Here is a 288,189-nt window from a genome sequence, read left to right as displayed (position 1 = left end):
ATATTTTCTCCTTGACCTGGGAATTCTGTAATTTGGCTACAATATTCCCTGAAGTTTCTCTTTTTGGATCTCTTTCAGGAGGTGTTGAGTGAATTCTTTCCATTTATATTTTACCTTCTGGTTCGAGAATATCAGGGCAGTTTTCCTTGAAAATTTCTTGGAAGATGATGTCTAGGCTCTTTTTTTGATCATGCTTTTCAGGCAGACCAAAATTTTTAAATTATCTCTCCTGGATCTATTTTCCAGGTCAGTTGTTTTTTCAATGAGATATTTCACATTGTCTCCTATTTTTTCGTTCTTTTGGTTTTGTTTTATAATTATTTGGTTTCTCATAAAGTCATTAGCTTCCATCTGTTCCATTCTAATTTTTAAAGAATTGCTTTCTTCAGTGAGCTTTTGAACCTCCTTTTCCATTTGGCTAATTCTGCTTTTTAGGGCATTCTTCTCCTCATTGACTTTTTGGACCTCTTTTGCCAGTTGAGTTAGCCTATTTTTAAAGGTGTTATTTTCTTCAGCATTTTTGGGGGTATCCTTCAGTAAGCTGTTGACTGTTTTTCATGATTCTCTTGCATTGCTCTCATTTCTCTTCCCCATTTTTCCTCCACCTTTTACTTGATTTTTTTCAGAGCTCTTTCATGGCCTGAAACCATTGCATATTTTTTTTGGAGGTTTTTGGATGTAGATACCTTGACTTTTATGTCTTCCTCTGATGGTATGCTTTGTTCTTCCTTATCCAAAAGGATGGAAGAAAATAGCTTTTCACCAAGAAAGTAACCTTTTATAGTCTTATTTTTTTCCCTTTTTTGGGTATTTTCCCAGGAAGTTACTTGACTTTTGAGTCCTTTGTCAAGTGGAAGGTATACTGTAGGGACCTGTAAGTTCTCAGTTTCCCCAAGGCAACACAATCAAGGCAAAGGAGTTTACTCCTCTCCTAGGCTACACTCTGGTGTGGGAGCAACCACGAACACTCTTTTCTGCCCCAGATCTGTGAGTAGGATTGCTTCTCCAGGACCTCCACTAGCTCTACCATGCCAGTGCTCCTTGTTACCCCAGGACAGTCACTCAGGACTGAAACCCAAAGTAGCTGCTTGATTCCCCCAACGTCTTTAGGCTGAGGGCTTCAAAAGTGGACGATGCTGCTGTAGTGCCCTGCTTCCGGGGCTAGGGCCAGACCCATGCTCCCCTATTACCCGGGTCAAATAGCTTTCTCACTGACCTTTGAGGCTGTCTTTGGCAAATGTGGGTTGAGAAATCTGGGAACTGCAGCTGCTACCCATGATTCCATGCCCTAATGCCTGCTCCAGTTCTGGCCTTGGTGTGCCATTTGGTCAAGATTGGGCTGTACTCTACTCTCAGCCTGGTGCAATAGACCTTTCCTGTCAGCCTTCCAGGCTGGAAATCTCTTTCATTCTGTTGTCTAGAGCAGCTTCTGCTCTAGGATTTGTTTAGAGTCATTTTTACAGGTATTTTATAGGCTATGGGGGGAAAGATACAGGAGGTTCGTCTTTCTACTTTGCCATCTTGACTCTGCCTCCTCTGAGGCACTGTTTCTCAAGGGATGTGATGGCCCTCTAGTTTTAAAAAGTGTATAAAGACTCTGAGGTGAGGTTTTACTTTGGGGCTTAGTTTTTTGAAGAAGGTTTGAGTGGCAGATGACAGTCTGGGAAGATGCTAAGCAGCCCCCCAGCTTTGAAAACCCAGATGTAGGTGCTTCCCTCTCTGGTAAAGATGTGTATATGTTAATGGTCAGGCAGTTTGGAAGTGCTATCAGTTGATTTTTTATTTCTCTGAAATTTTGATTTTTATTTTCTCTGATACCTGTGCTTAAAGTCATTGTTAACCCCTCACAAGTTGCCTTTTAGAGAAGCAGATCAAAGAATCTGTGGTGGCAGGCTCCTCTGTGTATGTCAGGGTGCTTACTGATATACTTGCCCAACATGACAAAAGGTAGAGAGTTTCATAGGAATGATCTGAACCCAGACCTTCTGACTTTGGGGCCAGCCATCTTTCTTCTGAACTTAAACAACACTTTAGGGCAATCTGCTTCTATATTGTGCTCACTGCAGTAATGGAATACAAACACCTCTGCATGTCTTTAGCATCATGACCTTTTGAGTCTGTGAAACTCCTAATGCAGAACATCCTACATTCCTTTTCAATCTTCTCCATGAAGTTGGCATCATGCCAGAAGATGGAAAAGACAGAAATGTTGACTAGAGAATAATGAAATTATATGGATTTGGAAGTAATTGAATGGTCATACTCAAAGATTACCTATTAATGATCAATAATTACCTATTATGTCAGTTGGTAAGAGGTCTGTAACAGAGGGACCCAAGGTTCTGTGCTTAGCCTTAGGTAGTAGAATATCCTTAGCAATGACTTCAAAAAAGGCATTGATAACATACTGATCAAATTCCCTGATGACACAAAGCAGGGAGGCATAGCTAACACATTGAACATGAGTCAGGATTCAAAAGATCTTCACAGATGAGATTAAACAATTAGGATAAATCTAATAAAATAAAATTAAATAGATATAAATGCAGATTTGCATACTTGGGTTCAAAAAGTCAGCTTCACAAGTTTAAGAGGGAGGCATCATCAAGTGAGGATATTAAATGTACTACAAGTTTGATATTAATCTATGATTTGATGGGGCAGTCACAAAACCCCGAAGCTGCCTTGGGTTCTATTAACAGAGGCATAGCTTCCAGGAATAAGGAGGCTCTCATCTAAAGGGGCTCCATACTGGTCAAGCCACACCTGGAAAACCGTTCAGTTTTGAGTGAAACAGTTTAGGAAAGATATAATAAGCTAGAAAGTGTTAAAGAGAAGGCAAATAGGCTAGTAAAAGGTCTTCCACCTATACCATAGAAAGAATGCTTGAAGGAATTGAGGTTAACTTGGAAAAAAGAAGACTTGGTTGGGGAAGGAGGGGAGAAAAGGAGGTTGAGAATACAATACTTGTCCTTGAGTATTTAAATGGGTGTCATATATAGGAAAGATTAGATTTATTTTATTGGTTGCCAGAAGGCAAAAACAGGAGCAATGGGTAGAAGATGCAAAGGGTCAAATTTAGGCTCAGTATTCCTAACAATATTCTTAATTCATTACAATTAGATCTATCCATAAATGGAGTGGACTGCTTCAGAAAGCAGTAGTTCTCTCCTTGCTGGACATTTTCAGGACAAAGGCAGAATGATTATAATCAATAAAATGGTCAATCAGTAAACATTTATGAAGTACCCATTATGTGCCAAGGACTGAGGATACAAAAGAGGCAAAAGACAGACAGTCCTTTCCCTCAAAGGGCTCACAATCTAATGTAAGCTATATGTAGGATAAATAAGAAGTAATTAACAAAGATAATAAAATTAAAAAAGGTTTCCTGTAAAAGATGGGATTTTAGTTGGGACTTAAAGCCACAGAAGACAATAGGTAAGAGTTGAGGGGACAGCCAGAGAAAATGCCTGGAGCTGAGAAACATAATGTTGGTGTAACAGTGGAGGCCAGTTTCACTGGATCAAAAAGCACATATTGAAGAATAAAATGTATGAAAACTGGAAAAGTAGGAAGGGGTCTAGGTTATGAAGGGCTTTGAATGATGGAGGATTTTGTGTTTGAGTCTGGAGGCAATAGAGAACTACTAGAATTTATTGATGGGGGTCGGGGAGAGGAGGTGACATGATCGGGCTTACACTTTCACTTTGGTGGCTGAATGGATTGGAGTGGGGAGAGACTTGAAGCAGAGACTTTCAACAGCAGCCTATTGCATTTATCCAGGTGTGAGGTGACAAGAGCCTACACTAGGATGGTGGCGGTTTCAGAAGAAAGAAGGTGATATATTGGAGAAATATTGCAAAGGTGAAATCAACTAGCCTTGGCAATAGCTTGCATATGGTGGAGTGAGAGATCTTGAGGAATCATGAAAGATTCCTAGATTGAAAGCCTGAGGGATTGGGATGATATTACCCTTTACAGGAATAAGAAAGGTAAGAAGAGTTGGAAAGAACTTAAGCGAAAAGGTATTGAATTCCATTTTGGACATGTTGGCTTTAAGATGTCTCTTGGACATGTAGTTCAAAATGTCTGAAAGGCAATAGGTGCAGCTAGGTGGCAAAAAGGCTAGAGCAGGGGGTCTGAAGTCAGAGAGGTACGAATTCAAATCTGGCCTCAGATATTTACTAGCAGTGTCACCCAGGCCACTTAGCACAATGCCTGACACATGGTAAGCACTATATAAATCTTAGCTATTACTGTTATCATCCAATTGAGATGGGAGGTGAGCATAGAGTTTGGGGAAGGAGTTTAGATCATCAGTTTAGAGATGATAATTTAATCCATGAGAACACCAAGTTAAATGGGAGGGAGGGATAGAGGGAGAAGAGAAGAGGACCCAGGACAGAACCTGTGGGACACCTACAATTAAAGGGGTAAGGATCCAGCCAAAGAGACTGAGTAGGAGTGGTCAGATGGATCGAGAAGCAGTAGAGAGTGATATCTCAAAAATCTAGGAAAACATGGTGATTTCAAACGGTATCCACTTTACAATAATACTTACTGTTTATCTTGGATGTGCACATGAACTATTAGGCTCTGTATATATGCACATGGATAGATAGATACTCTGTGTATAGAGTGGTCATTTCATAAAAGAGCCAAAACTATATTTTAGACACCAGAAGTAATATCTTTGGCCTATGATTCCTGCAGAGATGATCACGAGTCAGCTCAAACTGGCTGGTGAGAGCCACCTGTTAAATTTTCAGTGTGAGAATTTCATCTGGGAAATCCATAAGTGCTGCAAATCAGAGCTTCATTTGTGGTTTTGTTGATTGTCTAGACTTAAGTGATGGACTAACAATGGACTTCAGAAAGATAACTCGTATTAAACATGGAAGTGTATCTGGTATACATTTTCCCCCAGTGAGCTAGTTGTTAAATATTTACTAGGACATCTCTACTTCTATTAAAACAACTAAAATGTCACATTCTAATGCTCACTATTTGTTCTGCTTTTTAATCTGTATAAACCAAAGATTTTTAGTGTTAAAAGATGCCTTAGATAAGGAATAATCTTTTATAATCCCCTCAATTTGCAGATGAAGAGTTGGAGGCCTATAATGGTAGAGTGACTCACTCAAGGTCACTTTGGTGGGTCTCCCAATTCCCAATACACTGCTCTTTTTTACTACCCTGCAGCTGTCTCAATTAATTTTTCAAGAATTCACAGACACTACTCTTCTTGTCTGCAAGTCTTGCAATGACCTTTGGCCCCAAAGCAGCTAAATCCTGATCTTTTTTTGTAGAACTATAGTACTATTGTAGATAAAGCAGCTAATTGAGAGTCAGAGTTTGTGAATAGATAAGGAAGAGGAGGGAGACAGAAGGAGCCATAGGAGTGAAGAATAAGGAAATCTATTTTCTGTTTCAAAACTGGCTTTGTTGTATGAGAGAACAGATCATTTCATCTCTCAGAGCTATTCCTTCTCCATCTATAAAAACTGACAATTTGCTCATTTTATGTCCCTGACCAATAATGAAATCTCCTGATTTGTAACCTGTACTTTTAATGGGAGCATTCCACCTTCAGCAAATCCCTCCATCAAACAAGATCTCTTCATATCTCTGAGTCTCAATTTCATTGTCCATAAAATAAAAGATTCAGACTAGATCTCTAAAATTCATACCCACTAACTTTCTTGACCAATTCAGACACTGTTCTTCAAGCAATGTCAAATTCAGAAGTATTAATAATTTGTATACTCTGGACCCCCAACTGTGATGGGTGCTGTGAGAGGATCTGAAAGTAGCAAATCATTTTGTATGATAGATAAGAATAATACCAAAACTAAAAACAAAACTAGATAATGGTGCAAGGTCGTGCACAATTAGCTTTGAAACTGGATGGTGTGCTCTGGTTCCCAATCTTTTTGAGACTGAAGGCCCTCTTTGGAAGATAAGAAAAAGAACTCAATTAGGGAGTATAGTATTGTAGTATTATAGTACTATAGTAGTATAGTATAGCAGTAGTATTACTACTATTATCTGTTAATGGAGAAAAGAGATGGCAAAAAAACTATTATTAACTCAATAATACTTTTAAATGATTTTCTACTCAATCACATGAAATTTACATATATTTGGTAAACTGAAATACATTTAAGAGAAGCAGTATGAAATATTATGTGGAGGGCTGGCCTTGGAATTAAGTACAGGGTTCAAGATCTATACCTAATATACAGGACCATGGACAAGTCACTTAAACTCGCTTTCCTAGACTAATGGTCAAACCCAAATAGAAACAGCGGTCACAGAACTATACATATGAATCTCTACGGGCCACATATTGACTTAGAAAACTAAATGTTATACATTTTTTTAATTCATACATCAACATATTAAATTCAGATAAGAACTAGATTTTAATCTGGTTCAGCCACACTCAGGAGTTCTGCGTGGTATATGAAGTCCATGGCGATTAAAATCTCTGCCCGAGACAACTCCCTTCACAAAAGAGATGTCTCACAACACAAAAATCAAGAGTTGCAGCCTCTCTTAACACACATGTACATAAATACACACACAAAATTTTGTTTTGTTTTAAAAGCTCAAGATATCTACTTCAATGCTTGCTATACATGCATGCTCTCAGACTCTTTGAAATAAGTCATTGGCTCCTTTCAGGAATTTGCAGCCCAAAGATGGGGAACCTCTGGTCTATATTTTATATTCATTGACCCATTCAGCAAATATTTATTAGGTAATTATTATGTGCCAGGCACTACGCGAGGCACAGGGGATAAAAAGAGGTATATGACACTCTTTGCCCTCAAGACTCTTTCTTTGAAGAAGGGAGGTAGAGAAGATTAACACAATATTAGATTCTGATAAGCAAACACGAAATGGTAAATGCAAAGTAATTTCCAGAGGGAGGAACAGGATCCTAGTGTCAGGTAAGAAAGAAGCCCTCGAAGAGAGCCTTGAAAGAATACGTCCATGGATACAAATGTGCTATTATGGGCTCTATCATGGATTGTGCATCATCTCAGATTTAACAGCAACATGCATAGAAGACAAAATGGAGTGAGCCCACAATAGCAATTTTAATCCCATTTTCCTGAAGTTCAACTGTTTTGAATTGGTCCTTAGTACTTTTTTACTCCTCATTATTGTATTTTAGAGGAAAAGGCAAAAGCACAAAGATTAATTATTAATACTAATCACAGAAAGTCATCTAGATGGAAATTCTTCCATTGACCCATAGTGGCAAAGCAAAATGGGTGTGGGAGTGGAGGTTCTCTCCTTCTGGCTGGCTTTGGAGTCAGGTAGACTTTGGTTCAGGTCCTACGCTTGACACAAACTAGTTGTGTGACCATGTACAACTCACTTAGTCTCTCACTAACCCCCCAAAAAACTTCAAACATTATTAATTGCAAATTGCCAGTTTGCACTGGTGAGGGGAGTTTTCTTACTGGGAGTTCTCTGCATTGATGAGATCACAGGTCCAGACTACTCCTCCCATCTCAGGAGGAAACAAAACCATAAGTCCGTAAAACAGGACAAGAGCTGTAACAAGGAACAGGCTCCATTGGTCTTAAAACTAAAACACCTCGATTTTAATCCCAGTTCTCTTTAGGATGCAAGTTCCTTGCAGGCAGGCACTGCTCTATTTCTGTCCTTGTATTCCCAAGCACAGTGCTTGATTGCTAATTCACTGAAGAAGAGTGAGATAATTACATCATATTGGCAAGTCCCAATCTTTCTGGAATTTAGTTTCTTCATCTGTAAAATAACGTGGTTGAGTTAATTTCCAAGGTCTCTCTCATCTAAATTCTATAATTCAAAATTCTATGATACATTCTATAATATCATTCTATATAATTCATTCTATAATACCATTCATTCATCTAAAATTCTATAACTATTAAATTTCTGAGCTATAGTGCTAGTGAACTCTAGGTTTAACCCAAAGAAGGGAGACTATCTATGCAGTGAGCCAGAGAAAAAAGTAGGTCCTCATTCTTCAGCACTCAGGGAGATAGATAGTCCAATAAAGGCCACAAGCTGAAGACCCAGCATTGCCTGAGCTCCCAGAAGATATGGTAGCTTCTAAGGTTTGCCTCTGACCCTGTCCAAAGATATTCTTGGATACTGACTCCTGTGAAAAGTTTATGCATGCAGAACAAATAGTTGGCCTGCCTCCTTTGGCCTTTAAATCAGAATCCTTCATACTGTCAACGCCCTGAACTGTTGACCATCCCTGGGCTCAGCATGTGTAATGTTCTCACAGCAGGACTGACGTGCCTTCACAGATCCCAAAAATGTACTAGTGTTGCATGCAAAGTAACAAACTTCCAATTGAATCACTCTCTCTACCTGGTCCATAAACTTGGAAGGAGAAAAAAAATACATCTTTGTTTCAATATATTTGAAATATATTTTATTTTTATGAACTTAATGATATTATTCTAAGAGGGGGTCCATAGACTTCACCAGACTTTCAAAGAGGTCCAGGGCACATGAAAGTTTAAAAATCTCTGTTCTGTGGACTCCCACACACTTCACCTCTACATAAATACTTTCTAGTGTAGTCATATGCATATCTTAGCACAATACTCTACACACCAAGATTCATTCAGTCTTGAAACACTTTGAGGTAGGTGGTGTTATTTTCAGAATCCATACTGAATCCAATACTCCCAGATTTCCCAAGATCAATATCACCTTAGGAAAGATAGTGTAATTCTGGAGAGAGTGCCAAACTTGTGGAATCAAATGTTGGCTCCTGATACATTAATAGCTATATACCCTTAGACAAATCACTTGGCCTCTTGGGTATTCAGTTTTCTCACCTGTAAAGTGGGGTTAATAATATTGATAGAGCCTACCTCATAGAGTTAGTATATATAATGTATACAAAGCAGTCTCCAACTTAAAACTTCTGAATTATTACATAAAATAAAGGAAAATGGGAATTTTGGAGCAAATCAGAAAACTAAGTTTATTTCAATTCTGAGAATTGGTCACATAAATTATTTTTGATAGTTTCAATATTTTGTTATTAGCAGTAAAATTTTCTCACATTACCCCTCCCCTGTTCATTTCACATTGCCTAAGTCAAAAAAGGGAACGGGACAAACATTTATTAAGTTCCTACTATGTGCCAGGCATTGTGCTAGACATTTTATAAGCATAATCTCACTTGATCCTCACAACAGAATTGGGAAGGAGGTACTAAATCCCAATTTTACAATTGAGGAAATACAAGGAGTTATGAAGTGACTTTTCCAGTGTTATGCAGGCACATTTAAACTTAGGTCTTCCTGACTTCAGGTCCAGGGTTCTATCCACTGCTCTACCTAGCAACCTCAACAATGAAAACACTAGGGTTCCATGAAACATGACTTGGGAAGTGTCACCATGTCTCAATTCACATGTAGAATAGTCATCTACATGCCCAGGTTTTAAAAACTTTCTTTTCCACATACTTTAAAAATCCAAGGTACAAAGTATGCTGGGAAGAACATTCAATTTGGGATACTAAGACCACAGTCTCTTGCTGCCAGGTGACCTTGAGCCAATCATTCCAGTATCCCTGGGCTTTTTGGGGCTTAGCTCTAAAATGAAAGGGCTTACCTAGATATCCCCCAAGAGCCCTTTCAGCTCCAAATCTGTGATTATAAGAACTTAGGAGAACATAATGACCAGCTTCTAGCAGCTGAGTAAAATAATCAATTTGTTGGCGATTTCCAATAAAATGGATTAAAAATAATAATCCAGCACCCTATCACTACCAAGAAATATTAGAATTGAAAGCTACTATTAAAAAGAGAAGGTGAGAACTATGGCAAACATCTATTTAGGGTCTTAAATTTAGAGGTGGGAGGGATCTGAGTAGTGACCTCTGTTCTGATACTGCCCTCACCCCATATGAGCCCTCATCATCTTTCATGGACTATTGCAGTAGCCTGCTGTTCAATCTCCCTGCCTCAGGCCACTCCCCATTACAACTCATCCTCTACTCAACTTGTTAAGTTGATTTTCATAAAGCATAAGCTCCCAGATTCTGTCCTCCACCTCCCACATTTAACAGACTCCAGTAGCTCGCTCTAACCTCCAGGATCAAGCATAAAAATCCTCATTTGGGCCTTCAAAACCCTTCATAGTCTGGCTCCTTCTTATCTTTCTAATGTTCTTTCAATTTATTTACCTTTATGTATTCTGTGATGCAGCGACACAGGCCTCCTTGCTGTTTCAGTTTCAGATACCCATCTCCCAACTCTGTCCATTTTCATTTGCTGCTCCTTCATGACTGGAATACCCTCCCTCTGGCTCATAATTTGGGTTTTAATGACCATCAGAGTGTTCCAGTCACAAAGGAACAGCAAGTGTGGGCAAATAACAATTGTTTTCTGTTCTGCCCAGAAACTCTGAGGGTCTTCCCTTCCCAGATGGATACTTTTGTGATGGCAAACGAGGCCATCTTTTGTCTCAGTTCTCACTTAGCCCTTAGTCATTGAATAGTCTCAGAAACTGAGATCTGGGAAAGACCTTAATTTTAAAAAAACCAAGGAAATCCACTGCATCCTGGGTCATTACCAGTCATCTTGACTTTTGTCTTATTACTGAACTTGAATGGCTCTGAAGGAAAGTGGAGCTGAAGACTTTGCTCAGCTCTGCCTCATTTACATCCAATTCACTTGCAAGTCAAGATATCTTTGGTACTCTTCAAGAGCAAAGGATAAAGGACAATCTACTCTTACCTCTAATTGCCATTTCCTGGTTTCCTGGAAGCTAAATTCCTACCTTCTACAAGAAGCCTTTCCTAATCTCCCCCTCCCCATGACAGTGCCTTCCTTTGTTGATCATCTTTAATTTATCTTATTTATAACTTGTTTGTACATACTTGTGTGCACTCTCCCCCACTAGACCAAGTTCCATGAGAATGGGGACTGTCTTTTGCCTTTCTTTGTATCTCTAGGGTTTAGAAAGTATCTGGCACATGATAAGCATTCAATAAATGTTTGACTAGATCAATTGACCTTAGTCCAAACTCTTCATTTTGCAAATAAGGAAACTGAGACTTAGTAATGCGCCCGAGGCATATGGAAGTGTCGAGTTTGAGGGGTGAAGGGGGACCCCAAAATACCTACGGTCCAGTCATACTCAAATGAATTCGACTCAAGCCTTCTTAAAGCCAAAGAAAACAAAGTTTATTAAAGATTCGCCAAATTGGGTTGCTTCTTAAGGAGCCTAAGTATTTGTGTCGCTTGTATTCACAAGCAGACCAGATAGAATCCCTGCTAGACAGAGTCTGAGCTGGATTAAATCTAAGCGCCTTCATGGAGGCAAGATGGAACTTAAATACAGAAAAGAGTATAGGAGGGATCTGGGGGGTGGTCTGGAAGTCCAGGGTGATGGGAGGAGGGATTTAAGAAGGGTCTTGAGGAAAAATTCAAGGAGGGAATCCAAGGAGGGTCAAAGGCTGGAAACAGCTGGAGGCTATCACGAGACAGACTAAGGGGCAGACTAGGGGGCAGCTAGGTGGGAAGCAGGTGGGGCAATCCAGAGATCTTGATAGGTGCAGTATGTGGATGGATACAGATCTTGATGGGAGTGGTTGGCAGCCTGGGGAAATGGGATTTTGATGGGATCTATGGTGGGGGGGGGGGGTGCAACAGAGACCAGAGTAGAATGATAATGAAAAGCCCATGGGCTTCCTGAGACCGCTGGAACAAAAGGGAAGATTAGATTTGAGTAAGAAAGGCCAGATTAAGTGGGAAGATTCAAGGGGAGCTCAAGGAGGCTCCCAGAGTCTGAGCCCCATCAGAAGTAGGATTTGAACCCAAATGATCTGATTACCGGGCCAGTATTATTTCCATTACTATATGCCATTTTGTAATTGTTCAGTAGTTTTGGTCTTGTCTGACTATTCATGACCGCATTTAGAGTTTCCTTGGAAGAGATACTGGTGTGGTTTGCCATTTCCTTCTCCAGCTCATTTTTATAGATGAGTAAACTGGAAAAGAGGATTAAGTGACTTGCCCTGGGTCACATAGTTTTTAAGTGTCTGAGGTCAGATTTGAACTCAGGAAGATGAGTCTTTCTGACTCTAGGACCCGAGTACTCTATTTACTGTGTCACCTAGCTACCTTAACACACAATGCCAACTTCTAAAAGCAGAGAAGATGGAGGTTGAACATAAGAATAGTATAGAAACTGGCTTTGGTCATGAGGTTAAAGGGCAATGTCATTGCCCAGGAGAGTACAGCATTGTCTACTCACCATCCCCTAAGATTTTATAATTGAAGTAGATTCATAATAGTCTGCTCCAAGTCCTGTCACTGAAGCTTGTCAAGGAAGGTCTGGCCAAGTTGTTGTCAGCCAAAAAACTCAAAGAGATGAATAAATATTACCCTGCTCCTTCAAGCAAAAAAAAAAAAAATGATACACTCTTCTGGATTCCTAATAGGCAAAGATGTCATCCGGGAGGGGAAACAGAAGAAAGAAACAGTATCTTCCATTTTGAGAAATATAGGTTTCCAGATGGCTGGAATAAGACCAGGTTTCTTCAGAGCAAAGAACCTTAAGTTCAAGACAAAGGCAGGGCTTCAGTTCCATCATGAACTAAGCAGTATTCTAGGAGGAGTATTTAACCTGGGATCCACAGATCCCAAAGGGGTCTGTGAATAGATTGCAGGGTATCAATAAACTTGAATAGGGAAAAGAACATTATATTTTTTCCCCACTAACTTGCAACTGAAATTTAGCATTTCCTTCAATAATTAAAAAATATAATTCTGAAAAGTGTCCTTGAACTTTGCCATACTGCCAGAAAAATACACAACACAAAAAGGTTAACAATCTAACTGTAGAAGAAAGTTGATGCATCTGCTGCTTTAAAAAGGTTTGAGACATAATTTCTGGATATTTTAATCATTTTATTAAAAATTCCAGCATATTTATTAATAAAAGGATGGTCATTTGGCCATCTCTCTCTTATACCAAAGACAATAAAGGCGGCAGGCACACAGCTTATATGCCCTTTTCAAAGAGGTTCCTGAGGGTGGCAATCAACTTTGATTGGTTAGCAATTAATGAGAAATGGACTTTTCCAAGAGTTCATTCTAATGAGGGGCTGAGAGTGACATCTTGTCACTCTTGGACAGAAACTATCGCTTTACCCAGACCACCCCCAACCTAGGGTGATCTAGACATAAAACAACAACAATGATCTATCTCCACCCAAGCTTTAATTGAATGGCATTCACCTTAGACTAGAGATTCCTTGTAAGGTTGGGTGGGGTCAGATAGAGGAGGTTAGTTCAACCTTCAAAGACTGAGGTCTTGAAATGAAGATAGTAGAAAAAGGGGGAAATCTGAATCTCCGCAAATCATTGATTACTAATAATCATTTCTCTGAAGCAGAACACAACCTCAGGCACACAAAGTCATGGCCACAAGAGATGGTTGGGCCTTGCCACCTTCACCACATCTTCAAGGAGCCAGAGTGTAGTAAAAATGTAGAATGCTAGAAGTCAACCTCTCACACAGGGTTAAAAAAAGCTTCTGTAATATGTATAATGGTATTATTATGGAAACTTGGTAAGTCAAGCATCTGCCACCAGGTCAAGTGTCTAACTACCTGTTAACTAGTCTGATTTCAAAGAGTTCCCCAGTTTCCAGTGGTTTGATCTCTTAAAACGGGGCAAACCTGAGTTAATCAGATTGTCAGTCTCCATTGACAATCCAACTCAAAAGGCATGCATTAAGCTCTTGCCTGTGTGACCCTGGGGCAAGTCACTTAACCCTGTTTGCCTCAGGTCATCACCTATTTGTAAAATGAACAGGAGAAGGAAATGGCAAATTCTTCCAGTATCTTTGCCAAGAAAACCCCAAAAAAGGTGAGAAAAAGTCAGATGTGATTGAAAACAACTGGACTACGTGTGTGTGTGTTCATCCTTCATTGTGTGAGAAGACCATGCCATCAGAGAAATGATGACGTGACTTGCACTTGACTTTGTTTTGACTGAGGGAGGGCCATGCAGGTCCCTAACCTCACTCCTCCTCCAGAGCCATCTGAATCCAGTGACCAGATATTCATCAGGACGACTAGAGATGACCCAGGATGAGGCAACTAGGGTTCAGTGACTTTCCGAAGGTCACACAGCTAGTGAGTGTCAAGTGTCTGAGCTTCCTTCTTCCTTTCCCAGTTTTGGGTCGCTCGTTTTTTGCTTCTTGTTTCTCTACTACATGTGAAATGTTCTGTGAAAGATTAAGTGATACAGAGACCTCAAAGACCTTACATTCTGCTTGGGGGTTGGAGGGGAGTCCTCAAAACCAGGAGGCATCTTCTTTTATTGCTTTTGTATTCTCAGTTCTCACTTCTGTCTCTTGGATTCCTGAGTTTCCTTCAAAGCTCATCTCAAATATTCCTCCTTCACAAGACCTTTCCAATCCCCTCTCCCTCCAGTTCCTCTCCCTCAGAGTTGCCTCATCTCTTTTTCAAGCCCTTTACAACCAAGATATAGTTCATCTCTATCTTCGATCTCCAGCACTAAGCAAAGTAACTGATAAATATCCAGCCTCTACACAGTAGCTGCTTAGAAAATTCTTCTTGGTTAATTGGTTTATGGATGAATGAATTAATTAATTGAAAGGAATCAATGTGGAATATGCATGAAAAAGATAAGTTGAACCAGGTAATGAAGGGTTTTAAATGCTAGCCTAAAGAATTTGGGTCCTCTTACCCTAGGGGGTCTTGCTCTAATTATCTTCACAGGCCATGGGCCCTAAGGATGCCCACTGCTCATCCCTCATTCTCCCTCATGACAGTATACCTGTCTTTGCAGTCATATACTTCTTCAAAGATATATTTTACATTGCTTCTCTTTCTCAATTCATTTTTAGCAATGTATAACAAGCTGTTCATCACTACTATAAGTTTCTCCATTGTCCTTTAGGTGATATGTTATAAATTTTAAGCCCTTAAAGACAGTGATATTCAATACTTCTCAGACACATGACATCATAAGAATTAATGTTTGAAAAAATGTTTTCCAAAAGAATCTTAAGGTCAAGAAAAACACTACTTAATTTTCTAACTTGAATCCAAGCTGCTCTTTTCCTCCTACTTAAGGCTGGACCTAAATTTTCCCTCTATGGTATCTGTTCTGAGAGCAGCTAAGTGGCACAGTGGATAGAGTTCCAATCCTGGAGTGCAGAAGACAAATAGCCCATATATATATATATATGAGTGATAAGAGATGAAGAGGGGAGACAGGGTAGTTCATGAAGAATGACTTCAATTTATTTTGTACAATATGAGGCATAGTTCTCCACTGAGAGGGTGGAGAGAAAAGGAGTTATAAGGAGGTTGAGGAGAGATAAAAGTGTTTGAAAGAGGCTCTGTGGAGAGTGGGATAGTAAATTCATAAGGGAGGTTTAGAAAGATTGCTTAGCATTAGAGTGACTATACCTTGAAAAACCCCAGACACACTGTTTAATTCACTTTCAGGTTTGTTTGTTGTTCCTCTCTCTGCTCTGCTCCATCTCATCACCAGTTTTCTTATCTTTTTTCATGAGCAAGTACTCTCCCTCCTCCACTTTTCTAGTACCTTTCTTCCCTTTATAGAATAAATCTCCTCGAGAGTAGGGACTGTCTTCCCATCTCTAGCACTTGAAACACTACCCATACTTCAAGACCCAACTTCAAAGCTTCCTCTTCCATGGAGACTTCCCAATCCTTGAGTCAGATGGGATTTGGGCGCCTTGTATTTTGTCCTTCTCATACACATTCACACTCTCCCTTTTATTGCTTTGATCTGTGCACATGGTTTATTTCCCATCTACTGGATTAGTTCTTTAATGGAAGAAACTATTTTATTCATCTTTTTCTCCAAATCAGCACCTAATTTTTTACTTTTAGTACCCCTACTGTCCTATCGTCTCGTCCACATTTTACCATTTTGTTGACAAGAATATCATGAGACATCATCAAATATGTTGCTGACATCCAGGCATATTATTGATACTATGGGTTGCTCTAATGTACCAGTCAAATAGTCCTATTAAAAAAAAAAAAAAGGAAATGACATTGGTTTGTCATGATTCATTCTTAGTTGAAACCATGATGGCCCCTTCTTTAAAAGTTCAAAAGCTATTAAAATACATTCTGGAATTTCTATAGGGATTTTTGTATTAAAGTGTGTGTTTTCCAAAAAATTGTAATGTTTTATGGCCCTTTAATTTTTTCTTCACAATTTCTCTAAAAGTACCATCAATGGAATTAAGACACATCTATAAGTTCTTACAACAAGCTGGGATATTATTTGTGAGAAGGAAGAGCTTGGATACTTGGATTCATTTTAAGTAGCTATAATAGGATTGCCTGTCTTGAGTTGCAAGTCACAACTCTGTTTACCTCAGTTCAGCGAGGTGGTGCTGTTCATAGAGTACTGGACCTGGAGTCAGGTTAGATCTTCCTGAGTTCAAATTTGGCCTCAGATACTTAGTAGCTATGGGACCCTGGGAAAGTCACTTAATCTTGTTTATCTCAGTTTTCTTCTCTGTAAAATGAGCTGGAGAAGGAAATAGAAAGCCACCTCAGTATCTTTGCCAAGAAAACTCCAACTGGGATCACGAAAGGACATGGCAGAAAACAGTTGACCAACAAAATTCTCTTTTACTATCACTTACTATCTTGGGTTCCATTGTTGCTTCCCTCTGCATATTCTATTTTTTCAACTGTGAAGGCAATTCTCCTCAATATGGAAGTAAGAAAGAATCTGAATAGATGTACTTTCTGTAATCTCTTTGCCTTGCACTATATCATCTGCCCCAAGCAGTGAATCTAATCCCTTCTTGTTCCTCTCCATGTCGTGAATTTACCTTTAAAAGTCATTATTTCAGTCCTTAGCATTAACCATAAGTCAAAGTTAAGCTCTCCTGACATTTAGTGTCTCTCTACTTCTACTGAACATTCATTCTTGGCTACGTGCCCCCACCTTCTTTATTTTACATTTGTCTTCTTAAGTTCTGAAATCATATGACACATTTTTGCACAGCCCAGATGCAAAGAGAAACATATACATTCTTCTGCCATATGTTGGGTCACCAAGATCATTTGTATCAATCATATTATCAGAATTTCATTTTTGAGAACATCTCCCTCTTCTTAAGGCATTTCTTCTTTTGACCTCTAGCTAATGTTTCTTTTTTTTGAAATCTTTTTTAGAGTCTATGGTATATGTCTAATTCCTGTTCCCTTGCTTATCTATCATAAATCCTAAAGACAACATGCAAACAACATGATTTCTGCACTTGGTAAAACTTTCCTTTTTTGGTCAGAATTGGGTTCAAAGAAACTGTTACATCACATCACGCCAACACACTTACTATGTGCCAAGCTAAGTACTGGGGACAGAAAGAAGGAAATATCTGTATGCCAGTTATGACGGTTGCTTCTTCTGTGTTCAGAGTTGAAACTGTCATCAAGGCAAGAGTTTATAAGATGTCATGTTTTTTCTGAAACTTTAGGAAGACTTCATGGAAGTCTAAGTCACTTCTGTCTCTTAGCTTTCCTGGCTTTCTTAAAGACTTGACTCAGGGGTATGGAGTCAAGATACCATGGACAAGGCAGGAATGTGCCAGAGCTCTCCCCCAAATTTTTCCAAATACCTTTAAATAATGCCTCAAAACAAATTCTAGAGTGTCAGAATCCACAAAAGGACACAATGAAACAATTTTCTAGACCAAGAAAACTTACAGCATTAATAGAAAAGGTCTGTTACACGAGGGTAACAGTGGAGCACAGTCCAGCACAAGCCATGCCAGCATAGGCCAGGAAGAAAATGAGGAGCAGGTCTTAAGGGTGATTGAATCTTGTTGACAGTGGCAGTTTCCAGATTGCTCAGCACACAGACTGTAAGGGGGTCAGAGAACTGATCAGAAGAAGATTACAGGGGTCCCTTTTCTGGCACCCTTTGCTGGAAGAACTCTGTTGCATTGCCTCTGGGTTGCAGTCCTGGGTCTCTCTACCAGGGAAAGGAGGAGTACTAACACACCAAAGCTTGCAGCAACAGGGGAGTAGGGATCCTGGTCACAATTCCAGCATGGAAAAGAGTACTTGTGGTCACTCACAAACCAGTGCACAGTATGAGGGGTAGTAAATACACCTCTCCCTAGATCAAAACACCTTGGAAGAGCCAAAAACTATAACCAAAACTCTGAAAATATTTGCACAAAAAACCTGAGCTTGGGATGGCAATCCCTCCACTCTGGAAGTGCGGACCTATTCTAAATATAGAGTTAAAAGTCAAGAAATAGGCTAGAAAATGAGCAAACAGCAAAAAAAACCCCACACAAACCAAGATCCTGACTATAGAAAGTTACTAGAGTGACAAGGAGGATCAAAACACAAACTCAGAAGAAGAGACAACAAAGTCAAAACTTCAACATCCAAAGCCTTACAGAAAATATAAATTGACCCCAAGTCAGGGAAGAGGTCAAAAAGGATTTTAAAAATCAAGTAAGCCTTTGAAAACAAATTGAGGAATTATTTTTTATCTTCATGATAATAGGGTATTCCCTAGAATTTATAAAATGAGTGGGGTGCTTTACAAAGATCAATTTGCCAGGTAAATGGAGGATGGACTGGCATGGAGAGAGACACAAAATAGTGAAATCACTCATTATTTCAGCAGTGCAGTGATGAGAGTCTGCACCAGAGTAGTAGTAGTTACAGATGATAGAAGGGGGCATGTATAAGAGGTTATGGAGGTAGATTTGGCAGGATTTGGCAACAGATCAGATATGGGAGTAGGGTGGCAAGAGACAGTAGAAAGATGAGGATGGCATCTAGGTTGTGAGCCTGAGTGACTAAGAGAACAGTGGTACTCTTTCCATAATAGGAAAGCTAAGAAAAGGGGAAAGTTTATAAAAAGGATTGTCTTGCTAAGGTGAAAGCTTGGTGGAAATTATGTAACTAAATTTATAGTTGACCTAATCAGCATCCTCAATATATCTTGCCTCTATGCCTAGTTTTTCTTTCAGGAGAGCATCATCCTTTCTTCCCCAGAAGCCTTTACAATCTATACAGTATAGTGACAGCATTTCCATCTCCCCTTTTCTCATCTGCATGCTTTATTTTATACTGCTCCTATCATGATATCTATCTACACAGGTGCAAAATCTCTGTGCCATACAGAACTACTCCAGTGCTTCTTCTCTTTGATCTTTTTCTTTTGAACAACACTCAAGATTCATTTGGAGGAGTTAAAGCATTACCTTCTTTATATATATTCTTTGATGCAAATACCCTTAAAAAGAACAACACTGCAACTGGCATCAGTCACGTATGTAATTAATTTCAATTAGATCACTTTCCTCTGAATCAGCTAGCTAAGATCAAGAACTTGAGAGAATGAAAGTTTTAATAGGGGTGAATAAGGAGACATCATCCCATCCAACTCAATCCAATCACCATTTTAGAGTAGAGGTATATGGTTCAAGTGAGAGGAGTTTGTTCAGGTAAGGGGAAAGGCTTGGGAAGCCTATAAGCAATATAGGGCATTCTGGGTAAGGAAGAGAAAGATGGGTACCAGAACTGCAAAGAGGGGATCTGAAAGAGTCATATGAAAGGGTCAGTATCAGTAGATATTGCCAATTTTGAAACATTTCCTACAGCTGGTAAAGAAACAAAAAAAAAATAGAAAAAATTTAAATTCCTTACAACTGTAAAAAGAAAAAAAGAAAATGTGAATTGATTCTATTTAGAAGTCATCCAAAGAACCTTGATTTTCTTTAGTTCAAGATGACTTATATGATTGAGGTTATAGTCTATGAAAAAAAAGCTGGTTTTGATTTTTCAGTGACTGATGAAACAGAAGCAATAGAATTTTTTTTAAATAATCTGATCACTTAGACTCCCAGACACTTTTTAGACTGAGTGATTATTTCTTTAAAAAAAAATAACCCCACTAAGCTTCCCATTCTCCCCCTCACATTTCTCTAAAGCTAACTAGGCTATGCCCCAACTTGGCTGCAAGGAAATTCCACTCCCCCATTTCCCAACTTCCCCCTTCTCCTGCCAGTCTGATATTTCCCAGATGGGTTATGATGGTAAGGGTGTTTTGTGGGAGGAAGGGGGAGATGGAAAGGGCAAAGGTTTCTAGAAATTAAAGGGGGAAATCACATAGAAAAGACCCTGGCACTGCCTCATCCTAAAGTTTTTGTCTCTTGGATAGTGACCAGATTCTGACATATTAAAATGGAAGGACTGTGAGAATGTGTGCGCAGGATAAAATGACTGAAGGCTTTCTTTAAGCAAAACTAATTTCTAAAAAAAAAAAAAAAAATTTATCTTCATGCTGTGCAGAAGAGAACTAGGACGAAAGGACACAATAATGAATTTTCCATACAGTATACATATGGCCCTATCTGGCAAGACATTACTGAAACCAAAATGATTAGTAGAGTAAAATCTCACTAACTTGGACTAATTGGGTGGAAAGCCAGACAGAATTACAGCCAATTTTCAAAGGACTTCGGTTTCATTGCTTTCAAGTCCACCCAATAACTGCAAGGTGATGAGGTGAGACAAAGCCACTTTCAGACTTTGGTTCCATAGGAAGGGGCTGGGAGTTCAGCCAACCAGGTAGGAAAGACAATGTTGCACTCTTGCTCAAGTCCATACCTTTTCTCTGCCCATTCATTTGAGAGGAATTGAGGGATTTAGAACTGGAAAAACTGTAGGATTCCAGAGAAGCTTGGAAATCAAGGAGCGGACATGATGAAAAAGACATTATCAAGATGGAAAAACAAAACTTAGCAAGTGATTGGTTACAGGCAGTGAGAGGAAGAGAAAAGTAAAATATAACTATGAGAATTTCATTACCTTGAATCTGCTCTCTCTGCATCCTCTCCCTCTAATTCATTTTATATTGACAGATTACCAATTTAGTTAAATATATTATGTTCTGTAAATATTTATTAGACATACAAGATCTCACACAGAGCACTGGGAATATAAAGAAAAAAACAGTACTTGCCTTAATGATGATAATGTTACATCATAAATTAACATGAGACACTTCGCAAACGTTAAAACACTACATAACTCATAAAATATTTTATTATTATTATTGCCAACATTTGCAAAGTGTCTCTCAAATGTTATTTCATTATCATAACAAACCTGGGGGAGTAGGCATTGTTAGCATCCTCATTTTACATTGAGGAAACTGAGGCAGACAGAGATTAAGTCACATAACTATTGGATTTCTGAAGCTAGATTTGAACTCAAGTCTTTCTGACCCTTCCTGGCCCAGCATTCTATCCACTATTCCACATAGCTGCTTTCAAAGAAGCTTAGGATTTAAGAGGGCATACAATATTATTACAGATAAATATGCTAGATACTAGGAAATGAAGGGATTAAAGAGAGAGTGAAAAAAATCTAGGAAAGTTCCTTGCTCTTGAGTTCCCTAACCCCTTGTTCAGTCAAGATCTGACTCTCATATCAACCCCAGCGTACACCTCTTTGTCTCCTCCACCCAAGTTGCTGGGCACTGCTGGAGTAAGTCATGCAGCTGTGCAGATTGGGTCCACTACAACTTTACAATATCTGATCTTAACTGAGTTTTCCCTTGACACAATACTTCTTTCTGAAATGATTCACTCTCATTATTCCTGATGCAGTTATCCTAAACCTTCCTTCAACTTGTCAGTATCACCATGGTGAACTCACCAATGGCTTTGTTGTGAAAATGAAGACTATCCCTCATCTCTCTAAACCAAAGTAAGAAAAACAATCCAGTTTCTGAGAAAGAAGTATTCCTTCTTGCCAAATCTGACTCCTTTCTTCAAGACCTTCATTCTTCCCCATATGACTCCTCTGGGAGTTTGCTTCATTAAATATTTCTCCTTCATATTCATAGCATCTCTCTGTTCACTTCCTCTTTTCCCTTGCTGCCTACAAATATGCCCAGGACTTATCTTTAAAAAAAAGGCTTTGGTTGGCATGTGCACATTCTTCATTATCTTTCTATATTTCTTCTCAATTTTGGTGTCAAACTCTTAGAAGGAAGATACGATATGCTTGCTTCTTAATGACTTTACATTTGGCTTCTGAACTTACTACTTTACCTAAAAGACTCTCTCAAAAAATACCAACAATCTATTAACTGATAAATATGATTGCCCTTTTCTTTCCTAATTCCCAAACCCTCTTAGCTCTAATGCCTTCCCTCTCTTGCTTACTTCTTATTTATCACATATATAGCAAATTTGTACATCTGTTTGCTTATTATCTCCTAATATAAAGATTTTTAAAAATGCTAACAGCTAAGCAGTACTAATTACAAAAACTTAAGGGTGGAAAGAACAAGCAATTTGGATCTGGTTTAGAAGGGATGGAGAAAGATAAGACTGAGATTTGATGGTTGTAAGGATATCAACTATAGCCATGTAGCACTGAATTCTTCCTTAAAAAGAACTATTGTATCTAGTTCTGATAGAGAAAAAGACTTAACAATCTTATCTGTGAATGCTAATTGGCTGAACTCACCCATGAGAAAGGAAGGGAATTAGGAAAAAACCAAACAATTTTCTACATACAAGAAACATTTAAAATCTAAAGATTCATGTGGAATTAAAATTGGAAATTAGGAGAGAACTTATTATGCTTCAGTCAAGTACAATGAAAGCAGCAGTGGGAATGATGATTTCAGACAAGGCAAGAGGAAGAACAGGAGCACAAACAAGGAAGTTACAAAAAGAAAGATGTAAAAATTCTCAGCTTCTCTATATATTACCAATAAAAACTAAGAGAAAGAACTAGGAAAGGAAAATACATTTAAGGTAATAAGAAAGATAAAAAGAAAATGTATTAAATATACCTGGGAAGTTAACACAGTAATTACATAAGCAGAACTATGAAATTATTTTTACAGAAATAAAAGATAATGTTCATAATTTGGAATAAAGTCAATATTCATAAATGAACAAAACCAATATCACCCAAACTCTTCTGAACAAATACAATGATCAATTATTACATGGTCAACCAGCACAGACTCAGCTATAGCAGAGCCAGAGCAAGCCCCAGCAGACTGGGTCACTCACAACAGTGGCAATGCCCAGACCTCTCAGGCACAGGATTAGGGGGTCTATCAGAACTGGGGGAGAGAGAAGTGCAGTCCTGGGGTCTGCAGCAGTGGCAGCAACTGCTTCTTGGGGCTATCAGCCCACAGACTAAATGTTTGAAAGTCATCTATTTAAACTGCTTGGAACCACAATGGCAGAGTAAACTATAAGTCACTCTCACCCTCCCTTCTGGACTGTGAAAATCCCAGAGAATATTGCCCCAGGAAAAATTCTGGAATAGTAGAGCCAACAGAAAGGGTGCTTTTAGTTCAGAAGGCTAGGGAATTAAAGGAAAAGGTCCCTCTTGCTGTGGCTAAAGGGAATGAGTATAGGATGGGAGGCATCTCAGAAAGTCTCACCTCAGCATACCAGCAGAAGATCCAAAAGCCCAGGATGGTAGAGCTGGCAAGTGCCAACACCAAAGCCTCAGGCATACCTTCACACAGTTAGCAAAATACACAGACATCAGCACAGATGGACATCCACCAGCTACTGAGCCTACCTGTGCTCTAGTGCAGCCCTATGGGAGGAGGAGACCTTCAGTGGCCAGACCACTCTTCCCCTACACCTCACGTGAGCTTCAGTGTAACCCCAGTGAAATGCAGAAAGACTCACCTGGTCTCACTACACACCAACCAGCTCCAGCTCAGCACCAGGTAAGCTTATAGAATTATACAACTTCTCACTACCAGAACCAGAGGCTACATACAGCACATACCAGGTCCCTAGTCCCCAGGACAAGAAGCATGAGACAGGGATCCCTGTGCCCCAGAAGGAGAGATCCACTCTAAAAACCAGGAAAAAGGCAAACACAACGGGCAAAAAGCAAACTAGAAAAGCAAAGGCCAAGGATTTTTACCATGGGGACAGGGAAGATCTAAATATAAATTCAGAAGAGGACAGCATCAATACTATGCCCACATCTGAAACCTCAAAAAGGAATATGAACTGCATTCTTGGAAGAGCTCCAGAAGGATTTTAAAAGTTGAATTAGAGAGGTAGAAGAAAAAGTTAACAATTTTTTAAAAAATAAAATAGACAAAAATGGGGGAAAAAAATTCACTGAAGAAAACAACTTCTTAAAAAGTACAATTGGCCAACTGGAGAAGGAGGTACAAGACCTAACTGGAGAAAATAACTCCTTAAAAATTAAAATTGACTAAATGGAAAAGGAGGTAAGAAAAACTAACTGAAGAAAACAATTTGTTAAAAATTAGAATTGGGCAATAAGACGCTAATGACTCTATGAAGCATCAAGAAGCAATCAGTCAAACAAAATCAAAAGAATGAAAAAATAGAAAAAAATGTAAAATATCTCATTGGAAAAACAACTGACCTGGAAAATAGATCCAGGAGAGATAATCTAAGAATTATAGGCCTACTGGAAAGTCATGATGAAAAAAAAGAGCCCGGATAGTACCTTCCAAGAAATAATCAAGGAAAACTGGCCTAAGATCCTGGAATCAGAGAGTAAAATAATCATTTAAAAAAATCCATTGATCACCTCCTGAAAGAGATCCCAAATTGAAAACACCAAGGAATATTGTAGCTAAATTCCAGAATTATCAGGTCAAGGAGAAAATGCTGCAAGCAGCCAGAAAGAAAAAGTTCAAATATCATGGAACCACAGTCAGGATCACACATTCAAGAAAATGCATCTTCTACATTAAAAGATTAGAGGGATTGGAGTATGATATTCCACAAGGCAACAGAATTTGGGCTACAACCAAGGATCAATGACTCAGCAAAATTGAGCATAATCTTTCAGGCAAGGAGATGGACATTCAATGAAATAAGGGACTTTCAGACCTCCCTGATGAAAAGGCCAGAGCTCAATGAAAAAGTTGATCTTCAAAAACAAGACTGAAGAGAGGTATAAAAAGGTAAACATGTTACTCAATAAGGGCAAACTGTTTACATCCCTACATGGAAAGATAATTCTTGTAAATCTTGAGAATTGTATCTTTATTACAACATTTAAAAGGTATACATAGACAGAGGGTGTGGGTATTAATTAACTGATGTAATGATAAAAAAATCTAATTAAGGAATACAATAGGATTGTAAGGGGAGAAGAGGAAAATAAGAGTCAGAAAAGGGTAAATTACATCACATGAAGAGGCACAAAAACATATTATATGAGAGGGAGATGAGCATTGTTTGAACTTTACTCTTCAGAATTTATTCAAGGAGGAAATAACATACTCAGTTAAGTATAGAACTCTAACTTGCCATAGAGGCAGTAGGAGAGGACAAGAGAAAGAAATGGAAGGGGCAGTTAGAAGGAAGGGAAGAAGTAGTAAGGGAAAAGGAAAAGAAAAGGGAGAGGGGCTAATAAAACATAGGGAAGATTGAGGGAGACAATGGTCAAAAGCAAAACTCCTTTGAGGAGGGTAAGGGAGAAGGGAGAAATAAAAGAATAAATGGGGGAAAAATAGGATGGAGAGAAAGACAGAGATAGCAATGATAACTGTGAACATGAATGAGATGAAATCTCCCATAAAACGAAAGCAGATAGCAGAATGGATTAAAAACCATAATCCTACAATATGTTGTTTACAAGAAATACATTTGAAAGAGGGGGATACACACAGACTAAAGGTAAAAGACTGAAGTAGAATATATTATGCTTCAGCTGAAATTAAAAAAGCAGGGATAGCTATCCTAATCTGAGACAAGGCAAAAGCAAAAAATAGATCTAATCAAAAGACATAAGGAAAGAAACTATATCCTGCCAAAAGGCATCATAGACAATGAAGTACTATCATTACTAAACATTATGCACCAAATGGTATAGCACCCAAATTCTTAGAGAAGTTAAGGGAGTTACAGGAACAAATAGATAGCAAAACTACCCTAGTGGGAAATCTCAATCTCCCCTTTTCTGAACTTGATAAATCTAACCTAAAAATAAACAAGAAAGAAGTTAAGAAGGTGAATAGAATTTTAGAAAAGGTAGATATGATAGACCTCTGGAGAAAATTGAATGGGGATAGAAAGGAATATACCTTTTTCTCAATAATGCATGGCACATACACAAAAATTGACTATGTACTAGGGCATAAAAACCTCACAATCCAGTACAGAAAGACAGAAATATTAGATGCATTCTTTTCAGATCATGATGCAATAAAAATTATATGTAATAAAGGGCCATGAAAAAATAGACTAAAAATTAAATGGAAATTAAATAATCTAATCCTAAAAAGTGGGTCAAATAACAAATCATAGAAACAATCAATAACTTCATTCAAGAGAATGACAGTAATGAGACAACATATAGAAACTTATGAGATGCAGCAAAAATTGTTCTTAGGGGAAGTATTATATCTCTAAATGCTTACATGAATAAAATTGAAAATGAGGAGATCAATGAATTGTGTGTGCAACTGAAAACAGTAGAAAAAGAACAAAATTTAAAAATCATAAACACCAAACTAAAAATGCCAAAAACCAAAGGAGTGATTAACAAAATTGAAATTAAGAGAACTATTGAACTAATAAATAAAACTAAGAGCTAGTTTTATAAAAAAAAAAAACACAATAAAATTGATAAACTTTTGATTAATTTAATTTTAAAAAAAGAAAGAAGAAAACCAAACTACCAGTATCAAAAACAAAAAGGGTGAATTCACCACCAATGAAGATGAAATTAAAACAATAATTAGGGATTGTTTTGCCCAGTTGTATGCCCATAAATTTGACAACCTTAGTGAAATGGATGAATATTTACAAAAATATAATTTGTCCAGATTAACCGAAGAGAAAGTAAAATACTTATATAACCCCATCTCAGAAAAAGGAATTGAACAAGCCATCAACTCACTAGGGAAAAAAAAACTCTAGGGCCAGAGGCATTTACAAGTGAATTCTATCAAAACATTTCAAGAACAATTAATCCCAATACTACATAGACTATTTAGGTAAACTGGCAAAGAAGGAGTCCTGCCAAATTCTTTTTATGATACAAATATGTTACTAATACCTATACTAGGAAAAGCCAAAACAGAGAAAGAAAATTGTAGGCCAGTTTCCCTAATGAATATAGATGCAAAAATTTTAAGTAAGATATTAGCAAAAAGATTACAGTAACTTATCATAAGAATAAATCAGATAGGATTTATATCAGGAATGCAGGGCAGGTTCAATATTAGGAAAACTATCAGCATAAATGATCCACAAACCTAACAGAAACCACTGGATTATTTCAATAGATGCAGAAAAAACTTTTGACAAAATGTAATACCCATTCCTATTCAAAACACTAGAGAACATAGGCATAAATGGAGCCTTCCTTAAAATGATAAGTAGTATCTACCTAAAGCCTTCAGCAAGCTTTATGTGTAATGGGGATAAGCCAGAGGCATTTTCAGTAACATTGGGGTGAAACAAGGATGTCCATTATCACCACTGTTATTCAATATGGTACTAGAAATGTTAGCTTTATTAATAAAAGAAGAAAAAGAAATTGAAGGAATTAGAATAATCAAAGAATAAATTATCATTCTTTGTAAATGATATAATAGTATATTTAGAGAACCCTAGAGAATCAAGTGAAAACGTACGTAAAATAATAATCAACTTTAGCAATGTTACCGGATATAAAATAAACCCACATAAATCATTGACATTTCTATATATTACTAACAAAGCCCAGCAGCAAGAGATAGAAAGACAAATTCCATTTAAAGCTACTATAGATATAAATTATGTAGGAGTCTAACTGCCAAAACAAACCCAGGAACTATATGAACACAATTACAAAACACTTTTCACACAAATAAAGTCAAATCTAAATAACTGGAAAAGCATTACTTCCTTATAGGTAGGCCAAACTACAATAAAATAATAAAAATGACAATTCTACCTAAATTAATTTACTTATTCAATCAAACTTATGGCAATCAAACTGCCAAAAAATATTTCATAGATCTAGAAAAATAATATCAAAATTCATCTGGAAGAACAAAAGGATCAGAATATCAAGGGAATTAATGAAAAGAAATGCTAGGGAAGGTAGCCTAGCCATAGCAAATCTTAAATTATATTATAAAGCTGCAATCATCAAAACTACTTGGTATTGGCTAAGAAATAGAGGGGTGGATCAGTGGAATAGGTTGGGTACATAAGACACAGTAGTCAATGATTAAAGCAGTCTACTGTTTGATTAAACCCAAAGACCCCAATTTCTGGGATAAAATCTTACTATTTGACAAAAATTACTGGGAAAAATGAAAAATAGTATGGTAGAAACTGGCCATAGACCAATGTTTGACCCTGTATACCAAAATAAAGTCCAAATGGGTACAAGATTTAGGTATAAATTAACAAATTAGGGGTATAAAGAATAGTTTATCTGTCAGATTTATGGAGAATGGAGAAATTTATGAACAAACGTGAGATAGAGAACATTATGAAATGCAAAATGGATAATTTTGATTATACTAAATTGAAAAGTTTTTATACAAACAAAATCAATTCAACCAGCATTAGGAGGGAAGCAGAAAACTGGGAAAGAATTTTTACAACTAGTGTCTGTGATGAAAGTCTCATTTCTAAAACATATAAAAAATTGAGTTAAATTTAAAAGAATACAAGTCATTCCCTAATTGATAAATGGTCAAAGGATGTGAACAGGCAGTTTTCAAAGGAAGAAATTAAAGTTATCTATATTCATATGAAAAAATGCTTTAAGTTACTATTGTTCAGAGAGATGCAAATCAAAACAACACTGAGGTACCACACCACACCTATCCAACTGGCTATTGCAAAACAGGAAAATGATAAGAAGGAGAAGATGTGGGAAAGTTGGAACACTAATTCATTTTTGGTGGAGCTGCGAGCTGTGAGCTGATCTAACCATTCTGGAGAGCAACTTGGAACTATGCCCAAAGGGCTAAAAAAATGTGCACGTCTTTGACCCAACAATACCACTTCTAGGGCTGTATCCCAAAGAGATCATAAAAATGGGAAAAGGACTCATGTATACAAAAATATTTATAATAATTCTTTTTGTGGTGGCCAAGAACTGGAAATTGAGGGAATGCCCATCATTTGAGAAATGGCTGAATAAATTGTGGTATATGAATATAATGGAATATTACTGGGGTAGAAGATATGATGAACAGGCAGACTTCAGAAAATTCTGGAAAGACTTATATGAACTGATGTTAAGTGAAATGAGCAGAACCAGAAGAACATTGTTCACAGAAACAGCCACATGTTCAATGACTAATTTTGATAAACTTAGCCCTTCTCAGCAATACAAGGACCTACAACAATTCCAAAGGACTCATGATGGAAAACGCCATCCAGATCCAGAGAAAGGACTATATAAGTGAAATGTAGAGGGAAGTAGAATATTTTCTTTTTTGTTTTGTTTTGTTCTTTTCTTTCTCATGGCTTCGCCATTTCATTATAATTCTTCTATGCAACATGACTAATGTGAAAATGTGTTTAATAGAAATGTTTGTGTAGAGTCCATATCAGAATGCATGCCATCTTGGGCAGGGAGGGGGAGAAAATTTAAAACTTAAGGAAGTGAATGTTGAAAACTAAAAATAAATGGAAAAAAAATTATTATATGATCAAAATTAAAGGAAACATACTTCCTTTCTGTGAGTACTTTATAAGCTTTTAAGAATGTAATTTGTAAGAGGGGCTGCTGGAAAGATTACTGGAACCTTCTCATGCGTCAAAACAAAATGTGTCCAAGGCACTTTAATAAATAATTAAAACAAATATTTCCATGAGATCCAGCTGAGCCAAATCATCTGAAGCATATTTGTAGATAAAGCTGTAATAACAACAAATAGATGAAAAATGATAACAAATCCACTGATTTTTAGAGTAACCGATTTTCCGATTTTCCTCATTGAAGACGGTGAATCTACCACATTTGAATTCCAATGCTTTGAATCCCCATGTGCTATAAAAGGAAATAGAAATTGGACTTGAGAAAAAGAAGAGGGGAAAGAAAAACTGAACTGCACCAAATATACAGATGAGAAATTCAGTTTGAAGGCAACACTGTTTTGAAAACATTAAGAAAAATTTTAAATGTTTTTGAAAAAAAGAAGAGATATAATGAAAAAAGAAATCAACAATAGTCCCCCAAAGGCAAAGTAATATCAGTATCTACCAATCGCTACACTTACTTCCTCATTTCTATAAAATATTTCTCAAGATGACCAACACAATTCTGGAAATATGAGAAAGGAATTGGCAAACCTTTGCAAATGAATTTCTATGACACATCATGTTCTCATTCCCACAAGTCAAAAAACCCCAAAATGTGTAGAGAATACAGGAAACAGCTCTGTTTATTGTTTGTTGTTTATAAAAGGTATTTGAGGTGGTAGAACAAAGTGTAGTTCTTTATGATCTCTTCCAGTAATATGTTTCTCATGTAAATGCTCAAATCTTAGGAAGCATAAAATAGAAAACTCAATACTCATCAGTACTCATCCTTTATTATGGAATATATTCAGCTCAGGGGCTAAATTTATGAAAGCATTAGGTGTACCTTTCCCTGCAACCATCATCTCTCCCTCTAGTTTATCTTCTATTACACCAACTAGGGCAAGTTCATCAATCAAATCCTTTGTTAAGATACTAATGGCACATGCCATGCCAACTACACCAACCCCAAGAACAGTGATCTTGTTCTGGGGAACCTGGTCTTCCTTTAGGTCATTCAAAATCAGTGATCCTTGACAATTGATGCCATTTTGTAAGGTATCTGGGGGGATATCAAGGTTGCTGGTCAGGCTGCAAAAGTTCTGAGTTAAATGTGAGGTTGCTACTCCCAGACTCGCACTGAAAGGAAAGAATTTTCAAGGAAGATCTATTGAAATGGCACTAGTCTGAAGCCATAATTCTCATCTTTTTTTTTAGATAGCATCCAGTAGTGCCTATCTACGGCCAAGGAGAGATTGACAGAACATTGTTAGCTCTATAGGTAACAGATACAGTTATATTTTCTAGAGGTAAGCAACTTGAAAAGGAGGAGAAAAAGAAAGGTAACAGACTGGAGTTTTGATTATGATAATTGGGATCCACCAGAAAGGGTGCTCATCCTAAGCTATAAATTTTGATGATCATACATCATTTAAGCAATCAATTAGCATTTATTAAACTCCTTTTATGTTCCAGGTACTGTGAAGAGGGTTGGACGCACCAATATGAAGAATGAAGCAATCCCTCCTCTCAAGGACACGTATCTTCATTTGTTATGACTTAACTTTAGATCAGTACTCCAGGTTTCTTGAAAAGAGTTAAGGCCATGTTAAGCTTTTATCAAGGAATTTTGTGTGATTTTAAAAAAATAATTTATAATATCTTTTGGTGTTTTAGTTTTCCAAGTATCCTGCTCCTCAGAATTGATCCAAGGAAATTTGAGGTTTTCTTTTTACTCTATCTCAAACTAACTGATCTCTAAGGTTCATCTCTAGTCATTGAGTCCCACTGGCCTTCTTTGTCCATATGTTTAGATATCTGCCTGGTATTTGAAAAGGGAATAGGAAAACAGAGAGTCATCTACCATGATTCCCTATTACCTTTCCTCTTTCTTCTTTCATTGTCAGTATTTAGATCCCTTCTTCTTATGCCACTAAACTTCTTTCTCATGTTACTCCTACCACCCACTTCACACTCCAGAGTACAAATGTATTTTTGAGCATTTGTTCACAAGCAGAACTCCTTGACGTTTTTGTTTTTGGTTACACAAAAGCAATTGGTGGAGAACAAAATGCAGTCTGGAAAGCTCTGATCCAACAAGGAGTCTTTTATGTGAAGAGAATACAAGATATAGGTGCCGATTGATTAGGGAAGCATTGAGCAAGTTGTAGTACGTGAACATAATGCAATATTATTATGCCACAAGAAATGAAAAATTCACCTGACTATATTATCATCTAGTAGTCAGTAGATGAGACAGCATCATATGCTAACATGCAATCCCCTTACCTGTAATAACATAAAGAAAGTAACTAAAATACCCTTTGATCCTATTGCTAGGCATACAACCTTAAAAGGTCAGTGATAAAAAGAAAGGTCCCTTATAAAATGAATATTCATGGCCATACTTTTTGAATTATGCTTTTCAATACTTTTTGTAGCATCAAATAGCTGGAAACAAAGCAGATGCTTAGCAGTTTGGAAACAGTAAAACAAAATGTGGTATGTGAGTTATAATGTTATTATTCTATAAAAACAAACAGAATACATATCAATTAAAATGAATATATATATATATATAAACAGAGAGAGAGAAACTTGAAAAGAATTAGATAAACTGATGCAGAGTGATGGAATCAGAACCAGAAAAATAAGATACATAAGGACTACAACAATGTAGATGGAAAGAAAAATAACAAAAGAGACAAAATTGAATGGTGTGAAATTATAATGACTAAACTTAGACCCAAAGAATAAATGTAAGGAGGCACTTTCCCTACCTTCTTGGCAGAGGTGGGAAATTATGGGTATGGAACACTTCATATAATATTAGGTTCATTTGAAATGTTTGTTGGTTTGGTTGAATTTTATTTTTTTATTCTTTGTATAAGGGATGGCTCTCTCAGAAGGGGATAGGGTAGCATTACATTGAGAAATAAAGATAATGTAAAAACAAAAGCACTAATGAAAATTTATTTCTTTTAATGACATGATATCAGAGTCTTGGATAAATGTTAACAGAGATAATTTTTTTCAACATCTCCTTGAAAATTGCTTTCAAATGAAAAATAAAACAGGGAAAGGTATGTATATCTTAACCACTGTCATGGACAACATTCTGGGCATGTCCAAATGAAACAGGGATTCCTCAGAGATAGTGTCATCTTCCATTTGCTCCTGTCTGCAGATGATATTGTGCTGATTATATCAAGCTCTAGAATGAGGTTGGTCTAATACTCCACAGAAGAAAAATGAAATGGATGAAAAATTCAATTGCCCAAACTCTGACATTCAGCTCAATGTCTGGTTGTTAAGTTAGCACATGAGTTCATAGATTTAATATATGCACTGAATTTCACACAGGAGAAGAAGACAGGAGACACTGTGGTCTGCACTGATGATGGGAATGCCCACATGGGACTTACCATGAATGATGGCTTAGAGACTGATATAGATATGGATAAGACTATCAACCCATTGAAATACTGAAATGTTTGTAAGGGAAGGATCACTTACAGAAACATCAGGAATACCAAAAAAAACTATTCGTTACAGATTGGATGATACCCAGATTTAGTAATCTGTTGCCTTAAGAAAGTTCTCTAGGTTTAGGTTGGTTCATCTGATTACCTTGGCCTGGAGCCCACGCCCCAGTGTACTGCACCCATTGTGGCCTACAGTGAATGACATATTTATAACTACTTGTTTCTTTTTTTTTTCTTTTTTCTTTTTTTTTGGTTTCTCCCATTTGGGCTCTCTGAATCAAAACCATTCATTTTCCTTATGCTTCCAGTTTCTCTCTCAGCCAAATGGGGAATTTCCATGATTGCTGGCAAGCTTTTCGTGCTCCATTCATATTTTTGCTTAATCTCTAACTAGATTCCATTCACTCAGATCAGGGAGGGGGAAAATAACTCTTAAAAATACTATTACAATTGTATTTAGTCATCTAGAACAAATAAAAATTCAGCCGAACAACTAATTAATTCCCAAAGTTCATAAAATACACATCCTTTTTCCTCATACTCAGGGAAAAGGGAATCAGATCATCTCCCTCTTCTGTCCCTTGTTACCTGAAAGTTGGCACTCAGAGTTATCATGATGTGCTCTTTTCTGTAGTGTTCTCCCATGCCCTGGCCAAGACCAGGAGTATATCACAAGATCATAGATTTAGTGCTTAGATGTCATCTAATCCATCTCATTTTACAGATGAGGAAGCTAAGGTCTTAAAATGGGCAAAGTAACTTACTGTCCAATAAATCTTCAATAAGTCTAACTTCCATTTGGCTACCTCATTTGTTAATCAAGGGTAGCTAGGTGGCTCAGTGGGTAGGATGCCAGGCTTGGAGTTAGGAAGATAAATCTTCCTGAGTTCAAATATGGGCTCAGACACTTAATAGCTATGTAACTGTAAGCAAGTCACTTAACCCTGTTTGCCTCAGTTTCCTTATCTGTCTAATGAGCTGGGAAAAGAAAAAGCAAACCACACCAGTATCTTTGCCAAGAAAACCCCAAATGGGGTCATGAAGAATTGGATATGACTGAAAATGACTGGACAACAATATTGTTAGCCAAATATGCCTTAAGTTTCCTTAAGCTCAAAAACTCCTCCTTTCATAATCCAGGAATGGTCTTTGACTCTTCTTTCTCCTTCAACTCAGTTTGCCAGTATCACAGGTTTAGAGCTAAAAGAGACCTTCAGTGTCATCTCATCCAACCCTCTCATTTTACATTTGAGGAATTGTGAGTCCAAGAGACAAGTAACTAACCTACATTTACAAAGGTGGCAAGTGGAAGATCAGGGATTTGAACTCAAGCCCCCAAACTCCAACCCTGACACACTTTCCATGGCATGATGCTGCCTCACCTTCTAAAATCTCTTTTGCATCAGTCCTTCCATTTGCCCTTTTCTACATCCACTCACATTCAAGCATGTAACACCAATGCAATACCCACAACAACTGCTACGGATATGCATGTGTATTTCCAGGGTAAACTCACAAAATATAAACTCTCTTCCTCAAAGATGAAACCAAAATATTTATTAAGATACCAGAAAGCCAATTCTACCATGGTAAAAACAAAGTTTGTGCACTTTACCAATAAAGGGAGCACAGTCATCACCTAAGCCTTCCATCAGGCCTCCCTGCAACAAGCTCCCTTAGTCAAAATCATTCCCTCTCTCACTCATACTAGCTGCTCTGCTCTGCTCTCTCTGCTCTCTCTCAGCTACACCATTCCTGTTCCACCCATTCAGCAAATTCTTCCCACCATCAGCTGTGTGTGACTCAGGCTGTGGGCTGGGCCAAAGCTCAAAGCAGGTCACATGGACCTATTAAGGGACCAGAAAGATCTTCAAATTCCTTTACCATTACAAAACCTTCATCTTTTCTCACTTAAAACGGAAGGGAAAAAGGAAGGACAGAAAGCCAGTAGAAAGAAGGAAGGGACAGAGAGGAAGAAAAGTGGGAGGAAGGTAGAGAACAATGGAGAGAGGGATGGAGAGAGAGAAGAAAGGAGGAACAAAGGAAGGAAGGGAAAAAGAGAATGAAGAAGGGATGAAAGGAGGGAAAGGGAGGAAGAAGGAGAGAAGAAAGGGAGGGAAGGAAGGAAGGAAGGAAGGAAGGAAGGAAGGAAGGAAGGAAGGAAGGAAGGAAGGAAGGAAGGAAGGGAAGGGAGGCAGGGAGAATTAAGTACATATTATGTTCCAGTCACCTTACTAAGTGTTTTATAAACATTATCTCATTTAATTCTCAGAACAACCCTGTGAAGTAGATGTGATAATTGTCTCCATTTTACAGTTGAGAACTCTGAGGCAAGAAGAAGGTAAAGTGAATTGTCTAGGGTCATACAGCTATGGGGTCATACAGACACTAGTCCAAGGCCTGATTTCAACTCAGGCCTTCCTGACTCCATGCCTAGCTCCCTATCAGCTGAGCCACTCGCCACCTCTAGACTCCTAAAATTGATCTATTTATTTCATAAGCCAGGTGTCACACTGCAGCTCAACTAATCTTAATGAACTACTCAATGAACCTTCAGTATCTTGCCTTGGTCTAAGCAGCATTGGAGTTCCATCTCTCCCCCACCACACTTGGATTGCAAGCTACTTTTTCAGAATTCTCTCAGAATGTTGTGTTCATCCTCCCTTGCTGAAGACCAATTATCTCAGAATAATCCCCTAATCTCAATCAAATTAATTTTTTCTTCACTCCCTGTGTTTGTCCTATTTGTTCCAACCTTTAAGCCTTCCTTTGCACTATGGCCCCTTCCTAGAATACTCTTTCCCTGTCTCTTTCTGGGAATGTCTGCCCCTTCCTTTAAGACCAAACTCAGGTGCCAGCTACACGAAAGCCTTTGCTGACCCCTGTCCTCCCCAGGCAGAAGTAATTTCTCCCTCTTCAAATTGTTCCTGGATTTTTGCCTAGTTATGAGTGACTTGTACTCTTTTTTGTGTAGTTATCTTTTCCCCCTACCTCTCAAGCTCCTTGAGAAAAAAGACTTTTAATTGTAATCTTCCCACCCTCCCTCCCCATGCACCTAGCTAGGTGTCTTTCATCCACTAGGTGCTTAATAAATGTTTGTCAAGTGAATGGTTTTGTATTTATCACATACTGTCTTTTTAAATTTAATTTTCCACATGGGTGTTTTGTCTCCACAACCAAATTTCAAGCTGAGGATATAAAGATGTAATTACATTGGCAGATGCTAGAATGGAAAGAGTCCTCTTAAAGTCAGGAGACATGGGCTCAAATCCCAGCTCTGACACTAAATTGGAGGCCATGAGCAAGTCAAATTCTTTTTAGGATGCTCAGTTTCTTCACCTTTATAATGGGATAATAGTCCTTGCATCATCCACCCCACAGCACAGTAGTGAAAAGTATGTTTTGAGGACCTTAAGACACTACAGAAAATCATTTTTTAAGTTCTTCATATTCTCAGGACCAGGCTCCCCTGTGATATGTATGATAATTTTACAATAAATGTCTGTTGGATGAATATATGATTTACACATATATTATTTGAAATATATACTTATGACCTTCCTCAAGTCTTTTTTAGTCTTTTCCATTTTTCCACTTTACTTTCTGAATTTTGTGGTTAGATCAGACCTAATAGGTTGAGCTGGCTATACCTAGAATGGATGGGAGAGAAAAGAGGAATATGGCAGGTGGGAATACATGTATCTCTTGGGTATAAATCAACTTTTCCCTTTTTGGAACTATCCCAGTGTACTTATTATATAACTCCACGTCCCTCTAACTCAGAACAGGGGGAAAACAGTCTCTTTAATTAAGAATGGGGGGGAAGGCATCAAGTGAGTAAATTTGTCTATGAAAATTAAGCCTAAATTTCCATGGGAAAAAAATCAAAGATGGGTAATAAATTAAGACATAAATTGCCCTTAAAGCATTTTTCCATTTTTACTCATAATTCTTCATTATAGGAAATATCCATCTTAATCTGGCTCAGAACCACATTCACCCCCAGGGAAAACTTGAATTCAGTTGACCTCATACCTTAGACTTGCAAATAGTCAGGAAGCTTTAAAAAGAAAAAAGAAAAGAAAAGCAGAACTTTGCTGCTGAATGAACTCCAAGTGAATGAAAATAATTAACCCTTGTCCTACAATCTCTAATGCTTTTCCTCTAATCAAGTAAGTGCAGGTTTTCTAGAAGCATCCAAGCCTACCAATAACTTCCAAGGTAACATTTCCATCATACAGGTGATGGAGGGATCTTGAATGCCTGCCTCTTGTGAACAAGGTTATACTTCAATTATTACATCAGTCAGTGGGTGGTGGGGAGGAGATCCATTGGGGGATTAACACACACAACATAACATAACACAATAACATAATATCAGTATTGATGGAATAATTTTAAGACAAGACCTTTTTAAAATAATCTCTGCTTCTTTTCCAGTGCAGGAATTTCAGCTTTGTGACTATCTGAGCATCATGTCAACCATGGAGTAACTTCCTAAGCTCCAGAGAATAGCTTCTGCTTCCCTCCAATCACAGCCCTTAGAGAGTGAAGAAATAGATCCAAGAAAGAATGATACATATACTGACTGTGATTATGGAAGTAGTGACAACCTTATACTACTACAGAACTCAGTTTCATTCACTTGCTAAGCAATTGGCAAGTGATTTAATAGTTAATATGAATCAGTCACTGTATTAGGAACTGGGAATCCAAAAACTCAAGAAGATATTGGGAGGGGGGGACCCAACATGTACTTAAAAAATTAAATGGAACATAGATAAATGTAAATGGTGGTAGAATAGAGAGTACCAGCAGTTAGGGGAAGGACAAGGGATCAGAATAGTCTTCTTAATATGAATTGGATAGGTTAAATACAATGATCTATGCTGCTTCATTATTAGAGAAATACAGTCTGCCTTTCTCTTTCTTTCCAACCTCTCTCTCCACATAATTTTATCAATATTGTAATTCCAAATGTGGAAACACTCTTCACCAATGCATATCAGCAACTCATTAGCAACTTTTCATTTTAGAAAATTACATGGAAGCGTTTGCCTTTGATCACACAACAAAAATTTGTGACCTGAACCCAGGCTTTCTTGATTTTAGATCCAGCTTTTCTACTCACTATATCATGCTCCTTGTCCCCCTGATCCTTTTTATTTTTTTTCAACAACTGGTAAATAGCAAAAGTGTACAGTGACATGCATTTACAGTTGTAAATGCAGGTGAGAGGCATCTAGGTGGTACAATGGTTAGGGGCTGGGACTGGAATCAGAAAGAATTAAATTCAAATCCAACCTCACTAGCTTTTCCTTTAATCAAATGATTGGACTTTTCCCAGAGCCATTAGGTCTACTGAGACTTCAAGTTAATGTTCCCATCAGGTGGGATCCTAAGAACGTTCATTAACCTCTGCCTGCCTCAGTTTTCTCAACTGTAAAATGGGAATACTAACAACAACTACTTCCCAAGGTTGTGGCAATCAAATGAGATAATATTTCTAAAGTACTTAGTACTGTACCTGGTATAGAGCAGGCACTTAATTCATGTTGATTTCCATATTTCCTTCCCTGTAAACACTCTTTTTTGTCATTTTCTTTAATAACTTTTATTGGATCATGTCATTTTAAAATCCATGCTGTGGATCTTACAAGGATCTCATTTATTTCTTTTAATAGACGCGTTAAGTGAGGTCCAGAGGGTTAAGTGAGTTGTCCAAATTTTTGCATGTAGGAAGGGGCAGGCTATGAAACTACATTTTCTGACTTAAGAAACAGGGTGTATTGTCTTATATGTTTATGTCTGGCAGCTGTGTTAAAACAACATTTAAGAAATAAATTTTAAAATCACAAAATATCAATCAACTGCTCTGCCATGAAGACCACCTAAAGTCACTAATAACAGGTAATGGCATTTAAAAAGGACGCCTCAGTCCCTGTTCAAAGGAATAAAATGAAATGGGCTATGGGAACACTGATTTAGCTTCTCTTTGGTTGCTCTTGAAAACTAAAGGATTTTAAATTCCAAACAGAGATCACTAAGTAGCAACCTAAGTGATGTTTTAGTTTGTAAATTCTTGAAGGTAAGATGGTACAGTGGAAAGAAAGTTGGATTTGGACCCATAGGACCAGGGTTTAACCCAGGATCTCCTACTAATTGTCCATGAACTGTCTGTTAAGTAAGGAACTAAATGGCCTCTAAGAGAGCCCTTCTGGTTCAAAATCTATGAATTGTCTGTTTTCCACAAAAGCATTGAATTCTTCCTTTCAAACTAAAATCCTGACAGCGCCCACAGTACCCGTGTAACCAGAAGTTAATGCAGACATCCCCTGATAATTATTATTGCTGCCTTTTAGTCTTTTTCCTAGCTTAAAAAAAAACCTTGTTATTTTTATTCACACCTAATCATCTTGTTCCACAAGGACTTAATACTGCATTTTGTTCCTGGGAAAGTTGAAACTTCATTCCCCTCACAGCTTGGCTAATTAGGAACCTTTGCAGATGTTCATGATAACAAGACCACCTCAGACTGGTTAAGTGCTTTACAGGTAGTGTGCTTTCAGAGATATTTGGAGTCAGGAAAAACCTGGGATGAGTGCTGCCCCAGACAATGTACTGGTTGTGTTGCAAGAAACAAGTCACTCAGCTTTTTACTACTTCAGGACATATCTAATAAGTCACAGGTTTGTTTGGTTCATGGAAGTAACTTTTTACACTGAGGAAATCTGATTACTAAGTGTTTTCAAGCAGGTTATCTCATTTGAACTTGGCAATGACTCTGGGAGGAAAACTGGATCTTATCCATTTCAAATAAATTGCCTTACATTTAACAAGAGATGTTTTGCCCAATAACAGATGGCTAACAGAAGGCAACATGGGCAGATGCAGAGCACTGAATCTGGGCTCAGAGATCCAAGTTTAAATCCTTCCTCTGAGGCTTACTACTTGTTTGATGAGGAAAAGTCACTTAACCTCTTTGGGTCTCAGCAAGCCCTAACCACTGAATGGGTGTTGCCCAGTTAAAGTGAAACCTGTTAAAGATCTTAGCTTAAAAAGTCCAAGGTCTCCCACTGCATCCTGGGCCATCTCCAGTTCTCTTGATCTATATCTTGCCACTGGACCTAGATGGCTCTGAAGGAGAAAGTGAGGCTGGTGACTTTGCAAAGACTGTAATCCAATTCACTTGCAAGTCATGGCATCATCTTTCTAATGTGAGGGTGCTCTTTGAGAACAAAGGACAAACTGCAACTTCACTTGCAAAATGGAGGATTTGGACTAGATTCAATGATGGTGGTACACTAACATTTATTTAGAGCCGACTTGTGCCAGGCATTATGGTAAGTGCTTTAAAAATCCTCATGACAACTCAGAGTTAGCTTGCATTAGAATGTAAGCTCCCAGAGAGTAGGGATGGTCTTGCTTTTAGCTAGTATTTATATTTCCAATGATTAGCACATAATTAGTGCTTAACAAATCTTTTATCTATCTATCTTCCAGCTCTAAAGCTATGATCTTATGATTACCCAAAAAAGGAGAACAAAAATTTTTGTGATCAATTATCTTAATTGGAAAAATTATTCTTAGAGTTTTTCATTATAGGCAGTATAGAATAAAAATTGCTATATGATATCATCATGGCCACTCACAGTAAGTTTCCACACTTCTCCTTTCTCCTCCTCTGAAAAAGGTCACCATCATGTAACCTTCTGCTGGGATCACAACCAGAGAGAAAGCTAAGTTTCCTAAGAGTTCTAAGGAAAATGCAAGAGATTCTTCTGTCAACCAATTCTCATCGCCTCTAGAGAAGATCAAAAGGGGGACTGATGTTAGGGTCTACCTAAGCCCTCTAGACTTTGGATCAATGAAGAAGTTAAAAGGTCAGTTTTCAGTAGTATAAGGAAATGGTTGAATCTAACATGTATGATGTCTCTTTCCCCTTGACTTCATTTATATGGATCAGAACCTACTGACATCCTCAGAAATTATATATTTGTAAACATCATTTTCTAACACAAGAGCTTTCAGGAAATTGGTGGTCAATAAGACAATCAGCTATGATGGTCTTATTAATGGGGATCCCCAAATAACAGACACAAAGAGGCTACTAGAGGACATGACTGGATGACAGATGTTAGTGTCCCTCCTCCTTTTTTTGAGGTCTTCAAGCAAAAATGGCATGATCATTTGTCAGGAATATGCTACTAGGGATTCTTATTCAGGCACAAGTTGTACTAAATGGCCACCGGGGCCCCTTCTCATCTGAAATTCTGTGATTCCGTACTTCTATCTACACAAATTAGAACTCATCGGGCTAGGAAGTTGGAATCATGTCAGGTGTATCTTATTTCAAGTATTAGACCTCTCAGTGTTCTAGTTATAAGCAATTAACATAACACAATTTATCTCAGGGCTTATATGTTGCAATGCAAGGTATGTGAACAGTGGTTAAGATGGGAGACATGATCCAATGCAACCAAGATTAGGAGGGAAGCAGGAAACTGGGAAAGAATTTTTACAAGTAGTGTCTATGATAAAGGCCTCATTTCCAAAATATAAGAGAACTGAGTCAAATTTACAAGAACACAAGTCATTCCCAATTGATAAATGATCAAAGGATATAAACAGGCAGTTTTCAGAGGAAGAGATTAAAGCTATCTATAGTCATATGATAAAATGCTCTAAATCGCTATTGATTAGAGAGATGCAAATCAAAACAACTCTGAGGTACCACATCACACCTATGAGATTAGCTAACAAGACAAAACAGGAAGATGATAAATGTTGGAGAAGATGTGGGAGAGTTGGAATACTAATTCAGTGTTGGTGGAGCTGTGAGCTGATCCACCCATTCTGGAGAGCAATTTGGAACTATGCCCAAAGAGCTGCAAAAAATGTGCATATCCTTTAACCCAGCAATATCACTTCTAGGGCTGTATCCCAAAGAGATAATAAAAATGGGAAAAGGTCCCACAGGTACAGAAATATTTATAGCAGCTCTCTTTGTGGTGGCCAAAAACTGGAAATCAAGGGAATGTCCATCAACTGGAGAATGGTTGAACAAGTGGTGGTATATGAATGTAATGGAATGCCATTGTGCTGTAAGAAATGACAAACAGTCAGCCTTCAAAAACCTGGAAAGACTTATATGAACTGATGCTGAGTGAAATGAGCAGAACCAGGAGAACATTATATACAGTAACTGTCACAGTGTGCAAGGACTGTTTCTGATAGATTAAGCCCTTCACAGCAATGCAAGGACCTAAAACATTCCCAAAGGACTCTTGAGACAAAACCCCATCCACATCCAGAGTAAAAACTATGGAATCGGAGCACAAAATGAAGCAGACTGTTTTCTCTTGTGTTGTGTTTTGTTTTGTTTTTTCTCAGGTTTCTCCCATACATTTTAATTCTTCTATGCAACATGACTAACGTGAAAATGTGTTTATTAAGAAAGTATGTGTAGAACCCATATAAAATTGTAAGATGTCTCAGGGAGGGAAAGGAGAGGGAAGAGGAGAAAATTTTAGACATATGGAAGTGATTGTTCAAAACTGAAAACAAATAAATTAATTAAATTTTTAAAAAATAGATGGGAGACATGGTCTAAAATGTGCTGCAGCTCACCCCATGGGAGTTGCTCTGCAGCAAGACCTGCCTCAGGTGCTTCAAGGAACCCAGTCCACATTTTTGGCATTCTTTTCACCAGTCTATGTTGCCCAAAAAAGAAACACTCACTCAAACCACAACTTTGGCCAGCGTGAATCTTCTGTGAGCCAGTTGTTAAAATGGAAGCATGAACAGGAAAAGATTCTTTCACAAGTCTTTAAGATTATGAAGATGGGACCTTCTATAAGTTGCAGGGCTTTATCATCTAGGTGAAAAGGGAAGGAGTCGTGCCAAATGAGAGTAGAAATGATGAGAAGTTAGCTTAAATATCACTTCTAACCCTAAAGTAGGAAAACACAAGTACCAATACAGGCCACAAACACAAATATCACAACATGTCATTTAGAGATTTGAGTTAGCTTTCAAACTCTGGCAAGAAATACCTAAGCTTATCCTTGTAGCACCCTAAATCTTCAACAAAGGGAATTGAATGTCTCCCTCTAAACAGTTAATGTGATCTTGAGGAACAACTTCCTAATTCACATGGAGCCTAGTACTAACATTTATCCTCCTCACCCCCCACCCTGGCCAGGTTTCTTGTGGCAGCATGTGCTACTGTATGCATACAACTCGTTTTGCTCTTGTTGTTTAGTTGTTTCAGTTGTGTCCAACTGTTTGTGACCTCATTTGAGATTTTCTTGGCAAAGATACTGTAGTGGTTTGCCATTTCCTTATCCAGCTCATTTGACAGATGAGGAACCTGAGGTAAGCAGAGTTAATTGACTTGCCCAGGGTGACACAGCTAGTGTCTGAGGGCAGATTTGAACTGAGAAGGGTGAGTCTTCTTGAATCCAGGCCCAACACTTTATTCACTGGGCCACCTAATTGCCCCATACAACTCATAGTTATCTCATTTAAAATTATACTGATAATCACTACCCTAAACCCAATTTGCTTTTTCAATTTCAACCATTAAGAAGTCATCTGGGTAAGAGCCTGATGTGAAAAGAAGAGCCCCTCAAAGTATATGTTCTGCTTCCAGTGGGTCAGTATTAAAGCCAGCACATAATTAAAAAGGAGAAACCAAAAAGTAAAATTTGACTTTTCCAAATTACCCGTTGAAGCTATAGAAGTATACACAAAATTGCTCACGTGTATCATTCAGGGATTTATTATTATAGTACCTTAACTCATCATCCAAAGGAATTGAATGCCTCTGATCTGAGTTATATAAATACAATAGCACATGGTGCCACAAGGAGGGCTGGGAGATATCAGGAGTTCTGGGTTCCATTTCTGTCTCTAGTGAAGTAGAAGTCATTTCTCAAGATAACATTGACTATTTAAGGAGAGGCATTAAACTCTCTTTCTGGAAGATTTAGGGTGCTGGGGAAGGGGGGGGGGCAGAGCCAAGATGGCAGAGTAGAAAGACAGACCTGTAGAAGTTCTCCTCCCATAGCCCATAAAATACCTATAAAAAATGACTCTAAACAAATTCTAGAGTAGCAGAAGCCACAAAATGACAGAGTGAAAGAGATTTCCAGTCCAAGGCAGCCTGGAAAGCTGACAGGAAAGGTCTGTGTCACAGGTCTCAGAGTGGAGCACAACCCAGCCTTGACAGCTAGCAGGGACAGGACTGGAGCAGGCTTCAGGGCATGGAATCATGGGCAGCAGCTGTGGTTCCTCAACCCATAAACACCAAAGACAGCTTCAAAGATCACTGAGAAAACTCTTTCACCTGGGTGAAAAGAGAACATGGTCTGGTCACAGGCCCTGGGTGGCAGCAGCCACTGCAGCACAGTGTCCATTTTTGGAGCTCTCAGCCTAAAGACCCTGGAAGAATCAAGCAGCCAATCTAGGTCTCCCTGAGTGGCAGTCTTGGGGTGAGGAGGAACACTAGCTGGTGGAGCTGGTGGAGGGTCTGGAGAGAGAATTCTACTTGCAGAGCCTGCAGAAAAGCTTGTGGTTGCTTCCAAACCAGAGCACAGGCCAGGAAAGGAGTAAACTCCTCTCCCTTTATTGTGCCACCTTGGAGCAACTGAGAACCTACAGGTCCCTAAAGTATACCCTTCACTTGACAAAGGACTCAAAAGTCAAATAACTGGCTGGGAAAATGCCCCAAAAAGGGAAAAAAATAAGACTACAGAAGGTTATTTTCTTGGTGAACAGGTATTTTCTTCCATCCTTTCAGATGAGGAAGAACAAGGCATACCAGCAGAGGAAGACATAAAAGTCAAGACTTCTGCATCCAAAACCTCCAAAATAAATATGTAATCGTCTCAGACCATGGAAAAGCTCAAAAAGGATTTTGAAAGTAAAGTAAGAGAGGTGGAGGAAAAATTGGGAAGAGAAATGAGAACAATGCAAGAAAATCATGAAAAGCAAGTCAACAACTTACTAAAGGAGACCTAAAAAAATGCTGAAGAAAATAACACCTTTAAAAATAGACTAACTCAAATGGCAAAAGAGGTCCAAAAAGCCAACGAAGAGAAGAATGCTAAAAAGCAGAATTAGCCAAATGGAAAAGGAGGTTCAAAAGCTCATTGAAGAAAATAGTTCTTTAAAAATTAGAATGGAGCAGATGGAAGCAAACGACTTCCATAATAGCATAACTACACACGTGTAGCCTGTGTTGAATTGCCTGCTTTTTCTGTGGGGATGAGTGGGGAGGGAGGGAGGGAGAGAACTTGGAACTCAAAGTTTTGGGAACAAATGTTGGGAATTGTTTTTGCATGCAACTGGAAAATAGGAAATACAAGTAATGAGATATGGAAATCTATCTGGAATAAAGGAAGGGAGGGGTGTGGTAGAAGAAAGGGCAGAATGGGAGAAAGGGTAATCAGAATACACAGTGTCTTGGGGTGGGGGGAGGGAGAGATGGGGAGAAAATTTAGAACTCAAAATCTTGTGGAAATGAATGTTGAAAACTAAAACTAACTAAATAAATTTTTAAGGAAAGAAAAAAATATATTTAGAGTGCTACAACAATATATCCCTGAATGACACACATGAGCAATTTTGTGTATGCTTCCACAGCATCAATATATAATTGGGAAAAAATCAAATTTCCCTTTTTGGGATCTCTTTTTTAACTATGTGCTGTCTTTAATACTGAGTCACTGAAAGTAGGACATATTCTTTGAGGGGTTATTCCAGTAGTGTGAATTAATTGCTACAGATCTTCCATATTCCCCCTCCCAGGCAACTTGGAGAACACATTTTCATAATTATTGACTGAGGTTAAGGGTACAAGCTATAGTCATAAAATAGAATAAAGTTATCAGACAATATATCTTATCATTGTAACTTTTACACTCCAGTTTTGCTTTGAAATCATGTTCTGGAACATAGAAGCTTAGAATTCCTGGGTCCAGAGTATACTTGTCTTATTGCTAGAGATCACTCAGTGGTAGGTAGCTTGTAACCCAAAGCTTCCCCTCAGAAATGGGAATTTAAGAAAGCTATCTATCTATCTATCTATCTATCTATCTATCTATCTATCTATCTGTCTATCTATCTGTCTGTCTGTCTACCTAAGCTAGTCAGCACAGTGGATAGAGTGTTGGACCTGAAGCCAGTAAAACTCATCTTTCTCAGTTCAAATATGGCCAAAGACTCTTACTACCTGTGGCACCCTGGGCAAGTCACTTAACCCTGTTTACCTCAATTTCCTTATCGGTCAAATGAACTGGAGAAGGAAATGGTAAACCACTCCAGTCCAGCTGTCGAGAAAATCTCAAATGGGGTGACAAAGGGGCAGATACCACTGAAACAACTTAACAATATATATATGTATACAGACACACACACACACACACATACATATATTTATATATACATATAGCCCATATATATATATATGTATATATATATATATAAAGAAGACTATCTATATTTACATGTGTATTTTTCTTTAAAAAAAATCAAGTTTTTTTTACCAGAAACAGTATTTTTCAGGGTCTAGAATACATTTTATAGCAAATGTAAAAATTCCCTTTCACAGTTACCATTGAAAACAAACAAAATATGTTTATAGCTCAAAGAAGAGGCTTATCTATTTTAATAATATTAAGCCAAATGTTGTATTGTTCACTCAGAAAAATAAAGAAACAAGTATGGCCCCATCTAACATCATCAATTGGCTCCACAAAAACATGTTAGATGAAACAAGGTTACAAGGAGCAATCAGTGTCCTAGGGACAATGTTATAAATAAGAAATATGTTATTGGGGCAAAGTGATATAATGTTGACACTCATGTAGATGGCACTCCTGAAGCAGTGCTAGAAAAAGCTAGAGGAGAGCCAGTGACTAAGCCTAGTAGTGTGGGGCCTGAGGCCCTGGCCCTGGGGCAAGGCTGAGTTGGGTGGAGCTGTCCTAGGTACAAGGTTTTCTTGATGTGGAAGCTGAGTTAAACAGAACTAAGCTTTCAGAAAGAACTATAGATTAGAAGAATGGGACTGAGGTAGAAATACTGGGTTGTGACACATGGTAGATATGGTCCTAAAGCAGAAAAGCTTAGTTATAGGGTATCATAAAAATGCTCACTATTTAATAATTTCTTGAATTTTTGCTATATTAGCAGCATTCTGATGTCTGCCTGGATCTACTGTATGTCTTGGCTCTGAACAGTGCCTGACTGTGGATCACATGTTCACATTTGGGGGAACATAACAATTCCACATGAGCTCCAGATCATTCATGTACTCCAGGGTAAGAACCTCTAACCTAGCATCTCCACCTCACATGACATGAAGTGGTGGAGTCAAAGGGGAGAGATGTTTATAAGAATTCTCTAGGATGTTCAATTTTAAGAAACAGATATGTAATACTAGGCAAATTTTCCTGCTCTAGGTAGCTCTGTTTCAGATTCATATATTGTATGATGATAAAGGATCCTAAGCAATGTTCACTGAGCATTCAGGAAACCTTCATGATATTAAGACTCCCAGGTTCAGCGAAAGGAGTCTTCCTCAGCAGTTCCATCTACATGAGTGGCAACACTACACCACTTTTCCCCATTAATATATTTCTCATTTATAACATTGTCCCTAGGACACTGATGGCTCCTTGTAACCTTGTTTCTTCTAACATGTTCTTGTAGAGTCAATTAATGATGTTAGATGGGGGGAACACTTGTTCTATATTTTTCTGGGTCAGCACTACATTTGACTCTCCATCTCAGCTCCCTTGCCTTCAAGTCTGACTTTTCAGTCAGAGGAAGGCTTGCTATGTTTCATGATGTTCCACTAACAAATGCTTTCTCCATACATACCAGGGTAGGAAATTGCTATGAATCTAGGTTATACGATAGGATATGAATCTAGGAGGAGATAACAGGTAAACACATAAATGGAACAGGGAAATTCTGAAATGTGTAATGTGTAATGCATCAAGATGTGGACACCAATACCCACCAACAGATGGGTATTGAGCCCAAGTTTGCTGCTCATATATGATGTATTAGAATCAAAACTGGGGAAGTCTTTTCTCCTAGTTGTTAGTCCACAGTAGCACATTGCTATTCAAAGCAACACCACACTAATCACTGCTAGAGGACACCAGACAATTTTCCCATTATCTGTGGTTCTTCTCCAACAGTCCCTGTACCAGACTGCAATGCTTAGTATATCATGCAAGGATGTACCAAGCGTTTGCAGAGTCAGAGAGAAAATGTGACTAAAGAAAAGAGGAAAATGTCATTAAATCTGGAACAAAGACTACGCATAAATTACAAAGATTTCCTGGCACAGAGGAAGCATTTAATAAATGTTTTATCCACCTCCATCTTCTTTCTCCCACTCTCTGTCCCTCTCATTTTCTCCTTCTCCTCATCATTCTTGCTCTATTTCCCCTTCTCCTCTCCCTACTCTTTGGTTCATTAAAGTAGATAGAATCATAGAGATGGAAGAGTTCTTCGGAGTGCTCTAAATCAGTATTTCTGGGTGTAACCTGTCCGTGGAGCAATCTAGAACTTCATACATATTTTGGTGGAACTTATTCTGGTTCTAAATCAGTAAGGTTTCTTCCAGTTAAGAAGCTTCCTCAACCAACAAAGGTGGGCAAATGTTTTATGGCTTATAGTCTAAGAAAGTTGCCTGGTACAATGAGAGATTAAGTGACTTGTCCAAAGCAAGATATTTGGTTCTGAATCTAGTTCTGCCTCAATCTGAAGCTGACCTATCCACTACAGCACACTGATATTCTGTTCTAGAGCTGTGATTAACAATGCATGGAATACAAAGGTTCCATGAAAGATTTTGAGAAAGGCTGATCTAGTCAAGCTCCCGTATTTTACAAATGATACGTAGCTATTATGCAATTTCCCAATTTCTCAAAATCAAGCATAGAAACTTAATTTCTGTAAGCCCACACTCAGGCCCACTGAGCTAACTAGTCGTAGAAAAGCAGGATATTACATGATTTTTATGTAACTGTATTTTTGTATAACAGAACAATTCCAAGGCACTTTTCAGTTGGTCAGCCAGAATTTAATAAGTGCTCACTAAATTCCAGACTCAGTAGACATAGATGGGCTAGTGTGGGATGGATATAACAGACACCCTGAGAAACCATTCCTTACCCCTTACCCCTTACCCCTTACCCAGAAGGCAATGGTAATGTCATCTCCCAGGGTATGCTAGTATAACCAGTTCATGGACTATGCAAATGATATAATATATCAACTGTCATCCCCATTTCACAGATGAGACTGTGAATTTAGGGACTACTAATGTTTCATTCCACTTCCAGGAAAGATTTCTTGGGCTGATTGATTTAATTTTGTCAGTATCTTAGACAAAGAGCCACTTTCGACTCTTTGTGTATTTGTAAAGATCTCTATCTTGACAAGGATCCCCAAATGAAAGGAAAAAGAATTATTTGCTTTATAGAATACCTGTAATTAGCATTCTTAAGCCTCTAAAAATACTATAAGGTGATCTCCCTAGGCCACTGCATTATATTGATCCATGGGGTGTGTGTGTGTGTGTGTGTGTGTGTGTGTGTGTGTGTGTGTGTGTGTGTAAGGTGATCTCCCTAGGTTATTGCGTTATATTGATACATGGTATGTGTGTGTATGTGTGTGTGTGTGTGTGTGTGTGTGTGTATTTCTGCTAATACCCAGACTGTGTTTCTCATATTTACTCTAGCATTTTGTTTTGTTGTTTTTTTCTGGGAAGGCATGAAAGGAAGAGGAAAAACTCTAATTGCCCAAGAAATAGAACTCCAGCAGCGAAATGCCCTTTTCTTTCTATTATCTGTGCTGCAATTTTCTAGGGTGTCTCCCATTTAGGTAAGGAAATCCACAGGGTACATCTTGTGTATATTTTTCCTCGAGGTGTGTCTTTTATAAACCATTATTAGAATCTAATCCAATGTCTCATTAAGGTGTAAAAGTGACTGGCAGATGGCAGTGGTGAGCCATCCAGCATTTCTGGCACACGGAATAGGGAATAGGGCAGAGATTTGAGAGTACCAAGTTCAGTAGATGCTGCCAACCTCATACCGTCTCCTGGAGCTCTTTCCTATCGCTCAGGGTATATCTATGGAAGAACTCAGTGAGTCATTCTTTGAACTATTTATACGGTGAAGCCCCTTCATGTTTCTGGTGCTGGGAAAAGGGATCTTGACATATTTGATTGATTTAAAATAGTATAACAGATCTTTTTATTTGGCCTTATTCTTACTGTTTTTATTCTTTCTCATAGAGAAGGTAAGTAGAGGCACCTTTTGAGTCTTGGGCATTATCGAACTAAGGAGAAAGAAATACAATCGAAGCTTTTATTGAATTCAGTAAAAACATCAGTCAAGAACACCAGCACCAAATGGAGGCTATGAAGCTCTTTGTCTGGAAGCAGAAAGAGCAGAAGATTCCCCCAAGCAAGACTTGGGGTGGGAAACGTGTAAACCCTGGGAAGCAGCAATAAGCTGCTTGTGTCTACTTGGCACTCAATTCTCAGCCATGGCTCCAACAGCCTCTCGCATCCTCAGCAACCACACCCCAGTAAAATAGTCTCTGCAGATGAACTAAACCAGGTTGAGAGTAACTGATAGGACACAAACCCACCTTTGAGTTAGGGAGATGTCTATCCCAGTGGTACCACAGTACTCAAGAGTAGACAGGGGTGCCAGCAAAGACCCTATGGATCCAGAACTCTGAACCTCAAAGACCAAAGCTGGGTGCACCTAACCCCTGGAGGTGGAGTTCAGCACCAAAGCACAAGGAATATAGAGTGAGACCAAGTAGGGGTAGTTACCCCACCAAAAGTTAAACAGGGGCCTCATCTGACTCTGATATAAAGATGGAGAGATAAATGAATTAGAGAAAACACCAATCAGTATCCAAGATTATTGCAAACTAAAGATCCCCCAAAGAAAGAGCATAATTTCTCAACAACCACAAGTAGAGAAATGAAGTTTTAAAATAATGTATTTTCTACAAGGATTAAATGAATACTAGAAGAAATAAAATGAAATTAAAAAATCTGGAGGAAAGAAATAGGAGAATACATATTTCAGAAGAACAAGCGATAAACTTTACCCAAGAATAGGATTCCTGAAAACTAGAAGAGACCAATTAGGGTTGGGGAACCAGTGGCCTCAAGGCCACATGTGGCCCTCTAGGTCCTCAAGTGTGACCCTTTGCTTGAATCCAAACTTCCCAAGATTTGTTCTGTGAAGTCTGGATTCAATCAAAAGGTCACACTTGAGAACCTAGAAGATCACATATAGCCTCGAGGCAGCAGGTTCCCCACCCTGGATCAAACAGAAATCAGTGCTCCCTAAAAAAGCAATAAATATTGATACAAAATCAAAATGCTGAAAAAATAGAAGAAAATATAGTATCTGAAATACAAAGCAATAGATAAAAAGCAAGTCAAGGAGAAATAAAACAATGATTTTTTTTAAAAGCCTAGTTATTATACTTCAATAAATTGTAACTGAAAACTGCCAAAATCTAATAGAATCAGAAGACATAGAAAGAAATCAACTTATCACTACCTAAAAGAAACCCTGAAAAGTCCTAGTAATGTCATAGCCAAAATCTAGAACTCCCACCTGAAATAGAAAGTATTCCCAGTACATAGGGAAATGTGATTCACTTGCCAAAGAAACATAGTCAGGATCACAGAAGCTTCTACTATGAATGGGATATATGGGGTGTTCAAGGAGGACTAGCACCCCTAGTGTGAGGACTTGCTGAGCCCTTTTCAGGGCTACTCAACAACCTTTGGTGTCTACTTGGCACTCATCTCTCACCCATGGCCCCAAGAGGCTATAGCATCCTCAGCAACCACACCCCAGTAAAACAGTCTTGGCAGATGAACTAAACCAGATTGAGAGTAACTGATAGGACACGAACTCATCTTTGAGTTAGGGGTATGTCTACCCCAAGCATGTTAAGACTCACCCTGCCTCTTTTCAGGACAATGGGCAGATGAGAATAATTTGTTCTAACAATCATGAAGGTGACTAAAGCAACTACTGAGGAACACTTAGAATTTGTTCAGACATAAAAGATGCCAAGGATACCCATTGCATGCTGCAACATTGCCAGTCATCCTGACTTTTATCTTGCCCCTAGACTTAATTGATTGACTCTGGAAGAAAGAATAGGCTGATGATTTTGTATAACTGCTTCACTTAAATCCAATTCACTCACAAGTCAAGACATCACCCTGTAATGTCATTAGCTCTCTTTGAAAACAAAGGACAAACAACAAATATGAATGAAAAAATGTTAGAATATAATATTCCAAAAGGCTAAGGGTAAAGGCTTGCAACCAAGAATAATTTTCCCTGCAAAGCCCAGCATAATCCTATAAAGGGGTAAATGGATTTTTAATGGAAAAGAGGACTAAGGCATTTATGTCTGTTTGTTTGTTTTTTTAAAAAGCTCAGTAGGATCTTTTAAATGCAAGCACTAAGTCCTAAGAACATAGAAAGGTAAGTTTATTTGAGTAATTGGAAGAAGTTGTATGATGATGTAGTATTAATAATAACAAGAGAAGAAATAAATGTCTCTTCAAAACATAAGTCTTCAAAAGGCACTGAGGGAATTAAATTTAAAAAGAAAAAGAAATCCAATAGGCAGATTAGCTCTATTCTGAGAGTTTTAAGAAGCAGAAAAGAAGAGAGGGGAAAAGGAGGAATACCCTCACATAGGAAGGAGGAAGAAGAAGAAGGAACTTGCTATTTCCTACATGTGCGGTGCATGAGAAGAATAATATACAAGCAGACAGGAAGGGGCATCCAATGAACCTTCCTCTTACCTGAAATGGACAAAGCAGGGTTAAACACGTACATTTTGATGTAGAAATATATCCAACTCAACAGAGAAATAATCAAGGATGGGAGGATAAGAAAGAGGATAATATCAGAGAGAGAAGTCACAAATAAAACAAACTTGAATTCCTAGGAGAATTCAAAAGGGACTAAAAAAGAAAAGAACCTAAAAGCTAAGAAGTTGCCTTAAATTGACCCTTAGTCAGTTGGGTAATGGCTGAACAAATTGAAATATATAAATAAGAACATTGTACCTTAAGAAATTACCAAGGAGATAATTTCAGAAAATGCTAGAAACTGATGCAGAATGAAGTAAACAAAATTGGGAGAAAAAAATCATAAAAGGATGTTGTAAAAAAATGTTATAAAGATCAACTGAATGACTTAGTAACTGATCAAAGCAATGATCGGCCATGACTACTCAAAGGACCTTTCTATAAAGCATGTTAACTCTGTTTTGCTGAACTATCCTTGTATTTTATAAGGTTCTTTTTTTCCCCTTTTCTTTCTCTTGGTTGGATTTTGGGGGGAAGGGTTTCAGGAAGGAAATGTTAAGCTAGCAATAGTATTGCCAAAAAAAAAGGAGAAGGCCTTTATCACATTTTTTTTAAATGCACAGAAGAGAACAGAAGGAGCCCTTTTTAAAGTAATGTGCAGAATCTATTTTTAAAGCAGTCAGTATAAAATGGAGATTGATAGTTTCAGATAGAATCTTTTTTTTTTCTGCATATGGAGATTCCCTCCTTTTCTTCCTCCTTCTTCTCCCCTGCTCCCTCTGTCTCTGTCTCTCTCACCATTTGTGTGCGTTTGATCTCATCTTCCATCTTTTCTAGCAGATGGCATCTTCAATCACCATGCCCTCTAATCTCTAAACTGAACTTCTAATTACTTATGTCCTACCTTCAAATAAGTCTCAATCTGTTCTCTCTTGAGAAAACAAAACCAAAACCAAAACCCTTTCCATCACCTCAGGCTAACCTCTTCTATCTCTTTTCCCTTTATTGACCAAACTCATAGAAAAAGCTATCTCAAACGGTCACTTCCATTTCCAATTTTCTCATTCACTCCTCAACCCTTTGTAGTCTCCTAGCTTCCAGTGTCATTCAATCCAAACTATTTTTCCAAAGTTATTAATGATTTCTCACTTGCCAGATACAATGGTCTTTTATCAATCTTCATGTTTCTTGATGTGTAGTTGGCACTACTAACCACCCTCTCCTCCTGGATACTGTCTTCTCTCTAGATACTGCTTTCTCCCAGTTCTCCTCTATCTTCTCCACATATTCTTTTGCAATCATCCATATCACAGTCTTTAACTATGAATATTCCCCAAAGCTCCCCAGATCTTTTTTTTTCTTCTTTGAATACTCTCTCTTGGTGACCTCATCAACTACCATGGGTTGGATTATCATCTTTTTCTGATTGATTGACAAATATACATATCAAGTCCTTCATCACAAACCGCCTACAGGATTTTTCAAACTTCCTATCTACGAAATATTTCAAATTCAACATGTACATGACAATTCATGATCTTGCCCCTCCAGCTCACCCCGCTTCCAGATTTTTCTGCCTCTTTCAAAATAATACCATTTTTCCAGTCTCTCAGATTCAAACTCAGTGCTATCCCCAGTTCCTTACTTTCCCTTTCCTTACATATTCAGTGAGTTACCAAATCTAGACATTTCTACTCACAAGAACCCCTGCAGTTGACACCTTTTTTCTACTCACACGTCCACCTCCTTAGTTCAGGGGTTCTTAACCTTTTGCCTAAACTATTGAAACAGTCTCTTAATTGTTTTCCCTGCCTGCCATCTTTCTCCACTCCACTCCTTCCTTTACTAGGCTACCAAAGTGATTTTCCTTACATTCATAACTTACCCTCTTACTTCCTTAATCACTAAACACCAGTGGCTCCCCGCCACCTCTAGGATAAAATAGAAACTTCTCTGGTTAGATTTTAGATCTGTTAACAATCTGACCCCAAGCCAACCTTAATGTACAATTCCTTCCCTCCCACACAACAAACTGGCCTTCTCTATGTTCTTCACACACTGCATTCTCTCTACCTCTGTGCCTTTGTATTGGCCAACCTCTTTATCTGCAATTTATTCCCTCATCACTTACCCCCCAGAGAATCCTTCTCTTTCTTCAAGAGTCAGCTCAAAAACAACCTTCTACATAAAAAGCCTTTTCTGATTCCCACAACTCCTAGTGTCTTCCTTCCCTGATGGTCTTATGGACTTTGGATTTATTGATACTCATTCTCCTAAATTTATTCTTTTTATACTTATGTTATTAGATACCCAGTTAGAATGTAAGCTCCTACAAAGTATTTTTTTTCTTTTTATTTGCATCATCAACATCTAGCATAGAACCTAGCACTTAGGCATTTAATAAATACTTATAGATTAATTAATTTCAATTGAATCAATTAGTTTTACTTTCTGATAAATTATTTTACATGTTGCTTTTTATTGAAACACATGAGGCAGTGTTGGATATTTACACAGCAATTGAAACTTTGCAGATTTCCTTACATACATTACCTCATCTGACCCTCCCAACAATGTTTGCTATCACCCCTGTTATATAGATGAGGAGTCTGAAATTAAATGACCACCCTAGCATCTCAGGGTTGATGTGTCTAACCTAATCAGTATTTAGTTGATGTGTCTAACCTCATGACTGAGTCTAGCACCCTATTCATTACCACTGCCAACAAACTTATTGAGAGTGGGGAACCGGTAGCCTGGAGGCTACATGTGGCCTTCTAGGTCCTCGAGTTCAGCCCTTTGACTGAACCCAAGATCTACAGAACAAATCCTTTTATTAAGAAGATTTTTTCTGTGAAGTTTGGATATAGTCAAAGGGCTGCACTCAAGGACCTACAGGGCCACATGTGGCCTCAAGATTGCAGGTTCCCTATCCATGATTAAAGTATAACAGTTCATTATGTAGTTATCCTGCCTTTTGCCTTTTTAGTTGCTTCCTTGTAAAATCATTAAAATCCACAAGAGTGATGGCCAAATTTTAAGTGATATTCCAAAGTTTAGAGGAATGTAAAATTCCTGCCATTTTAAACTGCCCTCTTGGGAGAAGCTCACTCCATCAATTCATTGTATTATTTCTGTTTTCTTCTTTTAAAACTCTCCTTCCTTCTCTTTTACACCACCACCCCTTTCCCCTGCCTCTCACTCAATCACCATCATCCTCACTTCTTTTTACTTGCTTTATTAATCAGTAAAGTGCCTGAAGATAGAGTTTGTACAAAAAAAGAGGTGAGGACAAAATTCAATCAAATTATATATACCTCATATCCTGTAACTAGATGTAAGTCCCCACATGGAGTGACTGTGACAGACACAGTCTGTCAGTTTTATCAAGGTTAATTAAACATTGATGCACGATGAGGGTAGTGTGATGAGCTCATTATGAAAAACACTTCCAAATGTTTTTCTGATCATCTCAGGTGTCTTGCAATAGCAGGCAAATAAATATTGTTCTTAAAATCTCAGGACTATTCACTAAACTTCCAGAATCTTTACTGGATTCAAAGGATCTGTTTGGTTAACTTATCTTGGTTCAAACTGACTTTAAAAACTTCCCCCCAAAATATGACCTCATTGTCAATCGCACCATCATTTATGCAGTTTCTTACCTTCAAACCCTTAGTGTTATCTTTCCTTCCCCCCTCCCTCACATAAATTAGTTGCCAGGTCCTGTCAATTCCTTCTCTATAATAGTCTAATTGGTCTCCCTGTCTCAAATCTCTCCCTCTGCCAATCTATCCTCTATAAAACTTCCAAAGAGGTTTTCCCAAAGAATAGGTCTGAACAATTCATTCTCCAACTAAATAATTCTAGTGTCTCCCTATCATCTACCATATCAAGTATAAAATTCTCCTTTAGGAGATTAAAAGCCCTTCATAATGTGGCTCCCTTGTTTCCAGTCTTCTTATTCATTATGCCCCCTCCACTTTTTCCAGCATCCAATTGGCCTACTTACTGGTCCCCCTACATGAGGGTCTATCTCCTGACTCTATGCCTTAGAACTAACTGTCCTCCATGATTGGGATCCTCTCCCTCTTCATATCTTCCCTTTACCTTCCCAGCTTTCTCTCAAGACTCAACTCATTATTAACAATTAGAGAAATACTAATTAAAGCATCTATCCACCTCAGATTGGCAAAATAGACAAAAAAGAAAAATGACAGATGTTGGATGGGAAAATAGGTACATTAATTCCCTGATGGTGGAGCTGCAAGTTGGTTCAGCCATTCTGGAAGGAAATTTGAAACTATGTCCCAAAATTTACTAAATTGTGCATACTCTTTGACCCAACAATACCACAACAAGGCCTATTCCCAAGGAAATCAAAGGAAAAGGAAAAATATCTAAATATTTTAAAAATATATTTTAGCACCTTTCGTAGTTATAATCAACTGAACACTAAAGAGGCGCCATCAATTGGGGAATTTGTTGTTCAGTTTATTTCAGTCATATCTGACTTTATAGCCCCATTTGAGGTTTTCTTGGCAAAGATAATGGAGTGGTTTACCATTTTTTTCTCCAGTTCAGATGACATACTAAAGGAAACAGGATTAAGTGACTTGCCCAAGGTCACACAGCTGGTAAGTTTCTAAGGCCAAATTTGACCTTGAGTCCTCCTGACTCTAGGGCTGATGCCCTACTACACCACTTACCTGCCTGTCAATTGGGGAATCATTGAATAAAATATAACATATGACTGTAATAGAGTACTATTGTGCAAGAAATTATGAAGGGAATGGTTTCAGCAAAATCAGGGAAGAATTGTATGAGTTGATGTAAAGACAGCAGAACCAGCAGAACAACTTATTCTTTAACAACAACATTGTAACTATAAACAACTTTGAACTCCAATCAACTCAATGACCAACCATGATTCCAGAGGACCCATGATAAAACATGGCAATTCACCTCCTGACAGAGAGGGGATGGACTAAGGGTCCAAATGGAGACATCTGATTTTTGGATTTGACAAATAAAGGAATTTGTTTTATTTGACTATGCATATTTATTACCATGTTTCCCCCAGTGTGGGGCAGGGAGTTGAAAGAGAAAAAATAGATTTTTGTTCATTGAAAATAACATTTTAAAATTAAGGGGTTGGCCTAAATGACCCCTAAGGTCCCTCACATTTTGCAACTACATAATCCTACATATTCTTTGCTCTGGAGAAATTGGACTCCTTTCCATATTCAGTCTATATTTTCCCACCTCTGTATCATTGCTCACATTTCCTTTGGCTAGCGAAGTGGTTTTTCTGTTTAAATCCTACCATCGTTTAAAGCTCAGACCAAAAGACACCCACCTCCTTGTGAAGCCTTCCCTGATCCTTCCAGTCACTAAAGGTCTGTCCTTGTTAGACCTCACATGATATTCTGCCCTTCTCTAATAACTAACATTCTTGACTAATTCTCAATGACTAATTGACTAAATGACTAATGACCCAAGTATCATTTTACATTGTTATTATTTGTGTATGCCATATCCCACCCATCCCCAACTACCTGTAAATTCCATAAGGACAGACAGTATCTTATCTAAACCGAATATAACAATCAGCAGAGTATGCTATATACGATAAGTACTTTTAGTAAACATTGATTGGAGGTTGATCACTATTCTGTGATAGGAAAATAGACTTTATTTTTTTACCCAGGGCTGTGTTTCTTTTATTTATCCAGCATTAGCAACAAGGACGAAGCTTGAGGGTAGTGGATAAAGGTCAGACCTAGGAGCCAAGAAGACCTGGGTTCAAGTCTTGACTCTGACTTAAGTTGTCTGTATGACCCTATACAAGTCACTTAACTGCTCAGTGACCACATACAAATATCCAAGACTCAAAGTTGACAGAGTACTTGCTATTCTGCAGTTTCAAAAAGTTCTGTATTGATGAAATCATGGGGTGAAGGAAAAAGAAAAGGGTGGATTTACAACTTACAAACACCTGATTAATGAATGACCCCAGAAGTAAGAGGTTAGCAAGCCTGCCATCTGGAGCCCAGCACCTCTGGAATAAGAACAAGGGTTCTTTGTTTCATGATTGAGAACACCTGGGGAATTATTGACCTGGAGAGTTGCCTTCTCTTATGCAAAGATCAAGTCACATTTCCCTAGCACTTCGACTTTCATAAAGTGCCTTCCTTAATACAGTCACATGAGGCACATGGGAACTGTTATCACTCCCATTACACAGATTAGGAAATAGAGAGAGACATGAAGTGACGTCACTTAACGCATTGACCCACATGTGCTCAATAAGCCCAGTAGATGAGTAGAATGCTAAACATATAATTCGCCCAGATTTTAACTAAGCACCTGATAAAGTCTCCAGACCATTCTTGTGGATAAGATGGAGCACTGGGAGCCAGACAATAGAACAGATAGATGGATTTGCAAGTGACTGACTGAATGACCACCCAAAATACAGTCATTAATGGTTCATTGTCATCATCATAGGAGTTTTCTAAAAGAGTGTTCTTCACGGAGCTGTGCTTGGTCCTACATGGTTTAACAGTTTTATCAATGACTTTAATAAAACCACAGATGTTTGGATTTAAAGTTACGAAAGCTAACTTGGTGGGTAACAGAATCAAATCTCTATTAAGTGCTTAATGCTTTATCTTTTTTTTAGATGAAGTCTCCCTATTCCAATGGAGCTGGAGGTGCAGGAGCCACTCATGGTCCTATCCCACTGCTGATCTATTCAGAAACTTTAGCCAGTTCTGTTTTTCCAACATGGGCTACTTTGACCCTCCTTAGATGGCTCCTCTCCATATTAGAGTTCCAGGTGCTACTGATATCTAAGTAGAAATAAGGCTGAGTGATAGAACAATCCTTTGCTTTTTTATCTACTGAAATTACAAATGCAGCCCATGTTTTTTGATAAATATTACTTTTTTTCTTCTGATTATATGTAAAGACAGTTTTCACCATTCATTTTTTATAAGATTTTGAGTTCCAAATTTTTCTCTCCCCTCTCCTTCTTCCCCTCTTCCCAAAATGCCAAGCAATCTGATGTAGTTATCACATGTGCAGTCATGTTAAACATATTTCCACATAAGTCATGTTGTGAAATGAACAGAAAAAAGAACAAAAGAGAAAAAAAAACCCCAAAAAGTGAAAACAGTATGCTTCAATATGCATTCAGACTCCATTAGTTTTTTTCCTCTCTGTCTTAATGTGGATACCATTTTCCTTCATGAGACTTTTGGAATTATCTTAGATCATTGCAGTGCTGGAAGAGTTAAGTCTATCATCCCTGACCATTACACAATATTGTTACTGTACACAGTGTTCTCCTGGTTCAACTCACTTCACTCAGCATCAGTTCCTGTAAGTCTTTCCAGGTTTTTCTGAAGTCCACCTGCTCATTAGTTCTTGTAGCACAATAGTATTCCACTGCATTCATATATTGCAACGTATTCAACCATTCCTGGATTGATAGAAATATTGAAAGAATATTTTCCCAAATAGAAGGAACATTTGAATTAAGTATCATGATCTTTATAATTTGCATGTTAAGAGTTGAGTGTGCTATGTGAGCTAAAATCCTAAGTTATTGTGAGGTTGTTTTTTTTTCTTTGTAATAGTCACATGAGAGAGGCACACATCATAGCTTTAGTGTCAAGAATATCTTGAATCAAGTTCCATCTCTACCACAAAATTGATTGTAGGACCCTGGATAAGTTGCAACTCTTTTTGTCCCCAGGCAATTTTCTTTTCTTTCTTTTTTTTAAGTGAAAAAACATTTATTGAATTCCTATTAAGTTCCAAGTGCTATGCTTAATACTAGGGATGGATGACAACTACAGAAAGACAGTCTATGGTCAAGTTCACAGTTTTCGTCGGGGGAAGGTAGCATATGATTAGAGAGTTCAGCTGTTGGGTAAATGAAAAGACTTTTAAAAGTTCTGCACCAAAGGGGCAGACAGCATGGCCCAGACAGGCATCTTTAGATTGTCAAAAGATCAGATGATACTGGAATACAATAGCCCATTCAAGCAGGGCAAATGGTAAAGCCAGGAAGTCCTTAGCAGTGTCAGGGTAGATGGCAAGGTTTGTTTCACAGTCCATTTTAACTGAAGGAAAAGTTGGTGACTCCCATTACCCCAAATCATGTGAGCAGTCAAGCAGTCTGGATTGGTTTATAGGTAGTTTGGGGCAAGAGTTGTGCAAGTCACAGTTCACTTGGATCTGGCAGAGATGAGAATATCTGGCTTTCTTTTATTATTAGAACATGTGAATAATTTCTACAGTTGTTTGTAGTATGTTTATAGCATAGTATATAGCATTTTGTTAATATTATTGAAGAAAACTTAAAATAGCACGTAGAAAACCAAAGGTAGCCATGGAAGACAGCTATAAAAAAGAGGCAGCAGGAAAGGTAAAGAGATTGATTTGGAGATTATATTGCAGGGTAAAAAGAGAGTGACGCTTTAAATTTCACCATCCACAAGGTATTGATCGAGCCTTCTCACTTTCTAGTTGCTTTCCTGGCTAATCTTTGAGCTTCAGCATTGCCTTCAGCTTTCAAATACGCAGGTACATACTTCCACTCAACATTCACATGCCAAGTCATATTATCCAGCTTAGTGAATTGGTCTTTGTGGACAACATCTCTTTTTTAACTTGTTTTCCAGCCATTTTATTTCCAGTTGTCAATCTATTCATTCATGCCTTTGGTGATTAGTTGATTATCTGTGTGTGCACGCAGTAAGTCTGTCCTTATTTTGGGCCTTTGCTTGCTTAGTCCCTTTAGTAGCTGCTTCTGATGATGCTCTTTGGTTTGTCTGTCATTCAGAATGTGTACCAGTTATGTTTTGATCATGGTCTGGTTCCCAGTAGACACCAATACCTCCTTATATTCCTTCTCTTTGATCATTTTTGCAGGCACCTTTGACATACACAGTGTTAGGGTCTGATGACTGATATGGTTAAAGCTCATAGAGACTTTCAGAGCCCCTACTCTGTCAGCCACAGTCATAGCTCCTTGGAGTGTGTTTCCAACTCATCTCCAATTTCTCCAATGGCTTGGTGTAAAAATAAAATGAGTCTAACCTTCAGAGAATGTGTCCAAGCAATTTTCTAAGACTAAATTGTAGAGTGTATTGGGGAATTGAGTGGGGACCTAGAGGGTCATGACCCATCATCATTAGGAAGAAGATAGTGGGCCTAAAGTTCAGAGGAGAACAGAGACTCTCTGCTCTGCATCAGCTTAGCACAGTGTGTAGAGTGCTAGGCCTGGAGTCAGAAAAGTCTAAGTTCAAAATTCAGCCTTATACACTTACTAACCAAACAACTCTGGGCAAGTCACTGAACCTCTGTTTGCCTCAATTTCTTTCACTGTAAAAATAGAGATAATAATAGCACCCACCTCAAAAGGCTGTTGTGAGGACCAAATGAGATAATATTCGTAAAGTGATTAGCAGAGTTCCTGGCACAGAGTACTATATAAATGTTAAGTTATTTTTATTGCTATTAACCTGGGTTCTTGCCCATAAGGGCTGGAATGAAAGGTGTCAGCCTCAAGACTGGATGGAAAGGGCCACTGGCAGGAAGATTGGAAGGAAGGGTCCTTCACAATACCTACTCATCTGGGCCCTTCACTGACCATTGAAAACAGGGTAGGCAGGAGCTGCTATACAGGAGGGAAGGATTCCCCATTAACACTTATCTTGCTGGGCCCTCTGATATCCAACAGGATCCAAGAAGTAAGCAATAGGCCTGCCACTACCACCCTTTCCTCATGATTCACAGGAAGACAAAATCCTAGAAAACTTTACTACCAAGTACAAAGTCATGGGCAACTGTATCAGTAAGCACACTAACATACACAGGAGGGACTGTTACCACAGTTTCTTTGATCTGCTTCTCTAAAAAGGAAAGGCAGCTTTTGAGAGGCTAACGATCACTTCAATCAAGCACAGGTATCAGAGAAAATCAAAATTTCAGAGAAATCAAAAATCAATAGACAGTGCCTCCAAACTGCCTGACCATTAACATAGATACATCTTTACCAGAGAGGGAAGCACCAACATCTAGGTTTTCAAAGCCAAGGGGCTCCTTAGAGGCTTCCCAGAGTCTCCTCTGGCACACAAAGCTTCTTCCAAAAACTAAGCCCCAAAGTAAAACCTTACCCTCAGAGTATTATACACTTTTCAGAACCAGAGGGCATGACCCTCAATAGAAAAAACAAAAAGCACTTGGGACCTTCCTACAAAACAACTCCCCTCATCAAGCTTCCTTCAATGGGCTGGCCCATCAATGGGTGGGGAAGATCTTTAACTCCATTCAAATAGATGCATCATACTTCTTGATCATACTAAAACAAAAACAGCAAAAGATCCTACTTTGCTTGGCCTCACAGTAAGAAACTGAAGACGTTACGCAAACAAGTAACATTTTAATAACTACAACTAATTTAAGGTAGGAACTCCGGAAGAGAAAGGATTTGGTTAAAAAAAAGAGCTTCAAATGGTATCTCAAACCAAGATTCAGATTTATGGGTGAGAGCTAAAAATAAAGAAATAATGCTTCTCTCTCCCTCTCTCTCTCCCTCTCCCTCTCCCTCTCCCTCTTCCTCTCTCTCTTTCTCTCTTTTTGGTCCATGGCTAGAGTACATCTAAATGAGAGTTAAAAAAAAGCTGAAGTCCTACAAACCTGGACAATAGTGCCCAACACACAGTTGGCACTTAATAAATGCTTGTTCATTGATCGGTTGATTAAGAAAGCTTGGGTCCTTGTGAATCATGCCTCCATTTCTTGACCCCCTTCATTTCTTAAATATCTTCATCATCTACTTGCTTTTGTCATGAGTCACCCAAGGACAACCAAGGCAGGTAGCATTGGTCCAACACAATAAAGTGGATGTGCACTGATATCATACTGACTGGTGAAAGTGTCAGGCTTTTGACTGTATTCTCATTGGTCATCTGAATTCCTGTATGTCCCAAATTAACTTCACCCTTTTTATGGTTATCAATGATGCATATGTGAGGCAATTAGCTGACCAAGTCTTTGAAGCCCTGCCCACATTTCTTATCCCCCAAATCTCTAATTTGCCAGACAGTTCAGGCCATATTGTTCTTCATTTTTTTATTGTTTCCAGTTCTGTTTGACCTTATATCCTAGAATAAGATCATTGAGAATTATAAGAATGAAGACTTAGTTCTGATGGTAGCCAATAAAATATAGAAAACTACAGAACACAGTTGTGGTTAAGACACAAGTATCTCTCTGCTTGAAAGCTATATTCATTCTTCACTTAAATGTTACATGACCCATATACTTGACAGAGGCATTTTAGCAATGGAATCTGGGAAACAGTAACTTCAGAGCAGCTACTCATGGGCTATATATTTTCAGTAGCCTTTCCTCATCTCTTCCAATTTCTTTTGGAAAACTGTGAGATCATCCATCAAAATCAACACACTCAACTAGTTCACATCACTAAACACTTATTTTATGAGCCTTTGGAAAGTAGTAAGTACCCTCTACCCTCATTCCATGGAAGAATCATTCAAGACAAAAAAACAAAGAAAACAAAACACTACCTTTACTGGACAGATAAAGAATGTGTATTTATCTTATTCTGCTATAGGGAGCTAAGTGTCATCTACCCACTAGGCATGTTCAACATTGAAAATGACTACCAAATCATTCAGGGCATCTTGAATTCCTTCCACATGTCCAAATCGAAACTCTGTGATGATGCCATCAACTGACATTCCCTTCCAGTTGTCCCTGAGGTTCTCCATCTTAGAGAGTGCAATTTTTTTAGTTTAATTTTTAAATTATCTCTCCCTTCCATTTCCCCGCCTCAGTTGAACAATTAAGATAAATAAATATGTCTTATTCTTCGTTTTAAATCCATTTCCTTTCTGGTCAGAGGTAGGCAGTGTTTTACCTTCAGTCTTCTTGGCTTGTGGGTTATCATTGCACTGATCAGAGTGCTAACCTTTTTACAAAGTTGTTTTTTTTCTTTATTATGTTGTCATTATATAAATTGTTCTCATTGTATGAATTATTGTTATTATATAAATTTTTGTCATTACATAAATTGCCCATTACCATTATATAAATGGTGATGCTCACTTGACTTCATCGTTTTACAGAATTTTTCCCAGTTCCTTCTGAAATTCTACATCCTACCATTTTTATGATAAAATAATATTCTATTACATTCATATTCCATAATTTATTTAGTCATTTCACAATAGGTAAGCAACCCCTTATATTTACCATTATAGGACTATTGTAAAAGGAGCTGCTACAAATATTTTCATACATATGGGCACTTTTTTCTGCTTTTGATCTCTTTAGGGTGTAAGCCTGGTAGTGGTATCTCTAAGCTGAAAAATTTGCAGAGTATAATATATTTTATATTAACATGTAAGTAAAATGTTAACATAAATAATAACTTAAAGTGCTTTCCAGAATAACTGGACCAGTTTACAGCTCTATCAATTCAAACTATTTGTGGGTTTTTTCCCATAGTCCGTTCAACATTTGTGATTTTCTCTTTTGTCATCTTATCAATCCAATGAGTATGAGGTGGATTCTCAGAATTGCTTTAATTTGTATTTCTCCAGTTATCAGAGATCTGAAGCATTTTTATATGATTGCTGATCATTTGGATTTCAAAGAGTATAATTTTCTGAAACTTTTCCAAACATTTAAAGAGTTGTGGTAGATTGCTCCTCAGGTACATCCCACATGCCATTCATGAAATGAGAATATAGCAGTACTCAAGCCAAATTTCTCCTTCATGTAATCCATTTCTCAGACAAGCGGACTAACAAAGCTGAAGTTCTCTGGATTTATCCTTGCGGGGGGGGGCAGGGGGAAATGGGGAGGGGGGGTCTCAGTGCTTCTTCACAGGCTATATTGAATTATTTTTAGAATATGTTGCTGTAGTTTCTCTGAGTATCTAAGAGTATTATCTCTTAATATTTCATTAAATATCTTTGTATAAATATTCATGAGAGATATTGGATACTTGGTTTCTCTTTTTCTCTCCTGGATTTAGTTATCAATCCCATATTTGTGTCATACAAAGGGTTTGACAAGGTGTTATTCATATATGATTTGTAAACAGTTTATGCAATAAAGAAGTCAATCATTCCTTAAGTGTTTCATAGAATTTGCTTTCATTTGGGCCTGTGGTTTGTTATGGGGGGGGAGGGGTTCATTTGTTTTATTCAATTTGCTTGAGTGATTTTGTGGAAAATTCAAAGGATAAACACAATCACAAAAGACAATATAGATAATTTTAATTATGCAAGCTAAAAACTTTTTGCATGTCCAACATTCAAATAATAAGAATAAAAAGAAAAACTGTCAAATAAAAAAAGGAAATTCTTCACATCCAATACCTCTGACCAAAGATGTCAAAGATATATAAGGAATTTCTACAAATATACAAGAATATGAGACATTTCCCAATACATAAACAGTCAAAGGATATGAAATTTTCAAAATAAAGAAATGCAACCTACTAACAGTCATATTAAAGAATGGGCATGAATAATGACAGCAAAGAGAAAAATGCAAATTAAAATAACCCTGAGGCTTCACTTCACCCTTCATATTGGCAAAGACAACCAAAGACAAAAACTGTAAATATTGGAAGCATGTGCAAATTATGTTATGCATGCACTATTGACAGAACTATGAATTAGTTCAGCTGTTTTGGAAAGAAATTTAGAATTATTCTCCAAATGTTATTAAACTACGCATATCCTTTAATTTAGTAATATCACTACCAGGTCTATACTCCAAAAAGATCGAAGAAAGAAGAAAAAGACTCATATGTACAAAAATATTTATAGCATCTTGTCTTTTGTAGGAGCAAAGAACTGGAAACTAATGGAATAGCCATCAGTTGAGGAAAAGCTGAACAAGTTATGGTAGATGAGTGTAATAGAATATTATTGTGCCATGAGAAATGACAAAAGGAATCTTTTCAGAGAAACTTGAGAAAATCTATAAAAACTGATGAAGAATGAAGTGAACAGAATCAAGAGAAATATTTTTATAGTAAAAATAAAATATAGCATATAATATAGTATATAATATAATAGATATAATATAATGCATATAATATAGCATATAATATAGTAAAAATAAACAACCTTGAAAGTCTTAAGAACTTGATCAATGATCTATGTAATAATGAGCCATGACTCCAGAGGGCCATTAATGAAATATGGAACCCTCCTCCTGAAAAAAGAGACAAAAGACTCAGGGTGTAAAAGAAGACATTTTTCTGAATATAGCAAATGCAGGAATATATTTTGCTTGATGATGTATATTTGTTACAAGGGGTTCCCCCCTACCCATGGAGGAGAAAAAAGGAATGTTTGTAATGAAAAAATTTAATTTAATTTAAAATATACATCAAAATATTTATAGCAGCATTTCCTTCATAGTAGCAGAAAACTGAAAGTTAGTTCCCAAATTGGAAAATGATTAAACAAGTTTTAGTTTAATGGAATATTATTGTATCTTAAGAATTAATGAACACACACAGAAGAGAGAGAAAAAGAGAGACAGAATTGTTAAATATGTTTTTAGAGAAACTTGAGAAGACCTTTATGAACTGATGCAGAGTGATGGAAGCAAAACCAGCAGAACAATATTGACAATAATGTAAAGTAAAACTGTACTAAAAGGCATGAGAAAACATATCAGTACAAGGAATAACCAAGCAAGTCCATAGGTCAGCTACTGATGAAACATACGAGATTCATGGCAGCAGAGTTGTGATGGATTACAAATATAGTCAGACTTGGTCAGTGTATCAGTTTATTTCTTCTTTGTTACTAACAGTCATTGTATGAGAGAAGAATATGGGAGCTTGAGTAGTGCTAGTGCAAAAAAATCAATAAAGCTTGAAAAAAACTTACATTTTAAAAAATGTTATTGGATGTCCTTTGGAAGGCATTAGGTGAATTTCTATGAACAAATGTGCAGTGAAGTGAGCATAACTAGGAGCACAGTGCATACGAGAACAGTATCATAATGAAAAGCACTTGAAAGACTTTAGAATTCTGATCAATTTGATAATAAGTTAAAAAGACCATGAGTTGAAAAGAACACGTTGTCCACCTCCTGCCAGAGAGGGGAGGGATTTAAAATAGACAGAAAGAGATGGGGAGGGAGAGAGAGAGAGAAAGAGAGAGAGTGAGAAAGAGAGAGTGAGAAAAAGAGAGAAAGAGAGAGAGAGAGAGAGAGAGAGAGAGTGTCAGAGTCTACTTTTGGATATTGCCAATGTGGGAATTTGTTTTTTGAAATTGTGTATATATATATATATATATATATATATATAAAATACGTATTATATATATACATATATTTTCATCCTTCAAGTTTTATTTTTCATTTTAAATTGTTTAATGGAAGCAGTGGGAGAGAGAAATAATAAATACTTCTAAATTTTTAAAAAAGTAACAAATATATAAAGTTTTATTAAAAAGGAAAAGGAGGAAATAAATCAAAAAGCCAAAACTTAAAGAGCTGAAATAATTATCGTGGATAAGATTATTTGCCCTAGACATATTACTTACTGTCCCATTTGGCAAGAGGCCACGAATTCCAGTGAAACACAATGGAGAAAGTTGTGTAGAATGAGGGCTACAGGAATATTTATAATAGGAGATTGTCTCACCCACAAAGGGCAGAATAAAAATCATCCTGCAAGTTGAGATGATGGCATTTGATAGGGATCTTCCTATGTCATCTGTAGGTGGTCCAAGAACCAAAAATAGATCAAAACATCTATGGTCTTGAACAAATAATTAAATCAATAAAAAATAGACAATTTTAGAGGTAAAGTAGAAAATGAAATATGACTTTGGATGTGAGACAACCCCAAGATATAAATGGCATAATTCTTGGATAACTGCCCATCATAATTTATTTGTATTTTAAGACCAATCCCAGGACAAGGATTTCTAATCTGAGGCCAACATTATTGGGTGTGTTGCTCTTTTGTACTCCAGGAGTATTTACTTGTGTCAAGTAATGGAGAAATCCTGGGTGGTCTGGGAGGTTACCTCTAATTTCTGCCTTGTTGAAAATGCTTGGAGGGACAGGATCAAAAGAGAGAATAGAAGCAATGGGGGGCAGGATAGGATGGAAGGAAATATAGTTAGTCTTACACAACATGACTATTATGGAAGTCATTTGCAAAACTACACAGATATGGCCTATATTGAATTGCTTGCCTTCCCAAAGGGAATGGGTGGGGAGGGAGGGATGAAGAGAAGTTGGAACTCAAAGTTTTAGGAACAACTGTCAAGTACTGTTCTTGCTGTTAGGAAATAAGAAATACAGGTAATGGGGTATAGAAAGTTATCTGGCCCTACAGGACAAAGGAGAAGATGGGGACAAGGGAAGGGAGGGATGATAGAAGAGAGGGCAGATTGGTGATAGGGGCAATTAGAATGCTCAGTGTTTTGGGGTGGGGGAAGGGGACAAATGGGGAGAAAATTTGGTACCCAAAATTTTGTGAAAATAAAATTATTTTATTAAAGAATTAAATTATTAAAGAATGTTAAAAGTTAAATAAATAAATTTTAAAAAAAAGAAAATGCTTGGAGACTATATGATCTCTGAATGAAACTCTATTAAGTCCAGAGCCCTTGAACCACTTCTGAGTTTGATGACCAAGTCCCCTGCAGTTGCCACATCTTAGATGCAGCCCTTGGCTATCTCAAGATCATTACATACTTGCAGAATACCAGAAAAACAACCTCAAGGCAATGATAAGGCACCAAGTACAGACAAAGCACATTAGACACCCATAGCAAGGGGGAAAGGATAGATGTGGCTTCCCTGGCCACCATCCCAAGTGAGAACAGCCTAAAAAAATGAAGTGACACGCTCACATAAAGTACATTTAGGGGGCATTCTGGTAGCAAATCAGAGTCTATGGTGTGAGTCATTTCCTATCACCAGTAAAGTAATGGAGCACTTTAAGCCCTAAGTCTAGTATTGATGTATTTTAATTGCTTATGCTCAGAATGGAATAGATAACCTGAAAGACTTAAGTCATGAACTTTCAACCTAATATGGTTTGGAGACTACTATTTAGACATGTTCCCTTGGTTTGATGTTCCATTATTATTATTTCTAAACTGTAAATCCAAGGTTTGGTTTGGGTTTTTTTGTTTTATTTTCACTTTTCTGACTTTGAAGGTACCAACACTTTGAGAGTTAAAGACCTAAAATAAAAATGTTTTATCTTCAAGAGTGGCATGTGAGTACATATTTGTTATTAGAGGAGGAAAAACAAATTATAGAGAGATCAGTGATCCTTTCAGGAATATCAGTGAATGACCAATGGAACTCAGTAGACCAACATGATATATGGGAAATTCAATTAAATCCAATGCAAGTATATCTTAAATGCTTTCTGAATACAAAGCACTGCACTATGTACTTTAGATACATAAAGAGGTAGGGGGAAACCAGGCCCTACCCTCCAAGAGTTTCTCACCAGCATCAAGATGCATTGTAGTATAATAGAGAGAGTAGTAGAATCAGATCAGAAGACCCAGCCCCAGGCTCCAGATCTTCTTGCAGTGTGTCATTGGGCAAGTAGGGCCCAAATTTCTCATTTGCAAAATGAAGAAACTGGAAAAGGCCTCTTTTAGCCCCAAGACCATGGTCTCATGGTCTATAAAGCAGTGATGATATTTACCCTACAATGTCTCACAGGGTTGTTGTCATAAAAGCATTTTGAAAACTCTTAAGTGGTCATACAAAAGGGAGCTATCATAATTTGTGTCAACTCATGACAGAAGCTGAATTAGAGTTACTTTCAAAGTAATGTAATCCTATTCCTTTTCAAGAGGCACAATAATTATAATTAAGCTAACTCAATATTATCTGTTTGAGCACATAGATATGACCAGTTCAGGACTTGAACATTGCCAACATTCATATGAAAGATCGCAAAGCACTTCCTATATCTCATTTGATTCTCACAACAATCTTGTGAGATAAAAGCTATTATTCCCATTTTACAGATGGGGAAATTGGAGCTCAGAGAAGATAAGTGACTTGCCCAAGATCATACAGCTAGTAACTGTCTGAGGCAGGATTTGAACTCATACCTCCCTGATTCCAAGTTCAGCACTCTATCCACCATGCCACTTAGTTGCTTAAATATTTTTGTTCTTATTCACTCATTTTCAGTCTTGTCCAATTCTTCATGACCCCATTTGGGATTTTCTTGGCAAAGATACTGGAATAGTTTGCCATTTCCTTCTCCAGTTTCTTGTACAGATGAGGAAACTGAGGGAAATAGGATTACATGGCTTGCCCAAGGTCAAACAGCTAGTAAGTGGCTGAGGTCAGATTTGAATTCAGAAAGATGAGCCTTCCTGGTTTCCAGTCCAGCACTGAGCCACTTAATTGCCCTACCAAAATATAAATATTTTTATATCAGTACTTCATTCATTATCAGTGATGCCAAAGTCCATTAAGATTTTTTAATATCCCTTCTCCAGATAAACACTGCCTCTTGGATCTTCTCTTGCCTACCAAGTCTTTCTTCATACTATATTGCCTAGCACACAGGAATTTAATAAAGGCTTGTTGATGGACTGATTGACTTTTCTTGGTCTACCTTTTCTTCATCTAGAAAATGGGGGAGGGGGGAGGAGCCAAGATGGCGGAGTAGAAAGACACACATACACTTAGCTCTGAACCCACTGCCCATAAAAATATCTCTCAAAAAGAACTCCCAACAAATTCTGGAGCAGCAGAAGCCACAGAACAATGGAGCAGAGGAGATTTCTGTTCCAGAGAGACCTGAAAACCTCTTGCAAAAGGTCCTTCGTGCTGTGAATCTGGAGCCGAGCCGAGCCCAGCCCTGCCTTGGCCACACGGCACCAAGAGGAGCGGATCCAAGCAGGCTCCAGGGATGGAATCTCCAGCAGCCGCCAGGTCCCTCCACCCATGGGCCCCAAAGGTTGGTGAGAGGGTCTTCTCGGCTTGCCAAGAGGGGAGTGGGGTGCCCCCATAACTCAGGCCCCCTCAGGAGGCAGCAGCAGAGGCGGGAGCAGACAAGGGCTCCCAGAGCAGGCAGGAGCTCGGATCCATTGTTGAAGGTCTCTGCATAAACCCCCTGAGGGAACTGAGCCCATGAGGTGGCCCTGTCCCAACCTGAGCACCTGAACTTAATCTCACATTGAATAGCAGCCCTGCCCCTGCCCAAAGCCCTGAGGCTGGGAAGCAGCATTTGAATCTCAGACCCCAAGCACTGGCTGGGCAGATCTGGAGGCCAAGTGGGTGTGAAGAGACTATTCAGAAGTCAAGTCACTGGCTGGGAAAATGCCCAGAAAAGGAAAAAAGGAAAAAAAATAAGACTATAGAAGGTTACTTTCTTGGTGAACAGGTATTTCCTCCCTTCCTTTCTGATGAGGAAGAACAATGCTTACCATCAGGGAAAGACGCAGAAGTCAAGGCTTCTGTATCCCAGCCCACCCAATGGGCTCAGGTCACGGAAGAGTTCAAAAAGGATTTTGAAAATCAAGTTAGAGAGATGGAGGAAAAACTGGGAAGAGAAATGAGAGACATGCAAGTAAAGCATGAAAAACAAGTAAACACCCTGCTAAAGGAGACCCAAAAAAATGCTGAAGAAAATAACACCTTGAAAAATAGGCTAACTCAATTGGCAAAAGAAGTTCAAAAAGCCAATGAGGAGAAGAATGCTTTCAAAAGCAGAATTAGCCAAATGGAAAAGGAGGTTCAAAAGCTCACTGAAGAAAATAGTTCTTTAAAAATTAGAATGGAACAGATGGAGGCCAATGACTTTATGAGAAACGAAGAAATCACAAAACAAAACCAAAAGAATGAAAAAATGGAAGATAACGTGAAATATCTCATTGGAAAAACAACTGACCTGGAAAATAGATCCAGGAGAGACAATTTAAAAATTATGGGACCACCTGAAAGCCATGATCAAAAAAAGAGCCTAGACATCATCTTTCATGAAATTATCTAGGAAAACTGCCCTGAGGTTCTAGAACTAGAGGGAAAAATAAGTATTCAGGGAATCCACAGATCACCACCTGAAAGAGATGCAAAAAGAGAAACTCCTAGGAACATTGTGGCCAAATTCCAGAGTTCCCAGGTCAAGGAGAAAATATTGCAAGCAGCTAGAAAGAAACAATTCAAGTACTGTGGAAATACAATCAGGATAACACAAGATCTAGCAGCTTCTACATTAAAAGATCAAAGGGCGTGGAATAGGATATTCCAGAAGTCAAAGGAACTAGGACTGAAACCAAGAATCACCTACCCAGCAAAACTGAGTATAATACTTCAGGGGAAAAATTGGTCTTTCAATGAAATAGAGGACTTTCAAGCATTCTTGATGAAAAGACCAGAGCTGAAAAGAAAATTTGACTTTCAAACACAAGAATGAAGAGAAGCATGAAAAGGTAAACAGCAAAGAGAAGTCATAAGGGACTTACTAAAGTTGAACTGTTTACATTCCTACATGGAAAGATAATACTTGTAACTCTTGAAACTATTCAGTATCTGGGTACTGGGTGGGATTACACACACACACCTGCACATGCACTCGCACACACACATAGAGACAGAGTGCACAGAGTGAACTGAAGAGGATGGGATCATATCTTAAAAAAGTGAAATTAAGGGGTGAGAGAGAAATATATTGGGAGGAGAAAAGGAGAAATGGAATGGGGCAAATTATCTCTCATAAAAGAGGCAAGCAAAAGACTTTTCAGTGGAGGGAAAAAGAGGGGAGGTGAGAGAAAAACATGAAGTTTACTCTCATCACACTCCACTAAAGGAAGGAATAAAATGCATACTCATTTTGGTATGAAAACCTATCTTACAATACAGGAAAGTGGGGGAGAAGGGGATAAGCAGGGTGGGGGGGATGATGGAAGGGAGGGCATGGGGAGGTGGGAGCAATTTGAGGTCAACACTCATGGGGAGGGACAGGATCAAAAGACAGAATAGAAGTAATGGGGGACAGGATAGGATGGAGGGAAATATAGTTAGTCTTATACAACACGACTATTATGTAAGTCATTTGCAAAACTACACAGATTTGGCCTATATTGAATTGCTTGCCTTCCAAAGGGAAGGGGTGGGGAGGGAGGGAGGAAGAGAAGTTGGAACTCAAAGTTTTAGGAACAACTGTCGAGTACTGTTCTTGCCACTAGGAAATAAGAAATACAGGTAAAGGGGTATAGAAAGTTATTTGGCCCTACAGGACAAAGGAGAAGATGGGGACAAGGGAAGGGAGGGATGATAGAAGAGAGGGCAGATTGGTGATAGGGGCAATTAGAATGCTCAGTGTTTTGGGGTGGGGGGAGGGGACAAATGGGGAGAAAATTTGGAACCCAAAATTTTGTGAAAATGAATGTTGAAAGCTAAATAAATAAATAAATAGATAGATAAATAAAAAGAAAATGAGGGGGGTGAGCTACGTGCCCCTTTCTGCTCTAAGTCTATGACCTTATAATTCTTTGGAGAAAGAGTGTGGTAGAATGGATAGAGGACAAGGTTTAGAATCAGAATGATCTGGGTTTGAGCCCTGCCTCTGACAAACGATGTGGCCCAGGGTCACAACCCAGTGAGGCAAGTAGGGCAAATATCACCACTGCTTCACAGACCATAGGATCCTACAACTGGAGTTAAAAGGGGTCCAGTCCTGGTCCAGTCCCTTCATTTTACAAACGAGGAACCTGAGCCCTACAGGAGTTAAGTGACTTGCCCAATGACACACAATTAGTAAATCTGGAATTTGGGACTGAATCTTCTAATTGTAACAAGATCCCTTAGTGCTACTGAAATATCTGTAAAATTATAAATAGCAGGATAGTTGTTCTCTGCCTTGGTACAGAGTTTTCCTCGATGGTTGTGTCCTATCAGATCACAGGTGTAGACCCAAAAAAATTCCTGTAACAACAAAGTGCCAATGTTACTAAATAATATTCAAGCATTTAAAAACAAGAGAAGCAAATGTCTTCCTATAAAACACTGGAGAAGTTTGATCCTGGGTCTTCTAGAAAACATTCCAGAAAGCATCGCTTTATCCTTTGTGGAAGATGTTCCCTGAAGTTGTGCACCGTCTTTACTGCTGTGTTCACCTTTGACCTTTCCTTCTCTTGACCAATAATTATGCCCCTGTTTTATTGACCTTCTGATTCCATCCTATTGTGCCTTCCCCACTGTCTTTTAATTAATGTCCTTTATCAGCTTAAGACTATATAACCCTGTGACCATCTTTAAATTCCTCCCATTGCACTTTGCTGCAAACAGTGTTTTTATATAATGTCAGGGCGTCCTACTTCTCTCCAGGGGATCTTTAATGGAGAAGCATTTCAGGATGCCTATGTCAGAAAAGTTGAAATCCAAACAAACAAAATAATTGAGTCCCTCTCCTGAGGTTACCAGTTCAGGACCTTCCAACTACAATGCCCCAAAGTCTGAACTGTTGAATATGATTTTAAACCTACCCCTTTCTTTCCTGCAGGTCTGAGTTCTATGGGTCAAGAGTCAGATTTTTCCTGCAAATCCAGCACCAATAACGTTTCCTTCAGGGAAGGGCTGGTATCATAATGAGTTCTTTCAATTCCAAAGGAGTCAAAAGCATAGAAGAAAAGGCAAACAGCTTTAATCTGAGACATCCCATGCCACAATTCTTAAAATGAAAAATGAAACCATATGATTTACAAGGGACGGCTGGGCAGCTCAGTGGATAGAGAGCCAGGCCTGCAAGACTCGTTTTCCTGAGTTCAAATCTAGTCTCAGACCCTAACTTGCTGGGTGACCCTGGGCAAGTCATTTAATCCCGTTTGCCTCAGTTCCCTCATCTGTAAAATGAGCTGGAAAAGGAAATGGCAAACCACTCCAGTATATTTGCTGAGAAAACTTTAAATGGGATCATGAAAAGTCAGACACAACTGAAAAAAAACTGAACAACCAAATAATTTACAGTGATGTAATGCTGGCTGTACACCTTCATCTGGGATGTCCGTAGGTTTGTTGTTCATCCTTCATTCTTGAAGAGGACCATGACATCAGCAAGTGACACCATGACATGTAAAGTAAATCGGATTTAAGTGAAGGAGGGTTGTGCAAAGTCACCAGCCTTACTCTCTCCTCCCAGATGTTTGTAGGTATATCAAGTTCAACATATCCAAAACAGGACTTATTTTTCTTCCTCAAGCTTATTCTTCTGAGTTTCTCAGTTTCCAACAAAGGTGTCATGTTCCTTGCAGGTACCCAGGTTCAGAACACCAGTGTCATCCTCCCTCAGCATCTCTCACATTCAATCCTTTCTTTCTATTCACATATCCACCTTAGTCCACACTCTTATCACTTCTCCTTGGACTATTGCAATAGCCTCTTAATTGGTTTCCTTGCTTATAGTGTCTCATCCTCCAATCCATCCCCCATAAATAACTTCCAGAATGATGCTCCTAAAATATAGATCTGACTATACTACTTCTCTTTTCAAAAAATCCTCAGTAGCTCCCTATTGCCCCAAAGATAAAATACAAACTCCTCAGCCTTACATATATATCCCTCCATTATATGGCACTCTACCTTTCCAGTCTGGTTTCATATTGGTCCCTTTCAAGCACACTCCATGATAATCAAATTGATCTGCCTGTTCCATTGTATCTACTTCCTTCTTGCTTTTGTACCAGTGATTCCCCCGTCTTAGGAATACACTCATTCTTCACCTCCACCTTGTGGAATCTCTAGCTTCCTTCACATGATAGATTAGTTTTCACTTCCTATTCAAAGCTCTTCCTGATCTCTTCAATTTAAGTGCTCTCTCCTTCCTAAAGTTAGATTGCATATATTTTATATTGATGTATATGTATATATGTTATAATCATCTCCCTGAAAAAAATGTGATTCTTTGAGGGCAGAAATTATTTCATTTTTGTCCTTGACTCTCCAGCACTTTGGACAGAGTCTTCCATTTGGTGAACTCTTAATAAATGTTTGCTGATCTGGATTTAGTTCTTAGGAGTTAGAGTTGAAAGGGAGCCTTAGAAATTCATTTACTCTAATCCTCTCATTTTTTAAGTGAGAAAACTGATGTCTTCAAGAAGCTTCCCAAGGCCACACAGATATTATATTATAAATTATCTATGTAAAGAATTTCACAAACATTAAGGCATGAAATCAATTTTCCTCATTTATAAAATGAATGGGTTTTAGACTAAATGGTCTCTAAGTCTTCTTTCAAGGCTATATCTATGATCTTATGGTCCTATGGAGATACAATAGTTGTTATCATTGGGTTTACAAGTTTAGCCTTCTGTAGGTTGGTTTATTTCCTCCTGGAAACTTGCTATATCATATGCCCTACCTTAAATGTTGTTATATTGCCATCAGATGAATAGCAGCACTTCATTGACTTCAAGATCCAAATAATGTCTTCCCATAAATACAAGTAACTGAATCATAGTCCATACTTTCACTCAACTATGCTATATCTATCAAGAATGCAACAATTAAAAGAAAAAAATAAATCAGACTAAGTGTAAGTGTTGGGGTGTAAGCTCGGTTCTCACGTGAACGGTCTCGGGTCAGGTACAGGTGAAGGCTCTTGAAAGCGCCAAGCTCTCACAAGGCCCCCCAGAGAACAGCTGGGAATTGAGGAGTGAGACACCAGCTACCTCATTTTTCCACCTCTTCTCAGTGGAAACTTGCTGGGGAGAGCATCCCACTCTTGAGATTGGTCCGTGGTCTGAGCACACATGTTGTTAATTGGCTAAGGAGCTGAGAGCATGCATGGTGTCCACGAGTGAACTACGCAGCTGAGAGAGCTTAAATGGGGACAGGAAAGCCTGAGGGTTCCTTTTTCCTTGCTCCTCGGGAGGGAGAAGGGGGCTCCCACGGGGGGCTCCCATGGCTGGGGGTGGGGCTCCCGTGGAGAGCACTAGCCCTGCATACTGGGGGAATGTGATTTCTTTCTCCTCGGGAGAACTTGCCCTGCATGCTGACATGTAGCTAAGATCTGGAATAAAGCCTACAACTTCTGTTTGACTCTGGAGGTCTCTTCTCTCGTTTGTTTATCTGGGTGGCCACCGAAGACCTGGACATAGGTGAGATGACCCGGGCAGCCCATGGCAATGAGGCCAGGACATATAAGTATACTTGCAAAAAAAAAAAAAGTAATTAGAAAAGAGTTAACCAGAAATGAGGTCTAGCTACATTTAAATATTTTTCTCACTAATCTTTGAAAGTTGTGAATCATATATAATTCTTTTTAGTTTTCAATATGCTAGAGGTCCAGACACATGGATTCTAGTTCTAGATCTACCACTAATTAGCTGTGGACTTTATGTAAATAAATTCACCAATCTTGACATCAATTTTCTCCATAAAATGAATTTCTAAGGCTTTCTAAAATTCTAAAAGTTCATGACATTCTATCCCTTTTTCTTACATGCAGTGTATTCTAAAATCTTAGTATAGTTGTAAGCTATTAAAACTTAAAACCACACTAAGACTTTTGGAACACTTTGTATATATGAATATCACACACACACACATAATATGCATGCAGTATGTGCAGAGTATTATAATCATCCACATAAATGCATCCATACAAAGGCTTAAAACATCCATATTTGGACCAAATTATTCAATCTATTTACCCTGCACAAACTTTTTCTACAGAGATTATGTGCTTCAACATGTTTTTCATTTAGCTACTGAAATAATTAACTTCAAAAGTTTGGCTCTACCTTTGCCTTCTACACTAAGAGGAAAGAAAGGGCAAAAATTAGGTTTCCTAGTGTGACCTTATCATAATCGTGCTTTTCAATTCTGGAGAAAATTTTCCTCTGAGGAGATGCCTCCAGGCCTTAGTTCCTGTGAAATTCAGAGTTAATGTAAATTTTGGTTTGCTTTGAATATTTAAATTTATACATTAACAACAAAACAATTTCCCCCTTTAAAGGAAATATGATAGTGAGTATCCCTTAAAATCCTACTTTGATTTCTTTATCTTGGCATGGTACATTTTCTTAACATTTAAACAGACCATAATACAATTAGAATATGGAATTATAAATGAATTCTCTATATTTTTGTTTCTTCTGAGCTGAACTGATTTGACATCTGCAGACTTCACGCTAATGAGATACATGTTTTCAGAAATCACACTGTCTAAATTGACCCAGAAGGTTCTACAGTGTTCTAAGGCTTGATATGATCAGCACAATTTCATCCTCAATTAAGAGCATCTGGATGCTCTTAATTAATCACCTATGGAGAATCTGTATTGCAACTGGATCCTGAACACACTTCTTTATCTTAGTGAATACTTTTTGCAAATATAGCTCTTTGTGTTATATCTTGCTCAACAGCGATAATTGGAGGATAATTGAACAAAGTCAGCACTGTTGTCATTATCTGCTTTTATGTACCCTACAGTATCAAGGGTTATTGTGCATGGTGTTAGCATGTGCTTGGGGGAAACCTCCTTAGGGAAAAGCCTTTAGGAATGTTTTTGTTTTACTGAGCCAAATGCCTTTAAAAAAAAATTTTAAAAAAATAAAAACAGTAGAACCTTGTTTTCTCTGCATCTTTCAATCAGCTGTGTGATTATGAAGATAAAATCTGCTCTAAAAATTTGTTTGGAAAAGCCTGCCTATTCCCCACCCCCGCATTCCCTTTGTAACCATTCTGCCATGATCACTTCAGTTAAGTCAAATCAACGAATATTTATTAAAGGGATACTATATTTAAGGTACCGTAATAAGTGTGGGCATACAAAGAAAGCTCACAGTCTAAAGAGAAAGAAAAAAATGTAAACAAATGAGTATAAATAAGATCTAGGCAGGACAAATTAGAGATAATCTCCGAGGGAAGTCACTAGCATTAAGTGGGATTGGAAAAGACTTCTTGCTGAAGATGGGATTTTACAGCCAGTGTGAAAATGCAGTCAGAAGACAGAATGTGCAAGTACCAGCAAGGAAGCCATTGTCACTGGATCATACAATATATACAGAGAAGTAAGGTATAATTTCAGGAAGATTTCTTAAAAGCTAAGTGGCAAAAAAAAAAAAAAAAGAATCCGCAAGTATAAAAATATTTATGTCACCTTTTTCTGTTGTGGCCAAGAACTGGAAATTGAGGGGATGTCCATTAATTGGGGAATAGTTGAACAAGTTGTGGTATATGATTGTGATGGCATACAGGCAGACTTCAGAAAAGCCTGCAAAGACTTACATGAATTGATGCTGAGTCCAGGAAGCAGAAGTAGGAGAACATTGTACACAGTAACTAACTTTGTGTGATAACTAACTTTGATACACTTAATTCTTCTCAGTAATGCAAGGGTCTTAGACAACTCCAAAAGACTCATGATGGAACATCCAAACATCATGATCCACATCCAAAAAAACAACTATGGAATCTGAATACAGATGGAAACATACTATTTGCTCTCTTTTTTTTTTCTTCTTTCTCATGATTCCTCCCATTGGCTCTAATCCTTCTTTACAACATGACTAATACGGAAATATGTTCAATATGAATGTATATGTAGAGCCTATATCAGATTATACACTGTCTTGGGGAGAAAATTTAGAATTCAAAATCTTATGGAAGTGAATGTTGAAAACTAAAAATAAATTAATTAAAAAAATTAAATGGCAGATGAGCTAGAGTTGGGAGAGATATGAGGCAGGGAGACAAATCAGCAAGCTCCTGAAATAGTCCAGATATGAAGTGATGAGGGTGTATACCAGAGCGGTTGGAGGAGAGTAGGGTCAGGGTAGGGAATGAGAGATGCTGAGAATGTAGAATCAATAGGATTTGGCACCTGGTTGAAAACAGAGGTTAGCGGAGTATACAACACCTTGGAAATGTGTCCTGTGAGTGAGAAAATAGTTCTCTACAATAATTAGGAAATGGAAGCAGTTCAAAGGGGAAAGATAATGAGCTCGATCTTGTTTGAGGTATTTGAGATGCCCAATATAGAGTTGGAGATGTGGGACTGGAAATCAGGAAAGAGGTTAGGGCTGGACAAGTCTATCTGAGAGTCATCTATACAGAGTTGATCATTGAATACACGGCAGCTGTTGAGAGCATCCACCAAGATAATACAGAGGAAGAAGAGAGGAGGGTCTAGTGGAAAGCTTCAAAGACTGTCCATAGTGATCAGGTATGACCGAGGTAAACACCCAGCAAAGGAGGCTGAGGAGGAACAACCAGGTAGGTCAGATGAGAACCAAAAAGGATCTGCGTCACAAAAACTGAGAGAAGACAGGATCAATAAGAAGGGGATCAACAGTGTCAAAAATCTCAGAGACATCAAGAAAAATAAGGATTGAGAAATGGAAGGGGGGAGTTATACAAGATTTAGGTCCAGGGTTGTCGCATGGATCCCGTTGGTAGTTTAGTGATATCTAGGCACAGAATTATGTTTTTAAATCATTAAAAGGTATGCTAAATTTCAGTAAGGGGTTAGGGAAAATAAAGATGTAATTTTTTTCTTATCCAAGTTTGCAAGCCCCCTGAAATCTATTCACTGATACCCATAGTTTCAGGCTAAAAGCTTCTCACTTAAGTACATATTAAATTTTAATTTGTACCATAAGTTGCTATGGCCAAAGAATTTATCACTTACCTCTCTGTAATTAGCTTGGTTGACCTTTAGACAAAATATTGCCTTTTATTGGGACAATACCCAAAGTCTTCACAAATTGAAAAATGGGTCTGTGCTTCTACTCAGCTGTCACAGCCTTCAAGGTTCATGGTAAAGTATGAGAATAGGACTTTTGCAGAATATGAAATAATAAGCAATCCCACCCTGGAAGTATTCAAGCAGAGGCTGGAGGATCATTTACTGGGGATATGAAGGAGGGTGTCTGATGTCAACCAACCAAAAACTGTGGATTAAATGCAGCTAGGTGGTGTAGTGGTTAGAGTGTCAGCAATGGAGTCAGGAAGACTCATCTTCCTGAGTTCAAATGTGGCTTCAGACACTTGCTAGCTGTGTGACCCTGGGCAAGTCATTTAACTGTGTTTGCCTTAGTATCCTCATCTGTAAAATGAGCTGAGAAGGAAATGACAAACCACTCCAGTATCTTTCCCACAAAGAGTCAGACACAACTGAAAAACAACTGAACAAATGTGACAGACACCATTAAATACTAGGGATACAAAAAAATAACTTAAAAAACCCACTTTTAAGGAACTTACACCTTAATGGAGGAGAAAACAAGTCCATATAAAATATATACAGCATAAGTATCAATTTAGCATATTCATAGACAGAAAGGGGTATACAAGTAGTCTGGCAGGTTGTTGTGTTGTGTTCATCCTTCGTTGTGAAAGAAGACCATGCCACCAGAGAAATGATGACATGACTTGCACTTGACTTTGTTTTGAGTGAGGGAGGGCTGTGCAGGTCACCAGCCTCACTTCTCCTCCAGAGCCACCTGAATCCAGTAACCAGATATTCATCAGGATGACAGGAGGTGAGCCAGGATGCAATGGGAGACCTATTCAGCAACTCACTTAGAGTAACTCCCGTTCAGTGAATAGGCTTCTTTAAGAAGTAGCCAGGGGATAACCCCTTTAGTGAGGCACAGGAAAAAAAATGACATCAGACTGGGAGGGAAACAGCAACAGTTACTACTGATAATCACTCTTACGCAATAGGGTAGGGTACTACACTCTAACTTCTGTTGCTAAAACTTCTGATACGAAATTAAGACTGTAATTACCCAATATCCTTTAAATCTGAACATAAAGGTCAGTGCTTACTCACTTAAACACATCTCAATGATTCAGTGCTAGAATTGAAATGTTTTTAAATAGTTTTAGGCATGACCTAGCTTAAGCAACTTTGGGCTCGGAACCGGAAGACCTGAGTTCAAGGTCTCCTCTCAATGCTTCATGAAGCTGAAATTTGGAGAATTAAAAAAAAAAAACAACCATACAGCTATACTGCTGTCTGGTATCTTCTTTAAAAGCCCTTCAGAGGGAAAGTGGGAACTTAGCCATTGGAGGGATGGGGCCAGTTCCTTCACATACAACTGTCATATACTAAAACCATTTGTTGAAAGCTTACCAAGGAAGAAAGAATAAATATAGGTTCATGGTTGGGAAGGACGGCAACAGTATCTGGCAGCCATCAACAGCCAAAACAGTTGGCTATTCAAAGAGAATTTTGAATGTCTCCATGCCCAAATGAGATGGTAATGCTATACTCACCATAGTCCTCATTCGTAAACGATGTCCTGGAGTTTGCTGAATATCTTATGACACTCAGTGCACAAGGGAAAAGACTTCTTTTGAAAAGGGCCTTTTGATCAAGGAGGCTCTAGAGAGGAGCAACAAAGCTGAATAAGAGATAAGGAGACGGCACTTCATTTAATCTGCAATTTTAAAATGGGAAATATAGTCCTGAATAATCAGAATGAGGCAAGTCTTCTAAGACCTGCTAGCATGATAAAAATTATTCTTAAATTATGTCAAACTGATGTGAATTCACTATGAACAGAAAACTGGAGCAAAGATTTTGGGAGAGGTATTTTGATTATATACATACGTATATATATATATATATATATATATATATATATACATACATACATACATACATAGATATAGATATATATGCCTTATAAGTTCAAGAAAAATCTTGACCTTACTTCTTTTGTGTTTTATTTGGAATAAAAACTGTAAATGTGGAGGGAGAGGCTGTTGACTACTGACATTCCTAACTCACCCTCCTTTCTCTCCAACATTAACAGATGAGAACTGGCTGTCGTCCAAAGGTCTGACTATTTCCATAAGATTAGCTCATATCTGCCAGTTCCATTCTGGAACACCTTCATCCAATGTAAGAGTATCCACCTCAAGCAATAGTAGATACTTGGGGAAGAGAGGAGTACTGTGGTGCCTGAAACCAAAATCCCAGCCAACATCATTTTAAACCATGTCTGCATGGGCATTAAGTAGAAAGGTCTCTGGGTTGCCAAGTGCCTCTTATCATTTTCCAGGGCTGCAAGAATTTTCCAATTGACCTTCAGCCATCTGTTCATCCCCAAGCTAAATTTGCAAGCTGTGGGAGCTGGGGCCTCCAGCACAACATTCTGGAGCCTATAGACAGCTTTACTTTGCAACATTGTGTAATAGACATGTCCAGTCATCAAAAGTATGGTTTCCTCCTCAAAGCCAATTCAACTGGGTGGATTCCTTCCCAGTCTGTCTCTCCATTCCAACTAAAGACTAGAGCAAAGAGTAGGGTCAAATCATTTGTTTTTAATGTCAAAGAAACTCTATACCACAGAATTTGAAAAGGCAGCATGGTGTAGTAGAAAGAACTTGGTGTCAGGAGACATGGTGTCTCTGGTGTCTGAGACACCAGTTTCAGATATTATCAGCTATGTGCTTGTAGGCAAGTGAGTATATATTTAACCACTATGAGCTTCTTTCTTTCCCCATAAAAATGGGCGTAATGATCATTGTACACAATTCTTATAAGAAAATCACTTGCAGACCTTAGGCACTATGAAGCACCTGCGTCCACACCCACATAGGCACCAGAGAAGTGACATCACATTCAAGGCATTCTAAATCTGTGTCACTCAGATATATACGGTAACTCATGAGACCCTACCAATGTGTTTATTTTTACAAGTCAAGGAACAAATTAGTTCAAAACAAAAAATATTTAATCAAATAGCATAAACTTCCAATCACATGAACATAAACATCCAATCACTTCCCACCAACAGTGGGAAGGATACAGTTACAGAACATATACATAGCCAGGAAAATAACTTGCACAGTGATGACATGGGGATGCATGTGACATGCATGAAAGGGAATAGAGCAAAGAATCCAAGGGCTAGAACACAGAAATAGGAACACTGGTGACTGGGCACTCATGTCTCCAATACTTCAGAGCAGCCTGTGTCTTCTGGCGATGTCAGAGTTCCCTCTCTGTTGATTTCTTCTGTACATAATCCCTCTCCTGTTCCTACTGGACATCTTCTTTGGTTCTATGAATGAATGGATTGAACGAATGCAAAAGCATTTATCAAGCAGTTACTGTGTGCCAGGCACCGTGATAAGATACTCCTCTCCTTACTCCACACCCCCATTTTCACTGGTTGTCCTTCACACTTGGAATTCTCTTCCTCCATATCTCTGCCTCCTGCTTTCCATGACTTCTTTGAAGTGTCACCTAAAATCGAACCTTCTGCAAGAAACCTTTCTCACTCCTATTTAATGCTACTTCCTTCCCTCAGATATTATTACTGATTTATTTGTGTGCCTATTGTCTTGCTCATTAGACTAAACTTCTTGAGGGCAAGGACCCTTTTCCTCTTTTTTTGCACACCCCTAATGCTCAGCACAGTGCCTACTACATATTAAGCTCTTATAAACGTTTGTTGACTGTTGTCTGACCAAGCCCTTGAGATACACATTTTAAAAAGGAAAATGATAAAAATTCCCTCAAGGAATTTTCCATTCTCATAAGGGATATATCTATGGAAGTGGACACCAAAGAAGAGAGTTCTGCTCTAAAGCCATAGCAATAGAAAACTTATCCAGACCTAGAGTAGTCAATTGACACACTTTTCCCAAAAGCAACGGCACCATCTATTTAATTATCATGATCAGAGCAAGAGGTGGAAGGGGAATGGGATGGCTGTACTACGGTGGGGCAGATAATAAGATACGTGGATGTATAGATGAATGGGTGAGACACATAGTCTGGTCTCCTCTGGGGCTAGTCAGATATAATGAGCTAGGTAAATTTTTTCTCCTTTAGTCGCCAAACAATGCATCAGCCTTGTAGCAGCAGATCCTCTAGGAGCAGGGAAGTGAATTCTGGAGTTCCTATGCTCAGGATGCTGGACTGAATGAAAGAAGCTAGGCAGTAGTTACAGCAGTGTTGATGGCAACAGGGCATCATTTAGTTGGTCTTTGCTACCTTATGCTTCATTTCGGCACTTTAGGATCTTTTACTGGATTTTCTGTTTCCATTTACTGATGTGCAGTGGTTAGGAAGCCTCTCCTTGACACAAACAGATTCATGGTCAACCATGAACCACCATATTTGTCCAGGGAAAGATAAAAATCAGTAGATGATCCCCTAAACTAAGTATGTTATTATAATGACCATTGTCTGGTGGTAATTGGATATATATATATACACATATATGTAAAATACCAGATAACCATCTGCTTTGGTGTTAAACAAATTCCTAACAAATCCTCTTTAATGCAATTATGAGACTCTGTCCCTCAAAATCATTTGTGGGCTTTCGTTGAGAGAGAGAGAGAGAGAGGTTGGGTGGAAGACAGGGTTTTGAGGTGAGACTTACTTCCAAGATCCTCTTTGAATAAGCATGCAGATGAAGTTAGATGAAGCAGACAAGGTACCTCATTACCAACAGGTGACCCTAAGTAACAAGACACTGCATTTCTTGGTCTCTGAGCATTTTCTCTGGCTATGCCTCGTACCAGCAACATCCTCCCTCCTCCCCTCTGACTACTCAATCTCAAGTCACAATTAAAAATGCTGCCTTCTACAGGAAGCCTTCCCCAACCCGTCTTAATTCCAGTGTCTTCCCTCAGTTAATTAACTTTTATTTAACCTCTACATAGCTGACTTTCTATATATTTGTTGCCATGTTATCCCCCCTAATTGATTTTAAGTTTCTTGAGGGCAGGGGCAGTATATCTTTCTTATCTATATTCCCAGAACATAGTGGGCACTTAATAAATGTTTCTTGATTTATTGATCCACTTTGATGAGTTAGTTTTAAATGAAATTAGACAAAGTAGACAAGTATCACAAATTACCCCCAGTCAACCCTGATTATCTTGGTTGTATGTCCTCATAGTATGAATATGCAGCTTCTTACAAGCAGAGTTAACGGATACAAAGAAAAGACCATGATTTTCCAATAAATTATGTTTCTTAAAACAGAACTCATTAAGCACAAATAGTTAAGCACAAATGTCACTTTCTACTCTATGACCTTGGATAAGTCACTTCACTTTTCTTTTTTTTTTTAGAGGCAATCAAGGTTAAATGACTTGCACAGTTACACAGCCAGTAAGTGTCTGAAGGCAGATTTAAACTCAGGAGGAATCCTGACTCCAGGGTTGGGGCTCTGGCTACTACTATCTACTCTTTCTAGCTGCTCCATCACTTTACTTTTCTGAACCTCAGTTTCCTCATCTGTAAAATGAGGGATTTGGACTAGCCAACTTTTAAGGTCCCTTCAGGATCTAAATCTAGCATCTGCTTTTGCCCGAGCCTTCCTAGAACTACAAAGTTGCCCAAGAATAATTACAATAAACTCGCCCACCTGCCCCAAAGGAAGACTGGATGGACTGGACAAGTAGGAAGAAAACAGAGGTGCCCCTTCTGAACCTCAAGGCTCAGTGCGAAGTGCTTATATACATGGGAGGCATGCCATCTAGGTATGAGGGAAAAAAAGCAAAATGAAAATTCATCATGAGCCTTCTAGGAATGGTAAACACACTTATCCGAGGCGTTCAGCACACCCTGGGACCCCTCTGAGATAGCTCTCCTCACACCAATAGAAAAGTAGAATTAGACTATATAACAATAAATATCACGAGGGAGAAGTCCCGAAGCCATTTATTCAGTCATATTAGTGACAGCAGCAACCATAACAGAATGCTTGTAGTGTTCTTCTCTCAAATATTAATCTAGCAGGAATAGTTTAACAATTCTTTCTGTATTTGCAAATAGTCACTTGCCTTCTTGGCCATGATAAGCAAGTGATAAAAATTTCCAGTGCAGACTAATGTGATCATCTAAGAATGGGATGAGGACAGTGGCAAGATTTCATGGAGGACTAGATTGTTTATGTGACTTGTCAGGGCTAATAGAAAAGAACATGTGTGTGTGTATACACATAAATGTATTATATGTGTATATACGTATAGGGGTATTACGTGTGTATGTACACACATAGAGGTATTGTGTGTGTCTGTGTGCATATGCATGTATATGCATTGTGTGTGCGCATGTACATGTATGTGTGTGCATGCACATGTGTAAATATGTGTGTGCATATGTTTTGTGTACGTGTGTAGTGTGCTATGTGTGTGCACACAACACAGAAACATATATGCATATGTACATATTTCTTTAAGAATCCTATACATGTATCATATATCACTGATACACTTCTGCTACCCAAGGTATTTAAGCAACTAGCACAAATAGAGAAAATCAAAAGTCATTTCCCACTGAACATATATGGTCAAGGGATATGAACCGTTTTCAGAATAATTGCAAACTATTCGTTCTGATATGAAAAACTCTCTTCTATATCACTAATAATAATATAAATACAAATTAAAACAATGCTAAGGTTTTACTCACATGCAGCAAATTAGCAAAGATACTAAAAGATGAGAATGGTATATGTTGGAAGGGGTGGGGAAGGTACTGCTATAGTAAAGTCCTGCTGATGGAACTGGGAATTTGTCCAACAACTCTGGAAGGCAATATGGAATTATGCTCAAAAAAAAAAAAACATGCCAAAGATGATCATCCCCTTTGACCTAGAGATGCCCGTGCTGAGCTTATTCTTCAAGGAGGTAAATGATAAAAAGAAATGCCCCATATATGCCCAAATATTTCCATTACTTCCCTTGATATTCTGGACCTTTAGTTCTTCCAGATGAATTTTGATATTAACTTTTGTAGCTCTAGAAAATAATTATCTGGTAGTATTGAATAGGCAAATTAATTTAGGTAGAATTGCCCAAATATTTCCAAGAGAACTTTCTGTAGTCCTTTCTGATTCCTAAGATCAGTAACAACCTTCTCCCTCAGACCTCAGCTAGCACTTTCTTTCATGACTGTCTGATGCCTTTGTTCTGTGCTGGTATCCTATCCATTAGAATGTAAAGTTATCCCAGGACAGGGGCTATATGTCATCTCAACCTTTAAGTGTTCTATTTTTGACATCAGATATTCACTATAAACCTTGTTTTCAACTTAATATTAACATAATTAATAATAACTAATATGATGCAACTTGACAACTTTTTCACCTTTTTTTTTTTACAACTTTACAGGTGCAACTCACTACATTCTGTTAGCCTGCTTATTTTTGTTGCATACTGGTTTATAGACTAGGAGGAAATCTTTCTGTGAGGATAATTCTTCTTCTTTGAATCCTTCATTGATAAAGTAGAGAAACTTCAGACTTTTTCAGGGAAGAAATACATCTGAGACTAATCATTCTGAGGAATATATTTTCTTCTCAATCTGACTGAGGCCTATAGCCCAATTCCCTCAACCTCTCCACAGAGACACAGACCCTAGGAATTTTGCTTTCTCAAGAAGGTAGAGATGAGATTTTGTTGCCAGGGGATATTGTGTATCAGATTTCTGTACAGGACAATGGTTTCTAAGGTATCTTCCAGCTCTGCTGATGTTGGATTATAGGCTCCAGCATCTATTATTATGCAAGGGATATGATTTTCCTTAACGTGAACACAGTCTTACTTCCTCAGTTAAACTCCCTTACCCTTTTATCATTAACGTTTTCAAGCCAAAATATGTAATTACTACCTACACAGGGAAAGCACAAATGATAAATCAATGATCATTAAATAAACCTAAATTTCATTAAAGGCTGTTCCATTGCCTTAGTCTGAGACGTGATGGTATATGTCTCTACCATGAAGTGAGCAAGGAAGGTATCTAAGTACAGAGATCAGTCAGGGAAGTGAGGCCAATTTCCTGCTCTTTGAGCTGGATCATCAAAATGTGTGTACATTGTTTGGTTTGAAGTGATAACCATTCCATAATATTAGAGGGATTTATATTTAAATTTAAGTACAAATGGATAGGAACAAGACTTGTTGATTTCATTGGTATGGCAAGAAGCAAGCTCCCTCTACCAATGCAGATCATCACCTTCTTTTTACAACCTAGAGGGAAAATGACTTGCCCAATGTCATATGTTATTGTTCAATCATGTCTGACTCTTTGTGACCCTGTAGACCATACTGTCCATGGGGGACAGGTAAGTGGTGCTGTGGATAGACTTGAGTTAGGAAGACTCATCTTCCTGAGTTCAAATCTGGCCTCAGAAATTTACTAGCATTTACTAGTGACACTGGGCAAGTCACTTAACCTTGTTTGCCTCAGTTTCCTGATTTTTAAAATGAGTTAGAGAAAAAAATGCAAACAACTCCAATACCTTTGTCAAGAAAACCCCAAATGGGGTCATGGCAAAAGAAATGGCCATCCCTGGGATTTTCCTGGTAAAGATACGGGAGTAGTTTGCCATTTCCTTCTTCAGTGGATTAAGGCAAACAGAGGTTAAGTGACTTCCCTTGGGCCACACAGGTAGCATCTGAGGCCAGATTTGAACTGAGGTCTTCCTGATTCCAAGTCCAGTACTCCATGCACTGAGCCACCTAGCTGTCTCTTGTGTTGTATAACCAGTATGTTTAAGAGGCAGTACCTGAATCCAAGTTAGCTCATTATCTATCATGTTAATTATTCTGCTTCTCATGAGCACACACACACACACACACACACACTCACATACAGTTTTAGGATTATTCATCATTTTGACTTACTCCCACCCTTGTTTTCTTCCATAATCTGTGTGTATAATCTAGAGTAGGCTTTTTTAAAAAAATAACATTTCCTGTCAACCTATCAAGTAAAAGGTGAAAGACTATCTTTGGCATTTGACCTCTGTGGTCTTCCTGTGTCACTGGAAGATGTGTCTCCTGGGAAGTCTCAAAGCTGCCTATGAAGGAAAAATCATTTCCAGCCCCCGCTCGATTGACCAAGAATTCTAGCTATGTTTATCAGGGAGTTTGCACCCTTCTGTCTTCACATACACAATTCCAAGCATGTTCAAGCTGCTCAGGAAATTCCTAGTTGGTTGATACAGTAACTGATGCTTAAGCTGTAACCTCAAATTCCCAACAGAATCGATGATTGTCAAACTATCAGACATTGTGCCAGTGGAAAAGTTCAAATCATTCCCCAGGCACTATGCTCACTAGAAAGCCTAGAGATGGATTGGCTGTCTCCTGAGGAAAAGAAATGGGATCCTAAATTTGATCCATTCTAAAGTATGAAGCTCCTTTCGTTTGTCTATTTTCATAATACGAGTACTCCTCATTTTACATAGTAACTATTTCCTGAGAAAAGCACTGTACAAATTGAATTTTTATGAATGAACACCATTGAGAAGTCAGGGATTCTTGTACACCTTGTATACTTTATAGGTTTACAAAGCCCCCCTTTTTAACATTATCCCCTTTTATTATCTATTTTATCTTATTTACATACATATTATATGTATATATAATGCATAATTAAAATATATATATTATCTATCACTTAACAGTGTCTGGCACATAGCGAGTGCTCAATCAATGCTGGCTGACTTGACTTATCCTCACAAAAATTCTTTGAGTTATGAAGTAGAAACATTCTTAGCCCCATTTTATAGATAAGGAAACTGAAACTGAGAGAGGTGAAATGATTTATCAGTAGCACATATGGAATTCTGGCTCTAAGTCGGTGGCTCTTTAGGCTGTTCATGACTGCTATTCCTTCGGTCACTTTTGGCAGGGGTGATATTCTAGCCTTGCTTGAGGTACTAGGAAAGTGGCATAGTAAGCTGGAATGACTTCTCAGATTTTCAAATTCATCTCTAGGGCAAACCCTGTACTGACTCAGGAGATCTGGATTCTAGTCTCTGTTGCTCTATAAGTAATTTGCAATAAATTTCACCCAAGGAAGAGCAAGACTCAACCTCTCATTTCAAAACTGAGGTTAACAGTCCCCTCCCTTCCTCTCTGATTCCCAGGGGAATTTGGAATAAAATGAAGTCACAAATGTGAAAGTACCTTTGGAAAAAGACCAGTTCATGAAAATGGGTGCCAAGATCATGGTCCCTTTTGGAAGATCCCTTACAAAATTTCACAGATGGAGAGAGAAGGTCCAAAACAAGGCTGATTTTGAGCCATTGCAGTGCTTTTGCTTCGAAGGGAGCCTTTGCTCTGCATTCAAGTTTTGGACTAGTTTTCAGCTGGATTCTAGTGAAGAATGTTTATTTGCTTTAAAAGGTCTTATGTCAGGAGAGGTTTGTACAAACCAGCTGTGTCAACTTCTAATTCTTTCACTCCAAACTATGTTGCCCTCTTCCTAACTTCTCTGTTATTGTCAAGGGTACCACCATCCTTCCAGTCAACCAGGTTCACAACCTAGGAATTATCCTTGACTCCTCATATTCTCTCAACCCTCCCTATCCAATCTTCTGGCAAGTCCTGTTGATTCTACCCTCATAACATGTGTCTTATGTGCCTTCTCCTCCCATCCAATACCACCATCATCCTGGTACGGGATCTCATCACCCCACCATTGCAGAGTAGCCTACTGGTGGGTTTCCTTGACTCAACTCTTTCCATACTTCAATCCATCTTCCACTTAGCTGTCAAATTGATCTAAAAGCACAGGTCTGACCATGTTACCTCTCTCTATCTGTCTCTCTGTCCCTCTCCTTCCCCTCCCCTCCACCTTCTTTTCCTCCCTCTCTCTCTTTCAATGGCTCCTTATCACCTCCAGAGACAAATATAAAACCCCATTTTGCTTTTAAAGCCTTTCATAAATTGATTCTTTCCTATCTTTCCTTTCTTCTTATACCTTATTCCATCCATGTATTCTGGAATACCTTAACAGGGAACTGCTTGTTGTTCCTGGAATAATACATTCCATGTCCCAGCTGTGAGCATTTTCACTGGATAGCTCCTATACCTCCAATATTCTCTTTCTCTACCCACTTTCTTTCCTGATTTCCTTCAAGTCCCTGCTGAAATCCTAACTTCTAAGAAGCCTTTCCTAAGTCCCCTTAATTCTAATGCCTTCCCTCTATTATTTCCAATTTTTCCACACCTGGTTTGTAAATAATTGTTTGTATACTGTCTCTCTCTTATTAGATAGTGAACTCTTTGAGAGAAAAAACTGCTTGTTGCCTTTCAGTGTTTCTCTGGCACTTATTACACAGTGTCAGGCACATAGTAGGCACTTAATAAATGTTTGTTGACTCAATAGGGTCGACTCAATGTTTGGTGACTCAGTCCCTCCGTAAGGATTAGGGGAAACACGTACTCAGCAGTACTGTGGAGTCTCAGAATTGAAATCAAGGACTTGTATTCAAAACCCTGTTCTATCTGGGTCTTTCCTTTAACCTCTCTTGGCCTCAGTTTCCTCTTCTGCTAGATGAAGGGATTAAAGTAGATGATCTCTTGGATTCCTTTCAATCTCAAATCTACAGTCCCATGAATAGCTTATTTCTTATACTCTATCTTTGGGCCTCTCTGTTGTCTAGAGAGTTAGAACTGGAGGGGACCTCGATTATTTAGTCTAACCCTCTCATTTTATAGATGAAAGTAACTAAGGCATAGAAAGGAGAAAGGGGGGAAGAAATTTATATGGTAACTTTTTTATATATTTAAAAGAAATAGCAGGTTGTATATAATAGATTTGCAATTTCAGGTGCAATTATCTGTTTTTTAAATCTACTATGTTATGGAAATGCTTATTCTATTTCATAGATATAAAATAAAATAAAATTTTAAAAATAAAAAAAGAATAATATACATGGTAGGTCTTTCTTGGATTCAGTGCAAAGGTTTTTAAAACTTGAATCCACCAGAGAAACATGGCCCTGCCACTTGAATACCACATACTCCCTTTCCTTGATCCATGGGATTTTATTACTGAGATGCTATGTTCAAAGACAACCATTTTCAGTGATTTTTCTGTTCTAACTTGTTCCCTCTTCTTTAATCTGTTTTCACCTGTTTGTATATATTTATATCATATCACAATGTAAACTCTAGATATTTGGATTCCTTCCATTAAGGAATAAGGAAGGAAAAGGCATTTATTATACACCTATAATACACAAAGCACTATGCTAAAAGTTCAGAGTCCAGGGTCTGAAGTTTCAGGTATAACTTCATTTAATCTTCACAATAATCCTGGGAGGGACATGCTTTATTATCCCTATTTTATAGGTGATGAAACTTGGGCAGATAGTAACTAAATGACTTACCGAGGGTCATATAGCTAGCACATATCTGAGGTTGGATTTTGAACTCGAGTCTTCTTGTCTCAACAAGGGGAATCTACCAATCAAGTATGATTTGGTATGTGGACTGATTTAGCCCAAAGGCAAGACAAAGCTCTGAAGCCTAACTCTGGGAATTCTAGAGTAGTTCCAGACTGTGTTTTCTTCCAGCTCTAAGCGTAATTTTCAGCCAGAGTTCGGTTGGGGTTAGAATAGGCTGTAACAGTGCATGATTGGAGCAAGGAGAATAGAGAATGACATAGCAGACTAGGAATCACCAGGAATTCCACACAAACCTCCATTCTAAACAAGCATGTATTAAGGATTTTCTGTGTACCAGGCACTGTGCTAGGTTCTGGTGATAACGAAGTCAAAGGCAAAAACATCTACACAGACACATGAAAAACACATATTTACAAATGGAGGAAGGGAGAAAGGGACTAAGAATTTATTGAGTGCATACTATGCTCTAGACACTGTGCTAAGTGCTTTCTACAGATTTTCTCTCATTTGCTCTTTACAACTTTTCAGGGTGGGCTCCATTACTACTGGCCATTCAACAGTTGTGGAAACTAAGGGAAGTTAAATGGCTTGCTCAGACACACACAGCTAGTAAGTGTCCAAAGCCAAATTTGAACTCAGGCCTTCCTGATTCCAGATTCAGTGACCTATAGTCACTGAACCAGCTCTAAGTCTGAACTTATTTTCTCCTGGATTCTTTATGTACTACTAGGAAAGTGTCACAGACAGGTGGTGCAATGGGTGGAGCAGTGGTCCTGGATTGAAAAAAGGACCTAAGTTCAAATTCAACCTCAGATACGTGGCACTTACTGGGTGTGTAACCCTGGGCAAGTCATTTAACCCCAATTGCCTCCTTCTTGAGTTCAAATTTGTCCTCAAACACTTACTAGCTCTTTAACCTTGGGCAAGTCACTTAACCTTATTTGCCTCAGGTTTCTCATCTATAAAATGAGCTGGAGAAAGAAATGGCAAACCATTCCAGTATTTGCCAAGAAAACCCCAAATGGGATCATCAAAGAGTTGGACATGACTGAAAATGACTAAAGAACAAGGAAACTGTCACAGAATTTTGGGCAGAGGGGATGGTTACAATATCAGCTCTTTCCAAATAATCAATATCAATGGATAATTATTGCGTGGGAGGTAGGGTGGAGAGGACAGAGCACACTGGGGAAGTCATGAGCATTAGAAAACCACTCCTCAGTCTCTAAAGACTAGCCTTAGGATCCAGATGGGATGTAATAGTCATTCTCTGAGGACCCAATTCATCCATGTAAGTGAGAGCTGGGATGGCAACTCCAAGGTGTTTGCTCCACATTGAAGTAAACTTAGAAGGGAAGGCAGCTGGGAGAACTAGGTAAGGCTTTATGCAGAAGGAGGTGCTTGAATTAAGTCCATGTCTGAAATAACCAAGGAATGATTCCAAGAAGTAGAGGTAAAGAAAGAAAAACATCCAATATATCAAGCACACGTGAGAAAGGATACCTCAAGCCCCCTGGATAAAATTCTCATATTTTGTTTATGTTTGTAAGGTACAAGATTGTCCTCAAATGTCTCCTAAATAAAATGAAAACTGTTTTGTTTTTCCTAAAGAATGTAGTGAGTTGTTAGGCAGAGCCAAGACGGCAGAATAACAGCACCAACTTTCTAGAGCACTTGCACCAAGTCCAGTCAAATACCTGTAAAAAAATGGCTCTAAACAAATTCTGGAGTGGCAGAACCCACAGAATGACAGAGTGAAGCAAATCTCCAGCCCAAGACAGCCTGGAAGGTCACTGGGAAATGTCTATCATGCCATGCTGGAAGCACAGCACAGTCCAGTGTGGGTCTCAAGTGCACAGAGGGGATCCGAGCAAGCCTTGGGGGGAACAAATCTTTCACACCTGTGATGGTTTCCAGACTTCATGACCCCAAAAAGCTGAGGATAAATTGGAAAGTCAATGGAAAAAACCTGTGGGACCAGTACAGGAGAGTGGAGTGGTCTGATCCTAGCCCCAGGGCAGCAGAGTGGGGAGGGGCCAGAAGAACCTGTGGCAGTCACAGCAGCAGCAGGGACAGCTATAGTTACTGTTTCTGGAGCTCTAGACATACAGATTGTGGGGGGAATGAGCAACAGACAGTACATCCCCCACCCCCACTGGAAGCAGAGAACTACCTTGACAAAGAGCTCAAAAATCAAGTAAATGCCTGGGGAAATGAGCAAAAACCAGAAAAGGAATCAGACTGTAGACTCTTACTTTGGTGACCAGGAAGACCAAAGCATGCAAACACAAGACAATAAAGTCAAAACTCCTCCATCCAAAGCCTCCAAGAAAAATATGAATTGATCTCAGGCCATGGAAGAGCTCAAAAAGGATTTTGAAAATCAAATAAGAGAAGTAGAGCAAAAGAAGAAGAGTGAGTAGATGCAAGAAAATCATGAAAAACAAGTCAATTGCTTGCTAAAGGGGACCCAAAAAAATGCTGAAGAAAATACCACTTTAAAAAATAGACTAACTCAAATGGCAAAAGAGATCCAAAAAGTCAATGAGGAAAAGAAAGCCCTAAAAAGCAGAATTGGCCAGATGGAAAAGGAGATTCAAAAGCTCATTGAAGAAAATAATTCTTGAAAGATCAGAATAGAGCAGATGGAAACTAATGACTTTATGAAAAATCAAGAAAGTATAAAACAAAAACCAAAGGAATGAAAAAATAACAGACAATGTGAAATATCTCATTGGAAAAATAATTTACCTGGAATATAGATCCAGGAGAGACAATTTAAAAATTATGGGACTACCTGAAAGTCATGATCAAAAAAAAGAGCCTAGACATCATCTTTCATGAAATTATCAAGGAAAACTGCTCTGGTATTCTAGCACCAGAGGGTAAAATAATATTGAAAGAATTCACTGATCATCTCCTGAAAGAGATCCCAGAAGAAAAACTCCTAGGAATATTGTAGCCAAATTCCAGAGTTCCCAGGTCTAGGAGAAAATATTGCAAGCAATCAGAAAGAAACAATTCGAGTATTGTGGAAATACAATCAGGATAATACAAGATCTAGCAGCTTCTACATTAAGGGATTGCAGGGTTTGGAATATGATATTCCACAAGTCAAAGGAGCTAGGATTAAAACCAAGTGTAACCTACCCAGCAAAACTGAGTATAATACTTCAGGGAGAAAAAGTGGTCATTCAATGAAATAGAGGACTTTCAAACATTCTTGATGAAAAGACCAGAGCTGAATAGAAAATTTGACTTTCAAATACAAGAATCAAGAGAAGGATGAAAAGGTAAACAGGAAAGAGAAATCATAAGGGACTTACTAAAGTTGAACTGTTTAAATTACTACATGGAAAGATAATATTTGCAACTCTTGAGACTTTTCTCAGTATTTGGGTAGTGGGAGGGATTATATCCATACAGACAGAGGGTACAGGGTGAGTTAGAAAGGAAGGGAAGATATCTAAAAAAATAAAATTAAGGGGTGAGAAAGGAATATATTGGGAGGAGAAAGGGAGAAATGGAATGGGGCAAATAATCTTTCATAAAAGAGGCAAGAAAAAGCTTTTTCAATGGAGGGGAAAAAGGGGGAGGCGAGAGGAAAAAAGTGGAGCTTACTCTCACTACATTTGGCTTAAGGAGGGAATAAAATCAACATTCAATTTTGTACGAAAATCTGTCTTATGCTACAGGAAAGTAGGAGAGAAGGGGATAAGTTGGGTGTGGGCGGGATAATAGAAGGGAGGGCAAATGAGAAGAGGAGGTAATTAGAAGTAAACACTTTTGGAAAGAGACAAGGTCAAAAGAGAAAATGGAATAAGTGGGGGGGCAGGATAGGATGGAGGGAAATATAGTTACTCTTTCACATCATGACTTTTATAGAAGTCTTTTGCATAACTATACATGTATGACCTATATCAAATTGCTTGCCTTCTCAGTGGGGATGGGTGAGGAGGGGGGAAGAGAGAGAAGGTGGAACTCAAAGTTTTGAAAACAAATGTTAAAAATTGTTTTTACATGCAATGGGGAAATAAGACATACAGAAAAAGGGGTATAGAAATCTATCTTGATCTACAAGAAAATAGAGGAAATGGGGATAAGAGAAGGGAAGGGTATGATAGAAGGGAGGACAAATTGGGAGAAGGGATAATCAGAATGCACAGTGTCTTGGGGCTGGGGGAAAGGAGAGATGGGGAGAAAATCTAGAACTCAAAATCTTGTGGAAACAAATGTTGAAAACTAAAAAAAATAAATATTTTTTAATCAATGAAACAGGTGTGCTAATTTGAACTAATTTACTTCTCAAGAAATTATTAACCAAATACATTGAGAATTGTTCAGCCACTCATTCACTCAAATGTCTGAGTACTGAATGTTGATGATTGTTGACTATTTAACTATTTGTTGAATTGTGAAGTATTTTATGATACTTCTATCCAAAAGTAACCTTGGACTTCTCCAGCATCTTATTCTTTTATACACTCATATACTTCTTCATATACTCATCATTTTCTATTTTCTATTAGTTATTCATGTGTTTATATGTTTGCATGTATGTATGTGTGTACACGTATGTGCAGGCACATCTTACTTTGCATAAAATCCATGAGGGCAAGAATTGCATCTTCTTTATTTTCCTTTGTCTTTTAGTGGCCTATGAGAAATACATATAGAAAAACTGAAGGAGCAAACATGTGACGTGACAAAAGTCTTTTCTTTGCAAAATGATTTAGAGGAGAGCTCCATCACATGGAGTGATCGGAAATTTACAAAGGATTTGGAGATCACAGAGGATTGGACATAGGAATCACACATGGGATTGGAACACAGGACTCCTGACTCCCCAACCTCTTAAAGGAATAGTAGCTTGAGTTGGGTATCCTTAAAGGAAGGAGAGAATCCAGATAGGCTGCGAGGAGGGAGATATTGGTGGTGCAGTGGATAGAGTGATGGGCCTGAGCTCAACTCTGGCCTCAGAAGATTCTGGGCAAGTCACTTACCCCCTTTGTGCCTTGGTTTTCTTAATCTATAAAATGAGGACAGTAATAACACCTACTTTCCAGGATTGTTGTGATGATCAAATGAGATAGTAATTGTAAAAGCACTTACCATAGTCCCAGGCACATAGCAAACACTATATAAACGGTAGCTATTGTTATTATCTAGTGTCAAACCAGGTGACACAGTGGATAAGAACACTGGACCTGGAGTCAGGAAGATTCATCTTCCTGAGTTCAAATCTGGCCTCGGACACTTACTAGCTGTGTGACTCTGGGCAAGTCACTTAACCCATTTGGCCTCAGTTTCCTGATCTGTAAAATGAGCTGGAGAAGGAAATGGTAAATCACTCCAGTAACTTTGCCAAGAAAACTCCAGATGGGGCCAGGAAGGGTCAAATGCAAATGAACCAAGTGAACAACAACCCAGCATCAAAATCACAAGGGGCCCCCATCAGAAACCAAAAGACACTCTTACAGGCTAGCTAGGATAGATCACACTTTCAAGACACAGCATTTTAGATTTTAACTTCAGTCATTTTTCCATACTGGAAATGTTGAATATCCTCATACAATTATTTAGCCTAAATTATTTAGCCTAAATTATTTACATGTGTTAACTTAGGTCAAGTTTGGCCATTTGGATATCTTGTGTTTTTCTTGTGAATTACTTATCAGCCTCTGAATCACAGACAAATAAAAATTATCATCAGAATTTATAATATTTGAGACATCTGTGAATGTGATTCAACTGGTAGCAATTTTAATTTAATTGCTGAAAATGTAGAAACCAGGGGGGAAACAAAGAAGAGGAGACAAAGTCCAAAAAAGTCTAAAGAAAACTGGAGGATTTCCAATGCAACTGTTGAATAAGGCATAATTCCAAAGAGAAAGGGCTTCTGCATCCCTACACGTATACCCCTATGTAGGAAAACTGCCAAATACAGAATAAAGTGAGAAGGGAACTTGACCAGGAGGCCAGAGGGCCTCAGTGAAATGACTGGTGGATTGAAAATTCCAATCTGGTCTCTACAAGAATAGTCTCCAGCCATCCTTAGCCTTACTAGTACCTTCCACCTGAGATGACCTCTAGTTTATACTGGCTATATCATATTTACACATAGTTTGCAATGTTACCCACCCTCTCCCCCAACAAACACAATTAGACAATAAGCTCCATGAAGGCAGGAATTATTTTTTTTTTTTTGCCTTTCTTTGTATTCCCAGCACTTAGCACTGTGCCTAACACAGAGCAAACGCTAAGTGAATGTTTGTTGACTTGACTTGGAATTCAGTCATTTGCCCACTCTTTCTCCATGCAAAGTTAAGAGAAATTTCTAAAGGCATCCCTAGGGCACTGACTAGGGTGTGCACTGTGCAGTTTAACCAGGGTTTTATCCAAAAAGCTGGAATTGTGTTAACATTACAGAATTGTATTGCGGGGTGAGGCTTACAGCCTCTGACCTATGAGCTCTCCTATGAGACCTCAAAAAGCAGGTGTCTTGTTGCTTTTGCACTTAAGTCAAACAACATCTGGAAAGTATGCTCTGAGTCAGCTACAGTGGGAGGTGAAGAAGAGTGGAGAAAAGGGTGAGTTCTCAGAGGTTCAATTATGTCCCAAGATCCTTTGACTTGTAAGGCATCTGGCCTTCTGTGTCATATGCCTTAGGTTGCTTGTGCCAGAGACAGGGTCTGTAATGGAGGGAGAGACAAGTAATAGAGAAGCTGATGCAGGATGGCTGGTAATGTTTTAGAGATTAACTACAAGTCCTAGCTCATCCTTATTTTGTTCTGGAGGCAATAGGGGTTAAGTGACTTGCCCAAAGTCACACAGCTAGTAAGTGTCTGAGGCCACATGTGAGCTCGGGTCCTCCTGACCCCAGGGCTTCACTGCGCCACTTAGCTGCTCCTCCTACTTCATTCTTATCACTTGTTTTCTTCAATTTGGAACTCAAAACTTTTTTTAAAAAAATGTTTTAAAAACTGTTTTAACATGTAATTGGGGGGAAATTGAAGAGAAGCAACTTTTTTTCCTAACAAAAATCATCATCAAAATCTAATTTGCAAAGTGATGGGCTAGACCCAGTAATTCCATTGAGACTTTCAGTCACTTTCATAGCAATTTATCTACTTTTTTTACACCTTTAGTGATGAGGGGAGAGGGCAGATATTCCAAAGGAGATTACGTTCTTTATCACTATAGAAGGGCAAGAGGCACAGCAGAAAAGAGAAATGGGTACATGGGATGATAACAATGGATGCCAATAGAAGGCAGAACTATTCTGCTCTGTTGGCCATCTGTTTTTATCTTCCAGAAAGAATAAAGTTTGGACTGGAAATGAAAGAACAAAAAAAAGGACTACAGAGAATTAAAACTGGCGATAAGAGGTAGAAAGAATACCTAGCAGTACTCCATGAGCAGTGAGTTCAAGTCTCAGTGAACTATAACCCAGGCTGCTGAAAGGACAGACAGATGTCACTTTTTAACCACTACAACATTTGATTTTTAAGAGATTGAGCCAGATTCTAGACCTCTTTAAATTGGGGCTGATAGAAAGACATCCCCTCTGGCAATCTCAGCAACTCCCAAGGAAAACTAGGCCTTAGGAAATAACATTCTCCAGCCCACAGAGACAGGCACTGGTCCATATTCCTCTCTCTCTCTCCCTAACCACAGGATCCAGTCAGCTGTGAAATCTTACATCCAAGCTCAGCAGCATCTCCTGCATTCTTCCCCTTCCCTCCACTTAAGTGATGATCATCCTAATTCAAGTCTTCCATACTTCTCCCATGCCTGGAATGCTCTCCCTCATCACCTCTGCTTACTGGTTTGCCTGATTTATTTCAAGACTCAGATGAGATTGAGTGCCTACACAGGAGCTGGGAATCTATCACATTTGGGGAAACTCAGACACATACTATAAGGAAGATTTAGTTCAGAGGTTTCCTTGGAATAAAACTCCTCTGCCTTGAGTGACTTGGTCTCAAATGTATGTTTGGGAAAGCAGTTAGCATATTATTTTCTTTCCTCCTTTCAGCAAAACAGATTGACAGGGATGAGGTAGAAAGAGGTGCAAAGAGGTCAAAGATGGAGCTGGTCTGTGGGTTATATCCTGGTGGCCTGAAACTTCTCTCTGATCAGCCTACACTCCAAATGTCTTTCCCCATTCCAAAAAAAAAACTGCTTTGGTGGCCTTCTGATTTCTTGTCACACAAGAAAGAAAAATATGGTATCTGTTTCCCATCTTGACACAAGCAATCACTTCACTCAATGCAAAGTCTGAACATAGGACAAGGACACTGGGGTCTTTCCAAATTAGGCAGTAAAGGCATAATAATTTGGTAATACAGCCCCAAGGAAAATGAAGACAGGCAGGTTGTGAAGCCATTAAGGTTGTACTGAGAGAAAACTGCTCATTACTTGCCTCTCAGTCAATTCTTCAGCTATTCATGTGGGTGTCAGATGAAATTCCATTGCCACTGACCATGAATCCATGTCCCTCTCCAATAAAGTGGTTCCAGGAACCCCCTTGAAGGGACCATTCAATAACGATTTTTCTCTAAGCCAAGAAAAATGGCCCTTCACACACTGATCTTTGAAAAGTCCCTCAGACTCAGTGATTATCTCCAGATAAATACACCAGTTACCATATCAAAGTGACCTTTGCTGGGTCAATTGCCAACTCCTAGAGGCTGATTTTCTATTGGGCATTGTGTACGAGGCAGACCAAGCTGTGAGGCTGCCAGGGCCATGTTTCCTGTTTGGTTTTTCCCTTTCATGCCTCATGGAAATGGGCTCTCCATTTTTTCCCTGAAGCTAAGGAGTTAGATTGGTATGTAAAACGTATTTAATGACCACAGGCAAACTGCAGGACTGTAACAATGAAGGAATCAGTCATTCGGAGAAGAACCGAGGCTGGCAGAGTTTCAGAGCCTCATGCCAACTTCTGTTTATTTGTATCTCTGTCCATCAGCAGTGAGAGAGGCAGGGAAGCAAAGGCATTCGTAACAGCTGTTAACGTTTGCAAAGTGTTCTGTATCCAATATCTCCTTGGTTCCCCATGGGAAATCTTTGAGGTAGGTACTCCTTTCTGTATTTAAAACTTGAATGGATCTATGATCTCATCCACGTGGGAGTAGGGTGGATCACACTGCATTCAGGCCCTCTTTATCCTTCATAAACTCAGAGTTTAGAACTCTGAAGTTTAGATTTAGTCAAAGTGCTATGCTTGAGGACCTAGAGGGCCATGTGGTCTCAAGGCCACGAATCCAAACTTCACAGAACAAATCCCCTTGATAAAAGGATTTATTCTTTAAAATTAGGATTCAAACAACCACACCCAAGGACCTAGAAAGCCACATGTGGCCTCAAGGACGCAGGTTACCCACTCCGATTTAAATGAATTGGCCATGATCACATTTGAATCCTTGTTTTCTGACTCAAAGTCCAATGCGCTTCTACCTATACCCTGTTGTCTCTCCTCTCAATTTTTCCTATTTAATTTTGGCAAAAGTGTCTGCTATGATATTCTAATATTTTATAACCAAGTAAGTCTGCATAAATTCAAAGAAGTTTGCAACACAGGTGTTTGACTTGCTAGAAAATCAAGGCCATGCTTAACTTTAATTTATGTTATAGCAGAGAGAATGCAATGAGGAAATATTGTCCTTTCATGGCACGTTACTTGGGCCCAACAGTCCTGGGATCAGTAGGTTTCACTGACTAGACATTCCCATGATGATTACTTTACTTTTGTATCCTTGGGCAAAGAAAGACTGAAAGTATAAGCATCTGTGCATGTGCTATTGACGATCTATCCAAGCAATGTGAGGACATATTGAAATTATCAAAAATTATCAAAACCTTCCCAAGTCCCCCAAGTCCACTCTCCTTACAAAATGACTTTTCATCTTCCTCTTTATTGAACTATTCAAACTAACTCAACACATGATTTTAAATACATGATTTTATGTCCAGGATTAGCTCTAGATGCTAGGAAAACAAATATGGTGAAGATAAATAGCAATGATTTTTAATAACTAGTAAGACCTCAGCCTGGAAGTAAATAAATGAGTACTGTAAAATCATCTCTTAAATTTAGAATGTATGATAATTAAACCAACTTCCTGGGTTAAACATCCCCTTTGGACCCTCTTTAAAGAAAATGTTTGATAAGTAAATAAATGACGCAAGTAAGATTACAAGGGGGGTGCTTTTTAATCTCTTAAAGAAAACAAGTTTTTCAAACATTTTATCATAACTGTTTACACCAACGCTAGGTTGCTAATTTCCAATAAGTTTATTCACTCAAAAAACCCAACTTTTTTCCCTCCTCTCCTTGGAATCATTCTGTGAATAATTCTTTTGTGTCACTATATGATCTTAAAAGTAGCAAAACTGTGATGTTCTTAAAAATCTTCATAAGGCTGTGTTTTTATTACCAATTACATATCTTACGTATTTGTAGGGTTTAAAAATGTGAATGCAAATACACCAGATCACTTCACGAGAATTCATCCCTCTCACTCACTGGGACATGAGAGTGATCCCCATTGACTCCTCCCTAGTTTGTACAAATATATGAGGGTTGACTCCACTCTCATTATGCTTAGTCTGTCATGAACTGTCCATTACTCTCTAGATTGGTGGAGAGAAGGAAAATTCACTCCCAATATCCATTATGTTTGGGAGTACATTCTCAGCTTTCCTCAAATCTATATGGGAAAGTTATATTATATTATAAGTCCCTTAAGTGAAAGATCATGTCTTATTCATCTATGAATTAGTTGAACCCAGCATAGTACCTCACCTATAGTAGACACTTTCTTGTAATTTCAGAGTTGAAAGAAACCTCATAAGTCATCTCATTCAGAGGTATCAAACTCAACCCAACTATGACTTGCACCAGATCAAAATATATTGTGAAATGTTTAGTAAAATAAATACAATCAACAGAGATAATGTTAATTTGTGATTTTCTAAGTCCATATGCAGTCCTCAGGGATGCATTTCTATTGGGTTTGACACCACTTATTCCACAAACAGGTAGCCTCCTTCAATATCACCAGCAAGGAGCCATTCTGTCTTTGCTTAAAGTCATGAGAAACATCATCATCCATCAATAATAATAAAATAACCTCAAAGACCAATCCATTGTCCATGTTGGTGGCAACAGCAAAATATGGGAATATCAGTCAGAGGGCAGTACAGTGCAGATTCTATGTGCCCCAAAATTCATATGGTAGTCCATCAGTCAATAGTCAAAACACTTATTAAATGCCAAGGCAGCTAGCTGATGCAGTAGATAGAACACTGGGCCTGAATTCAGGAAGACTTGAGTTCAAAGCTGGTCTCAGACACTTAGTAGTTTTATGACCCTGGACAAGTCACTTGACCATGTTTGCCTCAGTTTCCTTATCTGTAAAATGAGCTGGAGAAGGAACTGGCAAATCACTCCAGTATCTCTGCCAAAAATACCTCAAGTGGATTCACAAAGAGTTGGATGAGACTAAAACAACTAAACAGTAACATGTGCCAGATGCTGTGCTAAGCACTAAGAATACAAAGAACAGAAAAAGACAAGTCTCTGCTGTTGAGAAGTTCATATTCTAATGGCAGCTGTGAAGCTTCAAAGCTTCAAAGGCTTCAAAGGAACCCCAAAATTAGTCTCTAGAAATGCCACAGATGGGGTCATTAGCATGCTGGCCAGTTAATGAAACATGGCCTATAAATACAAGAAATAAAGAGAGAAGTATGCAATTTTAAGCTTACTACTTAATCCCCAAATGACAATCAGCTTGACAGGGAAGATGCTACAGCTTTGGGTTCTGAAACCACAATAACACAGAATATCTCCAAAAACAGAAAAACCAATACCCCATCTTCTGGAAAGACTCCGTAGCAGATGGTCCTAACCACAGCAGTGGACAAAGCACATGAACTCTTTCATTATGCTTTGGTACTTTATATAACAAAACTGGAAACAGCTCTCAATATAGGCAAATACTTCATGTGACATTTTATCAGTGGCACTATCAGCTCCAAGGCAGGCTATAATGTACTGATGACTAGTGCCAGGTACTCATGAAAAAAAAAAAGAAAAGAACCCCAAAACTTCATCCCTAAAGCATGGATTGGCCAAAATAGATGAAAGTGAGGAACTGCTAAAACTTGAAGAAGGAAATGTTGACTCCTTTGAGGTTATTAAAAATCTTCATTTGCAATAGATTAATAATGAAATGGATGATAAAATAGTAGTGTTCATTCAAATGATTTTGAAAAGGAAATGACCATACTTAGGAATCCTTTAAAATTTAAATTTTTATTTATCTTATTTTTAATTTATGAAATAAAACAAACATTTCCATAGCATATTAGAATTTTTAAAAAGATGACTGCATGTGAAACTGCACATCTATTATGTGCAATTGGCTATTCCTTTTAAGTTTATAATAAAGTTATCATGTACATTTATTTTTTTCCTTTTCTTCTCACCTTTCCCCCCACCCTAGAGAAGGTTACCATTAGATACAAACATATATATATGTAAAATCATTCTATACATACTTCTTTTTCTCTGTTCTTTCTCTGGCTACAGATAGCATCTTCCTTCATATGTCCCTTGTAGTTAATTTGAGTATTGATAGCACTCAAAATGTCTTAGTCACTCAAAGTTGTCCTTAAAACAGTATTGATATCTCTGTAGCAAGTTGTGAATAGTAGATTGTCAGTTTCATATACAATCCTCTTTTTTATTGCATTATGTTATGGAAATGCTTGTTTTATTCCACAAAATGAAAAAATAAAAATAAATAAAATTGTCCTACTATTAAAAAAATTTCTGATACTGTATACAATATTTCCTTGGTTCAGTTAATTTTACTCTTCATTATTTCATGTAAGTCTATCCATGTTTTTCTAAGATCATTGAACTCATCCTTATAGCACAGTGGTATTCCATCACAATAATCTACCACAACTTGTTCAGTCACTACCCAATTGACAGGCATCCCTATAATTTTTAGTTCTTTGTCATCACAAAGAGAGCTACTAAAAATATTCTAGAACATATGGTTGGCTTTTTCCCCCTTTTTCCCCTAATCATCTTTGGAAATAGACCTCACAGTGTTATTGCAGGGTCAAAGGGTATAGGCAATTTAATTACTCTTTGGGCATAATTACAGATTGCTCTCCAAAATGGAGATTTGGATCAGTTCACAGTTCCACCAACATAGTAAAAAAAAAAAAAAAAAAGATTCTTAATATTAAGTTTTCCCATATTGCCCAGATAGGACGTGCAAAGGCTATCCACAAACTTGGTCCTACTGCTGATCAGCACAAAAGCCCTGACCTGGCTCCACTTCCATCTGGGACTGATTTGCCCCTTCTTAAGCAATGTGTTATGAGGTGCCCCACCCCCATCCCACTCCTTGAGAACACATGCACACACACACACACACACGCACGCACACGCACACACACACACACATGCATACATCCTAGGGGCTCACCACATTGATGCCTTAGAGTGACTACCTGATCAGCCTATCCCATTTCAATTCAAAATTCCCAAACTGCAAAGATCTGCCTGCCTCAACATCCACAGTATTTGAGATTACAGGCTTGTGCCTAGTTTAAATTGTAATTCTTAAAACTCTTTTTTGAGCGTGATGACACAAATCCAATTAATAGACCAATTGTACCAAAATAGATTAATTTTGAAAGGTGACATCTGATATAAGCACCATGAATGAATGTTCTCTCCCACAGTATTTGACAAAAAAATGTAACAACTTTTCACAATTTGTGCACAGCAGTATATGTGGTAACTGTCGCATGGTAGGAATTGTAGGAGGAAAGCCAGAGTTATCAAGGAATATCCCCCAAGGATCCCATCAGACATTATGGCAGAAAATTGAAAGAGACCATAGAAGATTTTTGTAGAAACATGGGAAGATTACATTAATATTTCATTAGTGTACCCAGACAACTTAAGCGACACGTTCAGTCAAAGACAAATTGGAAAAATGCAGAAAGGAATTTGGAAAACAAAGCATATCTAAAATTCTAGATTCCTTTAATCAGTAAGTAAGTCAAAAGGATGAGGTTAAACAAAGAATCAAGAAAATGCAAAGAACAAAAAAAAGCAATTCAACATCAGTCAGCTCTTAATGCGATAGCCATACTCATGATTTGTATACAATAGGTGATGAATAAAGGTTTGTTGAAATGAATTCTCTAGTGTTGCTCATATTCTGTGTTATCTTCCCAAATTTACCCAGTTTAAATACAATATCTATCCATATGACTATATTTTAATTTCCAATGCCACCATCAAAAACCATCGCTCCTTTCCATAATCTCACATATTTTCAGAAATGTAAAATGGACCATAACAGATTTAGAAAGTTAGAAAAAGACCAATACTTCACCAAAATGGAAGAGTGTTGATCAATACCTCAAAAACATGCACTGAGAAACAGTAAGTTTGGTAATAGGAACATACTTCTGGAAGTCAGTCTATGGAAAGCGGTTTGCTTCCAGATGGAGCCTATGAAACAGTCTGGTGTGTTTAGTGGAGACTTCATGTGCCCTAAGTCCATTATTGTAGCTACAAAAGCCATTAGACAGTGAGCTCCTTGAGGGTAAAGATTGACTTTTGCCAATCATTGTGTCTTCAGTGCTCAGCACAGTACCTGACACACAGTAGGTGCCTAAAAATGTTGGCTTACTGGAAGCTCTGAAACATTGATGAGCTAGGTTCTGGCAATAATACTGATTGAGAGGGTTAGTATGCTGTTCAGTATAACACAAATGTTCTTTTCAGTCAAATAAATTGGTGGGCAGCAAAGGATGCCAGTCTGCACTTACTTGAAACCATTGTCAGCACTAACTTTACATGGAGAATAATGCAGTAAGTGGTGCTTCTTCACCTTCTGGTACCTCAAGAAAGCAAGAGATATCAGAGTAAATCAGAAATACCAATATCTGTTGGAAATACTTTAGTGCATGTGGTAATGAGCTCTAAAATGGGAAAACCAAGAATATTCATTAAAGCAGGGTTAACTTTTTGTACCATTGAGCCTTTTGACAGTCTAGTGACCTCCTGTCAAAAAAAAAATGTTTTTAATACATATAATAGGATTACAAAGGAATTAGGATACAACATAGTCTTACAAAGGAAACCAATTATATTGAACTACAGTTATCAAAATATTGGTGGTGGAGGACAATTTAACAGACCTTAACGGACTGAAGATACAAGTGCCATTATTAAACATCAATATATCATAACCAAATGGAAAATAGATCTTACTACAATAAGGCTTCATGTTGACTGTTGCAACATTTTCTTTTCTTTTTGTTTTTTGGTCAACAAAATCCCCAAATAGAATTCGCACAAAAATGCATTGCAAATCGTGACAGAATAATACTAATAAATCAATTACAACATAATCAATAATGTATCATATCATACAATATAATATGATACATTATGTGTAATATCTAATAATATAATGAATAAATAAAAAGCAATAATAATAAATAACATCTTTCTTAGACTAGCTTACATAAAAGGAGATCAAAACCTGAGAAATAACTTCAGTCTTAAGAGGGTGATGGACCTAGAATCACTGAAAATCTACAAACTCCAACATTAATGAAAGTTACCCAATAATGACACAGATGGCAGAAATAATGTCTATGCTTCAAATGGCTTGGAAGTGGAGTTGGGCATACTTAAAACGGAATTTCAGAAAGCCCTTTTAGAAGCCACATCTAAACAAAGTAATATTTTAAATGCAGTACGTCATAACCATTATGAACAAACCTAATGTCCCATGTTTTCGAGATTTTATGCCCCTGTTGTGCAAGATTCCACCGGCAGTTACCCCATGATGTGATTTGAGGGGATCTAAAAAGCCCAGTAAACTCATTTTTTCCCTGCTGCTGAAGGAGAGGTTGTATAAAAGTTAATTTGTAGGACAGCAGACATTTAGAAGGCATTCTGTTCACTTATAACCCCACCCCTAGCCCCTACTCCTCCCTCCACACACCCCCAACCCCTCCCCCCACAATATTTTGATAAATATAGTTCAATATAATTGGTGCCATGTACCACACAAAAGAGTAATGCTGCTGGTTCAGTCAAATTATCTTTCTTGGTAGCTAGGATTCAAGGGTTCTTCTCAGCCAAAACCCTGAACTTAATCTGGAAACTCTACTTTAGCCATTTTTTTCCCTCCAATTTTTAACAAACATTTATTAAGCATCTCCTAATGTGCAAAGAACTATGCTAAGTGCTAGAGATGGGTTACATTTTGTTGGAGGATACAACACATATACAGATAAATGAGAGTTCTTGGAAAATGAGGAGGAGGAGAGAGTAAACAATGGAAAGGATAAGGCAAAGCTTCCCAGAGGAGGCAGGACCTGGAAAATAAGAATTCCAGGAAGCAGAGATGGAATGCGTGTGAGGATCAGCATGACAGTTCTCTGTTCTTGACATAATCACGAATCAAATGATAACTTATTGTATTACTAAGTTTCAAACAAGAGAGAGTAATAGGGTAGTAGACTGAGAGCCAGACTTGGGAGATGAGTCAATGACTTTGATCTCTGACCCATAATGGAGGTGTGACTAAATTCAGTAGGCCACTTTACATCTCACTGCCCCCAGGCAACTAAGATTATAAGTTACAGAGCAGTTTCGACCTACATAGACAGAGAGTGTCATCAATGAGGAATTCTTTATAGCAATGAAATCGCAATTTGGGGGGGAGGGTCATGGTGAAGGAGAGGGGCATGACTCACCAATGTCTTTTTTAATGAGAAGCAAATTAATCCCCAGGTTATCCACCAAAGAGTACAGTCCAAATTCCTCAGTTACACTAGATCATCTCTAAAGTTTATAAAGCAACTGATGACCTTTGATCTTCCTCTATCAGACAGGAAGCTCTAAGAGACAGCAGCTTTGAGCTTTTGCTTCTCTTGTATGTTTTTGTTATTGTTTACTTGTGTCCAGCTCTTTATGACCCTATGGTGGGTTGGCAAAGACAATGGAGTGGTTTCCTGTTGCCTTTTCCAGCTCATTTTATACATGAGGAAACTGAGGCAAACAGGATTAAGTGACTTGCCCAGGGTCACACAGCTAGTTAAATGTCTGTTATTCAAACTCACTAAGATGTCTTTCTGAATCCAGGCCCAGTGCTCTATCCACTGCACCACCTAGCTGCCCCTTAACCAGTATTTGCTGTATTAAATGTCACTGGTCTCTTTTACCTACTTTTGCTTACAGCTAACACAGGGGAGCTGTATTGTGCTTATTGTAATGCTGCTGGGCTGCTACTTCCTGCGTGGGGAAGGCTTGGGAGGTGCCAGCCAGCCTCTTTTAAGTGGAGGTGGGGGATGGGAGGGTTTCAGGTGGACTCAGGTAAATCAACAACTTGCTGCAGCTACTAACACCTCTGTAATTGTTCATATTCAGTAGCAGTTTAGCAAATTAGCTGCAGGGAGAGGACAGGAATAGAAGTTTAAAAGCTACCTGTGCCAAAGCACTTGTGACCCAGTGAAGTTTTTAGTAAAAAGGATGGAAAGGAAAGTGTTTTTAATCTCTGCCTTCCCTGGATGGATTTTCTCTGTATGCTGCTACAAGCACAAGCCTGAAAATCCCTTATTAGAGGAGGTGATGAGGGTTTGTTCTAGAGGTCAGTTTGTTTTGTTTTTCAGAGAAATGAGGAGACCTAAAAAGAAAAGGTGAAAATAAACACTTCCTGATGGATATATTTTATATATTCTTGATGATGAAGAGAGCATAGAAGAAAGGCTAAGCATATTAAATATGGGTTTTTTAAAATATACATTATAAAGCATAAAAAATATTTTTATTTGTTTTCAGCACAGATTTGAAATAGGTCATTCCTGCCTCTAGCTGTCATATGGGAATCTGATTGAGCTTTTTTTCCTTTTCTTATAAGTTAAGTATTTATTTTTAGTTTTCATCATTCACTTCCATAAATTAAATTTTCTCCCTCTCCTTCCTACTGCCCAAGAAAGCATGCAATCTGATATAAGCTCTACATGCATTCCTATTAAACATATTTTCACATTAGTCATGTTTTATAGAGGAATTAGAACAAATGGAAAGAACCACGAGAATGAAAAAAATAAAACAAACAAAAAAAAAGAATGTAGTCTGCTTTTTTCTGCATTCAGACTCCCATAGTTCTTTCTCTGGATGTGGATGGCATTTTACATCATGAGTCTTTTGGGTTTGTATTAGGTCCTTGCATTGCTGAGAAGGGCTAAGCCTATCAAAGTCAGTCATTACACACTGTGGCTGTTACTGTATACAATGTTCTCCTGGTTCTGCTGCCTTCACTCGGCATCAGTTCACATAAATCTTTCCAGTTTTTTCTGAAGTCCTCCTATTCGTTATTTCTTACAGCACAATAGTATTCCATTACATTCATATACCACAAATTGTTCGACTGAACACCCTAATTGATGATTTTAAAAACACCATTTCTTACTGAATTAAGATATTTTGAGACATGGTCTCTAATTGTAACTGGAGTCAGAGGACCTACGTTCATATCTTACCTCTGACATTTATGTTCAGAAAATAATTTAACTTCTCTGAACCTTAGCTTCCATGTCTATGAAATGAGAAAGTTGAACTAAATGGCCTCTGAAGTCAATTCTAGCTCTAAAGCTATGACCTTCAGATTCAGCAAATGTGTAAATACCAATAAGCACTGAGAAATATTAAAGATGAGCAAAAGATATCCCCTTCTCTCCAACCCCATCCCATAGTTCATATGGAGGTGTGGCAAGTCAAGAAGGTTAAGTAAAGATAATCAAACTGTAACATAAATTATTGCTGGAGTTCACTTGAAAGGAAGATAACTTCTGGGGTCCAGGTGATTGCGGAAAGCTATATGAACTTGGTAGGATTTGGATGAGAAGAACTTGATTGAGTAATCCATATGGAAGGCAGCAAAGTAGAGATATCAAAGGGCATATAAGTAGTGCCTGATAGTCCACTTTACTTAGAGTAGACAGTTGATACAGTAGAGTATACAGTTCATGAAAGAGATTAGTAAGAGGTAAGGTCAATTGGCATCATTATGAAAGGCTTCGAATGACAGGCTAAGCAATCTATGCTTTATTATATAAACCATTGGATAGTTTAAAGAATCAAGGAAGACATAATCAGAGATGTACTTTAGGGAGATTACTCAACCAGGAGTAATTCAGGGCTTCTTCAATTTTTCCTACTCGCAACCCCTTCGGTAATTCTTAAATTATGAATCGTGACCCCATATGAATTGTGACCCACACTTTAAGAAATACTGCTTATCTGAAAGGGGAAAGAGACCAGGACAGGGCGATCAGGTCATGTTACCCTAAACAGTCTCTAATCTTAAATCTCTTAATATGTTTGCATGACTGGCATTCTGCAGGACTACATCCTACAGCTGAGCATTTGAGACTGGAAACTAATTTTAAAGCAGATGCTTTCAATTCAGCTCTAAAGCCCTTGAGACAAAGCCTGAATATTCACTTTACATCTTTCCCCAGCTCATTATTGGACATTTGCTATCATGTCTTTGTTCTTTAGTATCAATATAATTTAGATAAACTGGGTGATAGTTGCAAGTAGAAGCCTGCTTAGGACTCAGGGCAACCAAAAGAAAGAATTTTCAAGGCCAAAAGAACCTTGGAGATGGGCCATCAGAGGTGGGGAACCTGTAGGTTCCCCACCCTTGTGCTACATGCAGTTTCAGGACAGAAAAACAAAACTGAGCTTTTCTGTTTTAAAAAGATTGTACCAATTGACTTAAGAAACTCCTAAGATTACTTACCTATAAGTGATTTTTTTAAAGGCAGTCACAAAAAAAAAAAAAAGATGCAATTAATTAAGATATTTTGGAAGTTGGGGAAGTTTCATATGTTTCAAATGAAATTTGGAACTCACCTAGGGAAACCTGGCTCCTCTACCCATTCAATGGCAGACCTAGTTGGGGAATGCACTGGCTTAGGAGGAATGAAAAAGAAAAACAATGGAAGAGGGAGATCACAGAATAAACCCAAAGGGAGACTATATTTAAACAAATAGATGAGGTAACCATAGTATACATAGTACAATGATATCATGAGGCTACTACAGGATATCTCTGTTTAACTTCTTGGCTGCATCTCCTGCAAAATTTATTACTTGAGGACTTAACTCACAGGACTGTTTCTGAAAGCTATTTTTGTGGCAGTATCCATCAGAGACATAGGGGCCAGAAGAACTATGAGTGTGCTTCTCATTGAAGCCATTGGGCCCAGAAAATGTAAATTGGAACAGGACTTTAAAGTGACAATTTATTGTGATAGACCATGTTATTGTTTTGTGGAGTGTGTAGGTGTGCATACATGAATACACATGTACACGTGTGTTATTTGATTTTGGTCCAAATCTGCATTTCATTTGATAGGATGAAATCTTCGTGAGAAAATCCCTTCTACCCACACAGACCAACAACTTATTTGCAATTTACAGTCTCAGAGAGTTGCCTGACCAATTGAGAAGTGACATGCCCAATATGTGTAAGACCACAGCCAGTATGTGTAAGAGGCATTACTTAATTCTGGCCTTTTTGATTCCAAAGCCAGCCTTTCTCTTCCATTCACCATGCCACACTGTCTCTTGTGAATTATATAGTAGAATATCCTTCATTTAGGGAGTAAAAGGTGCTTTATCCTTGTCTTTGACTTGCTACATCTAACACCTTTGTCTTTGCTACTTCTCATACCCAGGCATTATTTTAGGCTCAGAACAAAACTGTATACTGCTTTCTACACTATCCCTTAGCAGAGGTTGAATCCATCCAATGACTGAATCCCTCCAAAACTCTCACTTAAGTACAGAATTTGGAATTCAATCTTTCAGAAGGTGAAAAAGGCTGCAGAACTGACTATAATCCTATTGGAGGAAATGGATTTTTAATGGAGTAGGGCACTTTAAGGCATTTCTAGTAAGAAAAAAAGAGTAAGAACTTTTAATATAAACACGAGTCCATAAGAGAAACCTTAGAAAGGCAAATTGATTTAAGCAATTGGAAGGGACTCTCTAATGATATCGTGGACAGGTGCCAGACTTGCAGCCTGCAAAACTCCCCAGTACAGCCAGAACCAGATTTTTAATCTGTAATTGGAAATGTTCAACAAAAAAATATGAACACAACGCAACATAGATAATAGTAATTTGTGGCTTCCTAAATCCATGCCACCTCCAGGGATTTGTTTCTATTTGAGTTTGACACTGCTGACGTAGTGCTAACATTCTGATAAGGTAAGTAGAGGGGGCAGCTAAGTGGCACAGTGGCTGGAGTCCTGGAGTCAAGAGTATCTGAGTTCAAATCTGGCCTCAGACACTTACTAGCCGTATGACTCTGGGGAAGTAACTTACTTAACCGTAATTGCCTCAAAAAAACTAAAATAAGGTAAGACAAGAGCAACTATCCTTTCAGAATCAGAATATCTTTTCAAAGGGAGTTGAAAGAGAAAAACAAAAGATTGGTTTTGTTTCAAATGTTTGAGAGGGGAAGACAAGGGAGGGCAAAAGAAATGCATGAGTGAAACAAGAAGGGGATAGAATTTGCTATTTCTCGTAATTGGAGTACATGATAAAAATAAAAGAAATGCCAAGTTTAGTACACCCAACCTCCAAAGCCTCTGGATCAAATATGTTTAAAAATGCTACAAGTGGTCTGAAAGGCACAGTTCAGTCAAAATCATAAAAGATTTATCAGCAAGCATTTTAAGGGCAAGAAAAGCTTATAATACACCATGCCAAAGAATTAGAGGCAGTGGCAGGCTAGATGAGACTTCAAAGTCAAAATATAAGGGGTTAATGAGAGTCCTGCCTTGTATTTTCATGGCCCCTGAAGGGGAACCTGATATTACACAGAGATGACAAACCACATGTGAAGTTAGAGACCTAGAGTAAAGATGACTGCAGCCACATGGAGAAACCTGTGGAGCAAAGAAAACCACCCAGTGGAGATGGTAAGCAGGCCACAGAACAATAAAATGTTGCCTGAAAGACTGCAAGGCAGGGAACCATAGAACCCCAGAAGAAGAGAGCAGAATACAAAGCCACGATATTGAAGAACAACTTGGGCTTTGCCCTTCACTTAGTACTATGAGCCGCATGGACGGCACAGGTCCAGAGAAGTCTGGGAAGTCAGGCCTGAATAGATTGCAGCAGGAAGTGCCAGAAGTTTGCAGGTAGTTTTTTGTTGTCATTTTGAATTTGGTTCTTTTTTCTTTTTTAAGATATTAGTCCTATTTTTTTCCTCGTATAAATAAAACCTTTTCTGTTTAACGTCTGGCTAGCCTGTGTGTTTTGGGGGAAGCAACATGAACCAAATACTGACATTCCCAGGGTTTCTCTCAGTGCAGGGAAGAAGGCAGAGAGACATATTTGAGAAGCACTTCCCAAATTATAGCCAGGTCCTCATGTCAGGAGAGACAGGATAGTTGGATTAGCAATAGAGGGGAGAGAAGGTCTGCAGGGGTAGGAAACTTGAAACCTCAAGGCCACATGTGGCTTTCTAGGTTCTTGGATGTGGCCTTTTGACCGAGTCCAAGTTTTACGGAACAAATCCTTTTATTAAACGGGTTTTGTTTTGTGAAGTTTAGATTCAGTAAAAGGGCTACACTTGAGGACCTAGAGGGCCACTTGTGGTCTTGAGGCTGCAGGTTCTTCTCCTGTGATAAAAGGGTAGAGTGGGAAGGGAAGAAGATTAAGACTGGGGATAATACAAGGGTATTAGTTCAGGGGGAAGTGAGAGGAGAGGTTTCCTCCTTGTCAGATGACTTCTTGAACAACTGGGATTGGAGAACAGAAGCTGTAAATTTTCTAGCCTTGGGACAGGGAATCTCAGTCAATTGCATATTTAGACTTGGGATAGGAGGTCAATGGTGATGGCGGTTGGGAAGGTTATGTACAAGATGTCACTGATCTGAGGGGGCACACAGCTGCAGCAGCTACGATTGTAAAGAAGTTAATTATTAGAGAGTTTAGGCAAAAAGACTTCTTAAAATTTGTAAATATTTTAGATAGAGATTTTCATAAGATGTATTTCATATTTCCCTGCCTCCTTGAACAAAGCACAGTTTATAATATACATTATTGTGGTTAAAATATTACGGATATCAATTATTCCATCCTTTTGTAATATAGTAATACTTGAGCTGACTCATTAGGATGGGCTGCATTTCCCTACATTCAATGTCCCCAAAGTGCTGTGTTTTGAAGTTCTTTGAACTGCTTTTAAGTTACATCTCCCCTAGAAATCTACTATTCTCTTCTCATTGGGGTCAGTTGTATTCAACTTCCAAATGGTATGGAGTTGGAAACCAGACAAAGACGATTGGTGGAATTGTGCGTAAATCAACAATAAACAGACTGAGTGATAATATTAGGGATTCACCAAGAAAGTTAGGTATATGAGCCTTTGTGCATAGATTTGTAAAATTATTTTGACTGCTCTTGGTTACTTTCTGTGTTTTGGTTGTATCTCAAATAGGTGGTGTTGACAGATCTGTTTTCCAGATAAGTAAGGTTTTACTCTACACCTCAAAATTGCCAGCACACACACACACACACACACACACACACACACACACACACACATACACACAAAAGCTCAATAGAACTCCTGAACACTTATTTTAAATTTTAATTTTTAGACAAAATACATAGCTATGCCTCAGCATAGATATTCTGTGCTGTCTACTAAAGTGCATGCATTTATTTTTTAAAATTCAATATCCATGACAGACAAAGCATTAGGCTAGATACTTTGTGACTATATGGTCTTTGCCCTAATAGAATTTATAGTCAAACGGCAGAGATTTACATAAATAATTATAATGCTTCCTGTTTATTTTGTGACAGTTTCTTTTGAAATTTTTTCCCAGCATCCCTTTGCTGTAGGAAATGGGAAAGGGAAAAAATCAATGAAGAGAGGTATGAAATGCTACAGGAGTGCAAAAAATAGAATCTAGTGGGAAGGACAGATGAAGAAGGTTTCATTTGATTTGGTCTTAGAATCATGGGATCATAGATTTAGACCTGGAAAAGACTTTAGAGATCTAGCCTAATGCTTCATTGTTATCACCCTTTTTAAAAGTTTTATGGATATTTTTTGTTTTTATATCATTTCCTGATACATTTCTCTTCATATTTTTCCATTACGTGATCATAATTCACTTTTATATTGTTCACTAGATTCTTTTTATTTCACTTTAGACTACAGTCTTCCCAAATTTCTCTTAATTCCTCATTTCTTATGAAATATGGAATAATGATTTCATTGCATTCATGCATCAGTTTGTCCAGCCGAAATGACTGATATCCTTCTTGTTTCCAGTTTTCTGTTAACAAGAAGCACAACAACAATGAATTATTTACAAGAGTCTGTCTTTGACTTTTTTGGGGGTCTGTGCCCAAAATGATGGGATCTCTAGGTCAAACTTTAGGGATTCCAAATAGTAATTCCAAATAGTTCTCCAAAAAGGATGAAACAACCCACAGATCTATTAACAGTTTATTAGTTTATTAAAAGATAGGACCTGTCTTCCTACAGCCCCTCCAACACTGACAATTTCCATCCTTTTGATCATTTGTTTTGCCAGTTTGATGCAACTCTCCTGTTTTACACGAGGAAAACCAAGGATGGGGGAAGTGACATGCAAATGTTCAAAGTCATGGAATTAGTAAATAGAACAAGAATGCAAAATCCAGGATGTGCAACTCATATTTCATTGATATTAAGATCACAAATAGCATGTAGTCACTTCTCCGATTAATGTCAACTCATTAGTCATTGAATCAAGATCTCATATTGAAATCATCCGGTTAGATATAATTTTGCAGATAATCTAAGAATTGTGATACTTATCACTCTCCGTCTCATTTCTGCCATTCTATCATTCTGTCACTATAATAGAAGTAGGTCATACGGTACTTTGATTCACTTCAGCAAACATTTATTAAGTACTTTTTACTTTTAAGAGTGAGGGTATACATATATAAACACAGGCACTCTTCTCAGGAAACATACAATCTAATGTGCAGTTGGACTAATCTCTTTCTGTCTACACAAATAACTATGACCCAAGAGAGGTGAGCAGAGCAAGAAAAGATTGTGGTATGGTGATACAATGATGTCCATTCAATTCAATCCAACAGGCATTGATTAAGCCCCTAAAATGTGTCAGGCACTATGCTAGGTGCTGAGGGTACAAAGACAAAACCAAAGGAAACCATTGTATGTTGACGTTTTCACCTTCTTTTAGGGTCCAACTAAGTCATATACCTATCAGGTCAGAAAGATTAGAACTCAAACCCTGCTGTGACTGCAAGCCAATCCCTTCACCTACGTGGGACTCAGTTCTGTCTGGCTGTAAAGTGAAATGGTTGACCTCATTGACATCTAAGGTTCCTTCCAACACTAAATCTATGACTCTCCACGAAGTCTTCTCAGGCAATGCACATTTCCATCCCCAACCAAAAGTGATTTTTCTTCCTCATGTTTTTCACACAACCTTGGATCTCTTAGTCAACGTTTGATCAAATAAATGAAAGCAGTATAAATTCATTCCAGATACTAAGTGGTGGAGAGGTGGAATTGTGAGCAAAGGTCATTTTGTACTTCTGTATATTTTCATGGTCACTCAGCTTAATTCATCACCTAGGGACCAACATTCTAGTCTTGAGTCTCTATATTTAGGCTAGACTGGCCGTTGCACAATAGATGCATTCTGTCAAATGGGACCACACTCGAATCCAACATGGTACAACCTACCTGAAAATGCGCTCCCCTGGCAGACTTCAATAGACCATCATTCCAATCTGTGCCATAATAAAGTAATGGGGTTTGCATGGGAAAACCTCCAACAAACTAATACCACTCCTCAGAAGGAAAATACAAAGAACATATCTTTTCTTCCTTAGTGTTAACTTCGTATATAGTGAACAATATGGTTTCATTTTTTTCTTTCTGATATAACTTTAAATCTTTCTTTTCCTCTCTAGTTCTTTCTCCCCTCTTTTTTTAAGATGCAAAACATACAAAGCTGAAGGATTTTCCAAATGACTGTTTGAGATAAGGACCATCTGGCTAATGTTTGTACATTTTAAACTGCCAAATTCTAGGGACATATACTCAGAGTGGGCAGTTATGCAAACAAGTCATTTAAACAGTCTATGAGTAGAAAATGGGAAGCCCTGAAATTCTGCTAATGGGCACATTGCCTTGCAACAACTGGGAGTGGAAACCAGAGATTTATCAAAGGTCTCTGCTAATAGCCTCTGAGCACACTGCTCTCCAACTTACCTCTCTGTGCCACAGGTACAACTAGTGATGTTTTACTATTCTGAGATCAAAGTGCCCTGTGAAACATCTCTCATGTCTTGTAATCTAGGTGGATAGATACATGAAACTAAGATTAATTATGCATTAAAGTGACATTGCAGACCAGAGGTTTTATAGAAGCTGAATTAAGTGAGATTCATGAAGGCTGGAGTAGCTAAATAGGCCTTTTTAGAAGAGTTGGATCTTGAACCGTGAGAAAGGTATAACAGTCTCTCTCACTAGAGCCAGCATGTTTGAATGATGACTATACTGAATTTTCCCAAGTCGAGTTTTTGTTCAGATTTGTGTCTTCTCTATTAAGAAGTAAATAAATCATTAATGTTAGATTCCCTTTAGGATACAAAAGTGAGAGATTCTGCTGTTGCCTATTATTACATTTTGTTTTAGAATATTTCCATATTTGAGTAGACCTACGATCTCATCAATGTATTTGTTCCAACAGTGTAGTTTGAAACCCCTCTATGCCTTTCCTCCTAAGCGACTGTTGTCTATCTCCTTTCAGAAATCCAAAATGGATTTTCCCAATGTTGGATTTCAGTTCCTGGAACAAATACAGTTATTCCTTCCACATCTCAGGGGTTAGGGGTATGGCACTTCTGCCATCTGGAAAATCTATGTACAATTTTTTGACCCTTCCATCATACCAGAGAAAAAGTTGGATTTTTTTCTTTTTCTTTTATAGGGTATTTGCTGTACTTTATTATAAAATTTGGGTTGATATTACACAACACTATACATATATTTTATGCCTTTCTGAATTGCTAAACTTTTTCTGTGTCATCTTCTGTCCTTTGTGTGTCTACAGCTTCTGCAAAACTCCCCCCAAATTCCCATTTCTTTTCTTATGCTGACCTGTGATAGGGAAAGTCACAATGTGGACAGGATAACTGTAACCATATGAATGTTTTTGAGACTGTTCAATCATAAGTGACTAGAAATTGAATATTGCCAAAGAATAAAGTAATCCTACAATGATGTGGTCAGAACTTATCATTGTCTATTCTCTTCCACTTAGGGAAGGGTTATACGTAAAACATCCCAAGTACGGAGAATATAACCAGTTCTAAAATCTCTCGTGAAACAGAGATACATACTATGGTCCAACTTCTGTAACATCTTTAATCAACACTGTATCTACTCATACTGTATAGATGGTATATTCAGCCAGTTTTGATAAGCCCATGGAAAGTGATGGTCCCATTGTACATCGTAGTAGTTGGATTCTATACTATTTGAAGAGAAAGATCAACTCAGTGCTTCTTAAACTGTGGGTCACAACCCCATATGCCCAAGGTTTAACAAGTTCTGAAGGGGTCACAAGTGGAAAAAGTTTAAGAAGCCCTGAACTAGAGCACCTCCATAGTAGAGTGACCAAGGTAATCAGATTCTGAAAATTATCTTATGAGGAATAGCTGGAAAAAAAAACCCTAAGGATATTTGACCTGGAGAATAAAGAGAGATTTGATCATGGTGGTCTTCAAACATTTGAAGGGCTATCACTCAGCTATATGTGAAAGTCCTCCATGCCTGCAACATTTTTTCTCATTTTGTGTGTTGAGTCCTCACTTCTCTTCAAGGCTCAGCCCAAGTGCCATCTCCTACTGAATACCCCTGGTGTTAACAGCATTTTCCTTCCATAAATAATGTTTCTGGACATCCTATATTCTTCTAGGAGAATAGAAACTCCTTTTGTCCAGATCTTGGCACTGTGTCTTGCATTTAGTAGGCACTCAAGGATATTGAACTGAATTCCATATTTTTCCTGGAAGGTGGCAATAGGATGGAGAGGTAGAATTTGAAGAATCAGTATGAGAGACAAGAAAAACAGTACAGAAAGAGCACCGAAGTTGGAGTCTGAAGACCAACATTTTAATCCTGGCTCCGACATAGACCTTGGACAAATTTCTTACCTTCTCTAGCCCAGTTTCCTCATCTGTGGAATTAAAGTGTTGAACTACATCTCAAAGGTTCCTTTCAGTTTTATTTTCATCAACTTTTTTTGACAACTAGAGTCATCTGAAATTGAATGGACTGTGTTCTTAGGATTAAGGGTTCCATAATTTAAAATATTTCAGCACAGGTTAGATAACTGGGATGTTTCAAAAGAAATTCCTGAAATGACTGAGAATTTAGACTAGATGACTACTAAATTTTCTTGTAAAACTCAGATTTCTGCAATTCAAGAATTATTTATCTAATATATGTCCTTTAGCCAACACAGTGTTAGACAAAGTTGAGAACACAAGAGAATAATAAAGAACTGATTCTGCCCTAAAGGAGCGTACTCATCATTTTAATGATGACAAAGGCCTCAATTTATTCATCTATAAAAATGGTTTGGAAAAGACAGTGTGTAAGATTCCTTCATTCTCTAACATTATAATCTTTCTGGGACATTATCCAACATAGTCAACTAAAATCACTCATGCTACAGAGACTTTTTTTGTGTCATTTGTAGGATCTGCGGACCCTGTGTAAAGCTTTTTCTTCAGTTGAAATTTTAATCTTTTCTCACAGTTCTTATTTTTCATACCTTAACTCTGGAATTCTTCACTCTGTATCATGAAGCCCATTGGCAGCCTAGTGAAGCCTATGGGCCATTTCTCAGATTAATGTTTCGAAATGAATAAGATATGAAAGATTACAAAGGAAACTAATTATTTGAAATAGTTACCAAAGCATATATTTTTAAAAGTTCAAGGATACTAGCTTTAAGACCCCTGGCTTTAAAAATCTGCATTTTTGTCCTTTGAACTCACTTCAAAGTTTACACATCACCGTTAAGAAATTAGACCACCTAAAACAGAATTGCATTTTTATCCTGAATGCCTCTGTTTCAGGATCAAATTCAAGACACAACCACAGCGAGAAAACTGTTAGGGATCAATATAAACCATGTTGAAAGGGCCTTAAAGACAAACACCAATCACAACCAACACTGCAATACATATACTCATTGAGAAAACTTTATTAGTGGCTTAGCATTTCATTTTCTTCCCTTAAAAGTTAAACTAGCCCTCCTGTTTCCCAATGTATTTACATGAGTGAAAATTCCAGGGCTTCTCTTCTCACTCACATTAACATATTTTATGTTTTGCATAAAAATGTGTCCATGTCAATTTCAACAAGATTTTTACACTGCCTCTCTCCTGCTCTCATCTCTCCGCATGCCTTGTGCCCAGTGCTCCAAACGTAAACTTTACCTCGAGTCCCTCTGAACTTAACAAGTACTCTACACTTATCTCATTTACCTTCTTCCATTTCTCCAGACCATTCTTGTGAATGTGTCCCCTCACATGTGATCGATCTCCTGTGTCACACCAATGCACTTACTCACAGACCTTAGACTACATAATATCAGAACATCTAACAACACGAAAGCATCGATTTTGGGGGAAGCCTGGGGAGATGATGCATAATACAGCCACACACCCATTCCCAGATATAAGTGCCCAAGCTATTTAATATAAAGTCCTTTATTCACTACATTTCACTGATAATAAGCTTCTTCATTGGGCAGTTTATGGTACTTTTGATTTCTTTGTAATTTTTTAAAACTTATATCTAGTTTTCAAGATTTGGACATGAGACCAGTAAAACAAAATACCGTTAACTATATTAATATTTTATTTCTTTTGTGGCAGCTTACTATTTCTACTTAGCTTTGCACTAAAAAAAATACTGTACCTCCATGTAACTCAAGTAACCACTGTTCTTTTTAAGGAAAAAAAAGGGTAATTTAATAAGATACCCTTAAAAATGCCACCCACTCAGTGCAAAAACAGAAAATTCCTTTTTACAAAGGTAAAACATGACATGACATTTCTCAATTTTAAAAAAATTCCTTTGTAATGCACAGGTGATGAGAAAACACTCAGTTATCATAAATACATTTAAAACTAATATTGCCCTTCCTTTTTCTTCCATGTTTCTGTTCTTTTAGAGCACAAATCCCATCAACGATAAACTAAGGACCCCTGCATATGTTACATACTTAGTACCACAAATGAGAAGTTAAAATACCATGAGACTAGAATACTATTTATTTCATAATCTAAACAAATACTGGAATTAGATCTAGGCTCTTCTATTTTCTAGAAGATTTTACAATGAGCATCTTTTTTTCTTTTTTCATTAAAACAACTGCATAAATACATTACATGCATGCTTTTTTTTTTAAAAAAAAAGAAACAATTGTAATTTACATTGTTTTCCTCTTTTCTGCACCAGGAAAAAGAAATACTGAAGTTATGGTAGTGTAGCAAAAAATATGAAGAGTATGATCTCTCTACGTATAAAATATCCATCAGAAGCGTGCTGACAGGCATAAACATGACATTTATTACATGAAATGTATTTTTTTTAAAAAGAGGGGGAGCCTAAGTTTCTACACGTAAATGAAGTTAAACAGGCACAAGCATAATTAATCAGAACTGTTTTCAGCTGGCACCAAAACAAAGCAGTCTTTGAAAATCTAATCAGTGTAGTCTAGAGACCTTCTGTGATCTAGTTATGAATTCCATTACCAGGAATCAGCTTTCTACTTTTAGCTGGGAGAGAAGAAAGAGGATGAGTGTTTTCGCATATGCCAGTTCTCATACTTGACCAGTCTTGTGCATGAGTGGGTTTTCTTGAAACCAATACTGTAGTTGATTAGTGTTGCAAGACATCAGTTTGTTATTCTCCCCTAGGACTCCCTCAACAGTTTATAGCTGGCTCTTCATTTCCCATTTGGTTTCTACACAACAGAATGATCATTGCTATGAACTCCAGCCAAGATGGTGTGGTTGAGTGAAGATGCTGAGCGATCTGAGCCATCAGTGGGGCCATTGGCATTCTCATTCCGCTGGCAGCAGAGGATCTGTCTGAAGGTGGCACTCATTTCTTTGTCACGATAAGAGTAAATGATGGGATTCATGGCAGAATTGAACTCGGCAAGGAGCAGGAAAAACTTTTCATAGGCCAGGACATCACACTGAGGGCAGCAGACATCTAGGAGTAACAAGACTAACCCAGGAGTCCAGCAGATAATAAAAGCACCTAGTGGGAAAAGGCAGAAAGAAAAAAGAAAGATTTAATAATTTTTGTTAAGCAACCATACAATATGATTTCTTTAGCCAATGACTTGAACATGGAATGTTCGTGACAGTCTGGCTATTTCAGAAGAACTAAGAAATAGAAATAAAAAACTCAGATTTATACAGCATTTGAAGGCTCACAAAACAAATTTCTCAGGACAACTTTAAGATACATCATCAAGTATTACACTCTTTAACAGATAAGCAAAGAGAAGCTAAAAATTGAAAAGGTTTGCTGAATCTAAAAGACTGGTGTGGCAGGAATTCATTTCATTGGTTTGGCAGATGAAAGGTTATTCAGACCATGTGGTTTAAGTAGTTGTTCACATGGCCCTCATTGGAGTATTTGGGTTGCCCTGGTTAAGGCACCAACATAAGCCCTACTTCAGCTAGAGTTCAGGTAGAGACATCATACTGACCCAGAAAGAAGTCATGAACCCTTGCTAAGCATTCTGAGTTTCAAATCAAGGTAACCTAAAGGAAAAGACCTAAAATATGTCTTTGTGATAGGGAAGACAGAAGTTCAAGGGAATCTTGTTTATAAGTGGAAGGAAAAACTCCCAGCAAATATGACTCTTAAATGAAAGTCCTCCCTGGCTTGGAAGGCCTCACAAAGAAAAATTGAATGGTACTGTATCACTCCTGGAATGCACTGAGCTAATAAAGGACACAGAAAATAGGTGTGATGGCCATTAGTACAAATAAGCCCTTGAAAAGAAAGGCAAGAAGGAGGATTTGTAGAAATGAGGTGCTACATGTGCTAGCATTGACCATTAGTTACACAAAACAGTTGATATAAAGAATGTGGCTGACTACCAATAGACAATTACTTACTAGCCACTCTGACAGACTTAAGATGGACTATGCCCTCATAGACAAGCAGTACATGTAGAGAGGACAGGTTATATCTTCCTTTCTACAGAATTAAGAGAGGTCTGAAAAGGAAGATATTACATAGCTAGAGTCCTAGGCATGGAGTCGAAAGACTCAGGAAAATCCATGGTTCAAATTATACTTTTGATACTAGCTGTGTGACCTGGACAAGTTACTCAACCACTCAGACTCAGTTCCATATGTAAAATGAAAAGCTTGGACTGACTCTTTTAAGGTCCCTTCTAGCTCTAAATCTATGATCCATGACAACAAACCAAATCCATTTTCATCTCACTAATTTAGTACTTATTTTCTGTTTTTAAGATTCTATAACTTAATTGCTATAAGCCCTCCTGCCACCAATATAAACAGAAACTGTGAATTAGCTGAGAGTAAGCATGAGCTACTAAGTCTCCACACCCCACTCCTTAAAAAAACCATCCCCTGGAGGCTAAAATTTTACTTTACTTTTACTTATTTTTGAAGTAGAGACTTTTCTGTTCTTTTTTAAACTCCAGATTCTCTCTATCCCCAGAATGTCTCCCCTACTCAATGAAAAGCCAAGAAAAACAAAGCTAATTGCAAATATATATACATGCAAAACAAATTTCTGCCATATTGAAAAACAAAAGCCAAGAAAAAGAAATACCCTTCAATCTGTATTCTGAGTTCATTAGTTCTCTATCTGGAGATTGATAGCCTGTTTCATGAGTCTTTTGGAATGGACGTTGTTTGACCAGAGATCCTAAGTCTTTCAAAGTTGATAATCTTTACAACATTGCTGCAATTATACAGATTGTTCCCCTGGTTCTACTCATTTCACTTTGCATCAGTTCAGAGAAGTCTTCCCAGGTTTCTCTGAAACTCTTTCATTTTTTCTTACAACATTCTCCAGTTGGTGGGCATCCCTTCAGTTTTTAATTCTTTGCCATTACAAAAAGAGCTACTACAAATATTTTTGTACATATGGGTCCTTTTCTTCTTTTTTTCATCTCCTTGGGATATAACCCTGGTAGTGGTATTACAGGGTCAAAGAGTATGCACAATTCATTAGCCTTTAAGGGTATAGTTTTAAATTGCTTTCCAAAATTAAATTACAACTCCACCAACACTACATGAATTTACCTGTTTTCACACATTAGTGGGACAAACTTTAAGGATGAGCCTCCGAATGACTTTGGGGAAGAAGAAAAAAAGACAATCTATTGCCAGATTTGTTCCAAAGCCTTTGCAACTTGGTAGGGTCTGCCAGAGTTTGACCTCGATGGCATAATTCTGAGCATCTAGGATTCCCTCTGCACCATGAAAAAACCTTCAAGTGGGACTTTTTCTATATATATTAGAATTTTGCTACTTTGGCAGTTCTGAGCTGATGTTTACTTTTGCATCAAATATAAATAACTTACTAAGCAAACAAAATAACATGGTAGGAGGCATATTTGTCCTGCTTAGAGTCACAGAATCATGAAACTTTGAGGCTAGAAGGGAAATTAGACATAATCTAAACTAATCACTTTTGCTTTAAAGGAGCAAACTTTTGGGGAAATTGATTTTATTGTTTATGTGTACAGAAAGACTGCCAAATCCTGAGCCATAGATATAAATGAAACAAGGAACTCTACTCAGTCACACCTGTAACAACATGTAACAGAAGATAATAAAAATGAAACAGTTTTAAAAATCAGTTTAAAATTCAAATCTACACTATTTGGTTATCTTCCCTTTTGTCTACTTTCCTTCCTACTAGACTGAATTAGTAAGGCTTTACTCTAAATGCAAGTGAAATAGTACTCTAATTTAGGCACCAAAACCTCAAAGTCTCCTAAACTGAACTCATTCCTTACTCCCCACCACAACCCTCCTCCCATTTTTACTTTTGTGGATGCAACCTTAGAACATGGGTTCTCAAACTTTTTGGACCAAAAACCTCTTTATACTTCTAGGAACTGAGGAACTCCCAAAGGTCTTTTGTTTATGTGGGTCATTACTAAATCCTTTATACTAGAAGTAGAAGCTTCTTATGTAACTACTTTTGACCTCATGGACATCTTGAAAGGATTTCCCAGGATCCCCAGATCACACTTTGAGAATCACTGCCTTTGAGTCTTCTTTATAAAGAAGATTCCTCATACCTGTAATTTACACCCTTTTCCCCCCCCAAAATCCTTTTCCTGCAGCTCAGCTATCCCCCAACTTAGTTATAGCTTATCCTCAAATGTTTTGTGTAGATCTCTCCTTTGATCCTTGCACTTTCTACTTTCTATCATATCTATTTGTATATATGTCTTTTTTCTAGAAGAAAATTCATTTTTATTTGTTTTTTTATTTTTGCTTTTTATTAAATTTATTTATTAATTTGTTTTCAGTTTTCTACAATTACTTTCATAGGCCTTAGATTTTCTCCCCCTCCCTCTCTGAGATGGCATGCAATCTTATATTACACATACATTCTTATTAAGCACATTTTCACATTAGTTATGTTGCACAGAAGAATTAAAATGAATGAGAGAAGCCATGAGAAAAAAACAAAACATAACATAACACAAGAGAAAATATTCTGTATCATTCTGTGTTCCAGTTCCATAGTTCTTTCTCTGGATATGGATGGCACTTTGCCTCAAAAGTCCTTTGGGAATTTTTTAAGGTCCTTGCGTTGCTGTGAAGGACTAAGTCTACCAGAAAAATTTCTCACACAACAGATATCTATTTCTATTTGAGTTTGACACCGCTATTCTACAACACTTTTTTGTGTTCTACAACTATTTCTATTTATTGATTTAATTTTATAACTGCTGCTTGCTTTGAGGACAGTCCAAGTTGCTTCAATTTCAAATAAAGGCACCACCTTAGTTTTTCCTTCCAAAGAGGTTTCCACTATCAGGAGATAATTACTAAGGAACTGTTTCCACCTCAAGTGTTAACATTAATAGAGCTGTCATTGGGTGTCTTGTGAATAAAGCTGCACTTTACAGGCCTGATAATTAAAACAGAAAACCAACCACAAAGGGAGGTGAGGGGGGAAGGGGATATCTCCTTGGGTGGTTGGGAATAAAGCATTAGTCAGAGAAGCATGGAAGAAAGTTATTCCCAGGAAAAACAACTGCTTAATTCTTGCTAATCCAAAGTGGCCCTATTATGCAATTTACTTAGAAACTAACTAGATCCACACCCTTCATGAATTGGATGTCTTTTGAAGTTTTAAGTTTTCTTCTCGTCTTAAGGCTCTATTTGGTGAAAATTCCGAGCCCGCAAAGACACATCAACATAAATGTCACAGCCCTATATTAATGATAGAGATGAAAGGTTCACATTAAAGGAAAGAAAACCTATCTCATAGTATAGACCATGCATTCTTTATTTAAAAGAGAACAACCAGACAGTGTAAAAAGCCATCTCTTTTAAGCGAAAATTCTAAATAACAAATGTCTGCTGTAATTGAACATAATTTTAAAAACTTGTTCAGAATTCAGATACGGTCCACAGTGGCTCTTCCAAACTTTTTCATCCCTCTTCAAACCTCCCACAGGCTAAATTCCACTCTCTCAGCTAAGAACCTTGTCTCATATTTTACAGGATGAAAAATGAGTTCCCTATTTATTTCCTATCACTCACAAGTCTTCTGCCATAATCTTCTCCTTCACCCCTGTCTCACATGATGAAGTGGCCTTATGCCTTCCCAAGGCTAATCCCTCCACTTGTTCAAGAGATTCCATTCCAGCCCATCTCCTCTGACACACTGCCCTCGTTGACTTCCTCACTTTCTCTTATTTTCAATCTCCTTTTTTCTACTGGCTCCTTCCCTACTGTCTACAAACAATTCCATATCTCTTCTATCCTGAAACCTTCATTTGACCCTTCCATCCCCCCAGTTATATTAACTCTTACAATCTGGATTCCACTTCATTCGACTGCAACTGCTCTCTTCCAAAATTGCAACTGGTTTATTTACCAAATCCAGCGGCATTCTCTTTGACTTCTCCGTAGCCTTTGGCATTATCGATCATGCTCTTCTCCTTCACACCTAGGTCTTCATCACACCACTCTCTCTCTCCTTGTTCTTCCATTTATCAGACCACTACTTTTCCCGATCCTTATCAAGTTCATAACTCCTAACCATTGGCTTCCCATACTGGGCATTTTGTCTATACAACATCATATGGTGTTGTCATCAGCTCCCATAATTACCATCTCCATGCTGATGATTCTAAAATCTATCCTGCCCTCACCTTTCTACTGACCTCCAATTCTATAAGTCCAACCGTGTTTCAGACGTTTTGACCTGGATCTCTGGTAGACATCTTAAATTCCATACGTTCAAAATAGAAGTCATTATCTTTCCCCAAAAATTCTCTTCACACCCTCCTAACTTCCCTATTACTATTGAAGGCATCACCATTCTTGCAACTTAGATGTTAATCTCTAACCCTCACTATTATCCCCCGTATCCAATCTGATGCCAAGATCTGTTGAAACCTGGTAAAGGCCCTCATCACCTCATACTTGAATTATTACAATAGTCTGCTGGTAGATTGGCCTCCCTCGAGTCTTTTCCTACTTCAAGCAATTCTCCATTCGACTACCACAGTGATTTTCCTAAAGCCCAGGCTCAATCATGCCACTTTCCCTGCTCAGAAAACTCTAGGGGCTCTCTCTTGTCTCCAGGCTTACATATATAAAATCTTCTACTTGGCATTCAAAGCCCTTAACAGTCTATACCTCCTGCCACTTTTCAGTCTTCTTATGCCTTGCTCCCCAACACATACTTTTTGATCCAGTGACAATAGTCTCCTTGCTATTTCCCAAACAAGACACTCCACCTCTTAGCTCTAGGCATTATCTCTAGTTGTCTTCCATGCCTGGAATGCTTTTACTTAACTCCCATTTCCTGTCTTGCCCAATTTCCTTCAAGTTGCCACTAAAATCACATCTACTAGACTCTAGAATCTAGAGTAAGCTTTTCCCAAATCCTTTTAATTCTAGAGCTTTCTTATTTTCTGTTTATCCTTTATATTGCTTGTTTGTGTATATGTGTGTATACACACATACACTTCTATAAATATGTATGCGTGTATACATGTATAATGTGTGTGTGTGTGTTTGTGTGTAAAATTGTCTCCCTTATTATACTGGGAGCTCCTCGAGGGAAGGGCCTGTCTTTTGCTTCGTTTTGTATCCCTAGCACTTATCACAGAGCCTGGTATCTGGTAGGCACTTAATGATTGACAACACATTTGCCATCCATACAAATAAAACAAGGTGAAATTCACTGAAAATAGAAAACTCCAGATTGAAATTGTACTTGAAAGTCTTAAAGTATACAAAAAGACAACTACAGATCCATGATTATCATGGATAGAATGATGTCCTTGGTGTCAAGAAGACCTACACTCAAATCCTACCTTTGGCAAATACTAGTTATGACTGTGAATAATTTATTTAACCTCTCAGTGACCCAGCATGTTTTTTTTATACTCACATGTTTCAGATTTATGGAGATCTACATTGGTGAAAGGAATTTCCATACCAGGAGAAATCACAAGCCTGGAATCTCTCCCCAACCCAAATTACCCCCAAAATAAAATATTTTAAAATGAACACTGAGTCAATTACATTATTAATACCTCATATTTGAATAGATTTAATGATTTTCAAAATGTTTTCCCCTACTAGCTGACTTGATTCTCTAAACAAGCCTGTGAGATGTGTTGTTCTTTTGCTTGCAGTGGCAAAGACCTAAGAAAGACCTAGAAACTAAGGATCCACCAATTGGGGAATGGTTGAACAAATGGTGGTATATGAATGCAATGAAACACTATTATGCCATGCAAAATTACAAAAGGGAAACCTGAAAAAAAACCTTGTGTGAATTGATACAGAGTGGAGTTAGCAGAGCTAATAAAACAACTGGTAGAAAAAATAACTTGGAAAGACTTCAAACTCTGATCCATGCAGTGATCAACCATGATTCCAAAGGACTGATAATGAGGTGAATACTTTTGCTGCTGAAACACACTTACAAAATAGCTTTCCATTTAAATGGCCTCTATTGCTACTTAAAATAGAAACCACTTCTGAAATAGTTGCTCAAAATATCTGATATATGGGTGCTTTTGACACTTGACGATGAAAAAAGTTGAGTGATGAAAGGCACAAAATAAAGCATAGTTTTGATTACAGTTAATATGGGAATTTGTTTGGCCTCACTACAAGACGTTACAAGGGCTTGCTTGTTTTTCCTCTCTTTTTCCAGGTGGGGGTGAGAAGGAAAAGAGAGATAGAAATAGAGTAAGGAAGAAAGAAAATAAGTGCGGGTCTTTAAGTCAGCTCAGAAGAAACCGGAAGGCCAGAAAGCAAGACAAGCTCCAGGGTGAATTGATCATGTATTTAAATATGGAGAGCAACAGCACAGTCCTCTACTTCTGTTTTATATGAAATGCTCATTTTATTTGGTATTTGTCACATATACATACACATACACAAGTACAAATACACACACAGATATAGATATATTTTTTTTTCTAGTTGCCCTCCAAAATTGCTGAATGATTTCCTTTTAGTGACATAGCTTTTGCAGAAAATGGAGTACATTTGTATATACCATGAAATCATCACTTTATAAGAGGGCTATAGGAGGAATAACATACGTGAGGGAAGTAAGGGATGCAATACTGAAGCATGTGGGAGGCATTGGCACAGGGCAGTGGTCCAAAGGCAGCCCTCTTTCTCTACCCATTCAACTTCATCTGCTTTGTTGATTTTGTATAACTTGCCCTGGGCTCCAAGCTGCTAGCTACGGCAAGGCTCTGCCAAGAAGGAAGAAGGATGTGCAGAGTGAGGACAAAAACTATGGACTACTTAAGAAGAATGCCCCTTCCAAATGAAACTTAAACATTTTCTTTAGTACAAGAGCCTGTTTTCACACCATTGGAGTCAAGTTCTCGATGTCACTCAGATGAGTCATGCCAATCACCTATTGGTGTTTTCTAAGGTTATTTTGCTCAAGTTAACACAGCAATCTTTACACATGGAGCATGGAGGCCAAAGTAAGAAGCAGGGAGGGGGTGGGGAGAGGATGCTTTGAAAGGGCAGACCGCCTTGGCAACATCTGAACTGTTTGATGAAGAAAACAGAAAACATTTCCAGTTCATCTGGTGAATCTGTGTTTTGCTTAAAAGCAAAAAGCAGACATCCCACAGATCCGAAAACAAGTTAGGTGGGGAAAATGGACAACGTTACTGGTTTAGTGAACAAGTCAGACTTTATGTCTGGGGAAGCACATAGTCTAATTTTATTCCATCTTTGCAACTATCAAGCTAATACCTTTGCTGCTGAAACATACTTACAAAATGGTCTTTTAACCAGAAACTGCTTCTGAAACTTTTGCTCAAAAGGTCCAATATAAGGCTATATTAATACTGCACTAAGAAAATGGTAACCCTACTTTTCAACTCCCCAAATTTTTATGATTGAAAAAGAACATTCCTTTTCAGCATCTCATTGAAATTATACTTCTTTCCTTAAAATGGAGGCCAGCTATTGAAGTATCAACACACAAAATTTCTTTAAAAAAAAAAAAGAAATCTCTATTCCCACAGCTGGCAATTAAATGAGAGTTGCATTTTAATGAGTGTTCAATGTTTTGGGGTTTTGTGCTTTTTTTTTTTTGATGCTAAGCCATTTACAGAATTGTGAAATAAATCACTTTCTTTGAACTCCATTTTCCAGAAAGATACACAGGCATCTTAGACATTTAGACTGCAAATATAAGGTGACATTCAGTGTCACTCTTCTCCGTTTCTTCCTACCCGCTCCTATTGACATCAAGTGTCAGGATGACAGGATCTTGGAATCTTACACTCAGATTTTTCCCCAGGCTTCTCACCTAAAGAATGTAAACTCATTGAGGGCAAGATTTTCTCTCTCTCTCTCTGTCTCTCTCTCTGTCTCTCTGTCTCTCTCTCTCTCTCTCTCTCTCTCCTCCCATAGCACAATAACAAACACATAATAGATGCTTGTTGATTGACTGATTGTGAAATCCCTACTGCAAGTATCAGATGAAGTCCTTTCTTTACCCATTCTCATGTCCTTTCACAAATTGCCACAATCAAAATACGCCTCACCTGGAGACTGCCATTCTCACGATGACACTCTTCTGAAACAGCAGATCCAAAAGCATCTTTAAAGCCTACTGGTGAAGCTAAGGTTACCTCCCAACAGTGGGATGTGGAAATAGAACCTTGACTGCATGAGATAGTGTGGGACAATGGGAGGAAGGCTCCCTCAGACACCTGCAGCCCTGCTCTCTGCTGTCACTGCCATCACTGCGGCACCCCTAGGTGTCCTTTGAATCTTCTGCCTTGCAGCTGAACTTTCTTTTGTTTCCTCCCCCATTGAGAGAGTAGATTTCTTGAGAGCAGAGAGGATCTCACTTTTTCTATTTGTATCCCCGATGCTTAGCACATAAGAAGTGGTTTCAAAAAAATGGCTATTTTTGTTTTTTCATCCTATTGAATAAATAGTATTATTATTGTTTTTGGCTTGCCATATTATTTATATATATATTTCATATTTAAGAGTTAATTATACTGTTACATTATTTTTTAAGCATATGTGCCTTCTCCCTTTTTCTTTGATCGCTTTGGAAAATAGGCTTAGCAGTGATACAGCTGAATCAAAAAGGATGGACAGTGCAGGGACTTCAGAGGCATACTTAACAAATTATTTTCCAAATACATAGACCAATTCTCCATGATGGGTGCACCCTGGGCTTTGGGAAAATTATGTGTAGCATACTTAAAGTAACTGTGTTTTTTTCAGAATCCTCAAATTTGGATGCATTAGACAGTCCTACCGCAGAGCCTCATTAAATGTGTATTTTCTTTACTTTTAAGCTGAGACTCACCAAGTGTTCATAAAAATAATATACTTCATGTCTCCTAAGGAATATATGCTAACTTTCTTGGAAAGATGTATTCAGCTACCAGAGAGATCAAATTGGGAAAGAGAAGGAAAAGAGAACATTCTAGAGAAATAAGACAAGGATGGAACTGAATTGCATTTTAGGAAGAAAAATTTTCAAAGTCTTTGTTTTTTATCAGGAAAGTAGGTTAATTTTCCTCAGCGGAGGGAGCTGCTCACTGGCCACTATATTGGGATAAAGAAATCACAAAGAATAATACTTTATTACAGAATGGATTTCAATGGTGGTGTGAAAAAAAAAACAGTCTAGGTAAGAATAGTGATGCATATCACTCTTGTTTTGGGGGTCGATTGATTCAATTTGGGATTTCTGAGCTGCAGGAAGGATAACTCCTGCAAAAATGTGGTGAGTCCCCAAGCATGGAATACCATCAGGTTGACTAAGATTGGGAGGATGGGGGTGGAGGAAATAAGAAATATTAATTAAGTGTCTACTATGAGTCAAGCACTTTTTACAAATAATAACTCGTTCAATCCTCCTAACAATTCTGGGAGGTAGATTATTATTATCCCCATTATACAGTTGAGGAAACTGAGGCAGATAGTGATTAAATGACTTGCCCAGGGTCACTGAGCTAGTAAGATCCACATGTGAACTCAGGTCTCCTTGACGCTACTGGACAAGCTAGTTGTCTCAAGGAGGGTTTAACCAGCCCAGGCAGAGTAACAGAACAGGTTAAAACTTCTGTGTAAATCAGTCTTTGGGCTTACAAATGGCCCCTGCACCTCCAGCCTATGAGAGAGAACCCAGGCTCAAAATAAAAACAAGCAAAAAGAAATAGAAGTCTAGCAGTGAAAGACTTATAATTGATTTAAACAGTTGGGAAATGGAAAGCACAGACAAGCTAGAGGAAAACACTATAAAATCTGAAATAAATCTGCTCCTGAAAACTATTAAAGATTAACACAACACTTCACCATTTTGCTCTCTCTTAGCCCGTATTATCAATCTTATGCACCCAAATCAGTACCTCTCTCTTTCAGGAACTCGATCAAAGAATATTAGAATCTGCAAAGCTCAAACTTAACAAACTTGGCCCTTTTCTACAGTTTCATGCAACACTGAACATAAAAGGAACTCCGTTTTACATATTTTCCCACCCCTAAATTCATATAAACTAGATGGAAGTGATGTGTGAGTCGGGGCAGAAAGCTTTGGAAAGACTGTGGTTTGCCACAGCTTCTACATGAAATCAGGCAGAGCTGGCTTTTGGCCGTGCTTCATGCCTCATTCTGTTTTTCAGACCAAAAAGTTACACTGTTTAAATAATGTTTGAAAGTAAAAGGGAGACTATGTAAAAAAAAATTAAAAACCTTGATTGCCAACTCAAACGAGCAAGATTTTAAAAGCTCTGGGGTAAAATTCGCACAAAAATTCAAAGAAAGCTTTTCACTTCAGAGGTAATAACTTTTGTTTGTTTTTAGGTTTTAACACCGACAGTATTTCCCACCTCCCTGATTTTCAAGAACTATTCCAAAAAAGCCATTTATCTGAATTAAACAGGGAATTTTGGCCAGGAATAATTTACTTAAAACATCTAGAAAAAGAAAGGACAGAATACGAGCTTCTATTACTTCATGCTTATTTTTCTAATAGGTATGAATCATTAACACACAATAAAATAGTATTTCCTTTCAAATTTATTCCAGTTGAAAGCGAATAATCAATGTTACAATGTGTAGAATTATAACAATGGCATGATGGCATTTATACAGTGCCTACTACTGCGTGCCAGGCGCTGCGCTAAGTGCTTTATGAATATTAACTCATTTGAGCCTCACAACAACCCTGGAAAGAAGGTATTATTATTCTTATTTTACAAATGTGGAAACTGAGGTAGGCAGGAGTTAAGTGACTTGTGTAGGATCATACAGTAAATAAATGCCTGAGACTGGATTTGAACTCATGTCTTCCCCACTCCAGGCCCAGCAATCTATCCAGTGCATTTCCTGTTTGCCTCCATGCTTTTCACACAGAACACGTTTAATAACAAATACCTCCAGGCTTAGAGCCCCATGCAATTTTTACTTTCCTAGTCTTTTCACCACTTACAAAGTATGCTTATTAAATTAAAATATGCACTGTTGAATCAAGTGAATTAGAAAACCATACATTAAAATTAGTGATAGCAAATAACAGTTCAAGCATTTGGACTTTTCTGTTGTCCACTATCACAATCCCATTTTCCATTCCTAGATCCTACTCCTTGCTCTAAAAACAGTTTGAACAAGCAGAAAAAAACCCCACCACCCAAGCTTTTTCTTTTCTTAATATTTCCTACTCTCCTTGGACCATTCTTATGATATGTACTGTGCTTTTGCGTTCATCCTACATCATGTGGCCTTGCTTTCATGTTTGGCACATCTTTCTAATAAAATAGATTTAATGACGCCTTTTGTCGTCATATCCCATTTCTCCTTGCCCCACCCCCAGGTTAAACCTTCTCTTGTGACAAAGGAAAACCACTAAACAAAGACATCCGATACAGAAACCTGGTGTGACAATGTACATTCTGTCCTGGGAGTTCTCATCTTTCTTGTAGTTTTTTTTTTGGTTCTTTTCCTTGGGGGGCAGGGGTGTTGGGGAGAGGCAATCACTGTTCAGTACTTGCTCAGGATCACACAGCTAGCGTCTGAGCTAGATTTTAACTCATGAAGATGACTCTTCTGATAAAATTCTTCTTTTTGTCTTTTTTAATGTGTTCCTTCTCTGAACTCTCTGAAATTAACTCTACCCAAAGGCAGGGTATATGTCAGACAATGCTTAGCCTTCTTTTCCTCCTACTTGAGGCAGCTGGGTAGCAGAATGGAAAGAGTACTAGGCCTGGAGTTGGGAAAATCTGATTTCATATCTGACCTCAGACACTCAGTGTGTGACCATGCACACTTAAACTCTGTCTCAGTTTCCTCAGCTGTTAAATGGGAACGCCTACCTCCTAGGATTGCGGTGCGGATTAAATGAGATGTTTCTATAAAGTGCTTAGCACTGCCACATAGTAGGTACTTCAATGCTTATTTCTTTCTATCATCAATTATAAGATGGAATATTCACTTCTCCCCAAGGTTTCCATCATTTCTATTTTAACAACTAGCTCCTTTGGGGTAGGGGGGGACAGGAGGAGGTAGTGTAAAGTGAGGGTAATAACTAGCCCAGGAAAGTTCTTTTTGCTTCTTCTGTTTTGGAGAAGTACCATGATATCATGGGAATGGTGCTAGACTGGACTTGCAGTCAGGAAGACCTATGTTCAAATCCCACCTCTGATATCTGTTACCTTTGTAGTACTGCTACCACCACCACCACCACCACCACCACCATCACCCACCATCACCACCACCACCACCATCACCATCACCATCACCAGCATCACCACCACCACCATCACCACCATCACCACCACCACCACCACCACCACCATCACCACCACCATCACCACCACCACCACCATCACCACCATCATCACCACCACCACCACCACCATCACCACCACTACTATTTATTATTATTATTATATAGAACCTACTATGTACCAGGTATTGTGCTAAGCACTTTACAATCATTTGACCCTCACAAAAACTCTGGGAGGTAGGTGCTATTATTATCCCCATTTACAGATAATAATAATAACTGGCATTTACAAAGTGCCTATTATATCCCAGGCACCGTGTTAACTGTTTTACAAATATTTTCTTACTTGATCCAACAACTCTGCAAAGCAAATGCTATTATTATCCCCCTTTTACAGATGAGGAAATTTACCTGTACAACTAGAGCTTTGGCAGAAGCCCAGCCAACTTTGTCACCACTACATCATGTTACGCCTCCATGCCAGAATGTTATCATTTCTAGATTTTAAGCTAGGAATGAAAATCCAGAAAATTGACTATCATTCCAGACACATTTCCTTAACTGCTATTCACATCCCTTGCCTTTCTCTCTAAAAGCCAATAAGTAAACAGTGCTGCCTTTCCTAAATGGAGGGAACACTGTTGGCCTCTTACCATTAAAACATATGCTTTGAGTTATATTGTGTTGCACTAATCCATCAGTGCTCTCTCACTTGGTCCACTTATGACCAACCACACATATTTACTAGATTGCTGCCCTCAGGGTCAGTGAGGGTTCTGTCTTAAGACTGTAGAACAGGCCATGAAACATATCCAAGGATGAGCTCATACACACATATTTTACAACAGACCAAGAGAGATGATGGAACGTAAGATGGAAAAAACAAAAGATCTCTTCTGAGACAGATTCAAGAGCTGTTGCAAGCCCCTTCTATTTTACAGATGCAAAAAATGAAGAATGAGATTTGGAGATATCAAATGACTTTCCCAGAGACACACAGCTAACATCTAGCAAAACTAGATTCAAATCCAGTTCCCTCTGGCTCTAAATCCATTTTGAGGCTTTCCACTGTATCAGGCTGTCTCTTTGGATTACCACGTTTATGTCTTAGTTTTCATTTTCAAATGACTCAGTCATCTTAACCAATAAAAATTTGTTATTGGAACTATACCTACACAACCAGCTCTCAAAGGATTATAATAGGATATCTGTGTTCATTTCTATTTGTTAGACCTTGGGGATACCCCCAAAAGGTCACAACATTTAAGTCTCTTCATAAAAAGCAATTTACCATGCCTAAAGTGGCTAGATATTATCTGGTTTCTAAAACAAATGGGTTTCTGACTTTAAAAGAAAAAAAAAGAAAAATCTTAAATTTAGGCTTTGCATTGCAGCACCTTCATTTACAAAACCTGAGGACTGGAGATATTAATTGACACCCAGAGTCACGTAGTTTTTAAGCGTGTTAAGGCAAGATTTGAACATGAGTCTTCTGGCTCCAAGTTCAGCCCTCTATCCACATGAAGCCACATTGCAATATTGATGGTAAAGACTCTAAACTATTTTCTAACCCAGAAAGTGATAATATACTTATTGTATGACTGAGAGCCATCTGTTACCAAGGCAATTTGAATAATATTTATCCCCATAAAGAGATAAATGACATTCCTTCTGGGGTCCAGCCCTAACCAAAAGCTCAACACAAACAGGAAGTTTTGATGTTTATCTCCATGCAATTGGTTATGCAACAGAATTAGTTCTTCAAAAGGAGTAAGACCACCAAATTAAAAACAAGTTACATGAGCCTAAATCAAAACGACAATCTGGCAAAAGCATCACGAAATATCGCTGATGACAGAATCTTGCCGAATCAGTACTTTGCAATTAATGTGCGATTGGCATGGACCAAGAGGATACTGTGTTACTCAGTGGACAGGAAGAAAGAGAAGAGAAAAATAGGGTGGGGTTCCAATTCCTAATCTCAATTTTTGCCATTAAAAAGAGGGGGGGAAAGTGATATTTCTCTCCTCCTTCCACCCCCCCCCAAATCTGAACATTTTTGAGGAGTGTTTTTGTAACCTGATAAGATTGCCTCAAGAAAATAGTTACATTTTTTTCAATGAATGGGTACAAAATTAATCATTATCCACAAAGCTTCATAAATTGTGCTCAATAGCTACGATTTGCAAATTTGGCTGTCTTCCCCATGACGACCAAATGTCCTGGACTGACCTGGATTTGTGAAGGATTAAAGCAGATTCCTGGCAGTGTGGGAGGTATTAATCTAGGAATACCCTTAACCACATCTTCTAAACCACATCGCAGATTCTATAACCAACAATCCCAGAAATCTTACATTTTAAAAATTTAACTTTTAATTTACATGTAAGATTTTAGTTTTCAAAAGGGTTTGTATTTACAATATCTATTACATAAATAACCTTCCAAGAGAGATGAAAAGCCTTATATCTTTTCACATTTTTTCAGACAGCAACTTGGATGGAATAAGAGTCAGTGACCGTGGCTGAAAAGAATTTTATCAGAATGCTTTCCTGCCTGCAGGTCTCATTCCCCAAACCTCACTTATTGTATCCCACCCATCAGAGCAAGTCAAGTTTCTTTTGTTGCTGTTTAGTTCTTTTTCAGTCACGTCCAACTCTTCATAATCCCATCTGGGGCTTTTTCTTGGCAAAGATAACGGAGTGGTTTGCAATTTCCTTCTCATTTTCTCAATTTCCTTCTTCATTTTACAGATGAGGAAACTGAGGCAAACAAGGTTAAGTGACTTGCTTAGGATCATACAGCTGGCTTTTACTCAAATCTTATCTTAGTCCCTGTGACGGCAAAAGGCAGAGAGAGTTCTAAGATTACATAAAAGATGGAAAAATTTCTAAGAAGAAATGCTTGCTTTGAACTCCACCATAGGTTCAGTAATCTAACCATTGCAAATAGGCTACGTTATTCTAGAGGCAATCTGGCTGTAATACTCATGTAGTCCATTAATAAGGAACAAAATGGGAGTTAGGGAGAGGGAAAAACAATCCTCTCAAATTTTTTAAATCCTGTTTGCTTCAGTGGGTCATTATTTGATTGTTATCACAGGTCAAATGGAAAGAGCGTTGGATTTGGAGTTGAAGGTCTTTTGTTCAGATCCCGCCAGTATTACTCGCTACCACTGTGACTTGGGGCAAGTCCCTTTCTGGGTTTCATAGGATCATAGATTTAGAGTCAGAAGATCATTAAGTCCAGCCCCACGATCTACAGATGGGGCACCGAGAGACAAGAGACAGCAAATACCCAAGTTAGGATTCGAATCCATGTCTGACTCAATCCTATACAAATAAACCAAACTACAGTGCAGTTTTCTCCTATGTATAAAATAAGGGGATTGAACAGTTCCTTCCCTGTTCTAAAATGTTTTTACCCTGTGAAGCTAGAGTCTGTGTGATGGCCAGCAACAAAAATCTTTCCTTTGCCCTCCTCACGTCATTCAATGCCCTGCAACTTCCCAAGGTAAGTCATGCCTCTGGAAGCAAACAGCATATATTTTCAAATGCAATGACAAAGTAGGAAACAATTCATAACCCAACACCAGATTCTCTTAATATCCCAGTTTGGGAAATTAAGAAAGTTTTAGCAGTTTGGAGAGTTGATGGCTGCATCGTTCAGATTATCCTAAATTGCACAAAGTCCCCCTCCCTCCCCGATAAGAAAAGCAGTAAGGATATTGATAGTCATTTCTTTTGTAAAGTTTTATTTCTTTCTTTCAATTTATTAAATAACATAAGCATTTCCATTTTTTGCTTTAGACAGAAAATCAGGAACCAAGTTTTCCTCACTATCATTGGAACGTGCATTTGGGGAACCAGCCTTGACATTGGGGCGAGACAAAGGAGGGCTGGAGGACAGAAGGAACTGACTAGTTGATTAAAGTGTCTTTCAACTTTCTGCAGGCCTGACATTTGTTCGGTCCAAGGTAAAGACTACTTTAAAAAAGAGAATAATTTTATGTTTTTCTATTACCTATCAGATTTTAAGAGAAAATACTCAGATCATATGAATATAAACATACTGTATTGTCATTAAGTGGACCTCAGGCCAACCACAAGAGTTCATCTAAGGCACAGAACATCTACTCAGCACGCTGAACCAAAGATCTCACAAACCAGCCCATGGTAAAAATATCACGGAAAGACAAAACCTCAGATTTGGAAGGTATTTTAAAGGCTGGATCACCCAACTCTTACCTAAGCATATCGAAACAAGTGGGCACTCAGCATTTGTTTTGTTGTAGACCATCAGCAAAGGGGAACCCACTACTTTAGAGGTAGCCTACTTCTTTGTTGGGAAACTTTCCCCCCTCTTTACAACTGCCACCCATTTTCCTACTTCTCTCTCCCATTACAATCCTTCAAATATTTGAAGCTATCATGTTACCAAGCATACTCTTCTCCAGACCAAGTATACTCAGTTCCTTCAACTGTTATTATATTATCCTGGTTGCCCTCTAATTCCTCTCATTCAATAGGGTGGCAAACTAAAGACAGAATTTCATTTCACCCCAATCAAATCTGAAAAGCAAGAAGACTATGCCCTGCTTGATCTCATGCCACGTCTAACACAGAGCTTTGTATGTAGAACATTTTAATAAGACTTTAATAATTGAAGTGGAAAAAACATGAAAGTCTAAACAAAATTTAATCTTATTCAACATTCCTTCAATTTAATTTTGATAGTCAAATTTCACTACTAGATTCTGAGGAATTAATATGGTATTTCCAATGATAAAGCTATTTTACTCTTTGGGGTCTCAGTCTCCTCATCCACAACATTAAGGGATTGGATTAGATGAGCTTTAAATTGCCTTGTAGCTCCAAACTTCTATGATACTATGTCTTGGGAGCCCTTTTTAGGGTTCCTCATCCATCTTGGGGTATGCCTTCACCCACCTCTCTCATCTGTGGCTCTGTAACTCCAAGAAAAGTGAGATTTTTGGTGTTTTTCTCTATTAGAATTCAGTTTCCCAGCCTCATGCTAAATTGGATACTTCAGAAGGACTGTTCTCCTTTAATCCCTGACAACCCACAGCTATGACACATTAGGTGCAGAGGCCCAGCTTTCATGCCTTTGGGCATTAAGCCAATTAGATGCTGAGTTTAGTGGGCTCTCATGTCTTTGGGCACCAAGCCAATGACATGCTGAGTTTTGGAACTGCACACTTAGGCGCTCTGTTCAGCCAATCAGAAAATGCACATGGGCTACACATGAGCACTCAGCCAATCAGATGCCAAGCAAAACTATATATCAACTGGAAGCTTATTATTGCCTTGGGACTCACTCGGGAAGAATACTTTGTCTGAGAACTCTGCAAGTCCTAGAAGAAGACTCTGGATAGCTGTTGTTTAAAGGGCCCCCCAGCCATGTGAACCCAGGGGAAGGAGAAGAGCATTGAGCTCTGATGGATGAAGCTTTGGGAGAGTTGGCAAAGCAGCAGTGGAGACATGATAAAGGAGCCTTTGGGCTTTAAAAGTGAATTGAGCTAGAGGGCAGAGATCTGTCCAAGAGAAGGTGGTTTAGCTTAAGCCTTTTTTTAAGAGTTCTTATCACAGAGCCTCCAGGCTTTGAAAGTGAATTGAGATGGCTGATAATGTATATGAATATTGTTATTTCCTATTGTTCTTTGTTTCTGAAGCAGACCATGACATCATGGAGGTGATGCCATGACACACAAGAGAATCTGGGTCCAGTGGCCAGACACACATCTGGAGATGGCCCCAGATTTGGTGGAAGACCTTGGCCTTTTAAAGCTAAGGTCTTTAGTGGGTCTCAGTTTGACTGAGGCAACACCCATTCAGTGAGTGAATGGCTACTGGCCACTGAAGTCAGATGACTTTAGAGGCGAAAGTGAGGCTGATGACTTTGCACAGTCTTCCTTCACTTAAATCCACCTGCATGTCACAGCATCACCTCTATGATGTCATGGTCTTCTTCAAGAACATAGGACAAACAACAGCCCTGTGAGTAGTAGGAGTTGCCCCACTGGGGACCCAAATGGAACCGGCCAGTTAGGTAATACAGCTTTTTTTCTTCCTGTCCCTGTGCTCATACCTCTCCCTTTACCTCTTTTCTTTCCCTTTGGAAACATCACAAGATATCTTGGGATTTACAGGCTAGATTTCTTTCTTAAGAAACATGCCTTAAACCCACATCACTCTGGCTCTCAAGGCATAAGACTGGAAAGGAGGAAGAGGCCAGGTTACAAGACAGATTAAAAACCAAACATTATTTCACAATGGATCTTGCAGATAACAGGCAGTCACTGGACAGTTACTGAATAGTGGGAGTGACCCTGTCAGACGGACTAGGGTGGGGAGAGATTTGGAGCAGGGCGATCAACCCAAAGACTATTGCAATAGTCCAGGTGAGAGGTAATGAGGGCCTGCCCTGGGGTAGGAGCAGCGTCAAAGCAGAAAAAGGGACGCTGAGAAATGTTACGAAGGTAAAATCAATAGAACTTGGCAACAGCTGTTTGGATATTGGGAATATGGGGAGGGGCGGTAAGAGAGAATAAGGAGTGGAAGAGAAGGGCTAGTAAGCAAGCTTGAGTGACTGAGAAAATGGTAGTGCTTCCAGTGCTTAGCACAGTGCCTGGCACATAGGAGGTGGTTTAAAAATGTTTGTTGACTGACTGGCTGGTGCTTTAGATGGTAATATGGAAAAGGGGAGGGTTTTAAAGGAAAGACACTAAGTGTAATTTTGGACTTGAGTTTAAGAAGTTTATGGGGCACACAGGTCAAGATAGCCAATATAGTTAGAGACACAAAACAAGAGTTTAGGATTGTATTCATTAGATCTAAGAATCACATTCTTGAGCTACAAGGCGTAGAAAGGAATTTTTCTTTTTGAGAGTAACAGTGTGGTTGTCAAACATAACCAGGACATATAGTAATCCTTAAGCCAACTGAGAAGTAAATGGATACCTTACAGAGTTATCAGTAACCTTAATTGCTCCCCATGTCCATCCCCCAGAGATCCTTTCATCTTTAGATCCTTTTATCTTTCTGGAATTCTGAATCTGGTAGGTTTCTATTTCTTCCATCTATCTGAAGAGGGTATGAATTAAAACTAATTTTTTTTCTAGATACCACCATGGTGATTTTCTCTAATTCTTGGTGATAGTACAAAAACCAAGGTTGGAATCACTGACTTAGTATCTAATTTGTGTGATTTTAAGAAGGAAATCCTAGGTCAATAATACTGATCATCAAATGATAATCAAAAAAACAAAATTGTATTCCTGGTTTCACCATAATCTGGTTCAGTGACCAAAGGCATTCTGAACTATCTGGCTCTCTCTTTACATTAATATGGTACATATGTGAAATAAGGGAAATGTCACTTGATCCACAGAGGTTAACCTGATAACACGAGGAAGCAATTGACTCCACCTTTGAAGGTGTACAGCAAGTAAAAAGACCTGTTACTATCCCGAAAATCTGGGCTTTAGGTCCATTTCCCATTAAGATGCTTTAAGTATTGGAAAGACATAGATGAACTGATACAAAGTGAAGTGAACAGAAGCAAGGGAACACTGTACACAGTAACAGCAATGTTGTACTGAATTCTTCTCAGCAATAATGATCCAAGACCATTCCAAAGGACTTATGATGATACCCACACCCCGAGGAAGAACTGATAGAGTTTGAATGGCTATCAAGCACACTATTTCTCACTTTTTTTATAGTTCTTTTTTTTGTCTATCTTCTTTCACAACATGACTAATAAGGAAATATGATTTGTTTGATTGTATGTATATAACCTATATCACATTGCTTGCTATCTCAAGAAGGGAGGGAGGGAGAGAATTTGGAACTCAATTTTTTAATAAAAATGAACATTAAAAATTGTCTTTACATGAAAATATAGTTTTTTTTAAAAAGATGCTTTAGTTATAAGATTTGGATCGAGGAGGAGGGGGTTGGGTCCCTTTTTTCTTTCACAGCTAGGTGTTAATCACTGTTATTAATGAAATTATTGAAACATTTTCATGTATTTGAATTTGTACTATTTGAAGTTATACTTATGTAGTATTTGGTAACTGATTCCAGCCCAAAGGAAACATGTAATTTGAATTCAAATAATGGGGGGAAGGGGCTCATTTTTGCACTGATCAAGAGAGTAGCTCCAGTTTCCCAGAAATCAGAAGCTTAATAAAGAGCATCTGAGGATAATGATTGCCTGATTTGTTCTTCAGTCTGCTGGTAGTACGATTTACAAGGGTCACAGATCTTTTTTTTTTTAAGCAAACTAAGTTTGGCCTTTTTTTTCAAATTTTAGTTTTTAACTTCACTTTTATAAGATTTTGAGTTCTAAATTTCCCTTCCCCCACCTCCCCAAGACAGTATGTAATCTGATATAGGCCATACATGTACAATCATGTTAAACATATTTCCGCAATAGTCTTGTTGTAAAGAAGAATCAGAACCAAAGGGAAAAACCGTATGAAAGAAAAAACAAAAAACAGAGAGAGAAAATAACATGCTTCAATCTGCATTCAGATTCCATAATTCTTTCTCTGGATGTGGATAGTATTTTCCATCACAAGACTTTTGGAATTGTCTTAGATCATTGCATTGCTGAGAAGAGCTAAGTTTATCAGAGGTGGTCATCGCTGTTGCTGCTACTGTTACAATGTTGCTGTTACTGTTATAATGTTGCTATTACTGTTACAATGTTGCTGTTACTGTGTACAATGTTCTCCTGGTTCTGCTCACTTCATTTAGCATCAGTCTGTGCAAGTCTTTCCAGGTTTTTCTGAAATCTGCCTGCTCACCATTTCTTATGGAACAAAAGTATTTCCATTCCATTCATATACCACAACTTGTTTAGCCATTCCCCAATGGATGGGCACCCCCCAATTTCCAATTCTTTGCTGCCACAGAAAGAGCTCCCATAAATATTTCTGTACATGTGGGAGGATCACAGATCTTTCCAAATGGCAACCCTAGGGTAAGGTTTGAAGCTGGCCACCTGGCCATCCCAGCATGGGAACCAAACTAGAGATCATGACTGAAAGGCAGTCCTCCAGTAAAGGGAGAATTTTTATAGACTCTCTTTCTAGAGGAACTAGAGCCATTAAAATCAACTTTACCAGATGCAATCCTAATAGAGTGATGCTTAGGATTGCATTCAAAACAGCAGTAATAACTCTCATTCAGATAGTTCCTTCAGTTTTACAAAATATTGTCTTAACAGCACTATTAGTTAGCAATTGAGGACTGGGTCTTAGATCAGGTTGGGTCAATCCCCAGAACATCTTATTAAAGGATGTGGACAAGATGTCCCACAGGACAGGCATGTATGGATGTGTTTGTGAGCTACATCCTACTGAGATCACAGATCTCTGACTATAAATATTATCCTACTGTGCAAATAAGGAAACAAGTTCAGAAAGCTTAGATAAGCTATCCTGGTAAGTGTTAGAACTGGGATTCGCCTGACTCAATATGCAGTCTTCATTCTACTGTTACCCCTGGTCTCTACTGATGTATATGACTCAACCACATTTCTTGAGCCAAAAAGTCATAGCCAAAAATGTATCACCTCACATCTTCTGATGACAAACCTTTCCACACTTACATAGAAAGGTTCTTAAAACCATAGAATCTTAGAAACAGATCTGGGAAAGAGCTTAAAGGTTACCCATCCAAATCCCTCATTTTACAGATGAAGTTATAGCTCAGAGAGGTTAAAGAAGTCAGACTCAGGGTTTGTGATGCCAAGTTCAGCCCTATCAGGATGAAAATCTTTGCACCGCACCATGTCAGGTTTGCTGAAATCATCTCAGGAAGAGACAAGAGCTTTTCTGTGGAAGTTGTGTTCTGAACATCCTACATATGATTAATTTCCAAATTATTCATTTCTTAAACTGAATATTACTCCATCCAGTTAAACTTATGAGTTTTTGATTTTCTGGAATTTCATTTTCCCCCAATTGGAATGACAAGTGATTCTGATGAATTCAATAAATATTTTAAAACAAGAAGGAAGATCCTAAGGATCAACCTCTTTGACCTGCCTGGTCTGCTTTTCTCCATGGCAGTATCTTCACTCCAGACAACTCTCTGTACTTCGATTTTTCCTCATCAACTGTCTTTCCTTGAGACCTGCTCTCCTGATGAGTGACTGCCTGCCTAAATTAGTTTTTCAGGACAAAGCCCTGTCACACAGTCATAGTTTCAATTTCCAGGCATCTGCTCTCCTCAATCAGCCACCTTGCAGGTTATCAGCCTGAGTGTCAAAGAGGGAGGGCATCACCTGCTGCCTTCATGGACTGCTAGTCACAATCTGCACTCAATTCCAAAAATGCGTATATTCAGCATCTACAGTACTGTACACAAGGAACTCTGCTAGTGCTGAGTATAAAAACAAAAGCAAAACCATATCTGCCATCAAGAAACTCACATTCTAGTGGAGGAAGAAAACACACAAAAACACACGCTTCGACACTTAGTCTGAGAGACACTTACTAGCTGAGCGATCCCAGGCAAGTCCATCAAAACAGTTGAACTTCAATTTCCTTGTCTATAAAATGGAAGGTTAAAAATGCAAATACCTGTACTAATACCACTAACACCACCCCACAGTGGTGAAGATCAGTCAGTCAGCAAGCCTATTTAAAGTTGAGTGTGTGCCAAATGGGCTAATAGCAGAAGATTCTTTGTGAAACTAAAAGAACCACATACACATCGGCAATTGCTCTGATTAGTTTACTCATAGATAAAACTGTGAACACACTAATAATTTCTGCCTTGACCATGGCTTGAGTGAAAATATCCATCAAATGTATTTACTTCCCTCTTCCCATTTCTTCCCTGATTTCATGCTTAATAAGCAACCTTCTGTTGACTAATATGGTTTCTTAGTTACCCTTAATACTGAGAATGGATAATGCTATAATGTAGACATGAAGATCCAGGCGCTAGACCTGTGATAACCCCTAAATGCAATGCCCTTTGAGGTTTTACCTAAAAGAGCTAGCCTGACCTATTTTTTAGTACAAAATTCAGAATTTGAAGGACTTCTGAGTTATAAAAGCCTCAAAGTTGTTAAATCTCTCTCTCTCTCTCTCTCTCTCTCTCTCTCTCCCCCCACCCCCTCTCTTTGCAGCAGCTAGATGGTACAGAGTGCCGAACTTGGAGCCAGGAAGGCCAAGCAACTCCCTTTAGCCCCAGTTGCTTTATCATTAAAATGGGGGGAAAAAGTAGCCCCTATCTGCCAGACTTGTTGTAAGGATTAAATGAGATAATATTTGTAAAGGCATCTGAAAATTCAAGCACTACAAAAATGTTGGCTATCATTATTAAAAACATTCCTAATCTTTGTTTGTGTAAGAGCATGTATAGGATCATATCTCTAGAGCTAGATGAGACTATAGGGATCATTTGATCCAACTCTTTCATTTTATAATGGAAGACAATGAGGCTCAGGTAAGCGAAATAATTTACTCAATTCATATGTGTAATAAATAATAAAGTTAGGATTGAAACCTAGGACCTCCAACCCAAAATGTACAATCCTGTTGTATATGTGTATGTGTGAATGTGCTTATCATACATATGTGTGTGCATATATGGAAATGTGCACATGTACATATAGTTATACCTATTTGTTGATATTCAGCTGTTTTCAGTCATATCTGACCCTTCATGACCCCATTTGAGCTTTTCTTGGCAGAGATATTGGAGTGATTTGCCATTTCCTTCTTCAGCTCACTTTACAGATGAAGAAACTGAGGCAAACAGGGTTAAGTGACTTGCCCAGGGTCACACAGCTAGTAAGTGTCTGAGGTCAGATTTGAACTCTTGAAGATGAATCCTCCTGACTTCAGATCGGACACTCTATCTACTATACCACGTGATGCTACATAGCATCTAAAGTCTCTTCCAACTCCAGGGTAATAAAACTACAAAACAACGTTGGACCTAGATTTATGTTGGGTAAGTGCCAGCCTAAGATTAACAATTCCTGTCAGGTGATCCATTAAGTGAGTACTTCAAACACACACACGCACATACACACACAATGAATGAAAAGATAAATATATATTATACATACAAATATATATACATATACCTATATACACACAGATTTATGTTCAGAAGTAGTCAAGTATTTATTGTCTTTACTATGTATCATGTACTGTACACAGGCACCAAAGCTAAGTGGTATATACATGTAATACATGTTACATTTACGAAGACTCATTTTAAAATGAAGTTATTTGAAAAATTTTTTAAGATTTTTGCCTTTCAAGTGCCAATCATCCAGTTTCAGGTCATTTTGAGCAGTGAAATGCTCTGATATTGTATCTCCCTGGGAAACCCTAGAAACATCCAATCAGAAGAGCCCTCTCCCCCACATCACCATCTGCACTTACTATTTTTTTGTTTCTTTTAACACAGCCCTGAGCCCCAAGATAGCTATTGAGTGAATTATAATGAAGTACTAATTTTTAATACTGATTCTTCCACTGACCAGAGGTTTACTTGTCAAATCATTTTAAAATTATGTATTTAACAATGGCCCAGATTTGCTACATAAGAGCTGTATAACATAAATGTTTGGAACTCTATTCATGTGATTTAATTATCTTATATCTTTTGAATATGTTTTTGTTTTTGACTCAGGTTTTACTTTGTTCCTTGACATGTTGTCAAATTCCATAATCAGTTCTTACTTTAAATTTCCTACCTTCCGTGGATTTAAATTTTCATTCCTAAAGTTGAATTTAAAAGTATATTTTCTCTACTTGGAATGGCCTGGGTTATTAGGTGTCCTTTTTAAATAGGAGAGAACTGCCAACATATTTACTCAGGAGTATAATGTGTGAGTCAAATAAATATACTCAGTATGCTGTCTAGAGACTGTTCCCTAACATGTGCATACTTTCCCCATGAAAGAAAGAGGGGGAGAAAGAGAGACAGTACCATGATGTATATGTATATATGCTTGTATGCATTGTTTTCAGATCTAATTTTCATGGGGAAGGGAAAACAGTGAAAACTCACATGCCTTTACTAGGTGTGATTTGTTATGTTTTGTTTAGTATACAGAATCATTTTTTTCCTGCCATAGCAAGCAGGATTAACTACATATAAGCATTAGAACTATTTCCCTACAAAGCTGTTTATATGTGCTATGTATACACAATGGAAAATACAAATGGTTTATTTAGAAAAATTTTCATGTGAATCTGTTACAATAATTTGCTTATAATGAACTATGGACCCCTTAGCAATAATCCTAAAATGTAACGGACATGTTTGTTTCTGAAAGGAAGATGGCAGTGGATTACCATTCTGTGGCTTGACTGGGCCTTCCAAGACATGAATGTGCATGGATTTTACAACCCCTAACAGAGAAAGGAGGAAAAAATAGATTTCTGATCACTCTTCTGTCTACCAGAAGAATAGCCTTTAATTTACTCCTGCCCATAGAGAAAACTGAGGAGTCACAGTGCTACCCACCTGCTACTCTGACCTTCAGAAGACGAGAGGTGGAGAAAATTTCTGCTGACTAACAGAGCTGGAGCATAGTCGAGTCATTTTTGCTATTTTGGTCAACCAGGAGGGAAGACAGTATAGTGGGAGTATAGCCAGTCTCTTCTCTCCTCATTTGGAAGGGAAAAGAGTAAGCTAAAATAATTTGAAACACCACCGAGTATTTCAGGTCTATCCTGGTTGGATGCCTGCCTCTAGACCCAATTGGTTTGTTTTAATCCAGGGGACCGAAGGCACGCTATTATTAAAAGCCGCCATCTCTTTAATCTGGTCCACATGACCTCTGAGGTTCATGAGGAACCACTGCCTCAAGTTCTTTTGTACTAACTCCCCTCCATCCCATAAAGCTAGAAGGCAACTTGATATCAGTTGTTTATTTACAACATTGCTAAGGATAACTAAGCAGACAGATTTATATAACACTGGTTCTTCTAGCAGGAGTTCATTTTTGTTTAATTTATGGAATACAACAAGCATTTTCATAACATAGTCCAATAAAAAAAAGATGATTGTACATGAAACTTCAAATCTGCTATGTACAACTTGCTTTTCCTTTCAAATACACAGAATTATCATGTAAATTTCTTTTTTTTCTTCTCTTCCTGCCCTAGAGAGAGCTACCATTAAACCCAAATAGATAGGGTGTGTGTGTGTATGTGTGTGTGTGTGTGTGTGTGTGTGTGTGTGTGTGAAATTATTCTACACATGCTTCTATTTGTCAGTTCTTTGAATGTAGATAGCATCTTTCTTCCTATTTACAACAGACAAATGACTTAGAGTCATTCTTAAAACAATATTGCTGTTACTGTATACAATGATCTCCGTTCTGCTCATTTCTTTTCATTATTTCATGCAAGTCCATGTTTTTTCTAAAATCATAGTGCTCATCATTTCTTACAGCAGAGTAGTTTTCCTTCATAATCATACACCTCAAATCATATACATGCAGTAATGTGTATACACACACATACACACACACACAAGAACTTGATCATCTGATCAGATATTTAGTAAGAAAGAAGTTTTAAAATTACCTAGTATCATGTGAATGAGACAGAAAACCCGCCATTATATACCCATTGGAAGGAATAATTTCTCATTTTATCATAGGGAGGAAGCCAAGAATGTCATCTTTGAAGTTCAGACTAAAAAAACAAACTGACCAGTTACATATTGGAACATTTCAAAATCACCAAGAAAACGAACACTCCAAAATAGCAGTATGTTTGCAAGCTGATTAGGATTACATGAGCTGAAGTCACCTGGCTTTCATCTGCATCTTGCTTAGTGAAAAAACATTCTTCAACCACACAGGTTTCTGGGCCTATGTGTTGATCTATAACCTTCCCTTTGCACAGCAAGGATTTGGTATTTGATGGGCCAGCTGTATAAACTAGTCTAAGGGTAGATCAAAAGATGAAAAGAAATGTTGGGGAATGGATACCTATCTGTGGGTCTTGCCTTGGGGGTTGGGGAGGGAGATGGTACAGGGGAAGTCTAAGACAAGGAAAATTATCCAGTGTATATACACTGACTTAAATTTTTAGTCCTTTATCAACTGGAAACTGTCTTTTAAGAATTAGGCCAGTTAATGGTTCTTGGCTAAAGAAAAACTATAACGCACCCCACCCTTACCCCACCAAAAAAAGTCTTTCTTTTTCAATCTTAAGAAGAAATGAGAGGATGCCTTATATTTTTATTTTCCAATAAGTCTAGTAAATGTTTGGTATTTCAGATAATTATAAAATCTTACAATGAGAAAGAATCTTGGGTGGCATCTAATCTCATTCTCTACCCAATCATGAATGAGTGGTTTCTATAACATTCTCAAAAGTGGCCGGTCAGCATTTTATGTTTTATAATGCAAAAAAAAAAAGTTGGCATCCAGGTTCAGAGGCGGTATTTGAACATACATCTGTTATCTCTGATAATATAAAGGTCATAGATGAACAAATACAATAATTGGCTGAATTCCCAGGTATCTGTAAATACGGAAGGGATATATATCGTGTCAGGTCATTACTGCTACAAAGTTACATTACTAAAGCATAACCACAAGAAGGGGAATGAAACAAAATATTAACGGTGGGAAGTCACGAGAAAAGTTTGCTATAACCCTTCATCACAAATACACAAAAAAAGAAAAAAACTCAGATGTACTATTTCCCGTAGGAAAAGACAATGTACACATATTACAGGTGAGGAAAAATGGAGTAGCTAGAACTTTAAATAACTTGTTGGAATAATTTTTTTCAAAAGAGTAGTCTCATAATTCCCAGTTCCATATTTGGTCATCTACACTTGTGCTTTATCAAGCTCCTCCAAATTTCTCTCTGGGTCCCTTTTTCTTCAACAGGATGAAGTTAATGATACATGCCGCCTTCTTCCAGTGATGTTGAGTGGATTAGAGAGGTAATGATTACAAAAGAACCTGGGAGCTTTTGAATAAGCAGACTCTCCATTTAAGTCACTGGAGACTAGACAGAAAATTTTCAGGTAAAAACATGAACCAGATCATGAGAATTATAATTAGCCTATTTGCCAGTTATTTTTTAAATTCCTGAATGAACTGTATTTTGAGCTCCCATGGAAGTAAGCTTTTTCTTCTTCCTTTCCCACCTTCCCACAAAAATACCATCTTAGAGCCAACTCCGAAGCAAAAAGTACCTAAAAACTTTCTGGCATTTCACAGACACTGAGAAATGTGAGACTTGAGAAGGGCGATGATACTCTTGTACTCATTGTTTAAAACGTCACACAGTTAGTGGTCATCGGATGTAGATGTCTGAACCAACATGACACAAAGGGTGCCGATATTGCTATTGTAAATAACATGAATCACAAAATGATTGGCAGCACCAAATAAGAGGTCTGGCCTCATAAAGTTTGTCTAGAACCACAAAATTGTCAGAATTTGTATAAACACCACTTCTATGGATGGAAAAAAAAATACAATCTGAGATACACCAGCTGTTAGTTATACATCTGTACATATTTTTAAAAGAAGGTATTTTAATGGCACCAAAACACTTCACTGGGTCCAACTATAATCTCCAAGCTCTACATTTCTGAAAATGTTCTTTCTTCATCATGTTTGCCAGTGGTATAAGATGTCCTCAACACAATTTTCTGAAGTGTTCACAAGCTACAGTGTCCTCTTAATCAGTATAAAATAATCAGGGGCAGCTAGGTGGTACAGTGGATAAAGCACCAGTGCAGGAGTCAGGAGGACTTGAGTTCAAATCTCACCTCAGACACTTGACACTCACTAGCTGTGTGACCTTGGGCAAGTCACTTAACCCCAATTGCCTCATCCTGGGTCAGCTCCAGTCATCCTGATGAATATCTGGTCACTGGGCTCAGATGGCTCTGGAGGAGAAGTGAGGCTGGTGACTTACACAGCCCTCCCTCACTCCAAAACAAAGTCAAGTGCAAGTCATGTCATCATTTCTCTGATGTCATGGTCTTCTTTGGCAACAAAGGACGAACACACACACACACACACACACACACACACACACACACACACACATATAATAATCAAGTTTCTCCAAATAGGTTAGCTCCCCAGGGACTTTCAATGTTAAGTCAAGTCAACTTTACTATCATTTCTTAAGTGTCTTCTACTATGTGCCATGCTAAGAGCTGAGGATGCAAAGAAAAACAAAAATAGTCCCTGCTCTGCAAGAGCTCACAGTGTATTGGAGAAGACAGTATACAAACAAAGAGGTAGAAATAAGATATAGGTATATACATTTGTGTGTGGAAAGACAGAGAGAGGGAAAGAGAGAGAGGGAGAGAATAAATTGGAAATAATCTCGGGAGGCAATAGCATTAATGAAAATCAGGAAAGGCTTCTTGTAGGCAATCAATAAATATTTATTAAGCACCTATGTGCCAGACACTATGCTGATTTGTAAAATGGCACCATGGATAAAGCACCAGACCTGGAGTCAAGAGGACCTGAGTTCAAATCCAGCCTTGCACACTTGCCCATGGGGCAGGTCACTTAACGCTTTTTGTCTCAGTTTCCTCATCTATAAACAAGCTGGAGAAGGAAATGGCAAACCACTCCAGCACCTTTGTCAAGAAAACCCTAAATGGGGTCATGAAGAGTCAGACACGACTGAAATAACTGAACAACAATATCTGAAGGAAAGCTTTTAATTTTTCTTTTAGTTTATTTTGCTTATTAACAGTTACTTATTAAAAAAAACCTAGAGGGAAAAAATATGAAATACACCTTCCTCTTTTCATCCTTTGACCATTAGTGTATTGAGGAAATGACACTAATAAATATGCATAAATTTCCTACCTATATTGAATATTAGAATTTTATCAGATTTGATACAAAGATTTTCCTCCAATCAATGGCTTCTTATGCTTCCACTGACTTGTTTCTACCAAAGTGTCTCAATTTTTCTTTATCGTGATTATCTGTTTTAACTTTTATGATCACCTATAGGTTTCTAGTCATGAATCTTAAATATCTGTTTTCTTTTCTAATTTTTTTTAATGATGGGACTTAAATCAATCCATTTGGAGTTATGTAGTATAAGAGTTTGGTCTAAACCTAATTTATGACAAATTACTTTCTGGTTTGCACTTTAATGTCACCAACTATTATTATTTCTGCTACAAAAAACTAGGAAGTGAGTGATCATCACCTGGAGAATGGGTGAACAAATGGCAGTACATAAATATAATGGAATATTACTGTGCCCTAAGAAATAAAGATTATGAGGAAATCTGAGAAATATGGGAAGACTTATACTAGCAGATGGCATAGCATGACATAGGCAGTACCAGAAGAACAATGTACATGGCGGATAAAATAACGGTAACAAATACAACATTATAAGTCAATTAGTCTCAGATTAATTACAAAGACCAATCTTGGCCCCATAATAAAGATGATGGGTTATATTATCTTCTCACTAGAAAGACAGAGGATCATAAAATAGAATGTTCTATATGTTGTCATAAATGGCCCTTTATCAACAGGTTCTGCTTAACTATTTTTCTTTGTTACAAGGAAGAGTTCAATGTGCTTGTGAAAGGGGTGCATTAGGAATGAAATTAAAAACAAAAGCCATCTCAAATATTTTTAAATTAGGTAGAATTTGGTCTCTCCTTGGCAATGGATGTAGGAGGGAGATTAAAGTAGACGAGGCATCAAGATCTCCCTTCCTCAGGACCATCATTTGCTATTTATTAAAGAATGACACACGTTAACTTTCTATCCTACCCCATATTTAAGTTTCCTAGTGTGTGAGACATAGTAGGCACTTGGTTAATAATACTTGATGAATTGGCTGGCGAGGGACCACACAGTATACTACATTTCTCTGTGTCTTTATAGTGTTCAATAAACATGATGGTGTGTAATAAATTAAAACACAAATAATGGACCAAGCGATATCATCACACACATTAGAATGACTTTTCCTCAGAGCTTTACACGCAAACGAGAGATGTCTTTAGTCTTTCTGTGCTATAAAATAAAATAATTTCAGAGCTGGCAGGGACATAGAGATCAAATCAATCAAGAGTTTTTAACCTAGAATTCTGATACCGCACCCTGCAAGGGATCTATAGATAGATTTCAGAGTTTTGGAAGGGAAAAAAATAAGTATTTATTTTTACTAAACTCTAACTGAAATTTAGCATTCCCTTCAGTTATTTAAAAACATTATTCCAAGGAGAGGTCTAAAGGACAAGATTGCCAAAGAGGCCATGACACAAAATACGTTAAGAAACCATACTCTAGCTCAATCCTTTTATTTTACAGATGAGGAACCTTAGTCTCAGAGAGGAAACAAGACTTCCCCCAGGGTAACAGAACATAACTGAGCACCAGAACTGGATACTACGCCTTCCGACTTTCAGTCAAGTCAGCATTGCTTTCATCTCATAGAGCATCCTCTCTAGTTAATAAAGGTTTCTGGCTAATTATCAACAGAAGGATAAACATAATTACTAGTCCTTAAATAAATTACAGGACAACAGTAAAGATTGTCATCACAACCCTTTGATGAAAAATCTTTCAAAGGAATAGTGTTGTGTAGTCCTTTTTTATTTTTTTAAAGTAAATATAGGGATATTAATAACAAGAATATAGGTGATTTCCTATTTCATTTTATTTTCTCTTTGCGGGAAAAAAAACTACCCAAAGTAATATTCTTCTCTCTTCCTCCCAGCCATAAACAATCTTCCTGGAACTTTGGACCTAATTCTCTTATATTAATGTTTTACATTATAGTCACTTATATCTCTCTCAGGATACACCATAGCATTCTCTCCATTAAGTAGGTATTTAATAAATGTTTATCAAATTGAATTGAAAAAGAAAAAAATGTAAATCTGAAATAAATCCATCATCAAATTACTATGCAATAGACAATGCTTATGTGTGCGTGTGTGCGTGCGTGTGTGTGTGTGTGTGTGAAAGACAGACTGAGTAGAGGGAAAGAGAGAGGGTCAAGAGACAGAGAAGGGTAGGAGGGAGGGAGGAAGAAGGAGAGAGAGAAAGTACACACACAAAGATCATTTTGGTCTTGACCTTTGATTTCATCAGCGTAGGGGACAAGCATTTAGTAAATACTCCTCCACAAATACAGGCATACTATATAACTTTTGACTTTTCTGGAATTAATATTCTAAGCTTTAAAAGGCTGGAAAACTTTCCTTACTTCAACACTGAACATGTTAAAGGGGGAAAAAATGAAAGAATTCAATGATATTCCAAATTTGCGAAGTGCGTGCAGTGTAAAGACTTTTCCTGAACCTAATTTAACACCTGATATTGACATGTATCTGAAAGTTCAAGTCCTGACTTGCTACTTACTATCCATGTGATCTCAGACTCATCACAGCCTTTTGAAGCCTCAGTTTCCTCATCTGAAAAAATGAGGAGTCTGAACTCAGTGGCCTCGAAGGTCCTTTCCAGTTATTAATCTAGGATCCTCTCATCTAAAGATTTCTGCCATGTTCTATCTCTTTTTAATTTTATACCCCTTTCAATGTCACTTATTTTCCCCCATTGTTTCACCATCAGAAAATGTCACATAAATGTGCTTTATCCTAAATACAACATAATAGTTTCCCCAGTTCAGAAATTAAGTTTGGAAGAGAAGTATCTGTATCTATAAACATACAAGTAAATAGGTACAGACAAACATTTCAGTGCCAGCTTTGACCAGAGGGGTTTCTATTTAGCATCTTTCTTTCATCATTGTTCAATATAGCGGTGCAGTGGATGGAGCACCAGTGCAGGAGTCAGGAGGACCTGAGTTCAAATCTCACTTCAGACACTTGACACTCACAAGCTGTCTGTTGGGCAAGTCATTTAACCCCAATTGCCTCATCCTGGGTCAGCTCCAGTCATCCTGATGAATATCTGGTCACTGAATTCAGATGGCTCTGGAGGAGAAGTGAGGCTGGTGACCTGCACAGCCCTCCCTCACTCAAAACAAAGTCAAGTGCAAGTCATGTCATCATTTCTCTGATGGCATGGTCTTCTTTAGCAACGAAGGATGAACACACACACACACAGTTGTTCAATGTAGAGACAGCAGAGAGTACTGGATTACTGTACTACATATGGAGATGGAAAACCCAGGGTTCAGATTTTACCTCAGATACTTGCTAGTACTTTTGGAGTCAGTGTAAAAATCATTTGATGACTTTAGGTTATGTTTCAACAGGAATTCAGGAAAACAAGTAACTGATTGCAGCTAGTTTCATGCCAACTTATGTAGATCATGATCCACACCAATAGAGTCATTTGATCAATAAGCATTTATGAGGATGTCAGGTACTGCTGTAAGTACTGGGGATACAAAGAAAGGGAAAAGAGTCCCTGCTATCAAGTAGCTCACAATTTAATTGAGGCCATATGAAGTTCATTGAAGCTTTGGTAAATAGCATACTGAATGTATGTGGGGAAAATGTAAGGGAAGGAAAACATGCATAAATTGTATACTTTCTGTAAAAAGAAAATGACTTTTCAAACACTTTTGAACTATTACAACAGATATTACTTAAAACAATATGTGGATAAGAAAAGGCAAAGCTCAAATGCTTAGTACACAATTTTCTTGCAAAATATGTTTCCCTGAAGATCTTAGAAACAGATAACTTCCTGAAACTTTGGACAAGTAAATTCCAGAGCCAACAAGGATGAGTTACAGGCCAACAGTTGGAGACATGCCTACTATACGCAGAAAGAACTGAGGATCTTTTTTTTGTTACTTTGGCTGAAATGAAGAGGAAAGATTGACCTCAAAAGTCCTCTCCAGTTCCAAAATTATGGTGCTAACATTCTATACATTCTCACCAACTCTGCATGCTTCCATTCCTTCTATGTCCATGAAAGTATTTTTAAAAACCGTTAAGTACTATTCAATCAAATATGAGGTAGCTTGGCTGTTAACGTTTTCATTATCCTCTATTTAAACCCCTTCTCTTGACTAGATGGGAACTGACAAAACGATAACCTGCATTAATTATTTCCTTCTATTCACTCAGTTCTCTTCTTAGGACTACCTGTTATTCACAATCTCTGACATCAAAGAGAAGTGGAGAAAAAACCCTCTAGCCATTAATAATTCTAATTACTAAATAATCACTTTATATGATCTGATAATCTACCAATCTTTAATTTTACCCATGATGACTAGAGATCACAGGATAATGTCTTATGGCAAATCTTTTAACAACCCACATAATAAAGTCATTTCCCATACCACAGTAGTATTACATTCCATATTTTATCCTTTTTACCACCTGGGCGAATAAATTTAAGACTGACTAAACCCAGAGTTTGTTTAGAGAAAAACAAGGAGATTCTTTTAAAATATTTTTGGAGGACCAGATCTGTGATTCCATCAACATAGGCAACCCCTAGGAAGGGGCTTCCTCTACCAATACAGACCTTTAGAACCTTCTCCTCCATCTAGATAGTCATGGAGAATTTGCCTGGGGCACTCAGAGGTTAAGGGACTTGTCCAGGGAGGGGGCCACATCTCCGGTACGCTTTAAGGGCCAACCTTCCTAACTTGGAGGGTAGCTCCCCATCTATCACAATACATTGCCTCTCACACAGATTTACCATCTTTTAAAATTTTTACTTTAGACCAAAAAGGAATAAAATTACAATGAAATCACTTAGAAAATTGACGCAGTTACCAGCGACAAGTTTATTCACAATGAATTCAAGTTACCAAGACATAGTTGGGTGTCAGAAACTTAGTTACCATAGAAATATTAGGTAACTTTGTTATCAGAGTTAATAAAGAGATGCTTCCAGATTTCACAAAATACGGGCACTAAGGTGTGAAAATATCGTTCACTAACACATGTGACCAGGGAAAGGGTGAATTGAGAATGACATCTTTCTTTCCCATTGATGTAGGATTCCATAATAAATTAACTGTTGACCAAGCACAGATTGAATCTAATACCAATTCTCCACCAAAGTCTGGTTTTCTCCCATCACCAGCATAAAGGGAAATGTCAGAAATGACATCAGTGACTAATTTTACAAACTGTGTCTTCTGCTTTCCCAGCAAATGTCTGGCTTGTGCTGGAGAATAGCTAAAAAGAAGCTCCCTTGGTGGGTTGCAGCATTTATATGACTAGGTATGCCCCACCCTTCTCTCGAGGAGAGGTAAACTGTGGCATTCCCAGAAGAGAATGGAATGAGATGGAAGAAAAGGGGGGGAGAGAAAGGAAAGAGAAAGAATGTTTGAGAAAGAAGGATGATATGGGTGGGGGGGAGGAGGAAGGGAAAGAGAATACAGAAAGATATTTCTGAACCCTCCAAGGAAGGCAGACCCCATCCCTTCCTTTAAAAAAACAGATTTTCATTGATACCTTTTGTCTTATAACACCTCTATTTTCCCTTGGATTTCTCCCTATCCCCAAAACAAAATTTTAAATAAAAACTCACCAAAACCAATGAGTACAATGAAGATAAATCTGATATATGCAATGCTTCCCACCTGTGAAACACAACTTCTACAAAGGAAGAGGGAAAGGTGACTTTTGCATTTCTCTTCTTGGCAGCCACACATGCTTTAGAATTTCTATGATTCTGAGGTGGTTATTCTTTGTAGCTACATTATCACAGCCACTGTATATATTATTTATCTGTCTTTGCTTGCTTCAATTTGTGTCCATCCTTCTGAAGCTTTGTATTTTCCATTTTAGCAATTTCCTATGGCATAGTAATATTGCATTCCATGTATATGGCACAATTCAATTTGTTTACCAGTCTGTCTAATGATAAACTAGGTCTTTCCCATTTCCCTCCAATGGCTATTCACCTCATGACTAGAGGCCACATCCCAGCAGGTACCTGCCTCCGAGATGTGGCGGCGGCCACAGATATTGCCTAGAATTTTGTTTCTTCGTTCTCTGAGGCCAGGTATAGCAGTGATCACAGAGAACATAGATTTTATTAGAGCTGAGAAAAGACCTTGAAAGTCATAGAGTCCAACCCTTTCATTTTACAGGTGAGGAAACTGAGGCCAATGATCCTTGCCCATAATTGTATCAGATATGAAATCTGAACCCTGATTCCAGAGTCAGTGAATACCAAACAGGCCATTCTGGTATGTTCCAATTTGAAATAAAGTAACATTTTCAGAGGGAAAAAAAAATCACACTGTGACGCAATAAGACATAAGAACTGGAACAGGTCATGTGAATGGTGGTCACAGCCACTAATCAGGGAGTAGTGGAAAAGATGAAAGTCAGAGGATGCTTTTTGGTTACACTTATGGAACTCATAAGCTCAGGGAATGTTAGGAGACACTGGATGTCACATAGTTTAACCAATTCAGCCCTTTAATTTTACAGCTGAGGAATGTATAGTAGCACTGAGGATCACAGAATATGAGTTATAAAAGATCATCCAGTCTTTTTTTTGCCAAACCAAATTATAATTGTGATAAGTAAAAGATTTAAATTCTCTACTTCAAAACTTCAGGACAGTATCTTTCTACAACTCAGAAGGTCTGATATAAGAATTAAAAGCCAGCCTGGGAGGAACAGAGAGCCCAGGGAGAAAGAATCAGTTTTGTGTGTGTGTGTATGTATATATGCATGTATGTGTGTGTGTATGTATATATATATATATATACATATATATATATATACATATATATATATACATATATATATATGCACTTATAAGTTTTAAGAAGTAAAATCACTGAGAATTACAATTTTTGTGACCCAGCAACATTACATGTCATAGAATTCTAGAGGTGGAAGGGACCTCCGTAGTCACCTCCTCTGTCCCCATGCATGTTGAGAAAAGTCTTTCACCACATCCTTGGAAAACTTGGGACCTTCTGAAGCAGGCCTTTCCAGTTCTGGCTGGCTCTAATTATTTAGAAGTTTTTCCTTTTATTGAGCCAAAGTATGACTCTTATTTTCATCCCATGGATACTAGTTTTGCTATCAATAGCAAAATAAAACAAAAATGATCCCTTTTCTAAATAACAGCTCATCAAATTCTTGAAGATATTAGTTGGGCTGTTTTTCTCTGAGTCTCCTAAGTAATCTCTAAGCTAAGCTAAATTTCCCTACTTTTAAGTCTTTTTCAAATGAGCTGTTGACTAGACACTTTTCCCCTACTTTGTACCTCTAAGTGATTATTTATCCCAAGTATTGGATATCTATTTATCCCTATGAATTTCATCTAATTTTGCACATTATTCTTGCCTTTTGAGAAAATAGTTCTGTCATCCAATAGATTAATTCCTCCTAGCTTCATGTTATGGCATAATAGAAAGTATACTGCATTCAAAGTCAGGAGAACTGAGTTTGAATTCTTACTCTAATATTTATCATGATCAAGTCATACAACTTTGTCGAGGACTCAGATTTTTCATCTAAAAAATGAGAGGATAAGACTAGATGATTGATGAGGTCCTTTCTGGGGCAGCTAGGTGGCACAGAGGATAGAATACCAGGCCTGAAGTTAGGAAGATCTGAGTTCAAATCCAGTCTCAGATATTTACTGTGTGACTCTGTGCAAGTCACTCAACCCTCTTTGCTTCAGTTTCCTCATCTGTAAAATGAACTAGAGAAGGAAACAGCAAGCCATTCCAGTATCTTTGCAAAGAAAACTCCAAAAGTGGTCATGAAAAGTCAGACACAACTGAAAAATGATTCAACGGCAAATAAAAGGTCTTTTCCAACTGTAAATCTATTATCCTAAATAATTTTAAAATTGGATATATACTATATCTATATCTCCATTCAAGGCATTGGCAAAGAAATACTAAATAAAATAGGGCCAAGGATAGAGCGTGCTTTCACTCTTCCCTTCTCCCAGGTGAAATTTACGCATTAATAAGCATTTTCTCAGCCTTGGTTCTGCTTTGTTTCAGTGTTTTGAATCCACTATCTACTCCATATCCTTCATATTGTCGTCAAGGATGAAGCACTTTCTCCAAACCATGGTAAAAATCTATACATATTCTTGATCTGTTAGTGTAGCCACTCTGTCTAAAAAATGAAAATGAAGTTAGCTCACAATTTGTTCTTAATGAACATCAATAGTAGCTCACAGTGATCACCTCTTCCCCTTTTAAGTCCTCACAAACCAATCCTTACAAAAAAATACTTCAGGGGCAGCTAGGTGGTGTAGTGAACAGAGAACCGGTCCTGGAGTCAGGAGGACCTGAGTTCAAATCTAGCCTCAGATATTTGACACATACTAGCTCTGTGACCTTGGGCAAGTCACAACCTCAATGTCCTTGCCTCCCCCCCCACACTCAAAAAAGTTCAAGAATGTTATGAGCACCTGATAACAAATATATTTAAGCTTCTTCCTTTTTTAAAAAAGCAAGATAATTTTTGCCCACTTCTATCCCTACATCCTTTATCTCACTCACCAATATTCCTCAAAGATTAATTGCATTCATAAGCTCTTTCAACAACCTGAAATGTAGTTTAACCATGTTTAGGTAGTCTTTTACCATCTCTTTAACACTCTCAAGTTTCCTCCCACTGCTATCTTTTTCTGTCCTGCTATTCCTAGCCTGAAAAGTATTCTCCTTTGTAAAGAAAATGTGGAGCAAATCAGTCTTCAGCTTTCTTTAGATACCCTTGTGCTACACACCCAAAACATAGTCTTATCCCTTCTTTGATCCTCCTCCTGTTTTCAACATAGCTTTAAAATTCCTTTTCTGCTTACTGTTAATTGAAAACTTCAATTTCTTCTACTCTTTGCCTTTCAGACATTTTGGTGGGACCATCCCACTCCCTTTTGTATTCACTCTTGGAGCTCTGTTATTGTAGAAGTGATGTAGGCTTTAAAATCTGAGGTCACAGGTCCCTGCACAGCTATCTTTTTAACATATTTTTTCATTTGTGTTTGCAACATCAGAGTTTCATTCCTGAGTGACTCCAGTCCTGTTGGAGTCCCTTCATTTGTACATCTCAGGTCAAGAAGAAATATCAATCTTTTCTTTGTTCTCTCTCTAAGCTGTTCCCTCAAAATCTAGGGTAGACTCAATTTAAATCAATGCAAACATTTATTAAACCTTTCTATGGTCATTAATGATTTGTATTTCTTCTGTTGGCTCATATCTTTTAACCACTTAGCTACAAGGGGAATGACTTTTGGGTCTTACATACTTCTGTTACTTATCTGTACATCTTGGATATCATCAAGAAACAGTGAACATAATGAATACAAAGAAACATGGAAAGACTTTCATGAATTGATGCAAAGTGAAATAAGAACCAAGAAATCAGTACATACAATGATTTTAACAATGCAAAGGACAAAAAAAAAATGATTGAAACTCAATTCTGTTAAATTATAATGACCAAACTTGACCTCATGGAAGCTAGATGAGAAGACATTCCCACCCCTCTACACCCCAGTTTTTCAGAAGTGGGACCATGAGTGTGAAATAACAATATTTTCTGATAGGTTACTTAGTTTTATAGAACTTTTTTTCTTGCTGTCTTTATGTTTTCATATTTTTTTCACACACTACCTGTGTTAAAGCTGGGCCAGTCACTTAACCTCTACCTGCCTTACCTTTTTTCACCTGTAAAATGGGGATAATAATAGCACCCACATCCCAGGGTTGTTACAACAATTTTGAATAAGATAATATTTGTAAAGAGTACTGCAAACCTCTAAGTACTAAGACAAAAGAACACTATACCAGAAAAGGCAATGATTCAACTAATTTTAAAAATGAACTGGTCACCTAAAGTTTTGTACACTTTCCCTTGGGAAAGTAAAGCATACTTTTCTGCACAAATTACACCTGACAAAAAGCATCCTACTTAAATTAATAATGCATATCACATAAAATTTCTGCTAATCTTTGAAAAGGAGAAACAGAGGGATAAAAAAACTACATCAGAGCAAGAACCCCAATAGCCCTATTGTAGATTAATTTTAGTAGCATCTGTAAATAAAAGCCTCTGCTTTGTGGCACTACTTTCATATAATCAGAAAACGGGGCTGAGTAAATAGCTAGGCTCAGAGAAATATGTTAATTTACTCTAACCTACAGTATGCATTTCCTTGTAGCCCCACACAAAATAAAATGTGACTCTACAAGGTCAAAAGATAGTTCAAGAAATGGAAAACTGGAAAAAAATACACAATGGAATACTGACCTTCATTCCAGAAGGCTGCCAAACAGATCCTTCTTTGACCACCCATAATGTTATGTCTGAATTTACTGTGAGCCCTCCCTTGTTGAAGGTGAATGAAAGTCTGCCCTGGTTTGAATCACCATCTTTCAAATGTGACAGTGCTTTGCAGATAAAAATATTGCAAATGCAGATGAGGTAGTATAAGGATAACCACAAAAAGGGAACATGAATTGGGGGGTAGGGAAGGTAAAGAAGTCTTTTATGAACCAGCTTAAAATGGAGAATTAATTGGAACAAAAAGAGATTTGGATTGTAATCAGGGATTCTTAAACTTAGGTTTTTTATTGAATTTGATAACTATAATTCAATATATGTTTCCTCTACAATCTGATGTTTTACTTTTATGCACTAAAAACCTCTAAATGAAATTTAGCATTCCCTCCAATTATTTAAAGAAATTCTGAGAAAGGCTCCATATACTTTTTTGCAAGGCCAAAGGGGTCCATGACTAAAAGAAGGATAAGAACCTCCCTACACTAGATCATCACTAAGGCTTTGTTCAGCCCTAAAATGCCATTACCCTACAAGTATGTGGTCATCTAATTCTTTTCACATTTGAAAGAAAGGAAAAGCAGGGTGAACATAATGAGTTTCTCCTTCCTCAATAAGGGCCTTTCTCATAAGTCCTTAATTTGGAAAGCATCTGATTTACGTTACAGCTAGGTCCCCATGAATCCCTAGAAGTGGTCAGATTATTTAAATTTGTGTGCCCAATTCTTTTGGGCTGGGACCAATAACCCTATTTTACATACTTACAACTCTGAATAATGCAAATTTTAATACAGGCATCATTATTCACACCAATCAGGTCAAGGTCATAATAAGCTGTTGTTGTAAACACAACTATAAAAGCTCAGATCTGAAATCTAATTCAACTGTTTAGAAGTACAACAGAACTAATAACAAAGAGGACACCACCTTCAACGTTGGGAGCTCATTCACCAGGATACAGATTTTCATCTTACTGTTACTCCAGAGGACACTCCCTCCTGCCCTTCTATGTGAGACCAAATGCGGCTCTCTGGACCTTGTAACCCAAATGGCAGGCACTCATCCTTTTATGAGGCCATCCCAGGACCAGTGACCTCCCAGACCATTCATAACCAAGATTAACAGTAGTGATATTGTCAAGATCAAAGTCAGTTTTTATGAGTAACATAAACTTGCCTTAATGTGGAGAGGTACAGGGGTCACCCAGGTTTTCTGCCATTGGAAAAAGTAATGAAAAATGAGTATGTATAATACTACGTACAATATGGTTTCAATAAGGTTATTTCAAAAGAAATACATGGTACATTATAAGCTGGTAAACGATCAAGAGTACTTCTGGTCAGGTACATCCCTATTATTTCATTCCTCACAGTACTTAGGTTAGAACGTGAACTTCTTGAGGGAAAAGGCCACATTTTTGTTTTTCTTTACATTCCCAGTGTTTATTTAGCACAGTGTCTGGCATATAGGAAGCATGTAAAAAGTGCCTGTAGACTGGCAGAAAAGACTCTCCCTTTAGATATAAGAATTCACAGTCATTCATTCATACTCAGTGGTTCAAAAAAGCACAAATTAAACCAGATCACCTCTACATCCTCCACATTTTCAATACTCCTCTCCAAAAATGAATTAGAATACCTTAAGGACAGAGTAGCTAGAAAGGATCCTGGAGCTGCAGAGTGGCCACTTACTAGTTTTCTAAGCTTGAAAGACTATGCCTCTGTTTCTTCCATCTGAAAAATGGGATCATAGATTTAGAATTGGAACATTAGAATACCACTAATCCATCCCTTTGAATTTAGAATCCCTTTGAATGGACTCCAAGGGAGAATAAGTGATTTGCCCCAAGTTACACAGCTAAAAGGAGTTCAAATTCAGCCTCACATTTACTAGCTGTATGACTGGGCAAATCACTTAAATCCTGCCTGCCCCAGTTTCCTTATCTGTAAGGTAGAGGCAATAATAACACCTACCTCCCAGAGTTGTGGTAAGGATTAAAAGGAGCCCATATTTGTAAAGTGTTTTGCAAACCTTAAAAAATTTATGTAAGGCTAGCTATTAATAGAGGTGTCAGTCCATTAGCATTTTTAAATGTCGATCATTTGTCAGACACTGTGCTAAGAGTTGGGGATAGAAAGGCACAAGACAATCTTTACTCTTAAGGAATTCACAGACCCATGGAGGAGAGACAGTAAATTGAAAATAAACACCAGGGATAAAAGCACTAGCCTTAAGGGGAATTGGGAAGGGTTTCTTGTAGAAGGTAGGATTTTAGTGGGGACTTAAAGGACACCAAAGGCAATGATGAGAAAAGGCAATGATGTCACTCCAGGCATGAGTGACATAGTGACATACAGTAAAAATGCCTGACATTGAAAGATGGAGTATCTTGCACAAAAAACAGCAAGGAAGCTAAGAATGGGTATGAGGAAGGAGACTGAGCCTAGGTCTTATAGTTTTACAGCCGGAGCTCTTTCTGCTAATGTGCTACGATTCCTCCTGGAGATAACGGTTCCCATGCTACCAACTCAAAGTGATGCTTAAATGATATAATGATGACATGGTGCTTTGTAAACTACAGTGATATGTAAAAAAGAATGATTATTAGTATGGACCCAGACAGTAAAAACTTAAACAAAGCTGGTATCAATTTCTCCAAAATATTCTCCTTCTATATATTCTTTAGTGGGAAAGAGATATTTTCCAAAGAAAAAAATGAAAGAATTTGTTGTAACTACATAAAAAATACCGAGCCAATAATCCTAAGCTAGTGTACAGATAATAGTAATTCTTTTTAAAAAATAGAGCTCATGTAAAAAAGAACCCAACACTGTAAAGAGGAAATATTTCTCCAATGGTCCCTAGGCCAACACACAGAGCACATGTAAATAACCACTGTTAATTTCAATAGCAGTAATGGAACTTTGAGCAAGATTGAAGACTTATTTATCCCTTATTTCACCAGACTTCAGCAAAGCTCTCTTTGTCTTTTAAATGTACTAGGCTGCTCAGATGAAACTGGCCATCATCTAAAACACACATTTGCAAGACAATTCCCCTGTGTTATTGGTGGGTCTAGATATTTATTTATTCAAGTGAGATTGGCCAGGACATACCATCCAGCTTTCAGCCTGGTCCTGACTGTGGCTTTACTCAACTTTCTAGCCGGGTAACAGAAGGTCAAACAGCTCATTTATATTACAAAAGTGAGTCAGCAACTCAGTCGAGACAAAAACCCAAGATGCTTGGCTTAAAACCACAAGGCTACATGCTTATTTGTTATCCAAAAACCTGCTATTTGGACATGGAAACCACCTCACAAGAGTGGACCAGGCATCCTTCCTTCAGACCAAAAAAAGAAAGAATTCTCCATTTCCACCGTAGCACTGAAATTAGAACACTCTCCAGGCTGGTCATCCATAGTCTCTGGAGCAGAAATTCATATTCCAAAATAGCAGCTGACTTATCTATGGTATGTAAAATTATGCCATGAATATTTATTCGGTTTCAGCATTATGGTGCCCAGAAAGAGCAACCCTTATGTCATCTCTGTGAGGTAGGTGGGTTGAAAAGAGATTTTATGATTATAAATATGAGTCAGAAAAAGATGGAAAAATACCTTTTTTTTTTCAGGAGAACAATTTCTTCTTCCATTTTCCTAAGATTTAAAAAAAAATTCTGCCCTCAAAATGTAAAACTTTAAACTTGAAATTATGCATTACTTGAGAATGGTGAATAAAATGTTTAAGATGTCATATATCAATACTGTTTATTTGTATGCTGCTGGAAGACCTTTATATTTCAAAGAATCTTGAGTTTAGAGATGGAAGAGACTTTAGGATTTATGTAGTTCATTTCCTCCAATTTCATTTTATAGCCTCAATTTGCCTCTTTGCAACTTTTCCTTTATTCTACTCTGTGAGTCTTAATAGAACAAACTTAATTCCTTTTCTAGAGGCAGCTAGATTAGGCTCAGTATATAGAGCACTGGGCCTGGAGACAGGAAGACACTAGCTATGTGCCCTTGGGCAAGTCACTTAACCTTTGTTTGCCTTAATCCACTGGAAAAGGAAATGGCAAACCACTCCAGTAACTTTGCCTAGATGATTCCATGGACATCATGGTTCATGCAGGTCACAAAGAGTTAGACATGACTGAAGAACTGCAATAATTCCCCTTCCACATAAAAGTCTTTCTAAGGAGGCAGCATGGTAGAGAAGGCCCTTGTTCTGGAGTCAGATCTGGGTTCTGATCCTGACATTTGCTACCTATGAGATGCTGAACAAGTCATTTGGCTTCCTTGAGGCTCATTTTCCTAATCTATAAATTGAGAAAATTAGACTGAATGATGCTGAGGGAGATTTAAGCACTTGAAGACAGCTGTCATTTTCCCCTTCAATCTTCTCCAGGACAAAGATCCCCATTCTTTCAATTTACTTTCTATAGGATGGACTAACTTCCTTCATCATCTTGATTGCCCTCCTCTAGATGTTCCGCAAGTTATCCACATCTTTCCTAAAAATATGGCCCCTGAAACGGAACTTAATACTCCAGATGTTGTCTGACTGGAGCAGAGCACCACAAGACTACCATTTCCTGAAAGCTGTGCTTCTCTCCTCCTCATAGGAATGGCAATGGATAGAGCTCTGAGCCTGGAGTCATGAAATTAAGCCCCAGTTCTTTACTGTGAAACCCCGGGCAAGTTATTTACCTTTTGTTGGCCCGGTTTCCCCATCTGTAAAATGGGACTAGTACTTGCCTCCTAGGATTGTTGTTAGAATAAAATGAGATAATATTTAAGTTCTTTGCAAATCTTTAAGCACTATATCAACGTAAACTAGAAAGAAAAATAAGATAATCACCACCCATGGGTCAACAATGTCATCTTTATACCCAGAGGGACAATGACGACTATTTTATTAATTACCATAATATCTAGCAAACAGTGCAAGTGCTTAATAAATGCTTTATCAATTTAGGAGAATATTCGGGAGAACTCAAAACATATGTTATCATTCATCCCACAAAGCCCCAGATGAATGATGATGCTTTCCTTTTTCTGTAAATACGCTGACCTGCAGAAGGTATTCATTTGAATCAAATTAAGCTTTAAAAAAAGTGAAACATCATTCCCTCCCCCACTGGTTTTTCTCCACCCTAGGTCTTGGCCTCCCAGAGGGAGTTTTTTCCCCTCTAAAATAATATAAAACCATATGCCAGACTGAAGCAATGCTGGAATTTCCATAAGCCATAGTCCTGAGGAGTCTTAAAGGAAAATAAATCTTCATTTTTATTAAGTGAACGGGACCAAATTTCCACAGGGTAAAATCATAAATTAGTAGGAATTTTAAAAATATTTTAAGGGAAAAAACTATTTTAGAAATATCCTTGTTCTGCTGGAGCTGTTAGATAAAACGCATTTTAAGACAAGGATGGTGATATAATAAATTTCCCACTCCACTCCAAAATCTTTCTCTCTCCCACTTCTACATTCTGTGCCCTTCATTTTCCAGGAAACAATGATAATGTGGCAAATTTTACTGAGAAGGAAAAAAAATGGGATCTTGGATAAGCAAGGAAACACACATTTTTGGCCCCAAACAAGTTAAATGCCACAGTGGAAGCAAGGTTCAGAAAGAGCTTTTCCCACATTTTCCAAATTAAAGGTTCAAATTTCAAATTGTTTCTGTTTTACAAAACTTTCTTAGGTTTGTTTTTGAAAAGTTCAACAATGATGTTGTTTAATTACTAGACACACTTCAAAAGACTAGAAAAAGAATATTCCAAACTCTTCTTTCAGGAGTCCTGGTAAAAAACGTTTTATAAAGCGAATAGAGTATCGTTTCAAGGTAGGTTTTTTTTTTTTTTGTTATCAACCATGAAAATATATAAGTAATAAACTTTCTCTTCTCTACCAACATTTAATGTAACAACAGGAACCATAAAATTTAGTCAACAATGTCATTTCTAATAAAATTTTATTTCTAGCAAATATGTATTAAAATTATGGGTGACTCAGTATAGCTGATATTGCCCTATAGGCCTAATGGAGCATAGGAAATGCATTATGGGTCCTGTATAATATTTGCATAAACACAGCTACTCAGCTGCAGCCAGTTGACCTGAGATTGACTCAGTCACCGGACTAGCACTGGAAAGGGACGTTACTCACCATTGTGAGGTTAACTATGAAGAGAAGTAGGACAAGTAACCTGAACCAAACCCAACATGAGTATAAAAGTGATCAGGAAGACCACTTTATAAAATATTTTCTGATTGGATTCTCAAAACATTTCTGTGAGAGATATTATTATTCACATTTTACAGATGAAGAAACTGAGGCAGGAGGGGTTAAATGACTTACCCAGGATCGACCACACAGGTAGTTAAGTGGATTTGAACTCAGGTTTTCCTGGCTCCAGGTCCAGTGCTCTACCCATTATGTTGCCTAGTTATTTATTACAATAATAATGCCTACTTTGTCTATGTCACAGAGCTGTTATAGGGGATCAAATGAGTTAATGTATATATGAGTGTTTTAAAAACTGTAAAACTGGGGCAGCTAGGAGGGGCAACGGATAGAACACTGGGCCCAGAGTCAGGATGACCTGAGTTCAAATCAGACCTCAGACATTTACTAGCTGTGTGATCCCGCCTCCAAAAAAACAAACATACAAAAACCCTATAAAATATCATACAGATGCAGGGTCTTTATTGTTACACGTAGATAACTCCTATATTCATTGTTCAAATGTTCGTGCCAGGAGAACAGTTTACAGGGACAGGAAAACAGAGGATCACAGATTTATAGTTGGAAGAGACTTCTGATGATCATCAAAACCAACCCCCTGCATTTTACAGATGAGGAAACTAAGGCAGAGAAAGATTAGGTGACTTGCCCAGGGTCACACAGCTAGTAGTGTCTGAAGCAGGACATGAACTGAGGTCTTTGTTAATAATTGCTTCATAGAAATAACCACTCTGAAGTCCTTTTTCAGATTTAAAATTTAATGGCTCTGAATATTCTAGAGCATACTTGCTTCAAAGGCAGGAGTCTTTTCTTCTACGTCATCTTAGGAGGCAATGAAAATCATGCTTCTTGGGTTGAGATACTTTAATTCACTTTTGAATTTGTCTCAAGATGTTAGATTTTTGTCAAATTAAATGAGGAGCCCTAGTCACAATTTATTTATCTATATACTTTGAGAAAAATACACTTATCTAAAATAGCAAGCATCCAAAGCTTGTTTTAGGACAGAAAGTAACTAACGTCCAGACCCCAAAATTGCTGGTTCCAGTCCTCCAGTTTACAGGCTTATTTTTCCCTTCAGACTGAATCAATATACAAGGCAGAGATCCTGTGCCACAAGCTCCAAGGAAGGCTGGCAAAATCAGTCTGAGCTCCTGAAGAACAAAGCCGTTCTGTCCCTCCTGGACTCAAGCAAGGTCATTTTATTCTTTGTACTTAATCATTCCCCTGTCCGGGCACTTTAAGACTGGGTTCCTATGTGGTTATCTTCTCTCTCCCAAGAGAAAGGAAAATAACCCAAGTCAACGAATTCATGTCTGCCACATGAAAAGATGCTTCTCAGTGCAGGAATACTAGGTTAGAATGATCTCATGGAAAACCCAATTAAAAATTCAGTTTTTCTTGTGTCAACAGAACTCCACTGGGAGATGAATAGGTGAAGCCATGAGTTTCCAGTCACCCTCAGCCAAATTAAATCCCAACTACACTCGAAGATCTTGTTATGGATGTGTCACCCAACTACATCCTAATGTTTGCTTTGGAGCATTAAAATAACCCTTCCATTGGCACAGAAGGTCTGCCAGAGTTTAAGTAAAGCCAGGGCCAGGCTCAGTCTAGACAATGTCATCTTCATTGAAATCCATGAGGCTACTCAGTTTCCTCGAGGCAACAGGAACCACCTTCAACTCTAAAGAAATATCAGAGGTACTAGTTGCTGGAGAACATCATCTTTCAGCAAAGGAAAAACAAAAGTTTTATGAAGATACTTTGATCTCCCCAAAAGAGACTGGCACAGAATATGAATGAACCTATAGGATATTTAGAATAATTCATTTCTGAGCTGAAGAACTAGGTAATTATTTTAAACCAAAGAACAGAAAGAGGTAAAGAGTTCAGTAACCACAGCAGACTGCTTTACACAACTTTTGTAAACACTGTAATAATAACTAATATTTATATAACACTATGTACCAGACACTGTGCTAAGTGCTTTGCAAATATTATCTCATCGGATCCTTACAACAACCCTGAGAAGTAAATGCAATTATTATCCCCATTTTATAGATGAGGAGATTGAGGCAATTGGTAAAGTGACTTCATCAGGGTTACAGAACTACTAAGTGTCTGCAACCACATGTGAGTTTTTCCTGACTCGAGGCCAGGAATTCTATTCCCTGGACCACCTGGCTGCCCTGGAAGGGAATGAGGGAACTGAGGAAAAGTTAAATGTCTTGGCTAGGGTCAAAACTAGTAAGTGTTACTCTCTTGTTACCCTGTCCAGTCTCAGATTCCTGGAGTATACTTTTATTGTATGTTTCATTTGTGCCCGGCTCAATCTCTCTCGCCCGCATTCTAATTTGTTTCACCTTTACCTTTCCAGATCAAATAAGAATGAGGACCTTTCTTCTCCTCAACCCTACCATTAATTTTCTTAATTTCAGTAACATTAATTTGTAATGCCTCCCACTAAGAAATGTTTTTGTTCCACACCCTTTCTAAATTCTTTCCCTCTTTGCAGTCCTCTAGAATCTATTCCCCAAAATGTTAATTTTTTCTGATAATGTAAATAGGGTGCAGTGAAGAATATTTTATAACCTAAATGCAGGAGGGCCAAATTTATTCTTCGCATTTCTGTATTCTTGCTTTTGATGCCATGTCAACTTCCTTTTGGAGCTCTGACTCCCATGACCTTAGATTGTGCTTTCTGGACTCCCAACCACATCTTCCTTTTGCTGGAAATTATTTCAGAGAAGCATGATCTTGTATTGCAGAAGCTGTCCTTCTTCAGTGTTAACCTTCCCCCACGTGAGTACGTTTCAAGAACCCTGTTTTGCTCTTTTTTAACTCTGCAGAATTATTTTCTGATACTGAACAAACATCTCTTTTCTCTTGGCAGAACTTAACTTTAATCTTCCCCTTGTGATCTGAACCCAATATTTTACCCTTTCTGCTAATGTTCTTTGGATCCTTTCTCTTGGCAAAACCAAACCGTACTCTTCCCCTGGTGATCTAAATTCTACTGCTCTACCCTTGAAAGCTTCCTGTCTATGAGTCCTAATCATTCTTTTCCTGGCCCATCCATCATCCCATCCTCTCCTCTTTCCATTCTCTACTCAAGAAGACTTCCTCTATATTTCTGTATTATCACATTATCACTAATATTAATTTATAAGAAGTTTTTTCTTTGAAATATTAATTCACTTCTCCTTACTCTTCTGATTTTTCCCATTATAATTTCTCCTCAAATTTATTAGGCTATTGTAACTCTCTTCATTTCTTATTATTTTGGTGCTTTTACTTCCTTACACAGTCAGTTTGCATATTGGATAGTTTGCTCACATCTGAGTTCTTTTGAAAGAATAACTTGAATTCTTTCCTTGTGTTGAATGTCCACTACTTTCTTTGAAGCTTCAGTTCAGCTTTGCAGGATATGTTATATTTGGGTACTATCCAGTCTTTGCTTTTCAGATGATCATGTTCTGATTTTTCCTAGTATTTATTATAAACAAGGAACAATCTTTTGTTATTCTAATTGCCTGTCCTTGAAGTGGAAAGTTGTTTTTATTCCTGCTAGTAAAAAATGTTCTCTTTGATGATACAATTTTGAATTTGACTAAAATTTATCATGGTTGGTTCAAATTGGAGTTTCTTTCTGTTGGTGTTCTATGGATTCTCTTAATATATCTGTTTCTACTATTTATGGACAGTTCCCCTGTATTCTTATATCACTTCCTGAAGTATGGAATTCAAGTTTTCTTTTTCATGATTCTTTTCCACTGGAAGATCCTTTATCCTTACTTATCTCCTTATATACTACCTTCCAGTTCAGTACTCTTGTTTCATACAGTTCTTATAGTTACTGCCAATCATATCTTTTAATTCTCTTTAGTTAATTTTTCATCTGTCCCATCATTTGTGTATTCAAATTCTACCTTTTGAATAGCTGTTTCAATCATGACTACATTTAGAGTTTTCTTGACAAAAATACTAAAGTGGTTTGCCACTTCAGGAAACTGAGGCAAACAGGGGAAAGAGACTTACCCAAGATTATGAAGCTAGTAAGTGTGTGAGGCTGGATTTGGACTCAGGAAAGATGAGTCTTCTGATTCCAAGCCCAGCCCCTTATCCACTGTGCCATCTAGATGTGCTATAAGAAATGATAAAGAGGATGGTTCCCAGAAAAACCTAGGAAGACTGATGCAAAAGGGAAGTGAGCAAAACCAAGAGAACAATTTATATGTAAAAAAGCAATACTGTGAGATAATCAACTGTGAAAAACATAGTGATCCTGATCAACTCAATGACCCACCACAATTCCAAAGTATTCGTGATGAAACATCCACTTCCAGAGATGGAACTGAAAGATCAAGAGGATGAATTGAAGCAGATTTTTTCTCTTTTTTTTTTTTTTTTTGTTTCTTTGAAACATGGCTGATGTGGAAATCTGGCATGACTTCATATTTACAATGGTTTTTGTATTTCTTGCCTTTTTAATGGGTAAGAGAGGGAGGAGATGGAGAATATGGAACTGACAATAAAATAAAATGATTTTTAATACTACCATAATTTATTTTTCCAGAGAAAAGTTTGTTGTTTTGGGACTGCATCTGTCTTTTCTTCTAAATTGTCCAGTTTCTTGTCCATTTTTTAAAGAATGTCTTCCTTCAAAGATTGAATTTCTCTCCTTATCATCTTTGTTTTCTTTCGTTTTTCATTTAAATTACTGGTTATTCTTCTGAGCCGTGGATTCTTAGAATTCTGCCACGGTCATTTCAAGAGGCCATGTCAAATGGGTTGCAATACTTTCTAAATGGATTTTGACTCAGTCTCCTTTGTTACAAAGCACTTGTTCATTAAAATGGCTTTCTTCTTATTATTTTTGTTCATGTCCTTCCTTCATTTATCATTCACTTCATATGTGCCTGTTAAATCCTTTTTTAATCAACAATCCTTTCTACAGGTCTAGCATTGCTTTCCTCCACCTCCACCACACATTTTCAGCTCTCTCCCAACATACAGGGCTAGATGGAATCTGTGGCCATCAAGAAATGAAGGAGACCTGGTGAGGTTCTTCTGGAGAAGAAACACCTTAGAAATCTTCTCCAACTTCCTCTCACTCTTCCTGCCTTTTCTCTCTACCCTTCCCACAATATTAAATAGGTTCAGCATTGCTTTTCTGGACTAGCTCCTCTCTTTTCCAGCCTTTTTCTTCACATGCATCTAAAAAGTCAACCTCATCTTTCCTCTTAAGCATCATAGATCTAAATCCTAAAATACTGTCTCCCTACAACACTGCTGGAGGTTAACACCAAAAGCTGATGCATAAACCTACAGTTGTATCAAGGGATGAAGTGCCACAGAAAGCACAAATGGAGACTAAGAATAGTGGTGCTTGCTGGGATCTGGAGCACCGGGAGCAATGAGCTTATGAGCTCATTGTTGTTTTGCTTTGTTTTCTCTAAGAATTATTTTATAATATTCTCTCTCAAACCTTTTCTTCCCATCATTTCTGAATTTGCTGTATTTTATGTGATAAGGGAATTCTGCCCTAATTTATCTCTCTTGTCATAATTTTCCCAGTACTCCTCATTCACTTTGGAAAAGGTATGGGTGCCTAAATGAAAAGGAGTCCTATAGTTTTATGTGAAGAAATTTTACACACACACGCACACACACACACAGACACACACACACACAGACACACACACACACAGACACACACACACACACACACACACACACACACACACACACCTCTCTACCCCAACTATGATGAAGATTCACTTTAGTTCGCTTCAAGAGTTACCAAAACAAAGTCAAGGTCACAACTTCCTTTTGTTCAAAGTAAGTACATAGAACCAAGGCACATAAGGAAAGTGCTGAGTCTAGAGTCTTGGGAAAGTAATTCCTCTCATAGTTTAGAAATCAGAGATTTATGACTCCCTTATTTGTGACATATGGAAAAGACCAGTTTGACTGACCATGTCTTGTTGTTGTTCAGTTGTTTCAGTTGTACCCAACTCTTTGTGACCCCATTTTGGGGTTTTCCTGGCAAAGACACTGGAGTAGTTTGCCATTTGCTTCTAGACAAACAAGTCTTTCTGACTCCAGGTCAATCACTCTATCCACTGCACCACCTGAGCCGCCCTGTTCACTCAAGACAGAAAGTCAATCTCCTACCCCAATGTCTTTGAATAGGCTGTTGCCTATCCTGCCTATAATGATCTAGAGCTTCCTGACTATGAAACCAACTCTCTCTCTCTCTCTCTCTCTCTCTTTCTCTCTCTGTCTCTCTCTCTCTGTCTCTCTCTCAGGTTCTTAATAAATGCTTGCAAATTAATGGACTGAATGATCATCCATTGCCAAGCACAGAAATGTCTCTTTTAAAGTTGTGTGTGTCCTTAAGGAATGAGTGAAGTGGAATTAATTGAGTCAGCTACTATTAACCAGGGACTTTTCTCATGTCATTTTATAGAGCTTATTGGCCAAATGACTTTGGAATAATGCCAATCTAACTGAACCCTAGGCTCCCCTCAATTGATTCTACCAATTGTCCCCACATGACCTAAAATGGCACATCTTATTTTAGAAACTTTATGTTCTTACTTACTTGAGATATGCGTACCTCAACAAAGGACTTTTGTGGTTATTATTTTTAAGATGACTATGAAATTTTTAAAAGAGCAGAAAAAGCAATTATTTCCAAAAAAGATATCTCCCTCTTGTGATTTAGTCCCAAGATCTAGGGTCCCAGCAGCACAACAGGGCTTTTACAGCTTTGCCAGCTCTCTACCCCTCCAGCTTGATCTTGGAGCCAGCTCCCAATTAAACAAATAAGGAGGTCTCTTACAAAAACTGCCTCAAGTTGTATTCACAGGGAAAACCCCAGGGTAGAAGAGGCTTGGGAGATCAATAAGAGGTACGTCTCTGGCAATCTACAAAGGTTTCTCCTTCACTATTGCCATTAAATAAGAATTATTTTGTGTAGCATGGTGTGTGAATTGAGTCTTAAAGGAACTGGAAAATCAAAGGCATGAAGTACAGGAGGAAATGCCTTCTAGCACATTAACTGGTATAATATGTTTGATTTCTGCTATGAGTTCATGGTTACAATGTAGCAATTTACTTTTTAAATACATTACTTTTATAATTGATTCAACCAATCAGGAAATTACCAGTAATGTAGTTTAGCCAGATTTCAACAGCACATTTGTCAAATTTTTCATATCTTTGTGGACAATATGCAGAAGTTGGACCTAAATAATAGCATAGTAGAGTACATATTTGCCAAACTTAAAGTGCCATATTAGTGTTAGCTATTATTATTATATCCACTTTATACAGAAAAGGGTCTTCTCCTTCCATACCTTTCATACATTTCAAAGGAGACGGTACAGATGACTATAAAGTACAGAGACTAGTCTTGGATTCAGGGAAGATTTGAGTTTGACTCCCAATTGACATTTACTAATGGTATGACTATAGACATATATTCTCTCTCACATTGTTAACTTATCTTGAACTATCTCTTCATGAGGGATGTAGGGAGAGGAGAAAGAGGGGGATGAGAGAGAGAGACAGAGAGATATATCTTATTTTGCACTTTGTATAATCATGCTCTGAAGCACTACACACAATAGATGAAATGTCAGAATGTTCTTGGATTAGCAGGAATAATGTGTGTCAGTAAGTGATGGAGATGTTGCAAGCCAAAATGTTTTGGATCACTTAGGGACACGTTAACCAATTAAGAATATTACACAAGGAACAAAAATTAAGTTATTTACCCTTTACGAAGTTTCAGCAGGCTGACAAGAAGTAGGAGCCAAATGAAAATAAAGAATTTTGGTCCAATCAAGCAAATTCTCCATGTTAACTTACACCTAGTATTTTTTTTTCTGCTGCACAGGCATGAATTAATGAACTCTCAATGCAACTCCAATTGTTTTTTCCCTCATATTAGTCATGAAGCAAGAAAAACAAAGTGAAAAAGTATGTTTCAGTCTGTACTGAGTTCCTAAGTTTTCTCTCTGGAGGTGGATAGCATTTTTTATCAAGTCCTATGGGACTGCATTTTATTGATTAGAATAGTCTTTCATGGTTGATTGTTGTTGTTACTATGCACAATCTTCTCCTGGTTCTGCTCACTTCACTTTGTATTAGTTCATATAAATCTTCTCAGGTTTTTCCGAAATTATGCAATTCGCCATTTCTTTCATTCTAATAGCATTCCACCACAATCATATTCCATAATTTTTTCATCCACTCCCCAATTAATGGGCATCCCTTCAATTTCCAGTTCTCTTCCACAGCAAAAAGAAGGTGGCTCTAAATGTTAAGAAGCATTTTACATTAAGACAAAATAAGTCTCTCTGCCATTCCCATGCAGCCCTCCTAGAATTGTCATTTGAGTAGAATAAAGCAAATCTTCCCTCCATGTAACAGCCCTTCAAACACATGAAGTCATGTCTCTTCTATCCCCTAAGTCTTCTTTTCTCCAACCTAAATACACTCCTGATGCTTCACCCAGTGATTTACAGACCTCTCATCCTCCTCATTACCATCTTTGGTGTGTTCCTGTCAATATTTAGAAATTAACATAATATTGTAGGTCAGGGATTCCCTGGAATCTATGAACTTTAATATATATTATATTATACATAATAATATATATTTATATAATATATTATTTATATAGTATATATTTAATATAAATATATAATACATACACACACATATATATTTTTTTCATAACTGAATTTCAACATAATTGGTTTCCTTTGTAATCCTACTCATTTTAATTTATTTTAAAACATTACTTTGAGGTGGGGTCCATAGGCTTCAACAGACTGCCAAAGGAATCCATGACAAAAAAAAGGGTTAAAAATTCCTGCTACAGACGTCTGACTAGAGAGCTTCCACTGCTGCAGCTCCAGGCCACGTTAGTTTTGTTCATTTATCTGTTTTTGGTTAGCCTTCATTCTTCTCATACTATTAAACCATTCAGTAGAACCCCAAGTTTTGGGGGTTTTTTTTACTATGAACCTTGGGCTAACCAAACCACTCATTCTCTAATATACTTAGCTAATATTTAATCCAATTTAAAACTTTTATTTATCCTCATTCAACCTTATCTGAATAGACTGAAATATCATTCTGCTCTATCAAGGCCATTTTAAATCTTTACTCTGTCATACAGCATTAGCTATCTTGTCCCACCCAGCTGTGTAACATCCACAGATTTGATAAGCAGGCTACCTATACCTCCTTAGGCCTTGATAAAAATGTTGCAAAGAATGGGGCCAAAGACACCTCTTTGGGCCACACACTAGAGATATTCCTCCAGGTTGATATTAAAGCACAGTCCAAAAGCCATGACACTATCTTCTCATGTAGGTCACATTTCCCCATCTTGTCCACAAAGAGAAGAAAAATTTGAAAAATGCGCTTCTGAAATCTGGCTAAACTACTTGACTGGTAATTTCCTGATTGGTCTAATCAATGTATTAAAAAAGTAATGTATTTTAAAAGTAAACTGCCACATTAAGACCATGAACTCATGGCAGAAATCAAAGTCAATCTCATTGGTCTCCACACTGAAGAAACTATCTGTTTTGTCACATAAGAACATATTTCTTTTTTTTTTATTTATTTAGTTAACTTTTAACATTCATTTTCACAAAATTTGGGGTTGCAAATTTTCTCCCCATTTCTCCCCTCCCCCTACCCCAAAACACCAAGCATTCTAATTGCCCCTATCACCGATCTGCCCTCTCCTCTAACATCCCTCCATTCCCTTGTCCTCATCTTCTCTTTTGACCTGTAGGGCTAGATAACTTTCTATTCCCCATTACCTGTATTTCTTATTTCCTAGTAGTAAGAACAATACTCGACAGTTGTTCCTAAAACTTTGACTTCCAACTTCTCTTCATCCCTTCCTCCCCACCCATTCCCTTTGGGAAGCAAGCAATTCAATATAGGCCATATCTGTGTAGTTTTGCAAATGACTTCCATAATAGTCATGTTGTGTAAGACTAACTATATTTCCTTCCATCCTATCCTGCCCCCCATTGCTTCTCTTCTCTCTTTTGATCCTGTCCCTCCCCAAGAGTGTTGACTTCAAATTGCTCCCTCCTCCCTTTGCCCTCCCTTCCATCATCCCCCCCACCCTGCTTATCCCCTTATCTCCCACTTTCCTGTATTGTAAGATAGGTTTTCATACCAAAATGAGTGTGCATTTTATTCCTTCCTTTAGTTGAATGTAATGAGAGTAAGCTTCACGTTTTTCTCTCACCTCCCCTCTTTTTCCCTCCACTGAAAAGTCTTTTGCTTGCCTCTTTTATGAGAGATAATTTGCCCCATTCCATTTCTCCCTTTCTCCTCCCAATATATTTCTCTCTCACTGCTTAATTTCATTTTTTTAAGATATGATCCCATCCTATTCAATTCACTCTGTGCTCTCTGTCTCTATGTGTGTGTGTTTGTGTGTGTGTGTAATCCCACTCACTACCCAGATACTGAAAAGTTTTAAGAGTTACAAATATTGTCTTTCCATGCAGGAATGTAAACAGTTCAACTTTAGTAAGTCCCTTATGACTTCTCTTTGCTGTTTACCTTTTCATGCTTCTCTTCATTCTTGTGTTTGAAAGTCAAATTTTCTTTTCAGCTCTGATCTTTTCATCAAGAATGCCTGAAAGTCCTCTATTTCATTGAAAGACCAATTTTTCCCCTGAAGTATTATACTCAGTTTTGCTGGGTAGGTGATTCTTGGTTTTAGTCCTAGTTCCTTTGACTTCTGGAATATCCTATGCCATGCCCTTCAATCCCTTAATGTAGAAGCTGCTAGATCTTGTGTTATCCTGATTGTATTTCCACAATACTTGAATTGTTTCTTTCTAGCTGCTTGCAATATTTTCTCCTTGACCTGGGAACTCTGAAATTTGGCCACAATGTTCCTAGGAGTTTCTCTTTTTGGATCTCTTTCAGGAGGGGATTGGTGGATTCTTTCAATATTTATTTTGTCTTCTAGTTCTAGAATATCAAGGCAGTTTTCCTTGATAATTTCATGAAAAATGATATCTAGGCTCTTTTTTTGATCATGACTTTCAGGTAGTCCTATAATTTTTAAATTGTCTCTCCTGGATCTATTTTCCAAGTCAGTTGTTTTTCCAATGAGATATTTCACATTATCTTCCATTTTTTCATTCTTTTGGTTTTGTTTTGTGATTTTTTGGTTTCTCATAAAATCATTAGTCTCCATCTGTTCCATTCTAATTTTTAAAGAACTGTTTTCCTCATTGAGCTTTCGGACCTCCTTTTCCATTTGGCTAATTCTGCTTTTTAAAGCATTCTTCTCCTCATTGGCTTTTTGATCCTCTTTTGTCAATTGAGTTAGCCTATTTTTCAAGGTGTTATTTTCTTCAGCATTTTTTTGGGATCTCCTTTAGCAAGCTGTTGACCTGCTTTTCATGCTTTTCTTACATCTCTCTCATTTCTCTTCCCAGTTTTTCCTCCACCTCTCTAACTTGATTTTCAAAATCCTTTTTGAGCTCTTCCATGGCCTGACTCCATTGAATATTTATTTCAGATGTTTGGGATACAGAAGCCTTGACTTTTATGTCTTTCCCTGATGGTAAGCATTGTTCTTCCTCATCTGAAAGGATGGGAAAGGATGGGAAAGGATGGGAAGATATCTGTTCACCAAGAAAGTAACCTACTATAGTCTTATATTTTTTCCCTTTTTTGGGGGCATTTTCCCAATCAGTTACTTGACTTTTGGGTCCTTTGTAAAAAGTAGGGTATACTCTGGGAATCTGTGAGATCTCAGTTCCTCCAGGTGGCACAATCAAGCGTGTACTGGTCTGGATGCAGAGAGGGATTTTTATGCCCAGAATCTTAGCAGATACCTCTCCACAGCCACTTGGCCTCCAGTTCCCAAGTCAGCACTGGGGGCTGATTTTCAGATAAGCTGGATGGGCAGGGCCACCGTTCAGTGTGAGACAAAGACCAGCTCGGCCAGGGTCTTCACCCAGGGCAGAGGCAAGACTCAGCTCTTCAATGCCCCCAGGAGTTTTCACACTCCAACAATGGAGCTTCCTTATGGGCTGCTGTGCAGGGTCTGTGGCTGCTGCCTGCTGCTGGAGCTATGGGAAAGACCTTCTCCCTTCCTGGCCTGCTGATTAAACCCTGTCACTAATCTTTGGTGCCTGTGGGCTGAGGGATCTGAGGCCCCACTACTGTGACTGGAGAGTCCGCCCCCAAGGTGTCCTCCTCCCAGAGTCTCGTGCTCCTCTCGGCCAAGGCTGGGCTGGGCTCTGGGCCCCAGCTTGGCGCCGGCACAACTGACGTTTCCACAGGCCTTTCAGGTCATCATGGGCTGGAAATCTCCTCCACTCTGTTGTTCTCCACTTCTGCTGCTCCAGAATTTGTTGAGTCCCTCTCTACAGATATTTTATGGGCTGTAGGAAGGACCCTGCATAAGTGCGTCTTTCTAGTCCGCCCATCTTGGCTCTGCCCCAAGAACATATTACTTGAATGATATTTTTAAAAGTGGACTAGTATACCATGGAAGTTTGTAGAGTTTGCGTCATTACTGTCCTTAATGGGGATTGGTCTGAAGATGCAAGGGCATCTAATCTACTATTAAAGAAATAAGCCCCAGAAGTTAACCCTACAAATGAACCCCAGAATTTGATCAATATAGTGTATAATATCCTCCCTTCTATCCTTACACCATGTTCACTAGCAACAAACAATTAACAGATGAAATAAGAACCATGCTTATTGCCACTAGAAAGAAAAAAACTGCGACTATATATTTTCCTAAAACTTTCCTCTCATTTAAGGAAACAAGAAAATATACAGAGATCAACATGAGGCAACATGAATGGGGGAGTCAGTCCTTTCAGTGTGAACACTAATGTTTGGAACCATAACTGAATTACAACTTCTTAGCCAATTGCAGCTGACACCAGTTTCCCTATAAAATTCCAGTCATAAGTAGCCAGGGTTTCTAGGTCTGATAACACACATCCAGTTTCAAAGTGGCTTTTAAGAATTCATCCTTTTAATTCATAAATCTTCCATGATAAACATGCCTAAAATTAAAAGTTTACTTAGGATGAAAGAAAATAACCTAAAGCTATTTTCCAAAGGCAATTGTCCTAGCAGTCCACAGGCCACTAATATAACCCACTGGGGTTTGTCAGTGCTTCTGTGACATGTGTCCTAACGTCAGATCAAACCTACAGCCTCTTTCCCTATCCATTGTCTATCAGGAAATCGTTGGTCTTTGAGATCTTTAAAGTGGCCACAAGCTAGGGTGGCACTTGAAAATAAATTTTGGTTAGGTTCTTTTTACCAGTTAAATTTCAGTTAGGTACTGGACTAAAGAAATGCTCTTATTTCTAGTAAGCCTTTGAATATGGAAGAGAAGGAGAAGATCAAGAAGGGACCTCTCTTATTAAATTATTTCTTCTTCCCTTTCTCTTGCAAAGCTGAAGGGGAAACCTGGAAGAACATCTCTATAGAATTATACACATATGCTACCACGCTATCTCCAAAGCTTCATATTAGTGATTACAGATAAGAATTTGGCACATTGACAAAAAAAATACAACCCTCTGAACTCTTAACTCAAGTTAAGCATTCAGGCTTTCCACAGAATGGACACTGTGTCCAAGAATTAAGTTCAAATTAATTTTATTTCTAACTGAAAGCAAGGGGTAGAATTAGAAATAGAAAACAGGTCCATGGAAAATTTTCTTAAAGTTCAGAGGAATAGAGAAAAAGAAAGAAAACAGGAATGAAAATAAATACAAAACCCTACTGGCAGTGGGTTAGTAATCAAATAATCCCATTTTTAAGTTATCCATTTTGAATCATATCTGTTTCATTCTTCAGGATTCCAACCATTTTTTTCTATTAAGTCAACTACAATTCTTTCTCTTTTCCCACAAGTAAAATTCAGGTTTAAACTCAACTACACAATATTTTGTGTCGTGTTTGTTCCACAAAAGCTTTCAGATGAATTTGAATGATTTTGACTAAATTTCCTGTACAACTAAAGAGAACAAGTTACACCCTTATATTTAATTTGAGAGTTCAGTTCCTCTTCTCTTGGGACCTTGGACAAGTTATGTGACTTCTGTGGACTCCTATTGCCTCACCTGTAAAATGTAAGGGTGGGGATGGAATAGATTAGCTAGCTGTCTTCAGGTCACAGCTAGTTCTAAGTCCTACATTCATGTAACAAAACGAAAGACTGTGGATTTCAAATGAACATGGATTTTTTTTTTTATGTCACTGAGGATAGTATAGACCAGTGCTTCTTCGACTTTTTCCTCTCTGACCCTTTTTGTCTTTTGGCCGCAGTTCTCGGCTAGCTGAGGGCATGCAGTGCAAAGTGCGCATGCTTTATGTTCAGAAACAAGATGGCAGTGAATTTTACTGACACAACCTGGGCAAGTGCTACCAGAAACACATCAGATTATGTTTTTGTTTTTTAATTAAGTTTTGGTCATTGTGCATTCAGAAGTCTTTTACTGCTGTCAAATTTTTCACAACCCCATATGAGGTCTCAACCCACAGTTGAAGAAATGTTGGTCTAGAGTTCACCAAATCACCTTCGTCTGACTACAGAATTTAGACCCTGAGTCTGCCAGGTAAACACTGCTGGATGTCTAATTCTGAGATCTGCGTCCAGTGCCATACATTCTTAATGCTCAAGAATGTTAAACACTGCTTTATGTGTTTTTTCCCTTTTTCTTTTAAGAGTGCACCGACAGGAAAAGGAGTAAGTATAATTGAATATTACTTAGTCACATAATGGTTGAACTTAAAAAAAAATTACCTGTAATGCTTATCTGGCAGCATTCAGCATTACACTTTTTTTAAAACTAGATTTGTGATTTCATCAGCATAGGGAGCTCCAATGAAAGACTTCCTTTACTATTGTAAGTTGGCACCTCCTCAGCAGTTATTTTTAGAGAGCTGCCTGGTGAGTACCAAGGGGTTAAGTGACTTGCCCAGGTGCAGGGGTGGAGAACCTCCAGCCTCGAAGCCATATGTGTCCCTCTAGGTCCTCAAGGTTGGCACTTGGACTGAATTCTAACTTCACAGAACAAATGTTTTTAATAAAATGATTTGTTCTATAAAACCTGGATTCAGTCAAAAAGGCTGCACCCAAGGACCTAGAAGGCCACATGTCCGCCCCAGGGTAATGAAGCCAGTATGTGTCAAAGGCAGGACTTAAACACAGGTCTTCTTTACCCTAAACCATTCTCCATTGTGATGTCAATATTCTATCAAAACTTGCTTCATAAAATAGATAAAATGAGTAACACATTATAGGTAGCATGTCCATAATTCTGTTTTCAAGATCCATGCTATAGAATGGGTTTATAAGTTTAACCATTTTATAATTAGGATCTTTTAGTATTTCATTAATTTCTTCTTTTCCTCTGTGACTTTGGTCCAGTGTAGCCTGACTTCTACTTATTTCCATTCTATGGCAAATAATAAACATTCTAATAGATTTTTTTAATGAAAGAAAACTATAATTCAATACCTGTCTAATTAGGAATATTCTCTAGGTGAATTAAAATCATTATATCAATTGCCACACTTTGATCACACAATTTGTATTGTTGAGAGAAATCTTATGAGAAAGTCCTTTCCATATGATTTTCTTGCCTTTTAAAAATTAGGATAAATTTGTATTCATTTAAATACAACTTTACATAAGAATATGAGCCTTTTCTGTTCAAAATCTGAAGCATTTTTGCTTGCTAAAATAAAGCAGGAAAAGGATATTGCTTTGTCAGTCAGATCTCAATTTACGGGTGTAAAGGGTCACCGTTGCTACAGAGGTAACCAGAGCAAAACCAGTTCAGAAGACTAAATATCTTTAGTTAAGAAGAATGTTGGAGTTGTTTATTGTAGATAATCTCTCATCCAGTGTGGGAAAGCACTATTTATCAACACTTACCTGAGGTAGTAAAAATTACAAAATGTGAACTCTTACTCAGAAATATTGATGAAAATAACTACTTCTAGAAGGTTTTTTAAAATCACATAAATATAAGAGAATGCTTTATATCTGATAACTAAATTAAAAATACACACACAAGATCTATGGTATAACCAAATGAACTATAAAGACCACCTTTTGAGGTTTAAAAAAATTGAATAAGACCAAGTTTCCTAATTTCAACCTAGCTAAAGTCTTCAATGAATGGCCATTTTCCCCTTATCATCATTATAATACCCCTAGGGGAACCCACCCCACAAACAGGCACACACCAGCACCAACAGGCTTAACACCCAAAGATTCAGAGTTGAAGCCAGTTTGTTTTTTTCTTTCCCTGTTTAACATGCACATACTTTTCTGGATCTACAACTCCCAATGATCTCTATTATTAATTGTTAAAGCATTAGGAATTTGTAAAGAAATTTTCAGCCAAGATAGCACTTACCAAGTACAATGACCACAGTCTTCAGGAGACTCATCATAGTGTCCCGATTCCTTCTCGGTCCAGAACTATGTCTAGACATTCTCATAGTCCTTTGTCGGACATAGCCAAAGATATGGGCATACAGGACTACCATTACTACAAAGGTAACCAGATTGAAAATAGCCCAGAAGACTAAGTAAGAGTCACTGTAGAGGGGCGCCATGTTGGAACAGTGAGTGATGTCACAGATACAGTTCCAGCCCACACTGGGTATAGCACCCATTACAATGGCCATGGTCCAGATGACCACAATAACTACCACCACCCGTCGGTTGCTCATCCGGGTATGCAGCTGCATGCGAAAAACTGTAATGTGTCTCTCAATTGCTATAGCCAGCAAGTTTGCAACAGAGGCTGTCAGGCTAGTGTCAATGAGACCTTGGCGAAGAAGCCAAGTGCTTACGGTCAGTCTCCGTGTATTGGGTCCTGTGTTGAACATTAGATAAAAGTATGCCAATCCAGCAAAGAAGTCTGCAGCAGCCAAGTTAGCCATTAAGTAATAAATAGGAAAATGGAAGCGGCGGTTGACGTAAATCGCCACCATGACCAGCAGGTTGGCCAGCATGATGAAGATACAGACAGTGATTCCAAGTCCCATCACAAGTTTGCTGACAGTATTCCATTCTGTGGCAAGGTACTTCCCACTCCGGTTGTAAAAGAAGGCAATGGATTCATTGTAGTAGCACTGTGGTTCACTCGTAGCCACGGACTGAAAGAGAAAGGGGGGAATAAAAAGGAAACAGAAAGGGGGAAAAAAAACACCAGAGATCAGAACTTAAAGACATTCTATCTAGTTAGCACAACATTTTCTCTGAATAGGGCAGTCATAAAAAAAGAAACAAAGAAACAAAGAATTTGGAAACTTGATGCTATATAATAACATTCCATGAACTATGTTAAAACTGTGGGTCTTATCACACTCTAACTGGCTTCAAGATTAAAGGCAGCCAGGTTTAATGAATCTGAAATGAGGTCTGAGCTCAGCAGTCAAATTTCATTGAAGACTTCTGCAAATGCCATGTGGTAGATAGAGAAATTTTGATTAAAAATACATCATTTCACAAAATAAGGCAGAACACTGCAACTGGCCTACTAAACTCATACTCATATATATATACACACACATATATATACATATGTGTGTATGTACGTATGTATGTGTGTGTGTATGTATGTATATGTTTGCTTGTTTAGGAAAAGCCAAACATAGTTGATCTATATATGTAACGTAAAAATTTCATTATTTTGCATAGCTATTTCATGTAATAGATTCTCTGATGGATATCTAGGTATGAGTGGGCAGCCCATAAAGCAGCTTCCTACACAGAATTTTAAGCTCTAAAGAAAATCACAAAGAACCAAAGGAGCATAGCACAGTGCCTGGTGTGTGCTCCAAATTCTTACAGTCAGCACTGGCTACCCTCAAAGACTTCCTCTTAACATTGGCCATTAACCAAACTATGAAGTGTGATGGTTTTGACTTTAGACAACATCTTTACAAGACATATAACATTAATGAAACTTTCAAAGGACAAACAATACTGTGACACTGCCTCTAGAAAGCCAACTATACCTGTGATGGGACAAGAATTTATTTCAAGACATTTTTAAGTGCCAAATAATAAGTTAAAATCCATTATCTTATCCTTCATTATCATTTCTTGAAGACAGGCCTTTAGTTTTATGCCTTTTTATGTTCATGACACCTTAAATAATGCTTTTCTCCAAACTGGTGTTCAGTAAATAGTGACTCAGGGACATCTATTAATAATAGCTATTTCCTGGGCATCCATGGGTTCTGTATGATCTCATATTAAGCACTGGAGGATTCTAACATAAGGCAGATGCTAAATGGTTCATTGATTCTTTGGAGGAAACTAATAGGTCTGAAGCGTCGTCAAATCCCATTTCATTCACAGCCCTATAGTAGACTCTATGGGGGATACATGACTAGAGGAGATAGTTACTACCCTTGAAATATTTATAATTCATTCATGGAAACAACAGATACATACACTAAACTACAGAATAACAGAAAGTACGTTACAAAAAATGGTCCTAAACTTTATACCTAAGAACAAAAGTCAAGCCACATAAAGGAGCGATCAGTTTTAGGCAGAAATAGACTTGAAAGGTTATATGGAATATTTAATCAAATCATAAAGAAAGGGTTTATGGGTAGCTAGGTGGCACAGTGGATAGTGTTGGGCCTGAAAGGAAGACTCTTCTTTGTGATTTCAAATCAGGCCATGTATACTTACTACCTGTGTGACCCTAGGCAAGTCATTTAGCCCTGTTTTCCTCAGTTCCTCATCCGTAAAATGAGCTGGAGAAGGAAATGGCAAGTCACTCCAGCGTCTTAGTCAAGAAAACCCCAAATGGGGTCACAGAGTCAGACATGGCTGAAAAACGGCTTGAAGGCTAAACAAAAAAGGAAGGGATATATATATGGCTTAGCGTTGAGTAGTCAAAGGGCATCACAAAGTACTGAGTTGTCTGGCTGGAGCAAAGGGGCTGTGGGCTGTGTTATAAGCAAAAAGAGGGAAGAAAGGACAAGGGAACAAGTATTTATAAAGCACCTACTCTGTCCCAGGTGCTGAGCACTTTACAAAGATCGTTCCATTTGTTCCCAACTCTGTGAGGTAAGTGTTATTATCATTCCCATTTTACAGTTGAGGAAATCGATGCAGACAGAGGTTATGTGAGTTGTTCAAGGTCACAGGTATGTGTTTTGGGAGCTAGTCCATGGAGGGCCTAAAATTCTAGGCTCAATGTATATGTAAAACTACAGGTAATATGGTTCTTGACCAAATGAATGACCTAATAAAAAAAATAGGTGACTACATTTCCCCCAAACCCAGATGTATGTGTGGTGTGTTTTCTCATCAGACCTCCTACACTTGCCCCTGGCTCCCAGTTTCCCTGTTTAGAGAATACAGTAACATCTTCCCCTAGCTGCCTTCAAGTCCCAACTAAAATCCCACCTTCTACAGGAAGCCCACCTTAATTCCAGTGCCTTTTCTCTATTGATTATTTCCACTTTATCTGGTATGTAGCTTGTCTGCACATAAATGTTTGCATGCTGTCTCCCCCATTAGAGTCCTTGAGAGCAAAGACTGTCTTTTTCCTTCCTTTATATCCCTACCAATTAGCACAGTGCCTGGCATGTAGATGGTTCACTCATGCTTATGATTATGAGGAGAGACTTATTTAAACTTTCCCTTTCTCTTTCCCTTACCATCCATGTAGAAAAAAGTTGTCATGCAACTCTACCCGTGTAATATTTCTTAAACCTATTAGAGGTGACCTTGGAACCTGACTGACCTGGTTCAGCCTCTGACATACCTGTCATTTTACAGGTTGAGTCACTAAACTCCTGAGTTCTCCAGACAGCTAAGACACTGAACAGAAGGTGCTGACCTGCAGTGGCAGAGGGCATTACCCTGTACCAATGTGATGACATCTAGTCTCTATCCCTATTGCATATGCTATAAAAGCATGGCATTGAGATCTTTGGAGCTACGAAGCCTTAGACTGGACCAGGAGTAGGAAGTCTTGCCACTGATATATGTGTAGCCCTGGGCAAGTCACTTAATAGTATCAAATTCAAATAGAAACAGATTCCTGTGGGTCAGTAGAAAACCGCAAATTAATATAATCCCTGTTGCAGCTTTAATTTATTTTGTTAAACATTTTGCAATTACATTTTAATTTGGTTCAGGTTACACTTGCGAGTTCTGACACCTGTACAGGCTACTCTTTAAGACTATAAGTAGCTAGGTGGTGCATGGATAGAGTGCTAGAGCTCAAATCCTGCCTTAGACATTTGAAACGTACAAGTTGTGTGACCCTGGGCAAGTAACTCACATACAAAAAAATACTTCAAGTTTCAGAGAAGGAGTTAACTCAGTCAGAAGTTCCCTATCTTAATGAAACACAGGTCCAATCCCTACCCATATTCTATGCATAAGGCACATAGAAGATGTCACACATGAGAAGGAACTTACAAACTGTTAGGAGCGTTAAGAGATGTTTACAAATATAATGTATACTGCAAATTCAAACAGGATAAGGACACAGAAGAGATCAAATACAGTAGCCTGAGAAATTCAGAGAGGGAGAAATCACTTCTAACTGGAGGGTTGCAGAAGGCTATGGGGCTTCATGGGGTAGAGCCCTATCTCCCCTCTCCTCACATGACTATCATACTTTGTCAGGTCCTCATCACTTTTTACCTGGATTATTTAAAAAATCCTCCTCATTGCTAATAGGATAAAATAGAATTTTTGGCTTGGCATCCGTGGTCCTCCAAAATCTATCTCCCATGTACACGTCTGGCCCTAACTCACACAGTCTTTGTGAAATCTCTTTGTACTTCTGACATTGTAGCCCAGCTATTTCCCCAGTCTCATTTGGCCTGTATTCTCTGACTTTCATTCATGTGGGCCATCCCTCATGTCTGGGATAGCTTCTTAAAATGATTCCCTTCATTTAAGGCCCTACATACACTATTACTTCTTCCAGGAAACCTCCCCATGATATCTGCCTACCCCTATCCTCCATAGGATTTAGGGCTAGAAGAGGACTCTTAGATCACCCAGTATAATCCCCTAACTTCATACATGATTCTCCTATGATCTCTTCCTCTACAAGTTTTCTTGGAACATTGTGTTCAGGGCCTGGTATAAGGACCTGACACATGGTAGGCACTTATGATATGATGAACATCTGTCTGGTTCTCAACTTGACCCTGTAACATCCTCCCTTGTATCATGTCATTAGTGTCTGTGGTTGTCCTCTTGCTTATGTTAGTTGTAAGTTCCTTGGGGATAAGAATTGAGTCTTACTTCCACTCCATATCCCCAAGGGCTTTGAGATGCCTTAAACATGTTTGTTGTTTTTGAGTTCTTTTCCAGTCATGTCTGACTCTTCTTGACCCATCTGGGGCTTGGCAAAGATACTGAAGTGATTTGCATTTCCTTCTCCAGCTCATTTTGCAGATGAGAAAACCGAGGCAAACAGGGTTAAGTGACTCGCCCAGAGTCACATAGCTAGTGCATGTCTGAGACCAGATTTGAATTCCAGGCCTGGTACTCTATCCATTCCTTAAACATGTGCCTTAAACATGGTAGATACTTAATAAAGTTTAGTTGTATTGAATTAGCATGTGAAAAAGACTATTCTAACAGTTAAAGGCAGAGCTAACTAGAATGACATCATCCATCTACATTTTAAAAAAATCAAGCGTACCTCTCATGAGAAGTATTTGCTCTTAAGAATGAGAAAAACAATTCCTTCATGTCTTGAAAACAAGTATAGAAAAGTCTTAACAGGCTACCTTCTACCAAGAATATGCAGAAATAGGAAAATAAATAGAGCCACTGCTTTTCCGACTAGCCTCATATAACCTGTTACCTTTCCTGGCTATTTGCAGAGCTGGGGTCAAGGTGGCCACAGGACAACACAGCTGGGAGAGTAATCAGGGCAAATCACAAATACTGTTCCAACAGCAGAGCTGGCAACTGATTAACTCTTCCCACTGTGACAAGCCATGTAATGGAAGGTCACAGGCCAAAAAGCACTCACTACTCTATTGAACCACAGGATGCCAAAGCAAACAAGATGAGGGCTTTCATACTAAAACACTGAGCCTGTCCCAATGGTCAGCCAAGAAAAAGGAAGCCTTTTCTTCACTTGCAAGAAAGAAAGAAGGAAGAAAAGAGAAGAAGGGGGTAGGAGAAAATGGGAGGGGACAAAGGGGAAGGGGAAATGATGGGGGGGAAGGGTCACTGAGAAATTCATTCCCTAATTCAAAAACTAGACAAGATCACTACAGTAAGTGGAAGAACAGAACATTGCACTCCTCAGAAATAAGTGCAGATCAGATAATGTATTCCAAAGGTCAAAGGTCTCCTTTGTTCTAACTGCCTGAGTAGTATTACGCTTATCTGTGTGTAAGTCCTATCTCCCCACTACAATGCTAGCTCCAAAAGGAAAACACCTGCTTCTCTGCATTCCCCTATGACTTCACATAGTAAAAACTTAGCAAATGATTTCTTATATTCAAAAAATAAATTTTAAAAAAAGCCATGAATGTTTCCAGTCCACTACTCCTACCTATATTCAAAAGGGGGAAAAGATTTGTTTATTAACCCAGTGGAACAGATGTTCCAGATCTCCCAAAGTTTACATCAAGTTATCATGCAATCTCACAAGAAGTCATAACAAAAGTTGCCTGGCCCAAATTTTGAAGGAACATATGGAGCTCATCTTTACAACATACTTGTAAAGGGGCAGTGGGAGTAGGGAGGGGATGGAGAGACGAGAGCAAGAAGGGAATCCTCTAAGATTCTAAGATTTTATTGAGACATGTGAAAAGGGGAACAAATGACCCAAGCTCAAATATCCATTCTAAATCATAGAGAAATGCTTAAATCTTGACCTAAGAACATTTAAACATGGGTCCCAGGGGAATTTCATATTTGGGAAGAGAGTTCTAACTCTCACAGGAAGAACTAGACATCAGAGCTTATAGCTACAGATGGGACGACCGCTATTGAAATTTCAGTATTATGGATTATGCCCCTATCTAAGGGTAGGGGACTGGAGTGGGGGGAGATGGGGGTGGGGAAGGAATACTTCAATACTTTTATCAGACAAGTTAAAAGGGCAAATGACCCAAGCTCAAAGTTCCATTCTAACTCATGTAGGAATGATTCATTCTTGAAGAAAGACCAAGAGACTAAGTTCTAGGCCTTAAAAGTCACACAATTAATAGCAGTTTCCTGTTTTATAAAATAAGGAGACTGGACTAGAACTCTCAAGTCCCTTCTTATTGGAATCAATGGGAAACACTAAATTGGAATACATGATGAAATGAATTGGGAAGGCAACAATGACAAAAAAAGAATCACAGTTCCTCACCAGGGCTCAGATTAAAAGCCAAATGGAAATATTGGTCATGACATCTACAAAGTATGAGATAAAATAGTTTTGCTAATAATAGCTAAAATTTATATAAGATATAGATATGGAAGACACTTTCCATGTTACATATGAGCAATCAGAAGTAATATATTTTCTAAACATGGTCTCTTTTTCTTCGATCACTCTGAGCCCTATAGGTCTAGTAATTTTCTAAAAGAATTTTCTAGAATATTCAAAGAATGTTCACAGTATAGTAAACCAGAATGGATGAACTAATTCATGGTTTCACCAAATGTGTGTCAATATGGCTCTTCTGTAACCCTTCCAGTCATCATCACTTTCCATTTTTGTCATCTTTGCCAATAGGATGGGTGTAAGAAGCTGAGTTGTTTTCATTTTCCTAGTTATTAGTAATTTGGGGTATTTTTCTTTCATATAGCTGTTGAAATCTTCCATTATAAACTGAATATTCATAGCCTTTGGCCATTTATCAATAGAGAAATAATCATCTTGTAAATTTAAATTAGTTACTTCTATGGCTTCCAAAGAAGATTATAATCATGGAGATGCTGCAAAGATCATTAGAAAATTAACTAGAAAGTTAATTGTATGCTTTCTAATCAAATCTCATCTGATTCCCTTGGTCTGGTCATGAACCATTTTATCTATCCATAGGTTTGAAAGGTAATTTCTTCCTTGTTCCTCTAGCTTGTTTGTGAGTTTTTTTATACAGAGCCCAGTACCACTGGAAAGAAGTTATAGGGAGAGGGAATATGAATATTGAATAAGAACTATTGAACCACTATGAATAGTGAGCTCTTTCTAGATGGACTCAGGCAGTGGTAGATTGACTTAAAAAGGACGTTGCAGTTTCGACCTGTATTTCCATTCTTTTGCAATTCTATATTCTATCATTTTTTAAATGATAAAAAAAGGTAAGAAAAGAGGCAAAATATTTGATTATCTTCCTATATACTAGTTTGCTGTTGCTGTATTTTTAAAAAGACCATAGATGATCCTTTCATTAAATTGTTTCTTTTTATGCTGGAATAATTTAGTTAGAAGTCAGAATTTTGTTTCTCCCTCCCCACCAATGGCTAAAAGGTAGACTAGTGGATTGAATACCGGATCTGGAGTCAGGAGAACCTGAGCTCAAAGCCATTCCTACTAGCTTACTAGCTGACCCTGTGCAAGTAACTTGCCCTGTTTGCCTCTGTTTCCTCATCTGTAAAATGAGTTAGAGAAGTATCTTGGCCAAGAAAACCCCAAATAGGGTTACGAAGAGTCGGACATGACTGAAATGCCTTAACAACAACAAAACACCTTATGACTTTATAAAGAATATTACTTAGTGAACATTTAAAATAAGATTTGTATTTTAAGTTAAATAAAAAGAAAAATAAATTTTAAGTTAAATAAGAGAACAATTTTCTTCAGCATGATTTAAGGCGTGTGTAACATCATCTCCAGGAAGCTTTCCTTGATTCCCCCAGTTCTCTGTGTTCCTGCCAACCTCATACTACCTTGTTTATGTAAGCATATATTTTATCCTCCAGGAAAATATGAGTTCCTTAAGGGCAAAATTAATGTCTTCATCTAAGTCACTGATAAAAATGTTGATAGGAATGGCCAGACTATAGAAGACTTTCCTCCATCACTACAGTACATTATTGCTGCGTTGGTGCTGACAAATTTATGTAAAAGCTTGATTCTGTAAAGTGATCTCCTCACAAATACCTTAGAAGAAGGGTGATTCAAGTATCACCATCCCCATTTCACAGATTTGTTTTTGTTGTTTATTTGATCACATCCCATTCTACATGACCCCATTTGGGGGATTTCTGAAGTGGTTTACCATTTCTTTCTCCAGCTCATTTTACAGATGAGGAAACTGAGGCAAAATGGGGTGAAGTGACTTGTCCAGGGTCACACAGCTAGTAAAGTGTCTGAGGCTGAATTTGAACTCAGGTCTTCCTAACTCCAGGCCCAGCATTCTTATCCACTGTGCCACCAGCTGCTCATTTTACAGACTAGGAGATTGAAATTGAGAGAATTTAAGCACAGTACCCCAAATCATGTGACACGTTAGTGCCAAAGTAGAGACCCAGATTCAGGACTTCTAGATCAGCCTGGCTTCTTCAAGTTCCATGTTAATTCTACTGTAAGAGTCTCTTACAGTAGAAACTGATTTCCCTTAGTAAATATTCTTTTCGAATACCTATAAAAATCCACTTAGCTATACCATGAAAGACTTTGTCAAATACCTTCCTAAAACCTAGATTTATCAAGAATACTGCATTTTCCTGAATCCTTCTATTATATAAAAAAAAATTAACCAATTTGGCATGATGTAATTGTTGGCATGGTATGATTTGTTAAGTCTATGCCAGCTCGTGATGATAACTGCTTACCTTTCTAAGACTTCACTATCTGCTTAATTATCTATTCTGGAATTTTCCCTTTGACCAACAATCAAACTCACTAACCTGTTCTTTATCTCCTTATCTCTCATCATTTGGCATTTTTCCTGCTCTCCCTGATTCCTCCACTCACAGTAGTTCCTCAAATATATCTGCAAAGACTTTCAGTACCTTGAGATTCCCATTCAAAGTTGCAAACTTTTTTTTAGGCAGTCTATACATTTTATAGATAGGTTCACTAACAGATTGTATACTGCCCCAAAATATAGACACTTCCCCCAAAGACTGTTTGAGCTTGTAAGAATTCAGATCACAGCAAAAGCAATAGAGTTCCTGCTAATATTTCAAAGTAACAAAGTATTCTCTTTCTCTCTCAAAACTACCCAGATACCAGAAAGTGGTGGTTGCTTTTTTTAAAGATCTAAGAAAAACACAAACTGTATGGCTCGTTATTGACTCCCTTTGACACCTACTTCTATGTAACTGTGATTGACTAAGCATTTCATAAAACTTGCACTTATTTAAAAGAGATCTGTCTTTAAAGCTTGAGGCTGGAGAGACTTTCTTGACCTGTCAAATCCACATAATCTCCCTGAATGACATTCATTATGTGATACAGAAAAATTATTCCCACTCAGAGGAATTCCAAAGTTGTTCCTGGCTTGAAAAAGAATACAACTTTGATGACCATACCTTGATATTCAACTATAGAAAACTATATTGTTACTTGGGTTCTTATCAATTTTGTTTTTCCTTTTCTTCTAAAAATTCATCTATGTTCTTTTATTCTGGGGGAAAATGCCTTCTCATTGCCTTATATTCTCGTATAGCTATCCCTTTCACCTCTCAGGGACTAGGGGTACAGTGTCCCTGCAATCTGGAAAATCTGTGTAATTTAATGTGTAAATTATGATAATATTAAAAGAGAAACTATGTTTATATTATACAATACTACACCTATATTTCATGCATTTATGAGTTTCTAAACTTTTTAAGTGTCATCTGTGGGTTTTTCAAAAAAATCTCCATTTAAAAAAGTTCCCACATGTACAAAAATATTTATAGCAGCTCTTCTTGTGGTGGACAAACACTGGAAATCAAGGGGATGCCCATCAATTGGAAAATGGCCGAACAAGTTGTGATATATGAATATAATGGAATACTAGCATGCTATAAGAAATGATAAGCAGGCGGACTTCAGAAAAACCTGGAAGATTTATATGAACTGATGCTGAGTGAGGGGAGCGGAACCAGGAGAACACTATACACAGAAACAGCCACAGTGTGTAAGGACTACATGTGATAAACTTAACCCTTCACAGCAATGCAAGGACCTAACGCCATCCATCCAGAGAAAGAACTATAGAGTCGGAACGCAGAATGAAGCAACCTCTTTTGTTAGGTTTTGTTTTGTTTGGGTTTTTCTCATGGTTTCTCCCATTCGTTTCAATTCTTCCATGCAATATGACTAATGTGAAAATGTGTTTAACAAGAATGTATGTGTAAAACCCATATAAGACTGTATGCCTTCTTGGGGAGAAGGGGAGAAATTCTAAAACTTATGGAAGTGAATGTTAAAAACTGAAAACAAATAAATTACTTATAAATAAATCCCCATTTAATTTTTTATGCCAACCCAAGATATATAGAAACCACAATGGGGAAAGTTGTGATAAGGAATGGATAACTGTATCTGCATTTTCCTCCAAAAAGATGGAACCATTGAATACATTGGCAACTTGCAAATGTAACACACAGTTTATCTTCAAGCCTTTGTCATGTGTCCATCCATTAACCTGAGTCGTCAGTGCCCTCTTTAATGTAACTGTTCTGATATTCACAATGCTCCCTTGATATGGTGTGAATTTCTCATCCTGACCCAGATCATCTCACCTTGAAGAAGACTAACTGTTCATGCACCAGGGCTACAACCTTGGGCTTGGTTTTGACAAGGGATGCTGAGGTGCACCTGCTAAGAAATCAGACCTACAAGAAGCCAGTCAGATGCACAAACAAGAAAGTGATCGACTACAGAGCCTCTTTAAGGAAACCATGTAATCCAGGTAATCATGTCCAGAAGAGGAGTTCCTGGACCAAGCTTCCCAGAGAGAAGGTGATGAATTTCTGGACTGAATGGGAGTTGGAACTGAGGAACAGTCTCATGCATAGGCAGGAAATGGGAGAAGCAAGCCTGAATCTTGCCCTCTTTTACTACTACTGTAACGTACATAAACTGTAGCTATAAGAACAGCAATAAATTCTTTAGTGACCCTGAAATGCTGTCCCCTTTCCCAACCCCACAGTATTACTACAAGTCTAGGGAACTGCAGATTCCCAAAGGGAGAGAAAAGCCTACAGGAGAGGGAAAGAGAATTGCCTTAACCATTTACAGGCTCAGATATGAGTCCTTTGAGGAAGCTAGGTGATGTAGTAGATAGAATGCTGGGTCTAGTCAGGATGACCTGAGTTCAAATCCAGCCACATATACTTACTAGCTGTGTGACCCCAGATAAGCCATTGCCTTAGTTTTCTCTACTATAAAATTCCTCACAAGGTTTCCATAAGTATAAAATAAGATAATACTTGTAAAGCTTAGCATGGTGCCTAGAATATAGTGAAGACTTCATAAATGCTTGTTCCTTTTCTTTCCTTTTTATTTTGGAAGTCAAAGAAAGCCGTCACCGTAGTCAATGTTTTATTAAGTGAGCAATCTAAGAGCCATTTCATTTTTCTGAACACCTAAATATAAGCCAAATCCCTAGGGTTCCTTGGGAAGCTCCTAAACAGAGACGCAAAACAAAGTGATCCTGAGGGGGGAAAACGGGGTGAGGGGCTTTTATAGATGCAATGATCAATTACGCTTCCAAAAGATCATGCTACATAGCCACTGCAGGAATCTGTTTTGTATGACTATACATATTTGTTTTTAAAAACAGGTTCTATTTCTTTTTTGCTGTAGTTGTTTCTATTTTTTAATAGGAGGGGTTAGTAGGAGAAAAAATATAACTGAAAGGTAAAATTTTTAAAGAAAACAAACAAAAAGACATGCTTAGTGAGGAGTCCCCTTCCCTTCCAGTCAAGATTGAATACAAAGCTAATAAAGTTATAGTGTTAGGCCATGAGTTTGAAAATCAGTTTGATGCATTAGAAAAAGTGCTGAAATGTGATTTGGGAGACATGAGTCCTAGACCTGGCTCTGCCATAGCTATATGACCTTGCTTTGCAAATCTCTGACCTTCAGTGTCTCTTCCAGTAAAATGAAAAAGCTGGCCTAAAGTAGACTTTCTTAACTATGTTTGGGTCATGAACCCCTTTGGCAAGGCAATGAAGTCTAGTGACACCCTTCTCAGAATTATGTTTTTAAATATCAAAATAAAATATATAGAATTATCAAAAAATTTGTTTAAAATCAAATTCAGAGATCCTAGGTTAGGAACTCCTAGCCTAGGTGACTAAGGTCCTTTTCAAATCTAAGATTCTATAGCTTTTTTTGATGCTTTTTAAAATGGAAATATTGTATTCTATAAATTCTACTAAGTAATATATTTCTGATGCCTTCTGTTTTAGGATCTGGCTTAAATATCAGAGAATGGGTACAGAAATGCACAAATAGAATGTGCAGTTATTTATGAAAGTAACTTTCTAACTGGACAATTTTAGCACTTTAATTTAAGGGAAGTTCTTAGGTGCCTTACATAATAAGTGAGTAGGAGAGAGATCCTGCATCAGATGAAGGTCAATGGGAAATCTGACAGTCTTATTACAGCAAGGTATAATCCACAAAAGACAGAAATCCTATTGGAAACTATGATTACCACCTCCACAGATAGCCCGTGAGACCAACAGGGTATAGACCTTTCTTGTATTTGGTCACTAAAAGATACCTACAAAGAAAACAAAAATAGCCAGGGGGAAAAGAAGACGTACAACTTTTCAGAAATTGGTTGAGAGAGGTGATGGAGAAAGTTTCACTAATCATTAAAGAAATAAAGCAATTAGAAAGATTTTTACTATAAATAAAAAGGAAATGCAAAAGGTCTCATTTGTGGCTTAGCCTAGACATCATTATAGTTTTGTCTTATGCATAGGATACTCTCAAACCACACCCTTGGCTCCCAAAATAGATAATACCTTCAAATTTTGCTCCAAGTTTATGAAGGCAAAGGAATAAGGGGGTAAATGGTGAGTTAACCTTTACCAATAAGCAAAATGTTATTCTGAATTCTACTACGTTAACTGATATAAGACATTTAGGATTTAATAGAAAACAGATCTAAGATGGAATAAATTAGGTGGCTCACTGTTTACCTCTGCAAATATTTTTTCCTGGCACCACTCTGTATTTTTCCATATACACATAGAACTGATTTAAGTTTATTTTTCTTTGACAGACCTTTTGATGTATCACTAAAAATATAGCAAATAGAAATTCCATATGTGAAGGTAACAGAAATTTGTCATCCAGGGTCTCCCCTAAAAGAGGATCAGTCAGGTTGGCCAGAACAAAGTACTGTAATGGAATGTGTCCACTTTATAATAATTAGAGAACGCTTCATATCAAACTTAGTCCCTTTCATCCAAAACCAAAGCATTTCCTGGACATTGAACTTATACATTTAATGATTTTTACAGTCAGTCATGAAAAAAGGGGATTGCTTCCTTAATCTTTATTATATAATGATGACTTCCAGACATCTACTTCTAATACATCTCTGAAAAAAATAGAGCGCATTCAATAATGAATATACTTAAATACTTCTACATATTTGATATGTGCAATGTGTTGTACTATGAACTGGTAGAGATGTGAAGATGAAGAAAATAAGGACTTAAATTCCTTACCTTCAAGAAACTTACAGTCTACGTATTTGTAAGTGGGCAGCCTGTACTTTGACATTACATTTGCCTCACTGTTAATGTCTGTACTGGATTAATCTTTTTTTTAATCTACGTTAAAAATTTTTTAATCTAATCAATATGTTGAAGCTTAAATTAATCAGCTGGGGAAAAAAGAGAAGAGGAATGGATATTTAGATATTCAGAGTCTTCTTGTCTAATCTATTTATTTTATAGAAGAAGAAACTGAAACCCAGAGGGGAAATAAGTGTTTTCAAGGTCATACTGCCAATCTGGGGCACATTTGAAAACAGAAACCAGGTCTCCTGGGCCAATGCTGGAAACAAGGTTTCTCTTCCACTGTGAACGTCCACTGTCCTCCTCCAAAAGTATCTACTCCCAAAGGCAGCTTGGAATCTTTTAAAACAGGATATCTTGTGAAAAGTTGATGTATTTTACAGAAAGGAATCCCAGTGTATTGACGCTGTCTTTTAGAAGAACCAAGTTATCTCTCTCATTAATAAAATGATAGTTTCCCATAAAGAGTTGTATAGACTGGGTAACTTCTAGAACATACATATCAGTACTCAGGGTAAAAACTGGAGGGCAGAATGCTTTCATTTAATCAGATCCTTGAAATCAAAGTTCTCACATACTGTGCTTAGCAATCACAATAGCTTGGTTTTTAACATAGCACTGGATGGTAGAACAGGCTCTGAGGTTAAATCGTGCCTCATACTTACTATCTATAAATGACTTTAATGAAGTTACAACCTACCTGGGCCTCAGTTTCTCTATCTGTAAAATGGGGATGGGATAGCTACATGGCTCAGTGAATAGACTGCTAGGTTTAGAATCAGGAAGACTCATTTTCCTGAGTTCAAATCTGGCTTCAGACACTTATTAACTGTGTGTGACCCTGAGCAAGTCACTTAACCTTGTCAGCCTCAGTTTCTCAAAAATGAGTGGGAAAAGGAAATGACAAACTACTCCAGTAACTCTGCCAGGAAAATCCCAAAAGGGGTCACAAAGAGTCAAACATGACTGAAACAACTCAGCAACAACATCCAAAATGAGAGGGCGGGACTAGACACCTGCTCTATTTCTGTGATCTTATGAATAGCTATTAAGTCTCTACACCATAAGTCATCCGTGTAACAATATTTAGGGGACACAGAAACACACCGTACTAGCTATTGACATTGGTACTGATGCTGAGGCTAACTGGACTTGATGCCCAATAATCATATGCCAAACAACATGCGTAAATGCCACCTTGTGTTAGATTCCACTATTATAGACCCTTCTCCTCCTGACATTACTCTTAACACTGCACAATTTCATCCCATATTTCTTATTACTTTTCCCCCTTATACATGTCTTGTTTTCACTCATCCAAATACCCCTGGCTATAATCAGTGAGTGGGTCCTTGAGAGCAGGGACCACATCTTAATTTATCCTTGCATCCCAGTAACTCATGACGGGTACTTAACAAATGTTCACTTTTCAGCATGAAATTGGAACTTTAGGTGGCAAATCAACTACTGACAGCTAGAAGGAACATCTGGATATCTCTTATTACCTCAAGCACCCCTTTATGGGTCTGCACACCAACCTTAGATTTGAAAAAAATTGTGGCAGGCTTCAAAAAATCAGTTAATGGGCAACTAAAAGGTTTTAGCAAAAAATAAAAATGGAATGCGTCATTTGCAACCACCTATTTCAAAAGGCTAATGCTGCTCATGGCATCCAGCTACACTCTAACTATGACAACGGGGACTGTCAATTTGGCTGGAGAAGGTGTTGCCAACTAAGACTGTCAAGTTAAAAAAAAGAAAATCCATCTGCAAGACTCATTTGTTTGATGAAATGAAAACAACTCTGAAGTGTCTCTCATAATTAGGCTAAACAAGAGCAATTTGATGTCAACTTTACACACAAAGCTTTTGTCACTACTATTTCAAGTATGTCAATGTCCACTAAGTACACTTAATCTAATTTTCAGAAACTCAACATGCTTTCTCAGCATGGGAATTTGAAAAACTTTTCATATCTAAGAGTGTAAATTAGGGCAGAGAAGCCTGCTAAGTTTCAAAGCTTGAAGCATATCTTTTTAGCAAGCAAATTGCAAGCAGTGAAGGGAGACAATGAATGCTTTCTTTTCCATGGCTGTTCGGAACAATTCAGACTATTTACTTATATTAATTAATTTATATCTAGCACTAGGTGACCTTGGTTGAAAAAAAACGTTCTTTGTTAGAAAATATACAGAGTAACAAACAATCCAGCCTAACAAAAACAAAGGCATTGTGTTGTCACTTCTGCTATTACATGATTTTCAGTCCTTTTTTAACATTATGCTAATTGTGAGTCCATGGTGGTTCAGCCATAAAGACTATATAGGTAAAATATTAAAAACGTCTCCATTGTATCACCTTACGTTGATCATTATTGGCAAAACAAGCTATTCTTTATTTTTTTTTGTCTAGTGATAAAGCAATTATACTTGTTTTGCATCTCATGATGAAGACTACAGGGTAACAGATTTAGAAACCATGGAATAAATGACATTTTAAAGATGAAGGAACTAAGACTCAGAAAGGATAAGTGACTTGCTCAGGGTGATAAAGTCAGTTTTTCCGAGATGGGGTTTGAACCCATGTCTTTCTCACTCCAAGACTAGGAAGGTATCCACTAATCCATATGGCTTACAGCTGGCTAACAATAAGAAAGAAGGCATTGGCTAATTGGGAAAAGGGAGAGAATTCAGGATGAAATGTGGTTCTAATCAACTAAGCTAACAATTTCAGAGTTTCAAAGTGCTTAGTTATGTATTATCTTATTTGATCAAACAACTGTTAGATTAAATGATGATTAAAAATATCATTATCCTTTTTTTACAAATGAGTAAAATAAGACTCAGAAGAGTCAAGAGGTAGGTAGGTGACCTGTACTTGGTCAACCCTCTAGCAAGCCTCAGAGGCAAGATTTGAACCCATTTCTCTCATCGAACTCCAAGTCTACTACCAACTCCACCAAGCCCCATGTTGTTGCTGTCTAGTCATTTCAGTCTTGTCTGACTCTTTGTGACTCCATATGGAGTTTTCTTGGCAAAGATATTGAAGTGGTTTCCCATTTTTTTCTCCAGCTCATTTTACAAATAAGGAAATTGAGACAAACAAGGTTAAGTAACTTGCCCAGGGTCACACAGCTAGTTAAGTGTCTAAGGCCAGATTTGAACTCAGAAAGAAGAATCTTCCTGATTCCAAACCCAATGTTCTATCCACTGCACACCCAGTTGCCCACTAAACCCCATGCCCCATCTCAATTTGTACATTCTATAATATATAAAGAATAATATGCTAGAGTTGGAAGAGTCCTTAGAAATCTTGTTCAACTCTTCAGTTCAATGCTAACTGACTACTTATCAGGATTGCTACAGAAGGATTCATATGCTGAATAGTATAGTTAGAATATGACAGCCCATGAGAGCTCTTCCAACTTTGCATTTTGGATATTCTTTAGTTTTTCTTTTCATATTTTATTTTTTCCCAATTGTATGTAAAAATAATTTTAACATTTCTGTTTTCAAATTTTGAGTTCCAAATTATCTCCCTCCTTCCACTCCCTCTTCACTGAGATGGCAGTCAATTTGATAGGCTACACATGTGTTGTGATGCAAAGCACATTTCTATGTAAGTTATGCTGTGACAGAAAACAGATTAAAAAAAAGAAAGCAAAGAAAAAGTATCTTCAATGTGCATTCAGGCTCCCAATTTGGTGATTCTTTAAAAGTACTTGCAAAATACACAGAGAGTAGGAGAAACTGGCCTAAAAACCTGGAACCCCTAACTTTCAGATCTATATTAATTCCTACTACTTGAACAGGTTATAATACAAAACCCTCTAAGTTGACTGTTTGGAACACGGTACATATTTTCTCAAAGAAATGTAAGTGAGAACCATAAGTAGCCTGATATTTCTGTACTATAGAGGGAGGTAAAGTCAAAGAAGCCTGGAAATGTTAGAAGGGGCCAGGTTGGGAATGCCAAATAGAAGACTTCATATAATTTAAGGTAATGAGGAGTCACTGAAGTAGGATAAGGAGTGAACTGGTCAGAACAATACTTTAGGTAAACAGATTGAAGTAGAGAGAGACTTGAGGCAGAAAGATCAATTAGGAGGATACTGAAATAGTGCAGACAAGACACAGTAAGAGCCTGAACCAGGGTGAGTAGAGAGAAGGGTATTTATTTATGGGAAAGGATGCTGGGAAGGGAGAAATGAAAAGATTTGGCAACTGATTAGATATGTGAGGTAAGTGAAAATGAAAAGTAGTATACAGGTATCCTGTCAAGTCCTCAAGAATGCTCAAAAGACAGGTGTTTATAATGTAGGACCTGCCTGCAATCCACAAATGAATGGAGAAAGTACATTACATGCTCCACTTTCAACACATTAAACTGAGTTGATTATCACCTGGTCAATGGAGTATTTCACTTTCACCATGCCTTCACAAATAAGCTTCATTCTTTGGTTTGCATAACATAGAGATATTGTTTTAAATTTCTGTACAGCACCATATGTGTACAGAACAGAATTCTCTTCAAGTTCAGATATTATCTTTTGGAGAGAGAAGGCTAAATGTGGAAGCAAGTTTAACAAAATCATGCAACAACAGAATGTAAAAAAAAATCCTTTGATTTTCCAGTTTCAATATAACCTGAAACAGTGAATAATCCCAAAATGAAACATTTGAGGGATCATTAAAATAATTAACACAAGGGCGGAGCCAAGATGGTAGAGTAGAAGGACAGACCTGCTCTAGCTCTCCTTTAATAGTCCAAAAAATACCTGTAAAAAAGACTAAACAAATTCTAGAGCAGCAGAAGCCACAAATTGACAGTGTGAAACAGATTTCCAGCCCAGGAGAGCCTGGAAGGCTGACAGGAAAGGTCTATCGCACCAGCCTCGGAGAGGAACACAGCCCACCTTGGGCCATGCTTCATGGAAAGGACTGGAGTAGGCTTCAAAGGCACAGAACCACTGGTAGCAGCTACCATTCCCAGATTTCTCAATCCACAAATGGCAAAGACAATTTCAAAGGTCAGTAAGAAAGCTCTTTTGCCTGGATGAGAGGGGAGCACAGTCTGGCCCCAGCTCTGTTTCTAGGGTGGTAGCAGCCACTGCAGCAGCAGCATCCACTTTTGGAGCCCTTGGCCTAAAGACCCTGGGGGAATTGAGCAACTGACCTCAGTCTTAGTCCTGAGTGGCAGTCCTAGAATGAGAAGGAGCACTGGCATGGTAGATCTGGTGGTGGCTGTGGAGAGGGAACCCTACTCATAGTTCAAGGGCAGAAAAGAGTGCTTGTGGTGGCTCCCAGACCAGAGCACAGGCCAGGAGAGGAGTAAACTCCTTTCCCTTAATTGTGCCACGTTGGAAGAACTGAGAAATTACAGGTCCACACAAATATCTCAGAGAACAGCTACACAAAACCTCTGAAGCCTAAGGTAGTATATTCTCCATTTGACAAAGGATTCAAAAGCCAAGTAACTGGCTGGAAAAATGCCCAAAAAAGAGGAAAAAATAAGACTATAAAAGGTTACTTTCTTGGTAAAAAGGTATTTTCTTCCAATTTTTCCATTGAGGAAGAACAAAGCATACTATCAGAAGAAGACATAAAAGGCAAGGCTTTTACACCCAAAACTTCCAAAAAAAAAAATATGCAATGGTCTCAGGCCATGGAAGAGCTCAAAAAGGAGTTTGAAAATCAAGTGAGAGGTAGAGGAAAAACTGGGAAGAGAAATGAGAGCAATGCAAGAACATCATGAAAAGCGAGTCAACAGCTTGCTAAAGGAGACCCAAAAAATGCTGAAGAAAATAACACCTTTAATAATAGACTAACCCAAATGGCAAAAGAGGTCCAAAAACCCAATGAGGAGAAGAATGTTTTAAAAAGCAGAATTAGCGAAATGGAAAAGGAGGTTCAAAAGCTCATTGAAGAATAGAGTTCTTTAAAAATTAGAATAGAGCAGAGGGAAGCGAATGACTTTATGAGAAACCAAGAACTGATAAAGCAAAACCAAAAGAAAGAAAAAATAGAAGACAATGTGAAATATCTCATTGGAAAAACAACTGACCTGGAAAATAGATCAGGGGAGATAATTTTAAAATTATTGGTCTATCTGAAAATCATGATCAAAAAAAGAGCCTCAACATGATCTTCTAAGAAATTATCAAGGAAAACTGCCCTCATAGTCTAGAACCAGAGGGTAAAATAGAAATGAAAAGAATTCACAGATCAACTCCTGAAAGAGATTCCAAAAGGAAAACTCCTAGGAATATTGTGGCCAAATTCAAGAGTTCCCAGTTCAAGGAGAAAATATTACAAGCAGCCAAAAAGAAACAATTCAAGTATTGTGGAAATACAATCAGGATATTAGCAGCTTCTACACTAAGAGATCAAAGGGTTTGGAATATGATATTCCAGAGGTCAAAGGAGATAGAATTAAAAGCAAGAATCACCTACCCAGCAAAACTGAGCATAATACTTCAGGGGAAAAAATGAAATTTCAATGAAATAGAGGATTTCCAAGCATCCTTATTGAAAAGACCAAAGCTGAATAGAAAATTTGATTTTCAAATATAAGAATCAAGAGAAACATGAAAAGGTAAACAGGAAAGAGAAAACAAGAAGCTCATTAAAGCTGAACTATTTACATTCCTATATGGAAAGATGTGATTTGTAACTCATGAGACCTTTTTCAGTATTAGGGCAGTTAGAGGGAATATAAATATGTAGGTGTGTATGGGTATGTATCTATGTATATATTATATATGTGTGGGTATGTATATATACATGGGTATATGTGTGTATATGTGTATGTTTATACACATACGTGTGTATATACATATGTATATATGTATATATACACACACATAGAGAGAGGGCACAGGGTGAGTTGAATATGAAGGAAAAATACCTAAAAAAATGAAATTTACTGTTGAATAGAATGTACTAGGAGTAAGAAAAAGGGAGAGGTAGAATGAATGAAATCATCTCACATAAAAGAGGGAAGAAAGAACTTTTACAATGGAGGGGAAGAGGGGAGAGATGAAAGGAAATAATTGAGCCTTAGGCTTAAGGAAGGAATTACACACTCCACTGGATATGAAAATCTATTTTACCCTGCAGGAAGTCAAGGGGGAAGAAGATAGGAGAGGGAAGATAATAGAAGGGACAGCAAACTAGGGAAAGGGATAATCAGAAGCAAACACTACTGTGGGAAGACAGGTCAAAGGACAGAATGAGATAAATGAAGGGAAGGATAGGACAGAGGGAAATGTGGTTAGTTTTTTATAACATAACTGTTATGGAAGTGCTTTGCATTGCTACACATGTATGATCTATATTGATGTGCTTATTTTCTCAATGTGGGTAGGTGGGGAGGGAGGGAGAGAATATGGAACTCAAAGCTTTAAGAATGAATGTAAAAAACTTTTAGCATGCAACTGGAAATTAAGACACACAATGGAGTATAGAAATCTATTTTGCCCTACAGGAAAACAGAGGGGAAGGGGGATGGAAGAAGGGTAGGTAATAGAAGGGAGGACAGACTGGAGGAAGGGATAGATAAGGTGCATGCTGTCCTGGGGTTGGGGGTGGGGAGAGATGGGGAGAAAATTTTGAAATCAAATTCTTGTGGAAGTGAATGCTGAGAACTGAAAAATAAATAAATTGTGTATTTAAAAAAAATTAACACAACCATATTCAAAACTGCTAGGTGATGATCCAAACTTTCCTAAGTCTATGAATGGTACAACTCTTTCATTGGAAAAAACATGTTTTTGTATACATATATACACAGACTTCTATATATGTATAGGTGTATATAGGGACATATACAAACATATATGTGTATGTGTGTGTATATGTATAGGCAGCTAGTTGGCAGAGTGGATAGAGCAATGGACCTGGAGTCATAAAGACCTGAATTTAAATTCTTCCTGAGACATTTACTTATTAGATTTGTGACTTTAGACAAGTCACTTAACTTCTGCCTGATTCCTAACAGGCAAATAAGTTAGTATTTGTTGTTCTTGCCTTCAGAGGGTTATCTTATCAGAAAATAGACCATATCTTCATTAAAAGTAATTAGAGATGAATATTCTAAAACTACTTAAGATAGTGCTTAAGTTGCTGAGATGCACATAGAAGGCTGTGCGGTAGAATGGAAAACACCAGGGACTTAAGAGTCATATCTGACATGGCACATTAGAGCTAGAAGGGACCAAATCCTTGACTCTGCAGATGGAAGAAACAAACCCCACACCGAAGAGTATACAGGTGGTCAGGGTCTGCCAAAATGAAACCCAAGTCCTCTGATCCTGAATGGAACACTCTTCCCACCTTTCTGGGTTCAGTACATAAGAGCCATAGATTGAGAACTTAAGGAATGTTAGCAGTCACCTGGTCAAAACCCTTAATTTTGCCATTGGGAAACAAAAGAGTTTGCCCAAGGCGACAAGTGGTAAATTTCAGGGGTGAGATTGCGCAGCCAGTTTTCTTCCCACTCTACCACACCCTAGGGCTTGAACCACAGTCTCTTCATAGATAATTTAGCATAGAAAAATGGCACATCCACAACACAATAGCTCTTAAGTTCCGGTCTGTTTTTCTTTCATTCTTATTATGGGATAGATGAGTAATTTTCTTGTTGTTGTGCATTCTCTGTTGTGGTTGAGTCATTTCAGTCATGTTTCCATGATACCATCTGAGGTTTTCTTGGCAGATATACTAGAGTGGTTGGCCATTTCCTTCTCCAGTTCATTTTACAGATGAGGAAACTGAGGCAAACAGGAGTAAGTGATTTGCCCAGGGTCACAGAGCTAGAGAGTGTCTGAGGCTGGATTTGAACTCAGGTAATCCTGACTCAAGGCTAGGTACCTAATTGTACCACTTAACTAAGAAAGTATCTATAAAAGCCTGTATGTGTGTTTATGTTCGTATTTATGTATTTATATTTGAACAATTCTAGATCCATATCCAAAAGAAATAGGAAAAGGTCCTATATAAAATAGTTGTTATAGCATTTCTTTTTGTGGGGACCAAAAAACTGGAAACTAAAAAAAACCATGGAATAACTAAAGAAATTATAGCGATGGAACATTATTGCACTGTAAGAAATGAAGAAATCAATGATTTCAAAGAGACCTGGAAAGATGTGTATGAACTGATGCAGAGTGAAAACCAAAAGGACAACTACACTCTAACACCAAAATTATTAAAAAAAAAAAATTTGAAGACTTTTATAAACTGATGAATGATATTAACAGAATGAGGAGAATAAGTTATACAATAACAACACTGTGAAAACAAACAATAAGTTTTGGAAGCTGTATAAAACTAATATCAATCCAACAGCCATCTATGATTTCAATGGACCAATGATAAATTATACTATGTACCTTCTGACAGAGGGTATAGTGCACATTAGGTGAAGAATGAATACACACACACACACACACACACACACACACACACATTTACTAAAAATGAAGAGGGAATTTGTTTTGTTTTATTGTACATATGTTACAATATTTTTACTTTTTTTTTTCAATGGGCTATGGATGAGATTGAATGGAAATATTTATGATAATAAAAAAATACTTTAGCAATCAAGAGGTTGGAAAGGTGGTGCTGCAGACGTGGAAAGTCTCATGCATGTTCAGAAGAGAGCACTGTAGTGTTAGCTTTATTTGTTTTATTTTGTTATAAGAAACCTCTCAAGGACAGGAATAATCTTGAAATGTTTGCAATATAAAAACAAAGCACATCAATAAAACTTTTAAAAATTTCAAGTTAAAACCAAAACAAGAATGGTAGTAAACTAGAGTACTAGTGGAGTAGCTAGGTGATGCAGGCCCTGGAAGTCATTTAACCTTTGTTTGCCTCAGTTTCCTCATCTGTAAATTAAATTGAAGAAGGAAATGGCAGACTACTTGGTATCTTTGCCAAGAAAACCCCAAATGGCATCACGACCAGTCAGACACAACTGAAAAAGAGCCCAACAAAAACAGATCACTAGGGTGTAGCTGTTTGAGATTAAACGACAAATCGTGCTATTCCCTAATTACTTCTTAGAGAAGCTTATTCAACGAATGGCCTAACCTCACTCTAAGAGAGTACCTGAATAGACCAAGGTCTCCCATTGCATCCTGGGCCGTCTCCAGCCATCCTGATGAATTACTGGTCACTGGATCCAGATGGCTCTGGAGAGGAAAGGAGGCTGGTGATCTTGCACAGCCCTCTGTCACTCAAAACAAAGTCAAGTGCAAGTCATGTCATCATTTCTCTGTTGTCATGGTCTACTTAGAAATCGAACACAGAGAATTTTGTAGGCCTGAACTGGCCCTTGGCATCATTTCTTACGGTAATCAATATTAAATAAACAACTTATAAACATGGCCCACAAATCATTCACAGACCCGGAAAGATTGCTAGTGGTTTGTGCTCCCTACCTTCCCATTTTCACCTTGTTCTATTTTCAGCAATCTCAGGGAAAGCAGAAATTAAATTCAAACTTGAAATGTGCCTGAGTTGAGATTCCAAGCGTATATTCACAGACAAAAGGGATTTACATGAAAATGAACAAAAGTCAGATGAATAAAATGCAAAAACAACTCGCTGGACATAAATCCTAGTGACAACCACTCCTGTGGAGCAGATCACTTAGGACAAGGCTGACTGTTCAGGGGACCAGTGTTGGGCGTGAGAGAAAGGACAAAGGTGACATCGTGTTTCCTATCTCACAGTAGCCAGCATGTTCTTGGCATGTAAGAGAAGTTTACTAAATGTCAATGAATTTGTTGTCCCTGAGAAGGAATTCATAAAGATATGTGCACATATAGATATAATCTATATCAGATTATTTACCATCTCAGGGAAGGGGAAAGGGAAAGAGGGAAGGTAGAATTTGGAGCTCAAACCTTTAAAAAAATGCTAAAAATAGTTTTTAACCATAATTGGGGAGAGAAAACACCTACATACATATACACACTTACATATATATACATATATATGTATGTATGTATGTATGTATATATGTATGTATACACACACATACAAAAGAATTTTTTAAGAGATGTAAGACTTTGGTTCAGTCTTTCTGGCCACCTATTGGATATGTGGTCAAGCATTTTTTAACATTTAGCAAGTTTTTACTGAGCACCAACTGTGTGCGCCATGCCAGGTACACTGGACATAATGCACTGTTCCTTCTCTCTACAAGCTTTCAGTCAAGCTGTGAAGAAAAGACATGTGTGCTTCAACCAGGTAATAGTGCAAGGGATATATGATTCAATAGGCAGCCAGCTGGCACAGAAGACAGAGCACTGCGCCTGGAATCAAGAAGTCCTGAGTTCAAATACTGCATCAGATGCTAGCTGTATGACCCTGGGCCCTTTGTTCCTCAGTTTCCTATATGTGAAAAGGATTATAAAAACCAAATGAGATAATATTTGTAACGCAATTTGCAAACACTAAGGCACTAAATAAGGATATAATAGCATCAAAGGTAGTAGAAAATCAAGACCTTTGGGGCTGAAGATTATCGTAACTTGGAAAGGCCTTTTGAGCACATGTACTTCTCGTTAACCTATAAAATGAATTTCTGATTGCATAACTATCTGTCAGTCTCCTGAGGAACATCAGGGTGATAACTCAGGAAGACCTGAGTTTGATTCCTCCTTCAGATACTCACTGGCTACTTGACCCTATCTAGGTGGGCAGTCTCCCAGAGCATCATCTGAATAATGAAGGGGTTTGGATTCAAAAGCCTCTAGGACCCTTTCTGACTTTAAAATTACGATCCTCAGAAGTTCATAAAACAGGGAGATGCCCTTTCTGAGCCAAGCAGATGCAATGGGGAAGGTTGAAGTGATCACAGAAAAATCATAACCTCTCTTTGCCTCAATTTCCTCATCCATAAAATGGGAATAACAATACTAAGGTTGTGGTGGGATGCAAATGAAATAATGAATGTATAATTGGTTCCTATCTTGGAAACATTTGAGAGGTAACTTTGAATAGTGAATAGAAGGCTGGTGTTGGAGTCAGGAAAAATTGGATTTAAATCCCACCTTAGATGCCAGTTATGTGATCCTGGGTCTCAGTTTCCTTATCTGTAAAATGAGTTAGGCCAGATAGACTTTAAGGTTCCTTCCAACTCTAAGCCTATGAATATCTATCAAGATGGCTCTTCTTCAGACTTTTTTGTTTGGTTGGTTTGGGGTTTGTTTGTTTGTTTTTTAGTACGTTGCATGAAAGAGCAGACCTGGACAGAAAAACATGATTTCAAGTCCTGTTTTTGATCTATTAACTGTGTGACCTTGGGCAAGTCACCTAACCTCTTCATGTCCCCAGGCAAACAGACATCTCTCTGTATCCATGGAATGATCTTTACAATCTATGCTAGGAGCTCCCCACACTGAAGAAAGCACAGGTCCTCACAAAATTAACGATGCTGCTAATAATAATAATGTAGCTGTGGGCCTAGCTGAAAAAACTGGGAAGGAAAATTAGGCTATGCTAAGAATATGAATAAAAATGGCATTAAACATCTTTGGTCAATTTACGCTCCCTGGATTAGTAGTGATATGTCTTTGCCAGAACTTCAGTATACTTTGGAAAAAGAGTTTTTTTTTGGCTCTAAGGGTTTGATTCGTGGGAGAGTAAAAGAAAAATAATGAAAGGAAATGAAAAGAAAAGCCTAGATACTGTATGCAAATGAATTAGCTTTATATAGACGTAACATCAGAAATTTTTGATAGGTTGCTATTTATCCCTCAAATATCCCATTGGAGCCCAAATATACAAAGTATAGCTAATAATGGCCATTATCTTTCAACTAGTAGCTAATTAAGCTATCTTAAGTTTGAAGTCAAAAGTATTAGCCATGCATCCTGATCATTGAAAATCAAGGCTTCCTTCTCAATAAAAAAAAAACAGCCTCATGTTCCAAACTATGTATAGCTGTATGCTTTATGATAACTAAGAACTGGAAACAAAGCATATGTAAACAAATTGTGGTACATGAATGGAACAGAATACTATTGTGTGTGATGAATAAACAGAACCACAGAACTGTAGAAACTGGTGCAGAGTAAAGCAAACAGTCAAGAATACAATATAGAAATTAACAACAACCATGCAAATGGAAAGAATGGCACACCAAAACTATCGAAAGTAAATGAAACAAAGTTATAAAAATCAAGTAGGATTCAAATGAAGAAAAATGAGAAAACAACCCCACCCACCACTTCGTGGAGGCCAGAGGTCCATAGATGTCACACATTACACATGTTTTGGGGCTTTTTCAGTGTATCAATCACTTGCGCTGACTTCTTTTCCCTCTCTTAAAAAAATGTTATTTGTCATATAGAAGGGTTCTGAGAGGGGCGTAAAAATACATAAGACACTGTGATGATGTAAGAAATAGAAAATGTCAATAAAAAATCAATTAAAAAAAAGAAAATCAAGGCTTCCCTAATTATAATTAAATACAGTTCTGCCCTAGAAAACTGATTTGTTCATCATTTTTTGCTGGTTACTGGACCTAAATGGCATCCCCTTTATAAACTACTATTTTTCAATGAAAAACCCTAAATATAACCCAAATGGTGATTTTATGAGATTTTTTAAAAATGCAATGCTATATACTTTCAGAAATCCTATTCAAAAGCTCAGCAATGCTAGTGAATTCTTTCCTAGTCAAATCTTGCCTTATGTTACTTACTTGTGGTTGAGACACCACAGAGAAAGGCACCACAGCAGAGGGCGATGCCATGGTAACTAAGGAGATGCACGAAGGGGGTCCCTCTTCAACACTGCCGAACTGTGAGTCCCAGGCCTGGTGTTACTTATCAAATGCCAGTCATACTGGTAGAATTCTGTGCTCCTAGAAAAGGACAAGAAGACATTTCTTTAGACAAATAGGAAAATCATGCACAAGAAGAAAATAAAACAAAGGCATTACGGTGATAAGCTTTCAGAGGAGCAAATCGAACCCTCCCAACTACCCACCATAACAGATTAGGTGTATTGTAAATAAATCCACAGCCAAACAGAAACATTTGGAGCCTCATCTGCTACTTTTATCATTTATAATGAATTATTATTTATTATAATTAAATTAATTTATTATAATTAAATATAATTTATAATAAAATTACAAGCTATTTGTATAGTATTTAAATATATTTATATAACCCAGTATTTTCTGTGAGCCTGCTGGCAAAGCAATATGGGGGAGTCACCCATTTTCATATAAGGAGGGAAAGAAGCTGTTCTAACTAAATAAGATAACAATTATATAAATAATTGAAATGCTGATTGTATTTGCAAGCAAAATACACTTATAAATCATAACCAAACAACCCTGAAAAGGGAAAAACACGTAACTTAGCATAGATGGGGGCTAATATTTTCTTGCTGTTTTTTTCTGGAGCAGCGGCAGCTGTTAAGATATCCTGCACAAAGTACAGTTCCTGCACTTGAGTTATACGTGAGTAGAACCTTGGAATCAGAAGGACTTTGGCTCAAGACCTGCTTCTGACATACTAGCTACGTGACACTGGGGAAGGCTCCCTCCCCGAGAACTACCAGAAACTAAAAGTTGCAAGAGAGTTGTGGCTCAAGAGTGGTAGAGGGGGAATCCTCACCTTCCGATAACCAATGAAATCATTGGCTCTGACCCCAAAAATGGGAGTGGAAAGGGTGGTAATGTGCCCATCAAAGAACATTCTACAGTAAAATACCCAAATGTAACACAAACATCCAATTTTGCCAAAATGCTGTTACGTTTGGATAACAATACAAGAGAGGAAGAAGAAAAAAAAATATCTCCATTGGAAGAAAAAGAAATTGTATGTCACTCACTCCTTCTTTCAATGCCCTACAGTTATTAGAATATAATTTTCTAGTATTACCCACAAAGAATAAAGTTACATGATTTTCTGGAGGGCTTGCTTGACAAACACACTGGTCAAAAGATGAATTTTAGAGGAATTCTACCACCTATTAGATATATAGCCTTGGGCTCAGTTTTCTCATTTGTTTAACAAAATTAATATCATAATACCAGTCAGGCTTACTGACAGGGTTATTATAAAGCTTAAATATAATACCTGTGAAAGTGATTTGTAAACATTAACCACTCTCTAAGCCTAAACAATTGGCTAAAATGATGAGTTTTGACTGATAAGTGTTCACCACAATTAGCATTACCCAAAGACATCATGCTGCCACTCTATCTTCATGACATGCCATGCCACCCTCACCCAGCCTCCACTTCTGGCTTTCTCTGCTAGCCAATACAATATTACCATTCCTGAAAAGAACACAGGTCTTCCTGTAGGAATTCTCTTCTGTGTCACTCATTATCCCTGTGACTTCCCTGATTAAAATACTCCTCCCTTGACCATCACACCTCCTTTACATGTGCTGCCTTCTCTTATTAGAAGGTAAGCTTCTGAAAGATAGGAATTTTCTTCCTTCTTCTATCTGTACTCTAACCAAGCTTGTAAATGCAAGTTCAATATCACTGTCTCCACTTCCAAATACTAGTTGTGTGATCCTGGGCAGAACACAACTTCATGGTGGTTTAGTAACTCTCCAAGGTTGTAAACTGTAGAGAAGGCTTTGACCTACATTGGCAGAGGGGAGTTTCCCCACTTCTGAATTCTCTATAGCAATGAAATCAGTTTCCATTCTCTATCCTTATTTACAAAACAATACATTGAGTCACATTGTAAGTGTTTATTAGAGCTTCTTCATTCAATTATTCAAACTATAAAAAGAAGCAACCAAGAACCTTGGGTAATTATTTGGTTTTAACTTAGAAGGTAAAAGGAAAATGAAAAATTACCACATATAGTGAACTTTTGAAGAAAATCTCTCTCTAGAAAATGCTTTGGGGAGTTTCTCAGACTTCCTACCAAGATGGCTGCCTGAACTGAAGGCAGGTTGCCCAGCTCCTCCATACCTAGTCAAGAAAAACTCTGAGGTAAAGCAACAGACCAAATAAAGAGCTAGGGATTCAATGAAAACTATAGTAAGTTGCATGTTCCACCTCAGAATTACACAAAAAGTCAGCCAGAAATCCAAAAGAACTAAGAGAGAAAGGACCTCGCAAGCAAGGTGAGCACCAGGAGGACCAAAGATCCAAGTGTAATGGAATACCTGGAGGGTTGCCCCCAAAAAAACCCTAGTTTTGGAATCTTAAAAAAGTTTCAGGAAGCAGCAGACTGAGTGGTACTGATCAGTGTACAGTGTATAGAACTCAGACTCAGAGGGCTCAGGTCTAAGGGTTCTGAGGTCCCTAACATTATCCTAAGAAGCTAGAGAGGGTCCTGAAGATCCAGAGTTCTGAATGATTTATGGTAAGATCAAACAATAGAAGAAAATATAAGATATCTGACATCAAATATAAGATATATCATACTTCTATAAATGAATATGGAATGAACTAACCTGGAAGACAGGTCAAAGAAAGACAACTTGAAAATCACCTGACTCCTGAAAAACCATGATAAACCCCCCAAAAAGCCTGGATGTTAATTTTCAGAAAATGAAAATTGTCTAGACATATGAGAAGGCAGACAAAGAAAGAAAGAATCCACAGATCACTTCCTGAAACAAAAAGCCCTAGGAAGGTCATAGCCAAAAGCTAGAGTTCACACATCAAAGAAAACTACAGTTAGGGTCACACAAGATCTGGCAGCTTCAACTATAAACAAAAGAAGATCTTGGAATACAACATTCCAAAAAATAAATGAGATAGGTTGCAATGAGGGAGGGGGAGGATAAGGAGAGAAAGAGGGAAATTGACCTTTAATGGAACAGAGGGCGACTTTCGAACATTTTTGATGAGAAAACTAGACTTGAGTAACAATTGTGAAATTCAAACATAAGAGCTGAGAGATAAACAGAAAGGAAAATTTATTTGAGCAACTGGATGGATAAGCGCTAAGAGTCTAATGAGGGAGATGAAACAAAGACCTGGGGATAGATTGGCTCTGTTCTGAGTTTGATGAGGGGAGAGAAAAGAAAAAGTAAAAACATGAATATATTAGTACAGAAAGGAGAAAGAAGAAGAAAACTTGCCATTTCTTCTTGCTTTTTAAAGGGAGCTAGCTGGCACTGGACCTGTGCAACCACAGAGAAGTAGTTTAACCTCTCTGGTCCTCAACTGTCTCACCTATAAAATAGAGATAATAGCACTTCCCTCTTAGGATTGTTGTGAAGACAAAAAGAAGTAATATTTGTAAATACTTTGCCAAACTTAAAACACCATATTGATGCCAGCAATTATTATATAGTCTCATAATTGGGGCATGACTATATATAAACATGGCAGAAGGCATTAGGAAAACAGAAACAAAGATAATCTTCACATTACATTTTAGAGAAAAATCACAGCAGAATGCCATAAAAGCTTGGTTAGCAGCTGCTTCCATTACCTTAAAAAGTTGGGTTTGAGCCTCTTTTATTGATAATATCACTCATGCTACTGTGCTAACTGTGCTTTAGCTTTGAAATCTGTGTGAATCAGTAGGCATCAAAGGCTGCCCACCACCCCTCTGTGTTTCCTTCTCCTCTTCATTTGACTGACTTCAACACTATTTTTACTTGCTTTATTTCTGATTAGCTAAGAAATCTGTCAGTGTGTTCCAGTTTCCCTTTGAATTGGGCTTTCATAGAGCTCACTTCCCAGACATCAGAAAAATGTCTCTTCTATCTGAAATAAACAATGGATGATTGAAAGTACACAAAAAATAAGTTTGGTATAGAAATATAACAAACTTAAAAGGGAAACAAGATGAGATGTCAAGGAGGAAGTTTAGAGGGAGGGTAATACTGGGAAGAGAATAGCAAACTATGCTAGAAGGGATGATGTAAAGGAGAGGCTGGTAGAAAAGGAACGAATGAGAATCTAAGAAGTACCTTTGTAAGAAACCACAAAGGATATGGTTTCAGAGAAACCTGAGAGGATTCTATGAAGTGATACAGAATGACGTGGGCAGAACCAGGAGAACAGTTCCTACTACAGCAACAAACTTAGGGAAATGAATGACTTCAAAAGACTTAAGAACTTGATAATCAATGCAATGCAAACCATGATTCCAGAAACTCCATGATGAAGACTGATGGACTAAATGTGCAAAATGAGATGCACGACTTTGCACATGTGGGTTCCTTGGCCCAATATGGGAATTTGTTTTGCATGACTCTGCATTTTTGTTACAAGAGGTTGAGGTTTTTCTTTTTCAATGCAAGAAAGAGGAAATGGAAGAGAGGAGAAAATGCTTATTAACTGAAAGATAGGGTGACAGATGACCTCTCAGAAAATTAGGAAATGAATTAGCAAATTGTGGTTTCTGAATTCTCGTATGTGTAGAACCCTGAGTATAGGACCTGGTATAGAGTGGAGGGGATAGAACCAGAGGAACAATTAATATCGAGAGAACAACACTATGAAATCAAGGAGCTTTAAAGGAAGAATTCTGATCCAAGCAACGATCAACTAAATCGACTAAGGACTTAGAGAGGGATGAATAAATCAGAGCAGCACTTTAGAAAGATCACTTCGGTGGCTGAGTGGAGGATGAAATGGAACAGGGAAAGACTTGAGGCAGAGAGACCATAATGATCTGGGTATGTAATGTATTTTTAAAAATAGTTTATTCTAACATGAAAGAGACAACAGTAACAAAGATAATCTTCACATTACATTTTAGAGAAAAATCACAGCAGAATGCCATAAAAGCTTGGTTAGCAGCTGCTTCCATTACCTTAAAAAATTGGGTTTGAGCCTCTTTTATTGATAATATCACTCATGCTACTGTGCTAACTGTGCTTTAGTTTTGAAATCTGTGTGAATCAGTAGGCATCAAAGGCTGCCCATCACCCCTCTGTGTTTCCTTCTCCTCTTCATTTGACTGACTTCAACACTATTCTTATTTGCTTTATTTCTGATTAGCTAAGAAATCTGTCAGTGTGTTCCAGTTTCCATTTGAACTGGGCTTTCATAGAGCTCACTTCCCAGCACAATCTGGGGGCCTATGATCTACATTTCAGGATGAGCTACCAGTTATTTATTGTTGTTGGGAGTGTCAATTGCCAAAGACAGAAAGCACAAATGTAAGAGATTATATCTTAAATCCAAATGTGTTTTGGTTCAAGAATTTTTTTTTTAATAGACAATTGATGAAAGTTAAGACTATTTCACTTTCAAGGTCTCTTCCAACTCTGAAATTCACTGGTTATAACTAAATAGGTAATCTTGGTAGATTCTGGTTGTTGATACAATTGGCCCAGTGGGGCACATGGCACCCTAAGCCTTGGGAGAGGAGCTCTGAAATAGACCTTCTCCAATTCACAATTAGGCAGTTAGTCAGTTGGTCAACAGTCAACAAGCATTTATTAAGTGCTTACTATGTACCAGATACTTGTTAAGCACTCAAGATACAAAAAGGGGGAGGGGGGAGGAAATAGACCCTGGCCTCAAGGGGAGTATACATTCTAATGGGAAAAACATGTAAACAGCCAGCTACACACACACACACACACACACACACACACACACACACACACACACACACTACATATAGAGTGGATGAAAGATAATTGCAAAAGGAAAGGCACTGACAGCTGAGAAGACCATAAAAGGCTTCATACAGAAGGTAGGATAAGCTGAATCTTGAAAAAAAAAATCCAGGGAAACCAAGAGAAAGATATGAGGAGGCCAAGGATTTCATGAATCGAGTACAAAGACTGGAATGGGAGTAGGAGCACAAATGGATGAGAGTAGGAACACTGTGTTTGAGGAAGAGTAAACAGACCAGAGTACTTAGATTAAAAAAAAAAAGAAATAAAGTGAAAAAAGGCTGGAAAGGTAGAAAAAGCCAAGCTATGAAGAGCTTTCAAATGCTGAGCAGAGTTTATATTTGATCCTGGAGGAAATAGGAAACCAATGAAGCGATCTGGTCAGAAATAAGAGAGTCACTGGATTGCTCAGGAAATTGATTTGAATGGATCCCTTTGGTCTGTAGAACAAGTAGCAATAGAGTTCTCTGCGACTCTCTTAGAAAAAGAATTCATGCCATCAGGAAGGAAAAAATCAACCAGCACAAGACACCACAGATGGTCATAATTGCCAATAATAATAACAGCCCATGATCTATTCTGTTCTCATAGTAGAAAGCACTAAAGGATGAATGAACTTGGATAGTCGTTAAGATGTCACTAGATAATAATATCCACACAAATGAAACACAATTCTGAAAGTTGTTTAAAACAATACTAATAACTCACACAGATACAACACTATATTCCTTTAAATAACACTTTTAAATCCATCATCTCATTTGATCCTTATAAAAACAGCATAATGAGCCTAATATTCTCATTTCTAAATTATGCAAAATTAGACCAAATTCAGAAAGGACAAATGACTTTTGAAATGTGGAAGAGTGACCATGACTCAAACCCAGATCTGGATTGACAGAAGCCCTGGCATTTTTCCTGGCTGCCTCCCATGCCTGGAATGCTTCCTCATCTGTTTCCTGACTTCCCTGGATTCCTCCAAGTCGCAACTAAAATTCATCTTTCTGCAAGAAGTCTTTCCTGATCCCCCTTAATTCTAGTGCATTCCTTCTGTTGATTATTTCCAATTTATCCTGTATATACTTGTTTGTATACAGTTGCTCACATTTGTACAGTTATCTCCCCCATTACACCATGAACAACTTGAGAGCAGCAACTCTGTTTTGCCTTTCTTTGTAGCCTCCATGCTTAGCACAGTGCCTGGCACATAGTAGGCATTTAATTAATGTTTACTGATTGCTCAATTGACTTGGTATCTTCAAAGAGAGAAGATACCAATCAAAGTGAAAGCAATAATAATTTAACAATCTTTTAAATCTTCTATTTCTCCAAAGAAATGAATAGGGCTTTAGAGACATTATCTTTAAGATATGCCAGAGTCAATAACAAAGATGATAGACTACTAGTGCAATTTTACACAAGGAAAAAAACAAAACCTCAAGCAGGAGGATTATCTGCATTCTCCAAAAATATATTTTGAAAAACAGTGGCAAACAGGGAGATTATCTGCATTCTTCAAAAACATATTTCAAAAAACAGTGGCAAATAGATTGCTTGCCATCTTGGGGAGGGGGCAGAGGAAGGAGGGAGAAAAAAATGGAGCTTAAAATCTTATAAAAGTAAATGTTGAAAATGATCTTTACATGTAATTGGAAAAAACGAAATGCCATTAAGTGGAGAGGGTGAGAAACAGGGGCAGAGTGAAAAGTAGAAACTTCTCTAAGATTGGAATGCTCTTGGTAAATCGTTAATGATGCAACCCCCCCTCCTCCAAAAAAATCCTTTGTAAAGCAATGCATTGTTGCCTCCCTATTCAGACAGAAAGATTTAGTGTTTCATTGCTACAGCTAATACAGTGAATTGTGCTTCTCTCAGCGGTGAAGCATTAACTCCTCCTCCTCATCTATGGAAACCAATTACATTGCATCTTAATTACTAATCAACACAAAGACTCATATTGAAGCAGACAGGATGACAAAAATGACAATACCAAGGCCAAATGCCATTGGGTCTCTAGGAGGGTAAGATGGCTCACTTTCATCTATTTGCTACTGTCTCCACAGATCAAAGCACTGTGTCAACTGCAAAATCCCACAGGAATTTTTTTTAAAGAAACACACTCCTCTTTGTACCCAAGCCTGCTGTCTTCTCAGGCTCCCTAACCTCAAACAGCAGCCCCATAAGCCAGGTTAGAGATTCCATTACCAACCAACTGAGTGACTCCTGCCAGTGAGTACAGGAGTTATCCATTAGGCTGGGTCCCAGGAAAGGGAAATATAGCCCTAATCTCTGCCCTAAATTCCATTTTTATACTGCACTGACCTCATGTGCATACGTTCATCAGTGATGATCCTTACTCATGAGTAAATCATATTGGTCATTCCTGCCTCACCCAGTAGTTTATTCTATTATAGTGAAAAAAGAAAAGGTTCTCTCCAGGCTCTGAGAACATTCCATAGTACAGCAATGAAACACGACAATTTGCAAGGATTGCACAAGGCCAATCAAGGCAACATGGAAAGCATTTTGCAAAATCAGTCCTGATTTAAGGAGATGATAAAAAATGAGAGCATCATTGTGACATAACTCAATGAGGATAATTTAGAATGCGATATAAATTAGATCTAACTTCAAGCCAGAAACACAGAAATAATATCAACATAAGTGGCCTTGGAAAGCTTGTCCAATCTTATCTTATAAATGAAGAAATCAATATGGGAAAGTTCAAATGACTTGCCTCCAAATCACAAAGCTACTTTTCCCAATAGAAAGCAATAGAAATAAAAATTTTGTTCAGGAACAGTTGGAAATTGATGAATATGCTTAAAGCAAACATGTCAACTGATATGTCAACTATTGATAAAAACAGATGCCTGAGAAACTGAGAGCTGAAATGCAACTAATGACAGTCAAAACTCTTTACTTTTAATCTGTGAAACTGAGGACAACTGCTATGTTCTGGATGACAAAATCAGCATCCAGAAAAAGAACAAGCTAGAACAATGAGCCAGATTGGCAGAATTCACAGTTGGAAGCAACCTCGGGGGTCATGCAGTCCAACCTATGCTTACCCTTTTTTAATATCACTGACAAGTGGCCATCCGCTTTCCATTTGAAGATTTTTCCTGTAATCCATTCTATTTTTGCCTAACTCTAATTGTTGTGCTTTATTTAAATGTGGTTAAAATCTGCAACTCCCAGCCAGAGTCCACTAGCTCTGTTCTTGTTGGGTCAAGATGCCCCATATCCTTTCATATGACAGTTCTTCAGATGCATGAAGATAATTTTTAGGGGATCCTTAAGTCTTCTCCTCTCCAGGCTAAACATAGTCTGTTTTTTCAGCTGCTCTCCAGTCTCCTTACCTTGCTGGCATAGTTTGTTAGGATGAGAAATAATCAACAGTAATTTATTAAACACATACTATATTGCAGGCACTGTGGTAGGCAATGGAAATAAAAATACAAGAAAGAAACAGTGCCTACCCTCAAAGAGTTTATATTTTAACATGGGAAGCAAGTATACATCTAGGGAATATAAAAATAACAAAGCGCAAAGTTAAATATAAAATAGTTTGTGAGATAGGGCACAAGTAGCTACCAGGAAAGGCTTCATGTGGAAAGATATGTTTGAACAGGGTACTAAAGGAAGAATTTAACTTATCATCTCTGTGCTTGGAGTAGAGAAACCCTGAATGTTCAGAGTGGTCTGGTCTATTGGCTGGGACACAAAGAGACTAGCTTCTAAGGCTTTTATTCTAAGTCAGGGGTCCTGGTTACAAGTGACTTCTTTGTCCTGCAAAGTTCGAAAGCTTAAAAATACTGATTACAAGTAAAATTTATAATTCTGAACCCCTAGGAAATCAGGTCACCAGCTTCACTTCTCCTCCAGAGCCATCTGAATCCAGTGACCTGATATTCATCAGGATGGCTGGAGATGACCCAGGATGAGGCAATTAAGGTTAAGTGACTTGCCCAAGGTCACACAGCTAGTGAGTGTCAAGTGTCTGAGGTGACATTTGAACTCAGGTCCTCCTGACTCCTGCACTGGTGCTCTATCCATTGTACCACCTAGCTGCCCGTTCAGAAAATATATAGTAGAGATAAATGTAAAGTCATATTTAGGTTCAAAATATCAACTGTACCAGTGAAGAATAAATAGGGAAGATGTGACTAAACAAGAGCAATTTATGTGAAAAAAGACCTGGGAGTTTGGGTGAACGCTAAGTTCAATGAGTCACGAGGAACCGCCCCTGACCCCCCCCACCCCAAAAACAACAAACACTGCGTAATAATGATTCTAAGCTATGTTAATAAAAATACAGTATCCCAAATGGAAGTTAGAGTTTTATTTTAATCTGCCCTGGCTAAAAAGCATTTGGGGTGCGATCATCAAACTTTAATGAAGACATCAACAAGAGAGATGTACCAGTGAACATGGCCACCAAGGAACTTTAAATTCATTTCTCCTCTGAAGCCAGAACCACCAGCAACCTCTCCTACTCTGCAGTGCACTCCACTCAACTTTAGATAATAGTAATAACAAGAGTTGATAGTTATATATCACTTTATGGCTTACAGAACACTTTACATACACTGGTTCATTTGGTTATCACAGTAACCCCATAGGGAGACTATTATAACAGATAACATTTATATCACTTTAAGGTTTGCTAAATGCTTTACATATACGAAAGCAGCTGATCCCCACCACAATTCTCTAAGACAGGGGCAATTATCTCCATTTTGCAGATGAGGACAGTGAGACCCAGAAATTAAGTGATTGGCTAGCTAAATGTCCAAGGGAGGATTCAAACTCAGGTCTTCCTGAAACCAAATTCATCACTCTGTCAACCTAGCTGTTTCATAATACTAAAGTTATTATTTTCCCTAGATGGGTAAACTGAGATTCAAAGAAATTAAATGGCCTCTACAGCCAAATACCTGGTAAATGTGGGAGGCAGGATTAGTCCAAGTCTTTTCTAACTCCAAGTCTACAGGTCTTTCCAATATACCATGACTCCACTTGACCCTATGATCAACTAATCTCCACACCGGTCAGTTACATGTCTACTACTAGGCACTGTGCTAAGTTCAGGGGACACAAAGAAAGGTTGAAATCTCTAGTCTCAAGAAGCTTACAATCTAAGGGGGGAGGGGCAGAGAAAACATGCAAACAATTATGTAAAAATTGTAAAATTATTTAAAAAAGAACTTTCCCATCACCTTCAGTATTCAATAGACAATGGTTCACACTTTCTCTTCCATTTTTCCTCTGCTCATGTCCTTCAGTAAATCAGAGATGAATGGTCTTTTCAATTCCCATAACCTCAATTTTCTCTTGACTTCAGTCACTCACTATGAGAGTATATATTTATATAGCACCTCCAACTCTGGGAGGTAGGCATTATTATTATCCCCATTTTACAGGAAATTGAAATTAGGAAACTGAGGCAGACAGTGACTTGCTCAGTGTCACCCAGCTACTAAGTATCTGGGGCTGAATTTGAACTCACTCCAGGCTCAGTGCTCTATTCACTGGCCTACTCCACCACAAGACTCTAAACTGAAATTATCATCTGCTCTGATCAGTCTCTCATTTTCCTTTTTTATAGAATTTATTTATTTTTAGTTTTCAACATTCACTTCCATAAGATTTTGAGTTTAAAATATTCTCTCCTTCCTTCTCCTCCCCCATCCCTGAGAGGGCATGCAACCTGATACAGGCTCTACTTCTCCATTCATATTTAAAACACTTTCACATTAGTCATGTAAAGAAGAATTAGAACTAATGGGAGGAACCAAGAGTAAAAGAACAAAACAACAGAAAAAAAGAAAAGGAGAGCAGATAGCGAGCCTCCATCTGCATTCAGACCCCACAGTTCTTTCTCTGGATTAGATAGCATTTTCCATCATGAGACTTTTTGAAGATGTCTAAGAGCCTTGCATTGCTTAAAAAAAAAAAAAAAAAAAAGCTAAGTCTATCCAAGTCAGTCATCACACAATGTTTCAGCCCCCCATTTTCACCTTCCTCATTGCTTGGAAGACCTTAACTTTAAAAAGCCAACATCTCCCACTACATCTTGGACCATCTCCAGTTCTCCTGATCTACATCTGGCCACTGGACCCAGACGGCTATGGAGAAAAAAGTGAGGCTGGTGACTTTGCACAGCCCTCCCTCACTTAAATCCAATTGACTTGTAGTCCTCCTTGAGAATGAAGGACAAACCACACACAACACACAATACCTCCTAAATCCTTATCCTGACTTCCAGTCCTTGAAACTCTCCCTGTTCTCTCTGTTTATCATCTCTGTTCTGGCTTCTCTCCTCCCTTTATAGCCTCCTCTCAATAGTTAGCTATTTCCTCATGGACACATCCTCTACCCTTGAATCCTTTGCCCCTTTGTCCATGCCACTGTCCCTGCTCTGCTTATCTCCAGTTCCTGAGTGACTCCCACAATCTGCTTTCTTCACTTCTACTCCCAAGCCACCAGACACTAAATAAGATATCACAAAACCATCCTGGCTGGGTCTGCTACAGATCTGTAACTTCAGCCAGGTCCACAGTGCTTCAGGTTTTGATTCATTTCTCCCCATCACACTGCCTGCAGAAACTGATCCATAATTTCTTTTATCCTCAGGTGCAATTCTCCTCTTCATCCTCTTTCTCTAGCAGATCACCTTGCCTTTGACTTTAATGAAAAATTTGATATCATCTAATGTATATTCCTTTTATATCCTGTCCCCATCTTATATCCTCGTGGATGCAGTAGCCCTCCTCTGCCCCAAAGCCAGCCCATCCTCCAAGAACTTGCTAACAATTCTTCTTTGTCTCTCCCCTTCACTTTCTCCCTCTCTACTGGTTTCTTCCCCAGTATCTATGATTATATTTAGATCTCCCCTTGTCACCTTACATCCCACCAGCTTTTCTCAGCTGAACTCCTAGCAAGGACTCTCTCCACTTGCCCCTTCAGATGTCTCACCACCCACTCACTACTTCTATCCCTTGCCATCAGGCTTCCCACCTGCCACTCTTACTTGAACTGCTCTCTCAAAGGCTGCCGGTGATCTCCTTAATCACAAAAACCAATGGCCTTTTCTCAGTCCTCATGCTCCTTGATCTTTCTACATCATTTAACACTGCAGACCACCCTTTCTTCCAGTTCTGCATGCTTTTTCTTTTTCCATCTGTAAGCATCAGTATTTTCTCTGATTTCTCCTCCTACCCATGTGACAACTCTCTTTTTCAATCTCTTTCATTGATCCATCCTCCTCTTGCTCCCTTAGTGTGCCTTCTTTCTCCATCCCTAGCACCTTTTCCTTTCTGTACTTTGTTGTCATTTATCAATCTCATGAATATCCATGGCTTTAATGATTACTTCCATGCAAATCATTTCCAAAAGATATATTAAGCTCCACTCTCTCCCTTGAGCTCTAATCTCTCATTTCTGCTTGCTAAACAGTGGCACTGGGATGTCTCAACCACACTTCAAAAATCAACCTAAAACTAAACTTGTCATCCATACCCCACCTAAAATCTGTCTTTCTTCCCAACTTCCCTCTTTGTGTTGATGGCAGTACCACCACCACCCAGGTTCGAAATACTGGAGTCAGCTTTGATTCTTTTGTCTCCCATGCTCCCTACACTTCCAACCTGCCAAGTCCTATTGGCTCTGCCTCTCCAAACCTCTCATGCATGGCATCCCACAAGCCTAAGTGCAGTTTTGAGCTTTAAGAACTTACTATTAAATAATAAATGGAGTTGATCATCATCCATCCAGTTTAGACTAGCAACAGAATATCAATGAAGATAGCCCAACTGCGAGCAGCATAGACCAATTAAGTGGGTCAAGGTATGTGGAAAGAAGTATATTATGAATTTCCAAATGATGTCATACTCAAGTTAGAGAAGCAGAAAGAAGTATGAGATTCTATATCTTAATAGCTATTAAAGTTTAAATCTATACTTCTTCACAGGTTTCCCTACTTCTAGTTTTTTCCCTTAATCTATTATTTACAGAGCTTTCAAGATCATTTGCTTGATGAAAAAGTCTGACTATGTGTCATTGCCCTGCTCAGAGACTTTAAACTTGATCCAATGCAAACTTCTTAGTTTCGGACATTAGACCATTCACAATCTGATTCCCCTCTACTTTTCTAGCCTTATTGTACTTGGCTCTCCTTCACGGTGCACAATGTACTAGTGATAGACTTATCCTATTCTCTTCCCCCTCCATGCATTTCAACATCCTATTCCTGGAATGCCCATCCTCTTTATCATCACCTGCTCAAATCAATCTCTTCCTTCAAGACCAATCCAGGTACCACCTTCTCCTTAGAGTCTTCCCTGATCTATTCAGCTAATGTTGATCATTCCACCTTCAATTTTCCTAAACCTTTTTGACCTGTCTTTGGCTTCTTCATGTTCTATCTTGGACTATACTGGTGTACGTTCATTTTCTACCCCAGTTCTTCTTAGGTTGTAAGCTCTTTTATGGAGCCATGGAGTTTTTCATTTCTGTACCTCCCATTCTCAGCACAGGGCCTTATGTATAGTAACTGATTGAGCAATGCTAATGCTAAATTTAATTTTCCTGTTGGTCTGATTGAAGAAACTGGGAATATAAATGATAAAAGCTGCCTTCCCTTATTTGAAGGGTTGTCACATGGAGCAAAGGGTAAGTTTTTGTTTCATTGCTGTGGTTCAGCTATGTCTGACTCTCTGTGACCCCATTTGGGGTTTTCTTGGCAAAGACACTGGAGTAGTTTGTCATTTCCTTCTTCAGCTCATTTTATAGATGAGGAAATTGAAGCAAACAGGCTTAAGAGACTTGTCCAGGGTCACACAGCTAGTACATGTCTGAGGTCAGATTTGAACTCACAAAGATGAGTCTCCCTGGAGTCAGGCCTGATATTCTATCCACTGTACCACCTAACTGCCCTAAATCTTTATTTTACTTGAGCCCAAAGGATAGAACAAAGAACCCAATAGAATGAAAATCTTGCTAACTAGAGGGCCATAAAAAAGTAGAATGGACTTCTTGGGGAGATGGTTCTCCTTCTCTAGAAGTCTCCAAGCAGGAAATGGGTAACCACACACTGGGGATGTTAAAATAGAGGTTTTTGCTTAGGTGTGAGTTGGACTTGATGACCTTGGAGATCCCTTTCAACTCCAAGATTGTATGATTCTAAGGAAATGGAATATCATATTGACTATACTGTAAGGTTTTTTTAATCACTGATGGTAATTGAAGGACCTCATTATTACTCTGTTTCACATATAACCTAGCCTTTCAGTATGGCCTCTGAACTTCAGAAGGTGAGTACCTTTGGAGAGCTAAAGAAAAACCAAGGCAGGAATTATCAGTGTTTGAACCACACCACAAGTCCCAGAAAGCACATAAAAGGGAAAGCAGGCTTAACATGAGCCTACAACATCACAGTGGAAGCCAAGGTGGAAAGAGCAACAGTGAACATGTGAAACAAGGGGATTTAGAGTTTCCCTAGGGGGAAAAAAATGGAAATTAAATGCCTTAGCTGGGCTTGAGTCTGTACCTCTACAGAGTTCTCCTTTCCTCTTTCATTCTCTTTTTTCTACGATGCTAAATTAGAACACACAGAGATTTAAAAACAAAACAAAACTTGTGCAACAATCACACAAGTCATGTATTTATTTTAAGATTCAATCTCTGCTTGCCACTGTGGAAAGTATCCTATCTTCCTTAGAATCATGCTCCAGCTTCAACATATACATATCCAAGAAGAATTCATCTCACATGTTCCTTATATCATTTCTTCCTTTTCCAGACATTAAGATCAGTTTTTCCATGTGCTTTTTAAAAATTTCCCATCAGCCATTTTCTCCCTTTTGTCAGTTTTCTGTCAGGAATCCTTTCATTCTTTCCATATAGCATATAGCTGATAGCTTCAGGGGATAGAATTCAGTGAACTAAGCTCTTCTATTCCAAGAAGAGGAAGCAAAAAAAATCCCAATGACAATCTTTTTTAAATACTATTTCCATTGTTTTCTAGACCTGCGGATTTCATGAATACAAGGAACTTCCCTACATGAGGAAACTGCTATCAATGCACATGCATAAGTCTGTCACAATTTATAATCTTGATAAGCTGCCTGGAGCACTGGGAGGTTGTATGATTTGCCCAGGGTCAGTCCACATCAGAGGCAGGACTTCCTGACTGGAAGCTGACTAGTTACCCACTATGCAGGGCAGCTAGGAAGCAAAATGGATAGAGCACCAGCCCTGGAGTCAAGAGGACTTGAGTTCAAATCAGGTCTCAGACATTTACTAGCTATGTGACCTTGGTCAAGTCACTTAACCCTGTTTATCTCAGTTTCCTCATCTGTAAAATGATAAACTAATCTACCATGCCATCCTTTTCACTATTTCTATATACTGAAAATGAATTTGAGAAAAGAATAGTCTGCTGGTGTGTTATTTCAAGTGTACATTTCTTCAGTCTCAAAACCATTTGGACAAGATTACTGAATTTCATTATTGCAAAGCTATAAACTCTTTTCCTCCTTAAAGACAATTCTTCAATGAAGGCATAATAGCATCTTGTCACTGCCCAGAATAAGCAAAAAGCAATCTTTAGTAAGATTCCATCTCAAATCTGCCACCACTACAAAAAAAAAAATAAAATAAAACAACAAAGCATTAGTCCCATTCACAGAGACCTGAATACTTTTACTTTCAAAGGTCAGGTTGGGTACAGAAAATCATACAAGGCAGAGTGGGGCATTTCATCTGGTAGCAAAGGGAGGGGTCAGTGAAAGGAATGCAGAAAGGGTATATATAACAAGGGTATATAACAATATATGTATATAACAAAGATATAAAACAACATATGTATATAACAAGGATACATAACAATATACGTAGATAACAAGGTATAGGTATATATTAACAAGGGTAGTGAGCAAAGTTCACTTTCACTATTCCAGCCTGGACCAACACAAGTTTAGAGATGAAAATGACACAGTCACTAGCAATTTGACTTATTATGTGGGTCAGAGTGACAGGACAGGAGAATTATATCATGAACTGACAATTTTTATCAAGAAACAGAAAAACCATGCGATTCAAGGCTTAGTTGATAAGAATCTTCAATGCATCAAAACACAAGTACCTTTCTGCAATAAATTATATGACAAAAAAGTCATATCACAAAAAGAAATAAAATATATTTCAAAGACTTTGATTTAAAAAAAAATTCTATATTTCAGACTCAGATCTACAGAATATTAGAACCAGGAAGGTCCTAATATTTCACAGTTGTGGAAACTGAGACCCAGAAGAATTAATGGGCTTACCGTAGGTAACATGGCTAACTAGTGGCAGAGTCAGTACTAGAACCCAGATGTTTTGATTCACTTGTCTTCATCTGAAAATGTGCTGAGATGGATACACCCTCTCCCCACCCCAAATCAAGCAAAAGGAAGGGGAATTTTACCTTGAAACTACAGAAGAAAGGTCAAGCCTTAGGAAAATACAAAAAGCCCTCACCAGGCTTGAGGAATCAATTCTAGCAATTTGTCCTCAAATATAAATCAACAGATTTTCCTCCACTCAATGGTTTTGCCATTTGCCTTTCTTCCTGTGGGTCAGTAAACCCTGGTTTGGAGAGGGGAGAGAGAAAGAAGAGAGAGATGGAGGCAAGGGGGAAGGGAAGCTTCTTTGCAGCCGTGGGTATTGAATGTCACCTGAACTGTCACATGCATTTGACAGACTCTTATGTTTTGCTGAACTTTCTTTTCCTTCCTATTTTCTTTTTCTAAATTTTATTTTTTAAATAAGGGATGATTTGCTTTGTAAGAAAAGAGGAAAGGATATTTTTTAAAAATGAAAGTGGCATAAAAGCAAAAGATATTAATAAAAGATTTCTTTTCAAAAGCGAAAAGCAAAAGAATCAGGGATGTATCTCTTGATTTTTTTTCTTTCTTCTTTTCCTCACCCAGGATGTGGATATCCATCTTTATCTATCTTCTCCTTTCCCCTTCCTCATACAGAGATGGGTAGAAAGTATAGAAGGATGCAGCATGCTGGATCAGGCAAGGAACACTAAGATCTGGGTTTTAGATCTGATTCTGCCAAACTACCTCCAATATGGAACAAGACAATTAATCCAGGCCTCAGTTTCTCATGTGTAAAAATGAAAAGAGTTGGACTGAATTTATGACATTCAACTCCGTACAGAGACTCTGGGCTGACAGGAAAAGGCCAAGGTTTGCAGCATTTAAAACTAATTCTAATATCTTAACTAGTGTGGCAGAGAAAACGTAATATATTATCCATGCACATCAGGCACCAGTGCATCTGGGTTAAGCAAAACATAAAATCTGTCATGGGATGGTATGACCACCATGAATATTTTTAAACCACAAATTATAAAGCTCCACCTCAGAACTTAAACTCCATCTCTAGACTCTGGGAATATTTATGGACCTTCTTCCTCATCTCTGCTTGTCTTCAAATCCCAACTAAAATCTTATCTGCTATGAAAAGCTTTTCCCAGTCCTTAATCTTAATGCCGCTCCACACAGTGGATAAGAGTGCCAGTCCTGGGGTCAGGAAGACTCATCTTCATAAGCTCAAATCTAGCCTCAGACACTTACTAGCTGTGTGACCCTGAGCAAGTCCCTTAACCCTGTTTGCCTCAGTTTTCCCATCTATCAGATGGGAATGAAATGGCAAATCACTCCAGTATCTTTGTCAAGAAAACCCCAAATAGGATCACAAAGAGTCAGATGCAATCGAAATAACTCACCAACAACAAATATCTTGTTTGTCCATAATTGTTTCCATGTTGTCTTTCCCATTAAACTGAGCTCCCTGAAAGCAAGGACTGTTTTCATCTTTCCAGCACTAAACAGACTGCCTGGCAGACAATAGGAGCTTAAGACTGACTGGCAGAAGGCTCTACTGTAACTTATTTACTTACTGACATGGCCAAGCTCTGGAAGAAGAAATTACCTAGTAATTCTGGTGTATAACTCATCATAATTAACATTAAAAAAAATCAAATTCATTTCTGCATGAGAGAGAGAGAGAAGAGGGGACAGGAGCATTTGACACAGGACTTGAGATGTCTCTCATTACACAGAGGAAAAAGAAAAAGAGGCCTAATGAAGTGAAGAAAGACCTAATATAAGAAAGAGTGGTACAGCACAGAAGCAGTGCCTCTTTATCTCCTAAGTGGAGAGTAAACCAGCACAAAGAAGAAAAAAAAATTCAACTTGGATAACATTAAGTTGTCCTTTATATGAACTTATGAAATCAATGGGCTATGCAGTTTGGAGTCTAGTTTTTCAACTGGTTTAGAATTGTATTTCCATAATCCTTGATCCTTTTTTCCCCCTGCTTAGCTGATTAAATAATTTTCTAATATTTATGGGAATTACAGCACTGGAAAGAAATTGAGGAGACATCAGTGTGTTCTTCCCATCTAGCTCCCTATCAACTACTTCCTTATTCATGAAGAGGAAATGAGTTCTGGACCTATGATTTTACTGGTACAGAGAACTCCAGGCTAAGGAAACTCCCTGGGCTAATGCAAGTTTGTCATCTCTAAGACTAGAAATTGCAGAATTGCCTGGGGCACTCACACATTAACTTGCCTAGGGCACAAGGCTAGTATGTGTCAGAAGTGGGACCCAAGTCTTGTGGGTTCTGAGAATAGTTCTCTGCCCACTGTGACATACTGCCTCTTTTGTGGTCTCTCATTCTTAGTCAGAAGAGGTAAATAACACTGTAAGTCTCCCTAAAGAAGCTCTTTTCTTTGCCTTTGGTCAAATGATATGTGAAGCTAGTGCATTTGGATCCTTAAAAAGAGGTCTGGGATTTATCTTCAACAACTTACATGGGTTCCTTTAGACATAATGCACACACATATATAATACTTTTATGTGTGTGAAATTATCTCCTTCAATATGCTAAGGGGAGATAAAACCATAATCAGTCACATCAAATGTCTGATATTTTAGAGATTACATGTCTTCTTCTGAGTGAAGTCAACATGTTCATGAACAGGATCTGTTTGTTACAGTTAGTGATAATCTAAAACCCTCAGGCTCTGGAAAAGATAGAAAAATTTAAAGATATTAAAGCATTAAAGGGACTCCCAGGAGACACACTGGATAGAGTTCAAGTCCTGGAGTCAGGAGGATCTGAGTTCAAATCTGACCTCAGACACTTACTAGCTGTGTGACCCTGGGCAAATCACTTAACCCTGTTTGCCTCAGTTTCCTCATCTGTGCCGAAGAAAGAAACAATAAACTGCTCCAGATCTTTATCAAGGAAATCCCAGATGGGGTCACAAGTTGTGTTGGACATAACTGAGTAAGCAACATGAACATCAGAGTGTTTAACCTTAATAGAAAATCTAGTCAATAGAGCTGGAAATAGTTAGACAAAATAACACAACAATAAAATGTAGGGCAGAGTCCATCACTTCAGAGTCATGATAGTAAGCCATATAGTAAACTTAATAAATGCTTCATCTATGTAGCTCTGATGTTTCATAACATCAGATGATGAGAAAACTTTACAGAATTTATGTAAGAGTCTACCTAAGAAAATTCTGATATACCAGCAAACTAGACTAATTATATAACTTTTAATTTTTTCTAAGCATTTAAGAAGCATGGTCCAGTAGGTAAAATAAAACATTTGTCAAAGAGGGCTTTCACAAATCAGAGCTAACAGGATTAAGAGGGCCCGTAATTAAATTTAGTTTAAACTTCAGGAGAAAGAGGCTAGAAGATACTGTTACAATTTATGCCTATTCCCGACATGTACATTTTGTCTTTGGAGGAGACAGGAAAAGGTGTCTCAGACAAAGTCACAAGAATTAGAAGGCACATTGCCAAAAATCAAGTAGGTCTCACTGAAAGGAGAAGTCTGGTCCACAAATGAAAAAGAACATGTAGCATCACACTTTAAAAAAAAGAATAAAGTTGCTGAATTACAAAGACAAATAAAAGTTTTAAGGAAGACCCAATAAGCCTCCTTCAATATGTGATAAGATACAAATCACTTCTCCTTACATTAAATATGGAAATATGACAAAGCACTATATTATTTAATGATTAAATATTAGATTGTGGAATTTCCTCTCCCTACCAATGAGACTAATCTCTTCCAGATGTTGTTTGACCACAATTCACTATTCAAAAATATGAAAGCTTCATTTATTTTCAAAGCTCAACAGTGAAATAAAAAAAACTACCTCATAGATTCATTTTTAAATGGAAGGGGGCTTTGGTATCAACCCTCTAATTTTATAGAAAAGGAAATGAAGGTCCAGAGAGGTTAAAGGATTTTTCTCCAGGTCACACAGCTAGTCAGTCAGCATCAGAACCTAGGTCCCTGATGAGTTTTCTCACCACAATACAGTTAAAGGTTACTCTGTTTAATCTATAGTAAAAGATTAAAAAAAACAGCTTGCAAGATTAACCTCCCATTGATGTCCATAAGATCAAAACTTTAAAAAAAAATATACCTCTTCCCTGTATTAATGCACTCAATTCAGAAAAATGGAATATTTCATTTCCTCTATTGTTTTAAGAATATAAAGTTTCTATTCTAAGTATTTGCTGTTCAGCTATGTCTTCCTGAAAACACCAGGAACAACTTTGACCCACTTTGACCCAGATATCCCGCTGCTGAGCAGGTAATTGACACAAGAAAAGCCCTCCTAAGAGCCCAAATATTTATAAAAAGCACTTTTTGTAGCAATACCTGGAAACAAAGTAGTTGCCTATTGATTGGAGAACAGCCAAACAATGGTGGAATACAAACTTAATGGAACATTACAGTGCTGTAAGAAATTATGAACACTAAGAAAACAAAGATGTAAAAAGCTTATTATGAACTGATACAGTGTGAAGTAAGGAGTGCAAGAAAATTATCTATCCAATGACTATAACAGTGTAAAGGCAAAGTAACAATAACAAAGCTGAATGTTGCATCATGATAATGACCAACCTTGGCCCCCAAAGAGATAGGAGAAGGGACTTTCCCCCCTTGCTTCTTTGCAGAGGTGTGGGGATAGTAGAGTATAACTGCATATAATGTCAAACTTTTTCATTATGTTGGTTAGTTTTTCAAATTATTTTTTTCTCTTTATTCTTTGTTATAAGGGATGGTTGAGGGCGAAGGGATCACTGGAAAATACAGGTGAGAAAAAAAGATACCAATAATTTTTTTAAAGAGCAAAATTGGGGAGAAAGAAAAAAGAGCAAAAAATTGTTTTGTTTGGCTAGTTAGTAAATAGGCTCTTACTGGCTCGGTTGAGCAAATATGAAGAGAGGTTCATTGAGTCCACTTAGGCATAGGAAATACCATTTCCAGAAAATCCACACACATTATATTCACTCCATCAGCCTCAAGATCCATTGATTTTTAAACTTTCTGCCTCATTTACCTATATAACATTTCTATCAATAAAATACTTTTCAAACTCCATTATCCTGCTTTATCCATTTGGAAACTAAAAAACATGGGAAGAATATAGGAACGTGTCAAGTCACTCAGAGATTCAGCAATTGTGACCTCTTCTTAGATTATTTTATCTGTGGCATTCTAATTCCTACTTCCTGGTAGAGAAGTTACTGACTTTTAAGATGAGTATATGTAACAAATCTGATTTAGGACAGTCAGCCAAGCTACCTTAATGTAAGCTGCTAACCAAGATACAAATTAAAGATGGAGAGAAAAGGGAAGTTGCCAAGCAAAACTGAGAAGCATCATAATTTGACCCAGATTAGAGAAGCATAGCAGACAGCCAACATGGGACATTAACTAAAATGAATTAAGTTAAAAGGAGGTTTATTAATAGGGGTAAGCCCTTTAGGGGATTTCTCTAAGGAAAAAAAAGAGCCCTCAGAAGGGAAATTTGCTAAAGAGGTGCTGGACTGAATTCATAAGGGGAAAGAACTACTACATAGAGGTTATGATTCATACAATCAGTCATTTAATAGGACATGTGCTAGCCATTGAAACTACAAGGACAAAATCCTTCAAGAAGACTTTATGCTACTGTGGAGGGGGTGGGCAAGGGAACATACCAAATAATTTCAGATGTAGAGCACTAACACCTGGAGGGAAACAGGAAAGGCCAGATTGGAAAAAGAGGTGGATGGCGGCACATCAGTCCAATTCTAGTTGAATTCAATATGTTTTACCTGAGGGGGAAAAATTTAGCCAAATAGTGTCCATTAAGGACAGTGAGAGAGTGAGAGAACCAGGCTAGGGTGAAAAAGACAAGCAACTGCTTGAGTTTCTTCATTGTATTGAGCCTGAATTAGAGGCTCTTAAACAAGCATCCTTGAATTTGGATTTTTTTTTAATTGATCACTGCATTTCAGTGTAATTGCGTTCCTTGGTAATTCTCTGTGTTTTGTTTTATACACTTAAAAATATTATTCTGAGAAGACAGGCATAAGCTTCACCAGACTTTCAAAAGGGTTCATCACACACACACACACACACACACACACACACACACACACACACACATACAATATTAAGAATAAATTAAACAATAAATATCTAATTTGTTCAATGATACTTCCTTTACACCCCCAAAAAGGCAGACAGAGACAGAAACAAAGAAAGAGACAGAGACAGAGAGTGATAGTCAAGAGACCCCTACAGAGAAAGAGGGACCAAGGAGAAGCAGCAAGGAAAGATCTTAGCCATGAAGTCATGGTTTCAGGAAGGGAAACCACTCTACTCCTCTGGGGAGAAGCAGTCAGAGGAATGACTGGAAGTAATGTCCAGAGAGCCTGCTTTCTATTTAATGGCTTATTCTCTTATCCTACTTCAGGCAACTCCACTGTTTACTTTTCCCACAATCCTAAATTAATTGCTTCATTTATCTTAAGTATGATGTATTTTGAATCAAAGTGAGCCAGATTTCTCTTGGGGACTAAGCCATGGCCTGGTAGCAAATTAAGCACTTTGAGGAAAGTTACCAAAGTTACTCAACTATGTACATATATGTATGTATGCTGTATATGTATGTGTGTGTGTGTGTGTGTATATATATACACATGTGCACGCACACACATACACACACATTTTTTAACACAATTGTGTCCAGCACATATTTGGGCCTCTATATTAGGCACCATGTGCAGACAGAGTGAGGAGAGAGGAGAGAAAGAGGGAGAGAATAAGCATTTATATAGCACCTATTATGTTCCTGACACTTAATAGCTGTGCGACCCTGAGCAAGTGACTTAAACCTGTTTGCCTCAGTTTCCTCATCTGTAAAATAAACTGGAGAAGGAAACGGCAAATCATTTCAGTATCTTTGGCAAGGAAACCCCAAATGGGGTCATGAAGAGTTGGACACAACTGAAACTACTGAATACAACATGTTTCAGGCACTGTGCTAAGCACTTTAACAATATCTCTTTGGTGGATAGAGTTCTGTACTTAGAATCAAGAAGAGCTGGGTTTGAATCCCACCTATAATACTTACTAGCTGAGCAAGAAACTTAACTTCTCTAGGCCTCAGTCTCCTCATCTATAAAATAAGAGAATTGGTTCCCTCTAGCTAGATGGGAATGATGACAACTACTTGGATTGGAATTACTTCCAATCATTCCTCTGACTGCTTCTCCCCAGAGGAGTAGAGTGGTTTCCCTTCCTGAAACCATGACTTCATGGCTAAGGTCTTTCCTTGCTGCTTCTCCTTGGTCCTCTTTCTCTGTAGCGGTGTCTAGACTATCGCTCCATCACCCTCTGTCTCTGTCTCTTTCTTTCTCTGTTTCTGTCTCTGTCTAAATGAAATCTAGATGAGTTTATAATCATTTATAATCATTAGGGAAGGTAGCCTGTACACCCATGAAAGAAGGTTTATGAACATTTACAGAGTAAGAAGCAATCAAATGGTAATAAATGTAGTGAGATATTAAGTAGATATGTGATACAGGCACACTGAGCAAAGGGGTCCTTTGTGCTAGTAATGTTTTTCAAGAGCAAGATCAGAGTTTTGGGGTGTTTTTTCCCCTTGGAAAAAGAAAGGAGAAAAGAGTGAGGCAGGCACTGAAGTCAAAAAGAATGTGATGAGCAAAAGTAGGGGTAGGAGGGAATCTAGTACAAGCAATACTAGATTTGGAGCCAAAGGAACCAAGTTCAAATCCCAATTTTACTGTGCCTATATGATTCTGGGCACATCACCGCAACTTTTTGAGCCTCAATTCTTCATCTGTAAAGTGGGAGAATTGAACTAGATAGCCTCAAAGGTCTCTTCCAGATTTCAATCTTTGATCCTACAAATGAACAAATTATCCTGCCTAGGGTACTATAATACCAACAAAGACTTTTAAAAAGCAAGCTCTTAGATATGCCTTTACTTTTTAAAAATTAGAGTTCACATAATTATCAAGGTCAGAATCATCAAAGAATTTCCACACTATCCATAGTCCAGTGTTGTTGGACGGATCGGCTGTACTTCAGATTTTATCATGAAACTTACCTTGTGTTTGAAATATGCAAACTGGACTTTATTCTCCCAAAGTCACTAAATAATCATATTTTATCTAGTGTCTCAGTCATTCTTTGTTGGTAAAAAAAAAAAAAAAAAACTTGCTGAAACAGTTAATGTTCCTCCATAGGCTTTTAACCTACTGCTTTTCAAGGGAGTGGCTTGGGGAATATAAAAAAACATAGAACAGCCTGGAAACCAGGAAGAACATGGGTTAAAATTCCCCCTCTGACAAATAATGGCTACGTAATCCTAGACAAGTCACATAACCTCGTAATGCTCTAAGACACTAAGGTGCAGAGAAAGTGCCCTCCTGTATTAATAGAGGGAGTTTCCTTCTCCAGGAGTAACCTATAAGTTACTATAGAAATACAGATCCAGTATCCTTCCATGTCCTTATTTTACGTGCCAAGCACAGAAGAATTGCAAACTCTGACAATCAGGAAGCTAATTAAGATGATTAAATTTCAGGAAAGGGTTAACAAGTATGTTGTACACATTATTCTATAGCTCTACCATCATATCTAACATGTCAGAGGAAATTAAATTACTGGATGTTTGGGAAACTTATTCAGAAGTAATTTATCAACTCAGCAGAGCACTGAAGTTGGGAACTCCCTTTGCTAAAGGAGATACAACCCATAGGATGACTTATTAGATAAGTCTTTGGGTGTTATCTGAGGTACATAGAACTTAAATGACCTGCTCAGGATTATATAACTAACTAGTGTTGGGGAAACCCAAGTTTTCCTGACCCAAGCTCAATGGCCCCTTTGGTCTATGATACTTCCTCATATTCTATGCTTGACATTAATTTTTAAAATAATTATTAAAGTACTAATACATGCTATTCCCTTTATATTCCAGGAAAAGTCAACTATAAAGCCAAATTTTGATAGCATGACTTCCACTTGTCCATGGATTTATATTATAATATTAGAAATGTGCACTCAAAAGAAAAAACCCCACAACAGAAAATCTAAGGAAGAAATGATCTCATAATGACTTGAAAGCAATACCAAAAAAATGTGAAATATGTACTTCATGGAAATTTGAAAGAAAATTCTAACTAGATTTTACATATTTGCTCCCATTAATAAGAACTTCATTATTTTTACTTCGAAAAGAAATACTAGAAGTTAAAGGTATGGTTAATTTGTTGACAAATTATTTTAAATATTCACCTAAATGATTTTTACATTATTTCTATGATGCAACTGACAAGAATAAGGAAAACATCCTAAGAGATGGAAAATCCGGGAGGAAAATATGGCTCACTTTGTTTCAAATTGCACCTTAAATAAGATAAATTTATAAATTAAAAAACAGCTTCAATTTAGGATGGAGGGGAAAATATTCAGGAGAGCTGCCTGAACATTACTTTAAAGGATTACTATACTGACTATCGAAGGCATTATTAAGAGCACTGCAATTTCTTGGCTCTCCAAAATACTGTCTTTAAAAAAAATGTTGAAAGTAAGAAATGCAAATCAAAATCACGATGATGGTTTTTTGCCTTATACTCAGCACACTGGCAAAGATGACCAAAGATAAGGAAGGGGAGGGTTTGGAGGAGTTGTGGGAAGAAAAACACACTGCTACATTGTTAGTAGAGCTGTAAATCAAAATAATCATTTTGGAAAGCAGTTTGGAGTTATTCCAATAAAGTGAAGAAAATGTTCATACCTTCTGATAGAAGATAAGAAGGAAATAATTAACAGAGGGAAAGTATTTGGAATTAAGAGGGGTTGGGAAAGGCTTCCTGTAGAAGGTGGGATTTTAGATGGGACTTAAAGGAAGCCAGAGAGGTCAGTAGTGGGAGCAGAGGGAGAATATTCCAGGCATGAGGGACAGAGAATGGCTAGGGTTCCAGGTTGGTGGAACAGCCAGGAAGCTAGTGTCACTGGACTGAAAAGTACATGTCAGGGAGTAAGGTGAAAGAAGACTGGAAAGGTAGTAGGGGGCTAGATTAAGAAGATTTCTAGTAATCTTGCAGTCTACAAAGTCACAAGGATTTTTTTTTACAGGAACTGCTGCTATCTAGCCAGGTCTCTCCCATGGCAGTTGGACAGCACAGCAGATAGAGCATGGGACGTAGAGTCAAAGACTGAGTTCAAATCCACCCTCAGATACCTACTAGTTATGTGACTCTGAGCGAGTCACTTAATCTCTGTCTACCTCAATTTCCTCATCTGTAAAATGGGGATAATAATAGCACCCAGGGTTATTGTGATAAATGAGATAATATTTGTAAAGTACTTTGCAAACCATATAAATGCTATCGTCCACATACTTATATATCTATAACCTTTTCCTCAAGTAATGCTCTTTATATGTGGCAATATTTTGATTGCCTTAGGGGATAGTTCATAATTATTCTGACATTATGAAATCTTATTCAAAAGATGAAAAAAACCCACAAAATCCTTTTCAGTATCCAAAAAGTTACTTTCTGATCTACTATTTTGTAACACTCAGCAGAGGTCCAAACCTTAACCCTAAGTCCAGGACAAGCTGTACTAATAGGAATGATTTACAGAAGCTGATATCCGAAGTTTACTTGGGGAATGAGTACTTAATTGTTCCCTATAGCACAATAACTCAAATCAAAATAATTAAACAATTATAATCCCAAAGGTGATATATTCTTCTCAGAATCTATTCAGGCCAAAAAAAAATTTTTTAAAGTGCAATATTTTGAACTAAAATTAATCAAGAGAAAAGACCACAATGCAATGAGACAGCTCATAAATACAGTAAAGTCCTTCCTGGATGTGGAATTGTGCCATTACAGGGAAATGAGCCGCAGGCTAAAATATGACTGACTTCCCCTACAAGCCTATTAAAAACAATAAATACATTCAAGTTTATTCTAAGGCTGGCATCCTGGTGAGAGCAGGGAAACCGAATTACAGCAACCCTGCAATTACTCCTGCATTCATCAAGCTCATAGGTGTGAGAGGACTCCTCCAAAGAAACTTGCACCTAAGGAGTGGAAAAAACTCTTTAAAAGAAAATATATATTTATAAAAAAGAATGTAATTTATAGATAACAGTCTGGCTTTATGATAACAGATTATTATTATTGAAGGGATAGGGAATTAATCAACCAATAAGCATTTATTAAGTGCTTAATATGGGCTAGGTGATGTGCTAAGTAAGCGCCAGAGATAGAAAAAAAGAAAAGGAAAAAAGAAAGGGGAAGGGAAAGGAGGAAAAGAAAAAGAGAAAAAAATATCTGCTCATTTCACTCAGTGTCAGTTCATATAAGTCCTTCCAGGCCTCTCTGAAGTCTTCCTGTTCATCATTTCTTATAGCACAATACTATTCCATTACATTCATATACCACAACTTGTTCAGTCATTCCCCAATTGATGGACATCCCCTCACTTTTTAGTTCTTGGCTACCACAAAAAGAGGTGCCATAAATATTTTTGTACATACGGGACCCTTTCCCATTTGTATGATCTCTTTGGGATACAGACCTAGAAGCGATATTGCTGGGTCAAAGGGTATGCACATTTTTGTAGCTCTTTGGGCATAGTTCCAAATTGTTCTCCAGAATGGTTGGATCAGCTCACAGCTCCACCAACAACGAATTAGTGTTCCAGCTCTCCCACATCTTCTCCAACATTTATCATCTTCCTGTTTTGTCATGTTGGCCGATCTGATAGGTGTGATGTGGTACCTCAGAGCTTTTTTGATTTGCATCTCTCTAATCAACAGTGAAAGAATACCTTATTTTAATGGGTAGATAACATGTGCATAAAAAAACCACAAGATGCATAAATTTAGAGAATCCACCCTGGATGTTCACATGGATGATCTGTTCCTGACCTGTGAGAGAGCATTCTGAGCTAGGACTGGTCTGATCAGTCACATCAGACACATTGTAACTTAACTCTAACATAGAGATATCACTTTGGTCCTCCTCGAGGATGAAGGAAAACAACCAATCAAAGCAAATAGGCAGGTATATGGAAGATAAATTCAGTAGATGGAAGGTAATCTCAGATAGGAGGGCACTAGCAACTAGAAAGGCCTCCTCCAAAAAGCAGGATTTGAACTGAGTCTTGAAGGAAGCCAGGCATTGTGTGAATACAACTTCACATTTTTTATACAGATGAAAGCTAGTTTAAATGAACATTCAAGGCAACCTTGAAAGGAAACGAGAAGTCATCAATAGGAAAACTTGTAGGCTAAGGTGTTCCTACAGAAGAGAAAAAGTTCTTGTGTATATAAAAAAAAAAGTACAGGAAGGGATCGTGGTACTAGGTACAAAGTCCCATTCCCCTGAAAAAGAAAGGCCTGAGGCCTTTGGTATTTGAGCATCTTGGGCTATTTTGGCATATATTCTGGCAATTATATTTAACATTCTCACCCTTTCTCCCTCAACCATTGCCTCTCTCTGGCGCTTAAGCTCATCTTAAATTTCAGCCCCTGGGAAATCTCCCCAAATTTTCATAGAGATAGAATTGTAGAAGGCTTCATTACTGCACATATTCTAGCACAGTAAATTATATATACTCACTGGTTTATTTCTCCTCATCACAGATAAGTCTATAACGGAGAAAAAGTCATGGCCCTAAACCAGCTGAGTATATAAGAAATTCTACCACAAGTTGCCTCCTTTTCTCCCCAGGCAAAATTCCTTACTGGTGGCTGGCAAAAATAATAACTATGAGACCCCAAACAAACCATTTAACTTCTCTGGGCCCTAGCTGTCTCCTTTGTAAAACAGACAAAGTAGTTTTTAAGACCTTTTCCATCTCTAAAGCTAGGATCCTATAAAAGTATAGAAGACTCTGCTGCTTTAGGGAATTCTTCTTACAGACTTTCTCTCCTACAATAAAAGCTATAGAGGGCTCCTGCAGTAGGAATATTGGACTTGGTCACTATTCTTGTTTTAGGTTTTAATATAAGACATTTATATGTGTGTATGTGTATGTATGTGTGTGTACACACACACACATATATATATGTACATATGTATATTGCTTTAAATACATGGCAAGATTTGAATGAGTAGACTAGGGAATTTCATTGTACCCTGCTTCTTTCTCCCTATCTTCCGATGGCTTGAATCTCCAGTTCTCTCACCATGTTGGTTAACCTCCTTTGGATACACTCCAGTCCTAAACTGTAATGCCCAAAGTTGAAAACAATAATCCAGATGTGGTCTGATGAGGGCAGATGAATATCACCTTAGTTTGTATATTACGCCTCCACTCAAGGAGCCTAAGATTCTGCTATCTTTTAAAACCAACCGACAGCACAGCAAGTACTAATAACTCAGTGTCCTCTAGCCCTAAGTTCTCTGTTCACGAGAACAATGGCTCCCAAACTTTGAGTCCTTAGTAGTGATTAGGCCAAAAGCCCTCACAAATCACTGCACTATCCATTCCCACTAGCCATGGAGGGAGTGAAAGTGGGGGGCCAGGAGGTGGAGCGGAAGAGGGAGTAGAGGGGAGATGTTCATCTTATCCAGACATATTTACATCCATACACTCCGCTGAGTTAATAGGAAGATTGCCCCTATTTCTTGGAGGATAGTTAATACAAATTAGTTATCATTTTTACTAATATTATAAACAAATTATTAAATCACATAAGAAGCCAAAAGACATTATCCAATTAAGAGCATAAATATTAATAAACCACCTAAAATATATTAGTGGACCTTGCTTTAAAACTCACTGCATTAAACTATAGGCTACCTACAGTTTTCTCTAAAGCAAGACCACCTACCCTGGTAGGGTGGGAAGTGGGGCGAGGGGGAGTCTATGAACTCAGAGAAGAAATTGCAATTTTATTTTCACTTACCTCTGCAGGAAATTTATTATTTCCTCTGATTGCTTTATGTAAGCAACAAATCAGAGTGGTACTGAGTTTCACCAGACTGCCAAAGGGGTTTTTGGGGGAAAAAAAGTTAAGAGCTGATGCCCTAAAGGATAAATGGAGTCATCCAGGGGGTGGGGCAACTTCTAGGGTGCCCATGAAAGGACATTCCTCCATTTGCCCTGTACTCCATGGATCTCCGTGTTCTCTCCCTGTGGTGTCCACAAGGTCACCACATACACATGTTGCCACACAACACACCCTTACTGGCCACCTGTTTCACCATCTACTTCCTCCTGTGGGCTAGGGAGTTGATCATATATCAGGCCACAAAGCCCCACGTCAGACTTTCTAGAGCACACTGCTCCTAACAAGCCTGGAAACAAGCATCTTGCTTTTCATGAGAGGTCAGAGAAGCACGGAAAGAATGAAGCTGACGCTGACTTGAGTATAGATTTTTTTTATTTTTCAGGGAAGGGAAAACATTCTGTCTCACAGGGGTTCTTAATTTGGGGTCCATGAACTTTTTTTAATAATATAATTGGTTTTCTTTGTAATCACATGTATTTTATTTATATACATAAAAATATTATTCTGAGAAAGGAACCATAAATTTTACCAAACTGCCCTAGACAGTCTATAATACAATAAGTTGTTAAGAAACTCTGATTTAGAGTTTATCTGCTTCAATTTTACCTGAGATTAGTACTCAAGGAAAGCAGTCAATCAAAAGAGCTTGAAATGTTTCTACCCAAATAACTTAGGAAATTTAAGAATTTCCACTATCAATACTCATCAAGGATAAAGATCCAATGAGTGTGTTTCACAGAATCATGGATTTAGATCTAAACAAGGTCTTTGATCACCTAGTTCATTTTATAAATGAAGAAACTAAAAACAGGAGAAAATGAGGCTGGTGACCTTGTACAGTCTTCCCTCACTCAAATCAAAGTCAACTGCAAGTCATATCATCTTGATGTCATGGTCCTCTTTAAGAATGAAGGACAAATACAACTTGTGAGTGAGTAGCAGCTCTTCTCCTCTCCTCTCCTCTCCTTTCCTTTCCCTTCCATGGCCAAAAGCTGCTTTTTTCCTTTGGGTTTACTGGCTAGATTTCTAGCTCAAAGACCAATCCAATGCTCTCTGGAGCTCATGGACTGGACAATAAGTCCCCATCCACCTAGCATAGAGTGAATGTAAATACTAAATTGTAACTTTTTCTCGTTTACCCAGGAACCCTGAGGGTCTTCCCCTCCCGGTTTGATTTTTTTTTTTTAATTAAAAGGGGACAGCCCTTGAGTAACTACTTAAAGAATTCATTGAATGGGTACATGTACTCAATGTGAGAATATGATAAGAATTTAGCCTAAAATGACCAGGGTCTTCACATTACATCCTGGGCCATCTGTCATCCTGACAAATATTAGGCCACTGGACCCAGATGGCTCAGGAGAAGAAAAGGAGACTGGTGACCTTGCACAGCCCTCCGTCACTCAAATCAAAGTCAATTACAAGTCGTGTCATCATCTTGATGTCATGGTCCTCTTAGAGACCAAAGGACAAACACAAGTAGTAGAGGGAGAAATTTGAACCCACATCCTCTGCCTTCAAACCAGCACTCGTTCTATTGTGCCTCAATGCTGCTCTAACAATTACAATTATTACCAAAGGAAAACTATCCCCAATCAAGTCACCAATTGAAGCTAGCTCAGTGGAATGGACTGTCTTAGGAGACAGCTGGTTCTCCTCACTGGCAGTCTTCAAGCAAAGAGTCAATGACTACTTGTCAGATATGGCTCAGAGGGATTCTTGTTTGGGAAGTGGATAGACGGGGTGGCTTTTGAGGTCCCTTACTACTCAGAGACTCCATGTGTATTTGAAGTGATCATTTTCCTTGAAAACCTCTTGTTCAGTTACATGACTCTCTCTATGGACTTTTCTTGGCAAAGATACTGGAGTGGTTTGTCAATTCCTTCTCCAGTGGATGAAGGCAGAAGTTAAGTGACTTGCCCAGAGTCATACAACTAGTAAGTACTTGAGGCCAGATTTGAACTCAGGTCTTCCTGACTCTAGATCCAGTGATCTATCCACTGAGCCACCAAGCTGCCACCTAGGCAAACAGAGGTTAAATGACTTGTCCAAAGTCACAAAGCCAGTAATTGTCTGAGGTTGGATTTGAACTCAGGTCTTCTTGACTCCAGACCTAAGTCTGAGCTATCTAGCTACACAATAAACACTTCTTCTGAGAAGTAAGTCAGTGCCTCCTGCTTCAAGCCATTGTACTTTTGGATAGTTCTGATCACTGTCCTGGGAACACATAGCTAGCAAGTATTCAAGGCAGGAATTAAGCCTGGATTTTCATGATGCCAAAGAGTGATCTCTACCCACTGGACCACACTGCCTGGACTACAAATTACTATACAAACCAACTGAGAGGCTACAGAGTCTTGTAGATCATTTCCTTATTCAAAGGAACCCTGAAAGTGGTTAGCTGTACATTATACTATGCAGAAGGTGGGGCTGAAGTCCTCACTTGAAACTACATACATATACCCTGTACCAGTTGAAGCTAGCTCAGTGGAATGGACTGTCTTGGGAGACAGCTGGTTCTCCTCACTGGCAGTCTTCAAGCAAAGAGTCAATGACTACTTGTCAGATACGGCTCAGAGGGATTCTTGTTTGGGAATTAGATAGACTGGGTGGCTTTTGAGGTCCCTTACTACTCAGAGACTCCATGTGTATTTGAAGTGTATTTGAAAATTCTACAGTTTTCTTCAGCAAGAAGATTGTTTCACCTTTCTGATTTTTCCATTTCTTCTTCTACATTACACTCTCCTACATTTTTTACTCTAAAGTTGCTGTTCCCATAGTCTGTCAACAAAGCTACATTTTTAAAACATTTGCACCAATTTAATCTTTCAAGAGTTACAACATCCCCAAAAGTCCATTCCCAAATTACAATTTCATCTAGACCACTTCCAGCTAGGCACTGGACCTGATCAAACCAACCCAAGAGATGCTGACTAGCGTACATATTCATTATTGTGCATATATCCCTCTCCCTCAAAAACAGCACTATGCCCCATTGGGATGGTGTTAAAAGTCTTCTGGAGATACAGTACATCCAAGGTTATTTTCTCCTAACAAGCATGGCATTGGGTCACATCTCAGTTTTTAAGAGCTTATAAATTTTCAGAAGTGACATCACAAAGAGCATTATTTAATTAATTAAGGGAGTTATGCTTAGTGTTCAGAACAAGACTAAAATTCAGGAACTGTGAGTTCTAATTTTGCCTCTGACCAGAACCTTGGGTCATGATGTTCCCCTGATCAGACTCTGAGCACTATGTCTATTTTCTCATCTAAAAACCAAGAATACCAACCTATTCCACTGAAGCAATGTGTTCATTCACAACCCGATGCATCTTGGCTCTTCTAAAATATATATTGTTGTACATGTCATCACCCCAAAGTGTTTGGATTTTCTTGAATTTAATGAATCTTTTGCTCCTTGTTTCACTAGCATTAGTATTTTTTGAAGCAATGTTCCCAATAAACTGAACACAGGTCTGAGAAGTTTCAGAAAACATGGAAATAAATGAAAATAATTCTTCAAGTAGCAAAAGCAAGGAAATAACAAAATCCTCTTTAGTTTAAAAAAACTGGTTTGTTGTAACTTAGATAACAAACTGGGTTGCACAGTGGAGAGATCACTGGGTCTGGAGTCAGAAGGACCTGAGTTCAATCAAATCAAGCTTCCAGTGGCTTACTAGATGGGAAACCTAGGCAAGTCACTGACATGCTCTAAAATCATTAATGGAGAAATGCAAATTAAAAGAGCTCTGGTGTCACTTTCTAGCTTGCAGACTGGCAAATATGATAAAAACTGATGTCCCCAAGAGAGGAGCCATGGGAAGACAGAAACACTAATACACTGCTGATGGCGCTGTGAATTAGGCCAATCATTCTGGATTTGCACTTATACAATAAAAGTAACCGAACAGCTTGTACATTTTGACCTTTTTTAGTTCAAAGACAAAAACAACATTCAAATACATTCTAGGTGACAGCAAAGAGCTGGAAGCAAAGTGGATGCCTATAGATTGGGGCAGAGTTGATTAAATGGTAGCATGTCAATACAGTGCTTAATAAATGCTTTTTCATTCATATAAAGAAAAGATTCACAGGAATTGACTTTCCTGCGATTGATCACATAGCTAGCAGGTATTCAAGGCAGGAATTAAGTCTGGGTTTTCATGATGACAAGGAGTGATCTCTACCCACTGAACAACACTGTCTGCCTCTTCACTACAAATTACTACACAATCCAACTGAGGGACTACAGAGGCTTATGGATCATTTCCTTATTCACAGGAACCCTGAAAGTGGTTAGATGTACACTGAACCATAGACAAGGTGGGGCTGAAGTTCTGGCTTGAGACTACATACATACGTACATGTTGAGCCAATTCTACAATTGTCTTCAGCAAGATTATTTTACCTTTCTGAATCTATTTCCCTATCCACAAAATGGGACTAATATTATTTCTATTTCCTATTTCATTAGACTGTTATGAGAATAAATGAGCTACTTTGAGATAAAGTATTTTAAAAGCTGCAATTACTCTATGAATGTGATCTATTCATGTGACCATCTGGCAGACAGAATTTTTCTTCAGGTTACTGTATTTTTAAATCTTGTCATCATATCATTCCCCTTCCCAGGGAATCCTCCTTTTAAAAATAATAATTATAATGATGATATTATTACTATATAAAACAAACAGAAGAAAAGCAAGTCGGCAAAACCAATGAACACATAAACCCCATGTGATAAGAATATTGCACACCAATAGATACTCACCACAGGAGGCAGAAAGTTATAAAATTCTGCGTGACTTATCTATGTAGTAAAATAAAATAATCATAAGGATACAACACTGACAAAGTTTTTATTGTTCACTCTAAAACTGATAATACACAATACTGGATTTCTTTTTCTTTAAAAAGAAAAAAGGCTTCCCTCCATGACACTAAAGTGCCTTTTTACTGATTAATGACATAGTAAGTGCTGCACTTTTTAAAAAAAAGTTCTGATATTATTAAAAACGTTCCACTATTTAATCAACAAGCGGCAAGAATAAATAAAAATGATATCAGTCGTCACAGTGCTGCCTGTTTGAAGAAATGATCTAGAATGGGGGCTCGGAGACTAAACAAAAGCAAAGCATTTAGTCTTTAATCTGAAATATCAGAAGTCTTATGAAAAGACTACTAAGTGGCAGTGTTGCTTTAAAGCAGATAAATACATCCTAAAACTATGATGAATTAAAGTTAAGGCAAAAAGTTGCTATAAAGGGCTGACTATGTGCCAGGCTCCTGTGCTAAGCTTTGGGGAAATACAAAGAAAAGCAAAATCAATCCCTACCTTCAAGGAGTTCCCAGTCTAATGGAAAGGGGGAGGTGCGGGGGACAGCCAATGAAACGCAGAGTTCTTGTGCAGGAACTGCAAGAAGACTAGTCTCATTGGATAGCCTACAATGAAGAGGGAACTAAGGTGAAAATCAGAGTGGTCAGTAGGGGCCAGGTTGTGAAGGGCTTTAACAACAGAGGATTTTACATCCCATAGGTAGGCTGTAGGAAACTACAAAGTTCAGTGAGTAGGAAATGATGATCAGACTGTGCTTTAAGAGGTTACTTGGACTGCCGAGTGGAGCACTGATGGGAAGCAATAGCTAGACTGTTCAAGAGTCTGTCAGTTTCACTACTACATGGGGGGGATGCAGAGGAGGAAACTGAGGTCAGAGTTAAATAAACCTGCTAGACTACACCAACACACCCTAAGCATCACAGGTCATATTTTAACCCAGGTGACACCCAAATTCCTTCTGTTAAGTGGAACAGAATGCAATGTTAATTAACTAGAGTATAATTTATTTATGGAGATGCAGTTGGATAAAACTGGGTTCAAACCTTGCCTCTAATACAAGCTAGCAAATCACTTCAAAATGCCACCAAACAACTCACAAAGACCATTAAGTGTTTAACAGTTGAATGACTTGGTATAAACCTATATATCAATATATATCGTAATCTCTGGCTAGATTGGAAGGAACAATAACTTCTAGTGAAGGAAATTTCCACACCAATAAAAACATGGCTCTGCCCCCCCCCCCAAAAACAAACCCTATAAAAATTCTTTCCTGTCTCATTTTTAAACATTTTTTCTGAATTTTTAAAAAATTCTTTTCTGGCACATTCCTCTTCATCATGAATTGATGCAGAAAGAAACTAATTCTGTTCCCACTCCCAATTGTCACTATTATCAAGAATGACCCAGACATAAATCAGGGAGCTCCCCTGTTTCCTTTTGTTTTTTCCCCTCCACCTACCTACCATACAAGCTCTCCTGTGTTAGCAAAGAGCATACTAGGAATGCATGGAGCCAGCCAGCATTCTCCCAAAGAATATGTGAAAGGGCTCCCTGCCCAGTCCCCTACTCCTCCTTCCTATCCATCATGTTCACTTTGAATCATTTTTATAAGGACCGTTCTATTCTCTCATGTTGATCTAGTATTCCCACCCCAGAGAATCAGCACTTACAGTGGCTTCTCTGTTCCTCTATACAGGAATGGATCATGAAGAAACAAGTAGATGTTATCTAAGCACAAAGAAATTTAACCAATGATTCTTGGTCAACTTAAAAAACTGATTGACACTACTTTTCCCAGCTCCTTGGCTCCATCAAATTATCCCATGTGTACTTGGCTGGTATACAAGAACTTTCCCACGTGTTGACCCTCATACCCATCTGTACTTCACTGGAAGTTTTCACCCATTTTGGAAAGCTCATTTACAGGATAGTGCTATAGGGAAACAACAGAGAGGGAATGAAGATGGGGAAAGAAGATAATTTAGTCAACATCTTCAATGCCCTCTGAAATAAATGAAAAAAGTCAACAGTATTCAAGAAAGAGTTAAGAGCCAATGATTCTTGGATGGTTACCAGATCTCTGCCTAATGACATGAATAGCCTTTAATAAATGCTGGTCAAGTTAAAATGAATTCAGAACAATAGATAAAAGAAAAAGGTGATCACTTCTTTACACAAAACCCTTTTCCTTGAATTAGAAATTCTTTATGAGTTTATTTACTCTAGTATCAATATTAATATCTTTTCAAGTCTATTCTCATATATTTTAGCAGGGAATAATATATATATATAATGTATACATATACATATATACACATAAATACACACATTTATATATACATTTATGTATCTATGCAAAAGGTGAATCTTTACAAGTAACTGAATAATTGTGAAAGATATGTAGTAGATCCTCATGCAGAGGACAAGTATGTAAAAGGAGGGTGGGAGGAAGAGAAGAGGAAAAAATTTGAATTAATAAATAACACTTTCGTTGTTCAATCGTGTCAGACTCTTTGCGACCCCATTTGGGGTTTTCTTGCAAAGATACTGGAATGGTTTGCCATTTCCTTCTCCAGCTCATTTTACACATGAGGAAACTGAGGCCAACAGGAGAAAGTGACTTGCCCAGAGTCACATAATAAGTATCTGAGACCAGATTTGAACTCAAGAAGATGAGTTTTCCTGACTCCAGGTATGGCACTCTATCTATTGTGCCAACCTAGCCACTCTAACAAATAACATAACAAGTTTGAATTAATAAATAACAATTCGAATCAATAAATAATAATAAATAAATAATCTCCCTCTGAAGGTAGTCGTACCAGCAGTACAAAGGAATAGCTGAAATAGTTTCTTTATCCAGCAAGATCCTAATGAAGAAGTCATTGAGAGATAAGCTATATCTCCAGGCAAACATTTTTCAGATAAACATGAAAATTACTGATACTACTGATGGGCCTTTGGCCTAGAGTTCTTTCTATAAATGCAGCTCACAATTCTACAATGCTTTCTCTTCCTAAGTTGTTCTTGTCCATATTTGCCTATGAATTATGTACGGAGGTAATCTTTTTCTTGTTCTTTGACAATTTCAGGTTTATAAATGTACCACTCAGGTGTTACCAGTTATCACTTATTCTTGCTATGTGGCCAGTCCAACTACTTTTTGGAAAATAAATATTCCCAGTGAAGTTTCTAATGCTACTTCTCATTCAAGGTCGTCATCTGGTGACATGGTGCCTCTACTTATGCCCATCATGTGTCTTTCTACTGTTCTGTGGGATGTCATTTTGTCTTAAGAGACCATGGTGTTCCATAATCCACAGGCACAATGCATCACCAAAAGAGTGATGCTATCAAAAAAATAAACTGCAACAGCAACTTTTGCAGCAACATTTTAGGATAATGGAAAGCAAAAAATAATTTCCCAGATTCTATCTCCCTATTACTCCTCAGGACAGTTTTTTGCCCATATCATAGGATCATAAAACCTCAGTGGGAGAAGAGACCTTAGAGCAGTGGTCCTGAATGTGAGGTTCAAATTTCAGGGGACCTGTGAATCTTTTTTAATGTTGTAAAAGCTATGTTTCAGTATAATTGGTTTCCTTTGTAATCCTATGCACTTTCTTTTATTTATATAAAAAACATTCTGAGAAAGGAGTCACAGACTTTTCCAGGTCACCAGAGAGGTCCATGGCACAAAAAAAGGTTAAGAATCCCTGCTTTAGAGAGGCCACCTCATCCGATCCATACTCAATAGAAATTCATTTCTTTATACATCCCCAAGTGATTATTAAGGTTCTGCTTGAAGACCTCTGGTGATGGAGAGCCCACCTGTCTCCTAAGGATATTCATTCTACTAGGAAGTTTTCCAATTTATTCTTTCATATAGTACCTTGAAGTACTTGTCCAAGATAAATATATGAATTGGCTGGGCTGCCCATCAGGTTGAATGTCATTATCATGGCAATATATATTTTTTATCCTCTTTTGTTTTGCCCCATGTGAGTATACCAGTCTTTTGTAGCATCATCAATCCAGAGCTACAAGGAATTTCATATCTAGTATAACCATTTCACTTTACAGTTGAGGAAACTGAGTCACGAGGAGGCTACTTACCAAAGTTACCTAAGTGGTAAGAATCAGAGGCAGGATTTGAATCTAGATTCTTCACCTCCAAAGCCAATGTTTTTTCCACTCACAAAGCATCTTTCTTTTCCTCTTACGAGGGTTTGTTGTATAGCATTCCAGAGTTAATACTACGAGAATTGGTACAACTATAAATAAGAAATTCTAAAAGGGATGCAATAAAATCTTAGCATCTATCAGGTATATTACCTGTATATCAAAAAAAGACCTAATGGTCTTTTCCTATTCTCATGAAATATGCAACCATGATTTGTGTGATTTGACTTTTTATACAAAGCAGAAATTTTTAAATTAAATTATTATTAAAAATTTAGACTGAGGTATAGATGAAATAGATCACGATCAAAATAAAGTTTCTCCAACTGAACTGCATTTCTATAATATCTTCGCATTTCTCTATAATGCAAGGAACACATGTTCTCTATATTTGTGGTTTATCCTTTCATAACTCAGTGAAATAAGAAAGCGTCTGTTATCCCCATGAACACGCAAGCACAGAGATGAAGTAACTTGCTCTATGTGGTGCTAATTGGTGATGTCAGTGGAAGCAGAGCCAAATTATGTAAGTGGCAGTCACATCCTTGAGAAAGAAATGGGGGGAGGAGGGCGCAGCATGGTACAGTTGAAATGATGCTGGATTTTATGCCAAAGAATCTGGGTTCAAATCTTGGCTTAGATACTTTCCACATGTGTGTCTTTGAACAAAGAACTTCGCCTCTTTGAGGTTCAGTTTCCTATCTGTAAAATAAAGGCATTGGACTGAATGATTTTCACCTCTGAATCCATCATCATATAAATTAAACAAACCCTTAATGAAAATCAAATATTTCTCCCTCCTGTCTATTAAGATATAAAACTAAGAAGTAGCATGACAAAATTAAAGTTGGATTTTTCCATCTTAAATCTCTGTCACAGGCAGTGGATCATGAGGTAAAAGAGGAGAGGGTGGAGATAGATAAACACACACACACATATATATATACCTACACACATATATGCATGTATGTATATGACATTAAAAAGGTATCAATTTTAAAAATCAAATAATTATAAGTATCTAACCTCACCCCCAAAAGATATACAACAGAAAGAAAAACTCAACAACAGTATCTGGATTTGGGGACTAAGAGGGGAGAGAATGGGATGGGAGCTAGATAATTTTATAACCATCTCTTTCTATTAAAAATACAATTGTGATCAGGGAAATAAAGCACCATAGATTAGCGATTGACCTAATGCTTGGAAACCCCATTGTCTGCATTTGAACTGTGAAGGTTTCCATGGTGAGCAGAAAGCCCTGTCAAGGTTTAAAACGTTACCCCTACTGAAACTGGAAGCAAGGGAATCTTAATTTCCATATTTGCTTAGATTAAAAATAAAATACTCCATAAAAGAGACCACAATTACACATCTCCCTTTCTCTACCCATTGGTGGCAGAACAAACAAATCTTAATACCTCAGGAGATTGATACAATTCTTTCAAGTGAGTTTTATTTTTATTTTTTGGTGGTTGGAGGTAGAGGGGCTTATTAAAAAAGATTAGATTGCCTTTTCCATTTCCACCAAGCCGTAGTTGTTCAGTACGTAGGAAGAATTCTACCACAAAACCAAGTTCTCAAAAAGCCAGGCCCCCCCAAAAAAATCCACAACTAAAAAGGACAAACCCTAAATTACAAATGTAAAATCCTAATATAACTTTCTACTGACCTGAGTCATGTGGTAGAAATATGAATTCAATTACACTTATCTTAAATAGAATACCAACTCCCCTTCCTTCTACAACTGGCCCTTCCAGTCTCAGAAGTAGTCGTTATAGGAGTCTCAAGCAGATGATCATTAACTTCCACATGGAATTTAACTGCCTTTTGCCAAGTGTGGATGTAACGAACTGTGCATTTGAGGAATTCCACAGGTACTGTAGTCTGAAAAGCATTTACAATCAGAGGACAGTAAGAAGAAACTGCTGATTGGCTGGATTTCAGCAGCTCCCCCAACAACCCCTCAACACAACAAACAAAAAGACAAAATTATCAAATGGAAAGCAGTGACCCAGAAATAACATTTCACCTTTGATCTCTGGTCAGCCCTAGGGGAAGAGAGTCAACAGAAAAATGAGGGAGGGGACAAAGCTGATGAAGCGGGACCAAAATACACACACAGAGGGGAACATACCTGATTTGGCAAAGGAACTTTTTTTGGCTCAATAATAACAAAAACTTCAAGAAATTAAAGGAGAATGTCAAAAATATTAAAATAATCTCACCTAATCCAAATATCTCCATTTTATAAACATAAAAGAAAAGGAAAATTAACACCATGCAAAGACTCCGGAAATTAACATAAAAATTAAGAAAAAGATTTTCAACTATTTTAACACAATGGAAAGAAGCAAAAGCTGCCAGTAGAAAGTATCCCTCATGTCATCCTACATGAATTCATACTCAAGTTCATTTTAGTTGGCAAAGAAGAGCCAGTCTTTTAAATGATTTCTCTGGCCTGCCTTTCTAATCTGAATATAAATGTACCCACAGTTCAGCGAGCTCCAGGAAAAACTGGGTCTTCTACAACTCTGTCTTCGATGCCACAGATTTTGCCAAAGTCATCAATATCCTTGGCTAACAATATTTTTTTCATCTCCACTGAATTTAAAAGAGCAAATAATCTCAGCTGGTAATGTCTTGCTAACAAAGTATAAGCTTTAAATCTTTTTCTGTTTTGTTTTAAGAAAAAAAAACCTCATATATGAGCCTATGAAAAGCCACATGGTACAGTCCATGGATTGGCCTTGAAATCACAAAGGACTGGATTCTACTTCTGCTTCTGACTTATACTGGTTGTACGAGCATGGGCATGCTCCAGGTAGTAAGCTCTCAAAAACCATAAATCATAAAGCTCTACTGCTCTGGTGGAGGGCTCTTCCACAATGGGAAGGCCAGGACCAAAGGAAAAAAAGGTGGTAACTCCAAAAAGATAAATAAAAATGGTTTTCTTTTTAATTCTGCTATTTTCGCATAAATTGCTGATATGAGTTCTCTAAGTTAAACGAGGATTATTATTTTAAGATTCAAGTTAGAAGCAAAGTTGGAAATAAAAGCTACAATAACTTTACTAAAAGCAGTGTCAGCTTCTTTGCACGTGGTTTGAGAAAATGTGAAGAGTCTATGTGGCACAGTAATGATTTCACAATAACACAAGCGGCGTGTCAGTGACCAAACGAAAAACTAATGGGCTTTTCCCAAATATTTGCTTACCAACCCCAATCTCCAGTCTATTCTCACTTATCAGAGAGCTCACAGCCAGCCACACAAGCAATCAGTTCTCCAGTCCCTTATTATAGCACATACAACTGCTAAACTGTACAGCTAAGCTAACCAAGGGTCATGCATAATTTGGGGCAAAACAGCATTCTCCTGAATATTTTGTAACACGTATTGTCTTATATACTGTATCACTGCTTCATGACCATATCCAAAAAGCATCCTTTCCATTCTGTGTGATTTATTCTGAGTGAATAGGAGCTGAAAAGAAAAAAGAGAGAAAAATTCTATATTCAGACATCTACCCAACTATCTCTTAAGGCATACCCAAAGAAGCCAATAAACCATACACAAAAAAAACGCCAACTGTAACCCTCCCTAATGGGCACACAATGTGGGCTGACAATTTTAGAGAGATTTCAGATTTTTAGCCAAAGTTAGAACAGAAAAATTCAAAATACTCCCCCCCAAAAAACCCTCCTCCACCCTTAGTTTCTTGTACTTAAATAAGATCAGAGACGTAGAGCTATAAAGGACCTTAAGAGTTACACTGGCCAACCTCCTCATTTTCCAGTTGGAGAAACTCAGCACAGAGAAATTAAATGACTAGCCTAATGTCACATAGAAGTGACATCTGAACCCAGGTCCTCTGACTCGAAAGCCCATAGTCTTTCAATTTTACTGTTCCCTTTAAACCAAAGAGTTTGGGGTATGGCAGAAAAATGGCCTGCCCTGCCCAGTCTAGACCAAGGACTTCCCTGATAACTTCCCCAATCTCCACCCCGCTCAGAAGTACTCACATTTGTTTCTTATCTCCCACACCTAATTCTACTATATATGATGTAAGAGCTTCTCTGCCTATACATGTCAGTTTAATATTTTACTTTCCTGGTTATTTGCCCTATATGTTCACATGAATATGCATGAACTAGGTCTATATAGTTTTCTTAAGAGATCACATGCATTATGCCCAATCAGATACTTCATAAATGGGTTTTTTTTTTAATGATGACAGCTATGAATTGCAGCATTTCACTCTGAGCCAGCAACTTCCTTATTTTGAAGGATGTATAAGGTCAGTTACATGAGACTGCCTATGACAAACTAGAATTCGTTAAGTGTTTTCTGTTTTTTACTCCTGTACAATGCCACACATCCAACACACTGAAGAAAAAAAATTAGCTCACTATAAAAAAAGAGGGAAGAAATAAGAATAATAAGCAATGGCAAATTTGAAATTTAGACAAATGATTTTCTGAATCCTGGCAGCTAATGAATTATCACATTAAGAAAAACCAGGTAAGGCAGAACAAGAAAGGAACTCATAAAAGCTGCTGAGTTAAACCTCCTTATCTCTGAGTGGAGGAACTGAAGCTAAGACAGATTAAGAGACTTGCCAAAATTTACCCCAACTTGTATCTGAAACAGTATTCTTAAGCCTTCCTGATAGCAAGTCCAGCACTCTATACTTGTACCATGCTGCCCCACCAAGTTGGGTTTTTTTCAGTCATTTCAGTCCTATCAACTCTTTGTGAACCCATTTGGGGTTTTCTTAGCAAAGACATTGGAGTAGTTTACCATGTTCTTTTCTAGCTCATTTTTAAAATGAGGAAACTGATGCAAACAAGGTTGGCCACGATCTAAGTGTGTCTGAAGTCAAATCTGAACTCAAGTGTTCCTGACTCCAGTCCCAGTGCTCTATCTACCGAGTCATCTAGCTGCCCTGTCCCGCTCAAGAGAATGCCTCTAAAATGACTACACTTCTCCAGATTCAATCTTCAATTTACGGAGATGATCAAATATGTAAAAATCTCTCCAAGCTGGACTATCTGTCAGCTTTGAGGGCCTGCATTTGGCTAAATATTCCCTCATGTTGGCTACATGTCTTCTCTCCCTAGAGAAAAGTAATAGAATATCACATCCAGTGCTATGGCACGAGTGAAACTCAAATACTTGGTAAATGTATCCAACAAATGAACTTAATTCAATTCAACAACAGAAATATATTAGGCATCTACTATGTGCAAGATAGTGAGGATGCAGACAAAAATGACAAATTCCTTGGCTTCATTGTGTTTAATCTACTAAGAAGGTACAACACGTACATAGATAAGTTTAAGCCAAGGCTATATGACTTTGAATAGACAATACCTCAAGCTTTGGCTCTAAGTGAACAATTTTTTTAATCTTGGGGGACTGTTTAAAAAGTCAACAAACACCTACTATGTGCCTGCCATTTTGCTAAGAGCTAGGGATACAAAAAAAATGCAAAAAAAAAAAAATTATCCCTGCCCTCAAGAGGTTCACCACCTAATAATGGGGAAGCAACTCTATATACAATTATGATATATATATATGTATATATATACATATATATATATATATATATATGAGAAAGGGGAGAAAATCAACAGAGAAAAGGTACTAACATTGTGGGGGGCCAGGAGAAGCTTCTTGAAAAAGATGAGGTTTTGTAGGATGGAGTCAAGATGGTGGAGTAAAAGCAGGGACTTGCTTGAACTCTCCCCCAAACCCCTCCAAATATCAGTAAAAAATTATTCCAAACAAATTCTAGAGCTGTAGAACCCACAAAATGATGGAGTGAAACAAATCTCCAGCCCAAAGCAGAGTGGAAGTTGACAGGAAGAAGGTAAGTCTTGAACAGAGAGTTCAAGGAAGCCAGGAGGCAGAGAAGAGGAAGGAGAGAATTCTGAGCATGGAGAATAGATGGAAATGGAATATCCTGTTCAAGGAACAGCACAGATTCTATATTCCATGACATGAGATTGTAGATTGTGTGGAGGGGAAATAAGAGTAGAGTAGGTGGAGGGGTTTGGAATAAAGTATAAGAAGACTACAAAGGTTGGAAAGGACCAGGTTGTGAAGGACTTTGAAAGCCAGAGAAGATTTTTAAATTTGATGAGGAAGTAGGGAGCCATTGGAGTTTATTGAGTAGAGGAGTGACATGGTAAAATCTGTACTTTATGAAGATCACTTTTACAGATGAGTGGGAAATGAACTGGAGTAGGGAGAGATGAGGCAGGGAGACCAATAAAAAAACTCTTACTATATTCCAGGAAAGAAGTGATGAGGGTCTGCACTAGCAAATCAGCTATGTCAGATGAGAGAAGGGAATATATATATGGAGATTCTGTGAAGGTAGGAAAGAAAGGACTTGGCAAAGGCTGGCTACGTGAGGATAACAGCTAGGTTTCAAGCCTAGGGTGACTAGAACGATAAGTGGCTACAATCTGTTTGTTGTTGTTCAGTTTTGTCCAACTCTTCGTGATCCCTTTTGGAGTTTTCTTGGGAAAGATACTGGATTGGTTTGCCATTTCCCTCTCCAGCTCATTTTACAGATGAGGAACTGAGGCAAACAAGATTAAGTGACTTGCCCAGGGTCACACGGCTAATATGTCTGAGGCTGGATTTAAACTCACAAAGATGAGTCTTCCTGATTCCAAACCCAGTGCTCTATCCACTGTGTCACCTAGCTGCCTGGCTACAGTATACCTTTCCAGAATTGTTCTCTCCTTTACTATATCATAATCTGTTTTTAAAAACATACCCCAATTTCCCAGCCAAACTGTCTTGCTTCTTGTTCCTTATACTAAACATTCCATGCCTTTGAATTCTGTTCTGTGTCTGGTATGTATTCTCTTATCACATCTAACTCTTTAGTTTCTATATCCTACATAGGCCTTTCCTAATTCCCTAAAATGCCAGTGCTTCACCATTCATAGACATATGTGTGTATATGATGTGAACTCCCGTAGAATGTATGCTCCTTCATGTCAGGGACCCATTTCATTTTTGTCTTTGTAGCTATACTGCTTAGTATGCCACCTGGCACATAGTAGGGATTAAATAAGTTCTTGGAGATTGATCATGTGATATTTATCATAAAGTAGATCCTTAATACTAGCCATCCCTCAGCATCACCTCATTACAGAGGCAAGACGGAGTATATAATGGGGATCTGGCTGACTAAATGAATGAAATTCAAGTTTAATAATCTACACAAAGGTTTAAAAAAATAACTGAAATGATAGTTATATCACTGGGTTAAAACCTCATTGAAAAAAAGCAATATCTGTGAATTAGAGCCCAGAAACTTATTTTTGAATACTCAGGAATCTTGGGGAAATGTTTTTTTAAATCTGTCACTCTTTTTCTCTTCAGATATAAAATTAAATAGACCTCTCATTTATAAGCTACATTACTACATACCCAATAAATGAAAAGATATTTTCATATCATGAAAATGTATGTCCCTCTTTCTGATCACTTATAGTATGACGAACTGGGGCTGTTATTTCAATGGACAGTCTTGTCCTTTGAACTAACATTCATCTGGTTCACTAACGAATAATGAGTAATCTTTATCAAATGAGGAATGAGCTTTCAGGAAGAACTCTCATCTCCCACCACTGCAAGAAGAAAAAAGTTCTAACTATAATGAGTAACTTTCAGCAACCCTCCTTTCTAGCTTTCCCAGATGCCCCCCCATACACACCGTTTTTTCACCTTAACAAAAGGATCACAGATGCATGACAAGATTTGGAACTTCCCTCCCCTTAACTCAGCCCCAGATGATGTAGGATATTTGTATAAGTAACACTTTCTATGATGCTATTTATCATTTTTCAACACAGCTGGAAATTGTTTTCTTGTTCCCTGGTCAGACACTCAAATCACCCTGACAAGGGTTTTTGCTTGAGGAAGGTGGGTTGAAGAAGCAGTAACAATAGATGAGCCGGGCACATCAGGCAGGTCCTGCTCTCTTCAAAACCTGCTTCCCCCTGGAGGTGGCTCACCAGCCCCCTCTGAAAAAAAAGCAACAAATAAGGGGGAAAATAATCTCCTTACTTTTCTGGTTGAGGAGTTTTACAATTCATTCACATCCCTGAAGTAAGAGAAACCAGAGCACAACAAAAATGAATTGTTATTGAGGGTCCATACTAAGTAGCACATTGTAATAATCCAGAATTAAGTATGCTTGCCCATGACAGCATGGAGCTTAGATCTTCTCATCCAAGGAGTCACTCAAAGACAGGATAAAGTTTCTCCCATCAAAAAATAGCAAAAGAAATCTTGCTGTTATGCTCCGGAATGCTGACTGAACAATCCTGATTCCTGCACCTAACACACAAGGATAACCTAGAAAATTCCCTGTAAACCGAATACAAAAATGCAAACACAAATTATAACCTACTAGAGTGCCACATATTTGATACAGGTGAATGTCAAAAGTTAAGTTAGGTAACCAGTTGAAAGTCTAAGTTAACAATATATGTAGAAATGTTGAATGGAAATAAGGAAGACCATGGATATTCTCCCATCTCATTCACTGACTGGCTGAATCTTATAAAAACATTGTTTTTTGTGTGCGTGAGACAACTGGGGTTAAGTAACTTGCCCAGGGTCACACAACTAGTAAGTGTTGCATCTAAGGCTGACTTTGAACCCAGGTCCTCCTGACTCCAGGACTAGTGCTCTATACTGGTTGTAACACCTAGTACCACCTCGCTGTCCCAAAAACATTAATTTCTGTAAAAGGAAGTTGATAAAGTACCTTCCTCTATCTACCTCATAAACACTGCTGTGAGAGAAAAAAATGAAAGGACATTTCATTTAGAAGAATTTATTTTATTAGGAGAATTAGAAGCATTTAGAAGAAGAAAACATACTACCTTGAGTCAAGGAATTCAAGGGACATATTGGCATGTTTGAAGGAATCTCAAGAAACTTAAACTTGCTAATCAGAATAAAAAGCTCGCAGGCAGTTTTTGTTATTTGGATTTTTCCAGATGTGAAAGGTGAGGTATAATTCACTGGCCCAAGCTTCAAAACTGAAAAAAGAGACTCACATCATATTATCTGACCCCTGAATAAATTATCACATCACGTCTCTCTCTATAATTCTCATTCGCAAATCAGTTCCAGAATATTTAATTTAGGCTACATATAAATTCTAAACAAATTTTTGGACTGGCAGTAGACCAGCCAATAAACATTCATTAAGTATCTATAATATGTCAGGCACCGTGCTAAGTCCTAGAGATACAAAAAAAAATGGTAAAAGACAGTCCCTGCCAAGAAGTGTGCAATCTGAGGAAAGTCAACAAACATTTCATAAGCATTTTCTATGTGCCATGGAGGATGGGACTCTAAATGAAACCCGGACGATGAGAAACAATATGCAGCAAAGTAGACTTGCCTCAAATAAATAAGGGAAGGAAGTAGGAAGAACAGAAAAAAAGGAAATCAACCAAGAAACTAAAAATAGAACATTCACATTTGTGGTTTAAGATTCAGAACTTAACATCTATTGATACCTCTTAGGTATACTCCTCCACTGGTATGAATCACTCATTCACTTCTTCTCATTCAGGGTCATTCTCAACCATATCTTTCTATAAATCCTCCATGGAGAGTCTATCTAGAGACTTTTCTCTGGTACTTTCAATACCTCTGGTACATTAGTCAGTCAACTAGCAATCATTATGTGCCAACTATGTGGAAGGCACTATGCTAAGCTCATCATTTATCCGTCCCCCTACATGACCAGCCATACGTTCATAATGCCTTTTGCCTTTCTCCAACATGCTTTGCTAGCAAGGCAGAAGCAGCCAAGGGGTTCCTTGGGTAGAGTGTTGAGTTTAGAGTCAGGAAAACATGAGTTCAAATCCAATCTCAGACACTTACTAGCTGTGTGATCCAGGACAAGTCATTTAACTTCTGCCTGCCTCAGTTTCTTCAACTGTAAAATGAAATTAATAATAGCACACCTTACAATGCTGCTGTAAAGATCAAATGAGATAACCATGAAGCACTTAGGTAGCACAGTGCCAAAGTGGGCACTCAAACTTGGCAAATGCTTTTTCCCTTCCCCTAGTTAACTTTACTTATAACAACCATGGGTCTTTCAGATGCCCTAGTAGTCTGTAAGATGACTATAAACAATGGATAGTATGTGTTAACCTCTTCTCTTCTGGGACCAGTAACTACAAACCAGGAACTCACACTGCCCAAGCCTAGAATAACTTTTGCCAATTTATTCATCAATCTCTTTTTCTTTCTTTTTGAAGACACTACTTTTAATCATTTTCCTTCTCACTATTTAAAACCTAACAAGTCTGCTTTCTTTTTCAGCCTTATGCATATGTTTGTTTTAGCACTGAACTGAAGCTGTGACACTCTCCTGGCATCCCATAGCTTTCTTTTTTAGCAGTAGAAAGATAAACCAAGAAAAATAAAAGCTAAATCCCTTGAAATGGAAATCACAGTTCTTTTTACTTTGGGAGAATATTGTTGAATTTTAGACCTTTGACTTTGAATTGAATTGCTTTATCCAATCAATCAAAGAATCTTTATTAAGGACCTACTATGTGCCAGGTACTGTGCTAGCTACTGGGGTACAAAGATAAAAATGAAACGAGCTTACATTCTATCTTGAAAAATTCATGCATATTTTCAATGAATGTTTATTTTTACATATATTATATTTCTTTGGACAAAAATTTCCCAAATACCTTTTTACAAGTATTAACTAATTTGATCCTCATAATAATCCTGTGAGGTAGGAACCATTACATCTTACTGCCCCTGTTTATTTACAATTATCTCATTTGATCTTTGCAACAACATTGGAAGGTGTGCTATTATTAAGTTCATTTTACAGTTGAGGAAACTGAGGCAGGCAGAAGTTAAGTATGACATATACAACCTTTTCATTATTTTTACCATTTTCCTATATTTTTGACCAAAGAATCATACGGGAAATACAGTGAAATTCTAAGGAATGTTATTAATTAGTACTACTTTGAAATTAGTCTCCTGAAACAAAATACCCTACACTCTCCTTTCTAAAAGGAAGGAGGAAGGGGAAAAAGGAAGGAAGGAAGGAAGGAAGGAAGGAAGGAAGGAAGGAAGGAAGGAAGGAAGGAAGGAAGGAAGGAAGGAAGGAAGAGATTCAGGACTACTCCATTCAAAAATATGTAAAAGACAAAGAGTCTCATGTTCTTTCCCCAAAACAAAACAAAAAGGCTAGTAGTAACAATCTAATTGTAATGAGAGGACAATCTCATATCTTGGAATTAGTTATTCTACTTGTTTAAAGATTTTTTTAAATTGGTCTCAATAGACATCAGAATGAGAAAATATGATCAGATCAGTTTATATGCAAAAGCGAGTGATACTTGTCCCATCCTTGTTGATGAAGCATTATATGACAAATAACATGAACTTGCCACTGGACCCAATGGCTCTGGGCTGATGACTTTGCACAGCCCTCCTTCATATAAATCCAATTCATTTCCAAGTCATGGCATCACTTTCCTGACATCACAGTCTTCTTGGGGAACAAAGGACAAATAGCAATAATGTGAACTCCTAGAATATCATCCACTGTTAGAAATTCTCTGTATCTGAGAGGTAGAGATAGGCATCTAAGAAAGCAAACCAGTGCAGCAATGTTGCCCAATTCCTCCCTTCTTCCCACACCTATCACCTCCTATCTGCCCCACCATCCATTCCCCAAAAACGATCAGCTTAAAGAAACATTATTTTAATGAGTATGAGTTTGAGTAATGAGTATGAGTTTCAAGAAGAGGTTCATATTCACTGAGTTGAATAAGGGATTTTGCAGAATTTGCCAATTACCATCTGCCTGTCTGAGGTACCCAGTGTTCTTCATGGAACCTTGGAAGTTTTCTCTTTAACTTTAAACATTTTGAAATGTCCTTCCTATATGCTCTAACTTCTTCATGTGCCCAAAACACCAAAACCAATCAAAAAATTTCCAAACTTCCCAAATACCAAAATAGTCATTTCAAATTAAAGCTACAGGAGATGCCCTCCCAGTAATTAGGCACTTTTCTTTACTCGTAGCATTTTCATACAGTATCTTTTAAACTACTCCACCATACTGTCTCACCAAGTCTGAATGACATCACAAAAAACCCTTTGCCCCTCTACTAATAAAATCTCTAATGTCTCAAAAGTCCAGAAAAGCACCACACTTTAAAGGAAAGGAGCAGACACGGGCTAGATACAGGCTACCAAATAATACATCATCCATCTACATTTCATTCTTACACATTTCCAAACTGCATCCTCCAAAAAAAGGAGAGGCTTCTCCCCAAGAGTCTTTAGGACTTAAATTGAAATATTTATTCTTCTCCCAAAGTAGTTAATTGCGGCATATTGTTTCCCCTCTCTCACCAACTACCTTTCAACTGTCCGCAACAGCTCCCTGTAGACAGTTAAATAATAACTTTGTTTCTTTTGGTTAAATGATATTTGTAGATAAGTACCTAAACAATAAGAGAGCCTGGACCACAAAATATCCCATTTGGGAGTCACACAGGAGCTAATATTTGCGGTCAGTTTAGGCTATATGCAGCAGTCCACACAGCACTTTCCTGATGTAAATGTGGATATTCATTTTTAAAATCAAAAGACAAAGAAAAATAGGCTGTATAACATTAGTGATATATTAAAAAAAACCTTGTACCCATAACTAAAGTTCAACAGTCCTGTCTTACTGAAACTCAAAAGCACAGTTCTAATGATACAGTATTACTCAGCCTGGCACGCAGTTTCCCCTGCCAAGCTGAAATATGATTCTTAGCCCTGAAATTGGCCAATTTCAGAATGAATGTCACAATGTAGCAAACCAACTTAGCAAGTGTGATTTTTTTTCTCTTTATGTTTTTCCAGTAGCTCAGTCTAACAACAGTTGAGCCAGGTTCCCTTGAGTCTTCCCCTATTTAAACGGTGAAAAGTTTATGGCATAGCTAGAAAACTCAAAGTCCATAACAATGATATTGCATTTAGAGAGATTCTCAAAATGAACTTTCTTGGAAGGGTTGCCACTCAAAATCAACAGTCTCTGATTTTCTTTCCTTCTTTCTTTTTCTTTCTTTCTTTTCTTTTCTTTTTTTTTTTTTTTTTTGAGGCAATTGAGGTTAAGTGACTTGCTCAGGGTGACACAGCTGGTAAGTGAGGCCAGATTTGAATTCAGGAAGATGAATCTTTCTGACTCAAGGCCAAGCATTCTATTATCCCCACATTACAGTTAAGGGAAGAATAGTCTAAGAGATGGAGTTGAACTCAGGTCCTCCCAACTCCAGGACCAGTACTCAATTCACTGAGCTTCCCCTGATATTATTTCTTAATAATGATGTGATGTTATTAGGCTGTAATGAAGAATCAAATTTGGAGTTAGAAGCTCTGAGTTCAAATCCTTGACTTCCCCCTCCTCCCTACTTAGCAGTCATGTTACAAAACAAGTTACTTAAGCTGAGTGTCAGTTTCTTCATCTGTAAAAGGAGGATGACAGTTGGACTATCTATCTCAAGGAGCTGTGAAGAAATTCTTTTGTAAGCTGTGAAGCACTGTATAAATGTGAATTATTATTACTGAGATAGCATTAATATATATATACTAATAACAATAATGCACACTTTACTGCATACTGATATACAGCCTGAGCAGCCTCTGGAAGCATTAGCAGTTCTACTATATACATGGTGAATTGGGTAGATCCTATCAACAGTAAGGTCAACTCAACAAACAGAACATCAGTTTCAAGAATGGTAGTGGTCAGATATTAAAGAAAATGAAGACAGACCATTCTGAAGGGGAAAATAACAATTGTATTACAGATGTTCTCATGAGAGAAAAGAAGGAAAAAGGAAAGACATAGGAAGTTAAGTTCCCTTTCCTCCATCCAGTTATTACTTCCTTCTGTGAGTTGACCTTCCTTTTCAGATGCCCTCTTATCCCCTAACTTTTCTCCTTCTGTTTCCTACTTCTTATCTATTTAACATTGGAGTAACCATCTATTTTATTCTTTTAGAGCCTGGAGATCATGTGGGTAAATCACTCACTCCAATTTGCCTCAGTTTCCTTAACTGTAAAATGGGAATAATAATAGCATTTTTTTAATTTAGTCCAACTGCCACCTTTTACAAACTAATAAACTGAGACCCTGGCAAGTTATATGACTAGATCAAGATCATAGAGCTAGTTAGTTTAAAGAAACAGACCTGGAACCAATCTCCTGTCTTGCAATCCAATAATTTTTCTGCTACACCTAATTGTTTTCTCTTCCTGAACTCTAGTTTTTATTCATGTTTTAAAAATAAAAGTTGCAAGAAATTAATGGAGTATATATTTACTTAACACAACTAGCATCCATTCAATTTCCTTGCCTACCAAGGCTGAAAAGAAAAATGCAGAATAAAATAATCAGAATTCCCATTCCAGTTTAAATAATAAAAACCAAGGATGCCTAAGCTAATTTATGTAATGGTCCAGGCAACCATGACAACTTTAACAGATATCCTCTTTACTGGTGATTACTTCTGCCAGACAAGATCACACCTTCTTAAAATAATTATATTTCTTTCCAGGGGACAAAGACGTCAGCCAAACAGAAGTCTAGGGTCTAAATTACATGTCTTAACATCATGGATGGGCAGACAAAGACTAGGTGGAATAAAGTAATAAGATTCTTTTAAGTGTCCATTTGGAGAGGGAGAGAGAGAAAGAGAATTGAAAAGTAAATGAAATCAGAAAAAGAGGCATTCATCCAAGAGAAAAGAAATCCTGAGAGCATTTCTAACCTGAAGAGGTAGGGAAAAGATGGCAAGAGACAAAAGATGAGTACACTGTAGGCCCTCAAAGGGTTATCTTTAAAGGCTGAAGCCGTCTTCATAAACACCACCTAAATTAGGATGGAAGTAGTCAAGTCCAGGATGCCTTCACTATATTTCGTCCAACAAAAAACAAAGAACCAACTTCAAATCATCCTTAGGAAAATCTAGCAACAAGAATCCACATTTCAAAACCAGTGACCCAAACAAAAGTTTCCTTCCTACTTTCCAGTCCTTACAAACTAAATACGTCTAGTGTGGTTTGAGTTAGTAAGAGGAATCCTGATGGGGGCGGGGGAGGGTGTAAATTCCATCCACACTACCAGGACTGGGACACTCACACTGTATGCGATCAGTTTCCTTGGAATTACCACAGCCATCCCGGAGACAGGAGCGGCTAAGGGTTATCCATTTTAAAAAGCTGCATTAGCACCCAACTCCTCCGGATCCCAATCCTCGAATGACAGGATTTAGGAGAGTAAAACCACCCCTCTCTTTTTTTTCCTTTGCCCCTCCCTCTTGCCTCATACTCCCCCCACACACACCCTACTCCCATCCCAGACCCCCTCCCCCAAGCGCCTAAGTAATCAGTAGCTACCGACGTGTCCACAGCGGTAAAAGCAGCGCAGAAATGTTTCCCTTCCCCCACCCCGCCCCCAGCAGCACCGGTTCCCAGGTGTTTGTCTTTCGTTTCCCCCAGCCCAGAGGGGGAGGAAAATAACCCCAGTAATAAACCCCTGCCCAGTCCACAGTCCCCCTAACCGCATAGGTCCATACTATGAACCGTAGCCTCCGGGTGCAGACAGCGCGGGAGCTAGCGCCCCCAGACACTGTAGAAACTTTCCTCTCAGCGCTCAGCAAAGCTGTCCTGAGGCTACAAGACCAAAACTTGGAATCCAGTTGTGCCCGCGGCAAACTACCACAGCCAGAATACCCGAATTCAGCGCTGGGGGGTGGAGGGGACCTCGTGGAGTGGCTGCAAGAAAGGGATTCCAAAAAAGTTTTGGGAGACTGGAAAGGTCCTTTGGGCTTTCAAACTGAGAAAGCGCTGAGCCCCTCACTTGCCCATCATCGTATCCTCCTCCCCGGTTTCCCCCATCTCCAGCTTCTCGGACCCCTTACCTGTGCCTTTGGGAGACGTCCTTCTTCCTCCCTCTTAGCGCCGGTCCAGCTGCTCCCGTACCCCCACGGTCCCGTTCCCTCTTCCAGCCTCTCCTCCAGCTTTCCCTGTCCTCCGGCCGGCCGCCTTGGGTCTCTCCCTCGATCTCCAGCACCACTCCCCCCTCGGCCTCCCTCCCCGCCTCCAGCCGGTTCCACTGGCCCCAGTCACAGGTCCGGGCGGCTGCCAGAAGCCCCGGGCGCCCAAGCGAACACCATACCCTGGCGCCCCACCTCCTGTGGACTCAGAGAGAGACCAGACTCCTCGGGACAGAAGGAGGCGGGGAAGCAGGGAGCGGGAGCTAAGCTTGCACACCTAGTGAGGGTGCGGGCGCCAGGCGTGCCGGTCGGAGGGGCAGAGCTGATGCTTGGGGGCGGGGAGGACCAGGAGCTAGAGGAGGACCGAGCGCCTTCGCTTAGCCTCCCACCCTTCGGCCGCGCTAAGGGCAGTGAAGTAGAGCGGCGCTGGGGAGTCTCTCCAGCCGCCGTGGCTGCTCCACTGGGGTGGAGTGGAAAAGAGAAGATGGGAGGAGACAAGGAGGAGGCGTGCAGAGTTCGGACTCCTTCCTCCTCCTCCTTTTTTTCCTCCTGGCTCTGAGCTGCTGTTTATCCCTCCCGCACCCCCAGCCACCCCGCTATAGCACCACACCCCACTTCCCCTTCCATCTCTCTCTCTCTCTCTCTCTCTCTCTCTCTCTCTCTCTCTCTCTCTCTCTCTCTCTCTCTCTCTCTCTCTCTCTCTCTCTCTCTCTCTCTCTCTCTCTCTCTCTCTCTTTCTCTCTCTCTCTCTTTCTTTCATTCATTCGCTGAGACGCCCTGCACTTCCCTGCAGAACTCAGTAAACTTTCAGTATCTCAGTTATCCGTTATTCCTGCCCTCCCTTTCTTTTTTTGCTTTATTCAGCACATTCATTTAAATACAACTTCCTAGACGGCCGGCCCCGATTCCTTAGATAAACTCGAGAGATTCCCAAATCCTCCTCACCTCCCCCCTGCCCCGTCCTCTTCCCCGCAGTGATTTGGGGAAGCTCTCCGTGGCCTTACCAATGGACTGTCTGCCTTCTCTTCCAAGCTGAAGAAGTCGGGAGCCTAGCCATCCCCGCCTAGCCACCCCACCCCACCCCACGTCTCCTAATTTTACCTCTTGCAGTAAGTTTCCAGGAGGTAGAGCTAGAGTCAGGGAACAAACCAGACTGCCCAGAAGACTTGGAGAGGGAAGCTCTCCTAATATAATATTTACCTATTTACCTGAAGGTAGCGATTAACAACAAAGAGAAAAATAGAGTCCCTTTTTTTCCAAGTCATTCTGTGGCTATTTTGCTTTTAGAACCCGAATAGGGTCCACAGACGAGGACTGTGTGGAGAGACTCCCTGTCCCCTTCACACACACTTTCCCCAAATTAATAATTATAAATAACATTCCCGTTTCTTAAACTAACAGTCCTCAACCATTTTAGCAATACAAATTAAGGAGGAGAGAAATGGATTGCCATCCTTTTCATAGGGAAAATATCACTAGGAAAATAGTATTATCTAATGGATACAGCGCTGAATCTGGAATCGGAGGGTTTAAGTTCAAATACTGCCTTGATGACTTCGTGCAATTTATTTAAGTTCCCTGGACTCTCATTTCCTCTTGGGGAAAATGGAGGGGAGAAGGGTGGGACTACATGTTTTCCCTTCTAGGTCCCAGAGATGTTTGAGACCAGGAGAGCTAGATGGCGTACTGGAAGTACCAAACAGAGAGTCAAAAAGACCTGAGTTCGAATGTAGCCTCAGATAGCTATTTGACCTTGATAACTAATTTGACCTTAGCTATATGACTCTGGACACTTGACCACTATTTGCCTCAGTTTCTCCATCTTCAAAATAAGGGTAATAATAGCACTGATTTCCCAGGGTGGTTATGAAAATCAAATGAGATATTTATAAAGCAGCTGGGTATTATGTATTACCTATTATTAAGATCCTCTGTAAGCTCTTTTGAGGGCAAGGACTCCACTTTTTTTTGTCTTTATGTCCCTAGTATAGGGACTAGTACGTAGTAGATATGCACTACATATATAGTGATCCATGGAACCTCAAATGATCCACTCAACAACCGTTAGAGAAGACTAGAAAATGTAAGTCAGGATGCTCAAGTTCCAGCTAAACCACTAACTAGATGTCTGACATTGGGCAAATTGTTTAACTGCTTTGAGTTTCCATTTTCTCATTCATAAATGAGGTAATTTCTAAAATTACCCAATGAAAACGATGTTCACAAACTGCTTTTTAGTTTAGGTATTATAATATCCATAATACTGAAAAGAAAACTGAAACCAAGATCAGTGAAAGAATTTGCTCAAAGTTACAGAACTAGTTAATGACTGAGCCTGGACTCTCAGGTCACCTGATCCCTATCAAACCATTGTGTGAAAGACTGTGTTATCTCCACAAAGTAAACTGGGACAATCTCCAAGAGAGTGGCTCCTTTTCTGGCATTGGAAAAATACAAAAATGCAACTGATTCCACAGGTTGACTGATTTCTTGCAGCTACACTGAGGTAAGTAAGCCTTAATTTAGAATCTATTACTGGGGTTGTTGAAGCTTCATCACAATCTACCATCAGTCTTCAAGCCTTAGTTAGTAACTCTCCAAACTGAGGGTTATTATCACACCTCTTGACTCTCTGGTATTTCTAATTCAATTCAAGAGCTATTTGTTAAGTGCCTTCGAAGTCAAGCACTGGACTAGTCTTAGGTAATATGGATACACAAATGAAAAGTCATCGACTACATGAATGAAAATCATTCATCATTAAGCAACGTGCTGAAAACACAAATACCAAAACAGGGACAGTCCATGCCCTCTGGAACTTATATTTTAAGTAGGGAGGGGCAGGGGAAAAAAACCTGCTGGGAATTAATGGAAAGTGAAGCCACAAAAGAGTAAATTGCCACAATTTTTCAAAGAAAGCAATGAAAATATCGATCTGATTATGGTAACAGTAATAGAAAAGGGGAGAGAAAAATTCAAACCATGTACACAAATAAGTAAATCAACAATATGAACAATGAAGTTGGGGAGGGAATCAGTCAACAAACACCCTGTTATGTGCTAGACTATGTGCTGAGCAGTGAAGATACAAAGAAAGGCAAAATAAAAATAATTGCTGCTCTCAAGAAACTCACAACGTAATGGAGGAAACCACATGTAAACAACTATGTATGTACAAGATATATACAGGGTATATATCTCAGAGGAAAGGCTCAAGCATTACAAGGGACAATGGAAGGTTCTTGCTAAAGATAGGGTTGAAACTGAGACTTAACAAAAGCCAAGGAAGCCAGGAACCAGTGACAAGGAGAGAGAGCATTTTGGGCTTGGGGGAATACTACTGAAGAGGCAGAGTCGAGAGATAAGAGTGTCCTGTGTGATCCCTGTGTTACTTGAACATGACAAAGGCAGTAAAGTGTAAGAAGACTGGGGATATAGGAAAGGGAAAGGTCATAAAGAGTTTAAAAACTCAATCAAAATTTTATTTTTAGTCCTGGAGGTAATAAGGAGTCATTGGAGTTTATTGAGTAAAAGAGTGACTGTTTTAAGGTCTTCACTATAAGAAGATAACTTTGGAAACTAAGTGGAATATGAACCAGAGTGGGGAGAGATGAGGCAGAGAGACCAACCCAAAGGTTAGTGAATTAGTCCAGAAAAAGGCATGCACCATGGAGGTAGCTATGTGGATAAAAAGAAAGGGACACATAGGAGAGATTTTTGTGAAGGCAGAAATAACAAGATATCAAAATGGCTTGGAAATCTGAAGTAAGTGAGAGTAAGGTATTTGCAGCAGGGAGCAAAGTATAAGAAGACTGGGAAGGGAAGGTAGGGCCAAGTTATGAAAAGCTTTAAACACCAAAGAGGACTTTATAATTTATCATAGAGGTAATACAATGCGGTGAGTAGGGAAATTACATGGTAAAATGTACTCTTTGGGAAAATAACTTTAGGGCAGCTGAGTGGAGGATGGACTGTGGTGAGGAGAGCCTGGGGGCAAGGAGATTAATAAGAAAGCTATAGTAATAGTCTAGAAGTAAGCCTGAATGAGAGTGGCAGCTATATGAGTGGAGAAGGGGACAAATAGTAGAGATGTTACGTCAGCAGAAACAGTAAGATTTAACAATGGGCTGTATATGTGGAAAGACTGAGGTCCACCACTCTATAAACAAGCATGATGGTGGCGCTCTCCACCACAACAAGAAAGTTTGAAAGAGGGGAAGGGTTTATGAGGGAATATAATCAGTTCTGTTTTGGACATGTAGCATTTGAGATGCTTATATGATATCCACTTGGAGATGTCTAGAAGGTAGCTGGTGATTCAAGACTGTAGCTCAGAGAAACTAGGGATGGATATGCAGACCTGGGAATTATCTCCATAGAGATGGTCATGTTTATGCAAAAGATCAGGAAAGGCCTCAAGTAGAAGGTAGCACCTTCTACTGGACCTTAGAGAGAATTAGGAATTTCAAAAGGTAGAGGCCTTCCGAACAGCCAAGGCACAGTGTTCCAAGATGGAATGGTATGTATGAGGAATGGCAAATATGCCAATTAGCTACAAAGTAGAGTTCATTGGCAGGTAGGTGTCAAAGTGGATAGTGTGCAGGGCTTGGAGTCAGGAAGACTCATCTTCCTGAGTTCAAATCTGGCCTCAGGCACTTACTAGTTGTGTGACCATGGGTAAGTCACTTAACCTTGTTTGTCTCAGTTTCCTCATCTGTAAAATAAACTGGAGAAGGAAATGGCAAATCATTCCAGTCTCTTTTCCAAGAAAAACCCAAATGGGGTCATAAAGAGTCTGACACAACAAAATGTGCTTGAAGGAGAATAATATAACCCCCCACCCTTCAACTTTCATTGATCTCAGTATAAAGAATGCAGCCCTCCCTTACCCAGTCAAGATCATTAGATATCCCAGGAAATCAAATGTAGCTTCTGGGAAGAAAAAACTTTGTTAACCTCTCTTTGCTGCAATTGTGCCCAGAAATTGTGCCGTCGTATACACAGAAAAAGTAAGAGTAAGATATGACCCCTGCCCTAAAGGAGCTTACAATCTTGTCAAAGAGGCAAAGCTGAAAACATGAAACAACAAAAAGAGTTGGGGTCAGAAAGCCTCTTTCTGACTTGAATCAGCTAACTGGCATAAGAATACATCTAAGCTGCTAGCAGAGACAATGCTCTTGCCAGCCTCACCTCCACTCCTACCCACTTGGCTGAGCTTGCTTTTATCTGGTTCCTTTCTTCTTGAATAAATGGAAGAGATTTGGGGTCAAAAAGTGTGGAACTCCAAACCCTGCTCTCCAACTATTGGAAATGATATGGAAAATGGCCATTATCTGTTGTATAGCCCAGCCTTGAGAATTAAAAATCTTGGAATTATGTTAGACAGTCACCAAATCTAGGGGGAAGTTTCTGACCAAGGATGCCAAGTCCTTTATCAAGAAAAGACTCACCTAAGGGCATTGATTCGATAAGAAGACTTAGAGCTTCCTCAGATCTAAGATTAATAGCTTCATACAGGAGAGCTGAAACACTTCATAACAAGGCTCTGAGGGAAGGAGAGAATGGGGCCTTTCTGCTGGTTTTACAGAAAGCGTTTAGAAAAAGAAAAAAGTCTTTTCTAAAAGAGCATCTTTTCTCAAACACCCAAGAAAAGGATTTTTGCTTTGCCAAAAAGTCTAAGGAAGTAGAAATTATACCCAAGGAGTATCTTATGGAGACTATATGTCCAGCATTCAACAGCACCTGACATTATTTAGCACAGCTTCAGACATAGGAGCATCCTTCATTAACCAACCAGAAATATTTAGAAAGGAGTAGGACTGAACCATTATCACCAGGAGCAACATGAAACCATAAGTAGCCTTGTACCTCTGAAGGCATGAGCTGTCTCCCTAGCCACACAAATTCCTCAAATTTGTACCCCTTCATCTATATTCTCTAGTCACACATATTGGCTATATATGTGTCTATCCACCCATGTTCTCTACAGGTGTGCCTCTCCGTTCATGTTCTCTTTATAGGCCCATTCTTCCATTAATTCTGTGTATCTGTGGGAGAGTGCACCCCAGATTTGGGGGAGTGGGATGGCTTTTTGCTGTTTTTCTTAATGTGTCATTTTATTTAATATCCTTGCTTTGAATTAGTTAGGGCCTTTAGCTGATACTGACTTATCAAAATATATGTATATATACACACATATATATACATGTGCACTATGTATGTGTATACAAATGTGGATTTATATGTATATACACATATCTTGATAAGTCAACTACAGGTTCAGATTTGCACCTACTGATCTGCCTGGTTTCAACTCCATGGAACAAGATGCCCCTTCAACAAGTCTTCCCACCTCCCACCCCCCTTCCTGCCTCCTTTCATATAGTCTCCTCCAATTAGATTGTAAGCTCCTTGAGTGCAGGAACTATCTTTTTATTAATTGTATCCCCAGCCCTTAGCACAGTACCTGGCACAAAGTAGGCACTTATTAGACGTGGATTGGATTAGAGGCACATAGTAGATGCTTAATAAGTATTGACTGATTAATTAACTTAAATCTGTGTGCCTACATACAGGACAATGCTATACTACTTTTCCTAAAACATCTTTTTTTCTTTCCTTTCCATTTGTCATAACCTATAATAAAATGGAGTGAAAGAACAAAATCACAGGGATTGTTTGGGCAGACTTGTCTCATAGACAAGTTTGGACTAGACCATTTGGTGAAAATACTCCTGCAGCCACCAGGTTTAGGTCAGTACCTTTAAAAATCAAATCTAAGTTCTTCTTCATGGAATGAAAAGAATAGGGAAACAAGAGGAGAAAAAAAAAAGATAGAGACTTTTAAAAGTCATGCTTAGCGCATGAATTAAATCTGAAGAAAAGCAGAGTGCCAGAAGAGGACTAATTTATCCTGATTCCGTCTTTAATGTCTCCTGCTTTGAGCCCTGCCTCCCCTGATGTCCTAGTGTCTTTCAGGTTAAATCGCTATCCTGGATTGGCCATTCCTCTGTTGCTCTTAGAGCCATAGAGTGTCAAAGCTAAAATGGAATTTAGAAATTATCTATGCTAACCTGGGCATTTTATAAATGTGAAAACTGATGGTCAGACAAGAAGTAATAATTGTAATAATACAGAAATGAAGTGACTTGTTCCAGTCTCAATGCTAGTTAGTGGTAAAACCAAGATTATGGAACGTTCCAAGAATACTTGCTCCAAAGGTTTTCTAGATGTCTCAGAACTGGTAGAAAAAAAAAACAAACCAGTGCTGATAACTACAAAGACTCAAGAAGTATCACTCTTTCTAATCAGAACAGAAGCTTGGATTGAATGTAGAAGGAGAGGCAGATAAAGATGTAAAGGATTCTATTCCTTTCCCCATTTTTCACATTGGGGAAGGGCATGAAATGGGATGGGGTGGCAAAAACTAAATAAAATGTTTCAGTCACAACATGTAAGACTTAAAAAGCGAGAAGTCAGTCTGAAATCCAAACATCATGCTTCTCAAAATTGATTCTTTGACCTGACAATTGCTCTGTAAATCCTATTTATGAATAAATTAAAAGAGGCTAACGAAAGAGAGAGATAACATAGTTCAGTGGAGAGAAAGCCAACCTTGGAGTGAAGAAGACGAGGGTTCAAGTTCTTTCTCTGACATTACTAGTTCTGAAATCTTAGATTACATTTAACCTCTCTTGACCTTAGGCAAATCTATAGGACTGTAACTTGCGGTTCAGGTCCCAACTCCTTGGGTAAAGGGAGTTTCCTCACTAAAGTCACAGGTCCAATATCTCCCATCCCCAATCCCCACCGAAAAAAAAATGCAGAGAAAGAGGGAATGGGCCAATTTTTTTTTCCATTCCAATTATACATAATATTTATTATAATATAATTTTACATAATATTTACACATTTATTAGATATCCCTTTCTAAAAATTGGACCATGTGTATATATGTACGCATGTGTCTGTGTATATATATATATATAATATGTATGTATGTATATAAGCCAGTAAGACAGTGTGTGTGTGTGTGTGTGTGTGTGTGTGTGTGTGTGTGTGTGTGTGTGTGTGTGTGTAGGCAACTGTGTGGTGCAGTAGATAGAGGGCTAGGCCTAGAGTCAGGAAGATCTGAGTTTCAATCTAGCTTCAAACACTTACTAGCTGTGTGACCCTGAGCAAGTCACTTAACCCTTATTTACCTCAGTTCCTCATCTGTAAAACAGGGACATGCTAGAGAAGGAAATGACAAAGCACTTCAGTATCTCCAGTGCCTGGTTCATAATATGCATTTAATAAATGGTTAGTGACTAACCAACAAACAGGATACTTATGAGGACAAGAGTCTCAAAGTCTCTCCTCCATTAACCTTGTCTTGGGTATTTTCCAATGTCTTTGTGGACAAATGCCACCATTTTTAATAACAAGTCATCAAGTCAAAAGTTCTATTTCTGATCTTCCTCCATCCCAAACCCTCTTGCTCTGGCATTCAATTATAGAAAAGCAGAAAAAGTGTCCGAATGGTGAGTCGGTAATCCAACCTAACCAAAAAGACACCAGCATCAGTTTCTCTTCTCTTTCTTTGCAGACCTAGCACAGTTCTAGTAAGTATTTAATAAAGGCTAATTCTCATAATTGATTGCATGGTGAGAGGAAGCGTGGTAGAGAAGACAGAGAGCCAGCCAGTCCAGTTTCCGCAACATGCTGGCTTGGTATCCCTAAACTTAGCACAATACCTGACACATAGTAGGCACTTAATAAATGTTTATTGCTGTTCATCCTTCTTTCTTGAAGAAAACCAGTGACAGGTTGATTTGCCCATGAATTGGATTTAAGTGAAGTGGAGTTATACAAAGTCATCAGCCTTACTTTCCCTTCTAGAGTCATCAAAGGCCAGTGGCAGGACAAATGACTGGCAATGGTCTGGGATGCAGTGAATGAGCTTGGCATCTTTGATGTCTTAACCAAGCTCAAAAAAACTGTTCTCATCAGACCATTCCATTGGCAAAAGTTTTCAAATGCATCCCCCTAACTCACCAATGGATTTAAAACCTGTAGGCTACCCTCAATCTGGTTTAACCTGTCTGCCTAGATAATTTACTGGGGTGTGACCACTCTGCATGCAATAGCTTCTTGGAGTCACAGGTGAGCGAGCCATAGATTGACTATGTGTCTCTAGGTATGTAACCTAATTTCTGAGTGCCCTCTGGTAATTAATTCTAAGACTGTAAACTGGAGCACAGGTGCTCATCTGCATTGACAAAGAGAGCGTCTTCTACCAGTTTCTTCTTCCTAATTAGGAAAAATATTCCAGATACTTCATCAGTTGCTAGGGATATCAAGACAAAAAAAAAATAATCTCCCTGGCCTCAAGGAGTTTACATATAATATGTAATATGTAATATGTAAATAGGAGAAGAGAGAGACAATTACCCCAGAGCTGTCACGTTAAAAAAAAAAAAATAGAAATTCAACGTCATCCTAGGACATCAGACTAGAAGGGGTATCGGATATAATCTAGTCTACCTCCCTCACATTTTACAGATGAGGAAATTCAGGAATTTGAATCCAAGTTCCCTGACAGCAGTTCCAGCATTCTTTATTTTTCACCAGGGTGCTCTACATCCCTACCTTCATACCATTTAAGCATCACCTCTCCCTGCCCCCAAACTCCACAAAACCTCCCAAGTCTTTCAGTCCACCCCTTACCCTGGAATACATCACTGAGTCATAATTGGTTAGAGATTAAGTGCCCCTGAACCTACAATGAACTCAGTGGGCGGTGAACAGGAGATGCCTAGGATCTGTATACTTGGTGATCTTTCCAAAACAGCCAAAAACTGAACGAAATGCACCCACCTAAGCCTCCTACATGAGTCAGTGCTATCCCTGTTCTAACTACCAAGCTAGCACTTTATAATACTTTGAGGCAATGAATCCCTGTAATCCTTTGTAAAAATAAAAGGGTCATTGTAAATAAACCCTGAGGGAAAATAACTTAGTAACTGCAAATTGACTCAACAACTGCCTGCACAAAAAGAACTCAGCCTGATTCTTCCTTTCAGAAGTGTAGTCTTTTTATTTCCTTCTTTCGATCATTTTCCTTTGCTATTCATTTCTCTTGTAAATTTTGAATTGATCTGGATCAAGTTATTGTAATATGTTGTAATCACTAGGAATCTAGAAAGTATTCTCTCCTTGGTTGGTTGTTGTCCTTCGTTTTCAAAGAGGAGCAAAATGGCATCACCATGACAAAGTGAAGTTTCAGTGTGTCCCTCTGTGGCTGATCAGACCAATATGAGCTTGGAATGCTCTACCACAGGTTGGGCACAGATAGTCTGTGTAAATATTTTGAGTGGTTACTCCAAATTTGTGCATTCTACGTTTACTTTGTGCTATTTCAATTCTGCTTTGCTCATAAAGTACAACACCCTTTCTGATGCAGGCACACCATGCCGAGCAATCTTGTGCCAGTGTCTCCCATGTTGCACAGTCAAATTCAAAGTTCTTGAGAGAGACTTTGAGAGTGTCCTTGTATAGTGTCTTCTGACCACCATGTGATCGCCTGCCCCATGTGAATTTTCCATAAAATAGTCTTTTTGGCAAGCATTCATTTTGCATTTGAACCAGCTCATCAGAGTTGCGCTCTCTGAAGCATAGTTTGAATGCTTGGTAGTTCAACTCGAGCAAGGATTTCAGTGTCTGGTACCTTATCTTGTCAGGTGATCCTCAGAATCTTCCCAAGACAGTTGAAATGGAAGTGATTCAGTTTCCTGGCATGGCGCTGTTAGACTGCCCATGTTTCACAGGCATACAACAATGAGGTCAACACAATGGCTCTGTAGACCTTGAGTTTGGTAGTCAGTCTAATAACTTTTCTCTCCCAAACTTTTCTTCAGAGCCTCCCAAATACTGAGCTAGCTCTGGCAATGCATATATCAATCTTATTGTCAATGTGTACATCCCTGGAAAGTACGCTACCAAGGTAACTTTCATGTTTACATGCTGAAAGCCTTCAGGGGGCTTAAATGGGGGAGTACAGCAGAAGGGAAAGATAGAACATGCACGTAATAGCTAATAATAGCTAACATTTATATTACCCTTACCATGTTTGAAGTACTGTACTAAGTGCTTTATAATTATTATCTCGTTTGAAACTCACCACAATCCAAGGAGATTGCTGCTTTGGATATCCCCATTTTACAGATGAGGAAACTGAGGCAAAAAGGTTAAATGACTTACTAGTAAGTGTCTGGGGCTATATTTGAACGCAGGTCTTCCTGACTCCATGGCACCACCAGCTACAGAGAAAGTGTTTGCAAAATAAATGCAGTGTAATTTGGTGAATGAGGGTATGATCCTGCTAACTGAAGGAAGGTAGCTCTTGAGCTGAGCTTTGAAGAAGATTTGGGATTCTAAGAGGCAGACAGAGGTAAGAAAGTTAAGGATTGTCTCAATGTTAGTGCTCACTATCTTCAGTGTTTTTCTTCCTCCTTCCCTCTTCTCACCACTCTGACACCTCTTTTTCCTGGGCCTGACTTCCCAAACACTTTACCATTTCTCCCTCCTTTACCCAGAATACATGCCCAGGGCACCAAGTCCATATTTGCATAGCCTACCTGGACCTGCCCTTTCCATATGGCATTTGCTGTATGTGAGGCTTCTCAGGCATTGTTGCTGACAATCCTTACTTGACCTTATTCACTTCTATAACGGCCCCCACCCAACAATTTGCCTCCTTGAAAATCATCAGTGAAAAGAAAAATTCTATCTCCCTTCACTTTTGGACAGCTCTAGATGCTAAAGCCTAAATCAGCAACTCAGAAATTCTCCCCCTACCTAGTTCTTTGTCCTGCCCTCTGGTGCTGAACTAGACTAATCTCTGATATAAATCACAGCCTTTCAAATCCTTAAAGGTAGCTATCCTGCCATTCCTCAACGACCATCCCCTTTCCCCCAGGTATACTCTTCTCCAGAGTAAACACAAACACTGGATCCTCAAATGCTAATCTAAACCTTTACCATTTTCTAATCCCACCAGTGTGTTGATGTATTTCCTAAAATGTAGCACCAAAAAAGGAACACAACGTTCCACTTGGACCCTGACCAATGTAAAACTATCACCTTCCTCTTACTGTACACTTATTGCAGGTTAAGAGCGGAAAAGTATGGCATAAAAAAGGAAAGGAACAAGTGTTTATTTAGCACCAACTATGTGTCAAGGTAGCTAAAAGTGTTTGGCCTGGAGTCAGGAAGACTCATCTCCCTGAGTTCAAATCTGGCTTCAGATACTTACTAGCTGTATGACCCTGGGCAAGTCACTTAGACCTCTTCGCTTCAGTTTCCTCATCTGTAAAATGAGCTGGAGAAGGAAATGGCAAAGCACTCCAGTATCTTTGACAAAAAAAAAAAAAAAAATGGGATCACAAAGAGTCAGACACAACTCAGCAACAGCAGCAATGTGTCAGGAACCATGATAAGCCCCTTACAAATAACATGTCATTGGATCCTTTCAACTACTACTTGCTAGTAGGTGTTTGATTCAGGATTTGAGCTGAGGTCTTGATGATTCTAAATCCATCACTTTATCTATAAAATAGGAACCACTTTTGCCACTTTTGAGAACAGTCAAAATAACATATCAAAGGTCATGAAAGTAATTGCATTAATGTGTTTTATTCTTTTATTTTCCCTTTTGTTTATCTTTCTGTTAGATTTTTCCAAAACTGAGAAAAGGATATTAAAGTCTCTGCTACCTATTAGCAATGTGTGCAAGGAACAACATTTTCAGTCTGTTTCCTCACTGAAAAATGTAGATATTTAATAGCACCTACCTCACAGACTTGTAAGGATCCAGTAACGGTAATATATGTAAGTAAAGTACTTTGTAAACCTTGAAGAGATATTTAAATGTTATCTGTTATCATTACTTTTGAATACAACTAAATGTCCTTCATAGCCAAGCCCTTGTATAAAGTCTGAAATACAATATTTGCTTTTTTAAAATGAGGTGTGATTATAAAATAATGACATAGATTTTCTGAGTAACTGGCTTGAAATATAATTCCAAAAGAAGAAATCCAAAAATGACATAATGGTGGCAACCTTTTGGGAAGAAATATATACTCTCCCAAGGTGATTATTTTGAAATATATCCTTCATTTGGAAATGTAAACTTTAACACATTTGAGATTTTATAAGTATGATTATGTAATAGTAACTGTAATCCATAAGCTTTATTTTAGCCAATAATTTTATCTCTATCTCCTACCAAACTTCTGCCAGTGTTTATAAGAAGTCGAAAAGCTGACCTTTTAATTTCCTACATTTCCCTTCTCTGCTAAAGGAACAGAGTTTAATGACAGGATGAGAAAGTGGCAATTAAAAAAAACCTGTTCAAGCCACAGGCTGTATCATTAGTCCCTGAATAACAGATGTTATTCAGTCTACTTTCCTCATTCTTCAGTTCATTATTGATAGCTTTAAGAATTATTTCAAATCTACCAAAGTCTAAAGTCATCTTGATAAACGGTACCCTGAATAAGTGGATGTTATTGCAACCCAGGGGTGAATATGCAACAGGCTAAAAGCTCTTTTGTGGAATTTCAACCTCCTACTAACTTGTTGTATGACCTGAGGCTGT

The 288,189-nt window shown here is 38.1% G+C and overlaps 1 protein-coding gene across 5 annotated transcripts; it reads right to left on the bottom strand.

The window, feature by feature from the left end:
• Nucleotides 1–123,797: 123,797 nt before the first annotated feature.
• On the bottom strand, nt 123,798–275,033 carry LPAR1 (lysophosphatidic acid receptor 1). 5 transcript variants are annotated; one of them, XM_072610525.1, is made up of 5 exons: nt 274,473–275,027; nt 254,779–254,885; nt 218,127–218,288; nt 190,108–190,855; nt 123,798–125,893 (listed from the first exon to the last, which is right to left on the bottom strand). In XM_072610525.1, the coding sequence occupies exons 3-5, from the start codon at nt 218,175–218,177 to the stop codon at nt 125,592–125,594; spliced, it is 1,101 nt and encodes a 366-aa protein (XP_072466626.1). In that variant the 5' UTR covers nt 218,178–218,288; nt 254,779–254,885; nt 274,473–275,027; the 3' UTR covers nt 123,798–125,591. The 5 variants fall into 5 exon arrangements, with proteins under 5 accessions (XP_072466626.1, XP_072466635.1, XP_072466616.1 ...); XM_072610534.1 differs by lacking the exon at nt 274,473–275,027 and adding an exon at nt 273,692–273,818; XM_072610515.1 differs by lacking the exon at nt 254,779–254,885.
• Nucleotides 275,034–288,189: the final 13,156 nt, after the last annotated feature.

Source organism: Notamacropus eugenii, chromosome 1 (assembly GCF_028372415.1).
Source record: "Notamacropus eugenii isolate mMacEug1 chromosome 1, mMacEug1.pri_v2, whole genome shotgun sequence".
NCBI lineage: Eukaryota > Metazoa > Chordata > Mammalia > Diprotodontia > Macropodidae > Notamacropus > Notamacropus eugenii.
The sequence above is the reverse complement of the archived record's forward strand: the minus strand, read 5'-3'. Positions and strand labels throughout refer to the sequence as shown.

What these genes read in the sequence shown, in the direction of transcription:
- LPAR1 (XM_072610525.1), bottom strand. Translation starts at nt 218,177, where the DNA reads ATGGCATCGCCCTCTGCTGTGGTGCCTTTCTCTGTGGTGTCTCAACCA. An exon ending in CTGTGGTGTCTCAACCACAA is followed by an intron (nt 190,856 to 218,126) that starts GTAAGTAACATA and finishes TTTCTCTTTCAG; the next exon opens with TCCGTGGCTACGAGTGAACC. An exon ending in GACTGTGGTCATTGTACTTG is followed by an intron (nt 125,894 to 190,107) that starts GTAAGTGCTATC and finishes TTTTCCCACTAG; the next exon opens with GTGCTTTTATTATCTGCTGG.